Genomic DNA, 273687 nt, shown 5'->3' on the forward strand with positions numbered 1-273687 from the left:
CCCCAGAGACAGGAAACCAAGACCAATTGGTCATTGGTCATCGATATCAACAAATTTTATGATAAAGGTAAGCTCAATTTTAATTCTTATCTTCTAAATTTGCAGGCTGTTAAGTGTTACACCCTTTAGTTGTTACTAAAGAAAATAAATAACCAAAAGTACAGCTCACAAAAACTACAATGCATCAATGGCTATTAATGTAGTGCAACTAAAATTGACACATAAGTTGTTTTGCTAATTTTTCAGCAATCATATTAGTTAGAGAATAATTTTTTAATTTTAGTTAATTGAGTCCTAACATTACAGCATAAATAGCTAATGAAATACGGTGCAACGGAAAATTGACACATTCAGAGAGCTGTTTTATTTGTAATATTTGTGTCAAGTTTCTGGTGTGAGGAGCTTTTTCCCCTTCTGCGTGCAGTGACACTGTTTGGTTTTTTGTTTTACACTGTGTTCAAGAGCATTAAGACCAGTCTCAAAGATACGTTTTAAACAAGATTCAGTAATACATTGAGATTTCTATTCGTATTATCATTAATTCAACGCTAAAATTTGAGTTTATTTCTAAAAATATCTAAGAATTAGACTTATATGAAGATTTTAGTGATTTTAATAAAAAAATTGTTCAATGGTTCAAACAGACTCTTCTGAGCTACAGAATAGAAACGGAAATGACCAAAGCGCCACTGATTTTGCCGAGCGATAGTCTGACCTGGTATGGTGAGTTGCCACGAATGAGGCATATTTTTCCCTGTTTTTTCGAGGCCTTTTCTCATTTAAAGCCCTATTATGACGAATTTTGATGCCAACCAGATAGAAATGTTTGAGTGTGATATAAAAGTGTTACCAAATATCAAATAACATTCGATTGACGTATCAAGTTCAAGAGTCAAATTCCCGAGAAATGAGGTCTGATGTCTTCGAAAGTGATTTCTGCGCATCTTCTCAAGTAAACAACATTTTAAATCAAGTTTCAAGTTTTTTGAGTTAAGGTTATGGCTGTATGTCTTGGTAATGAAATCAAAAAGGGGATTTTCGAAACCGCTAAACTGAAGTATTTTTCCCTTAGTTTCACTACGTTCCGATAAATAAGGTATGACTGGTAAAGTTTGACAGTAAATTTTAGAATCTTTCATGGCGGCTCAACGTCTAGACAGATTTGCACAAAATTAGGTTAATTTAACGCAAATTTCCTTGGCTTTCATTTGATATAAGTTTCAATTTTCGTTTTAACTCTCTATTTGTCCAATATAGGTCTTAATGCTAGTGATAGTCCTAAATTAATTTTTTTTGTCAGCGACCGCCCATGGTAAAGTTTATACGAATAATTAGAACGATTGCAGCATAGTGATACTAACTCGAGGTCAGTCTACAGGGTTGGGTTAAGGGCCGGAAATAAAAAAACTGTGACTAACTTCAATGATTGTGGCCGTAAACTGACGTAGATGACGCAACAGAGTTTTGAGCGTTTTATCGACTAAAAAAAGGACTAAACGGCTATCAACGATAATTGGCCGCAAAATTCGACATTTCCTTGTCCTATAGCCAGGAATAATTAAAAAAATTTGGTATTGAGGCCTGAAAAAAAAATCGCGCACCCAAACCAAGTCCGCTTTACTGTCAAACTTTACCAGTTATACCTTATTATTCAAAATTACTCTAATCGAAAAAACAAAATGTTTGATTGTTGAGGTAATTTGCTCAAAATCTAAATAACCTTATCCTGGTCACTTATGATATCCCCGCAATCAGTTAGTTTGGACAAGATAACATTTTCACACAATTACAACTGAGACCTTCATTCTTTTTCAATTCATTTTTCATTTCTAATTGCTTTAAACCAATTAATTTTAACATTATGCACCTTGTTTGTGTATTGGAATTCTTTTGACTTTAACTGTCATTGTCTTATCATAAAAAGCTATTGATATCAATATTTTGAGTAATTTTTTGTTGCAGTAGGTTGAATATGAATCGCAGTATAGCTCTATTGTAAACCACATTAACAATTGCCATTACAATCAAAAATTTTCAGAATCGATGCAATGAAATTTATTTAAGTTAGTCTACTTTAAATTACCATTATTACCTGGCCAAATTTGGACTGGAGCGAATTTCGCCTCATGAAAACTCACATAATTTTCTTTTTGCAGTGATCACATCGACTTGGATTATTTAGTTTAACTGTTACTATGATATAGCGTGTACGAAAATCCAATGTAGTTGAACAATAGACCTTTAACCTTCAATCATTCAAGGTGTATTTGTCAAATAAAAAACAATTTGAACAAAATAAAATCTAGTTTAGGCGATGAGCTGGAAGTTTGTTTAATCTGCAATTAATAAACATTTACGATGTATGAAGTTTGCAAACAAATTTAACTTCCGAGAAAATAGTGCCTTTGTCATGTATAATTATCAGCCTTTATAACTTTACTTTACGTTTTAAAAACTTTCAATTCTTAAATCTGTATACACCAACTAGAAAATAAGATAACTAGTTGATGCAAGTTTTGTATTCATCAGTAAAATTTCCATTTTTTAACCGAGCATCTTACATTTTAAATCATCTTTTATGATCTCATCTCGCCGCTGGTCAAATCCTAATTTACTTTCAATTTCTTCATGACAATAATTGCCAACTTTGTTGGCTTTACTGAGAAGCCACGAATGTTTAAATTAGATAATGTATTCATTAATGAGTAAAATTCGCCAGATAGATAAACAAGAATATCACTGAATAAATAAATTTGATAAGCTTTATAAGCTTCTCTTACACCACTCAGTGCAGGGTAACCACTAGGTTACCTTAATGGTTATTTCTTATACACTGCACTGGTTACCTGCACTGGTTACCGGCACAGTTTCTTATCAAATCATAGATTAAATTATTGGTAAAACAAAGATAATAAGAAAATCAATTTTAAAAATTGAATTAAATTGAATCACTCTCAACAAGCTTAGGGTCACAGCTTAGTCTAGCTGAATCAACATCATTTTTCACTTTACGAATCATATGGAAATTCATATTTAACGACTAATTAATTAGTAATTTAATTTAATAAGAAAGAGCAAATTTACTGGTCAAAAAATGAAAAAAAATCTGAAATTAGTTTAGTTCATTTTTGTGATTTTTTCATTTTTTGCTTCAATTTTGTGTTGGCTATCTTTTACTTTCGTAGTGTAAATATTTTAAACCACTATCACTCGAAGTTATGAGATAAAACCCTCGGGCTCCGCCCTCGTGTTTAATTCTCATAACTTCTCGTGGCAGTGGTTTAATCTATTCATAAATCATTTTGCTATCAGTTCTCATAATTGTTACCTTGACTCACTTCATTGCATTTGATACAGTGGTGAAACATGAATTCCATTTTTAGCTATTTGATTTCGATCGGTTTGGGCCTTTTAGTGAGTATTACATAAAGTTCATAATTTGCTTAAATCGTTTTTTTATTAAGTGTTACTTAATTATGGAACAAACCTGTGATATTATTAACTAATTTTTTTACTTGTTTTCAACAGATTTGTCTATCCTTCTCGACAAAGTGTAAAAGTAACGATGAATGCCTTGGAGAGCAAATTTGTCTGGGTGGCTCGTGTCTCTGAAAATAAATAGATGAATTTATCTGAGTACATGAATTTAATGATCAATTTTTTTATTGATAATCAAGTTTAAAATGCAGATAATTTAGTCATGTCTTTCGATCTAAATAAATCTAAATAAAGAAAATGAACTAAAACCAAAATGCAATTAAAAACTTTGTCAATCGTTTTCCTATTGTTTCATATCCATTGGAAAAGTAGATGGGAGAATATAAACCGCGTTCGTTTGCAGCAAAGATTACATTAATCTTTGGTTTGCAGTCATAGCTCACAAAATCACTTTTTATCGTTTATTTTATAAATTTAAACTGCAATAATTAACTAATGTCAGATTTATGCCGCTAATGAGCAATCACACCTGAATAAATCGATTTTATAGGCATAAAACTTCCGAATGAATCTCATAATTTTTCAACTCTTGTTTGCGTCTTAACTCAAACTAAGCAAATAATAATAAGAAACCGATTCATTTCATCGAGTATCAATTACTTGTCTGGTTTCTCTTAATCTACAGATTCCGTTGGGCTTGTTCAGCGGTGAGTTCAAAAAAATTTATCGCACTGGAACATTGATTCCAATCCTATCGTTTTTGGGTTTTGCAGTCTTTTCATCAACCTCATTTTTCCTTACAACAATGTATCACCGCAAAAATCCATTGCAGCTTCATTGCAATCTTTCGGACAGCTTTTGAACAAGGTGAATTATCAAATTCAGATCGCAATTATTACTTCCAGGTATAGTTGAGGGATGAGTTTTCGATATTCCGTAGTTGAAGGTATATCAGCGCAAATAAATCGAACCACTACCGCTTGTCGATCATTTTTTATCTTGAGAATTTTCTACGCATTTTCGAAACTTCATGTTGCTTCGATTTAAGCAGTTTGGAAAATATTGATGCTATTTCTCTAATTTCATACTTTATACACGCAAATGTGCTTTCTGTCAATTCGTAGAATTCTGACTAAATCAGATTATAAATTCCGAGAAAATAAACTTCAAACTTCATTTGCATTTGATTACGTATACGTTATTATTGATACAACGGTTTTCTACCGAGGCGTTCTTTTGAGTTACTGGTATATTAGGTTTTTACGAAAAGATAGATTACAGATCTGAATGAATCACTTTTCACAGCTTTTGGTATGAGTCAGAAGTTGATCTGTGCAAATAATAAATAGATGACTTGATCATCTGATACCAATAAATAAATAGTGTTAGCGTATACTTCCAACGTTCTTCGATATTACGAATGATTTATACAGCTCAAAACTTTGACATGGTCCGATTTCCGTTTCCATAATTTATACAGCAGGTAGCTATGTTTAATTTCCTGACAGAAAAGAATGAAAAAAATTAACAAAAATTTGACTGGTAGTATAAATAAAGTTTCTTCCGCATCATTTAGTTATCTGTTACAATTCTTACTCAAGTTGAATCTATCATACCCAATAAAGTGTCAACATGAATTTCGTTTTTGTTTATTCCAAATTAATCTTGGTGAGCATTCTAGTAAGTATCATATTCCTTGCAAATGTATTTTTTGGCTCTTGTTGTTAATCCAAAGATTAAAAACGACTAAATAGTTTGTAATAGTAATAATTGTAGTAGTAGTAATTGTAATAGATACTTATATAATCATAAACCAATTTGTACCAATCTTGTAGATTTGTGCATTCATGTCTTGCAAAAGTAACTCGGACTGTGGTGATGGTGAATTATGTTTTGGTGAGTATCTTCATTTTATCGATTCATTTTTTACGTTGTGAAAAATATTTGTTAAAGACCATTCATGGTTTGAATTATATTTTATTGTCATCAAAAATTCACGTGTAATTGATATTCTTCTATTTTCGTTTCTTTTTAGGTGCATTCAGGGGAACAAACGGTAATTGTGTCCCTGCATTCTGAGATAATCAAGGGAATTTAGAAGATGATTTAATAAGCTTAGTTATCTGTGCTTGGAATTTGTCTGCGAAAATAATCGTTCAATTTTTTGTCTATGCTATTGAAAATTTTGGCATAAGAAATAATTGAAGTATATCTTTACATCTTAAATGATTAAAAAACACTTTTAATAAATACGATACTATAAACCTTTTATTTGTCGAAATAAGCATTATAACTAGACGCAATAATCATTTTTAATATTTTTCATTGCACAATGTTACTATTGATATTTTAAAATGATCTTAAATGACTTCAGGTCACATTAAGGTTAATTGGTACTAAATTGAGCTACTATTTTATTTTCATCGGGATTCGCATCTACAAAACTTTTTTCTATAAAATAGCCGAAAAAGATTTCAAAATCTATTCCTATCGTGGACTAACAAACCTCCTAATAGTTACACTATTGACTTTGACACCTAGTATGTTATTGTCAACTCTCAAGTTAGTTTAGCGTTTATCCATCCAACAAATGCAATTTCGCTAAAGATTTTCATTTCTATGTTATTTTGGAAAAAGTACATCTGTATATCTCTTCCACGCCAACTGTTTGCATTGGATTTCCATTGATGCACTTGTTTAGTTAGATCACTGACACCTTCGTTTATTCGGGTTGCGCCAAGATAAACCAAGTAAAAGAACTTTCTCGCGAGCTGCCTTTGCACTTGCATACTGACGCTCAAACATCAGTTCCGATTTATCACTGAACATAACAAGAAGGAGAATCTGAAGTATGTCAAACAACAGATAAACCTCATAAAATGCTGCTGACAAAAGTGGAAGCGACGTAGAAGACTCGAATGACGATTATTCGGAGTGTGAATCAGAGTGGTAGTCAGAAGAAGACACGATCATCTACCAACCTAGTGACAGCACGCCAATTAAGGACAAACCGCAGTTAGCTGAAGTTACAAGCGTTGCGAGCATAACGAAACATGATGTTTTGGTTTCTTATCTGAAAGATCCTCAACCAAAAATATAAGAACAATGTTTGAAAAAAGAATGGAAGAAGAAATGTGCGAAAAATCAAAGAAAAGGGAGATTTCCCAGAGAAATGCATCTCCAACTGTTAGAGAAGCTTAAAAAACCAGCCCAAAGACTCGAAGACCGCAACCAAGATTACAAACAAAAACCTTCAGGCTTTCTTCAATCTTGAGAGGATTCATTTGGCCACTAGAGCAAACAATTGTAAAATTTTAGCTTAATTTTCTAATCCAATCATTGTTTTATTTCAAAATTTTAACTGAGAATTGACCGGGGACTTTTTCAAAATATAATATTGATAATCATGAACAACAAGTAAAAGATCATAATTTCTCATTCTTTTAGCGTTAATCTAAAAAAACAGAACAAAATTCAAGTAGAAATCATTCATTTTTTCTAATAATAAGTGAGGTATCGCAATAAAATGGCATTTTACTTGTTGTTCATGATTATCAATATTAAATTTTGAAAAAAACCTTAATTGGATTAGTAACTCAAGCTCAAATTTTACAATTGTCTGCTCTATTGGTCGAATGAATCCAAACTTTTCGATCTAACTAGTTTTCCATCGTCAACGAGGAGAGTGAAAAATTCGACCATAAGTAATTGCTTTGCAAGCACCAGGCGAAACAAATTACAAGTTGACCGCACATTATTTTTTCACAATCTTCTTCCAATGTCAAGAGAAGTTCCGGTAGCCTGTAATTTGAATTGTGCCAACCTAATACATTGGAAACCATGAAATGGCGGAAGCATGTATGAATAAATTTTTGCACGGTGTTTTCTCAACGTGTGCTGTATTTCAACAAATGTTAAACTTCTCAGATAACCCAGAAAAGAATTTGATGAATAATGTTATCCAGCTTTTAACGGAACAATTTAATCATTAACTTTTTTTAGCCCAATAGCTACACAGAACAAACCTAATCATCCAAGGTTCATGTTTTTTTAATTCAGAAAATACAAATCAAACGCATTAAACAAAATATGCTTTAAAATTTCTAGTGATGTGCGGGACTGTTGTATCAAGTCTGCTCAGTCGAATTGCTAAATTTATTATTCGAAGGTTGAGAAGTACTATGTTGTATGGCTCGGAAACGGAACCTTTACTCACTAATCAAATATGTTTGAGAATCGTTAAAGTTTGCTTTATGCCAGTTATTGACTAGTCTGCATCAAAATAAGTATGAAACAACTGAGCAAACTGATTGATTTTTAAGGTCCATAACAGAGATAACTTGACTTTGTAAAGTAAGAGTGGGCCTACTTGTGAAAAGCAAGGTGTTGGTATAACGATTTCAACTTTGATTAACGAGTTGCAGACGGAGACTTTTTGGGTTTTATATGTATTATAAAACTGAAAAATTAGTACGATTAACAAAGATTCGAATTGGAGTGAATCATCTCATTTGTCACTATAATCTTATGCTAATTCTAGTTTGAGTCAGCAATTAATTTAATTAAACAATGATATTCATGATTGTCTCATCTGATGCAAATTAATCTATTATAAACATCATAGTGACATGAGAAATAGCTGAATAAACATTAATGGCATGATCAGATTATTTACATACCATTTACATGTGATATGATATTCTGATGATTGACTTTTAAGAAATAACACATATATTGCTAGTAACTGAATCAATCAGCTAAAAGTTTTCAGCTAAGTTGGATCAATCATACATTGTAACCATTGTCATCATGAAATTCATTCATATTTATTTTATCTTAATCTTGTTGGGCATTCTTGTAAGTAATATCACACTCCTTAGAATTTTTTGTTAATTCTTCAAGTTAATTTTGTTATTTTAATGATTTAATTGTGATTCTCACTTGTAATATCATCAATCTAAAGGGTGTCAAAAATAAAACGGGTTGAAAGCTGAAACCAGAATAAATGTAATTGGTTTTAGATAATTTAAGTCACTCTTAGATAAACTTGCAGAGACATATGACAGCAATTTTTTTTGAGAGAATTGTCCACTAGATAGATTGATTATCAGCTGATTCTTATCTAAAATTGGTCTCATTCGATGTGATTTAAATTATCTAAAACCAATTACATTTATTCTGGTTTCAGCCTTCAACCCGTTTTATTTTTGACACCCTTTATTTTCAATCTTACAATGCAGGTTTGTCAAACTATGTCTTGTGAAAGTGACAGCGATTGTAACCGTGATGAAGCTTGCTTTTTCGGTGAGTTCAGTGTTATCTTTCTCGATAAAAAAGTCTGTTCAATATCAATGTTTATGTTTTCATAAATGACATGCAATTATCTCCCAAATACACATTTATTTTTCATTCTGTTCTATACCTTTTTACATATGTAGATAAGCCACCACCAGCACCTGGGTCTTGCATTCAATTTCTAGGCTTGTGAGTAAGCATCTGTGGGATAGCGATTCACTAAATGGGTCAACAGAGCTGGTGATTTCCGTTTTCCATTAAAATTCAACGAATTAAAATATAAGACCCTTCAATCTAAAATGAATAAAATTTGATTAGATGAATATGCTCGGAAACTGTCATTTTTTTCTCTGTTGAAATAACGGTGGATAGAGTAAAGTGATAATGTCTACAGTCATATCAGACTGTTACACGCAATCGATTTTAAACCCTCAATTATGCAATGTGTACGTTGATAATCATAGTGTAAATTGAAAACTTGGCGTCTGTTATCTATTCTATCACTGAATAGCAACTGGTACTATTCACCCACCCACAACCATCCTCATCTCCACTTTCCTTCTCAGCGTCAAGAAAACCATCATCAACTTGTAGAGATGCTCGACTAGGGTCGAAGCAGCCTTACTGTAGTTCATTTGGTAGTCCGATACAATAACACAAATTAAATTTTATTTTAAGCTATTGAATGTTGTCTTTCATGCATTGTTTTTCAGTCGAAGTCGGTCATTTTTATTTTATATCAATCAGCTTTTATCAGAAATTCGATGCCGGTTATTTAGGAGCGACACAAAACGCTTACCCAGCTCAGCTTTGTATCACTCTTTTTTTTTAAAATCAAGCCAATCAACTTGTTGAATCTAGTCGAAATACAAGTTTTTAGCTTCATTTTTTGAATTAGGCAAATCATTTCCATGTTTACGTCCAAATATGTCAATAAGCTTGAACCAATTTTCGATCGTTATTGCAGCCTTCCTATTCTCTTTGGTATTTTTGGTATATCTGTATATTTGGTTAAGTTGGACGAACCTGAATCTAATAATTAAGCTCACTTTGCTCAGTAAATGGCAAATACTGATCATGTTGATGAGACACATAAGAAATGTTGTTTGAGGACATTTTAAATCTTGTAGACTTGTAATGAGTATATTTGAATCTTCAAAATTGATATTTAAGAAAAATTTTATTTGCGCTTTCAGCTTAATATGCTTTCATTTATCGACAACCACTTCCATGTTACTTAATTATCCATTTTTCCTTCTAACAATTAGAACAATTTTGAATTTTCAACAATCAATGTTACTCAGATTAACAAGAATAGAATTATAAGTAGATATTATGAATAGTCTTTTAAACGAAGCTCGGCTTTCACGGGCTTTTGCAAAATATACTGACTCAAGAGTTTTAAGATTTCTTATATTCGAGTTTAGTTGAGAGTTGAAAAGGTAGGAACTAGCTTTATTCGCACTATTTATCCAGGTTAAGATGACAAAGATACTCTTCAGTCACCTCCTGTTAAGAAATAAAAACATAGTTACGATACAATGTGTTGATCTCTTGTTTTTGGAAACGGATATCTTTTGAAGTGTCATTTAACATAAATTATACGCGCTAACCAAATATGAGTATACGCTCATTATAAATCATTATTCATTAATTATTCAAAATGATCAAGTAGTTATGAATGAAACTTTAAGTGGAAATAGGTAATTCAATCAAGTTCTATCTTTACAACTCTTAACAAAGAAAATCATAATCTTGGAGTCAAGTTCAAGGTCATTATTAGTACTCATCTCTAATTTCATTGAATACCTGTTAGGAGAAAATTTTTTTATGATTAATAGCTTAAATTGCAGTGTATCATATGCACAATCTTTTTATTCGAAACAATTTTATACCAATTGATGTTGGAAATTTCAATATTGCAATGGAATCTGTCAATTTGTAATGTTTTTTACATTTCAAATTATCAATGACCCGAGCTATAATGATCATGTTGAGGTTATAATAAAAACTACCGCTTGTAAGACAAATTCTTAGCACTACCTTTTCGTTATCGTTATCTTCATTGTTGCCCGAGCATGAACACGCAAATCTATTAAGCAAGAAAAACTGAACATCGAACCTGCTTAAGAATAATTGTGAAAATGATCAAAGCAACAAATACTGTCCTCCAATGGCAAAATTTTGGCAGTTTTTCATTACACCTTTACATAATCTGTCTCAAACTTAATTTTCTATTTTCTGTCATTATGAATTTCAGCTGCCAAAATCATCATGAAATATTTCAGCAAGAGAGTAAAAAGATCTAAAATAAGATTGACTAGGGAGATTAAATTTCGACTTCTGTCTGTAATAACATTGCAAGTTTTCTTTTGCTGTCGAATGTTAGTTAAAGAATGCTCAATTAGCATATGACCTAAAAACAGTTTATGTCAATAGAGGGCTATGGAGACAGATGAATCAAAGAAAGAAGTTAGAAATAAGGATATTGACAAATAATTTTCATCTTTCCTTGTTTGTTACATTTTATTCCAACTAGCTTTTTTATGTTCAAGTTTTGTTTCATTTTTCTCTCTTTATGATTCATTTAATGAAGTCATAGTCTACTGACTACATTAGTCTACATAGTATATGTAACATTTTAAGGCCATTTAATAATATTTATTAATAATAATCATATAGCGGACAATATCCCATTGAATTAACTAAATTTAGTTAAACTAATAATTAAATAAATACTATGTCCAAGCACTAATTCCAGTCATTTTCAAGTCACCACTTTGGAGTCATAATTACAACTCAACTCAATAATCCTTTAGTTAAAATAGTTATTTTTGCCCTTCTGACCATTGTTAAGAATAAGAAATAAGACAGGGACATAGACAGAATAAAGAAAGAGGAGAATAATTTGGACCATTTCTCTTTCTCAATTTAAACACTTAATGTTTGAATGTTACATATATTTAACCAATTAACTTCAAATATCATATTTGACTTGTGTTAGGTTGTTGGCTCAATACCTGAAAGAATGATGCCTCAAATTTCATTTGAAATATTAAATCTGAATGTGTCAATTTTCAGTTGCACCGTATTTAATTACTGTTAAAACATTCAATTTTGCCATTTAATCTAGATATAACGTCTGTATGAATCGACTGTTATTTCAACACGTATTTACAGTACACGACCTATCCATCATTCAAGGTTAATGTTCATTTGAATAAAACAAAATTTTCCCCAACAAAAATCTACATATCTACTGTATAACGATGATAAACTGGATTGAATTGGATTGTTGCATCTGCATTGTATAAACATTCATCACCAATCAAGTTTACAAATAAATGTAATTAAGAGCAAACATCCTTTGTTTCCGTCAAAGAGAGCTGTTTTAATTCTAATAACCTGTGTCTAAAAATTTATGGACAAGTTGAATAATTTGATTTATTTGATTGAATATTTGAAATTTCAAAGTAAATATTGGGTCAATTTGAAGCTGAAGATTAGAGCTTTTCACGGATATAACTCAATCGTTGCTCAGAGGAAAAATATATATAATGTTTTCAGGTTATTTGTTGAACAGTAAATTCTGGTAACAGAATTGAATTGAATTTAATACGAATGGGAGTGTAAATTGAACAAGTTCGGAGGTCAAGTATGGGAAGGGTTATTAGTAATTTTTAATATTAATTAGAATAATAAAGTTAATCTGAATGAACAGTGAAGAGGTTAGTCCAGTGGCTGATGTCGGTGAAAGATGATGTTGGGTAAAGATGATGTTGGTTAAAGATGATGTTGATCAAGATGAAGGTGATCAAGATGAAGGTGATCAAGATGAAGGTGATCAAGATGAAGATGATCAAAATGAGGTTGATTAGGATGAGGTTGACGAAAATCAAGGTTCAATACTAGATTAATGGATAAGCAATCGGGTGAACTTAATGGTCAAATAGATGAACTTAATCAAGTTCAATTAATATTAAATTCAATATTAACAATTTGTCAAATGGACAAAAAACACTCTTTTCAGGTTACCACTTCGGAGTCGAACTATCAACTGCCGGGAAGAATCCTTTCTTTTCCTTCAACTTGACAAAGAGAAACCAGGCAAAAGTAGTGCTTTACTGTTGAGCTCAACAAAAGATTTGGTTTAGCCCTTTCATTCATTGTTACCCTCAAAACGAACCAAATACAGACAGCGAAAAAGACAGTGACGAGAAAGAGGAAAATAAAACCCAACGTTTCTCTTTCCTATTTTGTCACTTAAACATTGCTATATTATATATACTTTCATTTTAAGATTTTTCATGAGGTTTTTGAAATAGGATTCTTGGAATTTTTTGACCATAGTTTTCATTCTTTTAAGCAATTTAGTGTTTTCAGCACAAAATCCATCCGCATAAACTTATGATTTGTGGTGACTCCAAAATACTTCACTAACTCAAACTATTAATAAAACAATTGCCACCTTTACCCACTTCTCGAGATTCAATTCAGATTCCTGATGATTTTAGGAAATTAGACAATGGTGATGATTTTTTGCTTGGAGATGATGGTTCTGATGAGAAAATTTTACTATTTGGACCAAGATATTTCATTGGATATTCATGCATGGCAAAACATATCTGTATGAATGGTACATTCAAAACATCACCAATCTTTCTTCAACTCTACACTTTACATGTAATGGTTAATGATGTCATGGTATCTACGGTCTTCTTCCCAATAAAAGACGAGAAAAATATATGCGTTTTTTAGATTGATTTATTAGATAAGATGAAGCTATGAAATATAGATTAATTTTCTGTCCTAATGTTTTCCTAATTGGCTTTGAACAAGCAGTTATTCCATCTATTGATGCAATATTCCTAAGTGCTGATGGCGAAGGATGTGCATTTCATTTCAGTGAATGTGTTTGGAGATCAGTTCAAATGGATTGGTTAGAGCTTACAACAATAAAAAAGATCAATCAGTAGAAAAACAGTGAAAAGACTCAATGCGATAGTTTTGCTAATGACTTAACTGAACTCTTTGAATACATCGTCTCAGCACCAGGACAATCGGCATTCGTCATGAAAAAAAGTGTAACGCGAAGGTGCATCCAACCATATTTGTGCCGTACCGCCCTTTATTGTATTGTCTTGGCCCAAGTCTTGACTCGCTTGCCTGATCACTAGTCGGATCACTAATAGCCCAACAGTCAGGGCTAGATAAAGATTAAAATTTTTATACCAAATGTATTTAAAATGATTTTGAAGAAAACAAATAAATAATTTTGATAACTGATTTCGCTTCTTTTTTATAATTTCGGAAACATCAGGTAAGTCAAACGCGGTTCAATCACAAAAAAGATTATGTATTGGAAATTCAAAAAACTATTTTCAAGTTTTTATTTTTTCGCTACTCTATCTCTACCCATAGAGAATGCATGGTAAAACTATACAAAAATTTTTTTTCTGGATTCACCAGTTTGGAAATGTATTCTTTACAAGGATATCGTTCAAAGCGCGACAAGAATGAAATCAGTTAATTGTGAGATAGATGAAATGAAATATTTTAAGCAATTATTTATTCATGTGCATAGTAAGCACAATATTTATTCGGAATATAAACAGTTTTCATCATAAGTCTAAAAAGCAAATAACAGAATTAGAAACAATTTAACGAGAAATTTTCGGTTCAATTTGATTGAGATAATATGAAAGTTTTGTTCAACAATGCATAGTTCCTTCTGGCAGATGACATCGTCCTCATCAAAGGCTTTCACCAATTCGTAATCTCCTAGCAGCAAACCAAAAAGCCTTATATCATCCGCCTCCCCTGCGTTGTCTTCCAAGCGGTTTGTATCCATGATGATGACCAAAGTGTCCTCCCATTCCGCTACGCCAACCAGGGTACGTGTTCCTTTCACGTCCATATATCCACGACGTTTGATACCCTTGATTGGGGGTTACCAGGGGCTGTGAATGCTTGCATCGGTGCTGTTGGTGCTGGTATACGGCTGGCCATTGTTTGATGAATGTGTAGGAGAGAGTAAGAGTGGCTAAGAAGAATTAGGAATAAAACCAATACTGAAAGCTGAAGAATAAATGAATAAAATCTGAAGATCCAACTCGGTTTATATACTAATTCTTCATCAAGATATTATAACTTATCGGTCATCATCTTAAGTGCTTTTCTGGAAAAAAACACAAATTTTTGTTTACTTATTGAGACCTGAATCAGATAAGATAAATCATCATGTTATATCTAATCTTCAAATCAAAATGTTTACCCCGGGCTATACGAAATTATTAGGAAATTTTGCTCGCAAGTTAATTGATTTCATTAATCAGTAATCATTATTTCATCAAATGATATCTCTTAACTCGCGAGTTCACGGCAATTAAGGAACAGTTTCATCTCGAGAGATCAGCCCCGGGCGTTTAATTTTCCTTATTCTTTAATTAATTAGTTGCTTTCTAAAAATATCGTTTTTTCATTTAGCTCTTTAACTTGTTGAGTGCTGAAACCGCATCAAGGTTTAATTTTCTTTATTTTTATTGGACCTTCACTTTGTGCTCGAAGCGTATGGTCTCTTTTGTGCTCGAAGCGTATGGTTTCCAACTACTCAGTTGGTTTTCGAACATGATTTTCATATTTCATCTACAATTTTACTTTGAGACTTTCATGAGTAACGTCATAGCCGAGAAAAACTGATCAAAGAGTTGTTAGTTTCGATTCTTAAAAGGACAAAAGTCACCAGATTAACAAGAAAAATTTGCAGTTTAGTCGATGACGTTATACGAATTTGATGCATCAAAATAGAATCAAAGTACCATGCAAATATATACCAGGTGTATGCAAAGTTACACTGAATCAAGTTGAAACAAACAATTATTTTACCATCCAAGAAACCATTCAATTACCCTAGTTCGTATCACCTCCAAAAGATGGAGACTGTACAGTTGAAACCCAAATGTAAACTTTAACCCAATTCAGCCCAAAATATGCTTTACATGCTTGTATTATGTTTGAAAAATAACAATTTGAATAATGGACTGAAAGTTATATGGAACTGGCTAGATAAATTTATTGTGTACTAGATAACCTATAGGGCACATGAAGCACATGGAGCACATGAAGCACAAGAAAAAAGCTTGCAAGCAATAAATTGCCCAATACAGTCTTTTTCAAATGAAAATTTCATAACCTTCTTACAGATTTAAGCTTCATCAAATTCAAGCTTTTTAGTTCCTTCGTTTTCAAAACAAAAAGTCTTTTTTGCGATTGAAAAAGTCTATAGCTTCAATTCATTGCGATACCCGATGGGCAGTGCGAAACTTAAACTTAGTCTCGTGCAAAACAGTCTAAGTTATGTCCAATTTTAGAAACCGACTTTTTCAATCGCAAAAAAGACTTTTTGTTTTGAAAACGAAGGAACTAAAAGGCTTGAATTTGAAGAAGCTTAAATCGCGATTTTTTATGAGCTTAATTTCTGAAGAAACTAGTAAACTGACAAAAACTCATTCATGGCAGCATTTCTGTTTGAACAAAAGTCAATATCCATGTTTATGTGATATTGAATAGCATTAATAAGTAAAAAATAATGACAAGTTTAAGGTTTCCATTTTCATTCAAGTTTGCTTTTAAGAATTGAATACACTATTAGTCAGGCTTGAGCTAACAAAAACGGAGTTTTTTAAAGACAGTAAATGAAAGTACCAATAGAATCGAACTTCATTTTCAGTTTTCTATTGCATTATTTTTTTCTTATATCGAAAAACTAAATATGCTCGAGATGGTGAAACCTAAAAATTAACTTGACTCTGCCTCCTATTTGATTTGAGAAAAACAAAAAAAAATAAACCAAAATATGAAAAAAAGTATCAAGAAAATCGCAAAATTGTGAATCTATTTTATCCTTTTTTGTTCATTATCTCAATAGATGGTGACTTATTTGATGTGAGATGAAAAATTAAAGTCACAATAAATATAATCAACTCTCACTCTTTGATTAATATAGTTATGAAGGTTAAATATGGATAGGTTAAGGGAGTGTAAATGTTGGAGTTTTTGTCAGATTATTTGGAGTCAAAGTTGGTGATACACAATTGTTGCACACTTGTACCATTATCATAATTGTCCATCTAAATCATATCATCTCAACTATAATGCTCAGAACAGTTAAATTGATTGATTGAGAGGAAAGACGAAAAATTGAATTGTCCATTTGAAACCGACTCAGATCTGATTCATCTTCTATGATAACTTGTTGATTAATTCAATGATAACTTGAAGTACAAAATTAAAGTAAAGAAAATAGGTTGAAACAGATTTAAAATTTTAAACAAATTTTTCCATCAAGTCAACTTTTCTTCTTCAACTGTAAATTAATTTAAATTAGTGATTAGCTTATGAAAGTAAAACTACAAAATGGATTGATTGTTGATTCTGCCAATTGATTGTCATTCCATGTGTTAATTTTTCAAATATTAATTTGCTTGTGTTGCGTTTTGCTTCGATTTTCACCTTCAACTGGTCAACTCCACTTGCAACCCAGTGATATGTTAACCATTTACTTTTACCTGCTAATCCAGTGTTCAATTGTCGAGTCAATTGTACCAAGTAGATGTATTGATGTTGATAGACTCGGGAATAAAATTAATCCAAATTATTTAAACATAACGGTTGGATTTCTCAGTTCATTCAAAGGATATGGTTTGGGTAAAGAAATTTCAGGAGCCATTCCATTGGCAATCGAACAAATCAACAGGTAAACATTTCAATGATTAAACTGACTCCAATCGTCCTTACAATCAATTTGAGTGAATCGTCGTTGATCCAGTCCAAGTTGAACCTTTCTTAATGTTTAATATTGGATGTTGAATGTTTATCTTTAATTTGTGTTTACCATCTATACTTGTAGAGATCCTCAACTTTTACCAAATCACACTTTGGATTTTATTGCAATGGACGCTGGTCAACCCAATACAGCAACCTCCATTCGTATGATGACCGAGATGAGAGAGCAAGGTGTTGTAGCATTTATTGGACCAGAAAATAGTTGCGTCTCTGAAGCACTTGTTGCTACTGCCTGGAATTATCCAATGATTACTTACGTAAGTAGCTATACCATTGCAATCCTGGACTGGTAATCTTTTAATGGACTGGTAATTTCACCAGCTTTTACCCATTTTGACAAACAGGCAAATCTTGCCAGAATGTCCATTATATAAGCATAATGTGTTGTATAATTTACATTAACCTCAATAGATAGTGTTCATTTGTCAATCCAGTTTTCATGCCTTTTTTGTTTCTCTTTATTTTTATATTATTGGTAAGTGAATGATTCACGGCTATCAGCATGATACAATTTTTGCTCATCAAACTTGATCAATCACAGTTTCTTTTTAATTTAACTGGACAATTGGGGTTTCGATGGGAAAAACAGTCTGACAATAATCTTGATTCATCGTATTACTTTATAGTTATTGTAAAAAAACAAAAATTGCAACTGTTCAAGTCTGTTTTTGGTGTTGGCATTGAAGGTTGAAGGTTGAAGACTAAGCAATGCCTTGGTAACAAATAACAAGCCATTTTCACCCATTATTTAACCTTTTGTTTTCCCTTTTGGTTCCTTAAAGCACACCTTAAACCGTATTAACTTTGGCTTCCAATTGCTTACATCTTGAAACCTTTGATATACTCAAATAAGAGCTAAATATCACAATAATGTGTGAAAAAATAAGTAAAAATTTTGTGTAAAATTGAGCTAAATTTTGACCAGAATAGTGAATTTAGTGAATGAAATTCAATAGTTTTTATTAGCTATTGTATGGTAAACTTGTGGAATCAACTTGAACCAGAAAAACCTAAAGATTAACAGATTTTTTTTGTCTTCATCTTCCTTGATCACTGTGTTAAAGTATACGATTAACAAGTCGTTTGTTTGATTGATTAAGGATTGACCAAGCTTAATTTGTTACTTTGTTGCCCGTTGGTTGACAAGTCAACACTTTTTTGCCTCTTAAGTACTTAATTGATCAGCAGCTGTGGCATTGTGAAAAAATATAGTCACCAATAACTGGAGGTGGAAGAAGCAAAAAAGCAGTTATAAAAACAAAAATCCTTTCTGCACTTTATTATTTCAACAATTGAATAACAACCCTTTTTTTCTACCTTTCAAATACTTTTATGTTTCCATGATAGAAATGTGCTGATCGAACTGTTTCTGATAAATCAGTTTATGCAACATTTGCTCGTACTTTACCACCAGGATCTAAAGTGTCCAAATCCATAATATCTTTACTCAAACACTTCAACTGGAACAAGGTGAGTCAATTGGCATTTATGGTCATTTTTTGTAAATTTGTATCAATATTCCTGGTAATTGTTGGTGATCAGTCACTTAGAAGATGTAGACTTAACAGTTATGAACATCAATTGTTATCGAAATGAAAGGCTAAGGTCAGGGTGAAAGATTTTAATACGGATACTTGATTTATAATAATTCAGTCATCAATTTGATTTCATCAGCTTTTTTGTCTGCCTTTATACCACCTACATCGATTGTCATATTCAACGTGTCGATTGATAAGTTAATCCAGTTGAATCTTTATACCTCTTTAAAGTTAATTGAAAGGAGGAGGTAAAATTTGTAGACTTAACATGATTGGGTGAAAAACGTGGTGAGCAGTATAGATCGATTGAGGCATCAATGTTGATCAGTCTGGTTTAGTCTTGTAGAAATGACATTTTTGGGCTTTTTTGGTTAACGTAAATATCAACTTGATTATGACGCAAATCAACTGAGTTAAGACTCTTCTGGATCTGTTGCAATTATTATTATTGGGCTTGACATTGTAACCAGCTACAGCTACAGCAAGAAAAAAATAGCAGTCAATCCAAAGAGTAGAGGAGTCTTCTTTACTCTTTGAGTCAATCGGAAGTATAATTGTTATAAATTTCACAAAATGATTGACATTAAATAGGATAATTTAGCTTGAAAATGTAACATTTCTTGCATATAATCAATATTTCTTTTGATCCGAGAGTTGATTGTATGATTTCATCATTGACTTTGTTTGTTTTGTTTAATATTGCCATGTAGATCGTGTTAATAGTTAATAACAATCCAACTGATCGACAGGTTGAAGAGGCATTAATTGCTTTAGCGGCTCAACATGGGATTCAGATAAACAATACGTATTATTTGCCATCATATTATCTGACCAAACACAAGACCAAATTGGAAGAGATTATTGAGGATAGTTATGCTAAAACACGCAGTAAGTACCATCCAATTGAGATACATTTTGTTGTTGCATCAAATTCAAAGTGACTATTTGATGAGTGTAATGTCGTCGTTTTATCATTAATTGTTTCATATGTTCAATCCTTTCTTTTTGTTGTATAATTCAGTTTACGTTCTTATATCAGACATCGAGGCAGTTGCTGATTATGCGTATCTAATGCAACAGCGTAACTTATTAACAACCGGTGATTATGCGATCATCTCAATTGAAGATGAAGTTGTTTATGCACCAGAAAAGCAGGAAAATTATTTCCAGATGTTTGAAACTTGGCTCAATCAAGCTAATATAAGAGAGGTTTCCAATTTCGATCCAAACCTGTCATTCCCATTTCGAGCTGTTTTCATTGTCACACCAAGTGCGCCCATCAATCCAGACTATGATAAATTCAAGCGACAAGTAAACTGCCGTAATGGGATGAATCCATTTAATGTACCACTTCACGATTTACTTGAACCTGATGTAAGTTGATTTCACTATTTCATTGGGATAAATTTAAAGTTGATATAGTCACAATTTATTATTCAACGAGCAAACACCGAAAATGAGCCAAATGAACTGAGTGTCTTGAATATTTCACCCTCCAATTACAGGCGAAATCTATACAAAAATAAACAGAATTGAGTATAAATAGAAATGAATAAAAATTTTCATATTCATATCCTATGGCTGTAGCTCCTTTCCAAAGTTGAATGTACATACCTTTCAGCGACAAAAATTGGTCGGTCTAAAGATCGATCAGCAATAGATCTACTCAAAGTCAAGTTAGATATTTTAGCGACATCATTTTAGCGTTTTTCTGATTCCGTCCAGGAAAAAGAGACCAATCCAAACACGCAAAGCTTTTCTTTTATTTTGCTGGCATCGTTACACTCACGCTTATAAACGCTTTTCCGTGTTCCTTCTGTTGATTGTTTAGAAGAGCAGCGAAATTTAATTATTTTTAATAAAACAGTCAAGATTCTTATCCATCATTTTTTGCAAATAAGTAGAGCATTCGAGTTTCTGTAAGGGAGGAAATATTAAATTAATAAGTAAATAATACTCAATTTTAAAATGAAAAATTTAAATCCTTTGATCTTCTCTCCATCGCCATCTTACGAGAAAACCGTTTAATTAAAAAGAAAGAGATTTTCTTTCTTTTAAATTGGAGAGGGATTAGAGTTAACTCTTTATACTGCTGTTAATATGGCGGTAAACATGCTTCGCTATGTTTTCTCATTAGCTTGTTTATGTTTTATTTATCCTAAATTTGTAGCTGTTTACGACAAGTAATCAATTGATTGACTCTTTTAATCTTAGGTTCCCATTTATGCTGGATTAGCTTATGATGCTGTTATGATTTATGCAATGGCTGTGACTAAACTCATCAATGATGGATCTGATTATACCAATGGAACTCTTGTCGTTGAATATATTAAAAATGCTCGATACCGAAGTAAGTGTGTTTCATGTCTTGAATTTACCGATATTGATGATATCAAACAGTTATGAAGTGTTTAAACTTCATCAATAATTACTGAAATATAGATTTAATTTACTTTTACTTTTTCTCTGGCTCTTCTTCTTCAAGGTATACTCGGATTTGATGTTACTATTGATGAAAATGGTGACGCTGAAGGTAATTACACCTTATTGGCATTACTTGACAATCCAAAAGCTATATGGTATAATAAGACAACTTGGAACAAAACAATGCAGCCAGTTGGACGATTCACCTATCAAAAAGGACTCGGGCTACCTGTAAGATTTGTTGAATTTTAGCTTGTCTATTTGATTAATCGGTCTCTTTAATGTTCATTAGTCTTTAAGCTTGGAACATCAAATAGACTGGATCGGCGGTGAACCTCCAGCAAGTGAACCTTATTGTGGTTTCGATGGTGAAAAATGTATCCACAAGCCTGATTGGATCGTGATTGTTAGCTCATTTGCTGGTTCACTAGTATTAATTGTCGTCTTTTCGCTCGCGTTCAGGCAAGATACTATTTCTAATGAAATCATTTTCTATGAGACTAATATTTTTTTCCTCTCTCTTTAGACATTATCGCTATGAATATAAACTTGCCTGCTTGTTATGGAAAGTTGATATGAAGGAATTAATTTTGTTGAAAACAAATTCAGAATATACTATTCAAAATTTACGAAATACAATTAACGTGAGTAAACGTAAACTTCATTCAAGATTACCTGTTTTTTTAACTGTGATCGGAATGTTTATTTTATTTTTCATGTGTTTACTTGTTTCAACAATTTCATACGCTTTTACTTTCCTCTTAATCTTTTAAACACTTTCACTATTAATGATGCTAATGATAATGTTATTTACAATCATCAACTTTTAATTACTGGATTAGTTTCATGGATTGGATCCATATCGATTTTCAGCATTCATCTCAGCTCAATCAGGATCAAACAGGAATAGTAAAGGAATCCACACAGATGGAAGTGATGGGGAAAATGACGAAATGTTTGCCAATGGAATAGGATTTTACAAGGGAAATGTTGTTTTCATCAAAAGAATCTATAAAAAGAGCATTGATTTGACAAGAAATGTTCGTAAAGAGCTTATTCAGGTAAATGAAACAAAACCTTGATTTTTCAAAATATTTTTCAAAATCTCAGCTTCGCATACTTAAAGTATTGTCTCGATTACTGTTGATTATCCTAATCAGATTCGTGAGATGAGACATGAAAACATTAATCCATTCATCGGAGCTTGTGTTGATGCTCCTAATGTGACGATCTTGAAGCTTTACTGTGCTCGAGGTAGCCTTGAGGTAATTAAATTTTGTTTTCTTCACAATCATTTTATCTCTTTGTATTGTTTGCTAATCCAGATTGATCTTGATCTAGATTAAATATTAACATGACTTATTGGCAGTTTCAGCATGACTTTGATTTTCTAAGATTGATTGACTTAATTTCAACTTTCTCAAATTATAATATTAACAATTTTTTTCTATGTCAACCACAATTTCTCTGTTTTTTCATTATTTTCCTCCTGATTATCACCATTGCAATCCATATTAACAGGATGTTCTCAAAAATCAAGATCTTGATTTGGATAACATGTTTATAGCCTCACTGGTTGCTGATCTAATTAAGGTAAGATCTTGACCTCAACTTTTTGTCCTCTTTGTCTGATTATTATGCAATTGTACTTTTGTCTATCAGTTCAAATCAATCAACTCACAGTATAAATGAAACTAACGGTTACTTCAATAAGGGTAGTCTTTATGTACGGGCAATAACATGCATTGACAATTGGACAATTGATTAAATTATTTTCTGTTATTATTTGTTTCTGTCATAATTCTTTCACTACTTTTATTATTCATCATTTTCATCATCACCTTCTTTCTCTCTTTCTACTTTTCCTCCCTCTTTTTCCCTCTCGATTCTTCTTTCTGTCTTCTTCCCCTGCCTATGACCATTCATGTCTAAATTTATCCATTATATTTCTTTATTCATTAATTTACTCCTTTTTCTTTCTCTCCTTAGGGAATGATTTATCTTCATGATTCTTATATTATATCCCATGGTAATCTTAAATCCTCCAATTGTTTGGTTGATTCTCGTTGGGTTTTACAAATCACCGACTTTGGGTTGCACGAGTTTCAACAAGGACAAGAATTTCCTCCAGAATATGCCGAGAAACGGGAAAGAGGTCAGTTAATCTCATGATTTTTACAGCGTTAAATAGGCATCAGTAGAATTTTGAACTAAATTTAGATCATCTGTTTTTTATTTAGGTTTGCTGTGGCAAGCTCCTGAGCTTTTGCGACAAATTAATCCACCATCACGAGGTACTCAGAAGGGCGATATTTACTCATTTGCTATCATACTATTTGAAATAATCGGACGTAAAGGACCTTGGGGAATCTCTGAATTATCAGTCCGTTCAATATTGGATAGAGTTAAATATCCAAGTCAATATGGTGGGCACATTTTTCGTCCTCCGCTTAATGCTCTTCAGTGTCCTGAATATGTTAAAAAGTGTATTAGAGATTGTTGGTATGAAGATCCAGAAGTTAGACCAGATTTCCGTTTTATTAATATTCAATTAAGAGATATGCAAGCTGGATTGTAAGTTATTAAGTTAACCAATGAAAATTGAATACATATTAACATTCAATTTGTGGGTCTCTTTTGTTACAGAAAACCAAATATATTTGACAATATGATTGCAATTATGGAAAAGTATGCTTACAATTTAGAAGGTTTGGTTCAAGAAAGGACTAATCAATTGGTGGAAGAGAAGAAAAAGACAGAAAATCTTCTCCTTCGTATGTTACCAAAGTGAGTTTCTTTAAGATAATTTTTCCTTCTACACAATTAAGTATTTTGTAAAATTAAACAAATGCTAAATTTATTAATTGATTTATTTATCAATACAGACCTGTTGCTGAACAATTGAAACGTGGACAACCTGTTGAAGCTGAAAGTTTTGATTCAGTCACCATCTATTTCAGTGATGTTGTTGGATTCACAGCTTTATCGGCATCAAGCACACCTCTCCAGGTACAAAATTGAGATAAAATTCTTTGTATTGATTTTAAGTTTCAATTTTTCTAAGTAACTGCTCAAATTAACCTTTCAAATTATTTCCTTTTCATTATCTGCTAGGTCGTTGAATTACTAAACAATCTTTATACGTGTTTTGATTCTATCATTGGACATTATGATGTGTACAAAGTAGAGACTATTGGTGATGCTTATATGGTTGTTTCAGGTTTACCAATTCGTAATGGTGATCGACATGCCGGTGAAATTGCTTCATTGGCTCTTCATTTGCTCAGTGCCATTCAAAATTTTGAAATACCTCACAAACCAGGAGAAAGATTGAAATTAAGAATAGGAATTCATTCTGGTCCTTGTGTAGCTGGTGTTGTTGGACTTAAAATGCCTCGATATTGTTTATTTGGTGATACTGTTAATACAGCTTCAAGAATGGAATCAACTGGTGAAGGTAAGTCACTCACAGATCATCATTTCAATTCTCAATTAAACATTCTTAACGCATAATCTCTCCTTCATGTAGCTCTCAAAATCCATGTGAGTGAAGCTTGTAAGATTATTTTGCATAAACTTGGAGGTTATAAACTTAATGAAAGAGGAATGACTCCAATCAAGGTGAGATAATTTAATTACCACAAAAACAATCTACCTTGAAATTGAATTAATCAAATGTTTTTTTGTTTCTTTTTTCATCCAAAGGGTAAAGGAGAAATGAGAACTTATTGGCTTTTGGGTAAAACTCGTATTTCTCATAATCATTTATCGGCTGCTAATACAATTAATGAAATAAATGATTTGAAAGAATTTTCTGATTCATGTTTACGTGAAACTGGTTATCCAAGGTCTACAAGTCCTGATCCTTATAACTTGAAAATAGATGATGATTGGTCAAATAGATGGCTATCAGTTGATGATAATTATCATTGTACCAATTACAACAACAGCCCTAAATTTTCACTAATTTGTAAACAAGAAGAAGGAGGAAGCGGTGAAAGTGGTAATGGTCATGAAAAATTCCGTCGTATTAACTCTTGTGCCTTGGATGACAAACATTACCGTAAAAACCGGTCAAACCAATTCCACTGTCCATCTTATCATCAACATCAAAACTGGCAAAATCAACAGCAAATGATTATTCAACAGCAACAATTGCAGCAACACTCACCTCAACAACATCGTCTTTATTCAAGTCAACAAAATGCTCAGCAAACTGCTCAACATCGCCAATTAACGCGAAATGTTACAACTCATTTTGAATCAATCTGTTTAAATTTACCCAGAGAAGATCAAAGCTGGAAAGATTTTAAATCATTAAATGAAACACCCAATGAATCTTATGATCAACCTGAATCGCCAAAATCACCGACCATCATTAATTTACAAGAAACCAACAATTTCTTACAGTGATAGTTTCCATCTTAAATAGCAATCAATTTTATTATAATAATTTATACATAAAAATTTATGTAGCTGGAAAGAAACTTTCCCAATTGTAATTTTCCCTGTTTAATTATTGGTATCTATGTTTATAATAATTAATTGAAACAATCAGTGTACAGAAACAAAATGACAAAAGACCAAAGAGTAAATTTTTCAATAATTTAGTTAACTCGTTTTTCATTTTTTTCTGATTGTTTGTTGAAAATTTAGGCTCGAGTTCAGAGATGATCCTCTTTTTTTCAAGCCTTGGAATCAACAGAAATTGCTTTCATCTCATTTTCGGTGTTTTCATTGAAAGCGTCTTGCTCCAATTGAAGTGACAATAGTTCAAGGATATCAGCTAAATGAGATTGTTGAATATTTTGTCCCAATAGGTAGAGTACAAACCAATCGCCATAAGTCAATTGATTAACCAAATCAATGACAACCTGAGGTCTGGATCGTCTTGAAACAATTTGTAATAATCGGTATCTAGCTGGTGGATAATAGAAGCAAGACAATCGATAGATGATTGTAAGAAAGGATACAATTGCAAGGAAAACCAGCCAAATCCAGAAAGCAATGTAAATCTTTTCATTGATAATATTCAAAGGCAGTAAACAGTAGTTATCATAAATTTGAACATCACCAGAGGAACCATAATGATTAAAGTTGCACTTGGTCATTTTAGGAAACACTCGAGTCAATGGGTTAATCTCGTCAGCCGATCCATCAAAAAACATAGCTTGCCATCCATAGGCAATAAAGTTGCCACCAAGAAATAAGTTGGTAATGTAAAATTCAAACAAAACATGGACAAAATTCAGGATTTCACAAAAAAAGTATCCCAATGCATAGCTGTTGAATTGTCCTTTGCGAGAGACTAAAAACTGGACCAGTGAAGTAGCACTTTTCGTCTTTTTGCCATCATCAAGTAACGCTTTATTCAAATCAGCAACCAATCGTCTAACTTGACCTTTTTCCCATCTCTGTGCACAAAATAGGTGATTATTGATGATAATTTATGAAACAAATACTCGACTTGATTAACTAATTTCATAGATACTTACCTTCCAAAGTAGGTGAGGAAAGTAAAAAGCTAAAGCTTGCAAGAAAAGCACAAAACAAACCCACTGGTAGTACTGATGCGGTAATATTTCATCTTGGCGATCTTTCTTTTCAATTCCAGGCATAACAACATCTTCACCGGTTATCTTGGTCAATGCTTTCGGCATAGTAAAAGTACCTTCAACCCAACAATAATTGTTGATCGTTTTCGGGTTTACCGTTTTAGCCTGAGTTAGACACATTATTGGTGTACCAAAAAATTGGTACGAGGTTACAACGGCACAGGCAATAATGAGAGCATTAAAGGTGTACTTGTAATGTAACTTGAAGGCTGTATTATCAATTGTGGTTGACTTTATTTTACCCAGATATTTCAATTTTCTGGTCAATAAAGGCATCAAATAACCAGCCGAAGACATGGTGAAAACTTGGTTGGACAATTATTAGAGATGAAAAATTATATCCACTGATTGGGTTTACAATGGTTGTAAACGTAATTTTGTATGAAAAAAAGATCAGCTTGATTAACCGAGAGAGAGTAAATTACACACAAATTAGCCCGATACAGGGCATAATAGGGATTAACTTGGGACAATATTTAAATTTGTTTTGTTCACTGATTCAATCTTGAGTTCATTAAATGTTTAATTGAAATTGTTGATACACTAAATAAATTTGCTGCAAGATGTTTTAGCGTCTAGATTGACGATTGAAATGAATCTCTGTGTAAGGAAGGGACAGATTGGTGAAAAGGTCACCCTTGTATCAATGTTTACTCTGTTTCTTGCGTTTATTATAATTTACTCTTTTTAATTTGATAGCAATTGAATTATCTCTTATAACCAAGGAAACCTTGAGCTTCTTCGGATCAAATGTAATTACAAATTAATCTTCTACCAGTTTATAATGTTGACTGCTTTTTGCGGCAATAAATCTGAAGAAATATCTTTCAAGTCAATGAATAACAAAAGTTGTCTTGTCTTAATGTTTGTTTATTATGAGTTAAAATGAATTACAATTCACAATTTCTGGTACAACTATTGCTAATCTGATATTGAGTAAAAGATTCTTTGATTATAAGTGTGCATGGATAGTGTAAATTGATGACATTTAATTTCAATAAAAATGGGTAAAACATGAGAATTGTTTTGTCATGCTTGTGAAAACCATGTGCATCAAGAAGATTTTAGAGTGAATCTTGAAAAGGTTTGATTGATTAAAAATATATAATTACCATCACCAGATTATGCGTCAACAAAAGGCTGTGAATAAATTTGTATAATTAATAAGTTATTAAATGACGATATTATGGTGATTGTCATGATTGTCTGCAGTCATTTTAGTCTTTATCGGCTCTTAATTTAGATTGATGATTCTGATAGCTTTTTAGCTTTAGGGGCTTCAGCGGCTTCATATGCTTCTTCATCCAATTGTAGAGCAAATAATTCTAGAACTTCGCCTAAATGTGATTGTTCAATGTTTTGTCCAATCAAATAGAGCAGGAACCAGTCACCATAGGAAAGCGATTCAATCAGGGTTACATGGGTCTGTGCACTGGCTCGACGACCGAGATACTGAAGTAATTTCTGTCTAAATGGTGGATAGATGAATGAAACAAGTCTATGAATAACAGATAGACAAGAAGCAAAGGTTAAAAATATGAACCATATCCACAGGAAAAGATAAATTTTTTCATTGATAATGTTCAATGGAAGCAGGCAAAAGTTATCGTAAATTTGGATATCACCAGAAGAACCATAAACACGGAAAGTACATTTGGTCATTTTGGGAAACACTTTGGTCATTGGATTTATGTCTTCAATGTCTCCAGAATAGGCCATCACTAAGTAACCATAATCGAGAAAATAGCCACCCAAAAAGGTATCCGTGATAACAATTTCAATAATCACATGAAACAAATTGAATATCTCACAGAATAAAAATTTGAGGGCATAATGATTAAGGTGCCCTTTGCGATCTCTCAGAAAATTAACCAGAAAATGAGAGTTTTGTTTCTTTTCAGTCTCATCGATTAGCGCTCGATTAAGGTTTGTTATCAATTTCGCAACTATTCCATTTTCCCAATTCTGAAAGTAAAGAAACAAAAAAGGCAATTAAATGAATGAAATATTGTATAATCAAGCAGAAATCTTAAAATGGATAAAAAATATATGAAAACTTATCCAATATGAATATCGTTGCACAGCTCTTTTTTTATTGCTTTGCTTTGAACTGAAATATCAAATGTTTTTCTCACTTTTTGGAACTAAACCATGAATGATTGGTAAGATCAACTGACCATATCCGAAAAGATGTGGACAACTGGGTGAAAAAAGTCTGTCTTACTGATCTGAATATTTTCACTCATCCGATGAAAATAAATTTTGAATAATTTGCTTTGTTGTCGTTTTTAACGGCAAAACATAAGGAACTTTGATATGGATCAAGTCTTTGATTGATTCCTATCTGATACAAATTAATCCTTCTTTGTTTTGTTTATTTTTTTCAATGGTTCAACTTTAACCGTTCAAGTCTAACTATTGTTCTGATAACAATTTGGATTTTCTAATTAAAATGTTAACTTACCTTCCAAATAATCCGTGTGCAGTAAAAAGCTAGAGCTTGAAGAAACAAAACCCACCAAACCCATTGGTAATATTTGTGAACCAGCAAATCTGTTGCATCGGTTGGTGTTTTCTCGATACCTGGTAAAGCCACCTCGGTTCCTGGTACTTTGGTTAAAGCTTGTGGTATGGTAAAGGTTCCTTCGATCCAACAATAATTGTTAATGATGGCTGGATTTACGAATCTTTCACTTTTAACACAGGTGATTGGATCACCGAAAAACTGGGTACATGTAACCACAATACTGGCCACAAGTAACATATTTGTTGTCCATCGGTAATGCAATTTGAAAATTGTATTGTCAATTGTTGTCGGTTTAATTTTACCAAGGTACCTCAACTTGGTACCAAGTAAACCAATCAAAGCTCCAGTGGCGACCATGATGTTGACTTAATTTAACACTTTGTCTTTTTATCTTTTATGATTCTTTCAGGATAATTGGTAATCTGTTGCGTTGGTGAGAAACACAAATGGAACCATTAATATTGTGAACGGAAATGTTTAACCATACTCATGCCTCTGAACCACTGAAAATGATTAACCAAAAACTATTTTGCAATTCACAAAGATAATCAATTATAGTTCAAATTACCAATGAAACATGATCAATGGCTAACAATTTCATGTATTATTTTTTTTCTCAAAACATTGGTGAAATAGACTCAGTTAAGTGTCTGATTAACAATCTAAAGATATTTATTTGATTGTAATAACAACTTATTTCCAACTGAATATTTCTTATCAGTCTAGTCAATATAATTGTTCAATTATCACCATTTAAATCAACCTCTTGAATAGTTGTAACTTGTAACAACAGTTATTAACAAAAGTAAGCAAGGAAACTGTGTTTTAATTGATCAATTATAAAATAAAAATCAATGAATGACTTGATTTTCATCTTCCAACCTAATTTTTTGCAGACATTTTTCAAAACTGTGAGATTTTGAGGTGAAATGTTTAAATTTATCAGCAACATGTTATAAATTGTAACAATAGCAATAAAGTTTTGCAATAAAACTCAACCCAATACATTGTAATGTAATGTTGTTGAACAAATTGAGGTTCAAGATGATTATTGATGCTGATTAAGAGGAAACAGAATGAATAAAAAGTACATTGGAAATGATAATCAATAAGAGCAGCTATAAATCTAATCAAGAGCAAAGTTCAACAATCAAGCAACATTTACCTAAATATTGTCTCAATTAATTGTCAAGACTCAGGTTAGGTTTGAATCAAACTGTTTAATGATAATAATAACTTAACCTAGAAGGTAAAAAGGTAACAACTTGTCTTAAAACATAAATAAGAGCATTAAACCATTTTCCGTAATAATTGAACTTTTAAATTTTTCATTATTAGTCTCATGTGAAGTGATCAAAGCTTCATACATTTAGACGAATAGTAACTTAATTTTTAATAAAGGCTGTAAATTTTGACTGAGTTTATCCGTTATGAGTTAACTAGATTGTTAAAGTTTAAAATGTTTCCGTTTTCACATACAGTTGCAATAGTCTTTGCTTGTGATGTCTAGATTAATCAGTCAAAATTAGGAGTTCTTTGGAATAATAATTTATGTTAATCTGATTGATTGTTGAAAGAAAGTTGCAATTTTAAGAAAATTCTTACCTTGGTTTATCTCTGTAACTTAATCCAATGATCAAAAAAGCTTTTGAATTCTTTATGATTAGTCCATAATTTGTGGATAACTTTAATCACTTACATGTTAAATTTAATTAGGTTGAATGGTTAGATTAAAAGAAGTTTATTAATAATAGTTGGATTAAAATCTGTTAGATTACTATTTGGTAAATACCTGTTAATATAAGAAATGATTAATCCATGTGATTGTTAAGAGCAGCCTTGATCACAAAATGAATCTAAGTGATTATAACAGGTAAGATGCTAATAGTGATTAATGAAAAATCAATAGGTGTGGCTAATTATGATCAAAGTAAACAATCACGTGGATAAACTGGCAAGTTGTGACAATTTTTACAATACAAATGCTAACTATGTTAAATGTTAAATAGAAAACTAACTTTTTACTTTTGGCAGTTCCATTGAAATTTTACTTCTCAAAATACAAAGATATTTAAAATTTATCATGTTTTATTCAATGTATTAGCATATTCGAAGACTTTCTTTGGTAAATATGATCAGATCATTTTAGATTGTTTTTTATTCTGAATTACTGCTCCTAGGGGCCATACAGCTCTAGTATAAACTCAGAATGTTTGCTGTCATCGTAAGCCAGACTGATCGCACGTGCTATTATCATTTACCAGAAATTATCGGAACTATGTTACCATTAAAGGTTTTGGAATATGCTAATAATTTACTTGAAGCTATCCTTATTTCAATTTGATAGTTAGATTTATTATGTGAATATGAAAGATGTTATTAAATTGTAGGAGACGGTTTGATTCAAATAATTGTTTGTTTATGGTTTGTATAAATTTTTCTGAACAAATTGAAACGTTGTCCATAATACATGAATCTTGGGGAATAGAAAAGAAGGAGTTTAGCTTTTTGTTTATAGTTTGACACATGATAATAATTTGTAGTGAATTTCTTGTGTAGATGAAAAGGAAAAAGAAGATAAATATGAGTAATAATTATAGAAATCAAAATAAAGCAACAAACCAATAGAGAGGTAATTTGAAGAAAATGATTGAACAGAAAAAAAGTGATGCACAAAGGGTTTGGGAAATATTTAAACATTCAAATCAAGCAAATATCATCCAAGTCATCGAGGCAGATCAGTTCAGATTTACTTGAAGATGTTGATGGCATACTGAGCGAAGATGATGGAGATGCATGATTTTGGCTCTGTTGGAATTGTAAAAAAAGAAAATTAATTTTAAATGTAAACTCTTTTAAATTTATAGAAATGAATTTCTGACATTAGACATTTACCTGAGAAATCATATTACTGAGCAATGGTGTTGATTCTGGAGGCATGCTTTGACTATCAAAAAGAGCTGAACGCTTCCATTCACGGGCATTGAAAGGAGTGTGCATTCTTGATCTCACGGGAGGTGGCACAATGCCAGCTGAAGGATACAAAGAGGATCGTCCAAGTGCGGGTTTACCGGGAATAGTTGGAACAGTTGGTACATTGCCAAGAAAATTAAGAGCAGATATCATAACCTGTGCGGAGAAATTTTGGTACAGATTAGGAAAATCCTTTTTTCTCAGGAACCATATGACCTGAAGGCTTGAAATTTCTAGGAAATGATTAAGAAGCATAGACCTCTGGTCAATATAAATTTCAGAAAAATCGGTCAATTATTTAGTAAGCAATCAACATGAGTTCAGGGTGTTTGAAATCAGCAGTGCAAAAGATTTTTTTTCTCAATAATGAAAAGTGCTCTAGAGCTGGAAGAACTTTCTATTCCGATAGTTCCAAAGTCATGTAACCCTCCCGCTGTCCCCGAACTTCGCCCTATCGAAACCTTCTGGAGTCACCTCAAGAAAAAAGTATATTCTGATGGTTTTTCAGCTAAAAACACTGAAGAATTGATCAAAAGAATTAAGAATTGTTTAAAAAAATTCGATAAACCATATTTCCGCAGCCTCATGAAAAACATGAAAGAAAAAGTTAATCTTGCCTCTGAGGGTGGATTAAATTATTTGAGAGTAAAGTGCTGATTTCAAGCTTTCATATGATACAAAGAAATATAAATTATTCCTAACAATTAATTGTCAAATTCAATAAACTTAACTTGTACCAAAATTTCTCCGCACAGGTTAGGATTCTTAGGAGCAACACCAGCACTTTGAGTCATTGCTTGCTTTTGTCGGAAATAAATTGCTTCCGCTAACTTTTTCTCGTATTGAGATAATTTGCTTTCCTCGTGATCTAAAAGAAGACATCGCCTGAGAAGAGGATAAACGAGAACAATTAATACTTGTAATTAGACATCGATTATTAAATAAAATACCTTTGCACAAAACCTCGGATAAGTTTATGTAACATGGCAACACGTTGTTCCATTACTCTTTTATCTCCAGGTGTACTATGAGCACGTTGACCATTAAAAATCGCGTTGCCAAACTTACAACGAAATTCCTTTCTAGTACCAAGAAAATTAGGCCTAACGAAGTCAACCATGCACCAATATTCAATGGGTTTTTTCTGAAACGGGTGACCAGTTAATACAATACGTCTACGAGTACGTATATTTTTTAAAGCTTGCGAGGTAGCGGCATCTTTAAGACGATGTCCTTCATCACAAACGACAAGATCTGGTCCAGGATCGACCAGAGCTGCTTTAAGCACACACATAATATGATCATAAGTTTCTTTTGGTAGACCTTCTGTTTCTTCCGTTTTCACTTTCTTTCCTTTTGCTGTTTTACCATCAGTGGTCAATAATCGGTACATTTCGTAACCAATCAGAAGGACTCCACCAGATTTTCTCCATGCAACTGTATGATAAGCAATGAAAGAGAAACAAAATTAGATTATGATGTTTTTCAACAGAAAAGTGACTGTAAATTTTACTACCGAATTTCTTTGGCTCTAGAAGATAATGTTTTACAATCATTTAACATAAATACATCGAATTGGCGAAGTTTCATCTCTGATGAATTGGGCCACAAGCCAGCAACTGCTTGAGAAGGTAACCACATATCAAATTGACTCATCCAATTTTGAAGAGTATTGATGGGGACAATGCAAAGAACATATTTTGATTGAGTATGAGTTAGATAAACATCAATGAAAGAGATCAACTGCAAAGTTTTACCCAACCCCATACTGTGAGCTAGGATACATCCTAATCCCGCAGAAGTTAGATGCTTCCAGAAACATTCTACAATATTATCATACAGAAAACGGATTCCTCCAATTTGGTGAGGTTTAACGGCTCTGCTCAGTTGAGGAGCCAAATAAATAGGCTCTTCATTTTTATTGTGACCAACATTAACCAAAACTCGACCTTGTTCATCTGGTTGATTAAATCTATCATCAGTATGAGCACCATCGTTATTGGTATCGATGAACTCAACACCACCTCTATAACCTGATTTGCACAGAGCAATCAGTTCATCGTCACTAGTTAAAACCTTCACATCATCTTGACTATTTTGTAGCAAATACTTTTTGTTTTGTTGTTTCATTAAAGCAACACGTTCTTCCACTCTTCTTAAACGTTCGGCTTCTTCTTGTTGAGCTTCAAGAGTAATTTCATTGACATCACCACCCGAAAGCATTTTCCTGATATTTTCTCTCATCATATTTCGCTTAGCCTTTTTACCAGTCTTAGCAGTTTTGCCTTTTCGCTTTAAACCCTTACCTTTTCGCTTTATTTTATCCATATATTTCAATTTCATGGTCAATAAAGGCATCAAATAACCAGCCGAAGACATGGTGAAAACTTGGTTGGACGCTTATTAGAGATGAAAAATTATATTATATCCACTGATTGGGTTTACAATGGTTGTAAACGTAATTTTGTATGAAAAAAGATCAGCTTGATTAACCGAGAGAGAGTAAATTACACACAAATTAGCCCGATACAGGGCATAATAGGGATTAACTTGGGACAATATTTAAATTTGTTTTGTTCACTGATTCAATCTTGAGTTCATTAAATGTTTAATTGAAATTGTTGATACACTAAATAAATTTTCTGCAAGATGTTTTAGCGTCTAGATTGACGATTGAAATGATTCTGTGTAAGGAAGGATTGATTGATTGATCATAATTTACTCTTTTTAATTTGATAGCAATTGAATTATCTCTAATACCAAGGAAACCTTCAGCTTATTCGGATCAGTTAGCAATAGACTTTGATCATGTTGTGAACGATCAATAGGTGTGGATAATTATGATCAACGTAAACAATCAATTGATTAAGTTTGTGACAATTGTTACCATACAAATGCTAAGCAGAAAGCTAATTTTTCATTTCTAAGCGATATTTCAATGAATTCGGCAGTTCCATTGAAATTTATTACGTTATATTCAATTTACTTTACTTGAAGCTATCCTTATTTTAATTTAATAGTTAGATTTATTATGTGAATATGAAAGATGTTATTAAATTGTAGGAGACGGTTTGATTCAAATAATTGTTTGTTTATGGTTTGTATAAATTTTTCTGAACAAATTGAAACGTTGTCCATAATACATGAATCTTGGGGAATAGAAAAGAAGGAGTTTAGCTTTTTGTTTATAGTTTGACACATGATAATAATTTGTAGTGAATTTCTTGTGTAGATGAAAAGGAAAAAGAAGATAAATATGAGTAATAATTATAGAAATCAAAATAAAGCAACAAACCAATAGAGAGGTAATTTGAAGAAAATGATTGAACAGAAAAAAAGTGATGCACAAAGGGTTTGGGAAATATTTAAACATTCAAATCAAGCAAATACTTTAGTCGTTCTAATTTATATTATACAGTGATTAATTAGATGGCCTAGGAAAAGGGAAGCTAATGCAGGTGGTGGATGGGGAAAAAATATGACGACGATTGTAAGCAAAAAATTTGAACGAAATGAAACGAAATAATGAGTGGACGAATGTACAGTAATAGCCAGGCAAACATGAATTGTATATCATGCTAACTTGATTTAGTGATGTAAATATCAATAGATAGCAAATCACTGATTGGTTAGTTACTATTTCTCGTAAACTAATGAAAGAAAGAGAAATATTGATGTGCAAATTTTCAAAGTGAAAATGACACTTATGCTTATGAGTAATTTGTCGAGATATTGAAATAATTCAACTGCAAAATTATCCAATAAATGTCCAATAAATTAATCATCGTCATCGAGGCAGATCAGTTCAGGTTGACTTGAAGATGTTGATGGCATACTGAGCGAAGATGATGGAGATGCATGATTTTGGCTCTGTTGGAATTATAAAAAAAAGAAAATTAATTTTAAATGTAAACTCTTTTAAATGGAAATTAAATGAATTTCTGACATTAGACATTTACCTGAGAAATCATATTACTGAGCAATGGTGTTGATTCTGGAGGCATGCTTTGACTACCAAAAAGGGCTGAACACTTAGCTTCGTCAATTTTCAGTGAAAACATACGACCCTCATGTGTACGAAGGTAAACTTCATTTTGAGGACTTCGAATCATGAAAATTTCCATTCCTTTAGTTATTTTGACTACTTCGCGATTAGATGCGCTTGCTGGAATAATAAAGTCACGCGGGTTGATAAAGGCTTTCACTATATAGCCCATACGAGAGAGTTGCTCGACGAAAGCTCCTGGAGGTAAATTGTTATACTGATTAATAATGCTATTGCGGCTCAAAATATTTGGAACCCTTGGTTGGTTAAATGAATTATTTGAAGAGTTTGGTAAGTTAAAGTTTGGGTGACCAGTCGGATAGTTGTTCCATCCATGGGCATTGAAAGGAGTGTGCATTCTTGATCTCACGGGAGGCGGCACAATGCCAACTGAAGGATACAAGGAGGGTCGTCCAAGTGCGGGTTTACCGGGAATAGTTGGAACAGTTGGTACATTGGCAAGGAAATTAGGATTAGCTATCATAGGATTTTTAGGAGCAGGACCAGCACTTTGAGTCATTGCTTGCTTTTGTCTGAAATAAATTGCTTCCGCTAACTTTTTCTCGTATTGAGATAATTTGCTTTCCTTGTGATCCAAAAGAAGAGATTCGTGTTCAAATGGGGGTTTTGACAGGCATTGGTTCATATTTTTACAAATATAACTGATAATGTCATCTTCGTAAGCGTCACACTCTTCTTTTGAGTATGACTTCACTTCTGATAGATTTATATCATCAAGATCCTCAATAAGAGAATCAATTTCACGCTTAGTGAAATTTGTTTCTGGATTAAGCTCGTCCACAACTCGATGAGAAACTTCTTGCTTAGTTATTTGTCGATCGTAGATTCTTTTCTCCAATGATTCATCACAAATCAATCGATAAATGAAACATTCTTTCTGTTGGCCATAACGATAAATACGACATGCGGCTTGAGCATCATGACATGGATTCCATGAAGCGTCAAATACGATTATTCTATTGGCTCCAATCAAATTGATACCAAGACAACCAGCTCTAGTGGACAGAAGGAAGAGATGAACAGAACTATTTTTGTTGAAAGAATTTATTAATTTCTCTCTTTCGTTAGCACTTGTCGATCCATCAATTCTAAAATAATTGTTTCCTTTGGACCATTTTTCAGTTCTACTGCCTGTTTGATTTTCAGCTTTAGGAACATTACGTTGAGATAAAAATTTCTCAATGATATCCAAGGTGAATAGAGAATGGCTAAACACCAAAAGACGATCGCCTTTCTTGATTGTTTGCTCGACAATCTCGAAAAAGAGCAACATTTTTAAACCATTTTGCAATAAACCCGGTTTATAATTGGCAACGATAGGCTCTGCCCAAGTATAGTCCATCATTCGGTTAGGATAAGATCCGGGTGTTGCAAAAGGTGGGTTAGTCGTTGTAGATGGAGTCGGTACATCAATAATATTTTTGTACTCTGCAAATGGATTTACCGTAGGATTGTTTGGTGCTAAATTCCAATTATACTGAATATTCGAATGAGTTGGTTGGCGTGTGCTACTGCTAGGTCTATTCAAATTGTAAACATCGTCTTCCAAGTCCAAAATCGGTTGATTCGAAGGCTTAGAATTAGTTGAGTTAGGATGATTTGATGGATTGTGATAAGAGCTGGCTTGATGATTGTAAGATGAATTAGAGGCAAGATAAGAATCAAAGTTGTTACCGTGATTAACGTTATCTGAGTTGAATAAGTTGAAATATGAAGAATTGTTAACATTAGAATTTGTCTGATGATATAAGTCATTGTGACCTGAATTATGGTTTTGATATTGAGATGATTGTTGATTCACGAACGTTCTCTCTTGGTTGTTAGTTGAATAATCAGAAGATGGATTTAGCATACCGTCTAATTGTTGACCGTTAGAGAAAGAAACACTGTAACCATTACCATTTTGATCAAACGAATTATTTGGAGCATTGTTAGAGTTTAAGTTTCTCGTTTGGTTTAAGTCTTTCTTTGGTACAAACAAATCTTCATCTTCGATATCACTGAGTGTAACAGTTGTTGATTTTTTCCCACGTTTACCATTTTTTGCGTTTGAACTCTAATTGATTGAAAATAAATTATTAAAAATTGATGCTAAATCAAAATATTATATAAAATGAAAAATTTTTGTTACCTTATCGTTAGAACCTTTCTTTTTACCAGCTTTTTTATCTGCTTTTGTTTTTTCTCCAAGATCGATATCAAGATCATCGAAATTTTGACCTTCCTTTACAATTTTATATAATATATCTGGATGGTTCCAAATCTGAGAAATAAAACCAAAATTTACGTGATAAATAAAATGGAAGACAACTTCTTGATTAAGGTAACTTACCTTACAAAATACTGAAAACAACATTATTGGATTGAGTCGGTGAGAATTAGCAAGATCTTTCTTTATCCTATCGAGAAAAGCTAACATCAATTTCTTTTGAATCGGAGTCATACGAACGAGAATAACATGTTCATGTTTTCTAGGTAGTGATTTGGTAAGAATTGAGTGACTTCGCCTGAGAAGAGGATAAAAGAGAACAATTAGTAATTGTAATTAAACATTGATTACTAAATAACATACCTTTGCACAAAACCTCGAAGAAGTTTATGTAATACATGAGCACGTTGTTTCATTACTCTTTTATCTTCAGGTGTACTATCAGCACATTGACCGTTACTAATCGGCCTTTCAAACATATTACAAAATTCCTGTTTGGTACCAAGAAAATTAGGTCTAACGAAGTCAACCATGCACCAATATTCAATGAGATTGTTTTGCAACGGGTAACCAGTTAATACAACACGTCTACGAGTTCGTATATTTTTTAAAGCTTGCGAGGTAGCGGCATTACAATTTTTAATACGATGTCCTTCATCACAAACGACAAGATCTGGTCCAGGATCGACCAGAGCTGCTTTAAGCTCAGACATAAGATGATCATAAGTTTCTTTTGGTAGACCTTCTGTTTCTTTCGTTTTCACTTTCTTTCCTTTTGCTGTTTTACCATCAGTGGTCAATAATCGGTACATTTCGTAACCAATCAGAAGGACTCCACCAGATTTTCTCCATGCAACTATAATAAGCAATAAAAGAGAAAACAAAATTAGATTATGTTTTTTTAAACAAAAGTGTGACTAAAAATTTTACTTACGAATTTCTTTGGCTCTAGAAGATAATGTTTTACAATCATTTAACATAAATACATCGAATTGGCGAAATTTCATCTCTGATGAATTGGGCCGAAAGGCAGCAACTTTTTGAGAAGGTAACCACATATCAAATTCACTCATCCAATTTTGAAGAGTATTGATGGGGACAATGCAAAGGACATATTTTGATTGAGTATGAGTTAGATAAACATCAATGAAAGAGATCAACTGCAAAGTTTTACCCAACCCCATACTGTGAGCTAGGATACATCCTAATCCCTCAGAAGTTTTATGCTTCCTTAAACATTCTACAATATTATCATACAGAAAACGGATTCCTCCAATTTGGTGAGGTTTAACGGCTCTGCTCAGTTGAGGAGCCAAATAAATAGGTTCCTCGTTTTTATTGTGACCAACATTAACCAAAACTCGACCTTGTTCATCTGGTTGATTAAATCTATCATCAGTATGAGCACCATCGTTATTGGTATCGATGAACTCAACATCACCGGCACTTCTTCTTTTTCTTTCCTTTTTAATTCTATTATTTGAAGAGAGCTGATCGTCGTCACCCGAAAATTCATCATCCGATGCAATCTCAATAATGTCTGCATCTGAATCATTTTTGAAATCATAACCTGAGTTGCACGGAGCAATCAGTTCATCGTCACTACTTAAAACCATCACATCTTCTTGACTATTTTGTAGCAAATACTTTTGGTTTTGTTGTTTCATTAAAGCAGCACGTTCTTCCACTCTTCTTAAACGTTCGGCTTCCTCTTGTTGAGCTTTAAGAGTAATTTCATTGACATCGCCATCTGAAATTATTTTCTTAATATTTTTTCTCATCATATATCGTTTAGCCTTTTTACCATCCTTAGCAGTTTTGCCTTTTCGCTTTAAACCCTTGCCTTTAAGTTTATCAGCAGTGTTAGAAGTCCCACTTTCTTTGATTCGACCTTTATTCAATCTATTGGAGCTTTTCCGAACAGCTTCACTACGCTTATTGTTTTTAGTTGAATCTGCAAGTTGATTGTTATCGACATCGATAGATTTCATGGAGATTTCATTAAGCTCGGAATCATTTACATTTTTATCATCCTTAAACCTTCCATTTTCATTTTTAGATTCTTCTTGATCGTCCTCATCTGAATTTTCTTCATCTTCTGACTCTTTGTCTTCATCATCACTGTTACTACCATCATCGTTATCCTCAGTGTCCTCATGGTCCTCTTGGTCTTCATCATCATCCTCGCAGTCGGTTACGATTTCATCTTCAGAAATGTTAGATCTGCTTTTGTCTCCGAAAGGAAGTGGAGATTCTATGGGTAAATCGAATAGACTGGGAGAACATTCATTCCCATTTGAGTTAAATTCAGTTCCCGGCTCAATACCACAATTATCAGAGTAACCTCCAGAGGATCCAAAGACTCTTAAGTCACCATCATCTAAGGGTTTGTCCAGCAATTGGTCTAATAAAGGATTACTTTTTGATTTTGGGTTGGTTCTTGAAACTGATGGTGATAAACATTGAGTTGCCTCTTCTAATATACGTTCCAAGCTGGATAGATGTGAAGAAAAATCTCGGTTATTGGTGTCTTTTGGGTTTGTTCCATTGAATAAATCTGTTGGCCCCGGTAATTTAACATCTGTTAACTCTGGTGTGAAATCCATGGTTTACCAAAAGGTTTGGTGGAAATTGAAATCATCACAATGACAGCAACAATAAAGAAACAAAGTGTAACTGAAACATAGTTATTATTAGATCACTTACAAACAACCCTAATACCAGAAAAACATTCTGAAAGAATAGAGAGATTCTGAAAAACTTTGGTGGACAGAAATTGAATACACTTGACCAAATTTAATCCGTAAAGAGAAGAATAGTAAATTCAACTTTCGAAGTATAGTTTAATTAACACTTAATTGGAAAGAGCAGAAGATACAAAAAGCAAATATAAAACAAAATGATTAAAGAGAAAGAGAGAGGCAGAGAGGGAGAAAGAGAAGAAAGAAAAGAAAGTAAATACTAAAGAGCCAATCAGGTTGACAAAAGGGTGCAACTTTTAATCAAAGCGGAAAATATAAATCAGAAGGTTTTACCACAATTTACTTTAATCTGGTGAAATCACTTGAAACTGAAAAAAGAGAATCACCAAAGAAATCAAGAATTTCTTTACACTGAACTGATCATAAATGCAAACAATTTTTATTTCAAATTACATGAGTTCAAATTTCACTTTAATCATCGAAAGGCTGTCAGATGTTCTCAATGTTATGCGGAAATTAATAATTATAATGAATTAGAATCAAATTTAATCAATTTATTATCATTAAGATCATTTAATTACTTTCTTACTCAATTTCTTGCGTTTTTGGGGAAATTCAAAGTACAAGAATGAAAAGTTACCCTTTTAAAGGCAAGCTAATGTCATAATATTGTTTATTTTCATTTCAAAATGTGTACTTTGGGTGTTTGTTCAAAATGGATGATGATCAATACTCTAGAAAAATCAGATGCCTATGAAATTAATTGGTTTACGTTGATTCATGAGATGTTTGAATTATTCTAGAAGTGCATTAAGAATAGGATTTGTAACATAAATGTTTTATGATCCAATAGTTCAGAGCATTCAATCTGTGTTTACCAATCAGTTTACAGTACCTTTAACATTAAAAAGAAACGATTCAGATAACATTTAGTGTGTAATAATAGAATTTATCAAATTTTCTTCTTTTATTTACCTTTTTCTTTATACAAAGACATTTGACTTCGTCACAGGTTTACTTAGACAAAAGAGAAAAAGTAAAATCAACATTCACATGAAGTATTAATTAGCTAAATTTGTTTATATTTTGCTGATTTAATTTTTTCTTTTCCTTAAACTTTATCTCGACATGGCTGTGTTTCAGCAACTAAATAAAGTAAGGAACAAATTGGAAAGTCGTAGAAAGGACTGAAAAACGGGAACTCATTGTTGATAGAATAGAATCTTTATAAATAGAATTAACTTGGTGAAGAGTTAATATTATCATAAATCAGGTCCACCAATCAAAGGTAATCAAAACTTATGGAGTCACCAGAATTTGATGTACTGTCACTACCAGAGTCATCATGATCGCCATCTTCATCATCCATGAAAGACGATCCAACAGAAGAACCAGAGTAAGCAGACGATCCACTATCAATAGTGATAGGAGAAGGATAATAATCTTCTTCATCATAATTTGAATAATCATTTAATGCTTCTATACTTGAATCACTTCGGTCATCAATATCATAAGTTTCACTTTCACTAAGACTTTCGTCCTCATCCTCATCTTCATCATCAATATCATCCGGATCTTCACTATCGTCCAAATCATCATCGTCCTCGTCATCGTCTTCATCTTCATCCTCGTAATCCTCCTCGTCGTCTTCATCAAGCGAGTGACCATTTTCAGCTAAATAACCGAGAAATCCTTGAAAGAACTCATCAAAATTTGAGTCATCATGCTCGATATTTGAAGATTCTGAGGTTGACAAGCTAGACTCCGACCTGTTGCCGAAAATACCGTAGGCAGGAAATGGTGGAAAAGTATCAAAGCCGGGGCGCCGATTAGAGGATGAATCACTGTGAGAAATAGAATCCGAAGAATTCTCAATCTCTCCAAAACCATTCCAGGCACTTAAATTTGATAAAAAAAGGCGTCGACCTGGAAAACGAGTATCTATTCAAGATAAAAAATGAAGTAAGAGGAAAACGTTAATAAGAAAGAAATATGAAAAAGTAAAGATAACACTTACCGTCATTTCTTGAAAATCGTTCAGTTGAAGTGGGCCTATCTGCGACCACATCAGCTCGTCTTTTTTGAGACTCATCGTCCATAGTGCTCACAACTTTTTCAATCACATTTTCCAAAATATTTTGGGGTGCAGTATCTAAAATAGTCTTTCTGCAAATAGGACAGCGATGAGATTTGCTACGCCATTGTTCAATACAAAATAAGCAAAATATGTGTGAACAAGCCAGGGCAACGGGTTTGATATACAACTCATGACAAATAGAACACATCAATTCGTTCTCAAAAAGGTCTTCTAACTTATTATTTTGAATATTTTGTTCCATAGGAGAGCTATTTATAACATTATTGCTAATGGAGCTAGTATTGACACCAGAACAAGAGGCACCTTCATTGATTTTCAAGTCTTTTGATGAACTAGGTAACAAAGTTGTGATTTTTTTAGTCTCATCATTTGCTGCAGGTTTCACAGATTCCAATAAGCTAGATTGATCAGACGACGGTTCAACTTTAGCTTTTGATTTCTTGTTTCTCTTTTTACCCGTGGCACCAGATGACAAAGACGGAGCAGATGAAGATGTAATTGATGAAGATGATATGTTTATAGTTGAATTGGATGACGAGGCTTCAGGTTGTGATGTTGGAATTTTATTAATTAAATCACAAGCGGTATTTTCCTTCATTTCATCATTTTCTTTTTTTAACCGTAAAAATTCTTTCTCCATATCTTTCAATTTTTTCTCTTCATCTTGACGCTTTTTCTCCTCTCTTTTGGCTCTTTTCTCGCATAATCTTAACTGCCTCTTCTTAACGGACAACATATTCTTTAATTTGGTCATCTCGTTGGACATCAGATTACACCTCATCTCTTGAAGTTTTAACTTTTTCTTTAACCTTTCTGCATTGTTTTTGCTGCGATGATGGTTTTGTTGTAGCTGTTGTTGGTTGAGTGATTGGTCCAAACTATTATTTTGGTTTTGCTGGTTTTTGACACTGGATTTGGACATTTTTAAGCCAGACTGAGCACTTTAATGGTTAAAACAATAAAGCACTTGATACAAAGATAAATAACAAAAAATGTGAACTAATTAGTCAATTAGCCCAGTTGATAACATTGGTTGTTGGTAATCGAATTCACGAGTGGTGCAATCTCCAGGAGAATTGAAGAAAAGCGGAAGAAGATGTCGCCATCTGATGGATAAACGAAAAATAAACGATTAAAACTTGAGAAAATAAAACTTATTTAATCCAGTCTCTTTAATCCAATTTAATTGTGTTCAACATTTCAGACATTTTCTTTATTCTTGCTTTTCAACAGGTCAAAAGCTTTTCAGAACTTTCAACAATAAACAGTTTAAGCTTATTAAATCAAAGGTTGCATTTTAAGCCTGATTATTATGCTTATTTAGGCAGGAAATGAGTTGACAGATGGAGCTAGTTGCCTGGTTTCGTATTTTATGTATTTTTGATCAAATTAACATTAATTAGTCATTTGTTGATTGGGATATTTAAACGTTTTGTATGCTCAGTAATCATGAAACTTTATTTTAATTTTGTGCTCTAGATCAATCAGTGGCTGCATGAAGTTTCAATATTTTACAAAGAAAGGGAAAGCCAATGGAAACAGAAAACAAAATTAACAAAAAAACATCTGTGACCAATTAGTGGGCCAATAATTGGTTGCAATCAGGGTTAACAAATGAAACAAAGGAAAGATATCTGGAATGTATTAATGGCTCTTTAACTATGAAATTCAATTCCTCTATTGAAACTCTAATTTCTTCATTTGTTATCTAAACTCTGAGTTGAACCGAGTCAAATTTCATTTTTCCTTATCTGTTTAATATTTTCTAAAGAATAACAAAGAAAACAATTGACTGTCAATTAATTATTAATATAATCATTCAATCAAAACAATTGAATCATATTTTGAAATCTCAAGATTTTCCTTGAAGAATAATGTTACTAAACATTAGATAAAGTATAGACTGTAGATGATAAAGGAATGATATTTTCAGTTTAAAAACAGCTTTTCTGTTTTCAATTTCAGCGACAATTGGCAAAAATATTTAAACAAAATTAAATAATGAGTTGACCAAAAAGTATCTTGAAAAGTGAAAATTTGGATGTTATGGAAGCACTAACTTGACAGCTAATACCAGTTGAAAATAATCAGAAAAAAGTATAGAGATTCACAATTTTTAAGAAAGCTGATTGAGATAATTGAATGAAAATTTTCACTGAGGGTCAGATGAAGTTATGAATGATCGATTTTGCGAAAATCTCATTTCGTCGACAATTTATGTGCTTGGATCCTCAAAAAACAAATTGATATTGCATACATTTTCATGTATGTCTAAACTCTTATGCTGTTAAATAATCATTTAAAATTTTTCCAAACGTTTTTTGCTTGTGTAATTTTCAATTCCTATGGAAACCTAATTTTTCACATTTAGACATCGAGCATTTAGCTAATTATTTCGTTTTCAAACTGTCAAATTAGATGAAGTTAATTCCATTTTCCTCGTCAACCATAGTGATTCCCCTTTCAAGTATCTGTCAGCTCTGAATATTTTACCATTTCCATTTCAGAGTAAAGTAACTAATGCATTTGACTTCACCATTTCTTGATGTGAAACAGGTCTTACAATGCTAGAACTAAATGACAGCTTCTGGATGGACGATTTCCAGAGTCTGCAATCAATTTTTTCAGCCTTTAAGCAAATGATTTCAATGCATAAAAAATGATTATCAATGCCCATCAGATTTATCAATTGTCCGACAAGAAAGTCCATAGACAGTCAAATATCGTTATCGTCTGATCCGTACTTTAGCCATTTTTGTCTGATCCTGATTATAATCATGTCAAATAGATGGCATGCCTAATAACCTGAATTTTTCAACCTTTTAACATATGAAAATTAGCGAGTGAAAAATAATTATCTCTGTACTTTTGCCAATTTTGTTCAGTCAAAGCTTGGATGAATTGATGAAAATTTAAGGAACATTGATCTTCAAATGCTACAATTTATTTTTAATCACACTTTTCTCTCTCATTTTCTTACCAGGCTCATGAAAAATGTAGACGATTACCCTTGAATTTTGTGTTTACCAGAAGATATAAAGAGTTTACCCAGGAAAGGCTGAAAGATTGACTTGGTGAAACTTGGCAAACAACTGAAGGCAATTTCAAGGTGCTTCAATCCTTAATTCACAATTGGGTCAAATTAAGGATTACACAAGGATTGGACTAATCTACATGCCAAAAGTCATAGTTTAAAGAGTAATCAGTTCAGTTGGTGAGATGTTCAAATTGCTAACAGTTAAACTTGAAAGGTTGTTCAAATGAATCTCATGACATTTAGACTTTTTATTTGCTATCCGGCAACAATCAGAAGTAAATTAAAAAGACGCAGGAAAAGGAATTTATAATCGTAAATTAATTGACAAAAATCAGATAATAACAACTCTAGTATAATTAATAACTAATGGTATTGTCCCTCTCCTATTATGCTATTTATAGACAACCAGATAAATCTTGCTTCCGAATCCAATTTGACGCCATTTTAATGCCATTCTATCTCCATTAAAAGTAATATTCATGTAAATATTGGATTGCTATTTTTAACTGAATCACAAATTGCGTGATTATGAACATTTACTAACAGTTGATTGTTGATTCATAGCAGGACATCAATAGAGGCTAAAAGCGTCAATCTAAATTTACAAAATATTCAAGATCTATACAATGAATGCATTTACATGTTTTTAAAATGGTTTAACCTTTCACAATAATCAATCACAATCAGTCAATTATAATTGATAAAATGAATCAACTTTTTTAACCTTCTTTACCTTTTGTTCAATAAAACCTTGAATTTGGTCAATAAATGTGAACTTTACATGTAATAGATTACATTATAGTCATTACATGGTAATTTGATGTAATAAGAAAAGGATTACGTTTATCATTCATGTCCATAAAGATGGTTAATTGATTAGCTGAAATGTCATGTCAATGTCAGACTCTGTGGTTACATTGAAAAATAAACCAGATTCGTGTATATTTAATGTGATAACCAAATGTCAAACAGTTTTGCTTTTGCTTTTATCGAGTAAAGTAACAATAGTGAAGACAATTAAATCATTAGATGAACAGTAATCAGCTAAATAAGATCACATTTGTAACATTACAGATGATGATAAGTCAGGTGTTAAGTAGGAGTTATAATCAAATCTGTGAAAATGAATGAAAAGGGATGAAAGGCTTTTCCATTCTGATAAAGCTCAGTGCAAAAGGATTGGGGAAACCCATTTTTCACGGATTTGACTGCGGATTTACCAATATTAATAAGGATTTTGAACACAATTACAAATAATTAACTCCTTTCAAACGTTAATTTGGATAGAATCTTGAGATCTAAATTGTGATTTCTTTATTGATCAGTTTCCATCACATTGAAAATCGAGTCGTAAATAATGTTTCAATTTCACGAGCTGAGTAATGAATATTTTAAAACAAAAGCAAATGCAATATTGAAACTGGGACTGATTAATCTTCAAAAAATAAGAAATGAAACGAAATTAAGATCATCAAGCGATTTTTTCCCTTCACAGCTAAAATCTGTAAATATTTCCAATGCTTTCACACAAAGCTTTATACTCACTCCATTCTGGTATCAGATTTAACCCTCAGCTGATTCCAATGTTGAAATTCATTTCTAAAAAATAATTTTTTCTGAAACTGATGAAGCAAACCAGAGATTGTTTGAAAGAGTTTCCCCAAAAAGTCATTTTTCATTTTTCAAAGAATCAACAATTGGCTCAATTTGAAGCTCTTTTTGAACCCAAATCTTCACCCAATTTACTGATCTTTGGGTCGAGCTCCAAGATGACCAATTTTCTGTCCAATAGATCTATTTCACCGTAAAAAATCTCATTATTAACCAGTTTAAAGGGTTTTCCAGGCTTATTCTGAAGTCTTTCATTCCATTCGTTGAAATATCTTTTTCCATTGAAAAATTCTTTCTGGTTGATTCACTTAGTTTTTCAAGCATCTTTTTTCTTAACTTCATCCAACAGCCAACATCCAACATGAAGTCGACAGAATTGAGCTTTAGTCTTGACAATTAGCTTTAGCAATCTAAAAAGTCAAAAGGTAAGTTTTTGAAGATCAAATGTAGTGAGATAATATGTTATTTATATAATTGATCCAGCACTGATCAACCTTGTCAATTATCGGGTAAACGCCAATTAGTTCTTGTCTCCAATCAATATTCAACTGAAATCAATTATTGACATTAAATTCACATGGTTTTAGTGCAAATGATTGTGTGATGGCAAAATGGGATGTCTGTTCAAATCAACTTTGGGGTGTTTATTTGTTTGAATGTAAATTCACTTCAATTCATTTCAATCTGTATCAATCATAAATTAATTTTGTCATGACTGCATAATGATGATTAAGTTAATCATTGAATAATCTTGTATTTATTCAATTACGACATTTAACAATGATTTCAATATGTATTGTTGTGAAAATTGGAAGCCTTGAACTGCAAGTTGCCAATTGAATCATTTAAACAATTGTATACAAACCCAAATGTACACTTGATCTTGTTAATGTTTACAGTTGAGGGTTAACAATGATCTAGGGAAAGATTGGAGAGGTTGATTGTTAATCTAAAATTAAAGTAAATTGTTACAAGGAGAAAGATGAAACTAAACCAGAAAATAACCAGAAAAAAATTGGCCTCAACATTTGCTGGTAACATGAATCATTACCAACATTGAAATGAGTTTGGAGACAAAAAAAAGGTTAACTTTTAAACCAATAAACATGTTGATCATGAATCATGATCAACATATTTTAAATTTTATCCCCGAAAAAAACCGATTTTTGACGTCTCTAATCATGATTAACAAGGTCATGTTAATTGTTGAATAAAAATACAAAAAAATAGTTAATTAAAAATTGAGTCAACACCAGGAAAACTGATTGCCTGGTTATTTGGTTAACCCAAGACTTGAAGATAAAAACCAGAAAAAACAAAACCAGAAAAAAAACATAACCAGCCATAACTCAAAAGTCAAACTTAACCAGTTTCCTAATTGTTTGCCTTTGATTAATCAGCATCTGAGGTCCATTAAAAACATATTATGACATTTTAACCAAGTGTTAATGGTTTTACAATTCTGGTTTCTGGTTTGGTTGATTGAATTTATGTTTAAAAGCAACAAAGAAAACTGGTTTTCTAATCAGTTGATTTTTTTGTTCATTGTTTAATGATAATTGTAAAAGTCAATGTTGCCTGTGAGGCAAAATTAGCATGAAAAATATGAACTTTTAATAAGATAGTAAATATTGGTTAACGTCATTCACAGATTGCAGACAAACCTGTTGTAAGATTGTTTCAAGACAATTAATGACATGTAAAATGATTATTAAAAATCAATGTTTGCTTGATTCTTATATTGAAGGTTAAGGTTTTTGCAACTTTGAACTTTACCTGTAATGACAATGTATCTGATGGTTAAAAGGTTGCAATTGTAATAAAGGGTGTTCAATGTAGTAACTTCCAAACTGGCGGAGCTTAAATTATGATTATCACAATCAAATAAATGATAAGCAAGATAACTAGAGTAACATTTGCCTTTCACCCTTTACCTTTGTTATTGTGGTATTATTCGACTTATCTTGCTTATCATGTTTTTGATTGTGATAATCATAATTTAAGCTCCGCCAGTTTGGAAGTTACTACATTGAACACCCTTTAGGAAAATGGATTGTAATGGCCTGTAAATCAATTGAAATTAAAATTAGTGTTGAGCTATTAAACAGTATCTTTAGATTGAAAGTTACACCATTTTACACTTTTTTGAAAGATTTATTATATTTGCAGAGTTTTTTGTCCTCTTGGTATCTTTTTTGCTACTGTTGCTGCTTTATAATTGGCATAATTGACAATCTAGTCTAATCAAAAATTGTTGAATATTGTTTTATCAATTGTTAATCTTGTTTTGTTCAATCACTTTAAATGCCAAAAATTGAAATCAATGTTGAACAAGTATCAAAATCATGTTGCATTAGTCTAATGATAACGATACTTGAAAGATAATGAAAAGGAACAAGAGAAAAAAAAGATCACAAAAATGAACCAGATTTTGTCTCCATTCTCATTAACCTTTTTGTTTACTTTTGTCATCATGTTATTTAACTGATTGTTTTCTTACCTTCGTTTTACACCTTTCATTGGTCATGGATGAATTAATTGAGTTCAATCTTTTTACCTTATATTACAGTTAGTAAACCATTTAGTAAGCATTTCAAGTAAAAAGGGTTGTGTTGAAAGCATGTATTATCCATCTTCACTCTGACGATCTTCTCCTTCAACTCTTTGAAAGTAAAATGTTGAAACATTTGAGGGAGATAAAAAACGATGAGTGAACTTAATTATTTGAATTTTCATTTCACTAACTTGATAAATACATTATTAGCTAATGATTTTGATTACATTTAATTGTTCAGTTCAGGTCTGTCTTAATTTTTACTGAAACATTTATTGAATGTCGAGCAGCTGTGCAACCAAAGACTCTTTGGCAAAGAGTAACCCATCTTTTCTCAACGCCATCTGTCTATTGCTGAAGTAATTCGGGATTAAATGTCTTCAGAAGCTTTCTTCTCTTCATCCTATCCTCCTATTTATCCTTTTGCTTGATCTTTTGTTTCATTTTATTTATTATCATCATCAATTCTAATCAGTTTCATTTTTAAAATTGCATTCTGTGATTAGTTAATTTCATTTTAAATGCAAGAGAAAGTAAAAAGGAAAGAAAGCTTCTGATTAAATCTATTTTTTTTGTGTGTCTTTGATCTGTTATCTTCCTTTTGCTATTGTGCATCAGTTTAATAACTTGTGGGACAATTTGACTGACTCCTGATGTGACCATGAAAATTTATCCCCACTCAAATAAAGCAGCTATCAACTATCAGCAATCATCATCAACATCACCACCACCATAAATATACCACCACTATTAGCATCACTATCTGCTTCAGTCATTACTGTTGTTGATTTTTTTCTCTTTTTGTCTCTCCTTCTACTCACTAACTCACTGACTAAGCCAGTCACTCAGTCATTCATTCTTCTATCTCATTTTCCTTCTTCTCTCTTCATCTTCAAATATACTTGAAGTCATATATTTATATTTTTTTCATGTAAAATGATGCCTCAAGCTTATCGGATATCTTAATAATCAGTTATCTTTAAACTCAGTCCTCTTCTGGTTCTTGAACGATCCTCCTCGATCAAATCTTCAAATATTTCTTTCTATTAACCACTAAACACAATTGACAATCAGACAACAACGTTTATGAAGTTTTTTACATTGTAACCCGATCAAAGATAATAATGACAACATCAACAACAGAATTGTGATTTTTTGATGGAATTAGTTTAATCATGTATTTTAAAAATTTGTGTTTCACAGTATTATGATGTTCAATTACAGCCGATATTGGATTTATTTTGGATATATTTGTGTTTCATCTTGCCTGTCAATTTAATACATAGCACTTGGAATAAAATATCGGTTTCTTTTGTTTCTCACCTGTTTTGTTGTAAAAAGGATCAAACAAAATGGATAAAAGAGACTTCAAAACGAGTAAAATCTTGTCAATAATCAATGAGACTATTAGTGATTCAACTGAAATACCACCATTACTTTCCAATGTTTCAACAATTAATTCAACAGTTTCGGCTATAATTTCTTCATCTCCATCATCAGCATCTACGTTTCCAGCATCTACAATGATGGTGACTACGAATACATCCTCATTACCAGCGGCCGTTAGCTCCGGTTTTGACGGCATCGAGTCTGAATTAATAGAAAAGGTAATTTTTAAAAATTTTAATCATTTCTTCCCGAATAGATTATATCATAACTGATTATTACATCCTCAATTTCAGTTAAATATGATATTTTCACATTCATTGAAATTTCTCTCTTATTCACAATGTTATGCAATTTGTGCTCATAATATAATTTTCATTTCTTGTTTTCCTTCACTTATTTTCTTTCACCAGAGTTGGATATTCTCATTGGTTATACTCATTCTCTACTTAACATTAACATTAATCCAAGCCTATGCCTTTGTTCGCCAACGAACACGTAATTTATTGGTTTATCTTTTCACAATTTCACTAGAGATGTACACATTAGCGCTGTTCCTCAATTCCTTAGATGTAATACTCTTCCGCTCAGTCAATGATGAACCCAATATGATGCCATTAATTGTAGATATATTACGGATTTCAGCTTTGGTACGTTGACATGTCAACACTAAACAAATATGTTTTAATTTGAATCAGAAATTTTCCATTCTTCACTCTGATTTGATAACACTGATAATTTTCATTGTTTGTTCCGAATGATTTTCTCTCTTAATTGATATTTATTCTCTTCTCATCTTCTCTTAGGCTCTATTCATTCTGTTTGTTCTTATAATTGCCAAAGGATGGCCAATAACTCGATCAGAGGTTACAGCAAAGCCTCTTGTTGCAATGGCTTGGCTTGCTTACTTGGCCTCTGAAATACTTTTATACAGCTGGACTGAGGTACTTTCATTTGTCTACTTCAACATTCAGTATTTATTTAACAAATTTTGTTCTTCTCATTTCTCAATTTTCTGTATCTAGGGATCCTTGATTGAAGAGAGTGAGGATAGATATTTAACCCTGCCAGGGTGGATAAGTTTGGGCTTACGTATAATCATTATGATGTGGTTTCTATTTGAACTACGAGCTACAATGATGTTGGAACAAGATCAACAAAAATTACGGTTTTACCTTCATTTTGGTGTTGGTATTATGGTTTGGTTTGTTTACCTACCAATAATCGTTTTTGTAGGATCTCAAACATCAATTGAATGGAAGTACAATTTCATTTCTGGTACGTTTATTTCCATTTAATTGAACCTCAATCTATTTCATTTGACACATTTCACATTAATCAAAATTGATCGTCATAACTAATATTTACATCTAATTCTCTTTCTTCACATTAACAGTGTTCTCTCTGTTGGTTAATTTTCTGGCTTATGCCGTAATGGCGCATTTCCTCTGGCCAACGAAATTAACATACCATTTCCTGACCCACCCAACTGAATCAGATTACTCAGAAGGAATAGATGAATACGAGGAAGCATCCAGAGATAGCTTTAACTGTTTATCCCAAATCAATTATGGTAATGGAATTCATCATCATAGGTTTGGCCATGATCTTCGGTTACCTAGCTCAAAGACGTGAATCATTGTGTTTACTTTTCTTTCCCTAATTTACCTTTAGTTTGTAACTCTTTATTTTGTGTCTCTCATTCTCGCTTTATCTTTCATCTTCACAATCCATCAATTGATCCATTAGTTTCTAACCATTATTATATATTACAATGTATAATAACTCACCATGAAGATCCTTGAAACATCTCGTAACTCACAAAACATTTACCTATGGGCTTCAATTCATCTAATTTCTCAAACAATAATTGTTTACATTGTCATGACACAAAAAAAGAAGTCCACTAATCTCGAACAAAACCTTAGAAATGAAAAAAAAATGCCAAACAAAAGCTAAATTGTATTTGTTTTGTGAGTTAATCAAAAGGAATAGAGACGAATAACAACTTTCCTTAAAGTTTACATAAATCATGCATAAACTACTAAATGATAAATAGCTAAGAGTAGAAATACAAGAATCAGATTTTCTCTTGATCTTCATGGAATTGTTAGAAACGTGATTCTGAGAACAAATGATCGTTATTCCTAATTCCTTATTATCTCGCCAAATTGTTTAAAATGTCGAGTAAAATATTTATCCCAAGCTAATGGATTAATTCATAAAGTGATTGCAAAAAAAATTGAGAGAAGCTAAGCCCCGAATTATTGATGATATTGAATTTTTTTATAGATTATTATTTATGTAAACTTTTTCTTCTCACTATCATTTCTTTTTTTCTACCAAATTTCCGTTCAATTATCTGATTCTCTTGAACCCTAAATTTCAGATGAAATGTAGTGATATGCTATTGCAACAACAAAGGAAAAGAAAGAAAAAGAAAGAGTTTCTAGGAAGTGAAGTTCAGCAAAATTATGAGCCATCCTTAAAAAGCTTTTAAGACTCATAATAGCAACTGTAACCACCTCCAAAATAAAACTAGGGAATCGATTGCTCAAATGATATTAGACAGCAAAAAATGTAATGAAATTGCATTTTCATTTGTTGTGTGAGTTTGAAAAACAATGTAAATTGACTAGGAAGGAGAAGGAAGTTTATTATTGCAAATGTGTGTCCAGTAAATCCTAAATGGATTGATTGTGATACACAGACTAATAAAGTCAGGAAGTCACGCTAATTCTGATCCTTGAAACTGAAAACAATAATCAACATATACAATATGCTTCTAAACCCTTTCATTGTATAACAGATGAAAAAGGTCAATGATCTCTCTTTATTTCTCTTTCTTTCTCATCATTTATCTTCTCTCTCTCAATTTTTTACCTTAATTTCTTTTCCCTCTACTTTCTTTCTTACGCCCAACCAATTGATTTTTTTGTATTATGTAAATATGTTATCCATCTAGAATCATGTAAAATAATATAAACACACACAAAAAAACGCAAAAACAATCATCGCCATCAAAAGAAAAGCAAACCCAACCAACCAACTCTGTAAACTGTTAAACAAGCCATTTTACCACCAAAGTCCTGTTATAGATGCCTTGATGTAATCATCACCCTGACAAAAGCAACATCAACAAATCAACGAATCAAATACACAAAATTTCATTCATGAAGAAAGCCAAACCGGAACAATTTTTCATGGAAAACAAAAAAGGAACGATTAAAAGATGAACAAGATGCGATCTCATCATAGCTCATGCATTAATGTCAATTAAGTGCTAAAATCTTTAAATTGTTTTGTTTTTTGCTCTTTTCCCTTCATCTCTTTTACCTACTGATTTTAAACCTTTCCTGATGATTTCACCCTTCTTTTCAGGGTAACTCTTCTCTCCTTACCTTAGATTTTATGCTCAATTTAATTATTGTTACTATTATTGATCTTCATTAAGGAGAGAAGAGGATCAAATCATCTTTTAAAACCTTTTTACCTTCTTTTTTCTCCTTTTAGTGTAAACCCTTTTTCAACTCTGAATCCATCTTATTGCTCATCTTTCAACTTTCATCTTTTTTATTCCTCCTTCTTTCGATTTTATGTCTAAATCCAATCACTTTTTTGCTCCTTTTTTTCATCGATTGCAATCTATGGAATCGTCGAACAATTCTTGATGTAACATTAATTTACTAATTTCATCTTTTCTCTACTTCCTTCTCTTCTTCCTTTCTTCCCATCTTCACTCTACTCTTATCCTGTTTCCATCGATTACAATATTACTTTCCATTTTTCCCTGCAATCTGTCAAAAAAGTTTGTCTCGCACATTAAGAGCTAATCAAGAAAAAGATGATAAATTTATATATAGTCACTCATACTGTATAAATATAAATACCGTTCATGGTTATAAATAAAACATTTCAATAGAATCGAGAATAAATAATCATTTTATCGCGGACAATATCATTCACTAACCCTATTAATTCCGAAAAGGATTTATTCTTGATCAGTAACTATCTGAAAACATTCTCATCATATCACTAACATAATCACACCATCATTATGTGTATCATTTGTTTTATAATTACCAACATTTCTGTTTCATCATTCAATTGATAAATTATTTAGGCTTCCGGGTTAACTCTTCTTTTGCATTCAGCTGTGTTTTTTCAAAACAAGCTTCTGCATATCTTCATATATTGATGAGTACAATTAATTTTCACTGTCATATCAATCAATCTAATTTCATTTTTTCACATTCATTTATAGCTTTACTTACCGAGTGAGCTGGTCGAACAGCGTGAAGATGGGAAACAACAGGAGTCACAACTGGAGTAGCTGGTGTTAGCTCAACTATCCGATGATGATGATGATGATTGCTTTGAGGTTCAGCAATTAAAGTAGCAACTGTTGAAGGTGGAGCGTGATGATGCAGATGATTGTCTTCAATAACCAAACGAGCTGGTTGAACTGAATGGATGTGTGCGTTGTTATGATGCCCAGAATTAGCCAATGAAGTGTAAACAACTTTCTCTTCAATGATTGGTGATTGTTCAATAATGGCCTCTGATTGATGGCGACCATTAAATTTGTATTTATTTGATCTTGAAGGTCGGCCTCGTTCCTCTATTGGCATTCTTGATTCTCTCAGACGATCCATCGGCTGTTGTTGATGTTGCTGTTGAAGTTGTTGTTGCTCTTCATAATAACCTGATGGGGTCATTGGTTGATTAGGAGTTGATAATTCCTCAACTGGATCCAAGGTTTCAATTTGTTGTTGAGAGTGAAACATTTCAACTCTTGATTTGGGTTGACGTCGAACTGCGATGACCTTACTATTCCTTATAACGCCAGTGTGCAAATGATCAAGGATTGGTTGAACAGCAAAAGCGCCGAGTCTGTGGGCATGACCTGTATCACTGTGGATTGCTGAGACTTCAACAACTTTGGTATGTACATCTGTATGGATGGGGTTGATAGCCGGTCTAAGAGGCACAAGGTGAAGATGATGCGGAGGAGTTATCAAAGGACCATGAGTTATGATGGCACCAGTAGGTGGTGATGAATACCTGGGTTCATGGATCTCTTCAATAATTTCAACTGAACTTGGTCTTTCAATTGCTGGTTGGTGTTGTTCAATCAAGGCTACTTCTTCCGACAACGGATTTTCAATGAGATGACCATGAAGATGGCCTTTTCTAACCAATTTATGTTCACCGTTTGCTCGGTAATTGGGCTGATAATTTCTTTCCCTGTGGTGGCCCATTGATCCATGAATGGATGCTGGCAGTATGAGGAGTAAACATGATACCTGGACAAGGAAACAAATAAAACAAAAGAACGTCAATTCAACTTGATTCTTTGATAGGCACATTTTTAGGAAAAATTATTGATTTAAGATGTGTTTAACTTACAACTGAGGTGATTGAATTGATGAACATTTTGATGATACTTGTCAATTGATGGTTTTGATGAAAATGAACTGACTAAGATGAAATGAATAGCCATTTATGCAGATTTTTGTCAATAGGCTGGATTAACATTGATAACCATTGTTAATCGTTTCATAATCGGTTTCTCCTGATCACCATATACCATTAAAATAACGAACTAATAGACAAGCAGAAAGATTGACTTTTTTTACCTTAAATTGTCATCTTTAAAGTGTTAACTGGACAATTAGTTACAGTATGCATATTAAATGAGATGTCTTTACTTATGATTTACCTGATTGCTTTTAGTCAAGTTACTTTTTTGAAAGTGATTCTTTTTTCACTTTATATTGGTTAAAAGCCGTAAAATTTTAGGTTTTAAAGTTTAAATTTTATTGAGACTGATTAAATTCGAGTTTTAATTACTTATAAAAAGAAAAGTTTGAGATGTCCATTAGAAAATAGCCATAACCTCAACTGAACTCACAACTTGTTAGTCCAATTGAATTGATCAAACTCCAATATGTCTTTAGCATTAGAAGTTTCCGCAAATTCCTTACTGAATACAGAAAGTGAATTCAGAATACAAGTACATGTAAATAGATAGAGTCAATTAAAATTGAATAATAAAACCACTAAAATTAACAAAAGGTTGGCATTTAACCAGAATTTTATTTTAACTTATTTCGCCAAAAATTGAGGGATACACTCATTTTGGTTTTGTATTTCTAATAACTCTTTTAAGATATCACAATGCAAGTAAATAGTTGAAAGAGTCGTCTATGTTTTACTTGAACTTCAATTGATTAGAAAGTTCTGAAATAGTGTTGTGAAATAATATCAATACTTAAATCCGAAATCTGATGTTTTATGGCAGGGAAAATAAAATAATCTTAAACTTTAATCAACCTTTTATTCACTGCAATTGGTATTTTTTTAGAATGAATTTGGAGCTTTTCAACCTAACTTGACTGTACGGAAAATGGCTGATGAAGAAAAACTTGCAGATACTAAAATCACCGTAAGATAACGAAGAAAGTATTGTTTCTTCAGGTAGATTCAAATTTTATAGACCTTTGGTGTTTTTTAAATAATGTTGTCTTTTATTAACATTCCTTCTTATGAAAGTAAATGATTTCGAATCATCAAACACTTGGAAAAGATGATTGAAATGTTTTAGTCAAACATTTATACAGCATGTAGCTCATTTTAATTTAATTTGTTGTTGGTTTTACTTCAATAAAAAGTACGCATCAGAATTTTCCGCTTCGTTTTCTTCCAGTATATTTGGTATCTTCTCTAACTTCTTTTCCTTGACGTCTTCTTCTTTCTTTCTTTGCAAGAATCCATTCTCGAGATTTTTTCGCAGGCTTTCCTCGGACAGGTTTATTTTTCATTTTACGATTGATATTGGAAACTGCTGAAGGTAATTCATGTTCATTTACCAGCGGTTTGGGCATTACTGGATCAATTCCTCCGGTAAACAGAACTAGGTAAACTTTTTTGGCTTTTGAACTGTTAGGATAATCGACAAGTAAACCGCCAGTAAAACCGGCTCGCATGGCTTGAGTGGTAATCAATTCTACTTGTTTATCATCTTCTGGATAAAATTGAAACACTGCTTTACTGCCACGAGCAAGACAGCTGTACAAACTAGTGAAAAGTTGTTTCAACCTAGCAACAGGATTGTGTGATTTTTTATCCGCATTACATAACCATTGAAGGGCTGAAATACTAATAGCTCCGTCAAATGTTCCAGGTCGGAAAGGTAGCCCTTGTCCTAAATCCCCAAGAATCAAATCACCTTTCTCTAAATCACGTTCCTTGGCAACATCCAACATTGATGGTGAAATATCAACACCAACCCATGAATGGCCAGCTTCTTCAATAGCAGCAGCGGAAAGACCTGAACCACAACCAAGATCCAAAATGTGGGCTTTGATACCTTCAGGAAGAGCTAAAATTTCCAGAGCTCTTTCAGAGAGTTGATATTGCACTTCCATGATACGAGAATTTCTTGTATATTTCCTAGCTTCTTCATCGTTGTAATAAAACTCTGGTGGAGCTTGATATTCTGGTCGAGACATGATTATAAATAAAACGTATTCACTTAAATTACACAAAAGAAGCAAATGACAGTGAGAAACCGTGCATAAGTAACAAAAAAGTGGTATATTAATAAAGATACAAAAGATGTATTTATTAACCAGAAAAAATTAGTTTAAATTGAAAAAATATTGTGTTTTGTTAAAGTCACATGTTGCCAATATGAAAACTCTTTAACCCAAAGAGTAAACAGGTTTTCAAGCCCGCCAACTTTGATTGATATTTTCGCCTCTTTACCATGGAAACAAGAACCATCGGATTGCGATTCCCATTCATTCTGATTTAAAATATTATTTATATTCATGGTACCTGTAAAAAACATAAGCTTTTCTTCATCTTAAGCAAAGGCGGAAAAACATCGTTGAAGTATTGTTAAGGATATCTCTAAATCAAAGCATTTTGCTAAATAAAATTGTACTGTTAAACACTTATTTGAGCGAAAAGAAGTCAATAAACGAAATTAATATCAATTGATGAATTAATGTCACTCTTTATTTATTGAAGCTTTTAAATCTTGAATCTGTATTAGCATTTAATCTTTCTAATTGATTGGTGTCATTAATTATTGAAATAAACCTTATCTTTCGATTACCTTATAACATCTAAATAACCCAATTTCTGACCGATACCGTTGAATTTTTAGTCTATATTCAAGTTATTTAGGCTAAAAAAAGTGAATTTAAAAGTAATGTCGACCAGAAAACTGGTTCCAACTATTTCCTTCAACAGTTTTTAATTGATTAGAAAGTTAATCACTGATTACTTGATATTTAAACTCAGCTCTAATAATGTTTTTAATTAACCGTTTTTATAACGATTTAGAGTCTAATTGGAAATACAAATCATTCTGTATCAACATCTCCTTGCCCTGACTCCAGTTTGATCGATAATCTGAATGAAAGTCAGCGATAGCATGAATCTGATCATACATCGCCATGTAACCATCACATCTAACCAAAGCTGCCAAACCATCGAAATTTTGTTTACCGAATCGATGATATAATTTGCTATGAGGTAATGTAATCAAAGATTCAGGAAGACACTTTACTTCAAAATTACATTGTAAAGATCCAAATTCATAATGTCAAATGAAATAAATGAAAAAGCAAATCCTTAACTCTTCTAGACTGAAAAGATCGGTATCGGAATGCGACAAAACTTTGGCTTGCAATGTAGGTTGAACATTTTTGAACATTAGCCATTCCTCTGACATTTTGAGTGAAAATCATTTAATAAGAAATAGCCGATTGTAATCTAAATGGACTAAATTGCCAGAATCGCCATCTCTAGTACAACTAGACTCTATGATAACATTTAGGGTGATATAACAATGAAATTGAACGTTATGTCTCAATGAAATTACACTTTTACTCAAAGTTTATCTGTTGAAGGAACAATTTATTGATTGAAGGTTTAAACATTGGTAAATCGTTAAAAGTTGTACCTCAATTTGCTGATCAACTTGATAATACACAACTAATAGCTGATATTGATTTGATTTAAAGATGCTAAAAGTACAAAATTTACCCATTTATTTCAAATCGACACAAATGGGCGAAAACGGGTAAAAATTAATTTCTTTCAAATTCAAACTCTGCTAGTTTGTATGGGCATCAAAACTGTGTGATTCAAAGATTTCTCTGATGATCAGTTTTCTAGAAAATCGAGTTTAAAGTTGAAACTTCGAGCGCTTTTTTTACAGGTATGGAAGCAGATTTTTCAATGAAACTCGATCTACTGATGTTTAATCTGATGATAAATCAGAAAATGTTCTTATTTTTATGGATAAAATTTTCTGTTTCTTGTAAAACAGATCACTTCGATTGTCAGTTAAACCGTACTCTTTATAAGACCGTGCGAATTAGAAAGCTGAAACTTATTATGTATGTGTAAATATTGTTGGTACGAAGCATGGCTTGAATACTTTTTTAGATCTACTGACAGCTCTCCTGCTCTTGGCCTAAAACCTACTAAACTTTGAATCTCGATATTTCGAGAATGGCATTACTTAGAACCGCCATTCTTTAACCAAACGTTAGATTTTATTATGCGGTAAAACATGATCAAATTTTAGATCATTAAAGATGCCACGGAAAAAGTTATAGCATTGATTAATTGTGTTACCAGATTTTGTGCTTGGTTTATAAAGGTAAATGGATATTAAAACACAAATCTTATGATGTGTTACTCAAATAGTCTGTTTTGCAAATCTTTACATAAATGAAATGTTTAAAAGATCATTGAAAGAAACTTTGACTTTCGAGTTTAGAATTGAGTTATGGTGTGTTTACAGGAGCAAAAACTGAGTCCATTGATGTCATGAAAAAGCTTCTCCGATAAACAGTTCTCGAGAAATTTGAGGTCAAACTTCCAACTTCGATCGGCTTTTATTCAATAATACAAACAGATTTTTGCGCGAAACTTCATTTGCCTAATGTAATATTTGATGAGCAACCCGAAGATGCATTTACTACAAGGAATAAAATCCTCTTTTTTTGTATAACAGGTCAATTCGATTTTCGATTAAAACTGACCTCATTCAGTGAACTTAACAGTTAGACAACTGAAACTTATAATTCTTAGACAAAAGTTCTTGGTAAACATCAGTGAACGAAGACTTTGTTCAATTTAACGAGGGTTCTCTTGTTTTTGGCCATTGGTCTTTTGAACTTTTAGTCGCAATATCTCGAAAATTAGGGTACCTAAAAGCACCATTCTTTGCCTAATCATTAGATTTGAATACATAATATCCGACTGTAACATAATATGACTCAATGAAGAGACGATATGAGTTAATTAATGCGATAATGAATATGATTCTAACACATCGCAAGTTTGTGTTTGAAAAACTATTTATCTTTATAAATCAAGCACGAAATCTGGTAATACAATGCTATAACTATTTTCGTAGGATCTTGAATGACTTTATATTTCATTACATTATAGCCCATAATGCAAAGGTAAAGTAGGCAAAGAATGATGCTTTTAGGTACCCTAATTTTCGAGATATTGCGACTAAAAGTTCGAAAGACCAATGGCCAAAAACAAGAGAACCCTCGTTAAATTGAACAAAGTTTTCGTTAACTGATGTTTACCAACAACTTTTGTCGACGAATCATAAGTTTCAGTTGTCTAACTTTTACGTTCACTGAATGAGGTCAGTCTTAATCGAAAATCGAATTGACCTGTTATACAAAAAAAGAGGATTTTATTCCTTGTAATAAATGCATCTTCGGGTTGCTCATCAAATATTACATTAGGCAAATGAAGTTTCGCGCAAAAATCTGTTTGTATTATTGAATAAAAGCCGATCGAAGTTGGAAGTTTGACCTCAAATTTCTCGAGAACTGTTTATCGGAGAAGCTTTTTCATGACATCAATGGACTCAGTTTTTGCTCCTGTAAACACACCATAACTCAATTCTAAACTCGAAAGTCAAAGTTTCTTTCAATGATCTTTTAAACATTTCATTTATGTAAAGATTTGCAAAACAGACTATTTGAGTAACATCATAAGATTTGTGTTTTAATATCCATTTACCTTTATAAACCAAGCACAAAATCTGGTAGCAAAATTAATCATTGCTATAACTTTTTCCATGGCACCTTTAATGATCTAAAATTTGATCATGTTTTATCGCATAATAAAATCTAACGTTTGGTTAAAGAATGACGGTTCTAAGTAATGCCGTTCTCGAAATATCGGGATTTAAAGTTTTTTAGGTTTTAGGCCAAAATCAAGAGAACTTTTCCTGAATTGAAAAAAATATTCAAGCCGTTATTTGTACAAACAATTTTTATTGAGAGATAATAAGTTTGAGCCCTCTAACTATTACGGGTACAGAAAGAGGTCAGTTCAAATGAAAATCGAACTTTTATATTTTACAGAAAATCTGAAATTTTATTTCTCATAATAAGTGCATTTTCTGGTTTCTTAACAAAATTTAAATCATTAAAATAAAGTTTGATCAAAAAATCTGCTTCCAAAGCTGAACAAAAAGCGTGCGAAGTTTCAACTTTGACTTCGATTTTTTCAAAAACTGTCCATCGCATGAATTATTTAATAGTACCAATGGACTCAGTTTTCATGCCGCTATAAACCCACTAATTCCCGACTCTTTACTCAAATGATCGAGCCTTTGGCAGTACTTTTTGCGATTCATTTGTAAGTTTAACCAGAAAATTGGTTGATTTACCAAGAAATGGGTTGAGATGAGTTTAGTTTGTTGAATAAGTTGTTGCTCGTGCATTTACTACCCAAAGATCTTTACCCAAATCCTCTAACAGAAAGTTATTTTATCGAATTGACTTATCAATTAGTAAATAAGTAAATTTGTGAAAGAATTACGATTGTAGATTCCACTATTCTCGAAATATCGTGATTCAAAGTTTTTTAGGTTTTAGGCCAAAAGATGGAGAACTATTCTAAAATTGGAAAAGGTATTCAAGCCATGATTTGTACCAACAATATTTATTCATACATAATAAGTTTCAGCCTTCTAACTCACACGGTCACAGAAAGAGTTCGGTTTAACTGACAATCAAAGTGACCTGTTTTACAAGAAACAGAAAATTTTATTCCTTGTAATAAGTAAATTTTCTGATTGATCATCAAAATTAACATTATTAAAATGAGTTTCATTGAAAAATCTGCTTCCATACCTGTAAAAAAAGCGCTCGAAGTTTCAACTTTAAACTCGATTTTCTAGAAAACTGATCATCAGAGAAATCTTTCAATCACACTGTTTTTATTCCCTTACAAACTAGCAGATTTTGAATTCGAAAGAAATTAATTTTTACCCGTTTTCGCCCATTTGTGTTGATTTGAAATAAATTGATTTTCGCTAATTTTTGTCAATTTTGTCAATGTTACTATTGAGAATCGTGCCTTTTTTAGAATAGATATTAACTAAATTTGGCAAATGGTCTTATGAATTGAGTCAATACAGTAAATCAACGAAGAAGTTGAAAAATTAATCATCGATGCTCATTTTAAAGGTAGAAGACCTATTGAATCACAGTCAACTTTGTGAACATTTCAAGATTGAAACACGGATCATGATTCTACCTTTAAAATGAGCATCGATAATTAATTTTTCAACTTCTTCGTTGATTTTAACAATTGAAATCATGCAAAAATTTTCCTAAAAAAACGAACAAAATATGAAAATATGAATTCAGTAAGGAACTTGCTCTAGGTGTCTCATTCATTTGCTCAACTGTCTTCTTCATTCGCTCTCAGTGTCTCAAAATATTCTCAGCAAACAAAGAGTTTTATGGCTTTTGCACAAACAAAAATTAAGTGTCGCATTCAATCGCTCATGTGTCTCGCTCATTAACTCTTACTGTCTCAAACAAACGAGATTTACTGTAATAATAGTATATTGATGATGAATGTCTCGATATATGAATTGAGAACCATTAACTTAAACCTAATAACATCATTTATTTGAAGACAAAACCAAAACAGATATTAATATACAATCAATGCTGTAGACAACAGACTTTAAAACCTGCAGAATCTCGATAAAATGATTAATTGAAACAACAAACAGTCCAAAACACAAGAGGGCGAATATTTGATTGTATTTTTACTTCTTAAAATATTGGAATGTAATGTTCGCGTTTAATTGTATGAATCCGTTGGGCGATACATTCAGAGATCCAAATAATATTCCGGCATTCTTGTTCCTTCAGTTTCAGGTAAGCATAGAAGACACCAAAATGAAATTGTAACATAAATGCATTAACATTTAGTTTAACTTCATATTCAAAGAACTTGTCTTCCAATGTCTTCTCATCAACATCTCCTTGTCCGCCTCCTGATTCAAATATTGATCGATAATCTGAATAAAAGTCAGCAACAGCATGAACCTGGTCATAATCATCACATCTACCCAAAGCTGCTAAACCATCAGGATTTAGTTTACCACATCGAGGATACAATTTGGTTCGATCTTCTCTACTTAACTCAGTTCCAAATGAATTTATGGTTATAATGAAAGCTCGTCTATCAGCTTCAAATGCTACAATAAAATAAAAGCAAAAAGATAATAAATTATTTCATTCAGCATTGATAATTTAAAAAATTAAATGTAAGAAGAAATTATTCTTACCCAAAATCTCACACATAACTTCCCCAGTTGTACCTCCAATCTCATCCTGACAAAATTTGTAGAAGCTTTCAAGATATGCTTTGTATAGTGTATTTCGGATAATTTCAATGTTCATTTCATCCATATCTTGTTCGGAGAGACAATCCACGAAAAATGGAGCTAATGGTGTGTCAACAAGAATCGCATTGTACAGATCAGCAGGAGTAGTTGCCACATTGATTGCCTCCATTTGATCGAAGCGTCCAAGAGGATGGCATTTATCAATCAATTCAGGTATTGGTCGTTGATGGAGTGTTCCAGTAATTAGGAGAATTATATTATCAATCATGTAGGAATAAGTGATATAATCAAGGAATGTTGCCAAAGGTTCAACAGCTTGATTGCGAATATGGTGAAATTCAGTGACCAATTTTTCCCTCAATTTATCCTCAATCACCGAAACAGCCAAAGGTGATGGTTCATTGGCTAAAAAGTTGCCATAATCAGTGCTTTGTAAATGAATCTTAAGATCTAATAACAAACAAAATAATTATGAATGTTAGTAGCTAAAGTAATAGCAATAACTGCTATTTACTTACCATCTAAGGAGTCACATTGAACCAAATTAATATAATCAGATTGCTTCAATATACCGCATTTAAATCCACGAAGTAAACCTTCCAAATAGCCATTGTCCACATTGAATAGCGCTGATAGAAACATTATGATTGCTGGTGTTTCTCCACTTCTGCTATATTATGCAGTCCAACTTCAATTATAAACACAATTCGTTCACTAATTAGGTTATTTTAGCCCGATTTTTAAAGATTTAATTCCACATATTGAACAAATGATATGATGGTTGAAGCAAAACCATAGTCTAAAGATTTGGTCTTTACTCATGACACAATTCAAACTTAACGGAGCAAGTCATGAAGAACCAATTATTGGGTAGAAACTACAGTTCTAGCATAAGTTATACCGAACTTAGATCGTAATTTGGCAAATATTATCTAATCTTAATGAATATTTGAATTACTAGAATGGACTTTTGGAATTGAAAGGCTTTTCTCAAGTTTAACTAATTCATTGGTGAGTAAACATATATGGAGGGATTGATGCCATAATGAATATTTTTATGAAATAACAAGTGATTGATTGCTTGATACGAAAAACATTAAAAATTTCTGAGGGATTTTAGGTTTCGGTACCTTAAATTTCATCGATTGATCGATTAGCTATAATGAACCGTTTAGTGACATTTTACAAAAATAGAGCTTTACTGGTGACCTTTTCTCTGCGAGCTCAAAGCACCGAATTCAAGAGATAAATACGTAAATTAAACGTGATTGTTTAGGCCATTATCGTTGGCATTTTTTTAATGAATATCCAATTTCGAAAGATAGAATTAACTATTTCTATATGGGTTTACATAATTATCATCTTTAACACGTTGAGAGGTTAAATTAAAAAACGAGAAAAAGTAAAGGCTAATATTGGAAAGTTGATAATCTATCCTTTAGTAATATTGCTTGTATAATATTTGATTCCCATTTCATTTTTAAGCTGCTTTTTGCTTGATAATCAATGGGCCGATATTATCACCAGTTTCTTTGTTGTGTTTATTATGGGCTCCATCACAGTAAGGAAATTTCTTGGATTTCCAGCATCGACAGAAAGTCTCATTGTTTCCCAAATCTTCCATGTCGAATGAATGTACAACTTTGGCATTATCCTTCTGAATAGTGTGATTGATCTTGGCACTCAATGAACAAACTTGCCATTTCGTGTAAAGAGCATAAGCCAGTGAAGCAAAAGCAGCACCATAAGCTAATATTTGTCCAGGATCCTTGACTAAAAATATGGAGAAAAGAAAGCCAAGCGAATGAATAACACAAAAATTTGATTAGAACATAGTTAACCAGTCAATCCCTAAGTCACCTTGTAGATGCATGATGATTGATTAAATTTGACCTTATCTGATTGACAAAGCAACAAGGGAAATAAAAAATCTGATACTTACATGATTCCATTATTCAAATTACAGTTAAGTTACAATCAAAACAAACCAATTTCCTGGGAAAATAATATAACGAAGTCTGTATTCTAAGAAGACAACGGCGTTGCTGAAATAATTATAAAACTGGTGAGTGATTAACTGGATAAAACCCAGATTAGATAATTAACAATAAAATTGGTGAAGAATTATAAACAACTTTGTAAGGAAATTTGCTCAAAATGAAAACACATCAACACCTATTGGCAACTGTGTTAATCTCTAATGAGCGGGAAATCAGAATTTCTGTTGTGATGCAAAGAAATACAAAAATGTATTTTAAATTAAAACTGTGACTTGATTTGTTTATTAATCCAATCTTTATCCATAGCTAAGTTAATTGGTCTTTTAATTGTTCATTTGAAGGGATTATACAGTCGTTTCTAAATGAATCGTAAATTGTTATCCTTAAAATCATGAAACTCTACTAACCCTCAACATCTACAGATTTAAAGGAGAAAATACAGTGTGAATAAGCGTAACGACAATTGAAATAACTGTTTTAATGTGTAACAAAAACTACAAAATAGTTCAACCATGACATTAACAAATTTCAGATCCAAAATGAGCTAATTGTTATACAATTGTTTCACTCTTCATATGCTTCGCCATTAACTTATCTTTTTCATCCTTTAAGCAAAAATGGAAATTATATTTGATAAAACATGATAGTTTTGGGTGAATAACAAACATAGAATCTATAATCTAGACAAATTATCTAGAAAAATTAAAATTCATCTGGAGATCAAATTAAAAATGGCTAAAATTAACATTAAAATTAATCCAGGTTTGATGTTACCAGAAGAGTTGCAAAAATCCTGGTTACAAAAACATTTATCCATTCGAGTTCCAAATATATATTCAGTTTTACATGTACTGGTGAAATCTATTGCAGCTCCAGCAGTCGATCCTGATTGATCGCATCCTCGACTCCATTGTAAAACAAGTCCTAACCAAAAAACGATGAAATATGATCAAAAATACAACATAAATGTGTATCTAAATTCATTTTTGGTTTTCAACTTACCATTTGCATCTGTCATTGAGAATAGTTCACAGCCTGCAGGACACTCTCGGTACGGAACAACAGCAGCAGTAAAAAATCTCGGACTACAACTATCTGGACTATTGTAACAATTAAGATCTGTACACCTATTGATTGTAAAATCACATGTAAAACACTTGATCGCGTCAGCTGTATAAAGTGAAAAGGTCAACAAGGTTTCAGGTTTATTTACCAGTTTACCAGTTTAGAGTGAAAAATGTACTTAAAAAAGACTTACCCAAATCAATCTGAGAGATAATTGTTTGTATTAGGAAAATACACCATAATTTAATCAACTCCATCATTCATTGGCAAATTTAATTTGAAAATAAAGACTATTTCAAACGCAATGATTACACAAAATGTATATTTTCAGATGGTTTTTTTTGTTGGCTTGATTGCTCACTAGAACTGAGTCATCAGTTGTTTTCATGATTATTAATCAAAAACCAATTTCTTTGCATTCATAAAAAGTCACCACAACATGACTTAACATTTCCTATGATTTTTTTGGTATGATTTGAGAGCAAGTTGCCAACTCATTGGCTTTTCTGGTAGCCACAATCAACTTCCTTGTGCATTATCCTGTATTATGAATCAATCCAATATGTTGAACTATTTCGGGTCAAAATTTCGTCTGGAAGAGATTCAATGTAACTTGTTTATTTTTTCATTTTTGGGTTCAGATACAAAATACAAAATACATTCTATAATAATTCAGAATGACAGCTATTATTAAAAAATCCTATCCTTCTAGTAGATTGGGTCGATACTGACTTAATGTTAGGTCAACAAGTATCGTATAATTTGGACTAACGCTATAACAGTCAATGGCAATTTTAGAGTTGAGGATGAATTACACAAATCACCAGAACACGTACAAATGTCTTCCTTTATTCCAATTCGGTAAACTGTCTCGCAAATGTTAACAGATGATCCACGAGTAGGCATTGGCTGAGATGAGCAGCCTCGGTGCCAACGGATGACTTTACCTGAAATTAATAGATAGAGATAGAGTGTGAATTGATAAAGAATACAAATTAATCTAAAAGAATGTTGAGGTAAACTTACCATTAGGATCTGTAACTAGATGAGTCTCACATGGACCTGGACATTCAATCTGTCTAACATCCCATCGCTGGAAATTATTGATCGTACAGATATCTCGGACTTCACGACAATTTGATAAAGTTGGACATCTTCGATATTCACACTGATAACAACGAATTGAATAGATTTCTGTTGAGCACAAAAGGTTAAACGTTAAAAATAAAATAAAACTAAGAATTTATCTATGATCAACATTTCTTACCTGGTAAAAATAGAGAAACAAGGAAAAATATCAAGACAATCATCATTAGAGGTTTTAATTTGTGGCTTTTGTCTTTAAAGATGAAAACAATAATGGTCTGGCCATCATCAGTGAGTTAACAGTAAGTTTCAGCCAATCTCCAACGATGATAATCTTTTCTTCTCATCATGACGATGCAACCTTTGCTTGAATTTCAGTTTACCATTATTCCTTCATAACTAATGGTAAGGATTCATAATTTCAGTGAACATGTTTAATTAAAAAATTTGAACTTGGCTTTTTACAATTTTTGGCAAAAATTTTAGATGTAAATCCAAATTATAAAAATTAGAAAACTCAGAACTGGTATAACTTCAGAATAATCAAAAGTAATATTTTCCCTCCTCTTACTGGAGCTAACACATGTGTTTACTAACATCTTGAGCCTCATTGAAGTCACATTGTTTTTGAAAGTTACACTTTATTTTTGTTGATTCCTTCGCTTAATTGTATTCTAATTTTATTATTTTTTTTCTATTTGTACTATTTCTTACTAATTTAAACAGTTTTTTATTGATATTTGTACCAGAAGAAGGAATTAATCATGTTTTTGCTTATGAGCTCTTGTTCTATGTAGTGTTTGTCTGCATCTGTTTTTTACCCTGCGCTAATTAAGTTAATATACTTAATCAATCTGATATGCATCGTGTTACTACATTCTCTCAATTTAATTGTGCTCCTTATTGTTATAAACTATGTTTGGTTCATAATATTTACACATTGGACAGAACAAGTGATGGATTTAGCTGATTTTATACCAGACTTACCCATCACTTTAGCCAACTATCATTCATCTACAGTTTACAAAGTACCTTTGAGCAGCCACCGAACTAAAACCATAAATGAACATGATTACCTTGACGCTGGAGGATCAGGAATATATGTTCATAGGCCTGATAAATATAACGTAAAAGGCTACAAGCTCAAACAAGATTCTATAGTGAGTTCACCTTTCTATCCAAGATGTTTTACCTTGCCTCTTATTGTTCCAGATCAAGAAAGATATCAAGAATCGACTAAATTTAATTTTACTCAGCTTTATAGCAATAGTCTTCAATATGATGATAAATTTGGTTATTTTTTCTATGCTGATCCCATAAGAAATAGGATAACCTTTAATAATTTGGAACGAGATCCTGATCATATTTACAAAACATGCATTGAATCTGTTTCATCTCAAGAATCTGAATGCTTACTTTCTCTGGATGGAGGGCCGATTTGCGAGATTTCTCCATCTTTTTGCCACCAAAGATCTGACCCAATCTCCTTGGTTAGACAAGAAAAATCTATTTCTGTGATAAAAATAAGCGAAAATGATGGAAAGTTCGTTCTAAGTCCTGAGCCATTAATTTTCAAGCCTTTTGTATCCAAATCATATGATAAATGCGAAAGATTTTGGAAGATATCAAAATCCCATTTACTTGAACATTCCGCTGCTATCGGTTTCACCAAAGATAATGGATGTGCATCTGTCAAAGATTATGATTTAGAAACTGAAAAATTTTGTTGGACCTGTAAACCTACAAGGTCGAATGGTAATAATCAAGTATCGTGGAAACATCCCGTTAATTTATTTTGGCTTAAAAATCACCCTAAACTCTTGGCCTATTGTGAGCTGGATAATTTTCTAATACTTGATACTCGTGATAGAGGCGCCAAATCAATGAAAAATATTATGAATGTTAAAAATTTAAACTTTGTTCGAGAATGGGAAAGATTCCGAGGTGCCTGTCAATTGTCAATCACTGATACTCAGTTCTTGCTATCATCAGATCACAAGTTAATTCTAGTTGATAGCAGATTCCCAAAAAATAATTTACTTCAATGGAACCATATGCTGCCTTGTGATTCAACCAATAGCTTAAGATTTCTGTCTTCTACCTCAATTGAAAGTGTTGGCTCCATAATCACCTTAGCCAATAAAAATCAAGCATGTTTAATTACTGTCAGCCATTTCGACATAAACATAACTCAACCTCAATCTCTCCATTTTCCTCTACACCTATCACAACCTGAAGATTGTTGGCATTTTTCACCAAACGTTGATGGATCTATTTTACAGAAACTTAAAAATATCCAATTAACAGGTTTATTCGTTCAACCTGACGATATCGGATACTCTATTTGTCAAGTCACTTCTGGTGGGGATTTCTGGGTTCAAGATTTTTTCCCCAAGGAGTCAATTGATCCAGATGAGAGATTTACTTGGAGACGAAATTGTTGCGCTGGAAATTCAATGGTTGATGCTGAGGTCCATTCTTTATTGGAAAGAGCCTTTTCAAAGCTTACCACAAAACCAATGAGAGATAAAGCTTTGAAATCCAAAGGAAAACACTTGAATCGAGATAAAATTGTTATACCAGAGGAACCAGAATTGATTATGCCTCTTCCTGACCCCAGGTTTCATTCAATCCAATCTAATAAAAATGATTCTGGTGATGATAGCAATGAGTCAGAAGCTTTTAAAAGTCTGGTCGATAAACATGTAAATCTATTGGGTGATGACATTTCATCTCTAAATGAGAACCAGTACACCCTCAAATTACTATCTAAATGGAGAGACTGAAACCGATTAATCAATTTATATTTATATATAACTTTACATTGTAATCATTGATCAAACTAAGTACATGCAATCAATTTATAATTGTACATGAGTTTGCATGTTATATCAATATTAATCAATGAATGTACCAATAAAGTGTAACTACAAAATGTATAAAAAGGTTATTTTTGTTATCAAACCATCAAAAATAAATTGTTATTAGTAAACCAATAAGAACTACGTCCAGTTTGATATCTTGTTTGATTATTTATCGTGAAAACTGATAGTAAGAACTTCTCTTCACTAATTAGTAATTACTTTCTCTCCAATCTGATCATTTTCCTTTTCTTATCAAATCACCCTTAACCTGTTCATATGTTTAGATTCAAGTCTTGTCACCTGTAAAGAACTCATGTGTACTAATCTTTTACTTTGATAATGTTAGTCGTTATTGTTAACTATTTCAGTTAAGTTTATCAAAAATCTGATTAACTGGCTAATCATTATAAATGTTTTCCACCCATTAAACCAATTGGCCAAGACTTGGTTTTATCAAAATGAACCTCAGCTATTTAACAAAAGTCTCTGTTATAAATGCTCTCTGTCAAGTGTAACCCATCCATTACCGTCTCACATTGCTCAAGTTACCATCATTTAATATTTAATTTTGTTTCTACCTCATTTTATTAATTTTGTGACAATCATCATCTTATTGAACAGTGAAAATGATTGACACTCAATCAAATCAACCAAGTTTGGTTTCCAACATTATCTCAATTGTAAAAGTTAAATCAAAGGACCCAGCCAAAACCAAAGTCAAGAAAAATAAACGAAAGGACAAATTGTCAGACAAAAAGCTTAAACAGCTGAACAAATCGGATCGTATGTCACTGATGGTCGATACAATGGACTCTAGCGATGATGAGACCGTTGAAGAAGGCAACTTTGATATGAACAACAATCAAGAATCAAATATTGTCACCAAGATTAGTGCTGATGCTATCGTTGATGGGTCACCAAGTAAACAAAATTCATCAAATAGTGACCGTTGCAGTGTAATGTAATTACTATGTGTACACTTTTTAGTTCTTATTATTTTAATCAAATTAAATATTTGAATTTTTACCCTTTGTGTTTCATTGACTTCACCAATTTACTTGTTAGTCCAGATCTGTTTTCAGATCAATATGGGTTCAACGGGAATCAACTTCATTGTTTATATTTTATGGTGATCCAATCTTATGATCAATCGCACATGATTGCTAGTTATTGTATTCGAGTAAGTGCGTAAATCATTTAATCGATTTGAGTCTAATCTATTGAGTCAGTCTATTTTAAATCATTTAGAAACTTGCCTTTCAATCAGACTATTGTGTTAATGATGAGAGGTAAATTGAATCTGAAATCAACATCTGCTATCCGTCTCTAAATTTCATATCAAAATGTAAGTTATTGAAGGATTGGAATGGTTATTTTAGAGAAATTAGGTTTCATGGAAATTTCACAACTTATATAAACCTGATTCTTCCTTTAACCCAAAAATTTCCGATATCTGTTACAGGTAAGTGTTTAAATTTTTACCGTTTAATTTTTAATTGAAGCTACTTTATATCTTGACATTTGAATGTTCTATGAGTTCCGTGGCGTGATTAAATGATCCGATCTTTCACAGTTAAATGAAACATCATTAAATTAAATAACCAAATCCTTTTCACAGGACACTACTTTTCTGAATGGAAGAAGTCAAGCCTAAGGAAATGAACATGGACACAAGTCATCAGCATCCAAAGATATTCCTTTAAAAATTAGAGCATCTCCAGACTTTCCAAATTGATGGACTAAAATATTGAATTAGATTTCTAATATTTTGAATTTACTCAAGATACATTAAATTGTGTTATAAATCAACACAAACAATGTTTTAAATTTTCGCGGTACTGCTTAATATGGAAGGAGCTTGGATGTCTCCTTGGTGATTTTCCGGAAATAGCAAAGGCATGAATTTGTTTTCTATTTAAACGAATGGCGTTCAAACTAACACGATAATCAATCTATTATTTAGATGATAGAGGTTTAATATGTGGAAATTTCATCAAGTGTAGCTGCTTGAAACCTTTAACCTTTCTCATTACCTCTCTCCCTACCAGTTGTCCAAATATGAACCATTAATATTTGAAGGATAATATTAAAAGTAAGTTTGATTTTGCTATTGAATTTTTCTCTTTACATCCTTGAAACACTTGAGTCTTGATTCTATGATGATACCTAATTTTTGCGTGATTACCATGATCGCAAATTGTGAACTGATTTAATGAGGCTGAGATCGTTGAGTCGAGAGTTTCAAATGTACATGGATGTTTTTTTCTTGAGTATGCTTCTCACGGATGGTATTTTAACTAATTTTTTGCTTTTCTTTTTTTCTAATTTTTAGATTGCTTTGGATTTCCAACTGGTGGGAGACTTTCCTGTTCTGAAATGATGAACTTTTTCCAGCTTCTCAGTTTTCTTTGTTTGGTTAATCAGCTAACTCTATCAGACTTTTATCAAAAATGAAAAATCCACTATTGAAGAGATTAGAAGTCAAGAATCTTCTAAATTGAGAGAAAGAACTAATTAATCTCACAGAAAAATGTTCTTAACATCTCACGCTTTTAGCAAGTTAATGCTCACCTGAGCAGGTTCATGAGCATCTTTGACAGAGGACATTTACACTGTAATGGAGAAAGTAGCTCATAATTAATTTGCTCAAACTGGTTTCATTAACCTGTACATTCAACAGAGTTAAAAGCATATCAAATGTTATATCTCTGGATGATCAAAACTTCCCCGAGAAATGACTTAAACTTTGAGTAAACCCCTTTTTAATTGTTTCAATCTTCAGCGCTGTAAGGTAAGGTTCCATGACGATGTCTTTCAATCGAAGAAATCAACTCGAAGTTTCTAAACCACGTGTTGATGTGGGCTGCTATTTCTAAATGGCTAGCGAATTCGGGAAATCCCTTTTGTATCATTCTTTTTCGTTCCAAGACGTATAATCATCTCTAATTCAATTATTCCGCTCTTCTAGTGTAACAGGCAATCGTGAATAATTTATTTTATTTGAAGGAACAGTTGAATTTGAAAGAAATAAACTGACAGCTATCATCGAAGTTACCTAATCAAAGTTTGGTTTGGTGGATAAGAGAATCGTTTGGATATAAGTTTCTGTGTTCATTTTATTAGACCATTTAAATTCTGGTTCCAGGATAATTTGAGCAGATATTCTATCAAGATATATTCCACCAGTAAAAAGGAAAGAAGGAGAAACAAAACTCATCGAAAGAGGCCATAAATAGTTACCAAAACCAGATTATGGTTTCAATCACAGGCTTTTCTCAATTTTTCAGCCTTTATTTTTGTTCAACAAGTTTCTCTGGAATATCAATATAGCCTTAGGGTTGATGAGTTTTCTTGCCTTTCATCTGACTTTACATCTCATCCCTTACATCCAAATTTTCAATAATTTTTCCAACTCACAAAGGATAGTCTTTATGATGATGGATAATTTCCCATCTTGGATAAATGTTTTCTGTTTTTCTGGTAATACTGGAAAGAAACATATTTATTAATTATCATTATCCTAGTCATTATATACCATTACTATCACAACTATCAAATTGGTTACAAATGTTGTTTCAACTCTTTTTCAAGCTGAGAAAAGGTTCACCTAGTAACATTAATAAAATGCTGTGATTAAAATGTTTTTTGCAAATGAATAGATTTCACCTTCAGGCAGGGAATAATGCATATAATTGAGTAGTTTGTACTGTAATTATTAAGTGAACGTTCTCTAGGCTTTAATTGCCTCCCACTAATAAGAGGGTTAATTACAATCAATGGTGAGATCTGACTAAATTTTGGTCAACCAATTCATGAAAAAATATCCTTTCAAATATCAATGGAGACAGTTAAGCTGATTGATTGATCGAGCTAATTTGATTTAAATAAAGATATTAAGATGTTTTGGTTAACCCGTTTGACTTTTAAAGTCAATATCAGTCGCTGAATAAATAAGATGGCACACGAATTAATCATCCAACATCATATTGATGAGCCAAAAGATTGGGTCACTCGCGATGATTAATGAAAGTACAAACGATGAGATAACTTAATACAATCTAATCATAAAATTAATTTAGATAATACATTTCAAAAGCTTTTTTAACCCTTATTAATTGAAAAGATTGGCGTCAAAATGTTTAAAAAGCAACAGTCAAATGAAATGATGGATCACCTGGATCTTTGATCAATAAGATTTCATATTTACCTTTTCATGCTGAGCTTTTAACTTTAAGCAAACTGAAAGACTAAATAGGATACATTGAATATTACTGATTAAACTTGATCGTTTAATTGAAACATGCTTCTTATTGACCAAAATACTCGATTGTGAATCTGATGATATAACTTGATTATATAAAAGACTAGAAGCGTAATAGACGGTAAAAGTAAAGATGATAAAGTTAATGATGATGACCATGATGATGATGATAAAAATAATAAGTGGAGAGAAAGTAGTTAAATGAGTAAATATGTTTACATGTTGAGAAGAAGAAGAAAGAGTGAAGATTTCCTAGGTCACCTGAGGCATAATTTGATGAGAATGAAACTTCTTGGCATAACTAAAAAAAAATGATTATCCAATGGTCTAGGCCAATTTAATTTTCGGGTTGAACCTCTTTCTTTCTCCTTGGATTCCCATTCCGCCTGGTAACCTGTTTTGGTCCTTAGACTCAACCAGATAACATTTTGGCAAACTTTTTTCTCTCTTTCTTTTCTTTCTTCTTCTTCTTCATTTTTCCAACTTTTTTGTTGCTCATTTCATCTTTGAATATGTATCTATCTCCCAATGAAAAGTTGCCTCAGAAATCAGGATTGGCCCACTGGGTTGGAAGAGAGAAAGAGAGAGAAGGTGAAAGTGAGTAAATGAAGGAAAGGAGAGTGAAAAGGATCCAGAGAAACATCGTTAAAAAGGATTTCTTGAAAACTTTCATTTTCACTGTGAGAGTTGATTTTAAATTGTGTCAACCGGCCGGAGAGAATTAAATAATTACCATGTTCAGACAAACTGTAAGCAATTGACAGATCCACACAAACAATCTATTCATTAATGTTCATCCTTTTAGGCAAATCCTTTATTACTGATTAATCCCTCTTCTTGTCCTGATTACTTCGACAAGCCCTTTGATTGTTGATGAAAGTCTCCTTTTATATTTGTTACCATTTTTGATTGCTTTGATGATTAAAATGACTTTTTGTTGAATTTGTTATCCTCTACAGATAACCACAGCATCGCTGGTTATTTTACTTTCCATTGGTTTGTCATCAACGAATCCTGTGTCCAGCGATTCAAGTGACTGGTCAACTCGAATAAATGATGATGTTGAATCAACTCATGTTGACGGTCCAATCAAATACAATTTTGATGAATCCTCAGGTAGAATATACTTTTTACATTTCATCATCTTTACCAATTTTAACAGCCATTACAGTTGATTAAAATTGTTGCTACAATTAACATTCTCTTGGTTGGCCATTTTTTAATCAATTCTGGTTCAATTAATTAACCTTTTTTTCCTTATTTTTTGCTTTTCTGTTCATTCCATTCTTTTCTGATAGAAGTTGATTCCTCATTCTCGAAGAGAGAAGTCTCACCGGTTGTCGGTCCACTAGAAACACCATTAGTCTGGGGAGCTCGCATTGAATCCTCGCCATCAGTAGGTGGTGGTGATGTTTCGCCTTCATCCGGAACCAGGACTGGTATTTTTGTAGGAGGTGATAATAAACAGAAAGTTGATTGGGCATTGAATCCTGGTGATAATAAAAAATTATATTCAACAAATGATGCTTCTGAAGTTATTGAACAAAAAAAGGAAGATTCAGTTGCTTTAGCTCCTGAAGCACCAAAACAACCAGAGTAAGTTGAGCAACCAATTATCATTTTTCTGTCTTTTTTTGTCTGTCATCTCTTTTCAACCGATACAGTTGACAGTCTGTTATTTGTCATCAGTTTTGTTTTAAATTTAACTCACAATTTTGTTCAATTTCCTGAATTTTCAACAAAACCAGAGACTCTAATGCTGATGTATACAAGGATATTTTACCACCAGTTTTAACAGGTAAACGTCGACTTGCTGAAAGTGATAAACCAGTCCAACCATCGGTTACAAATGATAACAAATCACCAACTGTTTCATCGCCCACCAAGGATTCTGATAAAGCTTCATCGCCAACATCGTCAGCGGTAGATATTAAAGGATCTTTAGGTGGTGCAGTCTTACCAGATCAGTCAAACCTTAAACCAAGTGATAAAACGATTCCTCAACATGTTTACACTGAAGATCAATTTCCAACTGTGATAACGATTAAGGGACGAGAATACCTTGTTATACCTCATAAAGGTAATAATGTTCAACCTGTAGCACCAACACAGACCTCCGGCCCATGGTATTCAACTCCAGGTAAATATCTGTAATTATAGTTAACCAGAAATTGTTAACAGTTAACAGATTAGTTGATCATATTTGTAATGTAAATTTTTCGATATTTTTTCGCTTCAGGTCAGGGTCCTTTTGTAAAAAATGTACAGTCTAGTAGCTTTGGATCGTCAGTTTTCCCCAATTATCCAGTTTTACAACCAGCTTCCTTAGGTGTTGGCCCCAGGCCGGAACAAGTCCCATTCCCTAATCAATCATTTCAATCATCGGTCCACTCGTCATCCGTAGGTCATTCTCCTGCTGTGGTCGCGTCTTCGTCTTCTTCTTCTGTTTCATCTCAAGTTTTTGGAGAGACTGCAGACCAAGTAGTCCCAGATTATTCTCGTTATCCTGGTCAACCATTTGGATTCTTTGATTCAGTATTTGGTCAAAAAAGTCCACCAAATTTTGCCTTTTCCAGTCAATATCCAATTTACCACTCGTCAGCATTCAAAAATCCAAACATCCACACCTCGGATGGTAATCGCCAGGATCATTCCGTTCAATCCAATGTGTTCTCACAATCTTTTGGACAATTCAGTCCATTTCCATTTCAACCACACTCTCCACAGAGTTTCCCTTCTTCCCCACAATTAACCAAGAAGTATGAATATTTTGCTCCAGCCTCTCACCAGGTTACTAGAGTTGTATCTGTACCAACCACCCACACCCAAAGCCATGCTTATCCAGTAGCTTCCCCACCTTCATTTGTGTCACAATCAGCAACATCAGGCTCATCAGGCTCATCCCAGTCAGGTGAAACAACTGTGAATGGTGCTCCTGTCAACCCTAATTTGGTTCAAGATCCATCATTTTCTCCTAAACTTCAGGATCCAATTGCTGCTCAATCTCCTTCAGTCGATGCTGGTTCCCAGCAAGAGACCAATAAACCAATCAAACCCGAATCTAATCTCCATGCACCACCTCAAGTACCCTCATGGAGCCCATACGGTTTTTCAGTAGTAGCTGGAAGCTATCCAGTGCAATCACCAGCGTCAGTCTCTGTTTCTTCTTCCTCTCCTTCTCTTGTACCCTCCACACTACCAGCACCTCTTTCACCTTCTTCTCCCGCTCCCCCTTCTTTGTCCCATTCTTCACCTTCAACTGTTCCCTCCAAGACGCATGTAGAGTCACCAGCAACAGTTACGGTTGACACAAAATTTCCCCAACAATCAATCTCTCCTCCTTATTATTCCTTTGAAGACAATGGAGTTAAAGTAACATCCAATCCCGAATCAGCTTCACCTTCAGTCACAGTTGGATCCTCCAATGTAAACTCAGCAGCAGACCAACCTGTCAAAGGTCAATCTCAACAGCAAGACCAACAAGTTGGTGTTGCCGGTGAAACCTTAGTGCCAACAACAATCGTAGACAATAGAAATCAATACGCATCAAATAATCCTTTATCATCATCAGGATATTTTGTATCTTCAATTGATCCCGTCTCCGCCTATCCAAGCTCCTCTTCATCCTTTTCATCTGCAGCCACTTCTGCCTCATCACCCTCTCAACTAGGATTTCCAGATCAGCGAAAATTTTTTGAACCTCCATGGCAATATGTTTACAACTATCCAGTTCCAATAACCTCAGCTGGTCACTTTGGAGGTGATTCATTACCAACATACAATGTCCATCCTCATTATAGCAATGGACAGCTTTTTTACAAATCCAAACGTTCAGGACCAGAAAGCTTTGAGCAAAGTTACGAGCAAAATGTACCAGTTTTGAACTAATTGGTAGGTAAATAAGAATACAATTAAAAAGGTCAAATTTCAATTATGAAAACAAAATCAGAGTTCCAATAAAAGGTTAGAAATTTGAAGTCTGCTTTAGTTTTAATGGACAAGACAACATTTCACTTACTTTTAATTTTGGAAACCGTTTTTCTAATTCTCTATATTTCATTTTGATTGAAATTAGGAAATCTGTTGATCAACAAATGGATGGATAACAACTGTTCAAAAGATTCAACTGAAGAAATCAATTCTCGCTTCGATAACAACTTACATTTATGTAACTTTTTTCATACCAATCATTCATTTTTTATGTAATTTTTAATTCAATAAACAAATACTTCACTCAAAGTCTGAACAATCCAACAGTTTGATTTTGTAGTCAACTAACCCTCAATGAAAGAGCTCTTTGAAAACATTTATACTGCCATCATTTGATTAGGTTTAATCAATCACCCACAGCAATGTTTTCTGCCGATGAAATTAATTGCCAGCTGTATCAACTTTCTGCAGTTGTGAATTAGTAATATTAATAACAATCAATGCTGTGATCAATCAATTGACACGGTCTCATAAATCTTATACAACATTATGAAAGCATGTATTATTTTTTGGTTATTCAACATAATTTATTAACAATTAATCGGATTGATATTGAGTATACTGAGAATTTGCAATAACATTATAAATAATTAAAAATTTGCAATTGGATGATTTGAATGATTGACTTACCCAAAGCAAATGTTGAAAACCAGAAAACAAAAGTTAACTCAATGTACAATGTATAAGTAAAAGAGATGAATGATCATGAGTATCAATAAATTCTCATCATTCTTGAATTTTCTCTCCATGGATTATCCTTGCACGATGAAAAATTGAATTGAAATCATGGTGAGCAAGTTGTGAGGTTGAATTTACAGAGTTGATGATCAATAATGAGAAAATCAAGATCCACATCGAGAGGGTTTCCATAGGATATAACAACAGCCCAAGAAAATGGCAACGAAAATGAAAAGGCATAGAAGTCCAAGCAAATAAATTATCCATGAGGCAAAATTGTAGATAACTGGTGAGCAGAAATGATTACTTTTGTCATCATCTGTAGTTGATGGATGTTTAAATACAATCACAGCAAGGTAAATAACCAGAATGAGGGTTACAAAATTTAGGAAAAAGCTGAAAGTCGATAAACGCGATGAACCACTTGAATTACTTTCAGCTTGACTATTCTCATTAATATATAAATTACGAATATGATCCAGAACGTTAACAATATTATTGATTGTTGTCACAGCTCCCATAAAGATCAATAAACCAGGCAATTCAGGTATACTCGGGCAGTCATCACGATATATGATTCCTAAATGGCAATAGAAGATTTGATATTGAGTAAGTTGTCCGTAAGGATTGACAATCAAAAATTTGCTTATTACCAAAGACTATCATTGCTAGAGGCAGAAATAATACTCCACACCAGCAGCTGATCCATAGAACTGTGAAAAATGAAAAATGAAAATAAATTAAACTGAATGGGAAATGATTATGGAAACATTATCTTACCTGAAGCCACAATGACTGAGACAAATGAAAGTCTATGAAACACTGTTCTGTCGTTGGTTTGTTTGTATTCTGAATATAAATTTACGATACTTCGATGTGAGAAAGCTGATCCATCAAGTAAATGACGACCTGTTGTTAAGTACATGGTAAAAATTGGTTGAAAAGTGAATGAATTTGGGTATAAACAGTTGATCAACAGAATTTTCCTTGGATAGAGTTGAAAATTAAGTGATGGTTTGTCTAGTGATTTGGTCAATCAACAACACTACCAACAGTGAAAATGATTGCTATTTAAAAGCATTAACTCAAAGCTGTGGTAACATGGTTAACGATTCATGCTTTGATGGATTAAAATAATGAGAAATGAATAGAAATGGAAGTTGTTATGCATCAAGTGCGGTTTCAGCTAATTGTATTTTCACAATAACAGTCAGATTTTAACAGTTAAATTGCAAGGTTTGATTACTGTAGTCTAATCAATGGTTTGATTAATAATTATGTTGTAAAACAGTCGAGAAAACTTTACTCAATGATTTAACTGTTTCAATGTAAAAGTCTAATAAAAGCTAATATTCATTGAAATCGACTCGTTTAATGAGTGATTAACACCAATTTCAACAAAAGAGATGAGATTGAAACAACAATTTAGATAAAAAAATTTGTAATCTCAGATGCTAATCATATCGATATTGCAAAATTAGGCAATGTTGGTTAATCATCGAAACACAAATCACAATGGGAAACATAGCAACATAGACTTTATGGCTAACCTGTTGATAATACGGAGCCTTTACTAACATTAGTAGTGTTGTCTACAAGCTTGGTTAACAGCGGTTTCTTGTCCAGTTTAGATCCATGATTGGCTGATGATTTGATTGGTATTCCAGTGTCAACAACAAATTCACCTGAATCAATGGAACTCGTGTCTGTTGAATAATTTCCAGAAGGATCATAATTGACTTTCCTTTGGTCACTTGTTTCAATTGGATGGCAACCGTTGACTGGTTTACATATGGCTGTTGATGACGCTGAGTTCATTGTTTCCATTTTTACCAAATGTTCCAGAAAAACCTAGTAATGTTTACATATTTCATCAATAGTGATAACAAAAGACAACATTTATTAATTTAATTAGTAACTGTTTGGAATGGTTAAGCAGAGGTAAGTTAATCCCAAAGCTTAATGATCATTCTGGCTTCTAATCCTTTTCCCTTGCATTTTATGACTCTCTTGCAGCCAAACCAAACAAAAGGACATCATCATGGAAACCGCTATCCTGAACATTCTGTTATAGCCTTGCATAAATCATAATTATTTTTTAGCGTTTTTCTAACTTACCCACAAGGCCTCAGCACTGACTGAAGGAAAAAAAGACGAAGAAACGATGTGTTACACTACTGATGCCACTTCTTTACTGTTGATGAATGTTGCTGATTGTCGCCAACCTTGATGATAATTTGTTTGGTTAAAGTTTGTAAACACAGAAGACAAAACTAACAATAAGAATAAGTAATCAACCGTTCAGTAGGTGATTAACTGGAAAAGAAAAGATAATTTGACGATGATAAAACAAAAGGCATGATTAATTAACCAGAGAGATGGATAGATGTCGGTTTATGATGATTAAGGCTATTGGATAAATACAATTGGAGCAAATCTATGGTTAACAAGTGTAGACTTATTTCCCTCGGAAACAACCAGAATTTTTATTTGTGTGCTCATCTTTTGGTTATGTTTGATTTAAACAATAAGCTAATGAACAGCTTTTCCAGGTGATGCAAGTTATAATGAGCGTAAATGCTGGAAATCATTTAATGATAAACCGTAAATGTGTTGCTGATAAGTGTTAGGATTATTCATTTTATCCTGTTTATCAACTTGACTATAACCGATTAAGATTACTTTGCAATTTTCACCAGTTGACCGCAAGTTTATTTTTAGATTAAAGGTAAGAAATGGTCAAGTGTTTCAATGATTATTAAACAATTCATTACAATTTATTAATTCTTTTCACAATTTGATAATAAATACAAAAGCAATGCAGTATGAAGCCATTGTCAGTGGCGGTGATGATAAGAAAAAGATGAGCATTCAAGTTTAGTATATAATCAGGCGATTCGTAATTTTGAACATTTCCAATGGTTATGATTGAAAGTAATCAGATGATGAGATGACGATGATTAGTTTAGGACCAGAAGATAAGGCGAGAATAAAATTTGCCAAAATTGGCAAAAGTATAGGGACAAAAATCCGCTTAGCAGTTCACCATGATGTACAATAGGAAAACATGTAATAACTTGCAGTAAAGCTGTAAAAATTGGCATAATCACGTATGAAAAATGCTGAAATTAGGCAAAATGATTTTAATCATTTGGCAGTTTATGTCAATTCCTTGAATTAGCTGCAATTGGTAATCCAGTAAATGGTTGATGCTTCGGAACATTAAGTAGAGGGAATAATGTTGCGCTTGTTTCAGCCTCTTTTTTTACTTATCAGCTAAATTAGCGTCCGTTAAAAAGTCAATAATGATATTATTATTATAATAATAATCTATAAAACACGAATATGTTGAGACGAGAAAAGTTGAAGGATGAAAATTTCAAGGAAGAGATGATCTTGTCTTTCATCTTGATCAGGTAAACATCCAAAATGAAGAGCAAGCCTTACTTTTAGTTGCTTGGTCCTAAACTGTTCTTTTAAGTAGAAAAAAAACAAAATTGTCCAAATGACGATCACCGGTAAAAAAACAACTATATTAGCAAGATTGACCATTACTTTAGGCTATTGGAGAGGAGAGTTGGACTCTTGGATCGCTTTTAACTCTCTTTGCTTTCTCTAATCTCTATCGACGTTCATCTTTTGAATGGTTTTAGATAATGTTGATGATTTGTTGTTGAATGGCCATTCCAAGTTTCCACTTAGTTTCTCAGTATTTTAATAACTTGTTGATCTCCTTTTACATGTATCTCAATGTCCTGGGCAATTAGTTTCATAAATACTAAATTTCAGATCTAAGATTGAATGATGAGGCTACAAATCAATAAAGATAAGCAAATGAATGCCATTGATAGTTTTTACGAGACGTAACAGTCCATCATACTTGAATAATTTTGTAAAGATAAAAGGAGAAATTAAAGATTCCAATTTCAATTATTCAATGAAAATGTCTTTACAGAAATGGTAAAAATGCCTCGCATGTTAACACATTTCCGTTGATTTAGTTGCTGTTGTTATCGAATTGTAGTAAGCAGTTAGTCCCTTTGGTTTCCAAATTTCGACCAGGAAAACGTATTCCGTTGACGGCTTCAAATGATGTATTGTATGCATTATAACCTGATCTAAGCGACTGTCCGTTAAACGAGGAAACTGGTTACAATATAAACGTTTAAAATAGCGCGATTTATCCAAAAATTGAGCGAATCTTGCAGGTTTTGTTGACTTTTTGAGACTACTTTTGCTCTTCTGTCCTTTCACTGATTTTATATTTTTCAAATATTCACATCGAGCAGATGAAGTTGAATTCAGATTATATCCTGGTAACTCTTTTAACTCTTGGTGTATCTGTTTTTCAGTTATATCTGGTGTAATTGGAGCAGCATATAAACAATACAAAGCCTTGTCATCAGGAGATGCAATCCAGGCTAACTCAACAGAGTTACACGTTGTCAGTAGATCAAGAACACGAATGCTTCGATCACGAGGTAGTTGAGGCTCAGGAATATGGGATCGTTTTTTGCTGATCATTAAATTGACATCAAAAGACAGTTTACCATATCCAGTCAGGGAAATAATCAACAATTGTTGGTTATTTTTTGTCGTTGAACTTTTCATTGTGCTGTTATACCATTTAAGTCCCATTGGGATATTGATTACTCGACTCCCTTTGATTCCAGTCTCTCTAATCATTACAGCATTGGTTAATCCTGCACCATTAATTGTAACATCAACCTTGCTTGAATGAGAGGTTGAGCAAATTTGAACAAACAGCCAAAGATTACCACCTACACTGAAATCACTATCATTATAACGGTAAGAAAATATCTCAGTGAAATTATTTTGTTTGGACAGATTCACAGTTGTCAAGCGTTTATCTCGAATTCTAGTCAACTTTGGCCACATCAAATCTGGCTTTTGCTTTTTAGAACCAACATCCAATGTTACAGATGGAATTGACAATTTTTTGTATGGAACTTTCGTTGTTAAATTTAATCCTTTGTAAAGTGAAGTTGCTTTAGTTGCTCGGTTGATTGCAATCACATCAACAAAATAGCGAGTTGATGGGTTAAGATATTTCCAAGTGTGATGATAGTTTGCTGATTTGTTTGCCTGCTCAAGGCGAATAATGTTGTATTGAGTCCAATTTTTCCTCGCCTGTTCCGATTCCCAGGTTTTGGCCATTGTACGTTCGTACCAACGGGTAAAAGGAGTAGTTGGTGAAGTGATGACTTCATTTTCAAGTTCAGTGTCCTCAGTTGCCTCTATGAGGGGTAAAACCGGAGGCCATGGTGTAAACATTTCAATGCTTTTATTGGACTTGATTAACGAATGGTTTAAAGACTGATTCTTCATGAGAGTTTCAACCTGTTCAAAATACTCGCAATAGGATACAAGATTATGATCTTGATTGATGGCCACATAATAATCGATAGAGTAATCAGGTTCACTCAATGAGGGACTCCAATGGATAGTGGCACTTGAATGAGTCAAAGAAACCACCGAGAGCGAGTCATTTATGGGTAACAATGGGTGAGGGCTGAAATGAGATAAAATCAAAGTACAACTCGTCGCTCGTTTGTTGGATGACAATTGGATAACATATTGACCAGCATATTGACGGCGAATATCGGTAAAGCTTTTCCGTTCCATTCCACTGTATTTAGCCAAAAGTAAATTTGATTGTTGTGATCCATTGGATAGTTGTCTAAGGTCGTGGCGATGTCGTTTTCTTCGTGCTCTTTCCTCATCCGATTGTCTATGTTTACCATGACGACGACGTTTTCTGGTGCTAACAAGTTCTATCAAGGGAAAAGCAAAAGATAAACAAAATACATTAGATTATAGTTGATGGGAAATGTAAAAATTAATTGTTTCCAATTAGGTAAACTTTGAAACTCCAAACACACAATAAGGTTATTAATTTTTCATTCAAACAGTTAAAGTTGATTGGCCTTAAAAAACCTCTTTAGTGTTTATTAAGGCTTCCAATAATGATCAACAAACATTTCCAAACATGATTACATGGAACAAGACCTTTTTTTCACCAAAGTCTGTTGAAACTCCATCTTCATCGTTTGAATTTATTTGCTAGAGCAATTAATTATCATCATAATTGTAAATTGATTTATATTGATGGTTAACAAAAATACACTTTTGGTTAAGGTTTGCTTAGCAAGTTAACAAGAGTAGTTTGTTATGATCCAACAGTAAATTAACAACCTACCAAGTTATTGTTGAATTGAATAAATTATCACTTAAATTGACTAGCTTTTTTAAGTGAATTAACATTAATCAAAGTAAATCATTTTAATATGAATCAATGGTTTCCCGTTTTTTTTCAAATATAACATAACAATATAAATTGAATTATGTCTTTACTCATATCTGTCTAGCCTAAACTAACCCTTAAGGATTGTGATTTGACAAATTTTGATTGTTGCTTTAAAATCAGTTGATTTTAAAGTGTAATCACAATTAACCAGACTAACTGTTGTAACAGAAAGTTGACTAGTTTTACAGTTGATTAGAATGGCAAGACTCAATGTAATAGATTTACAAGGGAAACTCCTTAACAACTCAAGTTGTAAATAATCAACTTCAATCATCATAAATCTCATCTTATTTTACAATTCACTTTTCTTCCTTATTCTGTTCCACTAACATTTCTATCAGTTTATTATTCATATTATTTCTCGCTCTTCCTTGTGGATCATCATGTTCATGTATTTTCATCATTTGCCTGTCTTTCAATGTCTTTACATTAATCGTCTTCTCTTTCAGAAGTGCAACCATGAATTTCCTATGAAAATTTGCCATAAACAACTGAAGTCATCCATTAAAATCATTGCTTATTCTGACTTTTCCTTAATTAATCACTATCCTATTGAGTTTGGAGAAAGTTAACTTCACTGAATCAAATCAAATTGTATACCAAACCTAAAGAGAAGAAGAAAATAAAGAAAAATAAGAAAACATGTAATTTATATTTTGATAAAGGGATAAGATGTGATTATATCGAGTAAAAAAGAGGTATAAATATGAATAGATATGAATGCTGAAAAAGATTCATACATAGTTTCATAGAAGAGTCCAAAAGCCATGGTACAGTGATCATGATTATCATCATAATCTTAGATTTGTGAAGAAAATAAAAATGTATGATTTATAAAAGATCATCTTTCAAAGGTTGAACAAAGTTGAGAAAGTGTCAAAAATGAAAAATTCAACAGAATCATGATGATGATACATTTCAACGTTATAACAGATATTACAATGTTAGCAATGTTAGCAATAAAATGGTGAATAAGTTATAATCTATTTTGGGCTACATTACAAGTTCGCAACTCCTATTTAAGCTAAAATTGAACCTTCTCTGACCATGGATTAGTCTTGAGCTTCATTTTGCATCCATGCAAATTTAAGCTAAAAATGTAGCTCAAAAAAAGTCAATTGACTACATAAATATTAACATCAATTACCTTATGAATGGTTATTTTACTTTTGCTAATACAATTCGAGATTTGACAAAAGGAATGTTCACATAAATGCGCTCAGAAATGGGCTTAAAATGCGAAATGGTTGAGAAAACCATTCATCACATGAGCTAGTATTGAAAAAGTGTAACTAAAAAAGGCAGAAACAAATTCAAATATTATCTTAACAGATTATCCTGGGTGACGTTTGAAGATACATGGGACTCAAGTGATGGATGTTACACAGAAAACCATAGGACAAGTTACACAATCAGGTAGAGGTATAAATACAGTTGATAATTGTTGTTGGGCTTGATTATCAAGGTTGATTAACAATCTTGTTTCAAGTGATTCGGTGACTTGGTTGAGAAACTGTGATTCCAGAAGTGAGAAGGAAAGTGTAATTTTTAACATTCCTTTTCTTGTATTTTTTGATGAACTGAAAGGCAGTGAAAATTTATTGACGAAAGATTTGATTTTACTCTCGCACCTTAATTGCTTTTTTGTCATTGAAATTATCAACTGAACGAATCAACAAATCAGATATCACTGAAGGTATCTCGGTCAGGTTCAGGTTTTAATTACACATTGATGGGCTTCCATTGGGTAAAATGTACCTTTCAATTCAATATCTATCCTTTTCTGCAAACATTTAACACAGATTATTGGAGCAAGGTTGAATTTAATATTGTATAGAGATTGTTTAATTAACTAATCAAGTCAAAATTCAGTGGGATTCAACAGATTCACTAGATTTTGACACTAAATTTATGATCTTCGCTGTAGGCATTCATCAGCAACTCAAAGATGAGGCCTTTTTGTATTTATGATGATGACTGTTAATGATGAAAAATAGATGATAATAGTGATTATGATGGTGATTTTATAGCTTTCCAAGATGCTGAAGGTTGGTTGGAGTGAATTTTAAAGATTTATCCCAATTAGAGGAAGAAGATTATCTTATTTTGGTTGATTCAAAATACTCAACAGTCGCATAATCTTGGGATAACATAAAAAGATATCACTTAGTCAATCTGATTGAGTGTAAACTACTTTCAATCAAGGTAAATAGGTTTATATGATGAGAGAAATGGCATCAAATGTTGAAAATAGTTAACCAAAATAAAAGATATAAAATGATATAAAAAATATAATTAACTATGAAGATCAATACAATCAAAAACCAACCCTATGTTAAATAAACTCTAAAAAAACAAATCTCCCTCAAAGGCTAATTTCACGTAACTTGAAGTGGATTTAGCTCGACTGTCAGAGTTCAAAAAAAGCACATTGTCTGAGTGATTATAAATTTTAAGATCTGTTGGTAACAATTCAGTGCTCTACTAAATAATTTGTGAATATTATTTTGATTAAATTTGATAATTTCATCTGCTTTAATAAGTGTTCGGGTTAATAGAAACCTTTTTGTTAGGCCTTTAAAACGGTTATGTACTCTGCTCCGACTTTTATTTTGCTATTGCGACTATCATCGTTTTTAATCGGAAGATTTTATGATTTGATTCAACTCGATTTCCCTATTATATTTTATCTAATTTCCTTTTCCATTTTTTTTGCTTACAGGTCAAATTACCTATCGATCTCAATGGAAATGGCAGTTGAATCAAACAATTGACACAAAATGGACAGTTTGGCAAGTTTTCTATCTCCACTTACTAGTATTGAGCCTTGCTTTTTTGGTGAACAATACAAAGAGACTTTAGATGGAACAACAAGAAACAATGTTGATTTATATTATCAAAAGGTGACACCAACAAGTTACAAGAGGACAATACAATTTGTCGATAATTTATTGATGTTTTGGGTTTAGTTTGATTTGTGCATATCAACTTTGAAAATCATCATCACTCTACGATCATCACAATAATCATCACAATCACCAACAGCCTTTTCATGTTTTGACAATTAATTGATAATGATGCCAACAAATGGACATACTGATCGACTCTAAGCAGATCGATTAACTGATTATAAGTATTATCTTTCTCAATTGACAGAATCTATTGCCATTTACCATTCATTGAATACAATTCAAATATATTCATGCATTTGTGTCTCTCTATATATTAATATATCTTGGGTAAATATTGAATGTAAAGGTTTTCCTTGAACAATCAAGGGAGGACCACTCTTGATCTTTTCTACATATTCAATGCTATTAACCATACTTTTGTTAATTTCTCTGTGTGTTTAGATATGTGTAAATGAATTATTATACCGGATTCACTTGACTTGACTTGGACAGTCTAACCGTAGCGGTGGAGTTTTTATTCCACTGACCAAAATAACGATTATCCTTATCGACCATTTATTTTGCTGATGATTGTATGGTTCCTAAATGTTTGCTAATCTCTCTCCTTTCTGGTGACAAACATTTCTTACTCGTTTCACGGTTCATTTTGTTGAGTTACGCTGAATGGACAAGCCTAAATTGTTTGTATGTGTTAAGCCTGTAACAAAACCACTAACAGCGTGATACCTTTAAGAATGGAACGGCAAGGAAGAAGAATAAGAAGATGAAAAGACTGACAAACCCAATAAATACAGATACGAATCACTGTTATTACTGTATTAATATGTAGGTTGGAGCAGAGGAACAAGGAATGAAAATTTCACCAAGAAAAAATGTCTGATTTTCCCAGCTGATATCCAATATCACAACTATCGAATGCTGTTATTGAAATCATTTTAAACATTTCCGTTGCGCCACACATTTCGCTATTGCAAATGGCAAGTTTTACTTTTTTATTGTAAATGGTTATAAGCGTTTTTGGCTGACCAAGTGATTCAATCTTAATGATATAATGATAGGTTAAGGAAAAAAACTGACAATTTCCTTTACAAATAATACAAGTTGAGCTTGTACAATGCCAACATTTTTGTTAAAATACAAATTGCTTCAATCGTTTACATTTGTAAGTTTTGTGAGATTTGAAAAAAAGCTAACTTGGAAATCAAAGGTTTAGTCAAGTTTTAAGGTCTTAAAGGATTAATCTTAATCCTTTCACTGTTGACTTGTTAACCGATCTCTCATTGTTACATCTTTTATTTCCAATTATAATTTCAACGATCCTATTGAGACATCAGTTTCTGCTGTTGTTTACAAATTGCTTTCCCATTGTCACAGTAATTCTTGAGACTCTCATTTAACTTTTTGTATTTCTTTTTCAATCTTTGTTAGCCCAATATCAATATCAGTGAAATACGATATCAAAAGATGACAACTGCTGAGAATCAAAATGTACTTTGCATTTCAAAACCAAATAATTTTAACTCTTTAATCTCCATTGAATTACATGTTATATTAATTTTCCTCTTTTTTACCAATTTTAGGTTCTCATAACCAATGAAGTAGTCAATCTGAGGATCTTTCAACATTACAAAATAAAATAATTTAAGCAAAAATATTGTCCAACATCAATAGAAGGATTCATTTGAGCAAAGATCAAGCAACGAGGAAAACATGGAAAAGCTGAAAAACAATGGAAGAAATGAGGACAAGAAAAGTTGACCGTCACAGGATAAAGTTTACATTATACTGCTTTCTTCAACCAACCCAATGTAAAGATTGTTTCAGGAATACAAGTTAAATCAATACAACAATTTGGACCATTGAGAGGAAAAGGGCAAACAATCAGAATCAGCAACAATGGAAAAGATTTGATAAAAATGCTCATTCATCTGAACAAATATAAATCTCATTTACAGACCCGAATTATTCATCAAGAATGTCGACTCGCTCTGTAAATTAGCAGCCATGACAAGAATTTTCAGATTTTTGAATAACTTATTTAGTTTTTCATTGCTTATTTCAGCTTTTTTTTGTTCTTACAACTTTACAATACTTTATTGTCTAGTAAGAAATAACACAGAAACTCAAATGGTTGATATTCACACATAATTGTAAATATTAACAGTAGGTTTCTGTTGATGTGCAGGGTTGTTGAACTACTAATCCAAATCCAAGAGTTTCAGGTTATTCACGCTATTTCGATATTGGATGAGTTCTGATTTTGTCAGCAATCGTTACTTTGACTTTATTTCAATTTACTTTTTTTGTCCAGCCCTTCAGGCAAACAAGCTTTAAATCGTTTGAGTTTTCGTATTAAAAAAAGGTCTTAGATTAATCCTGAATGTTTCCACTCAAACTTGATTCACATCCAAGTTCATTTCTTCCATGTTAAAATGATGGATAAATAAACAGAGATTCAATTGATCTTTATCGATTCAATCATCAGATAATCATTAACAATGTTCACATTATGGAAGGAAACCACAATAACCAATGTTAACTGATTGATTGAATATTTGACCTGGTTGACTTAAATGAGCTTTGATTAAATCATTGTATTATTTCACCGAGAAAACTTTCCTCATATTGCTTCGTAATATTGGCATGTACATACATTTTGATTTGGAATGAATAACTTTCTGAATGATTATTCAACTTTAAACATTTTCAAAGAAAAGATCATCTAACATTCAAATAATTAGACAGTTATGTTAGATAATTGATGTAATCACAAGGAAATTGGATACTGAAATTATTTTAAGCTTGCACTACCAAATGATAATTGATGTTTTTGCCTACTAATTGATGGTTAACAGAATCCAATTATCACAATATCAAGTTGAATAAAATTTTGACAATAAACAGACGAGACCCGTTTCAACAATTAACCAATTATTGTACTTCTAAACGTTTCTCTGTTAATCAATCATCGTTTTTTTTCAAAAGGCCGTCAAATATTTTGCCAGGAAATTTCAATGAAGGGTTAATGACAGACAAAAATGAATGGCTAAATAAGCTAATTATCTAAACAAGTAATATATTTGTTTTAGTTTACACAGATGAATAGATATGCAATTCAGATTGATAGTTGATCCTACCTTTTGCGTTGATATCCTCAACAAATTCAAACGTCCATTTGATTGGGTCAGAGCATGGAGTTACAGTTAATGTTAATGGAGCCTCAAGTTTAGAGTTGATTGTAAATGTAAACCTTAAAAACAAGAAAACAATGAGTTTGCAATATTAATTTACATTTTGGTTGCTCTTACCTTTTAACCTCTTCATTGAAAATGTAGATTTTAATTTCTTTATTCAATGGTAAATTAGTTGGTATGAAAAATTTGGGCCTATTTAAGGTGCCATTATGTAATGATTTGGTCCTCAACCTTTTGACATGAGTTGTGAGTTTACCTGTGGATTCAGTTAATCTTGAAAATGATGTCTGAGTATGTTGACTTGAACTAATCACAAACAATATGGAAGATGAAATAATAATGAAACAAATGCAATGACAGTAAGATGGTGGGTGAAACATGATTCAATGGAAACAACAAATAATATTATTCAAGAAAAGGGTTGAATGTGTTTGTATAGATGAGAAATTAAATGTTGTCAAATAACTTCAATCCAATTTAACAGGCAAAAATTCCACCATGAAAAGGCAAAGATTGCTGTACTGATGGTCAGATTGTTCAACACAAGTATCCTGTTGCTGGTTGTAAATCATATTCAATTAGTTAACAATAAATGACGAGTCAAATGTAAAGCACAGAGAAAAAAGAAATGATTGGTGAAAAACTGAAAACAGTTTACCAAACTGGAGACAAATGATGACTAGATTGGTGATTGGTTGTAGAGGATTGTGATGTTGATGATGGTGACAACGATTTACAAATGCTAGTTAGCAGAAGATTGACCAAAAAAATGAGAAAAAAGTGTCGCTTAAAGATGAAGAAGAGATGTAAAAGAAGCGGCAAAATTAGATTGAATCACGTTGATGTTACACAGTGAATTTGTACACAATATTGGTCCCTTTTTGCTCTGGTAGTCTTGTTTAAGCGTGAATAAATTAATTCGAGCACAGAGAGAGAAAGAGAGAGAGAAGATGCTTAATTTAGCAATAACGTTCAACTGTATTAGAGAGAGAAAAAGAAAGTAAAAAGAGAGCTCAAAGATGACAAGAAGATGAGAAGAAGATGAACGAACAAAAATCAACAGATGAGATACTAACGCCATCAAGTGAATGATTTAGAAAATATCGATTCAGAATCAATTGTAATGAATAATAATAATAATTTTCAGAATAATTTTAATGTCAGTATAAAGGTATAAATCATGAATCATGATAGCACTAGGCTCTTGTACAGTTTGATATTCATGTATGATAGATATCAAGATGAATCAGATATGATTTTAGATGAAAAGCAATTTTTGAGGCAATATCAATGAGGTGCAGTAAGGGTCGGCAAAAAAGGTGAATGTCTAATAAAGGATTTTCCGAGTAACTCCACTGGTTCCAATTTTTGATAATTATTAACTGTTATTAATCTGTGATCAGTGACGACGTCCATTCCTTGGTACATAAAGAAGGCACTGAACAATTGACCTTTTCTGAAATAAGGCCACCAATATTGAAAGTCACTCCACATCTGATTGCTTGGAATGGAGTCGATTGGGAACCATTTGGGTTTCATTTCATCTGATTCTGTTGGATTTCCAGAAAACTTGGGAACGTGGAAAACATGAGCTTCATGGACACATGAATAAGCATTGGAATCAAAGCACAAAATGCCAACTTTGACAATTTCTTGAGCAATTAATGATGATTCCTCGTAGAGTTCACGTTTCACTGAAACTTCAATGTCCTCGCCAATATTGACTTTACCACCAAAGCCATTCCATCTATTAACTCCGAATCCTCGCTTCTTGTAACCCAACAAAACTTGATTATTTTGCTGATCAGTTACTAGAACCAAATTGTAAATTTTACGAGGTCTAATCATTATGGGTTGACGTTTGAGAAACCTGAAATGAATGAAACAGAAATGAAAATTAGAAGAAATGAAACATTTATAGCAATAAGATCTGGTTAAATCTGGAGTAAATTGATTGCAACATGAATATTATCTAATTGTTAATCGTATAATCTCGACCTTAGATTATTAAGCACAATACGCATCATAAATTTATCAGATGATATTCACCTTGAATTTGGTTAACTAGCAAGTGTAAGTGTTAATTTAACGGTTAGAAACAAAAATATCGCAACTGGTTACTGAGTAAATTCAATCTTGTGTAGTGATTATTTTATCAATAAAACTTGGCTAATTTAGGCTAAGAATATTACTTACTTGAACTGATTTCTCAGGATTTTGGCGAAACTCATTGTAGCCATTGTATGATGATAACTGAATGATGTTAGTAGACACTGAAACTGTTTGTAAGACAATTGGATACAACTGTTCGGTGATGGGTCAAAACAGTGAATGGACGAAGTATCTGTTCAACTTTTAAATTAGCACCAATTTTTTAAACTGTTTAAAACAGAATCGGTTTAAATCGAAAAGTAAACTGTTTAAGTCCCTGTTACCATTGGCTATCGTAATTGCAGCCCTGTCTTGAAGGATTAACTAAATTGTAGTTTGGGGCTATTCTTTAAACATTTTCAATCAGCAAATAGATTTCAGCAAAATTCAATCAAAATTGGAATGATTATGCCTCTAAACAAAATCAACTTCACTCATCTATTTCATCTTGATAAATTTTCGTTAAACAACGAGTCTGATTCATGAAATATCTGCAAATTTGATTATTTATTAGATTTAGTTTGTAGACTAGATCTTTGAGTATTATCAGATCACAATCATCAAGTTTTATGTAAAATTATTCAATGTTAAATTTAGCCTTAGTGACTTTAGCATAATACAGATGGCGATAAAAGAGACAAAACTGAGGCAAAAATTTTTTCGCGTTTGTTAATCAATTTTGAGCATTGACTTTGTAAGACATTTTTGTTGCTCACATTTGTTAAGTTACCTTGCGACGAAAGAGACTAAAATATTTGATCGGTGAGAAAGCAAAACTTTTCTTCCATTTCTTTCTTTCTTTTTGAATTCTTTCGTTTCTATTACAGTGCTGCTGTTAATTTTGTGCCCAACAAATATCATAACTTCAAAGTGAAACAATTTCAACGGATTATTAACTGGATTACATGTGTCTTTGTTGATCCATCAAATTGGTGTTTTACATTTTGTTGATCAACTCTTCGGTTTTGAAAAAATCGTCTTCTCAACTGGAGTGTTGCTTTTATTATTGATACGCAAAACATAGGTCAACTTTGATACACAATGTTATCAAATAGATACATTGGTTTGTTTAATAAACAATTTTTAATTGTTACAATTTGTCTTTACCTTGTACTTGTCAACACTCTCATTCAACCAATCAACTGTCAATCCGATCAAGGTGAGTAAACCCTAATAGCATCATTTCATTCGTGCCATTTTGGAGTATTTTTTGTTCAATCAATCTCGATTCCTATTCACCATCAAGTGTACCGGTGAAACTGTGCCAAAGAAACTCAACTGCAAAGCTTTGAAACTGTTCAAATGTCAAACTATGAAAATCGATGAATACCAAATCGAAAGATATTTCCAAAATTAGTCAAAACTCAAATGCAAATTCAATTGCAAATTCATTATCCATTGATTTCCATAATTTTTTTACCAAAATAAGTAACTGTCTTTGCGTTGTTTTGATTGTCGTTGTTGATGTAGCTGAATTTTGTGATTATTTTTATTTATTTTACATTTATCTTTCAAGTTTACAATGGACAATATGGATCAGAAAGGCATACCTGTACTATACCATCACAACTACAAGGAGAGTGGTATTCACGTGAAAAGTGCTCGGATGTCATTACAAAAATTACTGAAAATGAAATCATAAAGGAGTCAAAATCTGTTTCCACTGCGTACCAAACTTACTGTGTCAGTATGGTTCAAAATGGCAATGATAATTACACTTTCCATTTGCGCGCTACGAAATCGTAAGCATTTAACAATATATTATTATATCATTTTGTTCCTTCGATTTCATAAAAACCTATTCAAAGTCAATTTATTGCTATTTTTGATTCTTTTCAGCCAATGTCATTTTTGTCTTCGAATTCTTTTAAGAACGCTTAATGTTTTGGAAAATAGAAGGTAAATTTGAATAATATAACAAATATTTTATACGATTAAAGATTTTAATTCATATTCTATCCAATATTAGGAGGCTGTATCAATGATGTTATTGGAAACAAACTAAGCCTCGAAAATGTTTGCTCCGCCACAAGTTTTGACTCTGAACTCATCACACTTTTCTGTGGTAAAGGCCCAAAACAGCCAAAGTCAAAACAGCCAAGTCCAAACCAGCAAAGTCCAAAATGGCCAAAGTCAAAACAGCCAAATACAAAGCTGCTTAAATCATATCAATTCAAATTGCAAAAAAGTCCAAAAAAAACCTGCCTATGGATATTGATAAGCTAATTAATTAAACTTAATTAACTCGGATTGAGCCAAAAAATGGTCTACATACACCTATATCGATGCTCTTGTGTCCGCAAAATTATTGAGTCTATTGATTGAGTCAAACTTATTCAAAATTGAAGCAAAAGTCAGTGGTAAAAAAACAAAAGTACTTTTTGATACCCCTAATAGATCTGATCATTTAAGTAGTTTTATTTGATTTAAGCAGCTTTGTATTTGGCTGTTTTGACTTTGGCCATTTTGGACTTTGCTGGTTTGGACTTGGCTGTTTTGACTTTGGCTGTTTTGGGCCCAAACCGAAAAAATCATTATTTTGCAGTCCTTAACTCGCGAGAATCTCGACGTTCTGAGGCTTATCGTTGTTTCGTAAGTTCATTTTGATTTTTTCCACCATTTAAGGGTTCATTTCTTTTTGCAAAAATAAGTAAATGAAAAATAAATAACAATTTAACTTTTTCATTTCTTTAGTTAAATAATCGAGATGATACCAATCACATTGCTGTTTCAACTACGGCTGAATGTAACGTCCTGAGGACACCTCAACAAGGACCAGAGAGGTTAACCCTACATCCAGTTAAAGCAGCAACTGTTGTCCCTTCTTGTCAGCTTCCAGACGGAATGAGAGGAGAGTGGATTAACACAGCCAATCTTGATGCTCTTGTTAAGATCAATTCAACCCATATGGAGGAGCGCTGGAGACCAGATACTGGTACAGAAAAGGAAGAGATTTATATTTGTCATCAGAAGAAAGGTTCACGATATGTAATGGCTCGTCTAGGTATCAATGGATGTCAAAAAGACTTCGTTTGTTTTGATTTTGCCACTCCTCAATCCAATGTGATCCGGTATCGAAAAGGACAAGCCATGAGCTCAGATCAATTTGGGACGATTTGTGCTTGGACTAACTTTGATGACGATGAAGAATGGAAATACGATATTCTTCTAGCAGCCAAACCAGTTGCCATTAAATGTCCAGTGGCAGGTAAATTCCGTTTCACACAAAAAGGAGAGATTCCTTTCACAACCAGAATTCGTGGTGGAGTGACCCAAAGTCCAAGAAGTACTATTATATGTAAAGAAAAGATATCTGATCTTTCTGTTTGCGATACTGATCAGAAAATAATGGAAATTGATGCAGAATATTGCATCAGTGTTGATCATCGAGGAACAGCAGTTGACTATCAAAGTGATCCTGATCATAAAATGAAATGCATTGGATTTTGGAAGGAAGATCTGAAATCATATTTAATTACTTATGATGAAATTGATGCTTACAGCAGATATAGATGCTGGGTTTATCAAAGAAGTGACCTTAATCGTATCTTGATGTCTATGTCAGTTGGAGCTTTTTGTCATGGTAAACAACGAGTTGACTCATGGAATTCATCAGAAGGTGCTCAAGTATCACTTGATATGATTGAATATGAGCGTGAACGTAAGTTTATTTATCATATCAATCAATTTACTTGATGGTCAAATATTCTATTATATTATATTTTTGCATGACATTTTTATCTAATAATCTAAGGAACTTGTTATTTTTCCTTTCCGTTTTCAGATGATGAATGTCCTATGTATTTCAATGATGGATCGAACCCGTATTCAACGGAAAAAGACAGTGCCATTATTTTATAAGGTCGCACAGGTAAAGCTACAGTTTTTTTATGCCATTATGAGTAAGAAAGATGAAACTGAAGATTTAACTATTTCTTTCCTTTTCTTTTTCTAATCTTTAGATTGCTTTGGATTCCCAAATGGTGGGAGACACTTTCCTGTTCGGAAATGATGAACTTTGTCTAATAAAGTCTAATGTCTGAGGCGAATGTCTAATAAAGGATTTTCCAAGTAACTCCACTGGTTCCAATTTTTGATAATTAATGACTGTGATTAATCTATGATCATTGACAACTTCTATTCCTTGGTACATAAAGAAAGCACTGAACGGTTGAGCACAAGACATGAGCTTCATGGACACATGAATACGCATCGGAATCAAAGCACAAAATGCCAACTTTAACAATTGTTTCAGCAATTAATGAAGATTCCTCGTAGAGTTCACGTTTCACTGAAACTTCAATGTCCTCGCCAATATTGACTTTACCACCAAAGCCATTCCATCTATTGACTCCGAATCCTCGCTTCTTGTAACCCAACAAAACTTGATTATTTTTACTAGAACCAAATTGTAAATTTTACGAGTTTTAATCATTTTTATCAATTAAACTTGGCCAGTTTAGGCTAAGAATATTACTTACTTGAACTGATTTCTCAGGATTTTGGCAAAACTCATTGTAGCCATTGTATGATGATAACTGAATGATGTTGATTCGACACTAAATAATAGTTTGCGGCTATTCTTTAGACATTTTCAATTAGCAAATAGATTTCAGCAAAATTCAATCAAAAATTGGATTTATTATGCCTCACTATGATCGTCACTCACATCATCATTATGATCACAATCATCAAGTTTGAATGTAAAATTATTCAATGTTAAATTTATAATAGCTTTAGTGACTTTAGCACAATGCAGATGGCAATAAAAGAGGCAAAGCTGAAAATTTTTCCTGTTTTGTTAATCAATTTTGAGCATTGATTTTACAAATTTTAATAAGATTTTTACTTTCAACTTTAGATGTAATTTTTCGGTAATTTTTGAAAATTTCAACTGAAGTTACAATCAATGGAGCATTAGATCTAATGAAATTTTGATTTTCAATACTTTTAATCATCAAAAACCAAGCCAAATAAGCTCATTTTCAAGATCACTTCTAGTTTTTATATCAAAAGACTAAAAAGTTGTAAGCTCTATCAGTTGATCAATCTTGAGGAAACTAATGCTGAAAATTGGAATATAAAGATTCACTAGAGATATCAGACATTATGTGAACCTCATGCTTTGCATCTATGAATTTTACTTATGTAACTAACATTAGTTAGTTTAGGCTTTTAAATATGAATCTTTTGTAATTAAAATGTTACTCTCAACTGGATTGCTAATCAATCCGTTAATTTTAGTATTAGCGGCGCACCATAGATGGCATTAAGGGGCAAAAATTGTCTTTAGTCGGATTAATGTTTATTTCAATCGCGTTTCAATTATTTCAACAATTAGTGAATGACAATCTTATTACTCAAAGAGTATCCAATCTTTTTATTTATTTGATTGTTCTGTGGTAAAATAATAAATTCAATTTCTTAATTTGCTCCTCGACCTTGCTATTAGTTTGCATATCGTAATATGCATCAACTAAACTGTTCAACAAACCAATTAATTTTGTATTTATTTTCATTCTTCTTTATTGTGGGTTCATCATTATACTTTTGATTTTCAGTGGTCAAGGATGTTAACATGTTTGTATTTAATGCGTTACCGTTTCAACTGTACAATGAGATGCTACTAAATGTACCGTTCAACTGAATTGGAAGAAGAAAGGTTCCTAATGTAGAATGACATTATCAATTGAATTTGTGGGTCGAAATTAATATCATCCCTTATTTGTATTATTGAAGGAATAAACAAGTGAAATGAACAACATGAAGAAGCAACAAATTGGAAACAATCAAGACTGTTGGATGAGTAGTTGCAACCAAAAATTTATGGGTTTAACCTTTGACTAACAATGAGTAAAAGTTGATAGGTAAGTAGAAATGGTAATCATCTGAAGTTTATTTTCTTTCTTCCAAGAGATTTACCAATATTTTGATTCTTTCCATGGGAAGAGCTGGAAAAAATAAGAAAAGTTAGACACTGTGAAGATGATAGAAGTGAGAAGAAAGGAGAAGATAAGAAAGAGAAAGAAAGAAGAAGAAAAGAGAAGAAAAATTTTAAGGGGAAAAATCTTTTCGTGTTGACTAACAGGTTAGGTTTCTTTCTTTTCTGTCTGTAAATCTTTTCTTCTGTCTCCCTCTCTTTTTTGGTTTAGCTAAGACATTTTTGTTGCTCACGATTGGAAAAAGAGGGAAAAAGAAAGAGAAAGAGAGAGACTTTCAGCAAAAGAAAGAAGATGATGAAAAGGTTAGCTCTCATTTGTTAAGTTACCTTGCGACGAAAGAGACTAAAATATTTGATCGGTGAGAAAGCAAAACTTTTCTTCCATTTCTTTCTTTCTTTTTGAATAACGACAATATTTTTGCTCTTCTTTGCACCCATTTTTCATGTAATTTTTTACTCTTTTTTAACCAGTTTTCTAGTTCCTTCAATTGTTTGGATGTGCATCTATTGATTACTGATTAATTTTACCCAATTTCAATGTTTCTATTACAGTGTTGCTGTTGATTTTGTGTTTGTTTTCAACCAACAAATATCGTAACTTCAAAGTGAAACAATTTCAACGGATTATTAACTGGATTACATGTGTCTTTGTTGATCCATCAAATTGGTGTTTTACATTTTGTTGATCAACTCTTCTCTTTGATATTTGTCGAGCGGTTTAATTAGTTGGTTTAAAACATGTTTTTATCGGTTTGGAAAAAATCGTCTTCTCAATCGTTGCAACTGGATTGTTGCTTTTATTATTGATATCCTTCAAATTATCATCTCAATTATTCATCGCAAAACATAGGTCAACTTTGATACACAATGTTATCAAATAGATACATTGGTTTGTTTAATAAACAATTTTTAATTGTTACAATTTGTCTTTACCTTGTGCTTGTCAACACTCTCATTCAACCAATCAACTGTCAATCCGATCAAGGTGAGTAAACCCTAATAGCATCATTTCATTCGTGCCATTTTGGAGTATTTTTTGTTCAATCAATCTCGATTCCTATTCACCATCAAGTGTACCGGTGAAACTGTGCCAAAGAAACTCAACTGCAAAGCTTTGAAACTGTTCAAATGTCAAAATATGAAAATCGATAAATATCAAATCGAAAGATATTTTCCAAAACTAGTCAAAACTCAAATGCAAATTCAATTGCAAAATTCATTATCTATTGATTTCCATGAATTTTAATCAAATAAGTAACTGTCTTTGCGTTGTTTTGATTGTCGTTGTTGATGCAATCAAAGCTGAATTTTGTGATTAGAAGCTTCAAGTTGAAATTGATGAGGATCACATGAACAGGTTTATAGCAAAATTTTTTCCTAATGATTCAATATCTTTAGAGGCTTTCCTATCGTCAGTATTTTAGGCCCTCTCAGGGTTGATATTCTGGTTGAAAAGTGAAAGATCAATCAACTTTTCATTTCTTAAAAATCGGCAAGAAACTTGTAATGATTATGTTGTTGCAAAAAAAGTTACTTCAGTTCCGTTCAGTTTACAGATAATGTTGATAAAAAAAGGTTATCCCATCAAGTTAATTTATTTCACCTGCAATTATCGACATTAGATCAATTTAATTTTCAAATGGCTCAAGCCAATGATGCTACACTAACTGAGCAACATTTTTGTTTCTTCATCCGATGAAAGTTCATTCCAAGTGGAATATCTCTTTATTAAATTTCCTATCCCATCCCAATCCTGATCATCGTATCTGAACAATTTATAAGAGCAAAGTTTACCTTAAGCGTCAAGACCAATTGAAATGAAATTTTCTGTAAATGTTTATTGAATGTAAACCTTAAAATGACCACTTCGAGATGAACAATTGAAGCGCAAATTATGACAAAAATAATACCAAAATTGAAAGGTAAAAAAGGAATGCCAATGAGTAAATGTTTATTACTTTAAATACACAGCCATTTATTAAGGTTTACCTTTCGGTTAAACAAGAAACCAAAGACCAAGAAAAAAAAAGAAGAAAGAAGAATGAGAAAAGAAGAAGATGAAGGTTAAGAAAATCAGGTAAGAGGTCAAACCCAATTTCTTGTTACATAGAGAAAGAAAAGAAGAGAAAAGAAGAAGATGAAACCCAAAGAATCTCATTGATCAAAGCTTACCAACAACAAGAAGAGAAGAAAAAAATTTTCTCAAGAAAATAAATAAATTGAAGGTGAAGATGGTAATGATGATGATTATAGAGGCCAAAGAATCGTAGATCACCCGTTAATAATGGACTTTCCTTGTTATTATAACAACCATTACTTGGATTATCATTATTATAAGGTCAACACAATAACCAGGGTGCTTCTTATCCCCATGTTCATCAAAAACCTTTGCCTGGTAAAGTGAAGAAGACTTGTTAATTGAGTTTGAACAAAAAACAAAAAATCTTTTCAATTCAACCAACATGTTGAAATGTTTAAAATGATGTTTTCCATGTTTGATAAATATGAATTTATAATGACAATTGACTGACAATCAGCTAATACCTTTTGAAATAACCAGAAATTGACTTTTGTTATTCCAAACTCTGGTACTTTTCATGTTAACCTAATACTTAACCAAAGACCTTGTATTACCTTGAAAATGGTTGTATTACATGATTGATTAGTTGATTGAACATCTTATTTTTTTCATTTTATTTCTTATTTCACTCGCTCTTCTGTCTGTTTATATTGATTGTAATACAGCAAACCAGAGCAACAACAATAACAATCAAACATTAAACTTGAAACTGTTGCCTCTTATATAATCATTATGTTCATCATTATGATCAGTTTGTTGACCATTATCCTTCATCTCTATTCAATAATTTAATGATAATTAGTTGTGTAAAATTTTTCCATTCTTTGCCTATTCTCCATCTTTTTTGATTAGATTTGAATGAAAAGAAAGATAACCTGAAAGAAAAGGTAAAATTTGCAGCAAAGATGATTCTAATGTAACCTGGAATAAAAGCTTTACCTGCATTTCAATCTAATAACACAGGTTTTGAAAGGAAACTTTAAAAGATGAACTATTTTTAAAATAACAAATAACAATGAAAAATAATGAAAGAAGCTCAGTTTTTAGATATTTTTCTCAACCATTTTCAAACTCTTCATCAAACATTGTTAAGTTTTTCATCTATTAATGTATATTAAATGATCACAGTTTAAAATCATCAATCTGAAGTAACTTGTTGAGTCTGCCAAGTCCATTAGTAACATTAACAAACCTTCACATTATCGTTGATTATTTTAATTGTTGCTCTTTATTTCAAACTAACCTTTTACCAACAGTTCATTTTATCATTTTTATCAAATGTTTTGCTCAATTTTTGACTCTTTTTGTTGTCCTTTTCCTTACTTAAATCCGGATATAATAAAGAAGATGATTAAGTTAATTGTTAACAGGAGCAGTAAATAATTTCTTAATTAACCTTTTCAAGATGATTTCTGGAAGCCTTTTGACTGGTTTGTTAACCAGAAAACAATTGAACCAGAAAAGGGTTTCAAATGATATTCAACTGTTCAATTGTTATACAAACCTTTTGGTTAATCGCAACCGATGAGCAAAATAACGTTTAAATGTTAAACAATCTTTCAACACTTTTCTTGCTTATTGTTAATTTGAACATTTAACCATCACTGATTACCTTTATTATTGATACAATTAGATGATTAATTGAAGGTCCAGCTCATGAACATATCATGAATATATGATGGATAAAGAGAGTTGATAATGATTGGTATTTTATTAAGTTAAAGAAATTTAAAAACCACAATCATGAAGCATTTAAATCACGACCAGCAATTGCCAATTGAACAATCAACTTTCCTTGTTCATCGATAACCTTTAATCATCACCATCATCATGATTATCATCATAACCATGAGCTATGAGTCTACACCAATAATGAAAACCTTAACCGTGACTTAACATGGATAACAATTGACAGTTGAGCTTCTTTGAATATTACATTTCATCAGATTGTGTTAACATTGATTTTCAACATTTTTTAATCTGTCCAAGTTGAGTCTGAGTTTCATCAAAAAGGTTAAACTTGAACGTGATTAAGATTAAATTTAATTAAACTTATCAAAAAATGAAGGCCTGATGATGGGCCTGTTTAGATGTTTAATGAAACTTACATTGAAATGGTTCAAGTAACCATATTAATTTAAATGAAACTCACCATGAAACATGATTTCTACTTGAATTTGTATCATCTTAACCGGTAAAAATATTGAAAATTGTTTACCAGAAAATATTGAAAGCTGAAAAAAAAGATGAATCATTAACATAATGATTTATAATAACTTTACCCATTGTGAACCTTAAATGTTTAATATCTATTATTCATTGTCAATGAACTTTCCTCTTGAAGAGATTTTCATCTTTTCAAGTTGATTATCATTAAACCTTTAAATAGGATCAAAGAAAATTGATAGACAATTATCATCTCAATAAAAAATACCTTTTCTTCTTAACCTTACAAATCAAAATACGATTAAACCTCACCTATTGATGGATCCATAAAAAGGTCAGAAAATGTTTTTCCTAATTCGATTTCTAAACAAAGAGAAAAGAAAAAAAAACCAAAATTCCAAAGTTCCCTGATCTCTAGTAATCATGATTATCATTAACATATCGCCAAGCCTGAGGCTGGTATAAACACACCTATGGTGTGACTAACTGAAGATCAACAATAAACCTGTAATCTAGAAACTCTGAACTTGAACTTTTGTTTCGCCATTTTACCAACTTGGATGGTTGGGTAAACCAGACATGGACAGATGAATATAATCAAGACAATAGTCCATAATTGTCGAAGCGTCTAAGATAATTGGCAAGCTTTCGTCTCTTGATACACTTTTTTCCAGTTTACCTTTACCACACCTAAAATACAAGGTAAACTGATTTACTAAGATGGTGATAATCAATGATAATGATCACCTATTTTTGGTGCTCTCCATCTTTTGGGTCACTCTTTTCGCCGCTTGGTTCACCTTTGAACTTTTTTTCAACTTTTCTTGCTCTTCATTAAATGTTGCCTTATTCACTTTTACTGGTCACCTTGTTTTTTTCATGGTACTTTATGCTACAGTTGACTGTTGAACATTCAGTCAACTGGAAACCTTTTTCATCTCCTAACCTTATGTACTTTATCCTTATACCTGATTTGATTGATGGCTTTCTACAAATTATTACAATTCTTTATATTTGATTGTAACAATAAACTAGTATTAGTAAATGTTGATCCAAGTTGATCGTTGGTTTTCATAATAATTGTTGATATTAATCATCAATCACTGGACATTTTAAAATCACTCACTTTTACAGCTTTCGTTGTATGACATTAAGGTGAACATTATTTATAAATTATAACCTTCATTGTAAAGACAATTTATTGAACAAGTGATGTTGATTAATATTTTGGTGTATTTGTCCAGTTTTATTGTCATTTCTTGGTTCACTTTTCAAGTCTGGCTGTTGCCCATTCAACTCCAAGGTGGTCAAGGATGACAATCCATGGCCACCTAGAGGAAAGTTGAAGATGAAAATGGCGAGTTAAGAGAAAGGTAGACAAGAAGAAGAAGATAATTCTATGTCTAACAGCCCTTGAGTTCAATTGTTTTGTTGTTATGCTCATCAAAACCTATCATTTTCATCTTATCCATTTGAATAACTTATTTGCCTTTACCTTTATCATTGTATAATTTTCAATTGTTACCCTTAACCAGTTTAGGTTAACCAAATTTCAAGTCTACTTCAATTGCTTTTCATCGTATTTCAACTTTTGTTTCAATTTTTGGTTTCATTTTTTTGTATTACTTGATCAACTTGAATTGTGATCAGTTAATTTCAAAATTCATCTTTTCATTGTCAACTATTGATGGTAACTTGCCAGTGATCGTGATTTACTTTGTTTCATAATTTATCATGATTTATCACTTATTTAATTATTTGATGATTGATATTGATTAGGTTTTGGGTTGAATCGCACCAGAGTAATAACGAGTGTCGAAAGGTTGACTTAAATGAGATTACAATTGATGGTTAATCTTTTGTCTTCTGGTTCAGATTATTATAATAGTTGATTAACATTACCAGATCGTGATTAATCAGTGTTTAGTAACTGAATCAGTGATGATTGAGGTTGCCATTTTGAAAAGTTAAAGAGTTAAAAGTATCACGTTTAAGTGAAAAAATTAAAGGTAAAAACAAGAAGAAACTGAAAAATGAAGCAAAAAAAATGTTGCCTAAAAGTTGAAAAGTCAATTGTGTTTACACAGAGCAACGTTTAAGGCAAGCAATTTAGACAACAATCAAGATTTAAAGTTGATGATAATGGTTATGTTGATGATAATATCATGAACAAGTTGAAACAATAAATCATCTTTTAAACAAAATTCAATAATCATTATTATTCAGTGGAAGCAATAGTCACCAAAAGGTTGTTCAAACCTCTTTTCTGATCAATTTCATGATTTATAAATAGATATTCATTTCAGAATATTTTGTCACTACTTTTTCACCTTTTATTTGACACCATTTGTGATGAGGATAACAATGATGTTATATTTATGTAGAGCAATAAATAACATGATAATGTAGGAAGATAGCTTTTGGTAAAATGTTTAACTTGATTGTGTTTAATATCGTATTGTTGCAGATGAACAATTGATCTAAGAATAAAGTTTTCACCTGAAAATTGATTAATTGTTGAGATTAACTGATCGTCACTTTCATCACTGATTAACAATGAAACTCTCAAAATTTGGTTTCTTCAAATGATCGATATCATGAAGCTACTGATGATCAATGTGATCAATTTTTCGCTTCTTTTTGTCTATTTGTTTATAATTTTAACACACCTTTATGTCCATTATTATAACCTTTATTGTGATAACCATTTATCACTTTGAATCTTGACCATTTTTACCTTTTATTCAAGTTTAATGATTACGAGGAAAAAGGTTTTGGCTACAAAATTAGATCAACTTTTATCATAATCATTATTATCTAATAGGCTTGTAATTGAAGCAATTTCAGCTTCAGCCTATTGACACAGTTTAAGGTTTAATTGTTATTTTAAAACATGCAATCATTGAATGTTCATTTGTTTAATCAACTAAAATGATCATTTATCAATGTGATCATTGAAAATTGATTATTCAAATTTCATATTCACCTGTAATTGTTGAAGGTTTGTTGTTATCTGTGACAGAATAAATTATGTTCGCAGTTTGATGTCATTGATCTTGAAAGATAGTTCAATTGGAAATGTTCAATTAACAATCTTAATCATTAATTAGCTTAAATTTGAAAATTTGTTTCAATTTCTCACAAAATATTTTGAATGTGTCCATCATGTCAATCAAGAGACTCTCATGATTGTCTTTTTAATACAATTTATTTATATCTGTGTTATCGTGTTTACCTTATTTCATGAAATTTCATTGAACCTTTTCCCTTTTCTCAGGTAACTTATTGTAACTGGAGAGTCAAGTGAACAACAATTTGGTCAACAGTTGATTCCAAATATACCTTACATTGAAATAAATCACGCAAATCTCTTATCCTTTTAACACTTAATCAATAATTGAGTTTGATTGTTGTGACTATTTTTGTGACTCGCGATTACCGGTAATCTATTAATATTGTAACCAGAATATCATTTGACTTCATTGATCGCTTTACCAGTTTCTATCAACCTTAACGATAAGTTTAATAAGAAGATCAATTTTTAGTCTAATATTGATGAAGTGAGTTGAATTGAAACAATATTGATATTTGGCCAAATCTATCATTCATTCAGAGGTTGCGACTTGAAAATTGAATGGACATTAAAATATCCTTTGAAGACAAAATTAATGAAAACCATAAGATTTCATTGAAACCCATTTTACCCGATTTTGGGTTTATTGTGATTATCCTTTGATTAATCAAAATTTTCTCTTTGATTGAGAAGATTTATTCTGTCAACTTTCACTTAATAGCAACTATTAATAGCTGACAGGTAAAATTGACAATCAGATTGATGAGTCTAAATTCAGAGCTGTTAATAATGATCGATATTCATTGTAATGGGAAAGATGAAAAAATGAACCTTTATCATTGCTGGTGAAAGGTTAAGGTTTTTACAAATATAAATGATTAACCTGAAAATACAAATCAATAATTAGAATCAATTGTGTGAAAGAATTAAAAGTTGAATCTTTAAATTAACAAATAGTACAATATAAATGGACAATTAAAGGTTACCTGTTGCTTCTGTGATTGATTTCATTGTAAAGTCTTCTTTTGTAAAACCTTTAGTAAAATGTTTCATTTAAAGTATAATAATGAACCAATGAATTATTTGGTTAATCGGGTTTAAATTGAAAATAATTAAAAATAGAAGATCCTGTTTAAATTGTATCTATTCATTGTAATTGAATCAGTTTAATTGTACAATGGTTAGTTGATCGCGATACCTTGAAAAGTGATTAAACAAACAAAACCTTTGACAATCAAGTTGAATCAACTTTGCATTCAGGTTACAAGTTTTGTCAACCCAAAAATCAAATTCACTTATTGATATTGTTAATCATTATTCAGACAAAATCTTTCAACCAAATGATATTAATTTGATTGCTAATTGTCTGTCAATTAAGGCAACACATTGACGTCTTAACGATGGTCGCTTTTGTCACAATTGATGTTAAATAAAACAGGTTCAATTCAAATTGTTCATCATCAACATTGATTATGATCAGTTGTGTTTCCATTTGAAAAGGGAAAGTGAACAATTAAACAATCTTTTTTTTCTGGTCACAACAAAAACTAAATGTTTCTCCTCCTTAACAATATGTTAATTTGATAATAAATATAATTGATGATCATTACTCTGATGGTCAAGTTTCAATAGCAATATAATTATGTAACTATTATTAAGAGGCTCAAGATGACAGTTTTATCCTTATCATACATTTGAATCGTAATTTTGCTTTCTTTCCCGATTTAACTGGAAAATAATTAAAGGTAATTGCGTTTGATTTACTCGCAAGGTTACAAAATGGAAACCCTTAATTGCTACTTTCTACTGCTCTTTTTACATTGTTAATCAATCCCTATTGACTACCTTTTTTGTTCACCAATTTACATTTTACAGTTGAAACAATTAACTTTAAGGTTGACGAGTCCATCTTCATCCTACTATTAACACCAACAATCAACCAATCCCTTGAATTACTGATTCACTAACCAACATTAAGTGACTTACATTTCAATTTATCCAACAAAATTGTAAATCTTGCAATGTTTTCATATTTGGTTGTGATTTTGATTAACATTATTTGATGAGAAAACATTTTCACTTTCAATCTAATTAATTGGTAACCTTATTTGTCAACAATCATCTTAATTATGATAGTCAAAGTGAATTAATTGGATTGCGTGAAAGTAAATGAATCTTGATTGGGATTCAATTTGCCTTCGGTGAAAGAGCTTGAAATTGAATTTAAATTGTATTCACATTTATTGTTGAGATACTCTTCATCAATTACACATAATAATCAAATGTAATCAACAATGTAATATGCAACCTTGTATTAATACATTCAAGTTTACCATGTAAGAGGAAAAAAAAGTGAACCGACAATGTAAAGCAAACTCAATTGTAATTTGATTAATGTCAGGTCTTTCTGGATCACAATCATCATCAATGGTCATCAACACAAACACTTACTCCTTTGATCAACAAACAAAAGGTTAACTTGATTCATTGCAATTTACATTTGTTGTAAACTAACTCAATTTGATAGTTACAGTTTTCAAGGATAAGACCAAATGATCATCATTTTGGTATCATTCAATTATTGAATTACACGAAATTAAGAAACGGTCAGATTGTTGTTAAATATACATTAATATGAATGAAGGGAATCCTTTCTTCGATCAACAGGTAATCCATCATTTGAATTAACAATCAACTTTAAATCATTTCAAAGTCGGTTCATCTTCAATTTGATTTGAACAAATGTTATCTTGCAAAAATCACTTTAACCAGAAAACCTTTTCCATTTTATCCTTCCTTCTTTCCTGCAATTAAATGATGATCAACAATTAACAAGCAAATTGAAACAACAATTAAAATGGTCAAGTTGAAATAATTAAAATAAAACAATTTAATGTGAAAGTGTAATTTGCAATGAAAAAGGCCAAAAAGTAAACCTAAAAACCAAAAGTCACTCTTCCTTATTGAAGCACTTTTTTGTGTCAAAAATATTTTCTGTTTCTTTACCTTTTACCTTCATTTTTTGTTGTATTTACTTACCCAATTCACATGGTAACATCAATATGATATTTATGACAATATTTCACCTTATTAACCTTCAAGTGAGTTAAATGCCCATTGACCTTAAATCATGAAAGATGATATCTTGAATTAGTGTGAGAAATGGTATTTACCAGCTTTTTTGGGAAAAATTTTCCCAACGAATGTTTTCCATCTTCTTTTTTTTCAACTCTTATGTTTACATTTTTTGATTAACTTCAACACTTCACACAACTTCAATTATGACTTTGGAATTCAGAAGAGAAAGCTTCATCATTATCATCATCATCATCTATTTCATTGCTGTTACAATCAACCTGCAACCCTTTCAATTATCATAATATTAGATTTATTTTTGTGTGTTTGCTTGTGTTTACTTACAATGATGAAAAGACGTTGGCGAATAATAGAGAGACTACAATAATGATGATCATCATGACGATGATTATGATTATTATTATCTTTATTGTTACCTACATTGACTATGCTTTCATTTATTAATTTACCTTCTTCAAGTTTATTTTCAGTAATTTATCAGTTGATGAAAAGTTGATGCTGATGTATCAGGTTGATATAATTGTGCACTTTACATTGATGTAGGAATTGAAATTGAAATATCTAAATAGAAATAACATTTTTGCCCTTTAAATTTCATCAATTCATCAACAATTACAAAAGAATACTTTCATGTATCATGAAGTGTAGGAAAAAGAGTTTGATTATGAAAAACCATGATATGTATTCATGGAAATTTGGAAAATGAAAAACCCTCTTACAATTGAAAATGTGATACAATAAGAGTCGGTGTTTGCTCGGGTAAAGTGCGGCTCTTGATTATTATTCAATAAATTTCGTCTTTCTTTTCAACTCACACGCTAATTCAGGTTCAGACTCTTTTCTTTAACCATTCAAGAGGGTACAGATGATGATAAACAGATGATAATGGTGAATCTCTATGAATTCAATAAGATTCAAGATGATGGTTAACAATGGAAAATAAAATTCAAACAGAATGGGAAACGAATGGGAAAACAATAAAAATAATCGTGATCCACTGATAAATATCACCATCATTCATCACAATTATTAATGAAAACCTCTGTTTTAATTTTACCCTTAAATAACTTATGGGTTGTGAATTTCATATCAATTTAAAGTGTAGAAGAGCCTCAGCTTAAATTAGCACGATGATTTGCTGATTAAAAATTCATCAATGTAACCCATGCACTGGTTAATCAATTTATCATGATTCTGGTTGGATTTGTATCTTGATATTTGATTGATTTTATCTGTTGAATTACCAGCCATCATCAACATCATTAACATCCAAATGGATAAGTGGTGTGAGTTTCAAATTTTCGTACAAAAGCCATTGGATTCATCAAATTGCCTCCAAAACCTACTTCATTTGGTCTCTCCAAATCATTATAAATTAGCTTCACTCAATCTGGTAATTTTTGTAACCTCTTGTTAAGCTGGTTGGGATAAACAAAAGAGACGAGCAACTGATTAGAGTCACAATGCTTCAATTGTAATAATGATGAGAGCTTCACCTGAAAATGGTCAAATGTTTCTTTATATTCCTTGTCCACTGCGTTTCTAGTGGACTGATGTTTCGTTTTTTAATCTCTAATGTGTCAACGTATAAATCAAAATTTATGTTAATTCCGGCAAAATGAAACGATGATGAAATGGCCTGTTGAATTATCAAGAGTAGGAAAGGGGCTGAGAAGATAATGATGAGGCTTGGATCATTGGTTGTTGGTCAAACCATCATCAATCTTTTCCATCCACTTTTTTTATGTATGTTAACCTTTTCTTCCAGGTAATCCTTGAAATGCTCCTTTCCTTCATTATATATAATTTGGAAATTGATCTTTGCTCTTCTCTTCTTTCCTTGAAAATTGGTCATCCTTGGATGATTTTAAAAATTTATCAATTGGAATAGACAATCAATCACCATCACCATCACCATCATTATTATCATCATCGCAATAACCATCATCATCACCCTTATTATAATCTGTGATCACTTTCAGTACCTTGAAATGAGGGAGAAAAAAAAGTAGAAGGTGAATGTGTTTAAATTAACTTTTGACTGTTGACTATTGTTTGATTCGTTACCTCAAAGTTGGTTGAGGAGAGAAGAAAAAATGTTAAAGCAAACAAAGAGTTGCAAACATTTTTCTACTCATCATCTTACAGAAGACGAGTTTAGCCACCAGCAAAGGTGAAAAAAGAAAGAGTTTATCAACAATCATGTAGAGTAGAAATCAGCTTTTTTTGTTCATCGTCTGAGGCTTGTTGACGCTAATTTCTTTTCAACTTGTATCTCTTATCAAATTATAATATTTAAAGCATTCAACAGGCTGACATCAAACCTTGACTTAGTTAACCCATTGACTAACTATAAGCAAATAGGTAGCAACAGCTACTAACCACCATCAGGTAAACAATTGAATAATGCTGATAGAACTGGCAATGAAGAGAGAAATAGTTTTATCCGTTATCAACACTTTTGATTTGCTCTCCTACTCAAGATTGTTTTAAAATGATTTGAACAAGATGATGATGAAAACGATGATGTTGTTGTTGATGATGATGGTGAATAAAACAAACCATAAAGGGAAACTTTGACCTTGCTCATTACAAATACAAGTAAAACTTGTTGGAAAATTGCTGTGTCAATCTTTTGTCACTTTGATGTCACGTCAGATGAATGTGTTTACATGAATGATTCTTTCCTTGTTGTCATGATAATTATTACTGTACTATCATCTACATCACTAGAAACAACGGCAACACTGAAACATAATAAAAAGAGAAACCGATTTAGAAAAAGAAAGAAAAAAAATCAGAAGAGAAAAGACAAATCAAGGAAAACTTACCAGAAGTTGAAACAAAGGCTAACCAAAAGAGCGGCAACTCCTTTAGCCATTACAAGAGATCGGTTTTTTATCTGGTTACCCAAGAAGAATGAAAATCTTGAATAGGAAATGAAACCAGCTTGTTAAACCACAGTTAAATACACAAATTAGTTATGGTAATGATTGGTTTAATTTGATTTCCTCCTGATTTTTTACAATCAACTAATCAGCATCAAATTTAAATGCATGATATACATCGATATTTGATAAAGATTGATCAACCCAATCGATGATATCAATACATATCATTATCTTTTTAAATTTCAATCCAATCTTCAGATATTTGGCCATTAATTACCTTTTAGTCGACAATTTAACCCAAATCTGTATTCATCTAATTATATTTATTTGTTTGCTTTTTTTATCAATTTTAGTTAATCACTAATTTGATCAGAAATGAAGTAATTTATAATTTTAATTAATTAATTTTCTATTTTGGATCCAAGTATCCGATAGTTGGGATTTGCCGCCATTTTCATTTTTGTCAGCCATTAAGAGCAGCATGTCTCGCAATTTTTTAGACTCTAATCAAGTTTGAAACTTTTTAGCCAAGATTTATAACTTATGAGTTTTAATGTATTTACAATTATGATTATAATTTTTTAGCTTTGCATTTATCTTCACGGAGTCACGCTCATATCATCATTCTCATCATCATCATCATTTACTTCTCATTTTAACATATTTTTGTTAAGATATTTTTTTCTCTTCATCTTTTGGCCTCTTTTGTCTTCCACTTTTTTTTCGCCATAACCAACAACTGCTGTGAATGTTAACTGATAGTATTTATTTTACCTGTTTCTTTGTGATCTACGTGCTCATCTTTAACCAGTGCTAATTTAAGGATTTTCAGCTCGTGCTTAGGCTTTTTCTTCATGTTTTCACCATTTCTTTCTTTCGTCCTCTCTCGTTAATGTGTCTCCCTTCAACCCAAAACGCAGTTTCACCTTCAACCCGAGTTGTTATCATTGTTAATTATAGCTAAACAGTACATTAAGTCTGTTTATCACAAGCAACAATCTCTTCAGTTACTTTCTTCAAGGTGATGATGATTATGTTGTTGCTAAAAGAAGATGATATTCTTACTCTTTCTACCCTACGGACTCTTGTAAGGAAGTGAGAGGGTGGGTTATTGCGTGTTTTTGTCTTCAAACGTTTATTACTATTATCATTATCATTATTGTTATCCTCACCACTCACATAATCTTTTCCTTTAATTTTTCCTATCATTTTACTTCATCTTTTTCACCGTTTTGTTTTGTTTTTTCTCATTTTCAAGCCAAGTTTTATTGCATTCTATACATTTGTCTATGAGTTTGGCTTTTATTCTTTAACCGTTTTGATCAATTGAATGGGCTCTTATTGTAATGGATTTTTGATGGCGATGATGTGTTGATATTTCGCTCCTCATGATTAGATTATTGATGCTGATATTTGTCCTTTGCATTCTTCCCTTCTATTGCCGATTCCTTATTTAATTGGCGATGTCGGTGAACCTGAATTTTGTTTCATTTTTTTACTTAATGGAAATGATGAAGATGAAAATGAACAGGTTTCCAAGACTTTTCCCTTTCCAAGTCAATCTCACTTCTTGTACCTGTTAAGTTATAGCCTTAACAGTGAAACTTTTTGGTTGGAAAAAAAGGAAACTCTAAGATCAATCAACTTCATTCTTGGTGTAAAACAGAATCCAGTTTGTTGCCAGTGATAATGATTGAAAAAACTACAGAATCCCGTTGAGATTAAAAAATATTATCGTATTTCAAATACCGACTGGAATAGAGGAAAGTTGGTTAACTAGTATTTTGATTCGTTAAACCACCAAAAAAAGTAAATCATGAAATATCGGTCCAACTCTAATTTTAATCAGCTGCTAATTGTATTCATAAACATTTCGCATCAATAAGTTGGATCAAGTTTCACGCTCAACAAGACAAAAAAGTAGCAATAATAGGATTGTCGTTGATGGTGACAATTTTGAGTTAATTTTAGCAAACTGATTAGCTGAACCACGTAATCAGGCGAACAAGGCTCATGAGAAATGTAACTGTAAATGTTAACTGTAAATACAAATAGAAATGGAAATGTCATTGATCTTGAAAAGTGTGCAAACAATTTTCTAACACAATGTTAACAGCAATTATCCAATCATTTTAATTGTTTAAATTTCAATTTTCTCACAGGACAATGAAAGTGTTACTGGGAATGAGTCAATGTTATAACCGTGAAAAGTGAAACATCAACAAAACTGTGTTATAATGATGATAAAGTCTACCATTGAAAAGACCACACAATGGACAGTTAACGGATTTGTGAATGAATTTAAATTATCCTCCCACAATTTACTCGGATAACCACTCTAATTGTGATTAAATGTGCCTAATTTGAGCCATATTCATTAAAATATGGTTTCAACATTTCAACACTATTTTTACCCATCTTCATAATCATCATAATCATCATAATCAAGCAAAAAAAGAAAGTTGTAACTCCCATGGTGATTTAGTTCAGTAACCAAATGTTAATTAGGGTCAAGGGTAACAACAATAAGAGGACATCAAATGTTGGTTATAACATGATTAAGATGATACCAAAAGGCATATTTAGTGACATACTAAAAATGAGCAGATATTTCTGTAAACATGAATATAGTTTATCAAATGATTAGTTAATCAACATGCAACACACAAAACAATTGAAACACGCAAAAAGCAAGAGTAAAATTGAAATCACAGTTTCTCAAGATTATTATCAATCTTTTTTCTGTCCCATCATAATTTTACTCCTCATTTTGTGTGAATTTGTAAATTGGTGGACTTTCATTTAGATTGTGTTATACCTCATTAAACCAGCTTAATTTAATACTTTAAACTACTGATTGTCGTCTTAAACATTTCAACTTACAATCCAATTGTTGTCCCAAACAAATCAATTTCAAGGCTTCATCATCATTCGTTGAAATATTGTTAATTGTGCTTGTGACTATTTTTAAGACTTGTTGATTACCGGTATTGTAATTTGTATTAATATTGTAACCAGAATATCATTTGATTGTCATTGTTGATCGCTTGGTTTACCAGTTTCATCAACCATAACGATTAACAAGTGGGATGAATAATATAACGTTAAGTTGAATAAGAAGATCAATTTTTAGTCCAATATTGATGATTTGTTGAGGAAGTCAACATTGAAACAATAATAATGATATTTGGCCAAATCTATCATCATTAAGAGCTTCCGTCATTACAATCACTTTGTATTGACATTTCATAACAATTTGTTTCAACAATCAACTTTGTTTTTCCCATCTTCCTATTTACCTTTTAATTTTTTAATTTTATTTGCTTTTTCTTCACATTTTTTCAGTCTCATTGGTTTTCATGTTTCAACGAATCAAAACAATTGAATTGTCCAAATCAACAGCAATTGCACTCTTATTAATAGAGATTATTTTACATTTTATGAGATTCACATGTTTACAACAAAACCTTTGATTTACAATCAATTTAAATGTTAACCTTTTTTTACCATTCATTGTTTGAATTGCGTTTCAATTTGTTTTAATACATCATGCAATCAATAAGTTTACAGTTGATACCAAAGTAAACGTTGATTCTGGTCAACATTTACTTGTGTTATCCCATGTTTACCAGTTAAACATACCTTTTATTGTTATCATTTATTCAAACAGCAATCTATTTCTGATTCCTTCTCAAGGATTAAAGCAATATTGTTAATTCCTGATAATATCTGAAAAGTAAAATCCCTTGACATGAGATTAACCTTTCTCAATGGGATTAATAAATGAAACTCATAAATCAGACCAATTATCAACTAAATGTTTAAAGATTGCAAAGAGAAGGAAAAATGTTAATTATAATGGATGTTAATTTTGATTGTTTGCCTTCAGGTTGTTGGGCCACACAAATTTGATTTAACTTGATATTAATCTTAGCAAGTATTCAATTATTTATGGACAATAGCACAAAGAAACTATGGTCAAGACTACGATTGAAACCAGTTTTCAAGATTACTTTTAATATTACCTTAAGTTTAAGGTTACTCAATAAACAAAACACAAAAATAAGGTTAAAGGTAGATGAGAGGAAAGATAAACAAATAACCCGTGCAATGATAAGTATGAAGTAGCAAACGGAATATCAGTTGAACTGAATTTTTGTACATTTCCAGATTTTCTGTTGAAAAAAAAGGATTGGCTGTTGATGATAATGATTATGAAGAGGAAGAGGTAAAAATGGGTTTTTGAAGATGCAATTGAAGTGGTCATTTTGGATGAAACAAAAATGTGGTTACAGTAGCAACTAACAGTAGAAACTGTAATTTTATCAATTCTCATTTTGACCATAAAACTGATGGTTGTGATTGTAAATGGCCTTTCATTTTACATGGTCAAATTGTATAAATATTGTACCTATTTGTTTACTTTGATTGGCATAAACAGGGTACTTGGTCAATTGGCACTGATTTCATTGTTACCAACTTGCATTGCTTATTTGTTTACTTTGATTGTCTCTTCTGATCAAAACCTATTAATACATGTTTATATGTAGCTTTTGTATTTTTTGTTTGTTCATCATTAGACAATTATTCAAAACTGGTCAAACAAAATTTAGATTGAATTTAAAGTCAATTGTTGTTAATCTTGTTAGATTATCAAGAAGAGCAAAAGGACAGTTGACTGTTAGCCGATTAAAAAGGTGATGACCTAAAGATGGGAAATGTTGATTTGAAAACAATCTTGTTTTCAGATAATGAAACAAAAATGTTGCTTCAACTTGTTTGTTGAAATTCTGGTCAAAACGGTTAAATTTGGAAAATTTGAGCTCAAATATTGAGATTAAAACCCAAAATTACCAGAAAAACAGTGACATTTCAAGCAAAATGAAACGCTTCTTTAGCGACCTTTTTAGGTAAACAAAATCAAACTCTGAATTAATGGTTTATTGAATGTTGATGTCATTTTGTCTCGATATTTATCCTTGTCTGTACTTTTGGTGTTACCGAATCTGGTTTTTCCTTCTCACTCTTCCAAATTCATTTGATTCCAATGATTTTTCTTTTCTTTTCCCTGGTATCTTAATTACTGCAAGGAACCACTAATATCTTCATTAATGTGATTTTGGAAGAACAGAAAAAAAGAACCGATTTCTCACCTTTTTTCACCCAACTTTTCACCCAGAAAGTGCTAAACAAATGTCTTCCGTCTTTGTTGTACAATTACATGGTAAATTGTTGAGATTGCTTCTTCCCTATTTTTGGTTTACTTTGATTTCAATTATCGGTTCATTGATTGTGTGTTGCCTGTTGATTGAACAAAATACAATCCTTGATCAACCACTTAGTCATTTAATATCACACGACCAGTTTTTAATATCAATTGTCTCCACATTAACCGGTGATAACCTTTTTAATGTTTTCTGTGGTTTCTGGTTAACCATTTTTATCATATTATTATTACATTTCACGGTTCTTCCAATAAACCGTATCAAAACAATTTAATTGAATTTATGACAATTTATTAAATATAGTCAAAGAGTCTAAATCATTTCATCCATTTCAATGGATCAACTTTAGCCAGAGTTTAAATGTTTGTCTCAACTTTTCCTTCAATATTTTCATTTCAGCCAATATTGCTGAAAATCCTTTTGCATAATGTTATCCAATTTTCCAGGTTAATTGTAATTATTTAACAAGGAAAAAGAAATTAACTTTTCTTCTTTTCAACCTTTCTTAATGTTCAATTGTACCTTTAATCATCTTCTTGTATTAACTTTACCATCTCCTTTATTCCGGACAATATTGTTTGATTAAATGTTGAGCTAAACCATTATTAAGTTCAACGTGAAATCTTAATCTTTAATGATGATGAACTTTACTAATCATGTTAATGGATGAACATTTATTGTTATATTTCTCAACTTTCTGGTTTAACATAAAGTTAAAGTTAATCAAAAGGTTCATAACCAGTCATTATAAATCAATAACAAAAATGACAATTAGATGCTTCTCAATCTGATATTGGATACCATGAAATTAATTGGTTGTATCAATTTCTGTTAATTTTATCGCCACTTTATGCATAACAAGATTTTTGATTAAGATATCAACTCTTATTAACACTAATTCAATCTTGAGATTGGTTGATGACCATTTACTAGGTCACTTTCTGGTGTTACCTTTGCTTTGATGGCCATCTCTAATAGATAATTTCTGGTACCTTTCACACTCAACAATAATTAAGATGATTAATTGTCAGATAGTGGAAGACAATCATATCTAATCAGTTAAGAAAATCTCGGCGAAAATGATGTGAAAAATTGAATTAACAACTTTAATGGTTACGAGAGTTGCCGGTAATTGTTGTCAGTCAGAAAATTATTTTAACTTTTGCTCAATCAAAAAGCTTCAATATCTCATAGACTTCAACAGTCAATCAATTTTTAATCAGAATTGAAGGAAATTTCATTTTCATCAAAAATAATATTAAACATTGTCTGGACAATAAGCATTAATATGCATGGAAACAATTACTTGAATGATTTACTTTAAACTGATTCTTTCCATTCTGTAGCTTACCTTTGATGAACATTTTTATCAGCAACTCAATCAACATTATCATCTTCACTCTCACCAGTTTTGGGTCGTCTCTATTGTAGCAATGAAAACACTGGATTCATTAACTTTTACCTTTTTTTCATAAACTTAACTGGTTAAGAATATCATTTTACTCTTGATCCAATTCAAAATGGCCTAAATTGTACTTCCCTGAGAAAAAAAAGTGAAATCAAAAATTCAATTGTTGATGGAAATTTAACTCATCTGTTATCTGATTTTGCATCAACAATCTTTGCTGTTCAAGTGTTGAGTCTCATTCATTAACAATAAGAATAATTTTTTCTGATTCAAAACTCATTGACATTTAAGTCTAGTTTACAATCGATCTGACCAAAACGCTTTACTTGATTAAACTGAAATTTTCATCTTCATACGATCCAATATAATTCTGGTAAACAGCTTTTAGCACTTCAATGTTTTTGTAAGATTTGAAATTTTCTGAATCATATTGAGTTACTCAATGAAGGCGATTGAAATGCAAAATCATAATCTTGACGGTTGGTTTCATACCAAAGTTGAAAAGATGGTTTGTTTTTCCATGTAATTAATGAAACTGTCGAGTAAAAACTGGTAATTTGGTGACAATAGTGAAGATAATGATTATGTTTGTAATAATTTAACACTAATGATTCAAAAAAGGTAGACTTTAAGGTAGCAATTTACAAAGATTTTTTTGTCCATAAAAAGTAGATATTTCCTGAATAAAAAATTGTCAAAATGTGTTATTACAGAATAACATTTACCGCTATTAACCATCCATGTCACTGTTGAACGGCTTTTTGTTTGCCTTTTACTGTTACTTGAAGAGTAAATTTTTCCTATTTTCACCTGATTTGCCGTGTAGTTTGTGGCCTGGAAATTGATTTTCAATTGAAAAATTCTGGAAGCTTTAAATATTACTGTTCAAGTTTTGTTTATTAATTTAGTTGATCATGTTGAGCTAACATTCAGCTGTTCCTTAACCCAAAAGAATAAATTGATTCGGTTTGCTGAAAGAATCCAAACCTGACATTATCAACAGTAATCTTTACTATTTCAGGTTATTCTTAGTTTGTATTATCATGAACGCAATAATGTTACACATTGTTGGTGCCTTTACCTGTTTCCAGTGAAAATGGTTAAGAAGCTGAGACAAGATGAGAAAGATAAGAAGAGAAAATTGAAATTCTGTAAGATGAAGATTGGTGAATACGGTGGTCAACATATAATGAATTGTCTTCCATTTGAATCAATGTTTTTTTGATTTTTATCTAACTTGGAGTTTTTTCTTGCTCTTCAATTAACTCAACTACAGCAGCCCTTCACCTTACAGCTCTAATATTTCAATTAAACAACAACATTGTAAGGTTAGGTAAATTGAATATTGTATTAACAAGGAGGCTTTACCCTTCATTCCTGGTTTGATACATTTCATCTCACCTTATGATAACTGAAACTTGAGTGGTGATCGACTCCCGGATAAATTGCTATTTACATCATTTAAAACAAGTAAATTGTTCCCACTAAACCACTCCCGATTGACCATTTAAACTATCCAACTGCACCAATCCTCTTGCCCATCCACATAATTCATCTAGCCTTTAACAACTTTCGGTGATATCAGATGATAATCGTAGTTACCGTTTTCATGTTCATCTTTTTGTACCAAACCTATTTTCCCGTATCAATTTATATTCATGTTACTGTTTAAAGTTTAAACATATTCTGAAGATTCATGAAAAGCTAATCAAGGAATCAACATCAAATTTTCCCTTCAAATATTGATCAAACCTTTTACAATTTAATCAAGGTTAATCATTAATTTGCTAAATTAGCGAATTATCATTTTACATTTACTATTATAAACAATTAACTATTAGAAATCAATTTTAAGAGTTGATTTTGATAATTGATTCATTTTAAGGCAAGTGTTAGGAATCTTTAAAAGATGTTTTCAGAATTTTATGGTTTTGAAAGATTTGAAAATGAACTTCCAATTGTTGGGTTTGGTAATGTTGCTATTGACACTTTATGAGTAAAAGTCCGAGAAATGGTCAACTCATGTTAAATCGTTTTTCCGTGATAACCAAGTCTGAGTCTATCAAGACTATTACCTGCTTTGGATACAATTTTAGATTACGTTTTTTCATCCACCAGCGTGAGATTCTGATGATGTTCAGTTATTACCCTTGAATAATGGTTAGTAAGTGTGATATCTGCTTTATATGTGTCTATATTCATTTGTGATTTGAGTGATTATTCAATCATTGAGTCACACTTTTCATGATTAATCCAGTTACACTTGATTCAATCAGTTATCCATTGAATCTCTTTCTACAACAGCAAATTGATAATTTAAAATCGTCATCTTTTTCCCTTATCGCCATCAATCAATCAATGTAAATGATGGAAAACTCGTTCACCATAAAATCTGATTCTTTTCATGATCAATACATTATCCATCAAAATATTTCAATATCATTTTCTCATTCCTTAACATTTCGTCTTTGATTAAAAATTGTAAAAGTCTTGACAAATTGACTTAAGAGAGGCGATAATTTTGATCAGATGAAGAATCAATATTTCAATTTGTCTGATTATTCACTGTGTAATCATGATCTATTATAAAAAAATAGCAACTATAAATCATCCATCAAGCATAACTTTAATTTGGTGAATCTTTCTGTTTGATGTTTAACAAAAATAACGATGATGACCATTGGACCAAGAAGAAGATTTGTTTTGCTTTAACTGTAAATGTGATGATTTTTGATAATTAAGGTGGATTAAGATTGAATGTTGGTGAAAATTTGTTAAACTGATTGGTTGGGAAGTTAATTGTTAATAAAAATTGTTTTTCACCAACCAATTTAGCCCTCTCATTAACAATAATTACCTATTTTTGGTTAAAGTTAATAATGAAAACCAGTTACAAATTTGCTTTGTTCCTACATTTGATGTAATTATTAATATTATCATCTCTCTCATAACTATTATGATGAGCATGATTTGGATGTGATTAAGCTCAACAAATGGCACACAATTAGATGTAATTTTGTATATCAATGCAAATCCCAATCAACAGTCAATCATTCCTTTGCGTGCCAATTGTGATATAAAAATATTCATTAATTTTCTGGTAAAAAAACATCTTCCATTGTCCACAGATCAACAATGAAGCAAACAAAATCAAAGATTACAATGACCAGTTAAATGGTCAACAAATTGTATCAAAATCATAAAATAAGCAACAATTCAAAGCTAAAATGTTTCAGGTTAAAATGTTGAACAAAAATCAAATGGAAATGAGATTGAACAATGAGCATTAAAATACCTTTTTTCATGATTTTTGAGTTTGCAATAACAAATGTTTTCTTGTTTGATTTACAGACAAATTGCTCGTCCAAAGGGTAAAGACGACGGTAAATACGATCTCATTGCAATGGTTAGCTCCTAAAAAAATTGCCATCACTAGTGGCCTTAGGCCACCGCAAATGATGGTCTATCATTATTTACTAGCAAATGGTTCTGAACCGCTCAACAGTCATAACATACCATGGAGCTCCAAAGGAGTTAAGGTTAGTATTTTTTGTTCATCTTCATTCCTTTTATTCAATGAAAGGTTATTTCTTAATTTTATTTGGTTGATTAATAGATTTCAATGGTCAAATGCATTCTATTTGTTTGCTCATCAATCAAAATGTTTGAGCAAATTTGAAAATAAAACAGGCAAACATTACATTTCAATTGCCATCTCGAATGGCTAATAAAAGTGTATAAAATGTATGGAAAGAATGTAAACCTTTTACAGATTTCTTTCACCATTAACTGATCATTCTTGAAATCAAATTAATCATTTTTATATTTACAATTAATCTTCCAAATCATTCTTGGTCTCATCTTGACCATTCAATTTTAATCATTTCAAGTTCAACATTTTGATGAAAAAAATAGATGAAAGCTGATTCTGAGTTTAAATTAGGATCCGATTGAAGCAGTTAATTGAGCGAGTTTCATCAATTGTTAATCGCTCATTTTCATTGCAATCATTTCAATCAATTTCAAGTTTAAAATTTGGACAAAAATCATCTTTAAAATCATTGTCTTGATCAATAGTTTCATTGAAAAGCAGTTTTCAATTCACAAGAAACCTTCAATTTAGAGCAAATTTTCAATAAAAATGTTTAATGAATATTTTATTCATTTTTAAATAACTTTGAATATCTTGAGCTATTTTTAGGGTTGATTAAAATAATTTAAAATTTATATTACAAATGAATATCAATATCAGCTTTCATCGCATTTGGATTAACTGTTGATTTATCGAATCAAATTTATCAGATTGAAAAATCTTTCAGGTTTAAATCATGTTTTCAAGTCGTTGCGGCAATTTGAATCTTAATTATAAACATTTAATAAACTAATTTATCTTCTGTTTTCTTTCCTTTTTTTCATCAGATTGGTTTGTCGTCCGATCAATCAACGGGCTCAGCTATAATTGAAAATTTAAGACCAAACAATAAATACTTGGTAAAGGTTGAAGACGACAAGATGAATGAAACTCTAATCGTGGAAACAAAAGGTTATCATCTGAATCTTAACTAATCTTGAATCAACTGAATCAACCTGAATTATGATATTAAAAGAGTTGGAAAAAAGGAAAATAGTAAAAAGCAATTTAAAGAAATGAGAGAAACCAATTTATCGTGATTACCAATATACTAAATTAGTTGATTCATTGCTCATTTTCCCATCAATTTTTTGCCAAACCAATCATGAACTTGACTGTGATTGACATTTATCTATGAATAATTTACAAATTGTTGTGAATAGATGTGAAGCGTGATCCACTCCTCTAATCATTCAATATCTGGACACTGTTATTAATCCACTTAATTGAGTGAATTAGTCTTTACCCTTGAGCAATTAAAAAGCTAAAAAATACAAAGAGAAAGGAAGAGGAAGATTGTTGGTTAATTGATGTTCATCTTGTATCATTAATAGTTTGGTAGCATCTTAATTGTCCTCTTTTGTAGCACTTTTAATTACAAGTAAATTCAAAGGTTTGCTGTTATCATTATAATAAAACATAATACTGGTCATCATTATATCTTGGTTTGCATTCCCAATCAGACGGAAGTTTCCAGCAAAAGGAAATGTTGACATTTTTAACGTTTAAATCAAGTTTAAATTGTAAACTATTAATCTAATTACCAATGTAATTCACTTGTATTCACTGTTGCTTTATAATTATTTTAGCTTGCCTTCAAAATACGTTGAAAAAATTATAACTAAATGATCATCATTATGTTTATTATGTTTAACAGTTTAACAAAAGGCTTTAGCAATGAACACCATTTATTTCAATTGTTTAGGAGCAAATTGTCATAATCAATGAATCAGTTAATTCATTTAAATTTTATTCTTAATTTAATTCTTCTTTTCTTGTTCCTTCTTTCAGATGGCTGTTTCCACAATTCATCAATCTATGCGATTGGTGATCGATTCAATATCTCCTGTGATCAAATCTGTATTTGCCAAACAAATTCAACGATTAAATGTTCGGATCGTTGTCCATCCAAACCCGATTCATTAAAAGGACCAAATTGTATAACCAAACCTGATCCAAAAGATCCTGAATGTTGCCTTGTTACTCAATGTGAAGGTAATTTTGTATTGCTTGGGTCATAATTGTTGCAATAACCATCTCATGAATATTAATAATTTAGAAAGTAGTGGTTATTATCAATATTATAATTGTTATTGGCTGATAATGGGTAAACCTGTCAATAACCTTTTGTCAATGAGGTTGACGAGTTTATTATATTGTTTATCATTTGATTTTGTATTTCCATTATTTTCATGATACATTAGAGTATGAAAAAAGTGTATTCTTGGTGTATAATCTTCTTATTATATCTTTATTTCACACAATTAAGTTGATAGCCATCCTTTTTGATGGATTTTTTTCAAGTAATCGACTGAATTTGAGAAATGAAATTTTTGGCATCTTTACTGAAATGTTAACAATCAAATGACAGATTCTCACCTAAAATCAGTGAACGATTGAGATCAATCATATATGTACATTAACAGCTATTAGCCAATTGGCAATCAAACACTGTATTCATTTAATCACTCTCATCTCCATGGGTAGATAATTTCCCATTGAGAAGCTTTACTTTTCTCACCCAAAAATAATTGATTCATCTTTTAACTTGTTTTTTTGTTTCACTTTATTTTCTAGGTGAAGTAAAACCAATGGAAGCAATCAGTGAAGCTCGACCTAAAGTATTGGTTACAAGTAAAACGCGAACCTCGGTTGCCTTTGCATGGGACGATTTCAAGCTTCCCAATTATGAGTCTGGTTATGTTATTGAGTACAAGCCTGTTGATAATTCATCTCTGGTTGGAGTTAACAATCCCATCAGTATTGACCAATCGTTGAGCAAATTAAATGTTACCAATGATACAATGTCTCGATCCGATTGGATTCAGGTTCAAGGAAACAATACACCTTTCTGGACTTTGGAAGGATTACTGCCTGGTTCAAGTTATATCATTAGAATTGGTCTGTGGGAATATCCATTTGATGAGAGGAATAAAAAAATTGACTCTAAAGATCAATCAGAGATGATTATTGTAACAACCGAAGAGGGTTGCATCAAAGATAATGCCTCTTTCCCTCTGGGCAAGCAAATTGTTGATGGATGTGAATCACGATGTACCTGTCAATCAGGTAACCTTTGGGACTGTAGATCAGTTTGTAAGGAACCATTTATTTCCAAGGGAACAAACATGGACCCCTCTTGTACCGAGACTCCTGTAGATGAGTGTTGTTCAAGCTTAAATTGTATTGAAACCCGCAGTGAACCTCCCACAAATTCATCTGAAGATGTACTTATAACATCACCTCCACTCACCCAGCCTCCTCCCTCAGGGTCAGGAGAGATTGCTTTTTCAGATAAACCTGGTCACTGTTATGAACCCACACGAATCAGATCCGAGACGGGTCTTTGTCTTGAAGAGTGTCAACATGATTATCATTGTCGTGGTTTGGATAAATGTTGTCCCACTGCTTGTGGTGGATCAGTTTGCTCTGAAGCCAACACTAAATCACCTAAAAGATGTGAATCTCTGGTTTGTGGACAAAATACACTTTGTCTCGATAATCACAGTGACTTGGATCCTCCTAAATGCGCCTGTAAACCTGGATATCGAGGTGATCCTTATGATTTAATCAACGGCTGTCGTAAGGTCAACAGTCGATCCAATTTAATTTGTGATTACAAAAACAAAACTTATGGACCGCGTGAAGAGTTTTTTGATGGCTGTGACTTTAAATGTATCTGCTCAGAGGCTTTGGAAGTTGAATGTAACCCTCGATGTCCATTCATTGGATCGGATGAACCAGTGACCACAGTTGATCCTTTATGTACCATTATTCAAGATCCTAAGGATCCGTGTTGTAAAACAATGGCATGTGAATCAAAGCCAGTTGATGTGGTTAGAGTTAATTCATCTCAATCAGCTAATTCACCAATATTCAATAACGGTGAACCTGTTGGAGATACTGTTTCAGTTGATGCACCATTACCTGTTACTGGATGTCGATATGAAAATATAACCTATCAACCTGGTGAATCTTTTGTAAATGGATGTGAATCTCGTTGTATTTGCAAGGAAGGTTATCATCTTCAGTGCGCTCCTCGGTGTCCCGTTTTTCATGGTTACAATCAAAAACTTTGCTCTCTAATTCCTGATCCTGATGATCCTGAATGTTGTAAAATTGCTGTCTGTGATACAGAAAAGGTTTCATCTAATGTTAAAAAGATGGAACCTTTCAATTTAATTCTTGACTCGGCAAAAGCCACCAATTCAACCCACATATTGCTTCGATTGATTATTCCCAACTCAATTCATCACAAATCAAAACATGTATTTCTCATTCGTTACTCTAAAGTTGAATCACAGATTACTCCATCATCATCCAATGACGCTAACAGTCGAGCTTGGTCAACTAAGGAAGTATCAGAGGATGACCTTAAATTGTTAGAACCTGGAATGTTTGAGATTGATTTCAATGGACTTCTTCCATCAACTGAATATTTTGTTGAAGTTAAAGAAGTTAAATCCAATTCAACATCAAACACAGTTTTCATTAAAACATTCCCTGAAGGAGTTGACTCTTCATTTAATGGTTGCTTTTTCAACAATCAAATCATCCAAGTAGGACAAGAGTTTTACGATGGATGTGAATATAAATGCGTTTGTGGTCAAGGAGGAACCCGGGAATGTGAAGATCGTTGTCCCATCTATATTGATACTATTGGCTTCGAAGAATGTGATTGGGTTCCATCTCCAGAAGATCCATGTTGTACCATTCCCGTTTGCTCAAAAAATAAAGATACAAATGAAAAGGATGAGGAATCAATCAAAAACCCAATTGATAACAGTAATGAACCTTCCATGGGCCATCAGCCTGTGCCGTCTTCAACAGCTCGACCCAACCCTTCGACATCATCATTGCCTGTTGAAACAGTTGAGCCTTTCTGTTTAGGAAAAGATAATCGGCTTCATTTCATTGGTGAAGCATGGGATGAATCTGGTCCTGGAGGATGTCTCAAACAAACTTGTCGTTGTGTTCAATTATCCAATGGCACTACAACAACTCGATGTCATGGTGGTTGTCCTCCAATTCCGCCCAACACAACCAAGCCTAGTCCAGGCTGTCCAAAACCTTTCATAATTACACCAAGTGATCCATGTCTTTGCCCCTATTTGATTTGTGATCACAGTGAAGACGAACCAATTCAATCATCAACTTCTTCCATTGACCAGCAAAACCATTCATCTTCATCAACGCCTCAACCAACTTTAGCCTCGTCTGAAAAACCTTTTATTCCAGATACAAATCCAGGTCTTTGTTTGTTCAAAGGTCGAACCATACCTGTTGGTCAGTTTAATGATGGCTGTGAGTCGGTTTGTGAATGCTTTCCAAATGGTAAAGTATCCTGTGGTCCAATCTCTTGTCCCCAATTTTTCGATACACCAAATGAAAAGTGTCTTGAGTGGGAACTGGATCCAAACTTCATTCCTGAACCACCAAATTGTTGCCCTCGACCCACTTGTAAAAACGATGGCTCATGCATATTTGCTGGTTTAAGATTCCCAAATTTCAAGCCGATTCCAAATGAGCTTCTCCCCTGTGGCACTCGGTGTGTATGTATGAACGCAAATGTAACTTGTGAGAATCGCTGTCCACCCATATCTGAAACTCCACCACCTAATCTTCCTTGTCCCCTGCAAATGGCTTATCGAGGGCATTTGCCTGGTGACGATTGCTGTTTACACTGGATGTGCCGAGATTCAGAAAGATCAGGTAATTTTCTGAGAATTAAAATCACAATCAATAGAATTTCGATCTTCTTTTTTAACTAACTTACCATTTTTAAAACCATTTTACGTATCTTTTTAACAGTCTTCTGTATACACAATGGCAATCGTTACAAGGTTGGTGATCAATGGGAAGATGTCAATCCAAGCAATGTCTTAGGACCTCGTCGTCGATGCTCTTGCAAACCAACACCTCCTTTGGGTAAACCTCAGGTTGATTGTTTTGGTGGCATTTGTCCTAAAATTACTGAGCGACATTTAAAACCTTCAGCTGAATGTCCACTTCCAGTTTTAATATCACCAGAAGATCCTGTCCTTTGTCCCTATGTTATTTGTAATTATTCAGAAGAAACAGGTAAGCTTTCAATTCAATGAAAAGATTACACATCATTCATGCTTTATTTTTTCCTCTTAATTTTGGCAATCAATTAATTCTTTATTGTTGCTCTTTCTCTTTACAGGCAAAGAATTAGAAAACGTTAGTGTTGTTGCCATGAATAATTCAGCAGTACGAATCAGATTCACTCTTCCATCACTATTTGTCGGCTTAATTGGTCACGCTGAAGTTCATTTCACAACCGATCCAAACATTCAACGACACCAATGGAATGTTCAAAAATTTGCTCGACCCAAACGACTTTTTGACACGGCAAACATTGAATATCATCTTGGTGGACTTAAACCCGATACAACTTACTATTTCCAAGTTCGCATTCTAATTGAAGCTCTTCATTCAGGACCTGAAAGTCAAATTTACAAGTTATATTTACCTGCTCCAGGTTCATCAGTTTCCGGCTCTCATGGATATCCACTTACAAGTTCAACTTTACTTTCCTCTTCATCAGTTTCATCTCCTATTCCATTCACATCTTCATCAACTCTTCCACCTCAAGTAACGATGGATGTTGAGCTTCATGTGGTTGCTGTAGACGGAACCACTGCTAAATTATCTTGGAGAAAGTTGGAACCGCGAGAAAAGTCACTCATTGATGGAATCACAATTAAATACCGTTTAACCACTGATCCATTTGATAAATGGATAACCACTCCAATGATTCATCGTGATGTCAATGAATACACTTTACGTGATCTAAGGTCTGGCCTTTCTTATGTGGTTGATTTAATTCTTAGGCCAGCGGAAAGCTTGCAAACTCAATTACTTTCCGCTAAACCAGTTACGATTGAGATGCCAGCTCGTCCTAATGAATTTGATTTTGTACCCTCAATTGATGTTTCCCCTGAAAGTTATCGTACTATGATTAAGCTTCGTGGTCTTCCCAGGCCAACTGATAAATATGTAAATGTTGTTAAAGTTAATTTCCGAGAAGCCAATTCAGAAGGGTTGGAGAATAAGATGGTTCACATGTTTAAAACTCCATCTGAAGATGGAACCGTAATTGTCGATGGATTACGTCCAAATAACCGTTATAAGGCATGGATGGATCTTTACCTTGCTAATGGAGCAACTCTTTCAACAAATACAGTAACATTTAATACAAAAGAAGATCTTAAACCTGTAATTAATGAAAACAGAGACGATGATCCATCAGGTATAACTTGTTATAATATAAATTTTGCTGAACAATTATTAATTTATTCAACTTTCTTTTCATTTTTATAGCCAATGAAGCTGAAGCTCTTAAGGAAAGTAGCAGCGGTGAAGCAATTAAACCTTATTATATTGCTTTGATGATCGTTGCCATTTTTGCCATTATAACTGGAATCGGATTTGTGACTTTACTTTGTGTCTTAATGAAAACTAAAACTTGTGCCAAAGCAGCAATAACTCGAGCTCCGTCTGAAGCAGCTTATGATAATCCCACTTATAAGGTAATTTAAGATTGGTTGATACTTGAATTAATTGTTGAATCAAGAATTTAAAAAAACGTTTTCATTCCATTTTTTCAGACTTACGATGGTGAAAAGCCTGGAGAGGAACCAATGAAAAATGGATCCGCGTAAAGAGCCGCATCAAGCAAGAAATTATTTCAATCTTCTTGTTTAATCGACAAACAGGTCATTTACTCTGAGTAAATTTGATCCATTCAATGTCGAATTTTTGATCACTGTTAATCTATTCATCATTATGTCTACCATTATGGATCTCTTATTTCTTAATTACTATCGAATTGTTCATCAACATCATTCTTACCATCATCTTTAATAGAACTGGGAAACACCAGAAAAACATAAATTCAACTCATGCTGAATAAGTCCATAGTTATCAACACAATTTGAACAATCAAACAATTATAACTATCACATTATGTATCATTTTGAAAGACAATCATTGTCATCTTCACCACCAACCTTTGATTCCAAGTTTATACTGTATCACCTGTAAAACCGGTTTGAATTTTTTTGCCAGAAAAGGATAAAAATCACATTCGAACAACGATACAGTAGATAAATACAGATACGTTATTCTCGCTTGATTAAAGAAGCGTTGGAATCTAACGTTGGCCTATCCTGTGGGTAATTCGCTACTTACAACGCCATCAACAGGCAACCTTCTGCCTATTTATTTTTCAAATCATCTTATTTTCGTTGTGTATACTTATTGTGTAAGGAATGAGGAGAATCTTAAATTTGTCTCTTCTTCATCACTATTTTAGCGTTAATCAATTTTTAACTTGTTTTGTATACATTAACCATCATCATCTTCATCCCATTCTCCTCAATCTCATCTGATGTATCTAACCTTATTAAGGTTTCAAGTCTTTAATTTTTAAAAAACCAACGATTTGCTGGATGCGCAACCACCACAAGTGCTTTACTTTTATTTTCAGGTTCAGAAGAAAATTAATTTTACTTCTTAATCCTGTCTCTTAATTTCAATTGTACCAATATTTTATTTTAAAATAGTTCTCCCCCTTTCATATTGTTAGTCCTTAACTTAAATAACCGATCTTCCAAAACCCATTCTTTATCCATTCAATTGAACTTGAGCAAAAATTGTATATTTTTGCGCTAATTAATTTTATCCCGATACAAATCCTGCCATTTTTACATTTTGATAACAAAAAATCTCAAAAATAAGTTGTATTTTTGTAAATAAAAATCAAAAAGAGTTACTCTTTTATCTTAATACTCTAACATGCGTCAGTTAATTATTCATTTATGCTATTCAATAAATTGTCGTCCCATCAATACACAAACATGTTATAAATTAATGAAATAAATGATTGCTAATCTGGTAGTAAGGTAACAATAATATAAGGCAATAATTTGAAAATGTAGCTTGGATTTAATCATTATAAGCAAATACAAATACAAATACAAATAGTGAGAGATTCTTCATGGTTTTTGGCAAATTTTTATATTAAATTATCATTGTCAATGTGAGATTGTTGATGTAAGGAATAATTACATAGGAATATGAAAAAGCTGGGTTTTGTAAAATTTATGATTGAACATTAATTGAGAAAAAAATCAGATCACAAGTGATTTTGACGGAAAATTGCTAAAATAACTGCATATAATAAGGCAATGATTGATAATTTGGACGGATTAAAACGATTGGAATGTGATGTGCAGTCAGTAAGTTTCATTGAATTGATAAATTCTTGGCTCAGGTAAGTTGAGTAGCTACGTTGATCCTGAGGTAAAGCAATTAACTGGGATGTAGCATCACTGAAGATTAAATCATGATAACCATCTTCAGAAACAAACATTTTAAATGTATAATCATGTGAATATTTTGATCCATAATATTGCTGAGCAGTTAAGAAAAGATTAACATAAGCAGTGATATATTGATGAGGCTTTAATGGACTGGTAACCATTGCATTACCAGGAACTTTACCAATATTACATTTAACTGATTCATTGTAACTGGCCCGAGTTCCGTCTCGACATAATAACTCAAAGTCACTTGGAATTAAATTACGAGACCAAAGAGCAGGATTCCGACCAGCAGTATTTTCCAGGATTGCAGTATGTTTAACAAAAGCAACATTTCCTCCTCCCTCTACAATACAACGGAGAGCACCGGTAGAACCATAGAAAGGTTCATTTGCGTCACGGGCACAGAAATATTTTGATGTTCCCGCACAAAGGTCACAAAGATTATTAAGGCCCCAATCAGAAGTTGTATAGTCGGGTGAAAGAGCGCCTGGTGCACAGGATTTTTGGAAAAATTGAGATGCTGCAGTGAGAGAGTCACAACCATAAGATCTCATTCGATTATTAGACAGCAAGAAACCTAATGGCACTACCCAGCCTGCAGCGGTTCCAACACCGGTGTGGCATGATGATTTACCTTTGAGGAAAAATAAATCTGACTCACGATCAGTTTTTTTAGCAACAGCAACGACATAATAGCTGGGATCAGTGAGGTCATATTTTTCTGTCAATATCGGTACTAAGCCATATTGATGACCGGCTCGATAAACATCTGCAGCATCCAGCATGACCAGATCGGCTCGACCTCGACGGATTGCTTCCATACAACCAATTGCACTTCGTTCAACAACGCAGTTTAATACAGGTTGCAAGAAGGCTCCACGAAAAGTTGTCACCATTTGATGACATTTTTTCATTTCAACAGCTGAAACTACACATAATCGAGCACTTGGGACTGGACATTTTTTTAACTCTTTGGACAATAAATCGTAATTTTCCTTTTTTAAATAATTACGGAATGTTTGATCAGGCCCAGATAATGGTTCAAAGCCATTGAGATCATCTGAAAATAAGAGATTCGCTCTATCTCCATATTTCTGAGGAGCTAAATAGTCGGCTAAAGCAAACGATGAGGCAGAATTTTTTTCACTGTTATATCCTTGACCATATGTATAATCTCTGGCCATGTTAAAAACTCGGATTGATTGCATGAGAAACTCTTGAACTTTTTTCCTTTCTTCTGGTAACATAGAAGAAAAAACGACAACAGCATGAGCCGGAGAACGACCCCAATTACAATCTGAATAACTGTCCAATGATCGACGACCTCCTTGCGGACATAAAAGCTCAAGATCGTTTTTTCTAAAGCTATACTGATTGCGTAAAGACATTAATTGAACAGTGGAATGTTTAAGGAAAGCAATATCTCCAACATCGAGAAGACACTTGAAAGCACCTTCAAAATTAGCATATTCGTCCGATCCAGAACATTTTGAGTGACATAGAGCACAAATAGATTCAGGGTTATCACCACTAGGATTGTTTTTATCATTTAGAGCATTAGGAGTGCAAGATTGGTTGAAAAACTTGGCTGCAGTTTTAACAATATTATTACAATCTTTTACTTCCAGTACTCCGTCATTAATCAAACGAGCTAATGGCAGGGCCCAGCCAGCCATTTGATTTACTCCAGGAAAACAAGCTTTTTTTCCTTTCAAGTCTTGAATGTCTTTTATGTGCGTTGATGAACTTCTTCTTACAACAGCGACTGAATAATAATAATCTTCCAGTGTAGAACCATATCTTTCAGCTATGATTGGTACAAGAGAATGATGTCTTCCTGCAATGAAAACTTCCCCTGGATCCAATGTAACAAGATGGGCTCGTCCATTTTCGATGAGATTCATACAATGCTCTTTATCAGAGGCTTGTTCACATTTTAAATTAAATTCAAACGATTTATATTGACCAACAGGCACACTATTTGGATAGCGTTTTATGGCTTCAGCCCAATCGCGGCATTTATTTTGTTCGGCCGAATTTATTGTACACCATATCAATTCCTTGGTTGGTGTACCTTTAGAATACTGAGTGAAATAGCCTGAAATACAAAAATGAAAATTATTATTAGAAAATTATCAACTTAAAACTTGGAAAAGTTATGCGATCCTCATCAATTCCAAATTGATTGAACAAAAAATACTCCAAAAGGGCATGAATGAAATGATGCTATTAGGGTTTACTCACCTTGATTAGATTGACAGCTGATTGGTTGAATGAGAAGGTTGAAAAGCACAAGGTAAAGACAAATTGTAACAATCAAACTTGGTTTATTAAACAAACCAATGTATCTATTTGATAACATTGTGTATCAAAGTTGACCTATGTTTAGTGATGAATAATTGTGATGATAATTTGAAGGGTGTCAATAATAATAGCAACAATATAGATGAAGATTTTTTCCAAACCGATAAAACCGCTAATCAAACCGTGAGTCAGAGAGATGACTTGCTCAACAAAATGTAAAACACCAATTTGATGGATCAACAAAAACACATGTAATCCAGTTAATAATCCGTTGAAATTGTTTCACTTTGAAGTTACGATATTTGTTGGTTGAAAACAAACACAAAATCAACAGCAACACTGTAATAGAAACATTGAAATTGGGTAAAATTAATCAGTAATCAATAGATGTACAGTCAAACCCAAAGAGTATAACGTTTTGGTCAAACCTCTCAAAATGAGACTCACTTAAATTGAGACGTTACCAGGCAACATAGACGCATCAACACTAGTTGAACATATGAGTAAACTAAAAATGAATTACATATTTAGTGACAGATCATGAGGACGATAGATCTTCATAAACTGAATTCATTAATAGTCTAATAAAAACTTCTTGATCAAAACGTTTTATGGCCATTTTTTGAAGTCCATTCCTATTTTCAGAGTTCATGCTTTGAAAATGGCTTCTAAACATATAGCATTTTGAGAGGTTTGACTGTACCTCCAAACAGTTGAAGGAACAAGAAAACTGGTTAAAAAAGAGTAAAAATTGAATAAAAATGGGCGCAAAAATATTTTCGTTATTCAAAAAGAAAGAAAGAAATGTAAGAAAAGTTTTGTACTCTCACCGATCAAATATTCTAATCTCTTTCGTCGCAAGGTAAGTATGTGATGAGAACTGACCTATGCACCATCATCTCTCTTTCCCTCCCTTATCCGATCCTGAGCAACAAAAATGTCTTAGCTAAACCAAAAAAGAGAAAGACAGAAGAAAGATGTACAGACAGAAAAGAAGGAACCTAACCTGTTAACCAACAAGAATTTTCCCCTTCAAATTTTTCTTCTCTCTCTTATCTTCTTCACAGTGTCTACTTTTCCTTATTTTTTCCAGTCCTTCTTCTGGAAAGAATCATTGGTAAATCTCTTTGTAATATGAGAAAGGAAATAAAACTTCAGATGATTACCATTTTTACTTACCTATCAATACTTTTACTCATTGTTAGTCAAAGGTTAAACCCATAAATTTGCGTTGCAGCTACTCATCCAACAGTCTTGATTGTTTCCAATCTGTTGCTTCTTCATGTTGTTCATTTCACTTGTTTATTCCTTCAATAATACAAATAAGGGATGATATTAATTCAGCGTCAAATTGAATGGTTAATGTCACTTTACTTTAGGAATACCAACCTTTCTTCTTCCAATTCAGGCTTTCTGTGGTGATCCTACCTTAATTTACATTTACCAGTTACATTATCATTACAAAAGTCAAATAGCAAATAGGAAATTTGGGTTAAACTTACAGGGAAAATCAGCAAGATGGCGTTGTCTTTACATTGAATTTACATTGTAAATAAACTCTACCTTCATTATTCATTATTGTACGAAGTAGACAAAACACCTTTTTGCTAATTATCATTGTTCCTACCTTGGGCGGTTCCTTAAAAGCTTCTACATCACATTAAAATAAGACTAGTGATCAAAGAGGAGCATAAGCAATTAACGTGTTATACTGTTACAGTGAGTACATAAACGGAGTACATAAATATGCATTCACTGTATTTAGTAAAAAGTAGTAACTAGGCAAAAGTTCGGTAAAAGTTCGCCGAACAACTTCCAAGCTCGGTTTACATTTTTTCCTGAGGATTTGTTGCTTAAAAGATAGAAAAAATACGAATCAGGAAATTCGAACTGGTTGAAGTAAGCTTGCAAAATAGTGTGATGAGCTCAGAGTCAAAACTTGTGGCGGAGCAAACATTTTCTAGGCTTACAAGGCTTGTTACAAGACAAAAATGACTGAAAATAATTAAAAAAGCTACTAAAAAGACACAATAAACACAATTATCGCATTGATAAATTGACAAAATACTGAAAGAAAGATGAGCAAAAACGGGTAAAAATTAATTTCTTTCAAATTTATACTCTGTTAGTTTATGAGGAGTCCATTTGTGGCATTTAAGCATCTCTCTGATTCGCAGTTCGCAAAATCGAGGTCAAAGTTGAAACTTGGATCGCTTTTTGTAAAACTACAGACCTTTGTATGCGACCAGATTTTTTCATGTTACTCATTTTCCTGGCGTAAATTTTGGTGACCAACCAGAAAATCAGAATAGTAATTTGGTTCAAATGCATTTATTTCAATTTCACTAATTAAAAACTGAATAATTCATTGCCAAATTTTCATTAACGTCAAGTCCAAATAACCAATCAAGCTGATACTTATAAGCTATAGCAGAAAATTTTAAAGAGAAGGAGTAAAATAATAATTTTCCATTAAATTAATGATGAAAAATGGATATTTTTCAGAAATCCTTACAATCAATATTGCTCATTAATATCAAAAATAATGTTCGTTCATTCGGCATCTCATAATATTAGTAAAACATTGTCACTCAAGCCCAAGATAATCAGATCTTGATGAGATTTTTCACTTGATCAGGTACTCATGATTGATGTTGGCTATGTTCAATGAAACCCTCGATAATTATCGAAACAAAATAGACAATTTATCTGAAGTACAACATAATTTAGTAACATTGTAATAAATCAATCAATTTTATATCGATTACTTGAAGATGATTCAATGAAAAACAATTAGTTGATTTAAAAATGATAAACAGTTGAAAAGCATTTTAGATGAAAAGCAAAAATTGATCGTCAAAAGTTACTGTCAATGTTGCTCATTTTATTCAAACCTCAGTTGCAAGTGACTTTGGATTTGCTTACGATCAAATAGACTAAAATGGTCAATGTAAGAGTCGCTATCTCAACAGACCGACCAATTAGGATCACAAATGACAATAAACTTGAAGGCCCATACGCTTCAAATTATGAAAAATATCTTTATTTTGTTACCAGCAAATCAAACGTCACTTATGTTGAATATGACCAGATATTTGGACATCGATGTTTCCCCAATGGCACCTGTCAAGGTATATTGAATGATCTCCAACAAGGACTTATCGATTTAAGTATGACTCGATTTAGTTATGATTTATTGGGTGTTGTTGGTCCAAATTTGACGACTATTGTACAAGAAGAAGAGCATTGTGATGCAATTTACAAACAAAATGTCACAGAAATACATTCAAATTCAACATTCTTTGAATTTCTAACTCAATTTGATTTGGATGTTTGGTTACCCTTCACAATTATCATCACATTATTTTCCCTCATTTTCCTGATCATCAGCATTCGCCACTCACAACAGTCGATATTCAAGGTAATCTGGCATCACTGCGAATACCTTTTGTACCAAAACTTTGGATCCTTTGAAAATTTACACAAAAAATGGCTTTACATTATTTATATTGTAACTCTGTTGCTCGTCAGTAAATTATTGTCTTCAACCATGCAAACTGGTTTAATAATTTATAAAAGGCCCGTTAAACTGGAAAGTTTTCAGAATATTGTTGAATCAGGATATCGAGTAAGCATGATGCCCCAAGGTACATTTTGTCGTAGCCTTGTTAGATATTCATTGGATCCTCATGCTAAACTGATAAACAAGCGCTTTGAGGCTGAGCTAGCGCAACTTTATGCAGAGCAGGATGGTGATGAAGAGTCCGATGAAGAGTCCGAGGAAGAACAAGAAGAACCCGATGTAAAGGAAAGCCCGACAATTTCAAATCCGCTTTTATTCATTTACTCAGGGTTTACCAGGGATAATCTTGTAACACTGATGGAATCCAACATATATAATTTGTTCAAACGTGCTGGATGTACGTTTGCAGTCGAACAAGAAATGCGTGCTCCACTCATTAACAAGCACATTTCGACAATGTTTACTGGTTATTTGATGAGCAAAAGAAGTTCGCCAAGCGTTAGGAAGTTAATCTTCAATGGATATTATACTTTAAGTAGTATAGAAACATACGCTTCTGGCTCAGAAACCGGAAACGGAAATAGGGGAAAAACTCGTGCGCCCCCTCAGTCACTGACCCCCCTGACAAACACCGTCTTTCAACGGCTATTTTATCCCCTGAGGCACTTCCGCTTGAACACCGTCTTTCAACGACACCGTCTGACATTTCCGGTTGAATACCATCTTTTAACGTCTGTATTTGACCTTGAATTCTTGTTTACGATTCACACCGTCTTTCAACGACAATTTTATATCCTGAGGACAAATACGATTAACATTGTCATTCGATTTCTATTTTCGACATGATTCTTGACTGAAAGAAGGGATACGAACGTTTCCCTTCTTGAAGGCATCAATATACCATCTTTCATTGTCTATGAAGCTTTAGCATAAATACCTCAGGCAATTCAAATTTCTTGTCAAAATGTGAGGACAAATACGATTAACACTGTCTTTCGATGTCTATTTTCGACATGATTCTTGACTGAAAGAAGGGAAACGAATGTTTCCCTTCTTGAAGGCACCATCTTTCATTATCTGTGAAGCTTTTAACGTATTGACTGAAAGAAGAAAAATGAATATTTCCCTACTTGAAAGCATAAGAGCGTTAAATGAATCAATTTGTTGTTTCAACTATCTTTCTAGCTGGTCAAATAAGCTTAAAATCAAAGAATTTCAATTTTCATGATTTCTCATGATATTTCCATGATGAATTCAATCATGATCCTGAAGGGATAATATATGATAGATAAAGTGTTTCTCTATCATTCGAGACCAATCACACCTAATTCCAGATATTATTTCAGGTCCAGATTCAGTTTTGTATTTTTAAGGTAAATTACATTGCAAAAAACCGGTTCAGAATTCAGAATTCATGAGATAATTGATTTTTATCGTTTTTTCTTTTTGATTACAATCAAGCACTGTAAGTGAATCAATTTGATACTTGAATCATCTTTTTATCATTTGGAATAAGCTTAGAATTGACAAAAAACCAATTTCTGAATTTCCCATGGTAATTTCATGCAGCATGTAGATAAGTTAACCAGGGGATAGACTATGGTAGATTAACTATTGTCCCATCAAACAAAACATGTTTGAAATGAATTTCTACGGATTCAAGTCTCCAGATTTTCGATATTCCATAATTCAGTATATGAAAACAATAAAGTGTATTATAAGCAATAATGAGCTATTGGAACCGGTTAAGAATTAATATCTTATTTTTCCTGCAGCAAAATTAATCTTGTTAATGGATTTGCACTTTTCACTGTGAATGAATCAATTTGATGGTGTAACTATCTTTCTTGCTGATCAAATAAGCTTAAAATTAAAGAATTTCAATTTTCATGATTTCTCATGGTATTTCCATGATGAATTCAATTATGATTTTGAAGGGATAATATATGATAGATAAAGTGTTTCTCTATCATTCGAGACCAATCACACCTAATTTCAGATATTATTTCAGGTCCAGATTCAGTTTTGTATTTTTAAGGTAAATTACATTGCAAAAAACCGGTTCAGAATTCAGAATTCATGAGATAATTGATTTTTATCGTTTTTTCTTTTTGATTACAATCAAGCACTGTAAGTGAATCAATTTGATACTTGAATCATCTTTTTATCATTTGGAATAAGCTTAGAATTGACAAAAAACCAATTTCTGAATTTCCCATGGTAATTTCATGCAGCATGTAGATAAGTTTACCAGGGGATAGACTATGGTAGATTAACTATTGTCCCATCAAACAAAACATGTTTGAAACCTTACATCGAGTTTTGTACAAGAAAAAGACAACAAGCTAAAACACCATTTGTTTCTTCATTATATAAATTATTTGTAAACAGCATTTATGGAAAATTGATGGAGGATAAAAGGAAGCATATTGAAGTCAAACTTGCAAGAAATGAAAGAGTGGCTGTTAAAAGGATTGCCAATCCTCTTGCTAGCAGGTTCAAGATTCTTGATGAAGAAAAAATGCTAATTCAATCAAAACCAGAACGTGTTATAATGGATAAACCAATTATTAATGGTTTTACTGTACTGGAACTTTCAAAACTTCATGTTTATAAGCTTTATTATGGCCGATTTAAAAAATTTTACAATGACAATGTTCAACTCGTCTATTCTGATACTGACTCATTTTTATTGGAAATAAAAACAAACAACATTATTGAGGATATGAAGCAATTTTCTGACATTATGGACTTTGGTGACTTACCTCAAAATCATCCTCTTTATTCATCATTAAATAAAAAAAAGATTGGATGTTTAAAAGATGAAATGGCGGGAGAAGTGATCAAGGAAGTAATTGCTATCAAGCCGAAATTATATTGCATTAAATCGAACAGTGGAGAAAAAAAACGTGCTAAAGGAGTTCAGAGACATGTTGTTAAAAACAAAATCAATTTTAATGATTATAAAAACTGTTTATACAATGAATGTATTCATAAAGAGGTAACCAAAAGATTTGGCTCTGATAAACATAAAATATCTATGTATTCGAATGAAAAAATTGCCATTTCTCCATTTGAAGATAAACGTTATCTCTTGGATGATAAAATCAATTCTTATGCTTATGGGCATTATAAAATTAATCAATAAAATTTTTTATTAATTGTAATAATTTGCGCTCATTTTTTAAAGTTTTACATTTTTCAAAAAGATTATAAAATTTGTTTGGACTTTTAGCTAATAGTACAAATATTATACAAAAATAACCACATGATGATGAATAGTCATCTTGATATTTATTCTTTGAGTAAGTATATCCTCTCGGTGCAAATCTTTCAATGAAAGTTAATATATTTCCGTCGGGCGCTCTTCCATAAGAATCGAAATAATTTGCAGTCCCAAAAATATCAAAATTTATAGCAACCCAATGTGATCCTTCTTTATAACTTGGATCTAGATTTATTATGTATGATTGAGGCTTCTTCAATACTAGAGGTAATTGATCTATCGCGTAAACACCTCCAAAGTGTTTAACATTACGAAGAATTCTTTTTATATCAAGTGTGGTCAACATTAGTAATCGAGTGTAACGATTCGATCTTTATCAATTGTAATCAGATTATCGAATTGACCGAAAACAATGATCTTATATGAACTTGTTGTTTCTGATGCGAATCGTAGCTCTAATCTAACAGCTCCTCTTTTAATTAACGATAAAGATCCTGTTTCACCACCTAATCCGCCTCCTAAATCAAATCCGAAAAGAGTTTTTGATGCTTTGTAGGTTTCAAAATCTAAATCAAGTTGTGGGATTCCTTCATCTTGTCCCAAACATCTGAATAAATTTACATATTCACGCATACAATTATCAGGAAATTTTGGTTGGTATGGTATTGAAGGATGTAAGTTTCCGTCAACATTTAAAGAAATCTGTGTTATATTTCCATGTTCAAACCAAAAGGGATCTTTATAATTATTACCCGCAAAAGTTGCTTCATCAACAAGTCCAATGATTACTCTTCTTGGTAAAATCCCTGAAAAAATGTTTTCAATATTGACGGTTGACATGCCTTTATTCAGAGAAAAGCTTTTAACAACATTTCTGACAATAAAATATTTCGCAGGAGACTCTTTAAGTGCTGATATTATCCCCGTTTGTGTATCTGGAAATAGTTTTACACGCTTAATATGTAATGCTAAGTGAGTTAGTTTTATTTTATATTCATCTTGAGTTATGTGTATCAATGGGAATTTCTCTCTGCTTCTTGTAAATCTGAATAATAAAGGAGTACCATTCAACAGTAATTTGTCTTGTTGACACATTGGAAGATGTAATCTGAAATATAAATCAATGTTATTTTTAAGATGAACTGAAGAATCATAACGTCCAGCATCAGCTTTTGTTGGATGACGGAACAATAAATCTTCAATGAAAGATTGATAATGGTACATATTTGTAGCTTGTGATGTATTAACAGTCCCAATAAAAAAATCAACTTGATCAAATAAAGCATTAGCAAAGTTTTGCGCGCCTTTTATAACATTAGTTGTAACTTTTGCTCCGTCCTTATCGAGAATCTCGAGATTTATATGGACCATTGTTTGGGATAAATCAGTAAAGTCTTCAGATGCAGGTACATCAATGGTGTGAACTTTTGAGCTTTCTAAAGACGCTGAAGGTCTATACTCTACTTCATAAGTAGAATCAATAGCCACTTGGGTAGGTGGCACAGTGAATAATGATAATTCACTTTTACTTGAAGGTAAAGATGCTGGATGTAAATATTCCATTTTTAATCGAAAATATCTTTCTTTTTTCTTTTAACTGATTTTTTCTTCTTCTTATACAACCGTTTTCGTTTAACTCCAGTTCCACTTTGATTTAGCATAACATTTGCTTTATCAATTGATTGTTTTGCTAGATTACGTAGACTTTCTTTTCCTCTTTCTTTCAATGTTTGTTTCAAGTTTTTATTTTCCAGTAAATCTTGACCAACATTGACTCCTGTTCTTACTGCTTGTTTTCCAAGAAACTTCAAAACAGGTATAGCAAATCTTTTAAATAGACTTCCAAATCCATATCCTCTCTGGTAAGGAGAACCTCTGAATATTTCAATATCAGAGAAACCTTGTCCAGCTTGAGATAAATAATATGATTTGAAATCTGAATGTCTTGGACAATATATTTTACGTTGCATTTTTGTTTCTTCTTTTTTCTTTCCGATTAAATACATCTTATACAAAGCGTTTCAAATGTAAACCAATTGCAACCCTTCCTGAAGCGAATTTGATTGGATTTCCTGTTTCATCTGTCAAAATGAAATTAACATCCTCAATTTGGTTTGTCCTCACGGGATAATAAAAAGGCTTTACAAATCTTTCATGGACAATTTCATGTCTTTGACCTCTTTTTAGAGGTAAAATTCTTAATACTCTTGTTAATTTATCACCAACAAAATGTGGAGCAACAATATCTGAATAAACAAACATTAAACTTGATCTTGCATTTAAATCGGCCGGCCTGGACGCAGTTACTTTTGGATTAGTTATTAAACTTTCAGAAGGATCATCAATGAAACCAAGAGCTCTAATAAAATCAGCATCTTTGAATTTAGGAATCAGCTTCATGTTTCCAATCCACCCTCTTATAATTGATATTATTCCTTTTGAATATTCTAATCTTGGTGGTTTATCACTAGTTGATTCATTTGTTGTATTTTCAGCTTGAAGACCGAGTTCTGATTTCAATTTGTTAATCTCTCTTGTGTATTCTTCTTTTGTTACATTTAACTTTGTCTCAGAATCACTAAGTGCTTTTTTAACTTTTATCAATTCATCCATTAAACTGTTTACTTCAATTTGTTTATCTCTGATTTTCTGATCTTTTCCTCTGATATCGTTTTCTAACGCATCAATTTGCGATTTCTTTTCATCCAAATCAGCAACTTTAATGTTACAATCATTTAAATTTTTTTGCGTTTCTTTAATTCTTCGTTCAAGTCCTTCTTTTTCAGTTTTTAATGAATCATAGTTTCTTTGTATTTCTTTTAAATTAGAAATTTCTTGATTTTTATCATTGACATTTTTTTCAGCGTCTCTCAATTTTTCATCAAGTTTAACTTTTTCATTTGAAAGTTCATTAAATTTTCTTTGTAAGTCATCAAATTCATTTTTTTGTGTGTCAGCATTCGAACCAGCCGTTGTGAGACGATCTATTTGCTCCTTTTTAGCATTTATTTCCCTTTCTGCATCTTTCAATTTTTGATCGATTCCCGTTTTTTCAGTCTGCAAATCATCATATTTCCTTTTTACTTCAGCAAGTTGTGTTTCAAGAGGAGTTACTTTGTTCGCTTCTGTTGTTAGACGTGTGATTTCGTCTTTCTTAGACTTTAAATCATTTTCAGCCGTATTCAACTTTGTCGTGAGTTCTGTCTTTTCCCTTTCTAAAGCTTGTTTTTCTCTCGAAAGATCGTCTCGAGCTTTGTTTAATTGTGTTTTCTCAGTTTCGAATTTTTGTATTGCTTTATTCAATTCTTTAATCTCTTCGACTTTCGTATTGAGTGCGCTTTCAGTTGCTGTGAACTTATTAAACAACTCATTTATTTCACTTTGTTTTGATTCAAGTTTTTCATTTTTCCTCCTAAGTTCTTGATTTTTTTCAGACAATTCCCGTCGTTTTTCATTAAATTGTCTGAACCAGTTTGCAACTTCTGGGTCTTTCCTTGCTCTTTTAGGAGGAGGAGGTGCACGACCTGAACTAGTATATAGTTCTTCCAATTTTCTATCTTTTGCTTCATCTGTCAAATCAGGATTTTTCATTATATCCTTTTCTTCAGATAAGAGCTCTTCTAGAGACATTCGAGATTTTCCTGCTCTTGCAAATAGTTTATCTATCAATTCTTCTTTTTTCTCATCATCATAGGCAGGATTAGTTCTTATTAAATGACTTTCAATTTTAAGCCTACTCTCATCAATAGGCAATTCTTTAGGGTTTCGTACTTTTTTATGATAATTATAAAAATTATTCAGAATTGTCTCCTTTGCGAAAATGTCAAGTGCTTGATTGTTCACTATGTTATCTTCTATAGCTTTGAATCCCTCTGGTGATAGTAATTGTTCAGTTTGTGGAGCTTGATCACTTTGCATCCCTTGTGGTGGTTGATTTTTTTTTTTCAAATTATCAAATATTTTTGATGCTTTTACGTTGAATTTATTAACAAATTTTTGTACATCATCCGCTTCATTTATAGGTATAAAATAGGATAATTCTTCAGCACCTAATATCTTAAAGTACACGTCACTTTCACTTTGTGTCAGATCTATTGGATAAAATATTTCTTGAATTCCTACAACCCAATCTCCATCAAGAGATATGGCATGTTGTAGACGATTCGTAAATTTTGTTAATGTGTTTTCAGGAAACAAATTTGTTGAAGCATTAGAAACGGCCTCAATATAATATTCATCAGGTTGGTAAAACATCTTCGACCCAGCTATTAAATTTCGATGGATATCCGAACCACTTTACAAAATATTCCTTCTTTTTTGTTTTTGGATTTATTCTTGTTTTTATAATTTTCTCTACCTTATATAAACTTGTTTCATTAGCTTTTACGAGTTCATAATGATAAAAAATTGATGTGATATCTTCGCCTTCATAATCTTTCAACCGATAAACGTATCCTTGAGGTGTTTTTTTCACTTTATTTATCGTGAAAATTTCTTCACTAAAGTTACTAGTTGCTCCTTTTTCGAAAATTCCTTTAGCTCTTGCAATTCTCACTTTATCATCAACTTTAAATGGTTTTTGTTTTGAATGATTAACAGGATGAGTTTTTCTTATATTTAATAAAACTTGAGTTGAGTTTTCCTGAGTGACTTGACTTGGTGACATTTGTATAGTACGGTGATAAGAATTATTGTATGATTTTACAATTTTTTGTAAATCATCAATATATCTTCTGGTATTGTAATAATGTAGATAACGATAAATCCTTGTTCTGAGCGTTCGATTGAACCTCTCAACAATTGCACATTTAATAACATCATCAGTAGAAGTGAAAAAATTTATTCCATTATTTGCAAATAATTGCTTAACTTGGGAATTCAAAAATTCTTTTCCTTGGTCACTTTGTATTTTTTCAGGCTTTCTCTCTTGCAATAAAATTTTAAATGCTTCAACGATTTCATTTGCATTTTTTGTTTTCAATGGAAACACCCAAGCGTAACGACTGAAACAATCGATTATATTTAATAAATATTTTTTATCGTCATTGAATTTTGATAACCACGACATATCCATCAAATCAATTTGCCATTGTTCATCAATTTTATTGACTAAAATTGGAAGGCGAGGGAATTTTCTTTTAACTTGTCTGAATAAAACATAAGTATCTTGATCTTTTAACCAATCTTCAACTTGTTTCAAAGACGCTTCCTTTTGGACGGTCTCGTATAATCTTCTGACTCCTCCGAAGCTTCCGGTACTATCTGGCGTGACGTACTTGCTTCGGATTGTTGCTGTAATTGTTGCCATGTATCTTGATTTTGAATTCCTGGGTTAGTTATAAAATTTAATAAACTTGGTTTGTTTTGTCTTATAGCAGCAACGACTAGATCAAGGCCGTTTGGTTTTCTAGTAATTTGATTATCTAATAGATAATTAACGATAAGCAGTAAATTGCTCCTAAAAACAGTTGTCCCATCAGGTTTTATGACTTGGCCTCTTCCATTTATCAAACCGGGAATACTTCTTATTCCAAGTGTTAACGCTTCTCCAATATCTGGTTGAAAAGGTTGCATTTTACTCTTTCTTGGTGAAATTGGTGGTGGTGTGTCTACGTCTGTTTCAAGCTTTGGTGACTCCGTAGCAAAAGATTTCATGAGATTTGTTCTTGAAGAAGATGATTCACTCACTGGTGTTGTTTGTTGTGATGTTTGTTGTGAGGCAGGAGTTGCAAATTCACTTCTAGGTGTAGAAAAAATACTTTCTTCTAGATTATCAGGTTCTTCTGATTGAATACCGAGTTCGACTGTTTTGGTCTGTATTTTATCAATCAATCTCGCCTTTTGTTCTGCTGTTAAGTTCGAATTGATTATTGCTTTCAGATTAATTTGCTCAGGCTTCTTGTCCATTTTCTTCAACATTAAATTGTTTAGTAATCGAATTTTCCTATCGTTTGGAATTTTCGATTCAAGAAGTAGATTTGTTGGATCTTTATATTGATCCTCGGGTATTAATAACATTCGTGTCACTGTATTCATTGTTTCATTATTTTTGATGCAACAACAGATGCTAATAATGTTAAAGCTGGTTTCAATAATAAGGGTAAAAATCCTCCTTTTTGGATCAAAACTTTTTTGATTTTCACACTATTTTTATGTTTTGCGATTTTCCGTAGATCATTCTTATATAGCTTCAATGCTTTTAATTTTTTCTTTGGTACTTTAATAACACCTTTCAATATGTTTTTTGCGATTTCTGATAAAACATGAAAAACTTTACACGGACAAGAAGATAAAATAATTTTTCTTTGATTCTTCTTCTTTGTCTTTGCAAGTTTTTTTAAAGTTGGATAAACCTCAATTGCTTGTTTGACGCTCATTTTTAGTTTAACTTTTGAAATCGATTCACTTATACAAGTTGATAAGCAATTATTGGTATTGAAAAAATATTTGTTAATAGTCTAACTTCACTTGCTGTTTCAGGTTTTAAATCAATAAATAAATATGAATAAGGCTGTGAAGTAGCATGTTCAAAGACCTTTTGAAATTTTTTAATTTTCGTTGGAAACATTTGTCTTGCTAATGATGTCGCTATTGATTGATCTCTTGGGTTTTTAAATAGCACAATATATTGTGAATTCAAAGAAATATTTCTGCTCTCATGTCCTCTCATAAATAGGTTTTGACAAATTAAAATTACAGATACATTTCTATGATGACTACCTTTCGTAAACATTTCAGAAATGTATTTTGAATTTGATGCTTCATACATTAAATCATCGATTATAATCCAAGTTGGTCTTTTATCGAGCTTAATTTCATCAGGTAAACCTTTGATGAATTCAACTTGCTGCAAGGAATCGAAAATTTCTTGGTATTCGCTATAAAAATAAATTATTCTTTCTGGTATCGGATCACAAATCAGTTCTCTTTTAACAATCAGTTTTCTAACAAATTCAGTTTTTCCACTTCCTGTTGGACCCGCAATGAGCATAGTAAAAGGATGACGTAAATAAATTTTATAAGACATTTTTTAGTTTTCAAATTAAATAAGTCATACTTATATAATTTATTACAATATTATTATTTGAATACAATATTATTATTTGATTACAATTTTCATTATTTGATTACAATTTTCGGTAAATTTGCTTTATCCTGCGTTTCCAGGCATATTACCACAAACATCCTGTCCTCGTTGCTGTATTTGATAAGCTGGGCCTTTCTCAACCCATTTTTTCATTCCAATCACCGCATTAAGGCTGCATTTCCCGATCTTTTTATGAAGCGCACATGGTTCCAACCTTGGCAGCATATTACTCCAGGTTGCACCAAGCTTTCCAATATTTAGTCTGGGAATTCCAAGGGACTTGAGAATTTCCTCTGCCTCTTTTGATCTGCAAGCGATAAGGAAGTGGTCATCATCAATGTTCATATCATAGAACGTACTGATAAGTCCATCAATTTTGTTCAATTCGGTTCCCGTCTTTACTTGAAATGGCAAACCGTGATGATGATTTGTCAGGTATGTTGCTTGTCTCTGATCACTAGCTGATAGTTGCTCCAACTTCAAGCCATGATCAACACTGAAGACAGTTGCACCTGCTTCACTTAGTACAGCAATTTCACGAGGGTAAAATTTGTTATTATGGTAGAAGCCTTGAGTATCGAAATAACAGCAAATGTAATCCATGATTGTGTTTGAAGATCAGTTGCGTCTCTATTTATACTCTACGATACTCTTCATCAAAAGAGTGAGAGATCGAAGGAGCGGAGGATAATCTGCATAGAGAGAGCGCAAATTTTTCAAAAATTCTCCGTTGATCCGTAACATGAAATCGTTTCGTGTACAAGGACCACCGGGTACAATCATTTCACCGAAATTGTTCATATAGAGGTCAAAAATCTTGACGCAATTTGTTTTCAAAAATTTAACACTTTCCACAGGAAGTTTGTTCCCGGTAATTATTTCTTCTTCTTTGAATGGTTCATCAATACTTCTGATTTCACTTTTGACTAAAGTTGAAAAGATGAAAGCATCTTCGATGCCTCGACCTCCAACCATACATGCAACGAATTCTTCAGGTCTTAGTAAACTAAGAATGAAGATTACGCCGCAAAGATACATCTCGAGTAAGGGTAAATCCTTGTTTTGTACGCATAGACGATGCTTACGTTTGAGGAGCATGATTCCTCCAGTTGTTGATTCAATGGTCAATTCATCAACAACCTTCTGGGATGGAGCGTTGCCTTTCAAGACCTCTTGGATAAAAGTACCGAGTTGAATCAGTTCCCAACGTTTGAAGTTCACTCCATAACTCGTTGGATAGTCATTCACAAATAAACGCAAGTCAGCTCGACCACAGCAAACTTTGTTGTTACCATCCGTTGCCCATGAAATGGTTAATCGGAGGTCGTTAATTTTAATAGCTTTCAATGAATGCCAGTTTAATGTTGACATTGTGAAATAATAAAATTCAATGATCAATTTGCTTTTGCTCATCTCTTTTTATACTTGTCACCTCTCTGAATTCTTTGTATGCTTGATGAAGATCTCTATGTGATCTACCTCCGGTAATTATCAACTTACCTGAGGCATAATAAACAACACAGAGCTTGTTTTTCTTCCAAAGATGGGCAGGATAAATTTCAGGCTCATAGCTTAAGACAGATAAATCAATTTTGTCACGGATGGTTGCAACTGCAGTCATATTAATGATTTTAATGAACTTTGCACTTGGATAAGTTGAATTAACGAACCGTTTAGATTCATAGAAAGATTTGAAACCGGTAGCAATTATCTTTCCAGATTCAAATAACAATAAACAGTTACTTCCATCTTTAATGACATCGGCATTAAACTTCTTCAGTCTTTTTAATAAACGAACTTTTTTCCCAAGGTCCCAAAGTGAAACGACATTAACTATTTGCATAATTTATCATGAAAAATTCTTTAAACAATAAAATAATTAGTAGAGCAATTATTAATGTTGCTAGATAAAGGATTTCATACATTTTGACAAGAAATTTGAATTGCCTGAGGTATTTATGCTAAAGCTTCATAGACAATGAAAGATGATATATTGATGCCTTCAAGAAGGGAAACGTTCGTTTCCCTTCTTTCAGTCAAAATTCATGTCGAAAATAGACATTAAAAGATGATGTTGTGACAAGCCTTAGGGTATGAAAATGTCGTTGAAAGATGGTGTGAATCGTAAACAAGAATTCAAGGTCAAATACAGACGTTAAAAGATGGTATTCAACCGGAAATGTCAGACGGTGTCGTTGAAAGACGGTGTTCAAGCGGAAGTGCCTCAGGGGATAAAATAGCCGTTGAAAGACGGTGTTTGTCAGGGGGGTCAGTGACTGAGGGGGCGCACGAGTTTTTCCCCTATTTCCGTTTCCGGTTTCTGAGCCAGAAGCGTATGTTTCTATACTACTACTTTATTTGAAACTGGAGGAATTTTAACAGACAAGCTTAGTAGCAGTAGTTTACACGCTTGGAGCACTGATGCATCTACATCAGCATCTTGTATGGATAAAGATGAATCGCCAAATGATGAATCCCTAACCGTTCCTTTGAATTTTCAATTTTTTCGTATTCCGTTTATCATTTTTATTTCTCAAGTTACAATCTCAATTATAGTCTTTCTGTTGCAATTTGCCTTCTAATGTTCCAAGCCATACACTACACAACATGAAAATAATGAATCAAGTGTAACATCTAAATACCAAAAATTTGAACGCAATGTTGCTGCGATTTTCTTTTGGTGATAATTCTACAGAATAATGTTAAAAGATGTTTCATTGGCAATTTTGTTCGCAAGTTTTTCAAATACAAAGTTAACAATACAAGTAAATCACTTTTCATTTTTGAAAGTTTGTTTAGCAAACTTATTAATACCTTTCTGCATTTTATTAGCACACACGCTGTATTGATATTTAATGTGTTGCGCGAAACCTGTTCGATGAGCAACTTTAGCCTCGCAAGTTTCGAAAATAAATAATAATAATAAATAAAACACTTTGCACATGAGTGCACATTAACTTTATCTTCAGACTTTTTGTCAACATAATTACAATTTCCATTGTGAATAGTGCAAGAATACAGATGATATTAACCTTACCTCAAACAAGTCTAAAGTTTCTGATTGCTGAAAATTTAACGCTCAAAACTTTCTGTTTGAGTCATTTGATTTGTGCAGATATTTGAAAAAACTAAATCATTTTGGGAATTATAATTTTCATTCGAGTTGAAAACTCCTAATAAATTATCCTGTTTGTTAACAGGTACTACAGCTAAACAATTTTGTTCATTTTGATGATCCGCATCACTTGCAAAAATGACTACTTTTCTTGTTAAATTGTCGATAGATCTGTTTATCGGAGAAGCTATAACTGTTTTACTATAGCTATAACTATAACGTTTTTCATATAATCTTGAAATTTATTTTATTAAGCACATAATAAAATCTAATGTTTGGTCAAAGAATGGTGGTTTTAGGTGATGCCATTCTCGAAATATCGAGATTCAAAGTTTTTAGGTTAATGGCCATAAACAAGAGAGCTGTTGATGAATTACAAAAAGTGTTTAAGTCATGATGTGACCCAACAGTTTTTGGAGATCAATAATAAGTTTCAGCTTGCTAAAACTCATGGCCACAGACAACGATCGGTTTAACTGAAAATTGAACTTGATTTGTTTTACAGAAGAAGAAAATGTTATTTCTCATAATAAGACCATTTTCTGGATGTTCATCAAAAGTAACATCGTTAAGATGAGTTTCATGAGAAAATCTGCTTCCATAACTTTACAGAAAGTAATCTAAGTTTCAGTTTTCAACTTGATTGGCTCGAAAACTGTTCATCAAAGAAATTTTTAAATCTCACGAATGGAAGTAGTTTTTATGTCCCTACAAACCAAAGATGTCTAAATTTGACCGAAGTTCATTTTTCCCGTTTTTGACCATTCATGTCAATTTGTTCTTAAATGTGATAATTACGTCTTTTTATTACAAATGTAAAAACTGCCGTTGATGAGTTGATTGAACAACGAGACAAAATAGTCAAGGTAAGTAAATCTTGTGAAACATCAATTTCCGAACTAATTTAACAATTATTTTCCTTCCTCAGCCCAGAGCAGAATTAGTATTATTGAAAACAATCCATCGTTTAAAGTTAATGGATCTCAAAAAGAAATTGAGAGAATCAGCTCGCACGAAGAATCTTGAACCAAGTACTGATTTACGCCACTCAAACGGAACTTGAAATCTTGAACTCGTTAATATAAGAGTTACTTTCAATGTAATTTTACTAATTGTCGGGTTAATGCTGATGGAGTTAAACCAGCCGCTGCCAATTTAACGGCCAGCAATGTACCTTATCCTTATTATAATTATGATCGTGATCCTCGTCAATGGTTCAGTTCTGGTTATGGTACATATGGAACCACTTTTGCTCCATTCAATGGTGGCATCGAAGCATTGATTGTTGGCTTTATGATATCTTTAGCCATTGGTTTTATCGGATTACCTTTGATGATTCTTCTTTACTCCATGTTTTTGGGTAACACTGGTGGTGGTGGATTCAATTTGGCACCACCAGCAACCACAACTACAATCAATGGACGGAAGAGACGAGAAGCCAGTGTCATTGAAGCCTTGTTGCCTCAACTTGATTCAATTTCAAATGAAAAGCTTATTGAAATCTTTAAAAAGTTAACCGCTCAGCCTGACCAAATGAACTACTTGATGAGGTTCTTTAAGAACAAGGAAACTCAATGATCATCTTTGATGTTTTGAATTGCATTAGTCAGCATTACATATGATCAACACTCAAAAGGTTCAATGGATTGGGAATTAATATCTGACTCTATTTGAAACATTTATATTTTTGTAAAAAAAACTTTGAAATCTAGCTTCAAAATAGCAAATGTTAGTTGAGATAATTTTTGTCTACAACAGTCATCTCAATAAACTTTTGGAATAAAAATAAATAAATAATACAATTTATCATATAATTGAATTCAATTTTGTCAAACAATTACGATTGTCGTTCACTCGAGTCAAATTACGATCACTTTAAGGCAAGTTTAATGTTTAGTTAAAGATAATTCTGAAATGAAATAAATAAATATTGGACAATAAACGAAAAATCACATGCAACAAAAGATAAATGTTAGTGGAAAAAGTCTGAAATGCAATTAATACCGATTCAAAATTCAGTCCAAAAGTCACTGACCTTGGACATTTGACTGATATTGTGAGTAAAATGAGTCGTGATTATGCTTTTGAAGCCTTATCTAAAAAAGGGAATCTAACGGGATACCTAATAGATTTAAGGATCACACCAAGTCGGTAGCTTTTTTCAATAAGGTTTCTGATCTAATTCAGCTCTGATTTTATACCACAAGTACATGCGTACAGGGTAAATACATGGTTACTTACAATTTCATATTTTGATGCGATTCTTGTAATTGATTCCTTTTCCTGTTATTTAACCTTTATTTTCGTCTTTTCTTGTAACTCTGCTGATAATATCTAATATTCTAATTTAATTTTTATTTATATTTTAATATTTAAAATTTTAATATACTAATATGTTTTTAAATGTGTTAAATTTTTTCTCTAATAAAAGGGTAAGTTTTTGTTTCAAAAATTCGGTTCCCTGTAAACTCGCCACATTTAAACTTTAAAACAAACAGAGAGTCAAACCTTTTTACAACTTTAAAGAAATCTCGCCACTAATTGTTACAGCTATGGCAAGTAAATTATCAATTTTGATTAAGAAATTCGTGTACAAAGATCAAGCTCAAACTGAATAAATTCAATTTCATATCGTTTTGGTAGCTTTTTGTATTAATTCGAAAAGAGACATTATCGTGCTTCTATCGATTCATTGAAAGAAATATCCTACAGCATACTTCTGTTGCAAGCTAGGCAGCCAAAAAATTCAACAAAAAGCTATGTGTTCAATTAAATAACGATTCTCGGTACAAAAGCTATCAAAATGATATTGAATTGAATTTATTCAGTTTGAGCTTGATCTTTGTACACGAATTTCTTAATCAAAATTGATAATTTACTTGCCATAGCTGTAACAATTAGTGGCGAGATTTCTTTAAAGTTGTAAAAGGGTTTGACTCTCTGTTTGTTTTAAAGTTTAAATGTGGCGAGTTTACAGGACACCAAAAATTCATCTCCATTATAAACAAGTGTTTGTGTTTTTCTCATTTAATAGTTAAAAACATGGATCATGAATAGCCAACAAGAAATTTGTAAGATAAAAAGCGAATTGGTAAAGGAGAAATCCCTTGGACGGCGGGAAATTTTTAGTATGGAAAGTCCAAAACCAAAAGTTAAAATGGCCAAAGAATATAAAAAAAAGATTAATGAGTGCCAATTATTAGAAAGTATTCTTCATAAAGAAATAAATCGACTTAAAAAATATAAAGAATTATCTGGCACAAAGAATCTCCAGTCAAGCACTCATATGAAGTCCCGTACTAAAGCTCATATCAAGCACAAAGCTGCAAAAAATTGTGAACTGCGAACTGAAGCTAACCATATTAAATCTGCAACTCAATGGTATATTTTTTAACCTTACTGTGCCAGTGGATTCACCAAATAATAAGTGATAACAAAAAATCTTAAAAGTAAGTTGTATTTTTGTAAATAAAAATCAAAAAGAGTTACTCTTTTATCTTAATACTCTAACATGCGTCAGTTAATTATTCATTTATGCTATTCAATAAATTATCGTCCAGTCAAAACCAACAATCAATACACAGCATGTAATAAGTTAATGAAATAAATGAAGGCTGATCTCGTAATACAAGGTAACAATCAAAGTATTATTTTTCAAATTAATCCTTTGAATAGATGTATCTCATGATTAAAGAACCTTTAATGATTAAAGGTCATAAACATTAAAATTGAAAAAAGGTAATCTATAAATTGTGAACAAAAGATTAAAACTAATGCCCACTTGACAAGTATTCAAAATTTGCATAAATATGTATATCAAGCAATTTAAATAATGTAAAAAAAGTGATTCGATTAATAGCTTTAAACGGGTTTCTATATGAAATACGAAGTAGCATGATGCGTGGTCTTTATGGTGATGATAGAGTGAAATGATTGTGAATTTTACGAAATGTATTTCGATCAATAAAAATGATGTATATTAAGAATATTCGGGCAGCATTTATCGTCGATTTAACTAGCTAAATGGTAATGTCTTTTTCGTAATCCAGCAAGTCTCATTCTTTCTCGTGTGAGTTCACTTTCAAGTTCCAAAAGGCGAACCTGACTTTCCATTTCCATTTTCTTAGCTTGATGTAAGGTAAGTTTCGAGAAATCCATTGTATCTACATCCTCCGTTTTCTCGGCACAACTTTTGGCTATTGCGACGACATTTCCAGTAGCTTCTCTTACTTCTTTGGATGATTGAGCCAGTTTGGACATCTTTACACTTTTAGAATCAGCTTTAACCCTGGAAGCAACTACAAGTTGAGCTGTAGCTGCAGCAATTTCATTTGAAGCAACCACTAATTCCTCAAATTTAGCTTTTCCAGCGATTACTTTGTCAGCTGATTCACTAAAATAGACAAAGAAAGATTTTCATGTAATTTAAATCTCATTATTTATCGCTGAGCCAACTTACACTAGAAGTTTTGCTGCAAGAGCAACCACTTTGGAAGCCGAAATCAGGCCTTCAGTCCAACGATGATTTCTTTGATAAAATTCAGAAGGCGAAGCAGATCCCTGAAAAAAGAGTTAAATCAAATTTGAATAATAAGGAAAAATAATTTAAAATGATTCAATACATACTTTTCCTTGTACTATAATCTCTTTTTGCAACTCCTTTGAGTTTTTCACTAGACGAACGATGGCCTGGTAGTGATAAAAATATACATATATTTGATGAAATACATAAAATACAATAAAATAGATGATTAAATTGGTAATCAATGTACCTGCATCAATCCAGTACAAGAATCGAGAATATTTTCATTGACTTCTAATGTAACTCCTGTATCCTGTTTCTTTGATATAGCCATCATTTGCTGTTGAATTTAGGAAAATAAATGAGTTAGATTTGCATTTTTGCATCCAATCAATGAAATTTACCTCTAATTTATTAACTGCTTCTTCAATTGCCTTGTCCATATCAGTCAATTCTTGGGTAAGCAATTGTTCTAGATTCTGATTTTGATTAAGATTCAATTGTGGCATAATCTTAGATCGCAAGGCGATAATTTCGTTGACACAGGAACTTGTGGCTTCTAATTGATTTTTGATGTCAACACGATTCCTCATTTTTTGATTCAGTTGGAGAGAAGAGTTAACCAGATTTTTACAGTGATTCATAAGTTCTGTAAGTGAACAGAAATCAGATTAATAATTAAAGCAAACAAACTTCCGATTAAAGAAGATAATTCTAATCTTTACCTTGAGCCAGATCAAAGTTAGGTAATGTTTGGTAGATGACTCGACCACAATGGAAAGTATGAGATAGAGACGAATAATAATTAATGATAAATTTGCTGATGTCATCTAAATTGACGAGTAAACTGGTAACATTTTGTGAAGCTGAAGATAGTTTTTCCAGCCAATCTTTCAGACTATCACATTGATTGAAGAAATTTTCTGTGGGATGAGAAAAACAAAATAAATAAAAAATATACAGAAAAAAGTATTATTATCAATCCAAGGCATGGAATCTATCATTTCACAGTCAATCATCTAAAAACAATCTTAAACTTGACATTTTGATCTTGTTCTAACCTGATCTACACATAAGAGGAGGAAAAAAATTGCAAACAATTTCATTCAATGAATAGATGAAGCTATTTTTTCACGTTATGATCCAGGCGTTAATAATCTCACTTTATAGATGTTTCATGCTTGATAACATACAACTATTTCTGGTCATATTTGATGACTTCTTTTCAAGTCAAAAGTTTGAGCTTGACTTAAATGGTTTTAAATGGTTTGATTTGTAGTGAATGTTTCAAATTTCAGATCTTTTAGATGACTGTTTGGAAATTAGATTCGCAGATGGATTAAACTTCATTTAGCATACCAGGTGTTGAAAATATTGTAACGGGACAGTTTCCAGTATCTATATCATCATTTAGTTTAGATGTTGAATTGTGAGTCTCTTGAAGCATAAGATCTATAACGAAAAGGTAAAAATGAAATTAATTATTTAATTATACACAAGAGAGAAAGGTCAGAGAGAAATTTGCCTCAATTTCAATAAATCTGTGTTGGAATACTCGTTTCTACTTGTTTCTTAGTAGCAATTAAAGTAGAAAGATTACTAAGAAACAGATAAACGACGGATAACCGAGACAAAGTTATAGCTGTAATTTTTTTATAGATACCTAAAAGATGCCATTTAAGCTCATTAAATTTGGCTTCCCAGATTCTTGACTGATCCTCGATATCAGCTTTAACCATGAGAAGATGCTTCTGAACATCACTCAGTTCACCTTCAGTTTGAAGTTTCTCCTTTTGAAGTAAAGCTATTTCGGTGAGCAACTTTTTATTGTAAGCTTCAATGGCTTCAGCTTTTTCCACAGTTTCATTTTTGATGTTATTTTCTTCAACTTTGTGTTTCAATCCCTTTAATTGCTCTTCCAGACTCTGAAAAAATATTGATAGCACCAAAAAAAACATGTCAGTAAAACGTGACTCTGAATAAAATGACATTCACTCAAGGAGATAATTGTTCATTTTGATGTTACCTCTTTGGCTTTAAGTTCGCGTTCCAATGCTGATTTCGCACTGATACAGTTTTTGTCAACTTCAGCTTTCTAAAAAATGAAGAAAAACCAAAAAAAAGAAACATTTATGATGGATCTTAAAGAAACCATTTTCACTTCTCAAACCTACCGCTCTTAATAGTTCAATATGTTCATCTCTCAATTTTTTATAAATATCAAGAACTTTTGCTAATTTCTCGTTGGCTTTGGTATTCTCTTGTTGATTATCAGTTCCTATCTTTAATTTGGTAATTTCTTGTTTCAATTCTTCATTTTCTTTCATCAAATTATCTTTATCCATAGCTATGGCTTTTAATGCTCTATCTGATTCAACTGCATTACATTCAGCTTCAGTTAATTTACGCCGAAAACTATCAATAACACGCCCATCCTGAGATATACAAATAAAGAAAAATGAAAAAAAAAATTGATGATTAATCATAAAATTAATTGACATTTAACGAGGTAAACTAACCTCAATACGGATTTGTTGAATCTCCATTTCAAGCTCATCTATACGGCGTTTCAATTTGATGATTAAGTTATCTCTGAAATGCAAAAAAGGTATAATTTAGATGTAATAAAAGTATAACGGAATAATAATCAATATCATTACGACTTGATTAGAAGAAAAAAAATGATAAAATTATTTTAAAAAACAATTACTTGACTTCTAATGCTTCATGAGAAGCAGATCCATTGACTGGTTCCGATTTAAATGACCAAACTGATGAATTTTCGTCACTCTTCTCTTGTTCATTCTATAAGATAAAAATTAGGTAAGAATCATTAGAAACCGATTTGAGTTTGAAATTTTTAAATACAAACCTGATTATTTGGAAAGGATAAATCAATGAGAGTATCTGTTGCTTCAGATCCATCAGGAGAGTCGGATTGTTGAGGAAGGATGACAACAGGTGTAACATGACTTTTTAAATCAGAAGCTAACAGGAAATTTGGTGGATTCTGTAGAATGAATTTAAACAATTAGATTGTAAAAAAAAGGAATCAGATTATTGTCTGTAACCTGAAAATGCTGATTAAGATTACTGCAAGTTTGATAATCTTTTAACCTTTCAAGGCAGACAAAATTGGTTATTCAAGAGCTGTTTCACTGTCTATGTTTTGTTTACCTTATTTTGACTAACGAGGGATCAAGTTATATAATTTAGTTCAATCTTGATTAGTTAAAACACCGAAATAAGTTTAAAGTCAAACAGCATGAGATGAAGTTACAGATGAAAACATCTCAAATGAGTAGTTTACTAATTAAATAAGCGTTAACGCTCAATGATCTTCAGATAATCTTCAACAAAAGTATTCATCACAAAAACGTTCACCTTTACTACGCTAAAAAATATACATTTTTGAATTTCCTTTTTTTCTGTTTGCTTGAAAGAACGGCGACTAATTGGAATGTTGTCTCTTAATTAAAAGGCTTCGTTTACATGTTAATGTAAAAAGCTGTTTTAAAACAGATTTAAAATTAATTGCAATTAGTTAAATTACATAATGTCTACTTACATCTGGTAATAATGGTATTTGAATAAGATATCTGAAATACTGTAGATTGCTGGAGTTGAGATAGAATTGTTTCAATCTATTGAAAAAAAGTGTTAATGAAGAGAAGGTTGAAATTATTTTGATAAGAATAACGGTTAATATGAAAGAAAAAGGAGTTAATTCCAAGATAATTACAATTTAAATTGAGTTAGGAATCTATCTCTGTGACCATCAAGTGTTCCGGGTGGTAATGCTGAATTAATGAGGTAAATTAAGAGAAATAAAATGAGTTAAAGTGTGACTAATAGCGATTTAAGGATGAAGGATAGTTAAAATACTATAAAATGAAAGTAGAGATTCATTGTGAAGTTCAATTTTTTCAATTGAAAAGATTATTTTGTACAAATGAAATATTTGAAGGTTAATTCAAAGGAATTATCTTTTCCAATTTTCTAAAACTCACCAACAATCCAATTCATTACACAATACAATCAACTTTTTTGTTAACCAGTGTAATGGTTAGGAATGAGAGGGAAAAAAGTTTATGTGTAAAAATAGATTAATGTGAATGAGAATGTCAATCTGTCAGAAATTTTATGATGTTTACTGATGCAGAGAGTTAAAGTTATAGTCTATTACATTGTACCAATCAACTTTTCATCCTCTATCTCATTGAAAGAGCATTAGTCTTGCTCTTACCATTACACTAACAGCATATGAATATTTGAGTTGTTGGTGAGTAGTGGATTAATTAGGAAAAAAGTAGTAGCCAAAAATAGACAAATGAACCAACCTCCATGTAATTTGAATAAGACTTTCACTGAGTAATCATAGAGTTGACTTGAGTCCTGTATACAGGGAATCAGTGGAGCTAATCGACATTGGCCAGCACTTGTCATCGAATTGGCTCTAGACATGTCCAAAGATCCAAAAACTTGAACATAAAAGAGGAGGAAAAATGTTAACACCTAGAAAATAACTTGTTATGGAAAAGGTAATGAATGACCAAATCACCTGCTGATTGAAGGTTTAGTATTTCATCTAAATAATCAAACATCTCACATGAAAGTTGAAAACTGTAAAAAATGAGAGGTAAAGAGATTAATGAAAGTCAAAGGGAAAACAAAGGTTACTTTTGTCAAACATTTATCTGATACATACAAAACATTTACGTCTCTTTCACTGATTTCATCAAGCTCTTCATCGGTGACCAGTAGACTTCCCGGAAATCTAATATTCCGAACATGAAAATCCATTTTTGACACAAGTAGGGCACAGTAATTCTGTATAAGCTTGCCATAACCATCTTTCAGTGATCCCCAGAATCGACCAAGATCACTAATTATTCGTCGATTTGGGTATGCATCAATGATGGCTTTAGGATGTCCTTCACGGAGAAGTTTATGAACAACATGACAAAATTTCCAACACACAATAGGATTCTCTTGAAGTGGTAATTTAAGAACAAGGTTCCAGAAAAATTGTGATCCTTTTTCTCGGAATGACTCGATGATTATTCTTCGTACATGTTTCTCTTTAACTGGACATTCATTGTTGTTGACAGCTTTTCTAATACTATTGGCTTGAGAATGGTCAACATCGGAGTGAAGAGACATCACAATAATACAGACAGAGACGTTTTGTCAACTGACAATCAAACGTAGACATTTCAAAACACATTAAATGAAGCTCAAAGCAAAACAAGTCTACAAAACAAACCGACACAAGCGACTTAAACGACATCTATATTATGTAAAAAGATCTAACAGTCGCTGATACAGTAATTCAACAACAAGTCGATAACAGTCAGCAAATAACTTATAAATTAGGCTCCAAGATTTAAAAGATTTTCATAATTAAATGAAATCGATGAATAGTTATCAAATCCATGAAATAACATAAAAAATAATCAGAAGAGTACAAATAAATTAGTCAAAAATCAATAAAAAAAGAACGGTTTCCATTTTAAGTCCAGAGTTTATTGAGAAGTTCACTTGATTTGGAAACACATAATTTAAACAAGATGTTGAAATGATTTTATATGCATTAAAGCATCAAATTCTGATCACTTTTAATAGCACGGACCTTTTGAGGCAATAGATTACAAAATGGCAAGAGCATCAGCGCTGTATATAAAACAAGATGATTGTATCGCGAAAATGGGTAAAGTGTATAGAACAGTACCGAATATCTGAATTAACGTTTTCTTGGTGGTGCACCGCCACCGCCACCACCACCGCCACTGCCTCCTCCGCTTCCACCACCTCCTGGTGCTCCTCTACCACGTCCACCACCACCACGACCTCTTCCTCGACCTCGTCCTCTACCTCGTGCAGCGGCTTCTCTCTTTTTGGCTTTAGTTTTTGGAGTATCATCCACTAATAGCGTCTCCAAAGGTAACGCATCAGGTAATAGAAAATATCTGATGTTATTTCCTCTGATCGACAATGCTTCCAATTTCACTGGATCAGAACCTTTACAAAGAAATAAAATAAATTCGATATTTAGTAAAATTTTAGAATGCAAAGAAATGATAGTCATACCTTTAGGTGGAACTACTTTAACAGATTTCATGTGTGTATTCATGGCGACATCAACACCAGTAACAGTACCAGTCACAACGGTTCCATTTTTTAATTCTACCGTTAATGTCTCATTAGAAAGTTTCATTAAAAATCTGAAAGACAAAAGCAAAAACTGTTATTCACTTCAATTCAATTGAATGCATATAAACAAAACACAGGAACAAAAAGATACAAACCTGACAAGCTTCATAATGATATAATGATCACTTCAAATTCAAAGGATAATTTAAGGGTTAACTTATAAATTTACAGATTATTGATGAAAATTTTTTGGAAATCTCAAACTTAACGAGAGTTCATGCGATGAATTTTATCAAAAATTTCAAAATTTGGGCTCTGAAAATTTTAGCCGACGAACAAGTGGTGCCATCACTTAGCATTGAAAAGAAATGTATTTGAAAGCGCTATTGGTTCAAGTATTTAAAAAATAACTTAAATTCAAATTTATTTGTTCACAAGTTTTGTTACGAAGAAGTACTAAGTCATTTAAATTAAACATAAAGTTTCTTAAAAAATAATTATTCAGCATAATAATAGTAAATTTGAGAAATTACTACTCAGATAATACTTTCGCGATAATTTTTAGCTTTGGGAGTAGATTGGATGTATCTGGAAGGCTGTTGATGAGGTTTACTCAATGTGTTGGATCTTTCAATCCCAGTTGTCAATAGATTAGTAACACTTGAGAGATCAAATGAATTGCTAATCGATCGATTCCGACATACCGATGAGAGTGGAGCGTTCAATATATGACTCATACCTTCTTCGATAGATGGCCTTAAATCATCGAAAGAGATAGACAACTGGTGCTTGGTAATTCGTGGATTATGCTGGGTAAAGGTTCGATTGGATGAATTTGGTGTTGAACATTTTGAAGATGAAAGAGATGGCAAAGATTGTTGAGATGAAGATAAAGGTGATGAGGAAGATGCGTCTGTTAAAACTAATGAAACAGGTTCATTGTCTTGAAGTTTTTCTTCGTCAATAACAGATTGGTCATGAGTTACTTTACCACAAACATATGTTAAATTAGAGTTAAGTTTTTGTTTGGGTGCAGGTCTTTTATCTGAAGGCAACTGCAAGTAAAATGTTTCACTCATTTCATGTACCGGTTCAACTTGTGAAGTATTTATTCCTATGTCTTTGGTGTTTTTCACCATCTCAATAGGTTCGACTTCCATCAACTCGAGTACTTTTTCCATGACATGCAAAGTAAGTAAATTTTCAAGCTGCATATACGTGTATTGTTTGAAATGTGTAGACTCTTTTGGTGATGAAGCTGGTCGATTGAGTTTTGGTTTCGATAGTTTATTAGGTTGATCACGTCGAGTATGGGTTTGAGTGGCAGATTCAATTTGGTTAGCTTCAGTTTGCACTTCAATATTCTTGGTATGAGCACTCAGTTTAGTACCATTTGTATGTAACTTCATCTGGTCCAAATCTTCAATACTTGGTTCAAGATTCTTCATACGAGATAATTCTCCCAATTGCTTTTTAAGATCCAATAACTTGGATCGATGGGTTTCTTCTAATAATAATAATTCTGCTCTGAACTGTGGAAGTAAAATTATTGTTAAATTAGTTCAGAAATTATTATTTCACAGAATATTTACTTACCTTGACTCTTTTGTCTTGTTGTTTAATCAACTCATCAACAATGTCTTCTTCATCTTCGTCCAGAATAGCTTCAGCATGAGCTCGACCAATGGCTTTAACTATTCCATTGAGTTCCGTCCGGTATTGCTCCAGTTCACTTTGAATCTTCGAGATATCTTTTTGATAATCATTAATTTTACTTCTTAACCAATAAATGATAAAAGCACAAACACTTGTTTGTATTGAATAAAAATTTTTCGAACAAAAACTAACCATTTTATTAGAGAAAAAACCTAACATGTTTAAAAACATAAGAGTATAGTTAAAATTTTAAACATTAGATTCATAGGATTAAATCAAATGGTGGTAGAAAAGAAGAAAAAAGGTTAAATATCAGGAAAAGGAAACAATTACAAGAATCGCATCAAAATATGACGTATTTAGACTTATTCCACTAACCTCTATCTTGGTGTAACCGAATCTTCGGTTTATTTTCCAATATTTATTTAGCCCATAACAGAATTATTGCACCTAATTAACATTAACCTCGCCTTTGTAAAGTTAATTTGACTCGATTGAACAGTATTCGCACTTGCTTGACAAAATTGAAATCAATAGTATGATAAATTGGTATAGTGTCGGTTGACCACACTAATTATTTGAGCAAACGAAAACTTGTGAATGTTTTACAGCTCTAAATAAAAATTAGCTTCAATTTAGCTTCAAATCAACTGTAACTTAATTGTATTATTTACTCATTTAACTTCGTTCCAAAAGTTTATTGAAATTACTGTTTTAAACAAAAACCATCTCAACTAACTTTTTTCATTTTGAAGATCGATTTCAAAGTTTTTTTCTTCACGAAAATATAAACATTTCAAATGGATTCAGGTTAACTTTGCAAAAATTTCAATTAGCTTTTCATTCGAAATTGCATCCAGTTAAGGCAAAAATGATTCAATAACACTGGTTTCTCGTCTCTTCCGGCCATTGATTGTAGTTGTGGTTGCTGGTGGAGCCAAATTTAATCCACCACCAGTGTTACCCAAAAACATTTAGTAAAGAAGAATCATCGAAGGTAATCAGATTGAAAACAAAAAGACATTGTCCTGTGAAAATGAGAGTGAAATGAACAATTTACATTGAAAGTAACGCTGAAATCAACGCTTTCAAGCTTTAATCTTACCAAAGCTTTGTAAATTACCAGAAATCATTATCACTTATTAGGTAAATATTAATATTATTAGGTGAATCCAGTGGCACAATAAAGTCAAAAATATACCATTGAGTTGTAGATTCAATATGGTTAGCTTCAGTTTGCACTTCAATATTTTTTGCACCTTTTTTTCTTGGTATGAGCCTTAATTTTAGTGGCATTTGTATGTATTCTATTATAACTTCAGCTGGTTCAAATCTTCATTAGTACTTGGTTCAAGATAATTCTCGGCGTCGTTCAAGCGATTTCCAATAACCATTTGAGATCCAATAACTTTAAACGATGGATTGTTTCCAATGATGCTAATTCTGCTGTGGACTGGGGAAGGAAAATAATTGTTAAATTAGTTCGGAAATTGATGTTTCACAGAAGATTTACTTACCTTGATCATTTTGTCTCGTTGTTTAATCAACTCATCAACGTCAGTTTTTAATAAAAAGACGTAATTGTCACATTTAAGAACAAATTGACATGAATGGTCAAAAACGGGAAAAAATGAATTTCGGTCAAATTTAGACATCTTTGGTTTGTAGGGACATGAAAACTGCTTCCATTCGTGAAATTTAAAAATTTCTTTGATGAACAGTTTTCGAGAAATTCAAGTTGAAGACTGAAACTTCGATCGCTTTTTGTACAGTTATTGAAGCAGATTTTCTTATGAAACTCATTTTCATGATATCACTTTCGATGAACATCCAGAAAATGGTCTTATTATGAGAAATAACATTTTCTTCTTCTGTAAAACAAATCAAGTTCAATTTTCAGTTAAATCGATCGTTTTCTGTGACCATGAGTTTTAGCGAACTGAAACTTATTATTAGTCCACAAAAACAGTTGGATCACATCATGACTTTAATACTTTTTTCAATTTATCAACAGCTCTCTTGTTTTCGGCCATTAACCTAAAAACTTTGAATCTCGGTATTTCGAGAATGGCATCACCTAAAACCGCCATTCTTCGACCAAACATTAGATTTGATTATGGGCTAAAATATCGTTGAATTTTAAATCATTTAAGATCATATGGAAGAAGTTATAGCATTTTCTACTTATGTTACCAGATTTTGTGCTTCATTTATAAAGGTAAATGAATGTTAAAACCCAAATCTTATGATGTGTTAGTTAAATAGTCTGTTTTGCAAACTTTTACATAAATGAAATGTTTAAAAGATCATTGACAGAAACTTTGACTTTAGAGTTGAGAGTTAAGTTATGGTGTGTTTGCACGAGCAAAAACTGAGTCCATTAATGCTATGAAAAAGTCTCTCCAATCAACAGTTCTCGAGAAAATCGAGGTCAAACTTCAAACTTCGAATGGCTTTTACGCGATTGTGGAAACAGATTTTTGAATGAAACGCATTTGCCTGATGTAGCTTTTGATGAGCAACTCGAAAATGGACTTATTACAAGGAATAAAGCTCTCTTTTTCTGTATAACAGATCAAATCGATTTTCGATTAAAACTGACCTCGTTCAGTGAACGTAAAAATTAGGTAACTGAAACTTATGATTTGTTGAAAAAAGTTGTTGAAGTACATCAGTAAACTCAAACTTTGTTCAATTTAACGACGGTTCTCTTGATTTTGGCCATTGGCCTTAAAACTTTGAGTCTCAATATTTCAAGAATTGTGGAACCTAAAATAATTTCCTGATCACTAGATTTTATTACGGGCTATAATTTGATGGAATGTTAAAGCATTCAATGTCCTACAAAAAAAGTTATTGAAAACATTGATTACTTATGTTACCAGATTTTGTGCTTGCTTTATAAAGGTAAATGGGTATTAAAACAAATCTTATGTTATGAAGAATCATCAAAATTAAATGAATAAACTCAGATTTTATTTAGTTCTTAGTCATATAATGTTATAGCCCATAATGAAATCTAATGTTTGGTCAAAGAATGATGATCATAGATGATCATACTCCCGAAATATTGACACTCAAAGTTTTTGGGCCAATGGCCAAAATCAAGAGAAATGTTGATAAATTGTAAAAATTATCCAATCAATTATGTGGAACAACAATTTTTATGGGCTAATAATAAGTTTCAATCCGCTAACTCTAACGTTTACAGAAAACGATCGATTTAACCAAAAATCGAACATCATCTGTTTTGAAGAAAAACAAAATGTTATTTCTCATAATAAGACCGTTTTCTGGTTGATCATCAAAAGTAGCGTCGTTAAGATGAGTTTCATGAGAAAATCTGCCGCCATAGCTGAACATGAGGCGATCGAAGTTTCAACTTCCAATTCGGTTTACTCGAAAACTGTTCATCAGACAAAATTTTGAATCTCACAAATGGATTTAGTTTTCATGTCTCTACAGACTCTAAATTTGAAAGAACTTAATTTGCATCCGTTTTGGCCTATTTGTGTCAAGTTGTGCATGCATGTAACAATCTGGTCTTTTCACATTGTAGCAACAACCAACAATGTCTTCTTCTTCATCTGTATCCAGAATAGCTTCACCATGGGCTTGACCAATGGTTTTAACTATTCATCGAATTCCGTCCAGCATTGTCCAATTCACTATTGATCTTTGCAATCTCTATTTGGTAATCGTGAATTTTGGCTTTTAACTAATAATTAATAATAAACACAAATACAAAATCAATATTCCATGCAATTCCAGATTCAATATTGTTAGCTTCAGTTTGCACTTCAACATTTTTTGTACCTTTCTTCTTGGTATGAGCATTCACTTTAGTACCTTTTGTACGGAACTTCATCTGGTCCAAATCTTCAGTACTTGGTTCAAGATTCTTCGTGCGATCTGATTCTTCCAATTGCTTTTTGAGTTGATTTTTCTCTTTTTCTAAAACACTTTGCAATAATTTCCATTCATTCAGCTTTTTTTGATATTCTTTGTTGATTTTAACTTTTGGTTTCGTACTTATCATGCTAAAAATTTCCCGTCGTCGTTTAGGTGTTTTCTCCTTTACCAATTGCTTTTTGAGATCCAATAACTTTAATCGATGGATTTCTTCTAATAATAATAATTCTGCTCTGAACTGTGGATGGAAAATAATTGTTAAATTAGTTCAAAGATCATTATTTCAGTGAAGATTTATTTACCCTTACCTTTTTGTCTCGTTGTTTAATCAACTCATCAACAATGTCTTCTTCATCTTCGTGTGAAATAGCTTCATCATGGGCTCGACCAATGGTTTTAACTATTCCATTGAGTTCCGTCCGGTATTGCTCCAGTTCACTTTGGATCTTCGAGATATCTTTTTGATAACCATTAATTGCACTTCTTAACTAATAAGTAATAATAAACACTTTTATATAATAAAGAAAAAATTTTAAACATAAACTTGCCTTTTTATTCCCAAATAAATTTAAAAACATATTTAAAAGAATATTAGTTAACTAATTAAAAATTTTCGTTTGTTGGATTTGTGCAGTGAGTGAGTCACCAAATTAGATCACTATTTTGATCTGAGATTCAATATTGTTTAGTTCACAGTTCAACATTTTTTGACCTGTCTTTTGTATGAGCATTCATTTTAGTACCTTTCGTTCAGAGCTTCATCTGGTTCAAATCTTTATTAGTAGTTGATTCAAGATTCTTCGTGCGAGTTATTATTAATATCTAATACATGTAATATCTTAATATTTTTTGCGTTGATTTTTTCTTTTTGTAAAACACTGCAATAATTTCCATTCATTCAGCTTTTCTTGATATTCTTTGTTGATTTTAACTTTTGGTTTTGAACTTCCCATGCGAAAATTTTTTCGTCTTCGCTTAAGTAAAATTTTCTTCTTTTCCAATTGCTTTTTGAGATCCAATAACTTTAACCGATGGATTGCTTCCAATAATACTAATTCTGCTCTGGACTGCAGATGGAAAATAATTGTTAAATTTGTTCAGAAATTATTGTTTTACAGAAGATTTATTTAGGTTTCGATAGTTTATAAGGTTAATCACTCCGAGTCTTGGCTTGAGCAGATTCAATATTGCTAGCTTCAGTTTGCACTTCAACATTTTTTGTACCTTTCTTCTTGGTATGAGCACTCAGTTTAGTACCATTTGTATGTAACTTCATCTGGTCCAAATCTTCAGTACTTGGTTCAAGATTCTTCGTGCGAGCTGATTCTTCCAATTTCCTTTTGAGATCCAATAACTTTAAACGATGGATTTCTTCTAATGCTAATAATTCTGCTCTGGACTGTGGAAGGACAATAATTGTTAAATTAGTTCAGAAATTATTGTTTCACAGAAGATTTATTTACCTTGACTCTTTCGTCTTGTTGCTTAATCAACTCATCAACAATGTCTTCTTCATCTTCCCGTGAAATAGCTTCAGCATTAGCTCGACCAATGGCCTTAACTATTTCTAATATTTCTGTCCGGCATTGTTCCAGTTCACTTTTGATCTAACACTTGTTTGTATTGAAGAAAATTTTTGAAACAAAAAATAACTTTTTTGTTAGAAAATATATTTAAAAACATACTTAAAAGCATATTAGGATAAAATTTAAATATTATATTCAGCAGAGTGGCAAGAAAGGTTAAATAACAGGAAAATAAAATAATTACAAGAATCGCATCATATGAAATATTCACCGGGTAGCGCCATTGCAGAACTGCTAGTGAATGCTACATGTAGCAAACCAATCTCCGTTTAGCAGAAACGCTACCGACTTTGTGGAATCTCGTGTAGACCAATTCTAGGTAATCAGTTGGATTCCCTTATTACTAGTAGATAAGGCTTCACGAGCATAATCTCGACTTATTTAGCTCACAATATCAGTCAAATGTCCAATATCAGTGATTCATGGACTGAGTTTTGAATCAATTTCAATTGAATTACCGACTTTAATTCCAAAAGTTTATTGAGATAACTTTTTTAAACAAAAATTATCTCAACTAACATTTATAATATTTTAGTTGAAACAAACATCAAAGATGATCACTGAGTTTTCTTGTTCTTAAAGAACCTCATCAAGTAGTTCATTTGTTCAGGCTGAGCGGTTAACTTTTTAAAAATTTCAATAAGCTTTTCATTTGAAATTGAATCAAGTTGAGGCAACAAGGCTTCTATGACACTGGCTTCTAGTCTCTCCCGTCCATTGATTGTAGTTGTGGTTGCTGGTGGAGCCAGATTCTTCATATTCATTTTTGAGATCTTATAACTTGATTAACCGATTTATTCATTTATACCTCGACTCTTTTGTCTCGTTGTTTAATGAACTAACCAACAATGACAGTCTTTAATAAAAAGACACAACTGTCACATACATGCACAAATTCAAAAATGGAGGCAATAATAAATGAATTTCTTTCAAATTTTCACTCTGTAAGGACATTAAAACTATTCCTCGCAATGTTTTTTCAACTTGGTCAGGATCATCTTACTAAATTAAGAAATAATATGAGAAATGAAAAAAGAGCAAAATAGCAAAAAGATTAATAGAAAAAACAAAACTGAAAGAAATCAGAAAACTGAAAAATAATGCTAAAAATCATACTAGGCTTTTTTATCCTGTACGCTGCTTGCAGTCATAACTCATGAAGGGTTGATGCTTCCGAACCCAGATTTGAACCATAAGCATGGCGGACCGAATCATACTTTCGAAGCTCAATCATAGCTCAATGCCATTCAAGCTCACTTCGTTATTCGACCTCTAAATAACATTTACATGCCGTTTCCATTTTCTGAAAGTGCAAACTTTTCAGATTGGTTGGTAGTTGTTAAATGTTCATAACTAATTATGGCAAAAAGATATGACCGTTTCCATACCGATCAGTTAATCAATTTTTTTGCAAAATTCGGCTATCTTTGCAACGGTATGAGTTATGAACATGTAACAACTACCAACCAATCTGAAAAGTTTGCACTTTCAGGAAAAGACATGCAAATGTCATTGAAGGGTCAAATAACGGAGTGACCTTGAATGGCCTTGCTTTCGAAAGTATGATTCTTCAATCCACAAAAGCTTATGGTTCAAATCTGAAGTCGGTAGCATCGGTTCATGAGTCATGACTGAAAACAGGTGTAAAGGCTGGAAAAGCCCAGTACAACTGACAAGGGAAGTAATTCAGGTGTCTCAGCGATTTCCGGTCGAGACTATGTTCATTCGATAGAGCATAAAAAACTAGCGATAGGGTTTGTCGGCTTTAGATAGAAAACTTTCGGGTCACGAGAAAATTGAGGTCAAAACCCGTTTTGTTGCAAAAAATGCCCAAATTTTTTTCGAACTTTGATTCATTTTCGAAGGTTTTCAGACCTGAAAAAATCATTGGAAATATTTAAAACGCTATAAAATGTCTGCGAATCACGAGGAATCTCAAAACAAGAGTAAATTGATGATGATTCCAATTAAAATCAGAAAAATCAATTAAATTTGTAAATGCAGATATTTTATAGCATTTTAAATATTTCCAATGATTTTTTCAGGTCTGAAAACCCTGGAAAATGAATAAAGTTCGAAAAAAATTTGTGGAAACTTTGCATTTTTTGCAACAAAACGGGTTTTGAATTCAATTTTCTCGTGACCCGAAAGTTTTCTATCCAAAGCCGACAAACCCTATCGCTAGTTTTTTATGCTCTATCGAATGAACATAGTCTCGACCGGAAATCGCTGAGACACCTGAATTACTTCCCTGGTGAGATCTTTACTTACCGAAAAACTATCTTAATATTGTCACGAAGGGAATTATGAGAAAACTGTCAAAATACATTAGTAACAACAATCGCAGTAACTAAAATGAAAAATAGAAACATTATCAAATAAGAAAATAAAACAGAAATTGAAAAATATACTTAAAAACAATTTAATATAATTAAAATTTTAATAGCAAAATAAAACATCAAAATAATAAACAATCTGTGAAAATTAAATTTTTAGATTTGAAGGTTATAAGAAAAATAAGAAAAAAACAAAAACTCCTTTATATTGAACAAAAAAATTTTAAATAAATACTAACCTTTTTATCAGATAAAAAATTTAAAAATAGGTTTGCAAACATTTTCATATAATTAAAATTTAAATAGCAAATTAAACATCAAAATAATAAAAAATCTGTGAAAATTAAAACTTTAAATATTAGCAATATTACAATATTAACAGAAAATGCTAAGAAAAGAAGAATTAAGGTTAAATAAAAGGAAAAGGAAATAATTACAAAAATTGAATACAAAAATAAAAAATCTGTGAAAATTAAATTTTTAGATGCGAAGGTTAATGCAGCCTTCACCGTTATCTATTTGATTGCAAAAGGTGACTAATTGCAGGGGTTGTTATATAATAAACCTAGATAAAACATATGCATTTAGTTAGTAATGATCAAAGAGCATAACTCTTTGGTAGTGATGGTATTTAGGCGATAACCCCTTCAATGCAAAAATTTTCGTTGGATTTGTGCAGTGAGTGAGTCACCAAATTAGATCAACTATTCCTATAATGATTTGATTTTTTAAATTGCTCTTTTTTCATTTCTGCAATTATCTAATCAAAAAGCTCACAAAATCATCTAAAATAACATTCACTATCAGATTTCAAGTCATTTATTCTTTTTTGTATTGGCGTTTTTACTTTTCTACCTGTTTGTGTTCATAACTCACCAACGGTTGATGCTACAGACCTCAAATTACGAACTTTCGCAGGTTGACAAACCATAAATTCGAAAGCTCAAGGTCATTCAGGGTCACTAAACAATTTGACCTCTAAATGACATTTGAAGGTTTTCTTCTGAGAGTTGAAATTTTATTCGATTATTTGATGTTTGTTACATGTTTACAACCCATGCTGGCCAAAGGATAGGAGTGTTAAATATAAATAATAAATATAAATTGGTTTGGAGAAAAATCGGGTTATCTTTGAACAAGGAACACGTAAGAAATATCAACCAAATATGTTGATAAGATGAAGATAAATGTGAAAATGATGAAAAATGAATCATATTTATCAACACACATCATAATCGCCAAAATCAGGTAAATAAATGTTACGAAATTGATGCTATGAAGAACTTATTAAAACGATCTCGAGAAAATCTGAGGCAAACATTCATATGCCTGATGTAAATTTTGATGAGCGACCCGAAAATGAACTTATTACAAGGAAAAATTTCTTTTTCTGTATATCAGATCAAATTGATTTTCGATTAACACTGACCACTTTCGGTTTGAGAGCTGAAACTTTTTATTCGTCGTCAATAGGTCTTGGTATGCATGAATCGATGAAAACTTGAAACTTGAAAACTTGATGAAAACGACAGTTTTCTTGAATTTGGCCATTGGCCCAAAAACTTTAAGCCTCAATATTCCGGAACGATATCATCTAGAATCATCATTCTTCAACCAATAATTAGATTTCATTATTGGCTATAATATATTGATATATTAAAACATTCAACACCATACAAATGTTATAGCATTATATGACATAATAAAATCTAATGTTTGGTCAAAGAATGGTGGTTTTAGGTGTCGCCATTCTCGAAATATCGAGATTCAAAGTTTTTAGATTAATGGCCGAAAACAAGAGAGCTGTTGATGAATTGAAAAATTATTAAATTCACAATGTGATCCAACAATTTTAATGGACTAATAATAAGTTTCAGATTGCTAAAACTCATGGTCACAGAAAACGATCGATTAAACTAAAAATTGAACTTGATCTGTTTTACAGCAAAAGAAAATGTTAAATTTCAAGAGCGTTTTCTAGTTTATCATCAAAATAAACATCATTAAAATGAGTTAAATGAGAAAATCTTCTTCTATAGCAGAACATAAGGCGATCGAAGTTTAAACTTTCAACTCGATTTTCTCGAAAATTGTTCATCCGACAAAATTTTAAATCGCACAAATGGATTTAGTGTTCATCTCCCTACAGATTTTAAATTTGCGAGAAATTAATTTACCCTCGTTTTTTCCATTTGTGCATGCATGATTATGCTGGGTAAAGGTTCGATTGGATGAATTTGGTGTTGAACATTTTGAAGACGAAAGAGATAAAAAGATTGTTGAGATAAAGATAAAGGTGATGAGGAAGATGCGTCTGTTAAAACTCCGCCACACTTAAAGTGCGCAAATTTTCAAGTCTCATATTCACTTGTTTGAAAGGTGTAGGCACGTTTGGTGATGAAGCTGGTCGATTGAGTTTTGGTTTCGATAGTTTATAAGGTTGAGCACTCCGCGTCTTGGCTTGAGCAGATTCAATATGGTTAGCTTCAGTTTGCACTTCAACATTTTTTGTACCTTTCTTCTTGGTATGAGCATTCATTTTAGTACCTTTTGTACGGAACTTCATCTGGTCCAAATCTTCAGTACTTGGCTCAAGATTCTTCGTGCGAGCTGATTCTTTCAATTTCCTTTTGAGATCCAATAACTTTAAACGATGGACTTCTAATAATAATAATTCTGCTTTGGGCTGTGGAAGGACAATAATTGTTAAATTAGTTCAGAAATTATTGTTTCACAGAAGATTTATTTACCTTGACTCTTTTGTCTTGTTGTTAAATTGATTCATAAAGGTAAATGGGTATTGAAACACAAATCTTATGTTTTAGAATGATCTTCAATATAAATGAATCAACTCAGATTTTATTTGGTGCTTACGGTTTTTTCGAAAAAAGTTAATAAAATGCCGAAATTGAAAAGGTGGCAGCTAATTCTATTAAATTGGTCTAATCGAAGGTCGAATGTACCGATATTTACAAATAAAATCTCGATATCGATTTAACAATTCGCGAGGTTCCCTCGTTAGTCAGATAATGTTTTAGCCCATAATGAAATCTACTGTTTGGTCAAATAATGATGATTGTAGATGATATCACTCCCGAAATATTGAGACCAAAGATTAATATACTACTCTTTGATTGAGACTCGAAGTATTTGGTCAATGTCCAAAATCAAGAGAACTGTTGATAAATTGTTAAAATTATTCAATCAACTATGTGGAGCAACAATTTTTATGGGCAAATAATACAGCAAGTTTCAGCCCGCTAACTCTTACTGTCACAGAAGACGATCGATTTAACTAAAAATCGAATATGTACTGTTTTACAGCAAAAGAAAATGTTATTTCTCATAATAAGACCGTTTTCTGTTGGTCATCATAAGTACCACATTTAAATGAGTTTCATGAGAAAATCTGCTTCCATAGCTGAACATGAGACGATCGAAGTTCAAACTACCAATTCAATTTACTCGAAAACTGTTCATCAGACAAAATTTTGAATCGCACAAATGGATTTAGTCTTCATGTCCTACAGATTCTAAATTTGAAAAAAATTAATTTACATTCGTTTTTGCCCATTTGTGTCAATTTGTGAATGCATATAACAATTGTGTCTTTTCACATTGTAGCAACAACCAAAATATCTTCATCTTTGTCCAGAATAGCTTCAGCATGGGCTTGACCAATTGTTTTAACTATTCCATTAAATTCTGTCCGGCATTGTTTATATTCGCTTTTGATCTTTGAAATCTCTTTTTGGTTATCGTGAATTTTGGCTCTTACTAATAAATAATAATAAACACAAATAAGTCGTTGCAATGAAGTAAAATTATTAAAAAATTATTAACAAAAACTTACCGTTTATTGGAAATGTACTGAAATCGTATTGCTGCAATGCTATAGACTTGGTGCAATCCTTAAATCTCGTTTAGATCGATTCTAGTTATCCCGTTAGATTCCCTTTTTTAGATAAGGCTTTATGAGCATAATCTCGACTCATTGGACTCCCAATGTCAGTCAAAAGTCCAATATCAGTGATTCTTGGGCTGAATTTAGAATCAATTTCAATTGCATTAAATACTCTTTCCACTAACCTCCATCTTGTTGCATGTTATCTTTGTTTTATTGTTCAATATTAATTTAGTCCATTTTAGAATTATCTCCAACTAAACATTAAACTTGCCTTAAAGTGATCGTAATTTGACTGAATTGAACGACAGTCGAAATTGCTTGACAGAATTGAAAAAAACCATATGATAAATTGTATTGTTTATTTATTTATTTTTATTCCAAAAGTTTATTGAGATGACTGTTTTAAACAAAAATTATCTCAACTAACATTTGTGATTTTGAAGCTCGATTTTAAAGTTTTTTTCACAAAAATATAAACGGTCCAAATAGAGTCAGATAATTTCCAATCCATTGAACCTTTAGAGTGTTGATTATATGGAATGCTGACTAATTCAAAACATAAAAGATGATCACTGAGTTTCCTTGTTCTTAAAAGAACTCATCAAGTAGTTCATTTGCTCAGGCTGAGCGGTTAACTTTTTAAAAATTTCAATAAGCTTTTCATTTGAAATTGAATCGCGTTGTGGCAACAAGGCTTCAATAACACTGGCTTCTAGTCTCTTGCGTCCATTGATTGTAGTTGTGGTTGCTGGTGGCGCCAGATTGAATCCACCACCGGTGTTACCCAAAAACATGGAGTAAAGAAGAATCATCAAAGGTAATCCAATAAAACCAATGGCTAAAGATATCATAAAGCCAACAACCAATGTTTCGATGCCACCATTGAAAGGAGCAAAAGTGGTTCCATATGTACCATAACCAGAACTGAACCATTGACGAGGATCACGATCATAATTATAATAAGGATAAGGTACATTGCTGGCCGTTAAATTGGCAGCGGCTGGTTTAACTCCATCAGCATTAACACAAAGATTAGTAAAACTTAACCACAAACAGATGAAAACAAAAAGACATTGTCCTGTGAAAACGAGGGTGAAATGAACAATTTACATTTAAAGTAACTCTTAAATGAACGCGTTTAAGCTTTACTCTTACCCAAGCTTTGAAAATTACCAGAAGTCAATGTTATCACTTGTTGTTAGGTGAATCCAATGGCACAGTAAAGTCGAAAAATATACCATTGAATTCCAGATTCAATATTGTTAGCTTCTGTTTGTACTTTTTGCAACTTTTTTCTTGGAATGCGCATTCACTTTAGTACCTCTTGTACGGGACTTCACTTGTTTAATATCTTTCTCAGTGCTTATTTCCACATTCTCCGTGCGATATAATTCTTTATCCTTTTTAAGTTTATTTTTCTCTTTTTGTAAAACACTTTCCAATAATTTGCATTCATTAAGCTTTTCCTGATATTCTTTGTTGGTTTTATCTTTTCGTTTTATACTTAGCATGCTAAAAATTTCTCGCCGTCGTTTAGGCGTTTTCGTCCTTTCCAATTGCTTTTTGAGATCCAATAACTTTAATCGATAGATTTCTTCTAATAATAATAATTCTGCTCTGGACTGTGGAAGGACAATAATTGTTAAATTAGTTCAGAAATTATTATTTCACAGAAGATTTACTTACCTTGACTCTTTTGTCTCGTTGTTTAATCAATTCATCAACAATGTCTTCTTCATCTTCCCGTGAAATAGCTTCAGCACGGGCTTGACCATTGGTTGCAACCATTCCATTTAATTCTGTCCGGCATTGTTCCAATTCGTTTTTGATCTTTGAGATCTCTTTTTGGTTATGCTGAATTTTAGCTCTTAACTATTAATAATATTAAATGAGAAAAACACAAACACTTGTTTATAATGGAGAAGAATTTTTGAAACAAAAACTCACCTTTTTATTAGAGAGAAAATTTAACATATTTAAAAACATATTAGTATATTAAAATTTTAAATATTAAAAATATAAAAATATAAATAAAAATTAAATCAGAAATATTAGATATAATCAGCAGAGTGACGAGAAAAGAAGAAAATAAAGGTTAAATAACAGGAAAAGGAAACAATTACAAGAATCGCATCAAAATATGACGTATTCACCGTAGCGCAATTGCAGAAGGGCTTGAACATAACCAAACATAGCCAAACAAATTCGCGTGGCTGAAATTTTATTGACTTGGTGCGATCCTTAAATCTCGTTTAGATCGATTCTAGTTATCCCGTTAGATTCCCTTCTTTAGATAAGGCTTCACGAGCATAATCTCGACTCATTTGACTCACAATATCAGTCTAATGTCCAATGTCAGTGACTTTTGGACGGAATTTTGGATCAATTTCAATTTCATTACAGACTTATTCCACTAATCTATCTTTGTCGCATGTTATCTTTGGTTTATTGTCCAATATTCATTTAGTCCATTTTAGAATTATTTCACCTAATTAACATTAAACTTGCCTTTAAATGGTCGTAATTTGACTCGATTGAACGACAGTCGCATTGTCTGACAAAATTGTAATCAATTATATGATAAATTGTATTATTTATTTATTTATTTTCATTCCAAAAGTTTATTGAGATGACTGTTTTAAACAAAAATTATCTCAACGCACATTTGTCATTTTAAAGCTCGTTTTTTTCACAAAAATATAAACTTTTCAAATGGAGTCAGATAATTTCCAATCCATTGAACCTTTTGAGTGTTGATTATATGCAATGCTGACTAATGCAATTCAAAACATCAAAGATGATCACTGAGTTTCCTTGTTCTTAAAGAACCTCATCAAGTAGTTCATTTGCTCAGGCTGAGCGGTTAACTTTTTAAAAATTTCAATAAGCTTTTCATTTGAAATTGAATCAAGTTGTGGCAACAAGGCTTCAATAACACTGGCTTCTCGTCTCTTGCGTCCATTGATTGTAGTTGTGGTTGCTGGTGGAGCCAGATTGAATCCACCACCGGTGTTACCCAAAAACATGGAGTAAAGAAGAATCATCAAAGGTAATCCAATAAAACCAATGGCTAAAGATATCATAAAACCAACAACCAATGTTTCAATTCCACCATTGAAAGGAGCAAAAGTGGTTCCATATGTACCATAACCAGAACTGAACCATTGGCGAGGATCACGATCATAATTATAATAAGGATAAGGTACATTACTGGCCGTTAAATTGGCAGCGGCTGGTTTAACTCCATCAGCATTAGCAGGACAATTAGTAAAACTTAACCACAAACAGATGAAAACAAAAAGACATTGTCCTGTGAAAACGAGGGTGAAATGAACAATTTACATTTAAAGTAACTCTTAAATGAACGCGTTTAAGCTTTACTCTTACCTAAGCTTTGAAAATTACCAGAATTCATTATCACTTATTTTAGGTGAATCCAGTGGCACAGTAAAGTCAAAAAATAAACAAAATACACTTAATATACTAATTTATTGGCGTATTGGCTGGTGGTGATGATATTACTCGTTGACAACCTTTAATAACAACGTACACTTGGAAAGTGAATACTCTTGATGGTCCAACATTACCATTTTATACTCGAAATTGTGTGTACGGATTCCGATTGTTCATCACTAAATTGTTTACTTTTCTATTAAAGCACCATGATACAATTTTCCATTCCAATATGGATTGTTCTCGGTTCCAAGGCGATGATTTATATCAATATGGAGACTAAACCGTTAAGAAAACCTACTTTCATCTAATTTTCACTCTTTTTTTGTTTTCACCTTTTCGTTATTGTTCAGCTCATCCAGTATTTACATTCACATGATTGTTCCTTTCATTTCTTTATATTATCATTATCATTTCAACCAGATTATCCATTTTTCTCAAAATAGTCTCTTATTGTTGTCCATCAAATCCGTAATGTTTCTTGTATTCAATATCAATATTATGGAAAAGTGACTTTTCAGAATACCTTTTGTTCGGCCGTTTTAATGAATCAACAGAATCAACATTAAATTAATACATAAATGAGGAGATAAATGACTTTTAATTAAACCTATTGATCCATGTTAACAATCAACAAGAATACACTCTTGGATAGTTTTACTTCTTCTCCTTATTGTTTTGTCCTCTCTTGCAGGGTTAGTTTAACTTGAAATGCTTCAATTCAATTCTAATTACTGCTGTTTTCAATCTAAATTAACTTTTAATTTTCTATTAATATCTACTTTCAACTAAAACTAGCGATACTTGATTGTTGTAATTACTGTTGTTTCCTATGACAATCAATCAATTTAATTTTCAAAAAGCGAGCCAAAAACATAAAAGCTTATTTACAGCTGATAACAGCTTTAGATTAAAAATTTTCAAGAGTGATTTCAATTGTGTTTTGTTACTTTGTTTAATTCATTTTCTCATGTAATTGAATCGCTAATTCAATAAACATAATTTTAACATGATTACATCTTCATAAATCTGTTTACAACAGTGTAAAATGTTTTTTTCCTGATTATCATCATTATCTTTTCGAGTTTCGTCTTCCATTTTCATGTCTTCATCTCTACATCAAATCAACATCACTTTATACCAAATTGTTCCTTTCTCTTTCTCTCTCTCTTCTTCATCTTTTCATCCTCCCTGGTGTCTGTCAAAATTTCCCTTAGGCCATGTCACTTGAAATCTTTAGTGTCAACCGTATAAAGATCAAATCTTCATCCATTTCCAATTTTTTGGCCATCTTCTCGCTTCACCAAACTTCAAGTTGAACCAGCTTTGATCCAAATGATGATAATTTTTATGGACTTGTCCTTTTCATATTATATTATCTTGTTTGTCGGATAATCATTAAAAAAACTCATCATCTGTTTTTTTAATATCTTGACATTTCAATATGATGATCTAATAATATTTTTCCTGACTGGTTCAACACTAATGTCATTTTACACATTAGAGTAACAGTAGAGTAAGTACACAAAGAGTCTATTTTCATATTTTGATATTGAAGATAATTTTGTGTTTTTTTACTCTTTCAGGATCAGTCGATAAACCAGTTTTTAAGCTCAAATAATTACATTTATCACCATTTACATCGCTATTGTCCTTTTGTTGGATAGGGAAATGAGGTAGCGCTAAGTAACGTCTACAACGGACAGAAATGGATTTTATCTTATTAAAGGAGTTTGGAGACAAATCACAGTTTTATTTGCAGTTGAAAGGATCATTTGAAATTGATCATGTTGAAGACGATGATAATCATGATGATTATGGTTAAGCAAAGAAAGGACCTATTTCTTCTCTACCGTCAACAAGAAGATGTAAACTGAAAAGGCATGAAAATAACTTTTCCTCTCAATCTTCAAGAAAATACCTTTTTTTTCTTCCTCTTCAAGTGATACCTTAAGCCATGACGAAGACTCATATCAAATGATTGTGACAAACAAATCATTCACTTAAATCCGGCAATTTATTTATCTGACTTAAACATTTTGCATGCACTTTCATGATGATGAGCATTCTCATCATGAAAGTGTATAAGATGAAGAAGATAATCTCAAGCATAATTTTTATTCTATCAATCTGTATTTTTTTTGAAATCAAGAGGCACATCAATTTCAATTTTATTTCATTATTATTACTTAACCATTAATCTTTTCGTTAAAGTACTTATCACTGCTTACTTTGTGTCATCGCCATTATTACATAGGAATCAAGTTTACTGAATATCTTTGGTTATTAGGATTGATTTTTATCGTAAATTATCAACAATTTAAATCATACCTGGTAAGCTTTAAATATTTCAATGTCATTAAATTGTAAATTGTGATTATTGCTATTAAACAGATTAAGTTGCTTTCTTGTGCAGATCAAGATTCATCAACTGATACAAAATCAATAGACATTCATTTTTTCGGTTAACCTTGTAAAGATTGAAATTTTTTGTGTCAAATTAATTAATCATTACCATCAGTGTATGGCTTAGCAATTACATTTCAATTCAGACACTTGATCGTTCTTATCAAATTGAGTTGCGACTCTTTAACCATGTAACTATTCAATTAACTTATCATTTAAAGGTACAATTTGTTGTAACATTTACGCACTCTTCATCTCAAAAGGTTACATTAATAGCTACAAGTTGATCATGATAACACAATGAAATTGCAATTAGTTTGCGATGAAAAATGGAAAGATTAATCTGTTGAAGAGACTAATTTAAATATGATGGATTGCTGGTGATGTTGATGAAACAAATTTCCGTATTTAATTAATTATTAGTAACATGTTGATATCCAACTGCGTGAATGGGTCGTGATGAGGAATGCAATGAAAGAAGCTCCTTAACCACAGACATTGATTGAAAAATGAGGAAACAAAGCAAATGATTGTAAGTTGGCTTTGAAATTTGATTAACTTTGAAAGAAAGTTGAAAGAGTTATTATTCAATAATATTATGAATTAGCATAAATGATTACTTTAAATAGTCACTATTTATACCAATAATTTATTAAACAGCAACCTTTATGATCTTTAACCTTGCTGGACTTGATAGCATTTTTGATGGCAGCAAACAAAGTGGATATCGCTTTGCCCTTAAGATAACTTGAGACCACCAATTGAGGGACCGAGAAACTTGATCGCTCCTTTCACTCACCCAACTCTCGTCATCTTTCATCTTCCTTAATCTTACAAGAAAAGATGATGATAATGATGATGAGGATGAGGATGAAGAAAGAAGACCACCATGAAAGAGACTATATTTGTTTTCCATCTTCTCGTCTTTCTTAGCTTGAGATACAAACTAATCATTCACTCATCACCATCATTTCCATCATCATCAAACAAGATGATATTGATAGTTGAGGTGCGTGTTTCACATTATATCAGATGATAACCATAGGCATTCAAATCGTTCTGATCAACCTTGTTAAAAGCCATGTTTCAATTTACTTGGATGTGGTTAACAGTCAGGTTTTCCTTGATACCAATCTTTTCCCATTTATTTGCACCTGTAAGGTAGAGAGAGGAAAAAAACTTTAAATTAGTGATTAAAATCATTAATCAGCTCTCTTTCTCGCTCTCTTTGTTTTTCTTCATTGTAATTGATTTAAATTACCATCTAAGTGTAGGTTAACATTGATTAACTGTTTTGAATAATTTATTGCTCATCGTGGTTGATTGTGTTCAACATTAATCTTAATAAAATTTAGATGGCAATCTTTGTTTTCCATGTAAATTGAATTAAAATTGATGCTAATAGTTGAACCAACTAGTCAGATTGAGCAAGATATTGTACCAAAGGGGTAAATCAGTAGATGACAAAACAAATTTCAAGACTTGTCTCGGTAATTGAAGATGGTCAAAGCATATAGCTTTTGTGGTAGCTCTTTGATATTGTCATTTTGTTTCATTTTACAATACTTAGGGACGTTTATAGATGATGTGAATCATGCAAATGGTTCAGATGGTTTCTGATGAATAGCCTGCATCTTTTTCCTTCATCATTATCATTTAACTACCTGTGGCTCACCAAAGAGTGATTCATTTTTATATCCATTAAAATCACAAAATACTGTTGTAATAAAAAAAGCTGGTTACTGGTTCTTTACCATCAATGATTATCTACTTGAGTAATATTTGTTAATAATACAAAAAGAGCAGCGAAACAGGAGAGAGAGACTAGTGATGAGGATGATGAGGAAAACGAGGAGAAAGATGATGATGAAGAGTAACGGGAAAAACGATTGAAGCGTGTTTAAGCTGTTTACCAATTCAATGGGAAACAAAAGGAGGAATCAATGGAAGGTGATAGACTATGAAGAAACACTAGATGGAAACAAAATATCAAACTCAAGATGACGATGATGATGATGATAAAGAAGATGGTGATGAAGATGAAGAGGATAAAAACAAATGAAGATCACACAATATAACATAAATCTTTTGGTCTTTAGCAGAAGATGAGCAAGAAGAGTAAGAAGAGAGTGAAAGGATATGAATGGCTGTTGTCTTGTTTCCAATGGGAATTGGAGGGAACACATCTAATGGCGTCTCATTCAAACAACAATTTAAACATCTTTTTCTTTGCTCTTTTTTTCATCATTTTCATCATTTCTGTTTTCCTCCTTCTCTATAATATACTGAAAATAAACCTCTAATAGACCATTCAAATTTTGTATTATTCCCCTTTGACCTTACCCATTGTGACCTTATCGATAGCAATTTGATGACACAATCACACAGAGTTGTTGTAGGTTGACTTTTTTGTTGTCCAATATTTTTCACTCCAAAAAAAGCAATCCATCAATCAACCTGAATGGGTTAAAATAATGAAATTTTATCAATTTTACACCAAATTTTTCATGTTATTGGAGCATCAGTAAAATTGTTGATTTGTAAATGTTTCGTCTGGCTCTTTTGACAATAGCTATTATCGCATTAGTCTGAATCAGGTAACACTGGCTAATGATGAGAGTAATTAAGGATGATGTTTAACACACAAAAAACAGCAACTAAAAACTGTTTCATCATTTATCTTGTTGCGTGTTTATCTGTATTAGTTTTCATTCACACTAACCCATAACACGATGCTGATAACAACAATAACAAACTGATATGTTGGGAGTGTCCAATGAAGATGATGAAGGTGAAGGTGAATATAAAAAAGGTCTGTTATACACACGATAAGCGGATTAACAAGCTTTTATTGGGAGATTAACGTAAGACGAGAGGGATTGAAAAACATATTAGCTAAACATTGACAACACACACACGCACTATTTGTAAATTATTTGAAACAAAACTAAAAACATGCGATGAGTCCAATGTTATTTAATAGCAAATAACGGTAAATATGATTAAGTCAAATCCAGTGTCCATCAGCGAGTGCTTCATTAAGGTTTCCTGTTTATTGGATAGTCTCTAGCCTTTAACATCTCTCATGGCTCTTATCATTAACAGGTTAGCTGCAAGTGAATAGAAATGATAAGAAGATTAGTAAATAGTCTATTTGTTTAGGAATAAACATGAAACAACAATTAATCAATCGTGTAAAACAATGAGATAGAAATTAGTATTTCATAGTGTTCAACTTTCTATGCAAAAATACACTTTGTACAGATGACATTATCTGCTTTTTTCATCGACAAAATATGCACTTTTAAAAGTAAATCATTAACATTGATTATTGTTGTTAACTGTCTTGGTGTTTGTCTTAGCTGTAGGTTGTTGTAACTGATAACCATGATGATGATTTGATGAAGATAAAAAAATTGTACTTTTCTCAATAGGAAGAAAAATCAAAAATGAAAACAAAAATGATAATCAATCAACAAATTACTTATTCAGTTGACTTTACATTAATCTTTGTCACATTGTTACAAAGTTAAGCATGATTGATTATTGTAATGACTTTAACCAATCATCATCATATCAACAACATGATCAAGAAACAGAAACAGTGAATATAATTAGATGCAAAGAAATGCTAAGCAAAAAATTAACCTACAAGACAAGCTAATGGGATACATGAAATGTTTGATCGCTATCTTACCTTGACTTTTTCGTTGATTGAATTAGATTATCAAATTGATTGAGTGTCTTAACGGTATCACACTATCATGAAATTCAATCATAATTTAAAATTAACAAATAATCACTATAATGTAATCAAAAATGTGGTTAAAAACGATTAAAATCTTGAAAGCAAATTGAAATTGTAAGACAAATCTCTGTCACATGACACGGCAAGTCAGGGATCATCTACTAATCTTGATCGTCAAACTAACTAAACCTTTACATTGACAAATCAAATCAGAATCATTGCTGAATCACTGAATTTACAATTTAATTTGTGACTTGAGAATCACCATTTTAACCATTGAATCATTGAATTTAATATGAAAATGGTTATCTCATGTTTTTAATGTTTTCATTTTCAATTTCATTTTTTGCTTATTTTTCTTCCATTTCCATCAACCTTGATTGTAATTAATTTATTTGTTAAGTATTAAGATCGGAGAAAAGTCTCATTAAGGATTTGAAAACTATTAGGAAAATAGCCGCAAGTCATTAGCCGTCATCATTCAATTTAACATTAGGTAACTGATTACATGAACAACGTCTCTTGAGTGTAATAATATTATTATTATGGATTGAAAGGGAATGTAAATGTTATCAAGTAATACTCATCAAGATAATCATGATATTGAGGAGGAGTAGCTATTAATTGTTGAGATACATAGTGAACATATAATATACATTGATTTATTTCAATTAACCGAGTAACCTCAAGGTTAAAGGTTAATCACATGTAAAGTAAAATGTTAGCATCTTCATCCATTGAAAAGCCTAATAAACCATCACATAAACTTGCATCGAGTCAAATCAAATTTCATTTCAACTAATTTGATGAGCATCCATCTTGAATCACAATTGTAAGGTTTACCATTAAGTCAACTGTTTCTTCATTAGTTGGACAATTAGTGGAGAAATGTAAATTATGACAATGATAACTTACCCATTTTTAGCTAATGGAGTGACCATCCATGTTTAGCAATCATTTTAAGGTAATATTGAAAAGTTAATTTTACCTCAGTCTGTCTCTGTATTTTCACCATCATCACCATCCTGTTCAAATAAATCATTTTGAAAATGGGATGTAAATTAAGAAGAAGAAAACGAAGAAATGATAAAGATGAAGATAATGATGAAGATGAAGTAGCCTTTAAAAGGTGACTTAAAGTAATATTTTATCATCACAGTAGGACACTTTTCCTGAGAATTATTACTCAAAAAAAACTGAAAATCTTTCATGAAGGCAATTCACTAAATTTTTGCCTTCAACATTTTACTTTGATGATGATTTTGATAATAATAAAAATAATAAAAAAGTAGCAATTTATTGATATACATTTTGATTTGAATTTTTGTTTTAAACAGCTGACTTCAAATAATCAGATCCAAGTTCAAATCCAAGTTCAAGTCCAAGATTGAATTTACATTTTTAAATCAAATTCCGAGTTTTGATATGACAATCCGAGTCTTTAATTTTTGTTGAATAGTTTTTCCAAAAGATGAGATTATTATAATTGCTGGCAAATCATTATCTAATTATTTAATTGTGTTGTTGACTAATTATTTAAGATACAAAAATGGCGCTCAAAATTTGATTGGACAAGGTGTTGTATTTTTTGGCGGATATTTTTTGCTTGTTCATCTTAAGTCTTTCATGATTTATTTTTGTGATTACTTAACGTTCCAATATTGGTTTTTAATTATTGTTTTAAGTGTTTTATGTGAACAAAAAGTAATTTGCCTCTGATGATGACAAGATGGTGCTTTAAGCTTGTTCAGGAAATAGGTTAATTATTTTACTAATTGTCATTGTTGATTTACTGTAAGCTTACCGGAAAGCCTAAAACAGAGTCAAGAGGAAAAACATTTTACCAATGGACCTTGCAAGTCAACATTTTTACAGTTAATTGTCATTGTAAATGTTGTTGTTAAATGTCCTCTTCCTCCTCTCTTCCTCTACTTCATGTACTGGGTTTATAATGGATGAAAATTCAATTATCATTTGATTTATGAAAATCACAACAACAACAAGATCAACGAGAAAAATGGTAAAGCACACAAACACAAAGATGAGTGGATTACAAATATGATTAACATACAGGATCAAGTGTAAGGTTAGTATTATATTTGCTTTGAAGCCTTTACTTTTTTTATGCTCATTATTAATTTATGTATTTTATATTGTGTTATTTTTATGTTGAGGCGTATGACAATGGTGATAATCTGAAGATGATACTTTTTTCATTCAACATCTCTTTCCATCTCGATGAATATGGCTACTGGAAAAATGGCAAAGCTTTTACATTTTTTGCTGTTGACTTGATTCTCTGGTTCTTTACAGTGAGACCGGCAATGCGGAGATGAGGAGGATGGCAAGGAGGATTGCTATGAGGATGCTGAGATGAGCATAATATCAAAGATAATCTAATTACTTGCCAAGAGGCAAACGCTAATGGTTTCTGTTGAACAATCTGAACCTTTTTGTGAGATTCACAAGTAATCAACTTATTCATTGTTGAAGCAAATCAATTGGTTAAATGTTGCTATTGCTTCCTTCATGTATAAAGTGGTAAATGGATGATGATAATAATCATAACAAAGACAGCATTATTTTTTTATATCAAAATTTGTTTTATCATCTTCAATGAAGACATCATTAGATTTTTAAAACATCATCATGTCTCGAAAGGACTATTTTATGCATTTAAGTGAAACATTCAGTTAAAATGGAAAAGTTTATCAGTGTCATTTTGATGCTAAACACTGTTTACAAGTTGATCGATTTTGATGGTTGCTGGTCCAAAGACTGACTTTTAATTTTCATCTAACTGTCATTGATTTTAGAAGCAATAATGATTTGGAATCTAATACAATCTTTGACTGACATATCTCATTCAATTTTCAAATCAATTTAATGTTTTGTGATGTGTGTTTTTGATGATAAAATCAAGGGAGAAAAACAAAGATGAATTGACGATGTTAATGATTATATAATATCAATAATGACAATGAAGAAGCATACAATTTAATGGTGAACAAAACATTAAATTGTATTAGCGTTTCTTTTATAATACATTTACATTTGTTGATCGATAATAATGAGTTACAGTGTTACAATTAGCATTTTTTACTTATCTTGTTTTTTCGCCTTTTTCATTTTTGATTCAATGTATAATAAGTGTTTCAGTTGATTGTTTATGATAAAAATCGACTGATTAAACAAACGGAAAAAGAGGTTAACTTTGATGTGATGAAAGTGGACATAATGATTAGTTGATCAAAAAGTAATCCAATTCATTTATCAAGGTTTACATCAGGACCAATAGTAAGGACTTTCCTCCGATTGCTGGTTCAGTTTACGGTTCCAATTTCAAATCCTTTCAGTGATAAACAAAACATGTAGCTCTTGGACAAATGCTGATGAGAGTTTTGTCCAACTTACAATCGTCCTCGTCATTATAATTAGTAAACTGTTGTTATCTGTTACCGTGCAAGGTTTTGTAAAAAAAGATTTACAATTTATCAAAAGATCTTGGATTGGTTAAAAGCTCTCGAGTTAGACGCCATGTTTGCTTGGCTGCCGTCTCCAAGTGACTAGAGATGAACATGAAGATAAAAATGAGAAAAAAAAGGAACAGATTATTTAAAGAAAATTCAACAATCAAAGTTAATTACAAAACAGACACAAGATAACAATTTTACAAAAATCAGTGATCCTTATTGATGAAAACAAGACCAAAACAAGATGCAAACTCAAGCTGAAAATATTTAGCTTTTGAGTGAAACAATGAAATACTCAAAGATTAACCATGAATTTAAAAAATAAAATTCAATAACCCAAATTGTGAGACAGAAAAATTGATTTCTCAAAAGTCTCCTTTAAAAAAACGAATGCCAACAACAATTTGATTTTTATGAAATCGGTGTGATCTAATAATTTGATTATTGATTTGATTGAAATTGTGATAAAAGGATATTTTTTTCATGATTCAATCAACTCACAATTTTCAAGTCTCTTCAAGTAGGAAGATGAATAGAGATACTTTAAGCAGGAAAAGAAGGAGGTTTGTTGAAGATGTTTCAAGAGGATGAGGATGAGGATGAAGAAAGTAGGAGGAGGAAAAGGTGGAGTATATTTACAATAATATTTACGCGAAGCTTACGCAGAATCGTCTTGATTTATCACTGAATTATTATAATAATAATCATCATAATCATTCATTGGGTGTGACATGATAGTTTAATCAACTCAACAAACTTAAATTTTTTCAACTTGCACCCAACATCGATATAAAATGAAAGATCAATTGTGAAAAATGTAAACATCTAAATTGCTATTGATTATGGCTATAAGCTTTTCAATTGATGTACACTGTTTATGTTGACCATTTAGATGATTTAATATGAAAGTGTTGTTATTAACACAATATACTAATAGATGGTCATTTGGTTTCTATTTTATTGTTCATTAAACTAATGGAAATTAACATTGTTACCATTTGCTTTTATTATTAATTGTAAATGAGTTTAGGGAATTGTTGACTACTTATTCAACATTTTAGGTTACAATTGATTGTTTTTGTCTTAAACAACACAAACCATTAACCTTTTAACCATTTAATTTGACTGTTTGGGTGTTGATAATGGTCATGTTTGTTCAGAGTTCAACCATGAAATGTTGCTCTTCTTCAAATATTACATTCATATAATAATGATAAGATGGCAAAACAAAAACTGTTGGTTTGTCATGCTTGTAATTGAGTTTTTAAATGAATTGCTATGGAGTTACTTTTGAAACTTATGGAATCTAAATTAGGATTTGATATTTATTATCATTATAAATGTTTCACAGTAAATTCAGTCTTATAGGTTCATGATTATCAGATGGTCAGGAAGGATCAAGACGAAGAGGATGAAAAGGCAAGGATCATCAAATAAGATTGTAGTGAGTGCAAATAGCTGCAAGAAAATAATGATTTCCAGAAAAAATAGAGTCTAGATGTTGGTTAACAATTCGTGAATTGTTTTACTGAGGATTGATCAGAGTTAATTAATTTGATTTAAGGAAATTGTTAGCTTTTTTGCTCTTCAGTCAATTATTTGGAAAGGATTGAAAGTTATTGAAGTTGAATGCGTTTTTTGCTGGTTCAGTTTTCTCAATCATTTTCCAATCATTTTCGTATCAAATTTATATCAACACTTGAAAATGATTTAAATTGGGAATTAAATATCTTAGATCATATTTTGTTTGCCCATTTTAACTGACCTAGTCTAGTTTGTCTGTTTTTGCACAAATAGTAACTATTATGTTACTGCTTTTATACATTAAATAGATGATTATGGTTGAATGGTTGAGGTAAAATGTTGGCTGCTTTTAACATTGCTATTGTGTTTTTTTGGGTATTGTTATCATTATCATTATTTTTACTAGTATCAACATTGAAAACGGTAATCAGTTAACCGAAACAATGTCCAACTCTCATAGTGTAAGAGTAGTTATAATAATGACAAGGAACCTGTCAAATGGGAAAAATAAAGCAGAAACAAATCAATGTAAAAGCATATCAAAAGTAAATTAGAATGGTGTAAACATATAATTTAGAAAATAGTTTTGTAACTTATCACTCCATGCTTTTTTTGCTTTTCAGTGATAGTGATTGTCTATACGACTGCCACTCTTCCATTCAATCAACAGTGAAAACAAACTCTTTAAACGATCAATTATTAGAATCAACAATTAAGAATCAATTTTAAGACAAAAAATGAATCTAAAATGCACAGCTTCAAATCCAATATGGTTAAGTGATAAGTGTGTGAGTTCTGGGGTTTCTTGAGTTCTTGGATCATCTTGTAATTATTAATATTAGATTTCTTATCTTGTGAAGGTTTAGGCTTGATTTGGTCAGCTTTGGTTATGATTATGGCTCACCTTGCGGACTTTGCTTTGAAAAGGTCAAGGTTGGGTAGGAAATAGTGTGGACATCGACGACACTGTAAACATGAAATTAATTGTAATAAGATTCCGTTGATTCTATCACCTATGGAAGATTCTGTCCATTCACTATCCAGTGGATGTTTCTCACATTCATAAAGAACGAGGCTTTTCAAATGATAAGATGTTATTGGTTGACCAGGTAAGTCGAGATGGCGATCCCTCAATGTCTTTAAGATTGATAAACACTTCTTACGACAGCCACCCTGGAAATCAGAAATAAAAAAGTTCATTAGTAAATTGTATAAGTGGTCAAATTTTGAGCTAGATTATGACACTCTTAATTGATATCTTTTTGTTTGCTTGACAATTCATACCCATTTGTTAATTATAAATACATACATAATTACTTTGAGTTTTTTTCTGGTTATGACAGTGTATCTATTGGTTACTGGGATAATTATTTATTGCCATTATTAGAAGAATCTGATCTTGAATATTGCTCTAGCAATTGGTTTAACTGATTAAACATTCAAGTCGCGATTAAAGCGAGTTTTACAGAGACACAAGATGAGTTTAAATTGATCATACATGATATCAATTGGGGTTGTTAGCTTAACGGTCATCGTATAAGGAGGTGAAATGGAAAGGGAAAGGTGTATCAAATGGGGTGGAGAGGAAGGAGGAAAATTCAACCCAACTTTTAACTGTTGATTAATTAGTTGATTAACAAACCTGTAATAATCGATTTTCAGCTTCAACAAAACTCAAAACCCAAGCATCACCTTCCATTGAGCTTTGTTTACCCTGTTAATTGAAGAAACCTTAATTAGTAAACATCGATAATAACACTTCTACTGAATCTAATAATATTGACCAAAATTATCTTACCTGAAGTGTTACACATTCTTTACTGAGTAAATCAAATCCTTCAGTTTTAATTTCAGCAACAACACTTTGAGGTGGCCAAGAACAGTCAGGCAAAGGCCAATGAGCAGCTGAACGAGGCCAAAGGCCTTGACAGCGAAAAGCTATGAAACAAAACGATACAATATTTAGTAAAGAGTTGAGGAAATAGAACAGAAAAAATAGATTAAATTGAACAAATTTTAACATACCTGGAGTAATTTGAACAATATAACGTTCTCTAATTCGTAATTTAACTTCACTAGTGTCTGCAATCATTTTAACCATATCTCGATAGGTACTTTTATCACAAGCTTGAGCTACCTAAAATCATAGAATGGTCAAAAAAAGTAAAACAAAAAAAAAATCGATAAACAAAAAGCCCTTATAAAAAAGTCCAAAAATCAGTCAATGTACACAGCGTAAGATTACATGGTTGAAACAGCTGATTGTTTGGAGGTAAAAAGTGAGGGAAGTGGCGCTTATTATAATTAGTTAACCATCATCAAACGTTTTAAAGCAATGATTATTGATTAGAGCTGAACCATTATCAATTACAATATTAAATTTTGTGTTCATTAATCAAAATACCAGTTCAACTGTTAAACAACTATTAATCTAATTATCTATTTGATGTATCCTTGGACACTTGGTTGCTATGCATTACAAAAATTATTAATATCTTTTCCCTTTTTCTGGTCAAACAAAATGGATGACCACAGCTATTAAGGTAAGTCTCAATAAATTTCATAGAATTATAAAACAAAGAATTGATTGTAAGCAATTAAAATCAATAATACCGATTAAAAGCCAAAAGTTGACCAAGAAATGTACACAACAAGGTTTCAAATGTAAAGCTATTTGTATACAACCCCTTGCAAAGATGCATAAAAATGTCTGGTTAAGTTAACAATTTACTAATTTTTCTCTGTTAAATATTCGGCTTGGACTCTGGAAATTGTAGAAATATAATTAAAAATTTCAATACTCACCAGTGTTTGAAATCTTGAGCGTATTTTCCTCGCAGAAAGGTAACCACTGGCGGTTATAAATTCAATCCACAGTGACATTGATCTTTTCCTACCATCAGAAAGCTGAACAAAAATTGAGATGCAAAAAGTAAATCATTTACCAACATTAATATTTGATTGATTTAGACTGCAATCAATAAGTAAGTTGGGTTACCATTTTCACTGTCTAATCAAATTATCAACGTCTCATAATTAATGTATACTTTAATCGTACAGTTAAATAGTGAAATGAATAAATAATGTTTCAGCCAATAACAAATTATTTCCTTCCATGCAATCATCCATTTAACATGAAAATTTAATCATCTCAAAATTGACTTTCCGATAACTCTATTCTGAATACAGTTAAACATTGACGGTCAACAATTAAAGTCAACAACAATCATTATTAGACCAGGTAATTTGTATCTTAAATTAGATGAAAAACATTCACTAAACATGAAAAGTATCAACACAAGGCAAACAATTGATCTGAATAGTGTTTACCCATTTCTGGAAACAATTTGTTTATCATTTATCTATCAAGTTTACCGATTATCATCAACAACAACAGCACACAAAAAACCAACAATTGTATCATAATAACATCAATTGACAGTTACACGTGTGTTTATCGCGTGTCAATAAGGCCTTAAGGGGATTCAAGTGGGTAAAATGGTTGATAATACAATTCAATGTTGCCTTGTGTTCATTATTGTTCATTTTGCTCATTCTATTACAATTTGTCATGTTTATTATCAAACATTTTTTCCTCATTTTTATTTAAAAATACAATATAACGATCAAAAAACTGAACCTTATTAAATTACAAATTAGATTGTTGAAAGAAGCAAAAATTTTGGGTTTCTGTTTCTTCCAATCAACTCAAGATTGGATTGAAAGGCTTGTCCAAACAGATGAAACCAAAAGGTTAGCTTACCTTAAGTACAGCACATCCAGGTAGGGAACCATCATCTACAAAATTAAATACTCCCATTTGATTTAAATATAATATAACTTCAAATTCATTTGGTGATATAACTTCCAAACCTGGAGTCAGATGGGAAAGGATAAAATTTAAGGAAAGATTAGCAAAAATTGATTTTACTTTTGATCCATTTTCATTTCAATCAACTCTTTTTTAGTCATTTACCGCAATTAAACATTACAATTGTTTGACTCTGGTTAATTGTATTGTTAATGGTTAGTTGTGTTGATCTCAATAAGGTTTTTTAAGATTTGCTTTGCTATTGTTTAAAGATATATTTTGGGTTAAATTGGGTTTTGACTCTTCATTTTAAGGTTTGATATCAGAACGAGATTAGACTTTCATTGAACTGGATTGATACGATTTTATGGTTGAAATTAAATTGATCATTTTGTCTGGGAAAATATACATTTCTCACAGAATCATATTTATCAAATTCAATCATGATAATCCCATGTCACTCGACTCTCAATTATGATTGGAAAGTTGAATAATTGGCAAGCAAAATCAATGATTTTCTGGTTCAATTATATGCTTATTAAGAAGACAATTTAGAGCTATCATTAAACTGACTTTACACTTGATAAACCAGTTGACTGATAGTTTAATGTATCAATCAATTTGTTACAGTTAATGGAAGCATAAAAGTTGACATTTTTACGCTCTTGAAATTAATCATAACCATTAAATTGTTGAATCAAATTGTTTGAATGAAATTAAGCACAGATTAACCATTGAATACATTTGTACCGCTGAGAAAATGAAACAAATATTTCAAGAGTTGATTGAGATGCAAAAAGATGGATCAAAAATGGGTTTTAAAGAGGAAAATTTGTATTAATTGTAACAATTAACCTTTGAGTTGTGTTAAGGGTCGGTCATTTTCATAAAATCCATTACATTCACTTAAACTAGAGATGAATCTTGGCTCTTGTACTTCAACCTCCTTCAAAACATCTTGAACAATCTTAACAATCTCTCTAATTGTTTTGGCAATTTGTCCTCTTCGATAATTAACTCTATCAGTACAATATCTATTTAGATGATACAATAATTTAGGGGTTCCATAGGGTGTAACATCAGGTGGAACTAACATGTTGCAAATTGTCACAATTTAGACAATTTGAAGAGAAAACTCACAAAATGAAACAAAAATGGTAAAATTGGAGGCTTATCCAGTTGGATTATTGGCCGATTATAGTTGACTATTGATCAATTGATTATTAATAACACTTATTAAGCTCCATTATTGCACACATAGTTAAATAATGATGATTGTTGTTACTTAAATTGTTCACTTATTGGTTGGTTAATCTTCACCAATTCAACATAATTCATAATTTTGCTTCTCTTGCTTCCTCAGTTTCCAAGATGTTTCCTTCAAAACACTGGACCAGAATTTTACCCAACAAATGGATTCCTATACGAGTTGGCTGATGATAAACAGATGAGGTTAAAGATGGAACTGAAAATTCATATTTCCTGGTTATTCATTTGAAATTAATTTTGGCAACAAATTTATAAATTAAACAAGATGATGATCAATTAAAAAAACAGTGTTTACACTTTTCTTTGATGGTAAGTATTGAAGCAAAATGAAAATGTTGAACAAAAATGAATCTGAAAATAAATCAAAGTTGAATCCAGGTTATCATTTGATAAACACAATATTAATTGAGAAGAGCAATTATCCTTTGCATAATCAAGTTAATTATCAAGTTAATGGTTAGACTTGTATAAATATATGTAACAATTAATCGCTGTTGGTTGTAATGATCACAGTTTTTGTTTGGGTTTTCACTGATCACCTTTGACCATTGCTGTAGACATTGATTATAACAGCAACAGCAATCAAAATGATTATGATGATGATTGTTAGGATGGCGATGATGATAAAAATGATGATTATGATGAAATATTTGATTTAATTGATTGTCACTTGTAACTAATAAAATAATAATATTAATATTAAGAGAGTATCAAAAGAAGAAGAAGACAGTATTTAGTCAATGTGAATGTTTAAGTTTGAAAGGACAATACAGAAACACATGCAGAAAAATAATGATAATGTTAATGATAATGATGATAATGATGATGATTATGATGATGAGACTAATCTTTTCTTCTCTCTATTTCAGATTCTTTCAGATGAAGATAATCGCTGGAGCAATCTCAATGAATGGAAAGACCGCCTTGAAGATGAATCCATAACCAATGGCCAAAGTTAAACACGCCTGTAAACAAAGCCTACAACAGCCTGAAGCACCAGCCTGATTCACTTACACTGACGCCTTTCTTGGTCTCTCACCGTCTCTTACTTTACCATCTTCACCATGTTCATGTTTACCCTGGCAATGATCATCTTTGGATGATGATTCTGCTCTTCCTCAGAGATTCAGTATAGATTGAGGTTGTGAGCTCTTCAACCTTTTTCCTGCATTCACTTTCAACCATTGATTTTTAATGTCTTTTCAAGAGCTTTTCTTACTCAGGATTTATTAACATTGCGCTGATTATTATTAGTCGTACTAGTGTTATTATTATTATTAGAGATAGTATTTTATATTTTTTTTGGTCGTATGTTTACATTGGGAAAGACTGTGAAAGCTATATTACCTGTCAGGCCTGAAAAAACGCGTCATTCATTGATTTTGATTAAATCTGATGACATTAGAATGTTTACTTCAATGTTCAACCTTTTAACTTCAAATCAATCCCCATCAAATAATGTAATTGAATCAACATTTAATTTGACATTGATCAAAGATTGTTGGTACCTTTATGTATGTACAAAAAATATATTACTAATGTAATTTAACAAATTGTAATGCACATCTATTTCATAATCAATTTTCAGACTTTCACTCTCAATTTCAATTTCGTGTGATAATTTAATGATCATTGTGTTTCTTTTGTTACTCCAACAACTAAAATCAAACAATTGTAATATCGTAACTGTACAATTGATTTTGTTGTACACTTAACTCATTGATATTGGATCAGCTGAGAGTCTTGTTTCGCTGTTGGCATTATATTATTATAATCATTTGAATATCAGATAAGCTTCTCTGTCACATTGTATTAGCATCTCCAGAGTGTAGATTAGTACTGAATGATTGGAAATAGACAAGAAATTCAACAATATTTGGATTATGTTTTCAATATGATGCACATATGTTGATAATGGCGATAAAAGCTTAAGGGAGTGAAACCATCTTTTTGGCCTTTTTTGGATCTCTTAATGGGCCACACAGAGTTTCAAGAGTTGAAATGAACATTCCCTTTAATGAGGTAAACAGATATTGCTAAATCACAACCATTGATCCATAATTTTGGCCAATTAAGCAATAAATGAAACAATGAATGGCCAACGTGAACCGGTTCACCTTTTTGTGAATAAATTTGAAAAGCCTTGTTATTGTTCAATCTGATCTGGTTTTAACTTTGTTTCACATTTTTGCTGATGATTATCACTAGATTCTGGTGATATTCAGTCATCTGTATAAGAATGAAGAAGATAAAGAAAAAAAAGAAAAGAGAAAAGAAGATAAAATGATTATAAGACCATTTTGAATCATATTTTTGGGGTTTAAAAGCTGGATGTTTAGTCTTACCATTTTTTTGTATACAATTTTAATAGGTTGTCTTTTTTACGCATATGATTGATAATGCTCTAGAAGAGACTAATGAAGAAAGAGGAAGATGAAGATGAGGATGAGGATGAGGATGGTAAGATAGAGTATGATGAAGAGGAGGAGGTGAGGTAAGGAGGTTTGTGAAACACTCTATCGATCCCTATCAATGTTACCAGTATATATGTTTTTAAGGTTCAATGAATTTCAATGGTAAAAAGGTTTAGCTTTTTTCCTCTTTTATCTTTTATCTTTAGCTTTTGCAAATGGCAAATAAATCGGCCCACAATGACATCTATTATGACTCGACAGGGTAAGACATTATCTTAATAATGTAGATAACATGTTGGTTGTTCAGTCACAACTGAATTTACTTGAATTTCACAGTCAACTAATTAGATTTAAAAGATGGACTCGGCAGCAAATTTTCAATGGAAATCACTAAAACGTTATTTTTCTTTAAAATTTCAATAGTTGATAGGATTCAAACCTTATATGAATTTTTCTATCCTTAATACTTGTACTTATCTAATGATCAAATGAAAGTTGAAACATTTGATGGTTTTTCGTGAATTTTCAGAACTTCAGTAACAGTAAGAAACAATAGATGGCAGCAGCACCGCATCGATTAATAAATTGATTGAATCGAAAACTCTATTTTTGAGAATCGATCATAAAATGAAAACAAATTCATTCATATCATAATGAATATTGAATATTATTGCTCCCTTTGATTGTTACCAATTTATATTTGGAATTGAGTCATAACTTTGATCGGAATTTCATTCAAAACTAAATCATCTTCAGTGCAAAATTCTGTGTTTTATTGGAAAAATCTTAAATGGTAAAATAAACCTTCGATATAATCATTCAAGTACAAAAATATTCATGATATTCAACCCTTTGTCAAATGAAGTTGACTTTTTGAATCGATTTATAACTCGAAGCATTCGCACCTTGCCTCAAATCCCTTGAGGTCTTAAAGTTGAGGATAAGCTCCTCCAAATAGTCAGCTTTATTATTTCTCAGGTATAATCGCCTGAATATATTTCTAAGCTCTCCAACAGTTCTTTTAAAGGGAAAAGGAAGTCACGAAGATCATATCGAAGGTATTAAAAGGTTTGCTTACCTCGATATTTACCTTCCTTTTAAAAGCTTAAAAATCAATTCTTATTCGATTAATCGATTTAGAATTGAATCAGCTCAGCACTTGGTTTTATTTTCATTGTCAGTTGTTTGTTTGTGTTCTGAATTCTGTATTGTCCAAAGAGTAAAACACTTTAATCTTTGATATTGTCTCTGTGCTTGCATTTTCATCACAACTTTTCAGTATTTTCATCTTTTTTAAAGCATTCTTTCATCAACATTAATAAACTTGTTTTATTTATTTTGCAAAACAATGACTGTTAATAACAATAATAATAACAACTCAAGTAATGCTGATTCCAGCAATAATAACAAGTTGTTCTCTCTCAAAAAATGGAATGCTGTGGCCATGTGGTCTTGGGATGTTGTCTCCGATACCTGTGCTATCTGTCGTGTGATTCTTATGGACGCTTGTCTTCGGTGCCAAGCTGATAATAAGCAAGATGATTGTGTTGCTGTTTGGGGTGAATGTAACCACTCTTTCCACAATTGCTGTATGTCATTATGGGTTCAACAAAACAATAGATGCCCTCTTTGTCAACAAGAATGGATCGTTCAACGTATTGGTAAATAATTTCACACGCGAATTTTTTTTGCTGGCGAATCATTTTGAGCTTAAATTTCATCCACAAAACATCAATGTTTATCATAATCAACATAAATGCGTACAATGAAACAATTTCTGGACAAGTCCTGGACGAGATTGATAAAATATGTAATTGATTCAAATGAAATGACAATGTAAAATATTGATGGAATTGTAATTAATAAAGATTAAATATTTATGAATCAAAATTGTGAGTTCAGAACAAGAAATTTCTAATTTATTCTTTATCTTTTGTTACTGTTGGCATATGTAATTGGTCTAATTGGTTTATGATTAGCTGCTGCTTGCTGTTGAAGTTGATAAGCCATCGGATGAATCTTGAAACCATATAAACGCGGAACAAACAAAGAAGTAGGTTTTTTAGGACGATACTCAGGGTGAACCATGAAAAGCATATGGGGGAATCCAGTGCCAAAATATGCACCATCGGTGTGTTGGTGGCGGCTGGATTTGGGATTATACACATCATTACACTTGGGGCAGTACACTTTAACCATTGCTTCTCCAGGAATGTCAGACAAACCTAATGGATAAGATTGAAAAGGACAGAGTTAGATGGTTGATGAAGGTTTGAATGATGATAAAAGTAATTTAAGCAAAAAAGACACCATTTTCTTCGAAATAACAAATTTTTCAAAGTTCAAAATAAAATGAGACACGAAAACCGAAGCTAGTAAACCATACAGAAAATTGAGCTCTGGTACATTTTCATCAAGTTTGCGCATTAAGAAGTTCAGATTTCTACAGTCACGATGAAAATTTCAAAATAGTTCTTACTCTTAATAAGCAATATTTTGCATATTTTTTTCAACTTGACAGTAGGTTGAAACTTGAAGTTTCTCCTTATAAACAAAGAAAGAAAAATGTACCATAGCATCATTTTCTGTGTTGTATAATGAGCTTTTTGTACTAAAAAACTATGATTGAAATATATCTCATATAACGAAATACATTCATGAGTTAATTATAGATAATTGCTGATTGCTAGCAACTGCATGGCGTTTTCCTAAATATCAATGAATATCATTGATACCTACCAATGGGAAGAAGTGGTTGATTTTCGCAATAAACTCTTGGACATGTTGAGAATTCTCCATTTTGATACTTTTCAATCATCAAAGCAATACCACGATTTGTCAAAATATATCGGGCATGAATGAGACCATATAACATTTCAGCGGCTTGTTCTACCACATCACTATGACTGGGATTATCCTCGAGTTCATCATCAGGTTCAAGGTCAAGAATCATATCTAATGCTTGTCTATAGTGTGGTACACTGTCAGATAAACCTGTGAGGTTAAATTTGTCTTGTATATAATCTTCATCTACTTCACAGAAAAACTCGTTTCCTCGCAAACCACAGAACCAGGAGATCCAAGAAACCTCTTCGGAGGAAGACATATTTATAGTCTAAAAAATGAAAGAAACGAGAAGATTGAGAAAAGATAGGATGATCGGAATGAGTGATATGAAGACAATCAAGAGAAAGGGGTTAACGATGAGTTTGTACTAACCCAAGATGGCTTCTTATTCAAAACATTGTACAGACAGCCAGTACACTAATTATGATTGATATTAATGAGAAATAAACAAATTCTTACCTTGATTGAAGCGCCCTTAGAGATTGACTTTAAGCTAAAACCTCATAAGTAACAGAAAACAAATTTACAATCAAATTTAGATTTTTGATATTTTACCAATTTTCAGACATTGAAAAAAAGACAAATTGAAAAGAAAGATACATGCGTCGCTAGCTCCGGAAATATGTATAAAAGCCACGCCATCTATCCTTCATGCAACAAGCTGTTTCATTTTTAGATTGCAATTAATTAACTTTTCTAGATTGTCTTTCTTAATTGAGCGACTCAACTATTCACTCTTTCTCTCAAATCTAATTTATCAAGTAGTAAAAAATCAATAAATCAACTAAAATTCAAAATTATGCAAACACTTTGAGTTTCAAGGCAAGAGACTTGAGTGGTTTATAGTCAAAAATGGACGCATCAATTTTTGTTCATACATTATGACCTCACATTTGTAATTAGCCATGAAATTTTTAATCATCAAGTGTAAGTAATTCAATTTCAGGTTTTGACCTGATTTGTTCACGAACGTATTCCAACTAAGAGCAAGCTTAAGTATGATTGAGCAAGATTTGATACAAGCAAGATTTTGCATGAGCAATGTTTTGCTTAACAACGCTGCTCTCAACATTTAATTGTCCGAGTTTGTCATAATTTCAGAGTATTTAAGCCTCTTATTAATCTAAAAATCTTACCCTAGTCTTTAATTGTACGCTCGTTCTATGTTGAAAGAGTAAACAATATAAAGATGAAGATGAACAAAAACTTATCACATTTGAAAGTATTAATAACACAGAATGATTATCTCATTTGTTTACTATAAAATCTTAGTAAACTTGTTTGATTTACGCATTAAGATATGATTAATTTGGGTGCAAGAACAATTGGCAGTAAAATCGATCAGATTGACACTGGGGAATGTTCATTACAAGCAAACAAATTAAAATGCCGATTTGGCGTTTTAAATGTTGGCGGTTTAAATTTTGTTATTAACAAGCAACCGGTTACTTGTGACTGGGAGGGACTCGATGTGGTTACTGGTTACAAGTTGAATAACTTCATTCATAATAAAAGGCTTTATCGGTCTTATTTTCACCGATAATTCTGTTGAAATAGAGAATTGTTATTCTCAGTTGCTGTCAATTTTTTGTTACAATTTTACTAAATTTCTTCTTCTTACAATTGTTTAATGTTTCCAAAAAAATTGCCGATTTTAATAATTTGTTTCACTCACAATAATTTTGTGTTATGATATTAATGAAATTTTGTCATTCTATACAACTCAACTGGTTGAATTTGTGTAACGTTTCAATTGTGAAGTTGCCGTTTGTATTTACTTAAATTTATGTTCTCATGTGTTGTTACCATTTTGGTTGCTTTAAGCGGATAAATGCTATCAAGTGGCCTAGTAAAAAATAGTACTTATTTATTAGACAATTTATCTCTACTGAACATTTAAATTAATTTTACAATGGAACGTGAATCTAGTAATAAATATAACGAACAACATCACCAACAAGGTCAACATCAACAGGAACAACAACAAAATGATCAACAGCTGCACAATTTGCAACATTACCAGCAGCTTCATCATCAAGATCTCCAATCGAACTTGAATCAGGAGTATCTTGATAAAAATGAAATCGAAGAACAGATTTATGATAAAGCTAATCTAGAAAGCCAAGTTAGATATGGAGTCCCACCCATTGAATCTGTTCCTACAATACCTCAATTGAGACATTGGAGTGAAGTTGTCTATGAAGCTAAAGAGGTTCGAATAGAGGAATGGAGTATTGCAGGGGGGTCTGATTATGGACAGTTGCCTTATTTAATGGACTCAGGTGATATTTTGTTAGAAGTTAATGGCCATCGAGTTGCTGGTTTAACAAGGAATGATGTTATTGATTTGATACATAATAAACCATTGGTTGACATAAAAGCTGTCTCAAGTAGCTCCTCTTTTGGCCTTCCTATTGACCTGAGGGAATATTTATCTCGAAGATTTGCTCGTGGGTCTGTTGACCATGATTTACAGGCAACTATTAGAGACAATGTTTACATGCGAACCATTCCATGTACAACAAGGTTACCCAAGCCGGGTGAGATCGATGGAGTTGATTATAAGTTCATCACGACTGAAGAGTTCATGGAAATGGAAAGAAGTGGTGTCCTTCTTGAAAGCGGTATATTTTCGGGTCATCATTATGGTACTCCATTGCCATTATCAACTGCTGTTAATTCAAACATCCCGATGCTTCCAGGATCTAACTCAAACTATGAGAACAAAGAGATGTTAAATAGGAATGTTTCATATGTAAATTCTCAGGGAAGGGAAGGAGGTGATCCAAATAATCCTGACTCAAATGATAGCGGCGATAAACATCCAGAAGGCACCAGTACTGGAGAACCTGTTATTGGACCTGGTGTCACGGCTAATCAATTTTCAAGCAATTTGGCAGCTAAACGAAGACGAAATAGGAGTAATATCGCTGCCATCGATGCTAGTTCATTGCCTCACGGTTGGGAGAAAATAAGTGATGCTCATTATGGTGTTTACTATATTGATCATATCAATAAGAGAACTCAATATGAACGGCCTTATGAGATAGAATTAACCAAAGGTGCCAATGGTTTCGGGTTTACCTTAATTGAATTAGACAAGGGATTAGTTGTAGTTAAAAATATTGTGCCAAGAGGACCTGCTGATCAGAGTGGTGTTATCCAACCGGGAGATGTTCTAGTTTCAGTTTCTGGTGTTTCAGTCTCGGGTCTTCAACATTCAGAAATCGCTCGTCTTTTTGGAACGTTTGTTGTAGGTGATCGAGTTAAATTAACTTTTGCCCGTGGTTATCAACTTCCACCAGAATTTACCAGCGAAGAAGATAAAGAGTATGAGTTCTTAAATATTAATTTAACAAAAGGCTCAGATGGTTTTGGATTTACCATATCAGATAGTAACAAAGGTCAAAAGGTAAAAAAAATTCTTGATGTTGATCGATGTGGCTTACTTAGAGTTGGAGATATTTTGGTTACTGTTAACAATACCGACCTGTCTAGTTTACCTCATGCTAAAGTTGTTGAAGCACTCAAACAATGCTCTATCGGTGATACAGCGAGTATGACTGTAAAACGTAAAAAACGTTTTCGAAGTAAAACCCCTATAACTCTTCAATCTCCCAGCACTATTTATGAAAAGGAAGCCAATACACCTCAACGTAATTGTAAAACTCCTAATTGTGAAATGATGGCGCGACGAGATCTTGATTACATGAATGATGAGCAAATCAATCAACAGCAACTCCAACAACAACTTCAGCAACAACTTCAGCAACAACTTCAACAGCAACTTCAACAGCAGTCGGTAAGCGAACTTTATCAAACTCCTCAAAGCTGTTTAATTAACAACAATGCATATGAAAGTAGTGCATACTGTCAATCAAGTAACTATTCACCAAATAGTATGATGATAAATCAAAAAGCTACACCAAGTCCATCCTCTAATATGGGTCTCAATGGTGGTCAACATCCTCACCTTCAACACGCTAGTAACTCCATGTACAATATGGTTGGAGTAGGAGGGATGAGGGTTGTTGGACAAAATGGCCCAGTTATGAATGCAACGTCATCACAACTCAATATGGATCCTTATGGTCTCAGTGAGCTGACCAGCGATAGTTTAGTTGCCAATGGTCTTGGTAATAATCCTCCTCCTCCACCGCCTCATCCTCATTTTGCACATATGATTCAAAATGGCGATGAAATGGGCACAGGAGAAGAATATCTTGGCCATAACAGATTTCCTGATGAGGATGATTATGAATACTTTGTAGTGGTCCTCACTAGAGGGGAAGCTGGTTTCGGATTTCGCATAGTTGGAGGAGCAGAAGAGGGGAGAAACATTTCCGTTGGGTCCATAGTGATCGGCGGAGTAGCCCATAAAGATGGTATTCTTAAAGCTGGAGACGAAATACTGTCAATCAATACAAGGGACATAACTGGAGCCTCTCATCACACTGTGGTTAACCTCATGTCTTCCTGTGATAATACAGTCTCTTTGCTGGTTCGAAGGAAGAAAAATTCTGATGCTTATGATGTTGTTCTTCAGCGAGAAGTTAACGAGGATTTTGGTTTTGTAATTATATCCTATGGTAATTGTGCCTTGATTGGACGAATAATTGAAGGAAGTCCAGCTCACCGATGTGGTCGACTCAGAATACGGGATAAAATAATTATGGTCAACGGACAAGATATTCGTAATACATCTCACCCTGAAGTGGTCAACATGATTAAAGAATCAGGACGTGCTTTATGTCTTCGTATTATCCCGGCTGACAGTTATTCCGTTGAGCTAATTCGAGGTTCTAAAGGTTTCGGTTTCTCAATCCGAGGAGGAGCCGAGTTCAATGGAATGCCTTTGTTTATTTTAAGAATTGCTCCTGATGGACCAGCTCACTCATTACTCAATGTTGGCGATGAAATAATTGAAATTAATGGCATTAGTACTGTTAAAATGACGCATGCTGAAGCAGTTCAAGTTATTCATCAAAGTGGCGCTCAAGTTAAACTAAAACTCAGACGTAATGCAAACCCTAATGTTGTCCCTCCGCCAGCATATGATGGAAACAATTTTCCTCAAGCAATAATGTATAACAATTCTTATTCATCTTATTCTGCTCCAGCATTGATTCAACAATTCAATACTATGCATCTCAACTCATCTTAATCAAAATATTGACACCATGTTTATCGACACTTTTCATTTTTTAATGAAACATGGGAACGAAAAGCGCAACTGAGTAGAATCTACAGCCGAAAATAAAAGCATTTTTCCATGTCGGAAATTTAAAAGAATCGTGATGAAAATGCTTACAAACTTCACTTATTGATGCCATTATTCGTTGATCTGAATTTAATCGCTAATTTTTTCTTTTTCTTCAAATTATTCTCTTTTATAATCACTTTAAGTTGCTTTTATTTTAGACCAATTTAGGTGACAATTATTTTACTCTTGACCGATAACAAATCTCATCAACACTTTTCTGGGAATGGTCATCATTTTACACATCTAAGTACTTACTTTGATAGCTTATTTCCTCAATGCAACTTTGATTTTAATCCATGAGTATTTTACATGCTTATCATTTTTACGTCAATCTTTAAACTTTCCCCTTGATTTTTCATCAAAAGAAAACTTTCATCATCATTGCTTCCAAACTTTTACATTATCATGTAGTCTTCCTTTCTTAACAATTTTGGAATCTCCTTGGATCGTTATTCGTATTTTTTCATCAAGCTGAATAACCCTGAAATGAATCTGACATGATTAACTCTTCAACACCATGCACACACAACCACCGTTGTCAAAACTCAGAATCGTCAAGATTTCTAGTCAAAATGAAATCATCTCATCTGTATTTCTGATGGTTGATTGTTTTTATGCCACATAAAACTTTTTATTTCGTATTTTTTTCTTACTAACAATCTCAAAACACCGCCTCAAGACGCATTTAATCTTAATCAATCTAAAGCTTCACTATTTACAACTCATTCTCATCTTTCACAAGCACTAAACCCGAGAAGAGCAAATCCAACAAAAAAAAGACAAAGATTAATAAACTGAACTTAATTTTATGGTAACGAAAGAGACAAAGACTTGATTATTGTTGATCGATGCTTCTCGCCAAAACTACTGACTATTGATGGTGACTTTAATCAAATAATGTATTGCTCATCCCCACTAATAATCAACTGAATTTTATTTACATGGTATTAGTTTAAATGTGAGCTTATCCGACGTTATGTTATCCTAACGTGTAAACCTGTAAAACATGCTGTAAAACAAAAAAAAATACTAACAAGTGTTAACCAAATCCTTAGCGAAAGACTAAACATTTATGGTGACGATGTTAATGACCCTCTCTTATGTGGAACCTCAGCTTTTATTTTCATATAAGAATATATATTCATTAATATTCCGACAATTAATAAATCAAACAATTGTACTAATTATATTAACCAAACTCTTTTCCAATTTATTTCATATTCTGCAAGCTATAGTTTGCAATAATTGATTCTAAAAAATAATTTGAAAATATCAAATTTTATTTGTTCACAAGTTTTGTTACGAAGAAGTGAGTCTTTTAAATTAAACATAAAGTATCGTAAAAAAATAATTATTCAGCATAATAATAGTCTATTTGAGAAATTATTACTCAGATAATACTTTCGCGGTAATTTTTAGCTTTGGGAGTTGATTGGATGTATCTGAAAGGCCGTTGATGAGTTTTAGTTGATGTGTTGGATCTTTTAATTCCAGTTAAGTCTATAAGACTGGACCAATATTTATCAGTTGTCAGTAGATTAGTAAAACTTGAGAAATCAAAGGAATTGCTAATTGATTGATTCCGAGATACTGATGAAAGTGAATCGTTGAATCTACCTTCTTCCATAGATAGACTTAAATCATCGGAAGAGATAGACAACTGGTGCTTGGTAATTTGTGGATTATGCTGGGTAAAGGTTCGATTGGATGAATTTGGTGTTGAACATTTTGAAGATGAAAGAGATGGCAAAGATTGTTGAGACAAGGATAAAGGTGTTGAGGAAGATGCGTCTGTTAAAACTAATGAAACAGTTTCATGGTCTTTTGGCTCAAGTTCTTGTTCGTCAATAAAAGATTGGTCATGAGTTACTTTACCACAAACATATGTTAAATTATTAGAATTCAGAAGTTTTTTATCTCCAAAAGAGATATTATTGACTTTAGTTGACAATTCTTTATGTTTATAATTCACTAGGTGTTTGATGTGCTGTATTTTTGTTACTAGTTCTTCTAAATTTAGATCGACAAGAGATGAAGAAACATCAGTTGAAGATTTATTTATATCACGATCAACAGATTCTTTGATTGTCTCTTTGTGAGTTTTTTGTTTGGATTCAGATCTTTTATCAGAAGGCAACGGCAAGTAAAGTGTTTCACTCATGTCATGTACCGGTTCAACTTTTGAAGTATTTATTCCTATGTCTTTGGTGTTTTTCACCATCTCAGTAGGTTCTTCTGCCATTAACTTGCTTATTTTTTCCGCAACACGCAAAGTAAGCAAATTTTCAAGTCTCATATTCACTTGTTTGAAAGGTGTAGGCACGTTTGGTGATGAAGCTGGTCGATCGAGTTTTGGTTTCGATAGTTTATAAGTTTCTTCTACAGGTTGATCACTCCGAGTCTCGGATTGAGTTGCAGATTCAACATGGTTAGCTTCAGTTTGCACTTCAACATTTTTTGCAACTTTTTTCTTGGCATGAGTATTCACTTTAGTAACTTTTGTACGAAACTTCACTTGTTTCATATCTTTATCAGTGCTTGGTTCCAGACTCTTCGTGCGAGATAATTCTTTGTCCTTTTTAAGTTGATTGATCTCATTTTGTAAAACATTTTCCAATAATTTCCATTCATTCAGCTTTTCTTGATATTCTTTGTTGACTTTAACTTTTGGTTTTGGACTTCGCATGCTAAAAATTTCTCGACGTCGTTTAAGCAATTTCTCCTTTTCCAATTGCTTTTTGAGATCCAATAACTTTAAACGATGGATTTCTTCTAATAATACTAATTCTGCTCTGGACTGTGGATGGAAAATAATTGTTAATTTAGTTAGAATTAGTAATTAGTTCAGAAATTAATGTTTCACAGAAGATTTATTTACCTTGACTCTTTTGTCTCGTTGTTTAATCAATTCATCAACAATGTCTTCTTCATCTTCGCGTAGAATAGCTTCAGCATGGGCTCGACCAATGGTTTTAACTATTCTATTGAATTCTGTCCGGCATTGTTCCAATTCACTTTTGATCTTTGAAATCTCTTTTCGGTTATCGTGAATTTTAGCTTTTAACTTCGATGCTTCTCTAGACCCATTTTTACTTTGATCTTTAGAAAATTCAGAATACCTTTTTCTTGCCTAAATGAAATAAAAACACATCATAGTTCAAGATTAATTTAATCCTTTATTATTAAATCACAATTTGTGTAGCTCAAATCACTTGAAATGATCTACTTGTGATATATAAAATTTACTCAGAATTTATAAATCAAATCTTATAATTGATGTAACAAGAAAAGAAGTTAAATCTATTTCATGCAAGTCTAATTTCAAAGTGACAGATACAAAAATGAAATAGCTATAAGTAACAAGTCTTGTGAAGAGTTGTTAAGAGTTTTTATTGATATGAATCAATAAAAATCGTTCTAAAATTTAATTGCAAATAAGGTGAAGATAAAATATTTTAATTATACTGACATCATATTATAAAGCATTGAACAATATACGAGCTTAAAAACTGAAAAAAATAAATGAATCAAATAGACTTACCCCAATTAAATTTCTAATTCGTTGATCCTCAGCTTCAAGCGAGAAATAAGAAGTGATAACCATGATATAATTAAAATACACTAATTCAGAGTATTTCTTTTACAGTTTAGAAAAAAAGTTTTAAAAATGACGTTTTAATAAACGGTTAAACACTTTTTTAAACTCAAAACCGTAAACAAACCCATAAATCGAGGGTTGGTTTGTTAATAAAAAAACGTCATCACAAGAATGAAATCATCACAAAATGGACATTTTACAATGATTTGATATTATTAACACAATAATTTTGTGAATCAAAGAAAATTTTTAATTTGGTGTCAAACTTAATCAACGATGAAGATTGCTACTTTGCTAGCAAAACCTAACATGGATGTACAATCTTGAAACAAGTTTGGCGTACAAATTTGAAGATAAACTTTAGAATTTTATTTTCACACCTCAAGTTGATAATATTAAGCAATCATCATTTATGATATTAACAGGGGTAATTTATTCGTCCATCTTTTGGTGAATATGTGATAAAATAACAGGAGTTATTTTGTGATGCCGATGTATCTTACAAAGATCTGTGAGAGCATCTTTTTGCTCATCTGAAATGTCTTTAGAGTAATTTTCCACAAATGCTAAAAGTGCTTGGTACCAAAGAACAGGTAAATCTCGTTTATCAGTTGCAAAGCGCAGAAAATGGGCTACAATGGCATCAATAACTCGATAAGGTAAAGCATACTTTTTTCTCAATAATGTCAATAAGAAGATACTGTTGGCTCCACTGTATTCCATTTCAGCTATTTTCAACATTGCTGCACATGAATGCATCAAAGGTATACTTGTTCTTGCTAAAATACTCGAAATTATAACAGCTTCCCGAAGAGTACAGTCACCATCTTGACACAAAGGTAACACGATACCTGAGGATTAAGAATAAGAGAAAATTAGATTTCGAACTTAGTTTAATTATTTTGAGTTTGAACAAACCTTTATAGAATGCTCCAGGTTTGAATAAGGCTTTTTTCAAAGATTGGTAAAGATGAACATTTAATCTTTTGTATTCAGATATCTCATCACGAATCCTAGGTAATAAAATTAAATTAAAAAATCTCTGGGCCATTTTATCCTTCAAATTTGCAGTAAATAGACGAGTAGCTTGATACATTGCCGCTGATGTCCAATTATCTGGATCTGTGATACTCAAAATTTGTTCCCAATTGGAGAGAGCCGGAATAATCTTGAACGCTTTTGGTATTTTACCACTCCTGTATCTAGACAAAACAAGCTTAACACCTTTATACAATTCGACAATTTCTTTATCTAAATCTTGCATTTTAACACTGGCAATATCAGAAAATTGGGTGTTGACTTCTGTTTCCTTTTCTTTCAACTTTTCCATAATATAATCTGCTAAAGTTTTCTTGTCTTTTTGTTTTGGATTCATGAAGAGTTGCAGAGCTATTTCATCAGCTTCACTGACTTTGAGATCTTTGTAATAGGCTTCCTGGTCATCAACATTGACGAAAACATCATCTTGTATACCTTCACCCTCTTTGATATCTAGGTTGGATATAATAGCACCAAGATCTTTAGATACATCATCCTTAAGTCCTAATTCCTCCTCCAATTCGTCTTGTTGATGACGGGCTTCTAACAATATCTTTTTACTTAAACGACCCTCGATAAACTAAATCAAAAGAAAAGAAAAATTGAATTATACACACATCCAAATAAATAAATAAATCAATAAATGAACCTAATTTACCTTTTCAGCGGGCTGTTCATCATCATTTTTCCTAACCCGAGTTGACGGTTTAACAATAGCATCTTCTTCAAGTTGTTGGGCCAAAGGCAAGTTTCGCTGCACACTTTTAACTTTTACTTTCCTTGTCTTTCCCATTATTTAAAAACACAAGCGATTTTCAATCAAACGAATTAAATTAACAAATTGATATTCCTACTAAATTGGTTGCTTATCGGAAACACATGTACAATTTAAAGAGATTTTATTTACAACACGAGACTCAATGCGCAGCACCATCTATCTACTGAAATATGAGTATTCAGCCTCCAATCCTAAACATCATTTCCAAAGAGCATTTTGTCAAGAAAAATTAACAATTAATGCTGCCACTTTGTCAAGAATCAATGATTACATTGATAAATCACAATTAGATGAAATTACAATTAAGAATTTAAGTGATTTTTTAAAAGCTTAAGCCGATAGCGCTTCAAATATACTTCACTTAAATGTTAGGTGATGGCACCACTTATTTGTCGGCAAAATTTTCGGAGGCAATGCAAAATAAAATCGGAGCTCAAATTTTGAAATTTTTGCAAAATTCATCGCATGAACTCTCGTCGAGTTTGTAATTCTCAAAAATTTTCATCAATAATCTGTAAATTTAAAAGCTTGACAGATAAAATATCATTCGAATCTGGATTGTTCAATATTTCATTATGAAGCTCGTCAGGTTTGTATCTTTCTTTTTCTTTGTTTTGTTCAATTGAATTGAAGTGATAACAGTTTTTGCTTTTGGCTTTCAGATTTTTAATGAAACTTTCTAATGAGACATTAACGGTAGAATTAAAAAATGGAACCGTTGTGACTGGTACTGTTACTGGTGTTGATGTCGCCATGAATACACACATGAAATCTGTTAAAGTAGTTCCACCTAAAGGTATGACTATCATTTCTTTACATTCTAAAATTTTACTAAATATCGAATTTATTTTATTTCTTTGTAAAGGTTCTGATCCAGTGAAATTGGAAGCATTGTCGATTAGAGGAAATAACATCAGATATTTTCTATTACCTGATGCGTTACCTTTGGAGACGCTATTAGTGGATGATACTCCAAAAACTAAAGCCAAAAAGAGAGAAGCCGCTGCACGAGGTAGAGGACGAGGTCGAGGAAGAGGTCGTGGTGGTGGTGGACGTGGTAGAGGAGCACCAGGAGGTGGTGGAAGCGGAGGAGGCAGTGGCGGTGGTGGTGGTGGTGGCGGTGCACCCCCACGTAAACGTTAATTTCAAAGTATATTACTTGAACATTAACTTAACCTCTATATCGTTCCGTTAATTGTTTTGCAAGTTCTTCATTATTCATGATTACTTCATTACTTTATTCAGCGTCTTATGGTTTGAATATGCTGTAATCTACCTCTCGAGCTACAATTTGCTCGCGAATTAATATATTGCAACATTGTTTAAGATGTTGTACTTTTGCAGATAAAATCGTGTCTTTTCACAGTTTAAATTATGTGACCTCAAGCCAGACTAACGCCTCTATAAATTACTGATTTATCTGAAATATGCTATAACAAGTACCGTGTTAATCACTACTTCATTTATCTCTAATTAGTTCAATATTGACAAGTCATTCATGTTCAATTATTAATTTCACAAATGTTTATTTTTTATTTAAGTAAGAAAATTAATATACAGTAGGGTTACCCTTAACTTGATAGAATTTCGTGTTGGCGCCACCTATTGGATCAAGTCTTTTAAGGTCATTTTAATGCAATTTTTCAATTGTTTTAACCAAAATAATCAAAAATTTAGTTAAAAAAGTGAAATCCACGGGTCAACATTATCTAAAAAAATGATTTCCTCTGAAATTTATTAGCTCGATTTCCTAAAAACTTGAAAAGTCTTTTTTTCAATTTTACTCTCAAAATTTTTAGAGGCACAAAAATCTTCTTCTTCACTTGACAATCTAAATAGCATGTTACTGCTTTATTCTAGACTTTTAAACAATAACTCTTGTTAATTTGGGTAAAGTTGACCCGTGGATTTCAATTTTTGAACTAAATTTTTGATTATTTTGGTTAAAACAGTTGAAAAATTGTAGTTAAATGACTTTAAATTGCTTGATCCAATAGGTGGCGCCAACACGAAATTCTATCAAGTTAAGGGTAACCCTACTGTATTTTGCACATTATGATTTACAGACAATTTATGTTGATACGAGACAAGAAAGACAATGATCGTGTCGAAGAAGTATTTTTTCCATTTTTGGTTTGGCGTCATTTGTACGATTTTTGTTGAAAAAGTATTGATGAAAACATTCAAGGTTTTAATCGGTTGTGGCATTCAAAGATGCTTGATTTTTCATGATTCTTAGTGAATAAAAAAAACAACAACAACAATACGAATTAGATTAAGAAATCAATGACAACAATATACACAAGCAAGAATTTTTAGAAAAAAAGGAAACACTGACGAGTGAAATACCAAAAGAAGTATATATAGTAAAGAATAATTTTACACCATGAGTAGCACAGTGAGACTCTGAGATAGTAACAATGTAAAATATTTTTTGAATGTTTTATAATTAACAAAGCTGATGATGATGATGATACTGGTGATGATAAATGAAACAAACATAAATACTGTTGACATTGGTAAAGATTTGGAGGTTTTGATCGAAACATTTGTTTTTGTACAGAGGTTTTATAATGGAACCAGTTAATTGTCTCTTTTCATAATTATGCAGATAAGAGTTAATATTATCACAATCAACTCCCAAATTGACTTTTGTATTTGGATGTGTCTCTATACATTCCTTTATCAGCTTGATAAAGTAAAGTAGCCAATATTTTGTCGTGAGTAATTGTTTTAGACGGAAGCACTGTCTGTAAAGAAAATGAAAAAAGGTTTAATAACTACCAGAATAAATTGAATCCTATTCTTACCCTGATTATTTCATTTGGAGCCATTTTATGAAATTTAACATCTCTCGTTAATCTACTCATGATTGCTCTTAATTCGGCAAATTTGGCAGGAGATAAATTATGGGTGTTAACATTTTCTTTGGTAACTAAAATAGTTGGATGGTTTGGATCACTATTTACCACTTTATTCACTGCCCATTGATGCATTATTTGAAACTTTTGAACTTCAGTCAACTCTAATCCAGGACGACTCAGTATACTGGTAATCATTGTTTCACTGAGAGTTAAAAATTCTGACCGTGCGAAAAATTTTGCCACTCTTGGATCTACAAATTTCAAAATAGTATTAACCAATTGTGTTGCCGAATTATATCTCCAATAATAGTTTTCTAATTGATTTAACATTGACGGAACCACACTTAAACGTAGATGAGTCTTTGCATGATGGAAACAAGCTTGGAGAAGATCAGGTAAATCGAAGTGTTCAGCAGCACAGATTAACCCAGGAATTGTATCACAGGTTAAAGGACACGAACCAGAATGAAGATATTCAATGAGAAGTTGAAATGTATTACCATCAAATTCAATTATGGTAAACTAAATTCAAGAAATAAGAGTTAAGTATTTAGTAAAAGATAAATTAAAATCAATTTCTTTCAAGTTTTGAAGCTTAAAAGATGAAGATTATTTACCTCAGTTTGGGCTAACTTATTACGATCAATTTTAGCCACATCGGCACACACTGAGAGACTAGGTACTTTTGATTGATCTGCATTGAGATCACGAGCATAAATGGATTCACTTTGCCACCTTTTTATACTGTCCCCGCGATTCTTGCTTCCCCAACCTGCCCAAGAGCCGGACACTAAACGAGAAAATGCTGCTCGAAAACTTCCTCCGAGAGAAGATGCTCCAGGAACAGTAAGGTAAGTTGGTGTCTTAGCTGAAGTATTGGAAATTGTTGATATGGATGATTCTTTACGTTTATTTTTGGATTCTGATGGATGAATTATTTTAGGAATTTGTGAAATTTTATGGATGGTTGTGGCAGTGATACTACTTTTACGAACAGGGCGAGGTTTTTCTGGTGATGATTGATTTTTGTTGATTGCATTGGTTGATCCAATGTTATTTCCAATATTTGCAACGGAAGCTGAAGCTGAGGCTGTCCCAGCAGAGACTGGTGATAGTGAGTTACCACTCGCTGTTGAAACAGGAACAGCACTATTCATTTGGGCGGAAGGGTTAACAGTACCAGGTGGACTGAAGCCGTAAAGCATTTCAAGAAAAACACGACTACGAATGGCAAGTATTGCCCTAACTCCATAGATTCGTCTTATTTGTGTCTCATGACACCCATTCCCAGGATTTCCCATAACATTGAAAGCAACATCACAAATCATTTTGGCGTTATTATTAAATGCACTACCGAAATCTTTGGCCAATTGATCATAGCCTTCAAATAAATCTCGCACGGAATCTAACAATGGACTAGAAGGTCTCATATGACCAATAGGCCTCCATGAACCACGACGATAAGGTTTTGGTATCTGACCTGTGGCAAGATGATTAGCTAAATTGGTTACGAGATCTTCAAGCATTTGACTTCGCGTTCGATCCTGAAACAGAGATAATAAAAATTGATTTTAGAATTAAAAATTGAATTAAGTTGACAATCAATACAATAAAATGGGCTATTACTGACCTGCATTCGGGCAAACTTCGGAGCGGAGTAACTTGCTCTTTCACCGTTTACAATTTTTGTCAACAGCCAATCTTTTAAATGTGGTCCCTTCAGATAAAAATAAGATAATGGAAAATTATTAATATTTGTTTCTGAACATTTTGATTTTCAGATAATTACCTTTTCGAAAGTTGACTCATGCCATAAATATGGTTTAAAAGCAGATACTTCATCTCGACAGACAACGCTAATTGAATATTTCCTAACTTCATCTTCTCCGAGAGTCTTTGGAGTGGTTCGAACGACGATAAATGCATGCAGAAAGTGAGATTTTATACAACCTATAATGGAAACATAGATCAGGAATGAGTGAATAATCAATAATCAAATAAAGTCTAAATTTCATAAAATTATCAAGAATTAATCATTACCCGGCCAGAATGGCGTATCATCAGCCTCTATAAACGCCACACAAACAATATCGTTTCCAATGTGACGTTTTTTCTGTAACTTTTGTGGATCATTTTCTTCATGGGGAAGCATAGTTGATACATGAAACATAATTTCAATGTTTTTCCAATTAGTGTAGATTGATTCAGTTCCTGTAAGATCATGAACTGTATCTAAACCACCTTTATACTTGTCAAAACCTTTCAAACGAATTCTATCACCAAGGATTTCAAGGAATTCCGCGAATAAAGGAGACTCTTCTCGATTACCCAGAATCACCTCTTCACTGGTTTGACCTTCTTTAATATAAATTATACCGACTTTAAGCTCTGATTTGACGAAAACTTGGTCCAATTTGATTAACTCATCTGGTATAGATGGAAGCTGTCCAAGGCAAAGAGAAGGTTTTAGGCCAGCTTCATCGCCCAAAGCCTTGACCACTGCTTCACGGTCATATCGATCGGCACAAATAGAGCTGGTCGGTACAAGACCGTGAAGTGAATATGATACTGTTCGCAGGAGGACACGAAATTGATCGCGACCACCGACACTATCTTGTTTTAAGCTCAAAATAACTGGTCCAAGGCCTTCATCATTGGTAAAATAATTCCAATGTTCTTTACCATAATAATATTTTTCATAAATTTCCTCTTGAAAGGATATTAGCTCATAAGGATCCTCTGATTTTGTTTGGAGTTGGCTGGTCTGTGGAAGTGGTTCATGATCACCTTTTGGTGGAGCTGGAGGCGATGGAGGTGGAGAGGTTGAATGAGCTTGCGTTATGACCTAGAAGAGAGGAGTGGGAAAAAAGTAGTGGGAGTCAGTTAAGAAAAAGTCAGAATGAAATGGATGAGAAAGATGATAAAGAAAGACAAAAGTAGATGTACAACTATAATAATGACAGTTTTGCATGAATAAGTAATTAAAAGAATAGTAAGCTATCAACTAGGCAATTCCATAAGATTACAAATGTCTAAAATAGACTAATATTTACTTGTTTACATTTTACAACTATTCTTAATAACAATGAGAAACTTTGTAAACGTATCTCGGAATATCATTATATTAATATTTGGTTTCAATTTTTTATCAACTTGACTTCAATCCCTCTTCATGATTAACAATGACAGTGAAACCTGATAATATTTTGGCGATTTAATTTTGGATATGAATTTAAATTGCTGATTTTCTAATTCCTAAGTATATTAATTCAACTAATAAAAATAGAATATTGCTTAATAAAAGCTAAAAATAGCTTCGCTTGATAATGGACTAGTAATGGACTATTACTATTGAACTGATTGTAGTTTCTGTTGAAAGCTAAAAGGATAAAATAAACAGTAAACGTACAATGTTAGGCTGTTTACGATAAAGCTCGATGTCATCTTTGGTCATTGGTGTTTGACTTTCAATCACTTGTATTGTGGGCGGTTGAAGACGTCCATAGGGACACATGTCATTAGTTGATTTGGATGTATCTTGTCTCTCCAAGCGGCTAACATTGAATCCTTCAGATGAGGTATTACTTCGAGGTATTGACGGAATACCCAGTAAAAGATGATCTCCCTCTTTGATACCAAGAGATTCCTTATTACCATCGTAAGCAGATGATTCTCTATCCGATTTATCACTCGATTCGCCCACAGATATCTGTTGTTGATTTATATAACTACCTGGTGGACCAATTAGATTAGGTGATCCACAACATTCAATCCAATAGGAAGAGGTAGGTTTGATCCCATGTGGATAACCAGAGCAATAAGGTGAACCAGGACAGGCTTGAACAGGTATTGGAAAGGAAAGCGTGGTACTACTTTTTCTTCTTGCTTCCGCATAACCCAAGCTTTGACGTTTAAAGTCCTTTAATTTAGCCATAAACTCTTCTCCGCCAGTTCCAATGCCTGATATATTCGAGAAATGAAGAGGACAATAGACTTTATTTCCATATCGTTTGGCACAATTTGAATTAGCCTGTTCCAATCTCAAGCCGCAAACAGAGCAAATTAGACAATCTTCATGGTACAAGTTGTTAACATAATTTCCAGGCGATGCTGTCCCAGTAGCTGTTAGTAGATTACCACCAATCTCTTTCCACGTTGACCAGGTTTGGTGAGGTAATATCGGAAGCTCACATATAAAACAAAGAGAAACCATGATAAGTGATAATATTTTACAATCTAGTGAGACGGCTAATACTGTTATAGTTGACTTGATAAATTGATTAAGACGATGAAGTAATCTATATAGCTGGTCTGGATGATGATGAAAATGATATGAATTTTTCTTTGGTCAGAATTATGGACTTGATGATGATCACAAAAGGGTTTGCCATAATGAAGAGGATATACTTATGTGTTTATTTGGTTTAAATTAGTGAACATTGAAAAAAAGGGAAAGGGAACGGTGGTCACAATGAGTTTGTCTTCAACCAAAGCTTGAACATAATTTCCTTAATTTGGTCCAATGATTAACACAATTTTGGTCCATTTTTCAGTTGAAGAGGAATAAGTACAAGTTGAAAGGTTGTTAGATCACATAGCCATATGAATAATCCAAAACAATGGAGTAAAACGAAGCTTACACTTTTTTAAATCACCAGCATTATCATTGAAAATCATCTTTTCGATTAGAGTTTGAAAATTAAAGATAGCTGATTATGAGATGGATAACTTGTAATAAAAATAAGAATCCTAATTTGAATTAATTGAGTGTATAACTGTTGATGTGTAGACCATCAAAATAATAAGCAGTCATGGAAGTTGGTAGAGTAAGGATTGAGTGTCAGAAGATAGATTAGAAAAGGATCACTTATCAGACGATTACTTATGTATAATTCAGGTTACCTTAAATTAATCTTCTTGAATTGGGGATGAATTTAAAGGGATGATTAAACAATAATATTAAATCAAAATAAAGAGAGGACAATTATTATTATAACAATTATTCATCCACTATATAAAAAACAGAGGATGCGTTCATAAACTCGAATGGAAGGGCAATCTCAGTTGATAAAATTAAAATGACAAGGAAACGAAACAAAAGAAATAATTCAGAGCCGGCAACATTTAAAGTGAATCATTAATGCACTTTTAATTTGATCTTTCATTATCTAGTTCTAAGTGATTAAAATAATTAAAGGAATCTGACCAAGAAATATTTCTAAATCATGTTTGTAGATGTTTCGATGGTTACAGAAAAAACAATCACCAGAACAAAACACTGATTAATTCATTGTTTTGTTAAGCGAAAGCCAAAACTCTATATCTATGACTGTTATCCATATTTTTTGTACTTACATGAATTTTAAAACAACAAATGATTCCGGTATATTCGTTGAATTATTTCATGCTGAAAATTTGAAAAATCAGCAATTTGTGTTGATGATTACTTGATTGCAAAGAGTAAAGGAAGAAGAGAGAGAGCAATTCAATACATCTTCTCACCGCAAATTCATTTGTATTTATCATTAATTCAAATGAGCATAAAAAAGTAACACTTCAATCTCATTTCCGACAAGTTTGAATTTGGCCATTAATTAACGTTTAATAACAAAAGTTTAGCTAATTTGATTATTCGATATATTGTAAAAAATATCGATAAATATCGAGACCGAAATATCGAATATTATTGGTCAAACAATAATATTGGTAGTACCAATTTGGTACATCACTATTGCACACTCTTCTTCCTTTACTCTTTGGTATCAAGTGTCTGGCAAATACAATCAAGTATCTATTAAACAAATGTGCATCCAGTAATATCATTAGTGTAATTATAAAGGTACCTTTTAAGAGTATTATTATTCCATTTTTACCACCAATCATGTCTTGGGTCCAGATTCCTCAAAATAGCCATTTTACAATTGATAATTTGCCATATGGAGTATTTTCAACTGCAACTAATGTAAGTAAATGGTTTATAATTTCCTCTCAATAATCATCAAATTGATAATATAGTCAGTAGTTCATGATTTTACTTTTTCTTTTTCTTCTCAGCCAACTCATCGTATCGGAGTTGCCATTGGTGACTTTATTCTCGATCTTAAAGCAATACATCATCTTTTCGATGATCCAAAACTGTTAAAATCAGGTGAACATGTTTTAACGAAACCAATTTTAAACGATTTTATGAGTTTAACTCCATCTGAATGGCATAATGTGAGAATCAAGGTTCAAAACCTGTTGAATGGAAATGATAAAACATTAGAGAATAATGAAAAGCTTCGTAAAGAGGCATTGGTTGCCCAAAGAGAGGCAACGATGCACTTACCCGCAAATATTGGTGATTATACAGATTTTTATTCCTCAATTCACCATGCAACCAATGTTGGAATCATGTTCCGAGGAAAAGAAAATGCTTTAATAGCTAATTGGCGTCATATTCCAGTTGGTTACCATGGAAGAGCATCTTCAGTGGTCGTATCAGGCACACCGATTAGGCGTCCAAACGGTCAAACAAAGGACGATAATGCTACCAATCCATCTTTTGGTCCATGCCGTTTACTTGATTTTGAATTAGAGATGGCCTTTTTTGTTGGTGGCGAAGGCAATCAACTTGGTCAACCAATTCCAATCGCAAAAGCTGAGGATAATATTTTTGGTATGGTTTTGATGAATGATTGGTCTGCTCGGGACATTCAAAAATGGGAATATGTTCCTCTCGGACCATTTTTATCTAAAAATTTTGGTACAACAATAAGTCCATGGATCGTTACAACGGAAGCTCTTAAACCCTTCAGAACTACACCCTTTAAGCAAGATCCAGAACCACTTGACTATCTTAAAGATAAAAATGATTTCAGTCTGGATATAAATCTGACAGTTGATTTGAAGCCAGCAAATGGCCAGCCAACAACCATAACTAAAACCAACTTTAACTACATGTACTGGACCATCAAACAGCAATTAGCTCATCATACTATAACTGGTTGTAATGTTAGACCTGGTGATCTTCTTGCTTCAGGAACCATAAGTGGTCCAGAGCCAGAATCTTTTGGGTCGATGCTTGAATTGACATGGCGAGGAACTAAACCTTTAACCTTGGCTGATGGAAGTCAAAGAAAATTTATCCAAGATGGAGATGAGGTCATTTTGAGCGGATTTTGTGAGAAAGAAGGTGTCAGAATCGGTTTCGGAGAATGTCGTGGCGTTGTTTTACCATCGCTATCTATTTGAGGAAGAGATTATCAAAAAGGGTAGATTAATGGAAACTTTTGTAATATTTTTGCTATATCACCATTCATTTATCAATAGTTAGATGAAAACCAGGAAATTAATCCAGTTAATCCAATTACTCTCGAACTGTTGACTCCCATGAGACTCGTTACCTGCGTTTAGTTTCAAAGCTTAGCCATTTAGCGCTATTTTTAGGCTCATTTCTTTTGAAATGGTTGAGGCCGAGTTTAGCAGAGAAAACAGAAGACGAAAGACAAAAGAAAGATTATCTTAAGATGTTAAAGCATTTAAGTTGACAATAATTGATATGATCATTGATCAATGTTGATCATCAACACCGTTTCCCATGAGTATAATCACCACAAAAAAGGCAAGAAATGAAACATTAATATTCTCAATGAGCCAAAACAGTTTTGTGTTGATAAAGCGTTTTGTTAATAATCAGCTCGCTAATGAAACTATTAATAAATGTAATTGGTGCCAGTTTTTATATCAATGAAGTGTTTATTATTTTTATTTATTTTATATTGCGATGCAACAAAATTGTCAGCCAAATTCAAACTTGCCAAACTGTAAAAGTCACTGTTAAAGTAAAGTTGATTGTTTAAACAATTTAAACTTGTTAGTATCTCAACTTATAATTTAAGGTTACTAGTTTTTCAATTGAAAACAGTGAAGTGACAAGTAATTGTATTGAACAGATTTGTGTCAACCTTTACAAGATTATCTTAAACTCTGTTGGGTGTTTTGTTGTTATTATTTTTACCTTAATCTCTTGGTTTCTTTAGTTTTGGCGCATTTTCAATGCATTCATTAAAATTACTATTTTGCATTTCACTTTGTTTTGACTATTCAAACTGACCATTTCATTTAACCAAAGGATTTGCTTGTAAACAATAAAATGTGTAATTATGGACAACAACAAAGGTCCAAACCAAGGTAAAGGCTAACTTGCTGTCGATTCATTTGGAATTATCGCCACCATTCTAATGTTAATTTTCAATTTAAGTTAATCTTACAAATAGATTGGAAATACTTCAAGTCAGGAAAATGATTAAAAGAGTTAAACGTTTATGTTAAACGTTAAACGCTTCCTTTACTCTTTGCTTGATTGTCTTGTAACTCCATCTAACATTTGTAAGATATGAGAATGAAAAACAGCTGTTGAGTCTTAATGTTTTTGTTGCTGTTGGCATTACGTTATTTTTTTGTCATTCACTTCTCTTTTTAATAGCTAAATGAGAGTATAGAATTGTTGTTATCTTTTTAATTAATTCTCTGCGATGAAATTTAATTTAAATCCCAAAACCAGTAAGATTGATACCATTTATCGGAGTATACTGTTGAGTAAATTTTTCACCCAAGGATGGGGCGATCCAGATAACATGAAAAAGTAATTGCTGCTTTGTTTACTTGTTCTCTACTCATCAAAAAACTGACTCTATCGTATTTATATTAATTGTTATATCTACTAATATGTGATCTTTTTGGTTAATGGTTTCAGGATATTTACACTGAGAAAAGTCATCTCTGATCGTGAATCATGTATGAAAATGGTCTCTGCAAATCATCCTATTTACATTGATCGAGTTGTGGAGGATTCAAGTCAACACACATTAACAGAGGGACATTTTATTAGTCCTTTGAATGCTTATCTTCCAGAAAGTATCCCAGAAGAATCACGAATAGCTCGGTTTCAGCTGTTATTACCTAAAAAATGGAAACATCCATATCTCAAGCCTGTTTGCCTTCATTTAGCTGGTACTGGAGATCATGTAAATGCCATTATTTCCATTCATTAGCTGACTCGTCTCATGTTTTTCATTATCTGGTTTATCTTACAGTTTTTCTGGAGAAGAAGAGCACTCATGGCTAAACCATTATTACGAGAATCTGGAGTTGGTTCAATAATCTTGGAAAATCCCTTCTGTATGTTCAAGTTCATCCAAACATGAACAATTATGCTATCATGTGTTTTCAAGATTCAGAACTGCATTTACATATTCTAACTTTTTGTGTTTTCCAATAACAGATGGATCTCGTAAACCTCCAGATCAAATCCGTTCTTGTCTTCGAAAAGTCTCAGACATCTTTGTCATGGGTGGCTGTCTAATTCTAGAGTCTATAGCTCTTTTCAATTGGTGTGAAAAAATGAACTTTGCTCCACTCTGTGTTACGGGTATTTCCATGGGTGGTCATGTAAGTTTCACTCTTTAAAGACGTTCTTCACCAGCTGAGTAAAAAAATTCTTATAATTTTTAGATGGCTTCTCTGGCTGGAGTAAGTTGGAACAAACCGATATCGATTATACCTTGTCTCTCCTGGACAACAGCGTCTTGTGCTTTCACCCAAGGTCTTCTATTTTTTATCATTTCTTAATTTACTTAAGTTTATTTTTTATTAAAACAATTTAATCCTATAGGAGTATTGAGTGGAGCTATTCCATGGCAAACTTTGGAAGATCAATACGTACAATATGGCCGAGAGTTTCGTGAAGAGGTTAAAAAGATGATTCATTCTCCTGAACAGGTAAATTAATTTAATACTTGTGTAAGATTTGTTTTTAATATTATTATTCTAACTTCAGAATGAAATATTCAATGCTGGAAGACAATTTGCTCAAAACTTTCCATCTAGTCTCGATTCAATGCCAAACGAAAGTGCCAACAAAGGTGAAGAACAAAATCAAGACCTCAAATTAGATTGTATTAATTTTATGCGTGGTATTATGGACGAATGTACTCATCTTGGAAACTTTGGTCCTCCAGTTGATCCTGAACTTGCTACTATTGTCACTGCCTCACAAGACGCTTATGTTCCTCGCGATGGTCTCATTCCTTTGACCGAAATTTGGAAAGGATCCAAATTACGTACACTTGAAGGAGGACACATAACTGCTATACTTTTTAATATGAACGTCTTTAGGTAATTTTAGTTTCTGATTTTCAGTCTTGACATTATTATCATAACCTACTCTTTGCAACTCAAAATTAATTTTGTTTCCATCTTTTTTCAGAGAGGTAATAGCATCTTCAATTAGACTTAATGCACAGAAACACTACCAACAAGAGCTGTGATAAAAACTTGAGACTCTTTCAATGAGTTCTAACACCAATAAGCATAACAATCAAGATCTTTATTGATCAAAGTACTTATCATTGTGATAATTTTCATCATCTTTTCAATGCTGGTCAACTGTTTGAATATACTGAAATCTGGTTCACCTACCATCTAAAAGTTAATGAAGTTTTGTTATTTCTTGTCGACTTTTGGAGCCATTTCATCATTTTTATTTCCATTTCATAATATTTTATCAAATCGCTAAGCTCTAAGATGTGAAAGATATCTTCCCTTTTGCCAATAAACAAAAATTTGTTGGTCAAATTTTCTAATATTTTATTTAACGGCAAATTAGACCTGAAAATTGCACCGTTACTGAGAAACAGCATAAAATTGCAAAATTAATTTAAGAATCTATTTCCATTCTTCGATATGGCTTACCTAGGCTTTGCTACTGAAAATCTGTCTACATACATTTATTAATTGAATACGGTCATGAAGTTGCGCTGGCTCAATCATTCGCTAAACACCGGTTTACTTGTGGAAAGAACAAAGAACAAGCAGAACGGACAATATCACAGCTCAAAATTATATAATAATTAGACCAATGTATGCTAATCCAACAGTTCATGGAGTTCAGATAGCAGCTTTCGTTTAAAGTGATTTATCTCTTCGTTTTTAGTTCTTAAAAGATATCAAAGCCATGTCCGATTGGATTTTCAGCATCAAACTTAAACAAGGATTGAGTAGATTTTGGAAACTTATTACTGATTCAATCGGAATGTTCTGTTAGACCGGGATGGATCAAGTTGAAAGACTTATCAAAGTGTTTATTTAACAAAAGATTTCCGTAGCCGATGTTTCATCTAAAAATGTGGTTACAGTAGTGGTCAGGGTTAGACTAATTAAAAGGTTCAGACTTGAGTTAATTTTTAGGTATCTCCATCTCGAGCATATTCAGTTTTAGAGATAACAAAAAAAAATAAAGTTCGATATTATTGGTACTTTTATTCATTGTTAGTCGACCGTATTCATCTACCAAGAAAAAAATCTTCGATTTTGCTAACTTAACTCTGACTACTTCGGTACCTTGCTCCTGCAATTCATCAGGTTACCAAGTGACGAAGAATCAAATCATCACTAAATTAATATTGTGAGGATGATTTGGTATTGCATACATTGTATTGCCACAATAATAATTCATAGCTAAGGAAACAACTAAAAAATCTTTAAATTAGTGCATAATTGAATAAACAATTGCGATTTGTTACTTGCTAACACTAATTGCATATGTACATGGATGTTCAATTTTGAAACAAGTTAGACTTATGATTCTGAAAAAAACTTAGCACTTGTTAGATTTTTTATTTTTTCATATCAAACGCAAGTAAAAATGGACATATCCAGGACATTAATGGAAAATCGAGTTGAGTTAAAATACTTGGTTTGAAAAATGGGAAGACTGATAACTAATATTTCAATTCCCACCTTGAAAGTAAACTTTACACTCGAATTAACTTGTTAGCCATTGATATGAAGCCAAAAAAATAATCATAGCTTTTCATAGGGAATTGGAAGCTTCTTCAGAAAGACTTGAAATTCAAGAGAGAAAAGTGTCATCAGTGAGTAATCGTTAGTTAATTACTATTGAATATAACCATTTATAGTCAAAAGAGTTAATATTAAGATAAAGTTTTTACTGTGTAAAGTGTGTTAAATAAATCTAGTGGAGTAAGGTGGAGAGAAAGAAATGATAGCGAAATGAGAAACATAGATTAATCTGAGATAAATGAAATCAGCGGAAGAGAGAAAATTTTAACCAAATATGGTTTATCTTCAGTGAGTCCAAAGTTACACAAATTAATAATTGTAAACAGGGATAATGTTTTGTTTTGAGCAGATATTCAACTGACAGATTGCGGTCGAATCAAACAAGAAAAAAGGACACAAAAGGCATTTACATGTAACATTCAAATGTTAAAAGTTGATTAGTAATTAAGTAATGTATTCTGAGCAGTTGATTAGACTTGTTCTGTCAACTCAAGAATTAATCAGCGAGCAAAGCCATACAATAATAAAAATAAATAACTTGAGAAGCCAGCTGACAATCGATTTCTCAATCGATTGAGAATTGAATTGTTAAAGAGTCGGATAAAGCTTGCACACTTTAAATGAAAAAATAAAGCCTCCACCCCGATCAGTTGAAATGCGAATCTTGACTTGACTTGAATACAATTGCTGGATTAAGGATTTAATTTGTCAATCTTGAGAAACTATTCTTCTATTCAACTGTAATTTTTCAAAAATTGCTTATAACATTTTTTAATTTTGTGTCAATATCTTTACGGTGATAACTTTGTTGTCCTAATATGGATTCTAGCATTGGTAAGTATCGACTTTGTTATCTACACTTCAAATTATGGCTTTCTTTGTATAAATGTCGTTTTCTTTCAGAAATCGACTTTTCGGCTTCATTAATTTATTGATCAACCTTTCTATCGCTCTTTATTCATCTTTTTATCTTTATAGAAGAGAAACCTTTCCTTCAAGAATGTAGAGACATAATTGAAGGTTCATTTGGTGTTTATCTTAAACTGAGTCAACAAATTGGTGATCTGGTCCATCAACATGCTCAAATGGTGAACAAAGCTGTCCAAGAGCTTTATTCGTTACTTATTTTAACCGGTATTCACAGTAAGCCTGATCAAGGAATTTTCATGCAGCTACTTAAACCTCTGTCAGAGTGCATCATGTCCATCCAAGAGTTTCGAGAAAAAAATCGAGCCTCCAGCTGGTTTAATCATTTATCGGCCATTTCAGAGTCGATCGGTGCCCTTGGTTGGGTTACTGTTTCTCCAACGCCCGCTCCATTTGTTAAAGAAATGACTGATGCCAGTACTTTTTATACTAATAAGGTCTTGGTTGCTTACAAAGAGAAAGACAAAACACACACTGATTGGGCTAAAGCTTGGTTACAGTTTTTAAATGATCTTCAAAAGTACATAAGAGTTTACCATACCACCGGTCTCGTTTGGAACTCGCGGGGCACACCAGCTACAGCCTCTGCCTCTGTTCGTTCTGGTCCTGGTGGTCCTCCTCCACCTCCACCACCTCCACCAGCAGACCTTTTTGCCGAACCTGGTAAAGGAGTTGCTGGAGATGATACACGAAGTGCGTTGCTCAAAGAACTAAATAGAGGAACTGAAATAACCAAAGGTCTCAAGAAAATTTCTTCTGATCAACAGACTCATAAGAACCCAGCTTTACGATCTTCTGGTCCAACTCCATACAAGGCACCTTCAGTCTCTCAACCTGTGGTCAAATCAGTTGCTCCACCTAAACCTCCAAAATTTGAATTGGAAGGTAAAAAGTGGATGATTGAACATCAAACCGGTAAGAAAGATCTTACCGTCAGTGACACTGAAATGAGCCAATCTGTCAACATATACAAATGCAAAGATTGTCTGGTCGTTATCAAAGGCAAAATCAACTCAATCACAGTAGATTCATGTACTAAACTCTCACTGGTATTTGATGATATTGTCTCAGTGGTAGAGTTTGTCAACTGTCAAAATATTCAAGCTCAGGTACTTAAAACAAAGAATCAAAAACAAACTTAACTGGCAATGCTTTTATTAATTTTTCTTTCCTTTTTCATTGATTCTGTAGAGTATGGGTGCTGTACCAACTGTCAACGTCGAAAAGACAGATGTAGTCGAGATTTACTTGAATGCCAAGTCGCTCAATGCTGAAATCGTAACCGCCAAATCATCATCAGTTAACGTTTCAGTTCCTGATGCAAACGGTGACTTCGTAAGTTAATTTTTTTCATTAATGCTCACACCTATTGCTAATATTTCATTTTCTCTGATTTATCTTTTACTATATCATCCAATCTCTAACTCATTTTTGTTCATTTTATTTAAGGTTGAACATCCTATTCCGGAACAATTCAAATCAATTTGGACTGGATCAAGCTTCAAAACGGAACCTGCTGATAAAGCAGCTTAATATTACTCAACCACTTTTTACCTCTCTCTACCTCTCTTTTAATTATCAACATAATCCATATATGCAAAACTGTATATCAACATTATCTAATTGATTTATAAAATTATGAGAGAATATCAGAGGATGGTAGTAAAAATGGAGGCTAATCAATTGAAAAAAACTAATAACAAAAGTCTATTGACTTTTTTCATGTAACAAGAATGGATTTTATTTTAAAAATTGACAACTTAATCATATTTTAGAACGAAGGCAAAGAAATGACGCCATACTAACGAAGCGAAAGACAAACACGAATAAATTCAAGCTCAAAAGCCCATAAAATACCAAGTCTATTTCACTGATAACAATCAATTTTTTCTTTCATCCTTCGATTCGGTAAACAAAACTATTTATCTTCATGATAAACAAACCTGAACATCCTGTAAACAAGTGCAAAATGGAGAGAAAGAGGAAAAGAAGAGTCATAAGAGCTGCTAAGCTAATTAAAGCAACCTTTTGGTTTCAATCATCATTATCATGTAAAGACTCATGTGTGGAGTATGGATTGAGTGGCAAAAGTTGACAATGTAGTTAAACCTTTTAAATGCTGCCAAAAAAATGGGAATTGTATAACCGTGACCGAGTTTAATTTGATCAATTTTCTGTGTGACTTTAAAAACATGTTTAATCTACAAATTAACTGCAATATGTTCCTCATCACTGGATATTAACTATCATCAAAGAGTTACATATTCAAATAGTCATTTATTTTACTCTCTTCTCAACACAGTTGACATGCTGTTAGACAGAAAGGTTATAACCTTTCCTTCATTTGTTTTCCTGTTTCGTGTGAATCCACTTTGTTTCACTTGGATAGTTAAATGATGATTATTATTTTTAATAATCGTCAGTCATAAAGCGATTTTTGTTTTCCATTTAAATATTGTAAATGAAATAGAGAAAAAAGTTACAATTTTTCCGATTTTTTGTTTTCATATTTAACATTTGTTTTACAGAAAAATAGATTACAGTTTTTTTAATAATAATTACTTTGATATATTGGTTTCATTATTAAGTACTTAGGAAATATTATTAAAGTTTTTTAACAGTTTTCGGTGAGATTGTCCAACATTTCTCTTTGTTTTATAACAAAACAACAGATGTCTTATTCAACAGTCTTCTTGTTGATAACAATTAAGATAATTGAAAATTATTTTGACATAGTTTGATTGACAATGTATCAGGGGTAGTCTCGGACCTTCACGTGATGATATTTTTGATGCTCGTGGTAATGTTTAAGTGTTATTGTGTATGGTGTGTTATCAAATCGAGTCTACACTTTTTGCTCAAAATTTTGATTCACATATTATAATTTTTGATGAAAAAATTGTTTGCTTTGATTTAAAAAACCAAAAAGTGAAAACTAGAATCCAATTTGAATGACCGATGATGATAATAATAATGTGATAACAGAGTATGATTTGCGAAGATAATTAATAATGCGTAAAAAATCAATGAGAATGGAAGCAAAAAAAGAAAGAGAAAAATCAGAGCACTTTTATTCCCATTCATCATCTGATGGAGTATCACTGGAAGCATCACTTTCATCACTAGTACCCTGTAAAGCTCTCTGTCTTTCTTCCAAAGCTTTGGCTAAGGCTCCTGCAATACCACCAATGGGTCGAGCTTGAACAGCAGGACGCTCCAATGCAGTGGTACCAACTGGTTTCAACTGGGTACCTTTTCTTATCTCACTTAATAAAGCATCACGCCCGGTATCCCCACTACTATTTGATTTTGATGATAAACTTTCTTGATCAACACGATTCAATTTAGGACCATTACGGATGGCATCCATCAGAGCCGATCTAGCATCAAGACCACCACCACCATTAGCGTTGAGAGAGCGATTTTCATCTCCGACGGATCGTGGAGCATTATTCATCATTGGGCCAGAGGCTGGTGGAGGTGGAGGAGGTGGCGGTGGTGGAGGTCCTGAGCCACCTGATGGAGGCGGTGGAGGTGGAGGTGGTGGTGGTGGCGCCATTGCACCTAAAGATGCTGGTGGCGGAGGTGGCGGTGGCGGTGGAGGAGCTGAATGAGGTGGCTTAGTTACTGGAGGATTCATTGGAGGTGGTGGAGGTGGGGCTTGAGTTCGATGGTGAGGTGTCCGAGTTGGTAGAGGTGGTGGAACTCCAGTTGGAGGTGCGTTCCATGACTGCGATTGCAGCTAAAAAAGGATAAAATAAAATTTTAATTCAACATGAATAAATGAAATTTATGCCAAGTTTTCTCATTATAAGTGTGTGAAAGATTTTAAAAATTTAACGGACTGGTAAACCATGAAGATATGATTAACGATTAAGTATTGATGGGACAGTTTCATTAACGATCATATGCATGTGCTTACTTGAAGTGGTAGTGATGGAGGTTGTTTTTGAGAGAGGTGCTGGTCCATATCTTGTAAACATACTTGAATACCTCCTCTTTTATCCACAAAATCATAAAGAAAACTACGAATATTTGGTAGCTGGAGTTGCTTCTCGGTGACACCAGCAAATTCAAAAAATTTCTTGTACTCTGGAGTAATATTAGTGACCTGAATGTTTCAAAATGAATAATAAAGTTGATGAAGATTAGCAAAAAATAGTAAAAACATTATTGAAACATGAACAGGATATTGATCCAGATCAAAATTAAACTGAAACAGATTATTTACATTAAAGCCGGTTTCAGGTGTCCAACCAATGTGACGAAGATGTTGAAAATCGGTTGGCAGACCAATATCTTCCTTTCTGACTTTAGGTTTGTTTTCTTTTTTCTTTTTATCTTTCTCCTTCTTCCCTTTCTCTTTCTTTTTACTTGCTATTGGAGTATGAGAAGCAAATGGGTCGGAAGCTAAAAGAAAATAAAAAAGAGTTGTTAGTACAAGAAAACGGGTCATTTCATAATGAAATATGTATTTGCAATTTATTTAGTTTCTTTGCTACTTTCACAATTATGTATTCAAACTACTGCAAAACAGGGTGATGAATAAAATTTAGAATAACTCTTTTGTTTCAAGTTAACTCAAACTTGAGAAAGTAATGACTTCAAAAGTGAATTATGATCAGTAATAACTTAAACATGTTAAAGATAGAAAAAAAATTTAAGAAAAAGTTGGTCTAAAGTTGATTGAAAAGCTAGATGTTAATTTTTTGATAACCCAATTAGGAAATTTTAAGGTAGCGATCAAGTTCATTCCCAACTAAAGTAGAGTAATGAAAACTGACTGAGTGACTCAATGAGTAGAGTGAGAATAAGAAACTTGATCACCTGAATATAAAAAAAACCTACTAACAATATTTTTTATCCCATCTACGTGAGGTAGAATTGAGATTTATAAGTTCTCAATGTGAGAAACGTCTCAATTCAATATTTTAAATCATTCTAACGTCTGGCCTCAGTGCGACATAAATAGATAATTTATCTAAAATCATATTCAAAGTCAATATTGAAAGGCCAAGATCGTGAACTTTTTAAAGGTAGCAAATAACAAATACAATTGCGTCAACATGTAACCAAAAATGGATAAAAATTCCAACCTGGTCCAGTTATACTGGGATAACTACTATTACTTTGTTGTTTTGAATTTTTTCCTCGTTTTTCTGTGGATAGAAATGAAAAATAAAATGTAAGTACAACGCAAGATAAATGAAAATAATGATCTAGTGATGCTCATGTATTACTGACTTATACAAGTCCCATGAATCAGAATTAAATCTACAATTTGAGCAGATAAAATTAACAATAGAATTGGTGATAATATGTGATTTACCTAAAATTTTAACTTTTGATTCAACAATGTTGAGAAAATCATTGGCTTCGTTACTATCAGCAAAATATAAACCAGCTCGACAGCTATCAGCTTCAAATGTATGAAAGTTTATTCTAGCAGCTTTATAATCAAAATAGCGGTAAAGCTCTTGCTGCCAGACACATTGTCGCTTCTGGGAATGAAAAAAGAGAGAAATCAAAATTAGGATTACAGGAATACATAGATATGAATAATCTAACAATGAATTCAACGATTAATTTGGATGTAGTTTTTGATAAACCGTATTAGCCATTAATTTTATTTTCTCATATGAAATCATATCGATATGTCTCACACATCATAATTTAATTGATTTAGAGCCTGACGCAAGCATATGACTGTTTCAACTATTGTTACATTTAAAACTGTCAATTAATTTGGTCGATAGATTTTACTATTTTACAAAACGCTACAAATTAGATACAAGTGTTGAATCTTATGGAAACTATCAACAAAACGCCAGTTCTCGTCAATCAAACTAAATACGGATTTGGTGTGATTAATTTGGAAAGGTAGAGAGAAGTAATCATTGATTCAAGTGAGTAATACTTTTCAAATGATAACGAGGAAGATGAATAATAGGAATGGTAACTACCGGTTACCAGGATTCTAACACGAGGTGCAATTGAAACTTACATTGTCAATGTCATAAACTTTGATAAAATAGGACCGGACAATGTTATCTTTTACAAAGCAGACTACCCCAGTGGTGTGTTTGGTCCATTTCGAGTGAGTTGGCGGCGTTGTGACCAATAATTGAATAACTGCACTTGAAAGTGTCTAGGAAGGAAGAGAAGTAGTCGCATAGATGTTAGAGACGGAATTACTAGGCAAGTAATGACAGAGGAAATTTATTGAATCAGGCAGGTAACACAAGTACAGTAGAGGTTCCACTTAAGTTGTACAAATTTTGATGGGCGACATCTAACGGAATAAATTTAAGGGCTAAATTTTTAGACTTTTTCATGGTTTTTGACACATTTATAATTGATTAAAGATGGAAAACAATCTTTTTTAATGCAATTTTGGAAGTGTTTCGTTGAATAATTCCACATTTGAGGTTCAAATCACTTCGATTAAAAATTGCGAAATTTTTGATTTTCATAAATTTGTGAAAAACATTAACCCGCTAGGTGGCAACCTAACAAAAATACAACCTAAGTGGGTACAACTTAACTGGAACCTCTACTGTATTAATATTACTAATAACTGATAAGTAATACCTAGATGATAAATAAAAGGAAAAATTTCTTACCACACATTTTTCTCCTAGAAGACTAAAAACAAGATCATTTTCTTCCTTGCTAAGTAACATGGATCCTTTATTTTGGCTGGGTTTTCTCTGACCAGAGTTAACATTGTCAATAGACATTGTCCTTTAAAGAGCAATTTATATCAATCGGAATTATATTTTTTAGATAGAGATGATTTAAGTTAATCCCAGGTAGAGTTAGAACACATACACACACAATTACACATAAACATAAGATGTGAACAGTATAAGCAGATGATTTCAGAAGATGAAAAGGTTAGAGTTGCACAAGGATGTGGTGTAAAATAGGTGTTGAATATCGTGAGGGAATAGATTGTTTTTGATGATGATTTAATTAATAGAGGGACAGAAATTAGACTTTTTTACGACCGGGAATGTAAAAAAAGATAAAGGCCAAAAGAGGAAGAAAGGGAGGGTACACAGTGAGGCATAGAGTTGAATGATGTTATGTTGTGAATACGGAGGAAGAGAGTAAAGAGAGAAGGGAGAGGATAAAAAAATTGGGTTTTGCTATTTAAATTACTCTTCTAGGCCCATTGGTATGACTTAACCAATTCATGGTTATCTGTGAAGTGTTTACAATCAACAATAAACATTCGGGAAGAAACACGAGTGTGAATCACCAAGAGAAAGAGATGGTTCTGACTACAACAACAATCTTCTCTTGAGTCTTCAACAATCAGACTTAAATCACGTGACTGACCTCTTTTTGTAGCATAGTTGATGAATTTTTGATTGCAATTTTTACCTTTTTATTTCTTACCTTTTCATTATTTAACAGTTGTAACCAAAATAGTAAATGCTTTGTGTTATATTTATTCATTATTTTCACCAAACCCTTTCAAAATTTTCTTTCACTTGTCTATCTAATTGACTAATTTTGTGAAGACTCTCTTTGTGAATGGCATCTTTTGATTACTTCTTGTTTTTTTGTTTTTGTATTATCAAAGTGATTTCATGAGTAACCAAACTCCTTAATCATTATAAATAGTTAGTAATTAATATTTCAACTTTCTAATTCAATTGTTTGTAATATTTCAATCTGATTCATTAATTGACTGGTAAACTGTCCCGTTTCAGCTTCAGTTAAATGGATCAACTACTTCTATCACCCTTTAAGCGACCATCACTCAACTTATTTACGATAAATGATATGACTTGATTATTGTTTGGCGCTCATTGATTAACGTGATTAACATGTACATTCAAATGATCCATCTTTAAATTTTGACAGTTAATTAGCCAATCGACTGATTGCAATTTGAAATCAACAGAAATATTGTAAAGATATTTTACCATCAAACATAAATTGGGAAAATAACCTCTACGAATATAAACAACCCAAGACAACTTATGCCGTAGTTCAGTAATTAATCATCTCTTACTAGTTTAAATTGTTGATCTGTTGTATCTCAATCAGTTGTGCTCTTCCATTCAGATTATTGATCATCTGCTGTTTTGTCATGAAATTTCAATTAATTGGCAAAATAAAGCACAATTAAGTTGCATTGAGAATACTTGTAAACCCTTGTAACCGTTGAGCTAACAGTAAGTATTAATAGAAATAAGTTGTCATTTTGTAAGTCATTAAGGGAAGGCGCTAATGAAAATATTGAAAGTGAAATGGTTATTGGTGAAAAACATGAAACAAAACTGTTATATAATGACTCAAGACAGAAGTTAATTGTAAAGATGAAACAAAATTATCATCAACTTGTTAGCTATAAACTAAAGTCAAGATGTTGAGAGCATTGAATATTTCCTCTGAGTCTTGCAAGACTTTCAAGTCTTCATTGACAATCATTGATCGAAGTGACCTTCATTTAAGACCATCACGATGACAGAGAGCCGTCTAGTTAACTATCTAATGAGGTAAGCTCAAAGTCAATCATTAATTTTTCTGAATTTCATTGAATAACGCTATTCTTTCATTTCATTACTTAATAGGATCTGTCAGTGACTTGCAGCAAACCAATAAATTGAAATGAAGCTCGTCAAAAGCTTGACCGATCCATTTGTTAAAATGTTGGACAGACAATTGTCATCAGAAAGCCTACGACCTAAAGTAAGACGCTTGGAAAAGATGGGCCGAATAACTAAAACATGTGTCCTAGGATATGCCCAAAAAGGTCGAATGGGCAGATTGAATCATACACTTCACACTTTATCTCATATCTGGTTTATTGTTGTGGTTGCTCGATCGATTCGCTTGCTTTTATTTGATGATCCAAATGAGACCATTTATTTGGGTGATTTTTTCAGCCAAACCAAAGGCAAAGAGTTTCTTCATTTCCTGATAATTGTTTACTATTTGCTCTTCTTTGCTTCTCGAGCTGGTGCTCATATAAGTGAAGCCCGAAAACCCATGTTGATGTTGAAATTTTACGGGAAAATTGAGAAACACGGATTCGATAGTATGTGCCGATTGTTGACTCCAACCAAGTTTAAAAATTTCCGTATCGTTTTATACAGTGCTCTTCAATTTTACTTCATTGGCATACCAATAATAGCACTTTCCTTATTCGTTTTGTGCATCACTTTTGCTTTACAAACTTCAACCTTTTACTTGTCAATTTATCACTCAATCTGGTTCGTCTTTTGGGTTATCATCATTACCGGACCTTTGGCTCTCAATATTTACTCCCTTTTCTGGTTTTACACTCATTTCATCAGCTTAATTACCTATTGTTCAATGTCATTGGGCTGTGCTTATGATCTTGGTGGTATCATTCAATCAGATGTGGGTAAACATCTTGACCTTCTTGCAGATTACTTGAAACGGCAAAATAAGATCTTGAACCTAATCAGGTCTATCAACTGTGATATCGGTCCAACTGCTTTCGTTGGTTATATAATAGCAACATTTTTGGCCAATTTTTCTCTCTTTCTTGCTATATTTGTTACAAGTGAATCTAACGCAATGAAAATTATTTGCTTTGGCTTAGCGATTATCGCGTACACAAATCTCACTCTGCTTCATTTTGCTGGAACAGTAGTTCATGAACGGGTGAGAAAAGGGCAAAAAGCAACCAGCCTTGAATAGCTGTTTTAATCAGTTTTTTGTTTATTCACAGCTAATGGAGATTCGAGAGAGAAACTTCTCAATCCAAGCTCGTGGTGTCAATCTAATACCATTACCAATGGCAGTCTGGGTAAGTATCTACTAGATCACCTGATTAACTTGCCTAATTACTGAGCTTTACTCTTCTAAATGACCTTATGACCTTAGATAAATTCAACTCTGGAGAGGATTGAAAATGGTGAAAATGGGATCAGTGTAACTCATATATTTGTTATGAGACAATCGTCCTTTTTATTTGTGAGTATTTCAATCAAATTAAAGATGCTTAAATATCCACCTTACTAATTATTTAACTAGCATTTCAATTGATAACTCATTTCCATCTATCTTTTGCTGATAGTTCGTCCTAGAAAACAGTGGAATCTTGATGATGTTTGTATCAAATTTTGTAAAAAGTTAACCTGATCTGGTTCAATTTCTGGTTCATCAAGCTACATTCAAATTGCTAGAGGAATATGGTGAACTTGAATGATATATTACTTAAATTACTCACCTATTGATTGGCTTGTATAATAAAGTCAATATTTAACATTGTGGTACAATGTGATAAGTAAATTGTAGCTACTCAATGACTGTTTGACATCTCAATTTGATCACTAGCTAATTAAATCTACCAGCTTTTTCACCAGTTTATTTAAGACTCTCCAGCAAAAAATGGCACCAATTGTAGTTGAAAAATCATTTGATTAGAGCATCAAGGAACGTTAAATATTTCAATTTTAAAACTGATGTTGATAGGACAATTCATATTGAAAGGCTTAAACTAAAAATATCACTCGCCATAAAGGATGGACAAGAATTAACAAAGACACCTGACTAAACATCTTAATTTGATTCACAATTCAACTACCAATCCAAGTCATAGCAACAACTACATAAACCAATGGCTTTTTCACACAAAGATTAAAGGATTGTTTAACAAATTATTGTTTCTGTATTAAAACATATTGATTACTTACAGTCTTGTATTGGAATCATTTTGATTGTTGGGACGGAATAGTAGATTGAGTGTTTGGACAACATCACTGTAAGGTAAACGGACTTGTGAAAAAAAATCGGACGTCATCACTGTAACCTCTAAAGCCATCAAATTTGGATAAGGATCTAAATAGAAAGGGTTAGCTGGTCGATAATAATTGTGTCCACCGAAAGCAGCACCACCATTAAATGAACCAGAAAATCGTCCACGACCACGACCTCGATTAAACTTCCACCCATTCACATCATTACGATGAATATTGTGGTTATTAATAATATTTGCATTTCTATTTATTAACTGTCTTGTTGGTCTTCGTTGAGTTAAACTGTTAATATTAGGTGAACTCTCATACCTTTCCAATTGACTTGTAGTCATGCTAATAATAGTTGGAATGTACTTTTACGCAACAAACACAAATAACCAAATCAACAGGTTGAGGTGAACGTTGAAAGTTATTCATTATCACCAATCAATTTAATCAATTAGCTGATATTACAAAGTAAAGCGTACAACTAGATTTATTAGATTTACAGGTTAGAGATAAAGACCAGATCGAATTCAGTTCATCTCCATAATAATCATCATCGCCATTATAATCACATTATATTGTCTTTGAGACTCTTTCTTGAAACGAGACAATCTATCGATCCATCAGTCTTTTGTCTTTACTCTTTCCACCGACTAGTTAATCAACTTCAACAATAGTTGGCAATAATAATCGATTTGGGGATAAATTGTTCATCATTTTTACCAAGAAATGGGTCAACATGCAAAAGAAATATCTTATTCTGAAAAAACAAACATAAGAAAATTTCCTTCTCTATTCTGTTATTTTGTATTCATCAATATAAAATTGATTTTTAAATTTAACCAGAAAACCCAATATCAATGTCGATTCACTTGAAATTGTAAATCCATTTCAATGTAAGAATAAATCTGACTCTTGTAAGGAAGTGATTTTAATGGCTTTTATTGATTAAAATGTAAATTATTGTCAATTTCAACTTATCGGAAGTATTAAGTTCACTATTGTAATTTATTGACAACTAGAGCAGGCTTTATATCAATATGAATATTAACTCATTTTCACCTGATTGACCTTCCGAGATTAACCTTTAATTAGTAAATTTCGGGTTTCATCTAATCGTGGTCTGATAACTTCTAACTTTCCCTATTATTATGATTTTTAATTGCCTTTTAATGGAATCACAATCTGCTTTCATCATCGCCATCAATTGGTTTAGGATAATCTTATTGGGAAAAGGCTTGATAATGACTTAAAATAAATTTTTAATAGTAATCAACATTCATCATCACTGAAATGCATGTTAATCGTCATTAGAAGTTGAGATTGAGAATGAAAGATTACATCAATGCAATCATCTTTGATGAGAAGAGTTGAGTTATATGGTTGATTTGATTAATTAATGATGATGTTTCAATTAAATTTCTGAATTGTCAAATATATCCAATCTTTGCTTTTCTGACTCTTAATCATCTAAAGGAAGCCAAAAGTCCAATAACCAACAATTGTCATATTCAGCACTTCTTTTCACTTTCAATGATCATTTGCATTTTCGCTTTCAATCGACCAACTTGAGTGACATCAGCTCCAAAAGTGTTTACTGTTGATTATTGACCAATCGTAACTTTAAGTATTTCAGCAACCATGTTCAGAAAAGGATTAATTTTCATGTTATTTGTCATCTATAGTTTGATGTTAACTGCCCAATCCTTTGGAACAAGAAAATTTCTCAAAGGAATTATTCTTGGAGTTTTACTGGCTCGTTCTCAGCATGAACATTTTCCACAATATTATCCAACTCAATACTAGTAAGTAATCTTTTAATCAATACACTGAATTTCCAGGTCTTTCAGATTCAATTAATTGTCTCCTCATTGATTGTAACTCTCTATAGTCCCCAACAAAGACATTATTGAGATGAATCCTCTTTGCTTCCCCTTGGATCGCCCAACACTTTAACTTTTTATGGACTTTACGAGCTGGCTCGACTTATTAAACACTCCAAGACCATGTTATGTTATGTATCATCGTTTTGTTCCTTATAATCATCCAATATTACTCCAAAATCATCAAATTAACCAAAGACAGGATGGAAAGTAAAGTTACTTTGTATGTGAATCCATGTTGCTTTGCAAGTCATCTGTTTAAAGTAAAGAAATCGTCAAAAACATTACAAATTAGGATAAAAAACAAGGTTCTTGTTCAACTTTAATCTTCTAATTGAAGACTAATAAAGTAAATTTGATTCATATAATTAATAACTAATGTTTTATATTTAAATAATAACAACTTTTGTACCTTTCTCGTATTTAAAAACTGATCATCTGATTTTGGCATTGTTTTCCATCTGCATTTGGTTACAGTTGACTCTCAATGTGCTCAAAGTATTAATTAACTGTTCCAATTGTTACCTTTAATTTAACAAAACTAACACTGTTTAACTTGAAAAAGTGAATAAATTTAATTTAATTTAAACTTAACTGTCAATCCTTACAATTATAAGCAAAAGCAAACAAACATGTTTACAATTGGTTAAAAGACCTTGACGACAAAACTTTTAAATTTCTGTAACAATAGTATGTACTAGATGGTGCCACTGAAGTTTAAAAGAAGTATAAAAGGATCCCGGAAACAGTTGGGGATGATGATATCCTCTTGATCATCTTTCACTCTCTTTCTTTCTCTTTAACAAGTTTCATTATTTGAGAACTCTCCTTTGATTCGGTTTTATACAATTAAATTGTAATTTATATTGTTTGTTTGATTTACGAGGTAATATCAACAATCAGCGAAAATGGTAAGTAAATTTTTCTTTACTGTCAAAGTTTGGGTCCATATTGAAATAGACTTTGAATTATCTATCTTTCAACATGGCTGTTTTAAGAGTGACAACGTGTCTTGTTCCCATGCTTTATCCTATGGAATATTCTTATTGATTTTTATCGCATTTGCTAATTGCGTACCTTAATGCCCTTTTCTCTGAATTTAGGTTAACTTCACCGTAGATGAAATTCGTGAAATGATGAACCGTAAACGGAGCATCCGAAACATGTCGGTTATTGCTCACGTTGATCACGGTAAATCCACTTTAACTGACTCCCTTGTTTCTAAGGCTGGTATCATCGCCGGTACCAAGGCTGGTGAAATGAGATTCACTGATACAAGAAAAGATGAACAGGAAAGATGCATCACCATCAAGTCTACTGCAATTTCTATGTACTTCGAACTTGATGAACCTGATTTGGCTTTCATCAAGGAGGAATCTCAACGAGACAAGGATGTTAAAGGTTTCTTGATTAACCTTATTGACTCCCCCGGTCACGTTGACTTTTCTTCTGAGGTTACTGCTGCTCTTCGAGTAACTGACGGAGCTTTGGTCGTTGTTGATTGTGTTTCTGGTTAGTAATCCTAATTTAAAATCTTTTTTTTCGGAAATTTCTGCTCAGAAACTCCCTTCTAACTTTTAATTTGATGTTAATTGTAATAATTAGGTGTATGTGTCCAAACTGAAACTGTATTGCGACAAGCTATCGCTGAACGAATTAAGCCTGTTCTTTTCATGAACAAAGTTGATTTGGCCTTATTAACCCTTCAACTTGATGCTGAAGATCTTTATCAAAAATTCACTCGTATTGTCGAAAATGTCAACGTCATCATCGCCACTTACGCTGATGATGCTGGTCCAATGGGTGACATTAAAGTTGACCCATCCAAGGGTAGCGTTGGTTTCGGTTCAGGTTTACATGGCTGGGCTTTCACTCTTAAACAATTTGCTGAAATTTATGCTGATAAATTCAAGACTGACCCACAACGTTTGATGACCAAATTCTGGGGTGAAAACTTCTACAATCCTCAAACTCGCAAATGGTCTACCAAGCAAGATGTTGGCTATGTTCGAGGTTTCTGTAACTTCGTTTTGGATCCTATCTACAAAGTTTTTAAAGCTATTATGGATTTCAAGAAAGATGAAATTTCTAAGCTTTTAGAAAAATTAAATATCGTTCTCAAGGGTGATGACAAAGAAAAGGACGGTAAGAACTTGTTGAAAGTTGTTATGCGAACTTGGCTCCCTGCTGGTGATGCTCTTCTTCAAATGATAGCCATTCACTTGCCATCTCCTGTAACTGCACAAAGGTATCGTATGGAAATGTTGTATGAAGGACCTCATGATGACGAAGCCGCTGTTGCTATTAAAAATTGTGACCCCAACGGACCATTGATGATGTACATCTCTAAAATGGTACCCACTTCCGATAAGGGTCGTTTCTATGCCTTCGGTCGTGTTTTCTCTGGTATTGTTGCTTCAGGTCAAAAGGTCAGAATTATGGGACCAAACTATATTCCTGGTAAAAAAGAAGATTTAACTGAAAAAGCCATTCAAAGGTATGTTATAATTGGACTTAATTTATTCAAGACCACTCCTAACCTTAATTTTGATTGATATCTTTTTACCTGCAGAACTGTTCTCATGATGGGTCGTAACGTTGAGCCAATTGAAAACGTTCCCTCTGGTAACATTTGTGGTTTGGTAGGTGTTGACCAGTTCTTGGTCAAGACTGGTACCATTACCACCTTTAAGGATGCTCACAACTTGAAAGTCATGAAATTCTCAGTCAGCCCTGTTGTGCGTGTTGCTGTTGAGCCCAAAAACGCAGCTGACTTGCCAAAACTTGTTGAAGGTCTTAAACGACTTGCCAAATCAGATCCTATGGTTCAATGTATTATTGAAGAATCAGGTGAACATATTGTTGCTGGTGCCGGTGAATTGCATCTTGAAATTTGTCTTAAAGATTTAGAAGAAGATCACGCTCAAATCCCCATCAAAACTTCTGACCCTGTCGTCTCTTATCGGGAAACTGTTAGCGAAGAATCAGGTGTTATGTGTCTTTCCAAGTCACCTAACAAGCATAATCGTCTATTCATGAAGGCTGTCCCAATGCCTGAAGGCTTAGCTGAAGATATCGACAAAGGAGATGTTTCCTCCAAAGACGATTTCAAGGCACGAGCTCGTTATTTAGTTGAGAAATATGAATGGGATGCAACTGAGGCCAGAAAAATTTGGTCTTTCGGACCCGAAGCAACTGGACCAAATCTTCTTGTTGATGTTACTAAGGGAGTTCAGTATCTTAACGAAATCAAAGATAGTGTTGTCGCAGGTTTCCAATGGGCTTCAAAGGAGGTAATTATTTAAAGACAAAAACAATTTTAAATTATGTCTAAAAACTAAATCTAATATTTAAAATCTTTTTTCTTTGCTTTAGTCTGTTCTCTGTGATGAAAACATGCGAGGTATCCGATTCAACATTTATGATGTTACCCTTCACGCTGATGCTATCCATCGTGGTGGTGGACAAATTATCCCAACTGCTCGTCGATGTGTTTTCGCTTGTGTGTTGACTGCTGCTCCCAGACTCTTGGAGCCCGTCTATCTTGTTGAGATTCAATGTCCCGAACAAGCTGTTGGTGGTATTTACAGTGTACTCAACAGACGTCGTGGTGTTGTTTTCGAAGAAGCTCAAATTCCAGGTACTCCTATGTTCGTTGTTAAGGCTCACCTTCCTGTAAATGAATCATTTGGCTTCACTGCCGATTTAAGATCAAGCACTGGAGGACAAGCATTCCCACAATGTGTATTTGACCATTGGCAAATTTTACCCGGTGACCCATTGGACGGAAAATCTCGACCTTACACTATTGTTATGGACACTCGTAAACGAAAGGGTCTAAAGGAATCTTTGCCTGATCTTGAACAATATTTGGATAAACTTTAATTATGCTTTACTTTAATCTAAACTGAATTAATTCAATTAAAAGTATAACCATTGAAGGCGACATGGTTCTCGTCTTGACATGATCATTTATCTATATATACATATTGTAATAAGTAAAAATTCAATTACAATATTTTAAAAAAAAGAATCGTATTGCCAAAAAAATTAATTCAAAATTACATTATTGAGTTTATCAGTTTAAACAAAATTAATCTGACTATTGACATCATCACATTTCAGACCACTCATTGAAATCAACCAGTCTTTGGATTTTCTATTCCACTGAATCTTTAACCATAGATTTGTTGTGCAGGATAATGATTTGAGTTTAGTTTCTATATGTTGGCTATATTGGTAGAAATTCAGACAAAACAGATAATTAAAATCAATTTCGGGCTCTTGATATCAAGAAAAATGCAAATAAAAAACATCAACGAAACTTTGATTAAAAATTATACTATTCTTGACAAGAGTGTCTTGCAAATCGAATGAATTTCGTTAAAAATTTAGATTAGTCATCTTTAATTCTCATTTCCAATTCATTAGAAAATTACAACACAAAATCGTTACATATTGTATTTATTACACATTTATTGTGTTTATTAAACATATTAATATTTTTTATTTCTCAATTTTTTCTCTTCAATAATTGCAAATTAAATTTAATCCATTTTTAAGTTTCTTAAGAAAATAATTATTCAGCATAATAGTCCATTTGAGGAAATGACTACTCAGATAATACTTTCGCGGTAATTTTTAGCTTTGGGAGTAGATTGGATGAATCTGGAAGGCCGTTGATGAATTTAGTCTAGTTAGTCTAAAGTTTCTAGACAGCTAGTGTCTCTTTGTTGTTTTTTTTGTTTGGATTCAGGTCTATTATCAGAAGGTAACGGCAAGTAAAGTGTTTCACTCATGTCATGTACCGGTTCAACTTTTGAAATATTTATTCCTATATCTTTGGTGTTTTTCACCATCTCAGTAGGTTCTTCTGCCATTAACTTGCTTATTTTTTCCGCAACACGCAAAGTAAGCAAATTTTCAAGCCTCATATTCACTTGTTTGAAAGGTGTAGGCACGTTTGGTGATGAAACTGGTTGATTGAGTTTTGGTTTCGATAGTTTATAAGTTTCCTCTAGAGGTTGATCACTCCGAGTCTCGGATTGAGTTGCAGATTCAACATGGTTAGCTTCAGTCTGCACTTCAACATTTTTTGCAACTTTTTTCTTGGCATGAGTATTCACTTTAGTAACTTTTGTACGAAACTTCACTTGTTTCATATCTTTATCAGTGCTTGGTTCCAGACTCTTCATGCGAGATAATTCTTTATCCTTTTTAAGTTGATTGATCTCATTTTGTAAAACATTTTCCAATAATTTCCATTCATTCAGCTTTTCTTGATATTCTTTGTTGACTTTAACTTTTGGTTTTGGACTTCGCATGCTAAAAATTTCTCGACGTCGTTTAAGCAATTTCTCCTTTTCCAATTGCTTTTTGAGATCCAACAACTTTAATCGATGGATTGCTTCCAATAATACTAATTCTGCTCTGGGCTGTGGAAGGAAAATAATTGTTAAATTAGTCTCTTAAAAAACATTTATTCACCTTGACTCGTAGTTTAATCAACTCATCAACAATGTCTTCTTCATCTTCCCGTGAAATGGCTTCAGCATGAGCTCGACCAATGGTTTCAACTATTCTATTGAATTCTGTCCGGCATTGTTCCAATTCACTTTTGATCTTTGCGATCTCTTTTTGGTTATCCTGTATTTCACTTCTCAACTAATAAATGATATTAGATAATAAAAACACAAACACTTGTTTATATCGAAGACAAAATTTTTAAACAAAAACTTACCTTTTTATTAAAAAAGAAATTTAAAAACATATTTAAAAGCATATTAGGATAAAATTAAATATTATATTCAGCAGAGTGACGAGAAAAGAAGGAAAGAAAGGTTGAATAACAGGAAAAGGAAACAATTACAAGAATCGCATCAAAATATGACGCAATATTGCTCGTAGCGCAATTGCAGAAGGGGTAAAAAATGCCACTACTAGCCATCGGTGGTACTGCTGGGTAAAAATGCTATCGTCTTGGTGCAATCCTTAAATCTCGTTTAGATCGATTCTTGTTATCCCGTTAGATTCCCTTCTTTAGATAAGGCTTCACGAGTATAATCTCGACTCATTTGACTCCCAATGTCAGTCAAAAGTCCAATATCAGTGATTCTTGAACTGAATTTTGAATCAATTTCAATTGCATTACAGATTCTTTACACTAACCTCCATCTTGTTGCATGTTATCTTTGTTTTATTGTCCAATATTTATTTAGTCCATTTAAAAATTAATTCACCTAATTAACATTAAACTTGCCTTTAAATGGCCGTAATTTGGCTCGATTGGACAACATTCGCGATTAATTGACAAAATTGAGTTCAATCAGACGATAAATTGTAACATTTATTTATTTATTTTCATTCCAAAAGTTTATTGAGATGACTGTTTTAAACAAAAATTATCTCAACTAACATTTTTCATTTCAAAGCTCGATTTCAAAGTTTTTTTCACAAAAATATAAACGTTTCAAATGGAGTCAGATAATTCCCAACCCATTGAACCTTTTGAGTGCTGGCTTTTGGCTTCTCGTCTCTTCCGTCCATTGATTGTAGTTGTGGTTGCTGGTGGAGCCAAATTGAATCCACCACCAGTGTTACCATTGGCGAGGATCACGATCATAATTATAATAAAGATAAGGTACATTACTGGCCGTTAAATTGGCAGCGGCTGGTTTAACTCCATCAGCATTAACACGACAATTAGTAAAACTCAACCCCAAACAGATGAAAACAAAAAGACATTGTCCTGTGAAAACGAGGATGAAATGAACAATTTACATTGAAATTAACTCTTAAATGTACGCGTTTAAGCTTTAATCTTACCTAAGCTTTGAAAATTACCAGAAATCATTGTTATCACTTATTATTAGGTGAATCCAGTGGCACAGTAAAGTCAAAAAATATACCATTGAGTTGTACATTAAATATGGTTAGCTTCAGTTTGCAATAATACTAATTCTGCTCTGGATTGCGAGTGGAAATCAATATTATAATATAAAATCAATCAAAAATTATTATTTCAAAGAAGATTTACTTACCTTGACTATTTTGTCTCGTTGTTTAAGCAACTCATCAACAATATCGGTTGTTAGGTAAAACGAGTAAAATTAATTTGAATCAAATTTAGACTTTGCTAGTTTGTAAGAACATTCAAACGGAGTCCATTTTTGTGATTCAAAAATTTCTCTGATGGACATTTATCGAGAAAATCGAGAACAAAGTTGAGACTTCGATAGCTTTTTGTACAATTAAGAAAGCAGATTTTCACACGAAACTCATTTTACTGATGTAACCTTTGATGACCAACCAGAAAATGTACTTATTTTGAGACATAGCATTTTCTGTTTCTTTAAAACAGATCAAATTCGATTTTCAGTTAAACCGACCGCATTTTGGGATCGTTTGAACTAGAGAGCTGAAACTCATTATTTGCCCACAAAAATTTGCGCTTTACATCATGCATTGAATACTTTTAACAATTCAGCAACCTTTCCTTTGATTTAGGCCATTGGTGATCGTAAGAGCAAGCAAGCGGAAACTTATTATGAGTTGTATAAAATTGTTGGTTTACATTGTGGATCGAATCCCTTTTTACAATTTATAAACAGCTCTCTTCATTTTGGCCTAAAACCTAAAAACTTTGAATCTCGTTATTTCGAGAATGCTGTAACATAAAACCGCCATTCTTTAACCAAACATTAGATCTTATTATTTGCTAAAATACTTTAGATCATTAAAGATGCTACGGAAAAAGTTATAGCATTGATCTCTTAAGATACCAGATTCTATTCTTGGTTTATAAAGGTAAATGAATGTTAAAACACAAATCTAATGTTGCGTTAGTCAAATAGTCTGTTTTGCAAATTTTTGTATAAATGAAATGTTTAAAAGATCATTGACAGAAACTTTGACTTTCGAGTGAAGAAGCAAGTTATGATGTAATTGTAGGAGCAAAAACCGAGTTCATTAGTGCTATGAAAAAGCTTCTACGATCAACAGTTCTCGAGAAAATCGAGGTCAAACTTTAAACTTCGATCGGCTTTTATTCAACTGTGGAAAGAGGTTTCTGCATGAAACTCATTTGCCTGATGTAACTTTTGATGACCAATCCGAAAATGTATTTATTAAAACCAATAAAAGTCTCTATTTCTTTGTAACACATCAATTCGATTTTCGATTAAAACTGACCTCATTCAGAGAACATAAAAGTTAGAGAACTAAAACTTAATAAACGTCGACAAAAGTTGTTGGCTAACTTCAGTGAATGAAAATTTAGTTCAATTTAAAGATAATTCTCTTGATTTTGGCCATTGGTCACTTGAACTTTTAGTCTCAATATCTCGAAAATTATGGTCCCTAAAAGCATCAATCTTTGCCTAATCATTAGATTTTATTCTGGGCTATAATTTAATGCAATATTAAGGGATTCAAAGATCCTACAACAAAAGTTATAGCATTGTATTACTTATGTTACCAGATTTTGTGCTAGATTTATGAAGATAAATAGTTTTCAAACACAAACTTGTGATGTGTTAGATTCATTTTCATTATCGTAGCAATTAACTCAGATCGTCTCTCCATTCAGTCATATTATGTTATAGCCCGATATATTGTTTTAAAATCTAATGATTAGGCAAAGAAAGATGCTTTTAGGGACCATAATTTTCGAGATATTGAGACTAAAAGTTCAAGTGACCAATGGCCAAAATCAAGAGAATTATCTTTAAATTGAACTAAATTTTCATTCACTGAAGTTAGCCAACAACTTTTGTCGACGTTTATTAAGTTTTAGTTCTCTAACTTTTATGTTCTCTGAATGAGGTCAGTTTTAATCGAAAATCTAATTGATGTGTTACAAAGAAATAGAGACTTTTATTGGTTTTAATAAATACATTTTCGGATTGGTCATCAAAAGTTACATCAGGCAAATGAGTTTCATGCAGAAACCTCTTTCCACAGTTGAATAAAAGCCGATCGAAGTTTAAAGTTTGACCTCGATTTTCTCGAGAACTGTTGATCGTAGAAGCTTTTTCATAGCACTAATGAACTCGGTTTTTGCTCCTACAATTACATCATAACTTGCTTCTTCACTCGAAAGTCAAAGTTTCTGTCAATGATCTTTTAAACATTTCATTTATGTGAAAATTTGCAAAACAGACTATTTGAGTGACACAACATTAGATTTGTGTTTTGCAGCAAATTTACTTTATAAATGAAGCACAAAATCTGGGTACATGAATAATCAATGCAATAACTTTTTCCGTAGAGTCTTTAATGATCTAAAGTTGCATCATTCCTTAGCACATAATAAAATCTAACGATTCTTCGAAGAATGATGGTTTGCGATGATATCATTCTCGAAATATCGAGACTCAAAGATTTTAGACCAATGGCCTAAATCAAAGGAAAGGTTGCTGAATTGTTAAAAGTATTCAATGCATGATGTAAAGCGCAAATTTTTGTGGGCAAATAATGAGTTTCAGCTCTCTAGTTCTAACGATATCGAAATGCGGTCCGTTTAAATTAAAATCGAACTTGATCTGTTTTACAGAAACAGATAAATTTATTTCTTAAAATAAATTCATTTTCTGATTTTTCATCAAAAGATACATCAGTGAAATAAATTTAGCGACAAAATCTGCCTCCATTGCTGAACAAAAGGCGAACGAAGTTGCAACTTTGAACTCGATTTTCTCGAGAACTGTTCACTACAGAAACCATTTAATAGTAGCAAAGGATTCAGTTCATATGTTCCTACAGACCCATTCAACTCTCAACATGAATTTTCGAGGCTTTAGCATACTTTTTGCGTTTCCTTTGTAAGTTTAACCAGAAAATTGGTTTATTTACCAAAATATGAGTTGAGATGAGTTTGCTTTGTTGAATAAGTTGTTGCTCGTACATTCACAACCCAAACATCGTAACCAGAATGCACTAATGGAAAGTTACTAAACTAAATTGAATTATTAATTAGTGTAGGATTGGATTGGTGCAAGAATGATGATTGTAGGTGATGCCATTCTCGAAAAATTGACGTTCAAAGTTTTAAAGCCAATGGCCAAAATCAAGAAAACTGCTTATAAATTAATAAAATTATTTGTTCCATGAAATTGTCAATTAATTTTTATGGATAAATAACAAGTTTCAGCTCTCTAAATATTTCGGCCACAGAAAGCAATCGGTTTAAATCAAAAAACGAACTTGTCTGTTCACAGAAGACAGAAAATTGTATTCCTCAAAATAAGTGCACCTTGTGATTGGCCATTGAATGTTACATCATGAAAAATGAGTTTAACAAAAAAACCTGCCTCCATAAATGAACAAATAGCAATCGAAGTTTCAACTTTGAACTCGATTTTCTCGAGAACTGTTGACCAGAGAAATCTTTAAATCGCACAAACAAACTCAGTTTTTATTTCCCTACAAATTAACAGAGTCTCAATTTGCATAAACTCATTTTTACCCGTTTTTACCCATTTTTTCAGAACTTGAGTCAATTTGTGTATAAATGTGACAATTGTGTTTATTGTATCTTTTTAGTAACAACCTGAAGAAAGGCTCTAGAAAATTACTCTGAATTGGTTAATGCTTTACCCATTTATACGGTAAGTTTATTTCATTTAAACGGGAATCTGACTTCTACAGGTAGATAAAAAGGGTACATTAGCTCAAAGTCCACCACTGTCCAAACTTTACATGTAATAAAGGAAAATATCCAAATTCAAATACAATAGATATCACGAAGAATGAGGAAAGACGAGCAAAAATATGGATCTAATGATAGAAAGAAAAAAGCTTGAAGGAATAAAAAGATGATTCCTCAACTTGTTATGAATATTATGTATAGGATGAGATCATTATTGGAAGCAACAAGGAGAGACTCGAAAATGGAACCAATTTCCATGAAAGAAAACAATAATCGGTCATCAGGATAAACAATGAGTTGATAGATTGAAGCAAATGTCAGGTCTGTTCTTATGTTAACTTTCCACTAACATAATAACTCCACACAATGATAGCTTAATTTGTTGCTTTTTGTCTTTCATCGACTATTCTTTCTGTCCAACTCATTAATTTATCATATTATTCTGATAATAATATAAATCGTTTCTTTTTTATCTTGTTTCACTTTGATCATCAGCATAAAAGAAGAGAGTTTAAGTCCCTTTTTCCTATTTTCCTTCCCTTTCTCCTTCAACTTCATTACATAATCTCTAATTCAGCTAACTTCATAAAATAACCAATTTTTTATACATTTTTTTATAAGTAGCTTTACTTTTCACATCTTGTCTAACTTTATTCATCATCATATCTGCTCATCACTCCCTGATTAACAACTTATTGAGCTAATTTTCGCAGACAAGCATCAAAAGATAAACAAAGCAGAGAAAATGATTTTGATTTAATGAGTTGAACCTTTTCTTTTTAGGTAACAGTCTCGATCTGAGGACAGAGGAGGGGCTTTCACACCTGTTTCAAAGACATTTAAATTACAGTATTATCCAATAGCTGATGTCTTTTTGAATGCTGAGGATAGAATGGTGTTACACAAATTAAAATTCAATTCAATTAATTGTTAAATTAAATGTAAAATATAATAAAACACAAAAAATAAAACCAAACACAGATGAGTTGAGAGTATTGCCTGGTTAGCCGATATCGTCTGACTTATTGTTTCCTTTCCTTTAGTTTGATTTGATTAGTATGAATTCAAATTTTTAGTTTTTCAATACTTTAAAACTGAGAAATTTTGTTCCTAAGTTCGAACAATTAAATGAGGAACATCCAGGAGTCAATTTTGCTAAACATTTTAATTTAATTCCACAGTTAATGAACAGTAGACTAAACTAAAAATATTTTGTTTACTTGATTATGTTTTCAATTCAATGCCATTGGTTAAAAAAAGTGTGAAATATAAAACATATGTAAAAGCCCAACCTTTGTCCTCAGATCGAGACTGTTACCTCTTTTTATGCTTGTAAACAGATTTGACAATGAAAAATGAGTGAAATTCACTCCAAGATCTTTTTTATTATACTCTTTGACTAATTTTGTTGAATAAACTGTGGGGAAAAGGATGGAAACGAAAATGGATAAACTTAGCAAATGGTGCTCTTGATATCTAAATTGTCTAACAATTGTAAAACCGATGATCGAACTATGCATAGTGAGTTTGATTCAAATCAATAGATGGCTCTGCGAATATTTTATGCTCTATTTTTTAAATAAAGTAAAGCTTTAGCATGTCAGTGGACCGACTAGTCACGAGAAATTAAATCAAATTAAGTGAAATCAGTGTGTCAAATTTACTCAAATCAATATGAATTATTGTTTACAAGTTCACAATAAGTCAGACCATGCTATTTGGATTATTGAATGAAGAGAACAGTGAATTATAAAAAGACTTTTAAGTTTTTGGGAGATTAAGCAGATCAATTCTACAGGAAAACCCTTTTTTAGATAAAGTTGATTCGCTAATTTCACTTTTCTGACAAAAATTTTGTTTGTTTTGATTAGGGGCTGAGTTTGATTAACACCTAAGGGGTAGAGGGCGCCTTAAAAGCTGTCGTGGCTAGCCGATCCACTGAAATGATAAGATTAACCCTACTGTATTTTACAGGCTAACGTCTCATAATAATAAAATGGCTTAAAGACAATATTTTATTTTAAATAATCAAAAATCTTTACAGATTGCCATCTTCTTTATGCATGTGAGATTAATTTGACAAACTTTCATTTATTTTGTTCCCTTTCACAGCAAAATTTTTCATCTACATCAATTTTGTATTTGACCAAAGACAAAGATCAAGGATCAAAAGGCCATGCCAATGTGAGTATCCGATATTTTCAAAATTTTTGCTCATTTTCACATTTTATTTATTCAAATCACTTTCTTTTTCAATATCATTGAGAATTAAAACATCGTAAATGCCAAACTGACTGTTAAAAATATGAAAATAGGAGCTATTAAGAAACAGAAGAGGATGGAAAATGAACCCACCAGCCAGTACATAGGGTTAACATTATCATAATATAATATAATGATATAGTGATTATTTTGCTAGTTATGATCATCTCGGTACAAGGTAATTATGAATCCACAAGGAAGGAAAGGATTTGTTCCGTTACTCTGGATGACCTGCACTCATCAACCGTACCAGCCAAAAGTAAATACATTTCTCTTCCTTTCTCCTTTTCCCCTTCATTTTAATACAGGTTTTCACTTTTAACTTATCATCACTTTTTCTTCTTTCTTTTCATCATACACTTTAATAGGTATCATAAATATAAAAAACAAAATATATATCAAAAGAATGACTCAAAATCCTATGAGATTCATTTCATCTCCACTCTCTGTCTCTTCCCTTGGCACATTCACCATACAAAACAACTAAGATGAAAGCTCGTTGAAAGATATCAAGTTGGAATCCCATTTTCACTGATCATCCAAGTGGAGCAGATCATCACCATCATCCTATCATCTCTCTTCCTCTTAACAAAGTCACCAAAAAACGATAGTCATAATCCAGATAGATATTTCATAACTATCATCATGACGTTAGGAACATCTTTTATTCTTGCTTTCTCTGGAGGGAATTAAACCTTAATATCATCCAGTAATGTTAAATGACTTTAAAACGGACATTTTCAATTAACTGGAGGCTTTCTCTTCACCACCTAACCGTATCATAAAATCATTACTGTTAACTCAAACTTGATAATCATCTGGAGCAGCAAAATCAACAGCATCCCTCACCATTATCTTCATCCTCCATCTCATAATCAAAATACATAAAAGCAGCAAAATTTCATCAATCTAATGATTATTGGCTTCTAACCTTTTCTATCTACTTATTCCCATTAGTACATCTTTTCATCATTAACCACCTCATAATGACTATGATCACATTGATGAGATAATAAGCTGATGATTCTTTAAAATCCCCTGAATCTAGTTCAATATTCAATTTAAATTTTCTCTCTTTCGTCTCCGTACTTCAATCATTACCCATCAACCAGGATTCACCTGCAAAAGACGATAATCTGTTTGAATCAATGGAATCGCAACACTTTTGACTAACATTGAAACCCATTTCACAATTGTAATAACTTTTAATTATTATTTTTCCTGTTTTATCCTTTGCAACATTTTAATTGGTAACAATTAATTGTGTGTTCAACTTAAATATGACAATAGTTAATTGGTTGCAGGGTAAAGTTAATTAACATTATCATTAATTTGAACATTTTATTTCATCATTTTTTTCCTCATTTTTTCACTTGATTCCCAGTTTTAATTTAAAACTTTCCTAAACTCAGTCTTCAATCAAACAGTTAAAATTGAATAATTATTTCTCACTCATCATGAAATTGCCATGTTGGTTGAAATGATAAAAATAATTATCAAAATATATTTTGAGTTAATTTTTTTTCTCATTTAAATGAAGGTAAAAAAAGGTGAAAATTAACATACAGTGACTCCAATTAGAATCAAAAGCCGTCTCCTAATCATACACTTAAATGATTTGTTTCAACAATCAAGTCAACCTTTTCAATTATTATATGTTTTACAAACTCTCACAGGTATTAAACTTTAATCAAAAAAAAGGTAAAATAAAATAAAGCAAAAATTAATCAAACCCTTAAATGACTTGAAATAATCTTAAAGTAAAACCCAAAAAACCCAAGATTTCCTATTCAATAGCCATTTTCGATGATCCAATTGATCTCATATGATCAAAGCAGCCAATATTTCCAATAGTAAGGCTTAATATCATTTAATCATCAAGAAGAGGTTAATTAGCATAGATTAATGACAATTTTTTCTTTACTTTAAATACAATTACTTCATTTTGATGATAAATGGTTGAATCATTTTATATTTCCCGAGTTACAATAATTCATTTGTATTCACCTTTCCAACAGAGAGTCAATCCCAAGCGAACCAAATGTTTGATTGTTAAATGATTGTTGATTATCCAGGGAATTGTCCCATTTTGTATCAAATTGTTATTACAAATGAGTTGCTATTTGATTATAAGAATTGGTAAAAATGTATTGATCCAATATAAAGTGTTGAATGAACAATTTAAACACTTGAGAGTAAAAGATTAAACAATTTTAATCAGATGAAGATAGACATTAAAATGTTAATTGTCCAAATGATTAATTCACCAAGTTTAATTGAGTCCAATTTAAATGTGCCTCAAGCATTTGTTTGACTCTTCATTTGAAATCAAAATGAATTAACATAATCACTGGGAAGATGAGTTAATTGAAAAATTATGACAAATGATTAAAATGCATTTCAATGGGTTCGGTCAAGAAAATATTTGATTTTTCATTTTCATTTTGATCACTTTTCCATGATGAGGTTTCACGGCAAAATTGAGGTTATTCAATTATTATTAAATTATGATTATCTCAAAGGCAAAATATCACCTTATCATTTGATGAAGATCATATTTCACCCTGAAAAGTGTTAAGCTTATTTTAAGCTTAACAGTTAATACGATTTACTGAAAAGCTTTTAGGTGAAAACGCAAACAAAATAATGTTATATATAATTTTGGATGAGCAATAAAACAGGAGAAATGAAATTATTAGTTGATCAATATCATTGATGCAATATCAATATAATAAAACAAAAAACTAAACCAGATTGGATATCAATTTACAATTAAACTGCAACTTCATCAAATCTTTCTGGTCAACCTTTCAAACAAATCAAACCAACTTGAACCCAAATTGATTTTACCTTTTTCACACTTTGCTTTAAAAGCTTATGAAGTCCATCTAATGATCAACTCTGATTGTCCTGGTTAAGCAAATGGTCCAAGCTGAATATATTAGTGAAAACAAAATCAACAAGATTAGTGCATTGATCAGTACTTCTTGGTAAAATGTATGCTAATAGGAAATGATTTTATCACGTTTCATTTTAATTAATAGACTTAGATTATCACCTTATATAATATGATAGATCATTAATGATCACAATTTGTTACATGTTAATCTAGATTGAACACGAACATTGCCTTTAGCATTGTATTGTGAATAAAGTTATTCAATATTAACAGTTGTATTCAAATTATTGTTCAACAAGCTTCAATAATAGTTGAATGTGAGACAACTCAAGGCAATAATCAATTACTTCTAACAATTTAATTTCAATCATTTTGTATTTTATGTGTGTTTCTCCCTTGAAATACAAATGATGGAGTTAAATAAAATCACATTGAAACATTTGGTAAATTATTGAAAGATTGTTGTAATTTTGAGTTGACTTGCTATTTAAATTGGACAAAAACCAATTTAACATTAACTTTCATCAAAACAATCAAAATTATATTAGGAAAATGGTAATACTTAAGACAATTGAATTGGTTGACAGAGAGGGTAAGAAAAAAGTAAAGCACTGAAAGTCAATAATAATGAGATAATCAATAGTTTACAGATTAAATAATGGCCTTAAGGTGAAATCTAAAGTGATATTCAGTTTTACCAGTGTCAATACATTATCATTATATATATTTCTTGTTATTATCATTGCTATTATAATATCAATAAAAAAACAAGAAGATTATAATGATTAGAATTGATTAAAATAAAGAAGTAACTGGGAGTGAATTCAGTTACATGCTCATGCTCCTCCATAATAACCAATGATAAACCTTGGTGAACCATTAAATCAATTCACTATTAAATGTGATGCGCATAATCGCCTTGCATTAGTGAATATTGACTCAAGAGATGATGAAGATGATGATAATGATGATGCCAAGAGAGATACACTGAAAGATGAAGATGAAAAGACCTGGTCCAAACCCTATAAGGAGATAATAATAATAATGATAACAAATAGCAACACCGATTGACTTGGTAAGAGCTGTTGATTTTATCTATTCACTTGATAACATCACCTCGCTATTGTTACAATCGCACCATCATCTAGTTTATATGTTTCTCCTCGGATCCTTGTTTGTATATCTTTTACATCCTTGTACACTGTTAAGGTAAAAATAAAACAACAATTAGTTATTCATCACAATTATAATAAGTAATTAAAAGGTTACTTAATATTGCCAAATATCTTACCTTTTTGTTAAGTCACACACTTGTCTCTCTGTTGGACTATGCTAACCTCTGGTGGTAAATTTTTTTAGTCTTGTTTTCGTGTGTTTTTTGAATCGCAAATGAGTTAACTTTTGTTTCGTGTTTCCATTATAATTAACGAGACAACCAACAAACGGCAATTTTAATGTTTTGTTATCCTCATTGTTCAATAACCTCTGGAATCGGACATCATGCTCATCACCATCCTCATGGACCAAATCCGAGTAACATTTCAACGTTTCCTCTCTTCTCTCAGCCAGCACATTGTGAGTTTCTGTTTTCATGTTTTTCGCCTTTTTCTTACTTTCCCCTTTAACTATTTAACTCTTTAGTAAATTTTTTATCCTGTCAACCATCATGTCATCAATCTGACTCAGGATTTCAAGAAATGTTGTAAAGTAATAGATTCCAACATCGATAGCAAACGTAAAAAAGAAAGACTTTTTCCCAACATCGTATCAATTTTCAGCCTTTACTTTCAAAATGTTGTATATCACTGATATGTATGTTTACACTTACATCTTGTATTGTCAGTTTCAATTTGATAACAGATTATTTACTGTTAATTATGGCAGCTTCTTAGATAAGTTTACTTGAGAATCAGTTTGATTTGCTTTCAACATCCTCAGCTCAATGTAACACTGATTGTATACCAGAAAAGTCTTTTATTTTAAAAACATATTTCAATTGTCTCATTCAGACAGTTGATTGACAGGCAATATCAAACACAATGTTTCTCATCTTCCGTTTCTTTATTTATCAACATCATGGTCTTAGATCCAAATTACAGTGGATATTCAAGTGAATTACAAGAAGATGCTTTTGTCCGGCGTAAACAGAGAAGGAATCGAACCACATTTACTGTTCAACAATTGGAAGAGCTCGAGAAGGCTTTCGCCCAAACTCATTATCCGGATGTTTTTACACGAGAAGATCTTGCAATGAAGATCAGCTTGACGGAAGCCAGAGTACAGGTTAGTCCCAATCTATTCAATTCAAATCAGAATTATTTGGTTCTCTCAAAAGTACAACTGTAATCCCATATATTATAATCCTTGATGCATCGCCATATTTTAGTTTAACCGCCAAATTCAAGTATCAAATTGATTCTGATTAAAGTAAAATGAATGATGAAGATCAAAGAATGAACAATTTGTTTTCATTTACAGTAAGTTAACAGGTATAAAGCTTATACACCTAGTATTCCTATCTAACCTGGAAGACAATTCAATGAATGAAGAAAAATTTGCTTTATTCAGTTGCTTATCATCCTTTTCATCTTTCTCTTGTTGCTTCTTTTTATATTTTTAAATCCTTTTACTCATCCCAATTGGATAATCTAGTTAACAGCAAATTGATGGTTAATCCTGATTAGATTGTGACAATAATAATATTGGATTGCCATTTTTATCTTTCAATTCACCAACACAAATAATAATAATAATAACTACTTCCACTTTCGTCATTTGAGATATTTTTATAAATTCAGACCTTTTTTTGTATTTCATTCCCATTTGCTGTATTATGCTGTCACAATTTAATCTTTAAACTTAATAATAACAATAATAATATTGTTAAATTGTAATAGTAATCAGAATAATAATCTAAATCTTCTCAGGTTACCTTTTCACATCTTTTCAAGTTTCACTCTTAATTTCATTTTTGCTTTTGCATCTTCATTCATTTGTACCAATTCAATTTACCATTTACATTAACATTATTAACCCAATTTACCTTTCCTTTACCCAAATTAAACCGATTTTACCAATTAACAATTCGGAACAATTAATTCGTAAAGTTCAAATCAAACAAATTGCATAATTAAATTAATGGTAAATAACAAGAAAAGACTAAAAATATTGCTTCAAAATGCATGTTAAACAAAATAACATTTACTTCAATACAAAAAAAGATGAAATGATACAATTTGAATAACTTAAATAGCATTTTATTTGCTTATCAATCAATTATTCAAAGGAATAGTGTCAATTCAAGATTAATAATTAATCAACTGACCAAGTCATGTTTTTCAATTGCTTTCCCAAATTTTACCATTTCAATTTCAATTTCAATTTCAATTTGTAAGTTAAAGTAAACTTTGTAAATTTCACTTGGAATCACATTTAACTTCATTGAACCATTAAGATGAATATTTATATATTCATCTTTGTATCTTGATTTAATTTACTTTCATGTAAATACACTTTCCAACAATTTAAATATTTAATTGCAATGTTAACCAATAGTTGATAGCGATCCATCAATTTAATTTGATTCACTGTCTTTTGCCCTTTCATTATCATTTTGGCCATTTCAATGTTTTTCACTGTTAAATTAGATAACCTTTACCATTAGACGTAAGTTAAATTAGATCAGTCATTTTTGTCATGAAAATATAATCAACAGCAGTTAATCCAGTTAAGTTGATCACAATTTTGTTTCAATATCACCAAACCAGCTTTTCAATCATCTAAAATACTGATGAAATTATCACTGAATTTGAAACAAATATCTTTAATATTGTACGAAACTTGAGAGTATCCAGTTCAATAGTCCAGAATCAATTAACAATGAATTGTGCTGGATTTTGGTGTGAATTTTGATTTCTTTTCCTCCTGTTTTGAGTTATGAATCGATTTTTTGTTTCAAAAGGTAAAATAGATAAACATTGAATCAAATTATGTTGGAATTTGATTCAAACAATTTCCATCAGCATTTTTTTGGCCGGACGAAGAGACTTGGTACTATATCATGTGTTGGGTCAGCAACTTTGTCTTTTTCCTGGTTTTATTGTTAATTCACCATCTTTTTATTTATTGAATAGCAATTGAATACTTGACTCGCTTGGGAATTGTAGATGTTTCATTTCAGTTGGTGTTACATCGATGGACGATTTAATGTTGGTTTAAGGTTCATCTTTAGTTTATTGTAACAACCCAAATCCAATGACCAAAGATTGACAATAAAATCTGAAATGGTTAAAGTAAAAATGTAAAGATTATAATTGTCTTAGTGATTGAAGTATCAAAAAAATTAAACAATCATCTGTTAAATGTACTTTTTCATTTCATTGAGAGAAAATAACACCTTCAGAACTTGTTTGCATCCCTTGCATTCTCATCAAGTTTTCAATCTTAATTTACAAAGTAATTAATTTGATTTCACCAGAATAACTGATTATTTTTATTAGCAAATTATCTCGAGAATTAGAATGATTTGCTTTGTTATGCTTCTATGTGAATCAGTTGGTGCTAATACAGTAGTTAAAAAGTGTTATCATGCAATGGTTGAAAATGGTAAAGTGAATGAATCATGCAACTGAATCAATTAATTCAGCTCAAGGCAAGAATCACTTTTTTTCATCATCTGTCTCTCCTCTGACTATTAATCTTTCTTCATTTGTTTCATCTTTCCATTGGCTATCTTCCTATTTGATTTAACATGTTATTGTTGAAAGTGTTGTATGAATTTTGGATAAGGTTGATTGATTGGATTTGAGTTTTGCTCACAAATCTCATTCGATTAGGTAACTTTATTGGATTTTGTACATTACTTAAGGGAAGACAGGGAAGATAGAGAAGATAGAGAAGATAGAAAGAGGAACAAGATGATGAAGATGTGGAAGAAAGTTTTCTTTTTTCATTCAATTTACCTTCTTTTTCTTCCTTTTTTCTTCTTATTTATGATTGAATGGAAAAGCCAAACGTCTTGAAAAATACATTTAACACAATGAAATTGATAGAAACTTATTTTGGGCTGTAAATATATTTACTACTTATTTCATTTTGCCTCAAAATTGACGTTTTGTGTTAACTCACTTGTTACTTGAGTCTCTTCATTTTTCATCCTCTTTCCATTTGATTCTCCCAATTTCATCTCGATTTGATTCAAAATTTAATTTATATATTCCTTATTGTGTGTGTATATCAAAAGTAGACTGTAACCTGAAGAAGAGAAAGAATAGAAAATGAAAGACAGACTTGACTTGCTAAGAAACTTGACATTTGTCATTAACTGCAAATGGTACAAATGAGAGAAGACATTTCTGTAAACACAAATGGTTGGCTAAAAAAACTAAATTAACTTAACTTGTCCATTTTTCACCAAATAGTTATCATCGGCAATAATCAATTTGATAAACAGTTTTCAAAGTAGATTGAATTATCACTCCAAATAGGGTTCACATTGACAGGATAAATAATCAAAGTTTATCGATGAAAGATGAGCCAATTTGAGTTAACGTGTTCCTTCTGATCCTTCAATTGTTGCCAAAATTAAACAATTGATAGTTAAAATTAACTTTACATCATTTTTGATCCAGGTTTGGTTTCAAAACAGAAGAGCCAAATGGCGGAAAGCGGAAAGGCTTCGTAAAGAGAAGGAAGATCGAGATAAAAGTGGTGTTGATAGTGTTGATTTGTCCATCAATGGATCTCCTAAATGTGATGATATAAACATTATTGATCGTCCCGATTCAGCTTGTCCAGATGATGATGAGGATGATGATGAAAATTTAGATATGAGTGATTCTTCATCAAATAATATAATAACTGTTTCAGCAGTCCAATCAAAAGGCTCATACAATCCAGAAGAATCAATCCTTAATGCAGTTCACCTTAATTCACCCACTGATAATCACCTTAACCAACACCTTAACCATCTTAATCATCTTAATCACCTCAATCATCTTAACCATCATCATCACCAACAGCAACTTTCCTCAAGGCTTGTTAAACCTATAATAAACAATAATATGACAACTTCACTATTATTTTCCTCATCATCTCCAGTTTTATCATCTTCTTCATCCTCCTCGTCGCTATCAGCCGCCTCATTATCATTATCTTCGTTATCCTCCTCTTCCTCCTCCTCTTCTTCATCGCATGCAGCCTCAACATTGACCAATACAGCGACAACAGTTACACCTTCAGTATCTATGTCAATTTCATCCATAACTACGCCAGCGTCAATGATAGCGTCACCAAATTCATCAGCTGGACCACCAATAACCTCAAGTTCAGAGCAAAAATTGCCCCTCACTTCATCTTTGTCCTCGACAACTCCAACCACTTCACCATCATCCAAAGATTTAGCATTGGCTTCACCGTTAATCAGCAAAATGGCTTCTCATTTTGATCACTCGTTGTGGCGTCCATCGTTAGGAATGTCACCGTCTTTACCAAATTTTCGATATCCATTGATGTCTCCTTTAGTTTTTGAAAGGTGATTAAACTATTAATTAATCCAATCAATATAATTTACCTACGAATAAAAAAGCACTTAAATTTAGTACTATTAAAATCCAATTTTTCAAAATTTGCATTTGTCAATGAGGTTATTTTTTCAATTGCTAAGCGATTTGATTTCTAGCTATTTAATCAATTTATCTATTTCAAGTCTATGATTTAACCTTTATTTCAGTTCATCTCATTAATTTTTTTTGTTTCACTCATTCAAATTGACTGATGCTTTTATTGACAATTAAAATGCAACCCTTCAAATGATAAAAACTTGCTTCTAATTGACTAACAAAAAAATCTTGTACCGTTTTATTTTCATCCTCATCATTTGCATTTTAGGTTTCCCCATCTACTTTCAGCTTACCATCCAATGCTAATCTCGCAACAATTGGCTGCCTATTCATCAGCTAATTTCAAAGGTAAGCATTTCTTCAGTTAATTTAATCAACATCTCTCATCAAATGACATTTGTCATTTGATAAGGCGCAAGAGAAAGAGTCAAAACTAAATTGATAAATACTCACCATGATTGCATGAATAATAATGATTAACCAGTTAACTATTGAGATGAAGCCTAAGATGATGATTATGGAGATGAAGTCAACTCTAATGATTAATTGGTTAGTTGATTGTACCAGATCCATTGTTAGCTATCATTGGAAAAGCCTATAAATAGCAAGGTAAAATTGCCAAGCTCCATCTATCGTCAGGTTCCTTTGCCGTGTTATAGTCTAAAAAAGGAGGAAAGAAGAGAAAGAGATTTGTTGAAAGACAAATATGGGAGTGAAAATGATTATGAAGATAGACAAAGGTAAATTGATAATCTGAAAGAAGCCTGAAGATGAAGGATGACAAATGTTAAATTAATTTTAACCTGGCAATATTGAACAAGTGTTACAGTTTGAGATGAATAAAAATTGCGCATGGTTTACATTGCTTGTTACTTGTTTAGTTGGTTAATTTAGTTGCTTTTAATTGCTATTAATTAGTTGTTATCATTAATGAGATAGATTAGATCAATTTTAGGTAATTTATTTAATAGGAAACATTTGTCTTTCTCCTCTCTTTTTTAACAATTATCTTACCTTTCGCTACTTTGGGCTAAATTGCCTTAATAATTTAGTTTTATTTCTTTTGCGACTTTCTTTTATTTCTCCCTTTTCTTGTCTTGATTCTTTGTCTTTCTTGATAGCTCAATATGATTAGGATTACCTTTAAAAAGGTAAAATCAATTAGGAGATAGATTGAATTGTAATCAAGTTAAATGTTCCCTCTGAAAGTCTTGCGTTAATTGAAATTCATTGACATGATCATGGCAATAATCATTGTCCAATTCATTCCTTTGCTTCTTTTCCAACTTCATCATGAGTTACTCTTCACTTATAGCAAATCCAATCTTTGAGACTATTATCTGTGAATAAAAGAGAAAAAAAATTAGATTATTAACAATTTTATTAGACTGTTAGTCATGAAGAAATTAAATATCACTCATACTTACGGACAAACAAACCAATTCACATTAAAATAGATCGAGCTAATCTTTTTATCAACTCTTTTCACACAGGTATGTGTGGCTGTTGTCCTCCAACGGATTCTATTAATGGCTCCAATTTGGGTTCAACCATTGGATCAATGTCTTCACCAACTAGTCCAACAGACACACTTAGCTCAACAATAGCCGATAATAAAGTCAAATACCGTCTAGCAGTATCACCAGGATCAGGTCAACCTTCTTTGACTCCACCAATTCCAACAGCGCAAACAGGTGCATCAAATCAGCCAAGTTCAACGCCAACATCTTCATCAATAACACCAGTGGCAATCATTAATCCATCAACTTCATCCTCAACAACACCAACAATCACAGCTTTCAGCAGTGTTAACGAACTACGACGCAAAGCCAAGGAACACTGCGACACATTGTTAGCTTCGAGGGGTAGTTGATCATAGAATATGCAAACATTTATTTCTGTCCCTTTAATTTGTGAACCATTTGAATAATCAGCATAATTGTAATTATCTATTGAACATCGAGATATACTGTAATCTTCGATCATTGTTTTCTTTCTCTAGTCTTTACATGTTAATCTAAAAGAAAAAAAAGTCAAAATTTCTGTAACTTGAAAAACATTTTGTTTACCGTTCATGGAAATATTGTCAATATCAAAATACTTTCAATGCAATCCAAATGTAGACGATTAGGAAAGGCAGCTTTGTAATAAAACATGCAAAGAACAAAAATACAATCTTTCCAATTCCATGTATACAAGTAATCTAAACTCTTGGTAAAAAAAGTAACAATTAATAGAAATGAACTTTTGTTTTATCGTCAGATAAAAGTCTTATTTTCTAGTCACCTTCCAATGTATTGGAAAATTGCAAAATTTCTCCCAATTTCCTTAGTTTCTCCTTATAGACTTGTCGATTAAAGACGCCCAAGAAATTGGATTAATATGCGCAAATTATTTCCTATTGATGGTTCAAATCAATCGATCAAACGTGTAACCTGATAAATACCTGAAAAAAATATGAAAAATAAAGTTGTTAGTTATGTAAATAATTAAAACATGAAAAGTTATTTTTACCTGATGAAAGATTTGAAAATAAATCTCTTTATACGGGCTTTAATCCACAGCAAAATGTTGGTAAGCAAAGGATGAGAATGAGTTTCATTGTAATTGGTATTTAATTCCTTCACATGTCAACATAATGTTTGACTTTCATGGCATTTTTAATCTGCTTAAGTTTTATATCAAATTAAAGCTGTGTTTATGTGAGTAACTTGGTCAAATTGATTGGTGCAATCATCATCTTTTCAGCAACTCAACTGAATTATATGATAACAAATAAACACAATTTGCAGACGAAAATTGCTCCAATTGACTGGCTGAAGAAGTTTATTTTACTTTCTTTCTTTTATTCACTTACCACAATTCCTATGAACTTTCTTGAACTCAATCTGAAGCCAAAATAGGAATAGAAAAGAAACTCGTAAACAGTAACAATAACCAAGTAACGTCTTAAATGTATTTTTACTGTAAAGGAAATTTATCAGGTAAGAATGAAGAAAAGGTAAAATCTTACAAAATTACTTACTCACCTAAGGAACAACAGTTGATTCGCTAAATAAAAAGTAACATTAAATGTAATAAATAGGGAGTTTTGATGTTATTAAGGTTATTACAATAGGAATGATAACAAGTCACAAATAGTGAAAGATAGGGCAAGAAACAATTTTGTTAAAAAGAGTGCAAGAAATGTAAAAGAATCAAATAAAGGCCAATGAAGATGAGTAAAAACAATTATCTAATCTAATAAACTGAAATTATTGGCTTAATAATTAACTTAAATTCAGATCAAAAAACTTAAGCTTATTAAATTATCAGCCAATTTTTACCTTGTATCCTAATTATCCCTTTATGTCTACAGTCATTGAAATGTTGTCAATTCTAGCACATTATTGAGCTTAAAATTGAAACTCTGAACTAACAATTGAAAGGTAATAATTTTAATATTTTGACTACTTGAAGCTTGGTAAGCAAAGTGAAATGTACAGTAAAAATTTCAAGAAAATTTGAGAATGACTTTTCATCTTTGAACCATGAAACAGATAACTGAATCTAGAGAAAATCTTGTTCGTTTTTCAATTTTATCAACTCATCATCAATCTTGATCAACGTTTTGCCTAGGAAAGCTCATTTTTTGCATAGATTACTTTGACTTACCTTTCAGAGCGGTAAAGTGAAAAATCATCAAACCAACAATTCAATAGTTTTTAACCTTTTCTTGTTTTTCCCCTCACATGGAGATAAAAAGATATGAGAGATGAAGCATCAAAGGTAACCTGAAAGAGATTGAGAGAGAGACAAGGAAAAGTTAAAAGTCTGAAGATGAGTAAAAAAAGAATGAAAAGCTGAAGCAAAAATTGAAAGAATTAACGACAGAATTGAAATATTACTTGTATATCAAATTGTTTAGCATATTTTTGTTGCTTGTCCAATCAATTTTATTTCAATTTGCATCCATTGATGGGTCAACCCCACAAGTGAGAATAAGTAATTTTCATATATTCACTAGAGAATTGGGTTACTTTATATTTTTTCACAAAAGTAAAGGGATAAAATATGTTAAATAGATGATGTTGGTGGTGTTGTTGGTGAAGATGTTCAAGATGAAGGTAATGGTGGTGATTATGGTGATGATGAGCAAAAAAAGATGTTAACACAGAAACAAAGGAAAGAAGAAAAAGAAAAGTGAAAGATGGAAATTGAAAGTAACAAGACGAAAATTTTGTTAAAAAATAGAGAAAAAGATTGCCTGGAGAAGAAAAGGTTAACTTGTTTCCCCTTTTTTACCTCATTTTGATTGGTCTTGCAGTTATCAAGTTTACATCTTCATGTTAACCTTTTCATCACCAACATTCAATCTTTTATCAAGACTTCAATCACTTCGATAACAATGTAGCCAAGTTGTTTTTGTTTTCCTGAGTCACAGTTGCAAAGTGAAAACAGAAATATTCAAATGACAACTTTTGTTTCTCTCACATTGCCAATTGAAGGCAGAAAAAAACGATTTTCAATTTAACATTCAAACAAAAATGGAAAAAACAGTGTTAACAGTTAAATTACATCATCTTGTGACAGTTGAATTAAACTCATAAGTTGAAAATTCAAAATCAAAAATAAGATAAACCCAAAGAGTATAACTATTACCAGAACAAAGGGAAAAATAAACAAAGCTCGGTTCAAACCTAGCTTTATATTTGCTTTATGTTGAGTAATGGGTTAACTTTAGATAAGATATAAGAGATAAGAGATTAATCTTTGCTAAAAAACGCTAATCTTAAGATAACATTTTCTTATTTTCTTATTCTATTAATAGTTGGGCTGTTTTTTTACCCGGAGTGAACTTGTTTTTTACCTTTTCATCGAGTTTTTGTTTCACTTGTTTTTCGCTGTTTTTGTTTGTGTTTTTCAACTGCTTTGAGGCATTTTGATTTCACCTGATTTAACGAAAGTAACAAGTTATCATTCTGTTTATTTGACTCATCATTATAATCATTATCGTCCTCATATACCATGATCATCATGTCTTTACATCTTATAGACAACAATAATGGTTCCCAAAAAAAGTTAAATTTAAAATATCAACTAATGGTTGACTCAAAAATATACTGAAGGTATGAAAATGTTCAGACTAATTTTTGATTTCTCAACTGATTGTGACTATTAGATTTACCTTCAGGCCTAAACTGTTATCATTGTTATCGCAATTTATTTGAGATTAACATTGATTTGATATCTTATAGACAAAGAAACTTGACAAACATGACATCGGAGTGAAATATCTTTTATAAACTTCCAAAGTAAAACATGGAAAAATGTCTTGATCTTTTTTCCACATTTTCATGCAATCGCAAAGTAACCAACCTTTTTCATCTTCATTGCAGATATCTTACTGAGCTGCCCTTAAAAATCATTTACAGGATATTTTGATGCTTGTTTGTGGTCATAACCAGCAAAGAAAAAGATCTGTGACCATTGGAGAACTCGATGGCATGGAACGTCATGGATATATCGTTTTCAATATATTCAAATAATAGTAATATATGATTTAGATTTAGAGTCGTCTTCCTATTGATATGATTTTGCGAGATAAATCAAGTAAATGATAGGGAAACTCATTTTCGCTCAAGATGGTGATAATAACAACATAAACCAATGGACCATTAAAATAAAGTTGACCAAAGTAGTGATGGCTATAATGGAGACAGCTTTAATAGAGTTGTGTCAAGTCAACCTTAACTCTCAGGTCATTTGATGAGATTTAAAAAAGGAAAAAGTTAACTGAGGCAAATTTTCAACCATTATCAAGTTGATCATCAATATTATTATCATTATCAATCAGTTGACTATTATAAAGTTGCTTCCAAACCTGGTAAAGTGATATTTATGAGTCAAACATATCGAAAAAGTATATTTACTTTTTTTTATATAAAGTTAACAGTTTACCTATTTTTGAGCAACTTGAAAAACCATTTATCTATTAATTTAAGTTGTCAGTTTTTCAATTTTCTAGTTACATTGACTCTTTTGGAAGATCATTTGGTTTCATCTATACCAATATCATCCTCTCACTCTCTTGGATCCAGATTAATATCATCATCACCATTCATTTCATCTCTTCTATTATCCACTATAAAGCTTGATAATCTCAAGAGAAAGGTTATATCATCATCACCTGAATCAAAGTAAGGATGGAAGTTGCTGTTAACATTTGGTTTTAATGATCAGAAAGTAAATTTTAAAGTCTACTAAAACTGGTTAACTTGGCAAATTTGTTAGGCTTAAAGTGAATTACCATCAAAGTGACATAACCATTATTACCCGATACTCAATCAAGTTTAGATGAGTAATAATAATTATGATCAAATCATCATTTCATCGGTTAACTACAACATTAAAGGTATTAGTAAAATACAATCGATAATCTTTATCAGCTATTGTTATGAATATCCTTTTTAACCTTTCAGATATTCCGTCATTCCAATTTAAGCAAGAAGTTCCAAAGCCTTTCTCAAGAAACATTGACGCTCAGAACGGACTAATATCAAATCTGAAATGGACCACAAAGCACATTTAAATTCTTGGACTGAACTATGGACAAGTATATAAGAATCAACCAAGGGTTTGGATGGTCAATATCGATTTGGAATGGACATTCGAATCTTATTTCCAACTGTCAAAGTGGATTGCACGAATCGTCAAGAGGTCGTTCTGGGCAATTATAAGCCACAAATTTATGTTTCCAGGGATGTGAACCGAAGACGATTTTTTACTCCATTTATGATATTTTTGGATTTGTTTGATCAATTATCATTTGTTGACTCAATCATGCAAAATTTGCTTGGATTCCAATATTATTGAATTGCAGACAATACATTCCACTGAAACTCGTTAACCTTACCTGCTAAATCAAAGTTAACTTTGTACTTTTGGTTTTGTTTTAAATTGCGTTAACTTTTCCCTTTCTTTGCCATGATTACAAATTCATGAGATGAGAAATTTTATCAACAGCCTGCTGTGATTATATTCAGATTGTTCATAATTTAGTTACATATGAAGGCAAACAAATAATGAAAATTACAATAATCAGTAAATAATCAATTGTGATTGAAGGTAAAAAAAACAAAATCAACTTCCTTCACACATGAAAATAATGCAACACACAAGGAAAGATCTCACTTGAATCCCAATCAAATCCTTCAAATCAAATGCTAATCAAATGTTAACCTTTTCTGAATGAAAACTATTATCACAAAGTTAACACTCTGGATTCATTGAAATTACCTGTAAATACAATTGTAAACATAATTTTCACCATCAGCCTAACCTTTTAATAATAATCATTGTTACATTCACCTTATATAAACTTATTTTTAGGCTTTTGTTTCAATTATTAAATTATCAAGTAAACAATGGCAAGAGACTGAGGAGAAGCAAAAAATATAAGATGATAAACACAATATAAAGGGTAATACAATAAAATTAAATGGATTAATTTGACGGATAACAATTTGCTTGATTATGTTGAAGATGAAAAATGAAAGAAGTGAAGTAAAAACATAATTAATTTGATGCTGTATTAGGTTGGTGTATAACAATCATAATAATATACAGCAAAGGTACAGCAAATTGATAACATTAATGCTTTTCTACAGGTTTAATGGTAATCAAAAATATATTTATATAAATAATAATTCACTTACAGCCAATTAATAATTAACAATACCATTTATGATTTACATTTATATTATTAAACCTTTTTCCAGGTAAATTTTATTAATTAACCGTTTACGCTATTCTGATCTAACCTTAACTGGTTACCAAGTTGCCAGCAATTATTCAATTATCCTAATTGTAAACAATAACAATGTTAACCATGCAAACCCATTATCAACCAGATTATTGGTAAAGGTTGACTTGAAAGCTAAAGCTTGGTGGATTGAAATGATGACCAATTGAACTGGCGACTTGCCTGTAAACCTTAACACTCTTTGTGTTGAGTCTAAAAATTTAGGAACCACAAAAAGTGATGAACAAACAAATGTGTTTACGGTCCATAAAATAAAACCCATTTTAACCCAGCAAATCTTAATGTTAACCCATCAATCTAATAATAATAATCCTAATAAAGCTAAACAATGGACCAATCTTGTTTTCATCTTGCAAATGGTAATAACAGTTCCGGTCATTTTTTCTGTATTTTGTGTATATTTTTTGTTTTGTATGAGCTAAAAAAAATAAAACCCAATGACTGAACAACCCAACAAGATACAAATGATTGTTGCATTAAGGATCGCTGTTTAACCCTCAGTTAAACGGACCGACTCAGGCTAACTTTGATTAACATTTGATTTCTCACTTTTGTATTTGGCTGACTAATTTATTCACTTATTCACAATGATTAACACAAACAAAACTATGTGGTCATTAACAAGTAACCATCTAGCAGGGGGTCAATTGGGTCAATATATTATGTTAAAGAAATTAAAGGCTAATATATAATAACAAAAGTAACTGTTATTGTAAAATAATGAGGTGCAAAAATGGAGTTACAGAGGAAAATATTCAAACAAATTGACAATCCATTTATAGACACATTTGGCTATACAACAGTAAATTCATTGTATCTTTATTATTCCCATTATTATC

General features: G+C 32.1%; 45 protein-coding genes and 20 long non-coding RNA genes across 112 annotated transcripts; 26 read left to right on the plus strand and 39 right to left on the minus strand.

Moving 5' to 3' along the window:
• The first annotated feature begins 2600 nt into the window (after positions 1–2600).
• LOC112539171 (uncharacterized) lies at positions 2601–3752 on the plus strand. 2 transcript variants are annotated; one of them, XR_016200266.1, is made up of 3 exons: positions 2778–3051; positions 3313–3414; positions 3529–3752. It is a non-coding gene; the product is annotated as an uncharacterized LOC112539171 (long non-coding RNA). The 2 variants fall into 2 exon arrangements; XR_003082821.2 differs by having other exon boundaries at positions 2601–3414.
• Positions 3753–4892: 1140 nt separating this feature from the next.
• Positions 4893–5691, plus strand: LOC107365118 (uncharacterized). Its single transcript, XR_001569358.3, has 3 exons — positions 4893–5118; positions 5274–5334; positions 5474–5691. It is a non-coding gene; the product is annotated as an uncharacterized LOC107365118 (long non-coding RNA).
• Positions 5692–8139: 2448 nt separating this feature from the next.
• Positions 8140–9056, plus strand: LOC107365117 (uncharacterized). The gene is made up of 3 exons (XR_001569357.3): positions 8140–8295; positions 8679–8742; positions 8877–9056. It is a non-coding gene; the product is annotated as an uncharacterized LOC107365117 (long non-coding RNA).
• Positions 9057–10410: 1354 nt separating this feature from the next.
• LOC107365262 (guanylate cyclase 32E-like) lies at positions 10411–26149 on the plus strand. Its single transcript, XM_015932742.3, has 20 exons — positions 10411–10436; positions 17417–17488; positions 17642–17834; positions 18925–19047; positions 19826–20003; positions 20137–20489; positions 21330–21465; positions 21601–21770; positions 21832–22001; positions 22066–22183; positions 22382–22600; positions 22700–22804; positions 23061–23132; positions 23529–23694; positions 23780–24113; positions 24186–24326; positions 24425–24548; positions 24654–24996; positions 25069–25160; positions 25245–26149. The coding sequence occupies exons 1-20, from the start codon at positions 10411–10413 to the stop codon at positions 25950–25952; spliced, it is 3843 nt and encodes a 1280-aa protein (XP_015788228.3). The 3' UTR covers positions 25953–26149.
• Positions 25956–27733, minus strand: LOC107365265 (innexin inx2). Its single transcript, XM_015932745.3, has 2 exons — positions 27035–27733; positions 25956–26953 (listed from the first exon to the last, which is right to left on the minus strand). Exons 1-2 carry the CDS (start codon positions 27449–27451, stop codon positions 26225–26227), a joined length of 1146 nt encoding a protein of 381 aa, XP_015788231.1. The 5' UTR covers positions 27452–27733; the 3' UTR covers positions 25956–26224.
• Positions 27734–28003: 270 nt separating this feature from the next.
• LOC107365263 (innexin inx2) lies at positions 28004–31532 on the minus strand. 2 transcript variants are annotated; one of them, XM_015932743.3, is made up of 4 exons: positions 31474–31532; positions 31287–31375; positions 29619–30103; positions 28004–29119 (listed from the first exon to the last, which is right to left on the minus strand). In XM_015932743.3, the coding sequence occupies exons 3-4, from the start codon at positions 30036–30038 to the stop codon at positions 28394–28396; spliced, it is 1146 nt and encodes a 381-aa protein (XP_015788229.2). In that variant the 5' UTR covers positions 30039–30103; positions 31287–31375; positions 31474–31532; the 3' UTR covers positions 28004–28393. The 2 variants fall into 2 exon arrangements, with proteins under 2 accessions (XP_015788229.2, XP_025017217.2); XM_025161449.2 differs by having other exon boundaries at positions 31287–31532.
• A 546-nt stretch (positions 31533–32078) lies between these two features.
• On the minus strand, positions 32079–35325 carry LOC149093616 (helicase ARIP4-like). Of its 3 annotated transcripts, none has more exons than XM_089268581.1 (5): positions 34171–35325; positions 33605–34091; positions 33386–33539; positions 32577–32810; positions 32079–32489 (listed from the first exon to the last, which is right to left on the minus strand). In XM_089268581.1, the coding sequence occupies exons 1-5, from the start codon at positions 34208–34210 to the stop codon at positions 32382–32384; spliced, it is 1023 nt and encodes a 340-aa protein (XP_089124707.1). In that variant the 5' UTR covers positions 34211–35325; the 3' UTR covers positions 32079–32381. The 3 variants fall into 3 exon arrangements, with proteins under 3 accessions (XP_089124707.1, XP_089124706.1, XP_089124705.1); XM_089268580.1 differs by having other exon boundaries at positions 33392–33539; positions 34961–35174; XM_089268579.1 differs by having other exon boundaries at positions 34961–35174.
• A 399-nt stretch (positions 35326–35724) lies between these two features.
• On the minus strand, positions 35725–41867 carry LOC107365205 (helicase ARIP4). 2 transcript variants are annotated; one of them, XM_015932680.3, is made up of 7 exons: positions 39864–41843; positions 39293–39785; positions 39053–39227; positions 38852–38983; positions 38575–38776; positions 36614–38409; positions 35725–36524 (listed from the first exon to the last, which is right to left on the minus strand). In XM_015932680.3, the coding sequence occupies exons 1-7, from the start codon at positions 41533–41535 to the stop codon at positions 36432–36434; spliced, it is 4563 nt and encodes a 1520-aa protein (XP_015788166.2). In that variant the 5' UTR covers positions 41536–41843; the 3' UTR covers positions 35725–36431. The 2 variants fall into 2 exon arrangements, with proteins under 2 accessions (XP_015788166.2, XP_015788165.2); XM_015932679.3 differs by having other exon boundaries at positions 36614–38776; positions 39864–41867.
• A 184-nt stretch (positions 41868–42051) lies between these two features.
• On the minus strand, positions 42052–44776 carry LOC107365206 (uncharacterized). Of its 2 annotated transcripts, XR_016199446.1 has the most exons (3): positions 43649–44776; positions 42607–43572; positions 42052–42526 (listed from the first exon to the last, which is right to left on the minus strand). XR_016199446.1 is itself a non-coding variant. In XM_015932681.3 (2 exons), the coding sequence occupies exons 1-2, from the start codon at positions 44649–44651 to the stop codon at positions 42914–42916; spliced, it is 1662 nt and encodes a 553-aa protein (XP_015788167.2). In that variant the 5' UTR covers positions 44652–44776; the 3' UTR covers positions 42560–42913. The 2 variants fall into 2 exon arrangements, 1 of the variants encoding a protein (XP_015788167.2); XM_015932681.3 differs by lacking the exon at positions 42052–42526 and having other exon boundaries at positions 42560–43572.
• Positions 44777–46208: 1432 nt separating this feature from the next.
• LOC149093617 (uncharacterized) lies at positions 46209–47553 on the plus strand. Its single transcript, XR_016199448.1, has 2 exons — positions 46209–46943; positions 47168–47553. It is a non-coding gene; the product is annotated as an uncharacterized LOC149093617 (long non-coding RNA).
• A 2415-nt stretch (positions 47554–49968) lies between these two features.
• On the minus strand, positions 49969–51294 carry LOC112539181 (uncharacterized). Its single transcript, XR_003082841.2, has 2 exons — positions 50878–51294; positions 49969–50440 (listed from the first exon to the last, which is right to left on the minus strand). It is a non-coding gene; the product is annotated as an uncharacterized LOC112539181 (long non-coding RNA).
• A 29-nt stretch (positions 51295–51323) lies between these two features.
• Positions 51324–56241, plus strand: LOC107365207 (uncharacterized). Its single transcript, XM_015932682.3, has 5 exons — positions 51324–52538; positions 52731–52967; positions 53124–53261; positions 53343–53595; positions 53714–56241. The coding sequence occupies exons 1-5, from the start codon at positions 52284–52286 to the stop codon at positions 53950–53952; spliced, it is 1122 nt and encodes a 373-aa protein (XP_015788168.1). The 5' UTR covers positions 51324–52283; the 3' UTR covers positions 53953–56241.
• A 29-nt stretch (positions 56242–56270) lies between these two features.
• LOC107365208 (uncharacterized) lies at positions 56271–58689 on the minus strand. The gene is made up of 2 exons (XM_089268582.1): positions 57727–58689; positions 56271–57623 (listed from the first exon to the last, which is right to left on the minus strand). The coding sequence occupies exons 1-2, from the start codon at positions 57751–57753 to the stop codon at positions 56547–56549; spliced, it is 1104 nt and encodes a 367-aa protein (XP_089124708.1). The 5' UTR covers positions 57754–58689; the 3' UTR covers positions 56271–56546.
• A 137-nt stretch (positions 58690–58826) lies between these two features.
• Positions 58827–60021, minus strand: LOC107365362 (18S rRNA (guanine-N(7))-methyltransferase). Its single transcript, XM_015932855.3, has one exon. It carries the CDS (start codon positions 59829–59831, stop codon positions 58998–59000), a length of 834 nt encoding a protein of 277 aa, XP_015788341.1. The 5' UTR covers positions 59832–60021; the 3' UTR covers positions 58827–58997.
• A 5254-nt stretch (positions 60022–65275) lies between these two features.
• LOC107365354 (V-type proton ATPase subunit d) lies at positions 65276–66816 on the minus strand. Its single transcript, XM_015932846.3, has 3 exons — positions 66544–66816; positions 65966–66475; positions 65276–65875 (listed from the first exon to the last, which is right to left on the minus strand). Exons 1-3 carry the CDS (start codon positions 66665–66667, stop codon positions 65448–65450), a joined length of 1062 nt encoding a protein of 353 aa, XP_015788332.1. The 5' UTR covers positions 66668–66816; the 3' UTR covers positions 65276–65447.
• Positions 66817–67283: 467 nt separating this feature from the next.
• Positions 67284–68180, minus strand: LOC107365361 (CDGSH iron sulfur domain 2). The gene is made up of 2 exons (XM_015932854.2): positions 67968–68180; positions 67284–67798 (listed from the first exon to the last, which is right to left on the minus strand). The coding sequence occupies exons 1-2, from the start codon at positions 67975–67977 to the stop codon at positions 67506–67508; spliced, it is 303 nt and encodes a 100-aa protein (XP_015788340.2). The 5' UTR covers positions 67978–68180; the 3' UTR covers positions 67284–67505.
• Positions 68181–68484: 304 nt separating this feature from the next.
• LOC107365335 (uncharacterized) lies at positions 68485–70765 on the minus strand. 2 transcript variants are annotated; one of them, XM_015932818.3, is made up of 5 exons: positions 70358–70765; positions 70117–70284; positions 69284–70037; positions 69028–69195; positions 68485–68949 (listed from the first exon to the last, which is right to left on the minus strand). In XM_015932818.3, the coding sequence occupies exons 1-3, from the start codon at positions 70401–70403 to the stop codon at positions 69829–69831; spliced, it is 423 nt and encodes a 140-aa protein (XP_015788304.1). In that variant the 5' UTR covers positions 70404–70765; the 3' UTR covers positions 68485–68949; positions 69028–69195; positions 69284–69828. The 2 variants fall into 2 exon arrangements, with proteins under 2 accessions (XP_015788304.1, XP_015788339.2); XM_015932853.3 differs by lacking the exons at positions 70117–70284; positions 70358–70765 and having other exon boundaries at positions 69284–69832.
• A 2807-nt stretch (positions 70766–73572) lies between these two features.
• Positions 73573–81540, plus strand: LOC107365235 (uncharacterized). Of its 4 annotated transcripts, none has more exons than XM_089268588.1 (9): positions 73573–74502; positions 74659–75132; positions 75373–75831; positions 76009–78050; positions 78261–78417; positions 78600–78897; positions 79050–79441; positions 79541–81220; positions 81377–81540. In XM_089268588.1, exons 4-8 carry the CDS (start codon positions 78036–78038, stop codon positions 81187–81189), a joined length of 2511 nt encoding a protein of 836 aa, XP_089124714.1. In that variant the 5' UTR covers positions 73573–74502; positions 74659–75132; positions 75373–75831; positions 76009–78035; the 3' UTR covers positions 81190–81220; positions 81377–81540. The 4 variants fall into 4 exon arrangements, with proteins under 4 accessions (XP_089124714.1, XP_089124713.1, XP_089124716.1 ...); XM_089268587.1 differs by having other exon boundaries at positions 79541–81192; XM_089268590.1 differs by having other exon boundaries at positions 78603–78897.
• A 253-nt stretch (positions 81541–81793) lies between these two features.
• Positions 81794–84354, minus strand: LOC107365238 (uncharacterized). Its single transcript, XM_015932713.3, has 5 exons — positions 84088–84354; positions 83520–83820; positions 82750–82878; positions 82623–82682; positions 81794–82549 (listed from the first exon to the last, which is right to left on the minus strand). The coding sequence occupies exons 2-5, from the start codon at positions 83794–83796 to the stop codon at positions 82134–82136; spliced, it is 882 nt and encodes a 293-aa protein (XP_015788199.1). The 5' UTR covers positions 83797–83820; positions 84088–84354; the 3' UTR covers positions 81794–82133.
• On the plus strand, positions 83770–84753 carry LOC107365239 (uncharacterized). Its single transcript, XR_001569383.3, has 2 exons — positions 83770–83910; positions 83986–84753. It is a non-coding gene; the product is annotated as an uncharacterized LOC107365239 (long non-coding RNA).
• LOC107365237 (protein NDNF) lies at positions 84722–97018 on the minus strand. The gene is made up of 4 exons (XM_015932712.3): positions 96600–97018; positions 94518–96273; positions 94347–94459; positions 84722–87764 (listed from the first exon to the last, which is right to left on the minus strand). Exons 2-4 carry the CDS (start codon positions 94781–94783, stop codon positions 85948–85950), a joined length of 2196 nt encoding a protein of 731 aa, XP_015788198.2. The 5' UTR covers positions 94784–96273; positions 96600–97018; the 3' UTR covers positions 84722–85947.
• On the plus strand, positions 90622–94112 carry LOC112539163 (uncharacterized). 4 transcript variants are annotated; one of them, XR_016199451.1, is made up of 3 exons: positions 90659–91536; positions 91651–92697; positions 92790–94112. It is a non-coding gene; the product is annotated as an uncharacterized LOC112539163 (long non-coding RNA). The 4 variants fall into 4 exon arrangements; XR_003082809.2 differs by having other exon boundaries at positions 90663–91536; positions 91651–92371; XR_016199450.1 differs by having other exon boundaries at positions 90671–91536; positions 91651–92186.
• On the minus strand, positions 95691–96643 carry LOC107365248 (oxidized purine nucleoside triphosphate hydrolase-like). Its single transcript, XM_015932722.3, has 2 exons — positions 96600–96643; positions 95691–96273 (listed from the first exon to the last, which is right to left on the minus strand). The coding sequence occupies exons 1-2, from the start codon at positions 96641–96643 to the stop codon at positions 95691–95693; spliced, it is 627 nt and encodes a 208-aa protein (XP_015788208.2).
• Positions 97019–97251: 233 nt separating the features above from the next.
• LOC107365246 (uncharacterized) lies at positions 97252–101040 on the plus strand. Its single transcript, XM_089269379.1, has 8 exons — positions 97252–97713; positions 98071–98296; positions 98394–98452; positions 98524–98778; positions 98986–99146; positions 99249–100215; positions 100339–100425; positions 100517–101040. Exons 1-7 carry the CDS (start codon positions 97596–97598, stop codon positions 100413–100415), a joined length of 1863 nt encoding a protein of 620 aa, XP_089125505.1. The 5' UTR covers positions 97252–97595; the 3' UTR covers positions 100416–100425; positions 100517–101040.
• On the minus strand, positions 100679–101678 carry LOC149093618 (oxidized purine nucleoside triphosphate hydrolase-like). The gene is made up of 2 exons (XM_089268591.1): positions 101036–101678; positions 100679–100952 (listed from the first exon to the last, which is right to left on the minus strand). Exons 1-2 carry the CDS (start codon positions 101077–101079, stop codon positions 100679–100681), a joined length of 318 nt encoding a protein of 105 aa, XP_089124717.1. The 5' UTR covers positions 101080–101678.
• A 63-nt stretch (positions 101679–101741) lies between these two features.
• sas (stranded at second transmembrane protein) lies at positions 101742–134887 on the plus strand. Of its 4 annotated transcripts, none has more exons than XM_089268584.1 (11): positions 101742–102225; positions 102294–102421; positions 103048–103480; positions 125786–125973; positions 126854–126977; positions 127857–128060; positions 128643–131777; positions 131877–132146; positions 132253–133341; positions 133413–133621; positions 133700–134887. In XM_089268584.1, the coding sequence occupies exons 3-11, from the start codon at positions 103363–103365 to the stop codon at positions 133751–133753; spliced, it is 5391 nt and encodes a 1796-aa protein (XP_089124710.1). In that variant the 5' UTR covers positions 101742–102225; positions 102294–102421; positions 103048–103362; the 3' UTR covers positions 133754–134887. The 4 variants fall into 4 exon arrangements, with proteins under 4 accessions (XP_089124710.1, XP_089124711.1, XP_089124709.1 ...); XM_089268585.1 differs by having other exon boundaries at positions 101742–102216; XM_089268583.1 differs by having other exon boundaries at positions 101742–102421.
• Positions 113355–116003, minus strand: LOC107364201 (uncharacterized). Its single transcript, XR_001569110.3, has 4 exons — positions 115742–116003; positions 114978–115657; positions 114407–114895; positions 113355–114328 (listed from the first exon to the last, which is right to left on the minus strand). It is a non-coding gene; the product is annotated as an uncharacterized LOC107364201 (long non-coding RNA).
• LOC107365250 (uncharacterized) lies at positions 116159–119590 on the plus strand. Its single transcript, XR_001569386.3, has 2 exons — positions 116159–116904; positions 117060–119590. It is a non-coding gene; the product is annotated as an uncharacterized LOC107365250 (long non-coding RNA).
• Positions 134888–135018: 131 nt separating the features above from the next.
• Tsf2 (transferrin 2) lies at positions 135019–139267 on the minus strand. Of its 4 annotated transcripts, XM_015932822.3 has the most exons (5): positions 139112–139267; positions 138902–139030; positions 138553–138668; positions 137663–138061; positions 135019–137516 (listed from the first exon to the last, which is right to left on the minus strand). In XM_015932822.3, exons 4-5 carry the CDS (start codon positions 137778–137780, stop codon positions 135229–135231), a joined length of 2406 nt encoding a protein of 801 aa, XP_015788308.2. In that variant the 5' UTR covers positions 137781–138061; positions 138553–138668; positions 138902–139030; positions 139112–139267; the 3' UTR covers positions 135019–135228. The 4 variants fall into 4 exon arrangements, with proteins under 4 accessions (XP_015788308.2, XP_015788305.2, XP_089126034.1 ...); XM_015932819.3 differs by lacking the exon at positions 138553–138668; XM_089269908.1 differs by lacking the exons at positions 138553–138668; positions 138902–139030; positions 139112–139267 and adding an exon at positions 138170–138452.
• Positions 139268–144816: 5549 nt separating this feature from the next.
• On the minus strand, positions 144817–146034 carry LOC107370548 (uncharacterized protein F54H12.2-like). Its single transcript, XM_015938529.2, has one exon. The coding sequence runs from the start codon at positions 146032–146034 to the stop codon at positions 144817–144819; it is 1218 nt and encodes a 405-aa protein (XP_015794015.1).
• Positions 146035–152945: 6911 nt separating this feature from the next.
• LOC107370546 (TATA-box-binding protein 2-like) lies at positions 152946–153401 on the minus strand. The gene has a single exon (XM_015938527.1). It carries the CDS (start codon positions 153399–153401, stop codon positions 152946–152948), a length of 456 nt encoding a protein of 151 aa, XP_015794013.1.
• A 3527-nt stretch (positions 153402–156928) lies between these two features.
• On the plus strand, positions 156929–158177 carry LOC149093619 (uncharacterized). Its single transcript, XM_089269742.1, has 2 exons — positions 156929–157105; positions 157708–158177. Exons 1-2 carry the CDS (start codon positions 157067–157069, stop codon positions 158065–158067), a joined length of 399 nt encoding a protein of 132 aa, XP_089125868.1. The 5' UTR covers positions 156929–157066; the 3' UTR covers positions 158068–158177.
• A 122-nt stretch (positions 158178–158299) lies between these two features.
• On the minus strand, positions 158300–164413 carry Hip1 (Huntingtin interacting protein 1). Its single transcript, XM_015932804.3, has 18 exons — positions 163904–164413; positions 163757–163818; positions 163536–163676; positions 162938–162995; positions 162764–162839; positions 162068–162205; positions 161906–162000; positions 161715–161787; positions 161370–161630; positions 161222–161290; positions 160859–161120; positions 160555–160647; positions 159921–160118; positions 159600–159844; positions 159446–159535; positions 159300–159362; positions 159133–159233; positions 158300–159066 (listed from the first exon to the last, which is right to left on the minus strand). The coding sequence occupies exons 1-18, from the start codon at positions 164356–164358 to the stop codon at positions 158685–158687; spliced, it is 2862 nt and encodes a 953-aa protein (XP_015788290.1). The 5' UTR covers positions 164359–164413; the 3' UTR covers positions 158300–158684.
• A 286-nt stretch (positions 164414–164699) lies between these two features.
• Positions 164700–165665, minus strand: LOC107365085 (uncharacterized). The gene is made up of 3 exons (XM_015932549.3): positions 165504–165665; positions 165286–165419; positions 164700–165216 (listed from the first exon to the last, which is right to left on the minus strand). The coding sequence occupies exons 1-3, from the start codon at positions 165515–165517 to the stop codon at positions 164939–164941; spliced, it is 426 nt and encodes a 141-aa protein (XP_015788035.1). The 5' UTR covers positions 165518–165665; the 3' UTR covers positions 164700–164938.
• Positions 165666–165738: 73 nt separating this feature from the next.
• On the minus strand, positions 165739–167319 carry LOC149093620 (uncharacterized). Its single transcript, XM_089269741.1, has 2 exons — positions 166945–167319; positions 165739–166880 (listed from the first exon to the last, which is right to left on the minus strand). The coding sequence occupies exons 1-2, from the start codon at positions 167233–167235 to the stop codon at positions 165885–165887; spliced, it is 1287 nt and encodes a 428-aa protein (XP_089125867.1). The 5' UTR covers positions 167236–167319; the 3' UTR covers positions 165739–165884.
• Positions 167320–179314: 11995 nt separating this feature from the next.
• Positions 179315–179986, minus strand: LOC149093621 (uncharacterized). The gene is made up of 2 exons (XM_089269380.1): positions 179938–179986; positions 179315–179823 (listed from the first exon to the last, which is right to left on the minus strand). Exons 1-2 carry the CDS (start codon positions 179984–179986, stop codon positions 179315–179317), a joined length of 558 nt encoding a protein of 185 aa, XP_089125506.1.
• On the minus strand, positions 179682–180619 carry LOC149093622 (uncharacterized). The gene is made up of 3 exons (XM_089269694.1): positions 180432–180619; positions 179901–180367; positions 179682–179823 (listed from the first exon to the last, which is right to left on the minus strand). Exons 1-2 carry the CDS (start codon positions 180531–180533, stop codon positions 180008–180010), a joined length of 462 nt encoding a protein of 153 aa, XP_089125820.1. The 5' UTR covers positions 180534–180619; the 3' UTR covers positions 179682–179823; positions 179901–180007.
• Positions 180620–181429: 810 nt separating this feature from the next.
• LOC112539165 (uncharacterized) lies at positions 181430–182282 on the minus strand. Its single transcript, XM_025161450.2, has 2 exons — positions 182133–182282; positions 181430–182055 (listed from the first exon to the last, which is right to left on the minus strand). The coding sequence occupies exons 1-2, from the start codon at positions 182158–182160 to the stop codon at positions 181547–181549; spliced, it is 537 nt and encodes a 178-aa protein (XP_025017218.1). The 5' UTR covers positions 182161–182282; the 3' UTR covers positions 181430–181546.
• An 833-nt stretch (positions 182283–183115) lies between these two features.
• On the plus strand, positions 183116–184640 carry LOC107365280 (uncharacterized). Of its 2 annotated transcripts, none has more exons than XR_003082812.2 (2): positions 183116–183703; positions 183785–184640. It is a non-coding gene; the product is annotated as an uncharacterized LOC107365280 (long non-coding RNA). The 2 variants fall into 2 exon arrangements; XR_016200170.1 differs by having other exon boundaries at positions 183116–183714; positions 183785–184104.
• Positions 184641–184990: 350 nt separating this feature from the next.
• On the minus strand, positions 184991–186710 carry LOC149093623 (uncharacterized). The gene is made up of 2 exons (XR_016200169.1): positions 185866–186710; positions 184991–185758 (listed from the first exon to the last, which is right to left on the minus strand). It is a non-coding gene; the product is annotated as an uncharacterized LOC149093623 (long non-coding RNA).
• A 723-nt stretch (positions 186711–187433) lies between these two features.
• LOC107365279 (uncharacterized) lies at positions 187434–188476 on the minus strand. Its single transcript, XR_001569392.3, has 2 exons — positions 188302–188476; positions 187434–187714 (listed from the first exon to the last, which is right to left on the minus strand). It is a non-coding gene; the product is annotated as an uncharacterized LOC107365279 (long non-coding RNA).
• A 1502-nt stretch (positions 188477–189978) lies between these two features.
• Positions 189979–191217, plus strand: LOC107365278 (uncharacterized). The gene is made up of 2 exons (XR_001569391.3): positions 189979–190438; positions 190527–191217. It is a non-coding gene; the product is annotated as an uncharacterized LOC107365278 (long non-coding RNA).
• Positions 191218–191290: 73 nt separating this feature from the next.
• LOC107365277 (protein mab-21-like 2) lies at positions 191291–198528 on the minus strand. Its single transcript, XM_015932763.3, has 8 exons — positions 198016–198528; positions 197113–197222; positions 196155–196256; positions 195375–195486; positions 195148–195287; positions 194992–195063; positions 194254–194522; positions 191291–191918 (listed from the first exon to the last, which is right to left on the minus strand). Exons 1-8 carry the CDS (start codon positions 198254–198256, stop codon positions 191837–191839), a joined length of 1128 nt encoding a protein of 375 aa, XP_015788249.1. The 5' UTR covers positions 198257–198528; the 3' UTR covers positions 191291–191836.
• Positions 195625–200055, plus strand: LOC149093624 (uncharacterized). The gene is made up of 3 exons (XR_016200171.1): positions 195625–195892; positions 198524–198738; positions 199299–200055. It is a non-coding gene; the product is annotated as an uncharacterized LOC149093624 (long non-coding RNA).
• Positions 199886–201370, minus strand: LOC107365323 (uncharacterized). Its single transcript, XR_001569413.3, has 2 exons — positions 200775–201370; positions 199886–200658 (listed from the first exon to the last, which is right to left on the minus strand). It is a non-coding gene; the product is annotated as an uncharacterized LOC107365323 (long non-coding RNA).
• A 661-nt stretch (positions 201371–202031) lies between these two features.
• Roc2 (Regulator of cullins 2) lies at positions 202032–202733 on the plus strand. The gene has a single exon (XM_089268594.1). The coding sequence runs from the start codon at positions 202192–202194 to the stop codon at positions 202510–202512; it is 321 nt and encodes a 106-aa protein (XP_089124720.1). The 5' UTR covers positions 202032–202191; the 3' UTR covers positions 202513–202733.
• On the minus strand, positions 202635–204260 carry CkIIbeta (casein kinase II subunit beta). The gene is made up of 3 exons (XM_015932806.3): positions 204150–204260; positions 203583–203958; positions 202635–203068 (listed from the first exon to the last, which is right to left on the minus strand). Exons 2-3 carry the CDS (start codon positions 203947–203949, stop codon positions 202770–202772), a joined length of 666 nt encoding a protein of 221 aa, XP_015788292.1. The 5' UTR covers positions 203950–203958; positions 204150–204260; the 3' UTR covers positions 202635–202769.
• Positions 204261–205197: 937 nt separating this feature from the next.
• Positions 205198–210140, plus strand: Magi (membrane associated guanylate kinase, WW and PDZ domain containing protein magi). The gene has a single exon (XM_015932692.3). It carries the CDS (start codon positions 205603–205605, stop codon positions 208852–208854), a length of 3252 nt encoding a protein of 1083 aa, XP_015788178.1. The 5' UTR covers positions 205198–205602; the 3' UTR covers positions 208855–210140.
• Positions 210141–210212: 72 nt separating this feature from the next.
• LOC107365218 (uncharacterized) lies at positions 210213–212730 on the minus strand. Its single transcript, XM_015932693.3, has 3 exons — positions 212495–212730; positions 211832–212083; positions 210213–211750 (listed from the first exon to the last, which is right to left on the minus strand). The coding sequence occupies exons 1-3, from the start codon at positions 212555–212557 to the stop codon at positions 210344–210346; spliced, it is 1722 nt and encodes a 573-aa protein (XP_015788179.2). The 5' UTR covers positions 212558–212730; the 3' UTR covers positions 210213–210343.
• A 167-nt stretch (positions 212731–212897) lies between these two features.
• On the minus strand, positions 212898–214461 carry bys (Bystin). Its single transcript, XM_015932695.3, has 3 exons — positions 214248–214461; positions 213470–214169; positions 212898–213402 (listed from the first exon to the last, which is right to left on the minus strand). Exons 1-3 carry the CDS (start codon positions 214380–214382, stop codon positions 212984–212986), a joined length of 1254 nt encoding a protein of 417 aa, XP_015788181.2. The 5' UTR covers positions 214383–214461; the 3' UTR covers positions 212898–212983.
• Positions 214462–214819: 358 nt separating this feature from the next.
• Positions 214820–215880, plus strand: LOC107365220 (uncharacterized). The gene is made up of 3 exons (XM_015932696.3): positions 214820–214956; positions 215030–215163; positions 215233–215880. The coding sequence occupies exons 1-3, from the start codon at positions 214943–214945 to the stop codon at positions 215508–215510; spliced, it is 426 nt and encodes a 141-aa protein (XP_015788182.1). The 5' UTR covers positions 214820–214942; the 3' UTR covers positions 215511–215880.
• Positions 215881–216708: 828 nt separating this feature from the next.
• LOC107365216 (uncharacterized) lies at positions 216709–222376 on the minus strand. The gene is made up of 7 exons (XM_015932691.3): positions 220641–222376; positions 219272–220076; positions 219021–219181; positions 218862–218948; positions 217849–218775; positions 217178–217753; positions 216709–217117 (listed from the first exon to the last, which is right to left on the minus strand). The coding sequence occupies exons 1-7, from the start codon at positions 221442–221444 to the stop codon at positions 217001–217003; spliced, it is 3477 nt and encodes a 1158-aa protein (XP_015788177.2). The 5' UTR covers positions 221445–222376; the 3' UTR covers positions 216709–217000.
• A 647-nt stretch (positions 222377–223023) lies between these two features.
• On the plus strand, positions 223024–224561 carry LOC107365311 (fumarylacetoacetase-like). Its single transcript, XM_089268592.1, has 2 exons — positions 223024–223193; positions 223286–224561. Exons 1-2 carry the CDS (start codon positions 223113–223115, stop codon positions 224462–224464), a joined length of 1260 nt encoding a protein of 419 aa, XP_089124718.1. The 5' UTR covers positions 223024–223112; the 3' UTR covers positions 224465–224561.
• Positions 224562–225648: 1087 nt separating this feature from the next.
• LOC107365312 (cardiolipin-specific deacylase, mitochondrial) lies at positions 225649–227848 on the plus strand. The gene is made up of 8 exons (XM_015932793.3): positions 225649–225857; positions 225969–226239; positions 226309–226393; positions 226497–226663; positions 226727–226817; positions 226887–226993; positions 227052–227389; positions 227481–227848. The coding sequence occupies exons 1-8, from the start codon at positions 225748–225750 to the stop codon at positions 227539–227541; spliced, it is 1230 nt and encodes a 409-aa protein (XP_015788279.1). The 5' UTR covers positions 225649–225747; the 3' UTR covers positions 227542–227848.
• A 1884-nt stretch (positions 227849–229732) lies between these two features.
• Positions 229733–231856, plus strand: capt (adenylyl cyclase-associated protein 1). The gene is made up of 4 exons (XM_015932656.3): positions 229733–229909; positions 230054–231111; positions 231194–231337; positions 231452–231856. Exons 1-4 carry the CDS (start codon positions 229894–229896, stop codon positions 231533–231535), a joined length of 1302 nt encoding a protein of 433 aa, XP_015788142.2. The 5' UTR covers positions 229733–229893; the 3' UTR covers positions 231536–231856.
• Positions 231857–232991: 1135 nt separating this feature from the next.
• On the minus strand, positions 232992–237315 carry LOC107365182 (actin nucleation-promoting factor WAS). The gene is made up of 7 exons (XM_015932655.3): positions 236626–237315; positions 236007–236150; positions 235332–235503; positions 235099–235161; positions 234234–234412; positions 233925–234113; positions 232992–233744 (listed from the first exon to the last, which is right to left on the minus strand). Exons 1-7 carry the CDS (start codon positions 236740–236742, stop codon positions 233073–233075), a joined length of 1536 nt encoding a protein of 511 aa, XP_015788141.1. The 5' UTR covers positions 236743–237315; the 3' UTR covers positions 232992–233072.
• An 85-nt stretch (positions 237316–237400) lies between these two features.
• On the plus strand, positions 237401–241657 carry LOC107365184 (uncharacterized). Its single transcript, XM_015932657.3, has 6 exons — positions 237401–237633; positions 237724–238515; positions 238591–239650; positions 239718–239795; positions 239873–239962; positions 240066–241657. The coding sequence occupies exons 3-6, from the start codon at positions 238628–238630 to the stop codon at positions 240123–240125; spliced, it is 1251 nt and encodes a 416-aa protein (XP_015788143.2). The 5' UTR covers positions 237401–237633; positions 237724–238515; positions 238591–238627; the 3' UTR covers positions 240126–241657.
• A 1-nt stretch (position 241658) lies between these two features.
• Positions 241659–243170, minus strand: LOC107365185 (uncharacterized). Its single transcript, XR_001569377.3, has 2 exons — positions 243028–243170; positions 241659–242869 (listed from the first exon to the last, which is right to left on the minus strand). It is a non-coding gene; the product is annotated as an uncharacterized LOC107365185 (long non-coding RNA).
• Positions 243171–243384: 214 nt separating this feature from the next.
• eEF2 (eukaryotic translation elongation factor 2) lies at positions 243385–246648 on the plus strand. Its single transcript, XM_015932653.3, has 5 exons — positions 243385–243526; positions 243719–244127; positions 244221–245112; positions 245188–245908; positions 245991–246648. The coding sequence occupies exons 1-5, from the start codon at positions 243524–243526 to the stop codon at positions 246498–246500; spliced, it is 2535 nt and encodes an 844-aa protein (XP_015788139.1). The 5' UTR covers positions 243385–243523; the 3' UTR covers positions 246501–246648.
• A 345-nt stretch (positions 246649–246993) lies between these two features.
• Positions 246994–248545, minus strand: LOC112539185 (uncharacterized). The gene is made up of 3 exons (XM_089268593.1): positions 248356–248545; positions 248103–248279; positions 246994–248050 (listed from the first exon to the last, which is right to left on the minus strand). The coding sequence occupies exons 1-3, from the start codon at positions 248395–248397 to the stop codon at positions 247313–247315; spliced, it is 957 nt and encodes a 318-aa protein (XP_089124719.1). The 5' UTR covers positions 248398–248545; the 3' UTR covers positions 246994–247312.
• A 501-nt stretch (positions 248546–249046) lies between these two features.
• Positions 249047–249579, minus strand: LOC149093626 (uncharacterized). The gene is made up of 2 exons (XR_016199825.1): positions 249441–249579; positions 249047–249363 (listed from the first exon to the last, which is right to left on the minus strand). It is a non-coding gene; the product is annotated as an uncharacterized LOC149093626 (long non-coding RNA).
• Positions 249580–258763: 9184 nt separating this feature from the next.
• On the minus strand, positions 258764–259850 carry LOC149093627 (uncharacterized). The gene is made up of 2 exons (XR_016199478.1): positions 259716–259850; positions 258764–259625 (listed from the first exon to the last, which is right to left on the minus strand). It is a non-coding gene; the product is annotated as an uncharacterized LOC149093627 (long non-coding RNA).
• A 13-nt stretch (positions 259851–259863) lies between these two features.
• LOC107365308 (uncharacterized) lies at positions 259864–267533 on the plus strand. 2 transcript variants are annotated; one of them, XM_089268595.1, is made up of 5 exons: positions 259864–259999; positions 260511–260707; positions 264055–264956; positions 265313–265392; positions 266538–267533. In XM_089268595.1, exons 1-5 carry the CDS (start codon positions 259879–259881, stop codon positions 266915–266917), a joined length of 1680 nt encoding a protein of 559 aa, XP_089124721.1. In that variant the 5' UTR covers positions 259864–259878; the 3' UTR covers positions 266918–267533. The 2 variants fall into 2 exon arrangements, with proteins under 2 accessions (XP_089124721.1, XP_025017219.2); XM_025161451.2 differs by having other exon boundaries at positions 259992–260131.
• On the minus strand, positions 262560–269467 carry LOC149093628 (uncharacterized). Of its 26 annotated transcripts, XR_016199459.1 has the most exons (13): positions 269329–269467; positions 268932–269062; positions 268699–268817; positions 268074–268095; positions 267902–268008; positions 267559–267800; positions 267331–267390; positions 267114–267254; positions 266472–267061; positions 266059–266384; positions 265498–265704; positions 263552–264995; positions 262560–262702 (listed from the first exon to the last, which is right to left on the minus strand). It is a non-coding gene; the product is annotated as an uncharacterized LOC149093628 (long non-coding RNA). The 26 variants fall into 26 exon arrangements; XR_016199475.1 differs by having other exon boundaries at positions 267559–267595; positions 267902–267932; positions 268932–269435; XR_016199469.1 differs by having other exon boundaries at positions 267331–267490; positions 267559–267595; positions 267902–267932; positions 268932–269435.
• A 232-nt stretch (positions 269468–269699) lies between these two features.
• Positions 269700–272457, plus strand: LOC112539166 (uncharacterized). 2 transcript variants are annotated; one of them, XR_016199480.1, is made up of 4 exons: positions 269700–270152; positions 270423–270574; positions 271036–271438; positions 271506–272457. It is a non-coding gene; the product is annotated as an uncharacterized LOC112539166 (long non-coding RNA). The 2 variants fall into 2 exon arrangements; XR_016199479.1 differs by having other exon boundaries at positions 270423–271438.
• Positions 272458–273687: the final 1230 nt, after the last annotated feature.

Source organism: Tetranychus urticae, chromosome 3 (assembly GCF_039701765.1).
Source record: "Tetranychus urticae isolate SD_2017Ah chromosome 3, NJAU_TeUrti_SD_1.0, whole genome shotgun sequence".
Taxonomy (NCBI): domain Eukaryota; kingdom Metazoa; phylum Arthropoda; class Arachnida; order Trombidiformes; family Tetranychidae; genus Tetranychus; species Tetranychus urticae.

Bases quoted from the DNA above. Each gene is read 5' to 3' on its own strand.
- LOC107365206 (XM_015932681.3), bottom strand. From the start codon at position 44,651: ATGTCCAAATCCAGTGTCAAAAACCAGCAAAACCAAAATAATAGTTTG. The intron at 43,573-43,648 runs GTAAGTGTTATC...TATCTTGAATAG, and splicing joins ACGATTTTCAAGAAATGACG to ATACTCGTTTTCCAGGTCGA.
- LOC149093619 (XM_089269742.1), top strand. From the start codon at position 157,067: ATGTTTTTAAATGTGTTAAATTTTTTCTCTAATAAAAGG. The intron at 157,106-157,707 runs GTAAGTTTTTGT...CTCATTTAATAG, and splicing joins ATTTTTTCTCTAATAAAAGG to TTAAAAACATGGATCATGAA.
- Tsf2 (XM_015932819.3), bottom strand. From the start codon at position 137,780: ATGTTATCAAATAGATACATTGGTTTGTTTAATAAACCAAGTTTGATT. The intron at 137,517-137,662 runs GTGAGTAAACCC...TTTGTATTTCAG, and splicing joins CAGCTGTCAATCTAATCAAG to GCTATTTCACTCAGTATTCT.
- LOC107365265 (XM_015932745.3), bottom strand. From the start codon at position 27,451: ATGTCTTCGGCTGGTTATTTGATGCCTTTATTGACCAGAAAATTGAAA. The intron at 26,954-27,034 runs GTAAGTATCTAT...TTTTGTGCACAG, and splicing joins TTCCTCACCTACTTTGGAAG to AGATGGGAAAAAGGTCAAGT.
- LOC107365246 (XM_089269379.1), top strand. From the start codon at position 97,596: ATGTTATCAAATAGATACATTGGTTTGTTTAATAAACAATTTTTAATT. The intron at 97,714-98,070 runs GTGAGTAAACCC...TTATCTTTCAAG, and splicing joins CAACTGTCAATCCGATCAAG to TTTACAATGGACAATATGGA. The intron at 99,147-99,248 runs GTAAGTTCATTT...TCATTTCTTTAG, and splicing joins CTGAGGCTTATCGTTGTTTC to TTAAATAATCGAGATGATAC.
- LOC107365182 (XM_015932655.3), bottom strand. From the start codon at position 236,742: ATGTCTATTGACAATGTTAACTCTGGTCAGAGAAAACCCAGCCAAAAT. The intron at 235,504-236,006 runs GTAAGTTTCAAT...TTTCATTCCCAG, and splicing joins AAGTTTATGACATTGACAAT to AAGCGACAATGTGTCTGGCA. The intron at 234,114-234,233 runs GTAAATAATCTG...TGAAACATTCAG, and splicing joins CACCTGAAACCGGCTTTAAT to GTCACTAATATTACTCCAGA.
- LOC107365207 (XM_015932682.3), top strand. From the start codon at position 52,284: ATGGATAAAAGAGACTTCAAAACGAGTAAAATCTTGTCAATAATCAAT. The intron at 52,968-53,123 runs GTACGTTGACAT...ATCTTCTCTTAG, and splicing joins TATTACGGATTTCAGCTTTG to GCTCTATTCATTCTGTTTGT. The intron at 53,596-53,713 runs GTACGTTTATTT...TCACATTAACAG, and splicing joins GAAGTACAATTTCATTTCTG to TGTTCTCTCTGTTGGTTAAT.
- LOC107365235 (XM_089268588.1), top strand. The intron at 78,418-78,599 runs GTAGAATATACT...CTTTTCTGATAG, and splicing joins CAATTTTGATGAATCCTCAG to AAGTTGATTCCTCATTCTCG. The intron at 79,442-79,540 runs GTAAATATCTGT...TTTTCGCTTCAG, and splicing joins CCCATGGTATTCAACTCCAG to GTCAGGGTCCTTTTGTAAAA.
- LOC107365237 (XM_015932712.3), bottom strand. From the start codon at position 94,783: ATGTTTCACCCACCATCTTACTGTCATTGCATTTGTTTCATTATTATT. The intron at 94,460-94,517 runs GTAAGAGCAACC...CTTGTTTTTAAG, and splicing joins TTCAATGAAGAGGTTAAAAG to GTTTACATTTACAATCAACT. The intron at 87,765-94,346 runs GTAGGATCAACT...TTCCCTTGATAG, and splicing joins TGAGGATATCAACGCAAAAG to AACTTGTTAGCACCAGAAAA.
- LOC107365354 (XM_015932846.3), bottom strand. From the start codon at position 66,667: ATGTTTCTATCAGCGCTATTCAATGTGGACAATGGCTATTTGGAAGGT. The intron at 66,476-66,543 runs GTAAGTAAATAG...GTTTGTTATTAG, and splicing joins TCAATGTGACTCCTTAGATG to ATCTTAAGATTCATTTACAA. The intron at 65,876-65,965 runs GTAAGAATAATT...ATTTTATTGTAG, and splicing joins AGTTATGTGTGAGATTTTGG to CATTTGAAGCTGATAGACGA.
- CkIIbeta (XM_015932806.3), bottom strand. From the start codon at position 203,949: ATGTCTTCCTCCGAAGAGGTTTCTTGGATCTCCTGGTTCTGTGGTTTG. The intron at 203,069-203,582 runs GTAGGTATCAAT...CTTATCCATTAG, and splicing joins TCAACCACTTCTTCCCATTG to GTTTGTCTGACATTCCTGGA.
- LOC107365262 (XM_015932742.3), top strand. From the start codon at position 10,411: ATGAATGAAACTTTAAGTGGAAATAG. The intron at 21,466-21,600 runs GTAAGTGTGTTT...TTCTTCTTCAAG, and splicing joins TAAAAATGCTCGATACCGAA to GTATACTCGGATTTGATGTT. The intron at 21,771-21,831 runs GTAAGATTTGTT...AATGTTCATTAG, and splicing joins AAAAAGGACTCGGGCTACCT to TCTTTAAGCTTGGAACATCA.
- LOC107365362 (XM_015932855.3), bottom strand. From the start codon at position 59,831: ATGTCTCGACCAGAATATCAAGCTCCACCAGAGTTTTATTACAACGAT.
- LOC149093620 (XM_089269741.1), bottom strand. From the start codon at position 167,235: ATGTTTTTAAACATGTTAGGTTTTTTCTCTAATAAAATGGTTAGTTTT. The intron at 166,881-166,944 runs GTAAGTAAATAT...TTACTTCCACAG, and splicing joins AACAAGACAAAAGAGTCAAG to TTCAGAGCAGAATTATTATT.
- LOC107365216 (XM_015932691.3), bottom strand. From the start codon at position 221,444: ATGGTTTCTCTTTGTTTTATATGTGAGCTTCCGATATTACCTCACCAA. The intron at 220,077-220,640 runs GTACGTTTACTG...CCTCTCTTCTAG, and splicing joins ATCGTAAACAGCCTAACATT to GTCATAACGCAAGCTCATTC. The intron at 218,949-219,020 runs GTAATTATCTGA...TTTTATCTGAAG, and splicing joins ATGAGTCAACTTTCGAAAAG to GGACCACATTTAAAAGATTG.
- Hip1 (XM_015932804.3), bottom strand. From the start codon at position 164,358: ATGTCTCTTCACTCCGATGTTGACCATTCTCAAGCCAATAGTATTAGA. The intron at 162,001-162,067 runs GTTTGTATTTAA...TTTATCTTATAG, and splicing joins TATCCTTTCCAAATAATCAG to AATGAACAAGAGAAGAGTGA. The intron at 159,234-159,299 runs GTATGTATTGAA...CTCTTTTTTCAG, and splicing joins AGATTATAGTACAAGGAAAA to GGATCTGCTTCGCCTTCTGA.
- LOC107365205 (XM_015932679.3), bottom strand. From the start codon at position 41,535: ATGGATTTCACACCAGAGTTAACAGATGTTAAATTACCGGGGCCAACA. The intron at 38,777-38,851 runs GTAACAAAAATT...TCAATCAATTAG, and splicing joins AGAAAGGTTCTAACGATAAG to AGTTCAAACGCAAAAAATGG. The intron at 36,525-36,613 runs GTAAATGTCTAA...TAATTCCAACAG, and splicing joins TCAGTAATATGATTTCTCAG to AGCCAAAATCATGCATCTCC.
- LOC107365248 (XM_015932722.3), bottom strand. From the start codon at position 96,643: ATGGCTACAATGAGTTTCGCCAAAATCCTGAGAAATCAGTTCAA. The intron at 96,274-96,599 runs GTAAGTAATATT...CATTCATTTCAG, and splicing joins ATCCTGAGAAATCAGTTCAA to GTTTCTCAAACGTCAACCCA.
- LOC112539165 (XM_025161450.2), bottom strand. From the start codon at position 182,160: ATGAATTCTGGTAATTTTCAAAGCTTAG. The intron at 182,056-182,132 runs GTAAGAGTAAAG...TCGTTTTCACAG, and splicing joins TGGTAATTTTCAAAGCTTAG to GACAATGTCTTTTTGTTTTC.
- LOC107365311 (XM_089268592.1), top strand. From the start codon at position 223,113: ATGTCTTGGGTCCAGATTCCTCAAAATAGCCATTTTACAATTGATAAT. The intron at 223,194-223,285 runs GTAAGTAAATGG...TTTTCTTCTCAG, and splicing joins TATTTTCAACTGCAACTAAT to CCAACTCATCGTATCGGAGT.
- LOC107365208 (XM_089268582.1), bottom strand. From the start codon at position 57,753: ATGTTCATCAATTCAATCACCTCAGTT. The intron at 57,624-57,726 runs GTAAGTTAAACA...TTCCTTGTCCAG, and splicing joins TCAATTCAATCACCTCAGTT to GTATCATGTTTACTCCTCAT.
- LOC149093621 (XM_089269380.1), bottom strand. From the start codon at position 179,986: ATGGTATATTTTTCGACTTTACTGTGCCATTGGATTCACCTAACAACA. The intron at 179,824-179,937 runs GTGATAACATTG...TCGTTTTCACAG, and splicing joins TTGGATTCACCTAACAACAA to GACAATGTCTTTTTGTTTTC.
- LOC107365184 (XM_015932657.3), top strand. From the start codon at position 238,628: ATGAAGCTCGTCAAAAGCTTGACCGATCCATTTGTTAAAATGTTGGAC. The intron at 239,796-239,872 runs GTAAGTATCTAC...TTATGACCTTAG, and splicing joins CATTACCAATGGCAGTCTGG to ATAAATTCAACTCTGGAGAG. The intron at 239,963-240,065 runs GTGAGTATTTCA...TTTTGCTGATAG, and splicing joins GACAATCGTCCTTTTTATTT to TTCGTCCTAGAAAACAGTGG.
- LOC107365263 (XM_015932743.3), bottom strand. From the start codon at position 30,038: ATGGTCGCCACTGGAGCTTTGATTGGTTTACTTGGTACCAAGTTGAGG. The intron at 29,120-29,618 runs GTAAGTTAACAT...CTTTACTTTCAG, and splicing joins GCACACGGATTATTTGGAAG to AATTGGGAAAATGGAATAGT.
- LOC107365238 (XM_015932713.3), bottom strand. From the start codon at position 83,796: ATGGAAACAATGAACTCAGCGTCATCAACAGCCATATGTAAACCAGTC. The intron at 82,879-83,519 runs GTTAGCCATAAA...ACTTAACAACAG, and splicing joins AGGCTCCGTATTATCAACAG to GTCGTCATTTACTTGATGGA. The intron at 82,683-82,749 runs GTAAGATAATGT...CATTTTTCACAG, and splicing joins CTCAGTCATTGTGGCTTCAG to TTCTATGGATCAGCTGCTGG.
- capt (XM_015932656.3), top strand. The intron at 231,112-231,193 runs GTACTTAAAACA...TTGATTCTGTAG, and splicing joins GTCAAAATATTCAAGCTCAG to AGTATGGGTGCTGTACCAAC. The intron at 231,338-231,451 runs GTAAGTTAATTT...ATTTTATTTAAG, and splicing joins CTGATGCAAACGGTGACTTC to GTTGAACATCCTATTCCGGA.
- LOC107365220 (XM_015932696.3), top strand. The intron at 215,164-215,232 runs GTATGACTATCA...TTCTTTGTAAAG, and splicing joins TAAAGTAGTTCCACCTAAAG to GTTCTGATCCAGTGAAATTG.
- LOC112539185 (XM_089268593.1), bottom strand. From the start codon at position 248,397: ATGCTTTTAAATATGTTTTTAAATTTCTTTTTTAATAAAAAG. The intron at 248,280-248,355 runs GTAAGTTTTTGT...ATCATTTATTAG, and splicing joins ATTTCTTTTTTAATAAAAAG to TTGAGAAGTGAAATACAGGA. The intron at 248,051-248,102 runs GTGAATAAATGT...TTCCTTCCACAG, and splicing joins TGATTAAACTACGAGTCAAG to CCCAGAGCAGAATTAGTATT.
- LOC107365335 (XM_015932853.3), bottom strand. From the start codon at position 69,350: ATGATGGAGTTGATTAAATTATGGTGTATTTTCCTAATACAAACAATT. The intron at 69,196-69,283 runs GTAAGTCTTTTT...CACTTTATACAG, and splicing joins TATCTCTCAGATTGATTTGG to CTGACGCGATCAAGTGTTTT. The intron at 68,950-69,027 runs GTAAGTTGAAAA...TTTTTTGGTTAG, and splicing joins CTCAATGACAGATGCAAATG to GACTTGTTTTACAATGGAGT.
- bys (XM_015932695.3), bottom strand. From the start codon at position 214,382: ATGGGAAAGACAAGGAAAGTAAAAGTTAAAAGTGTGCAGCGAAACTTG. The intron at 214,170-214,247 runs GTAAATTAGGTT...CTTTTGATTTAG, and splicing joins ATGAACAGCCCGCTGAAAAG to TTTATCGAGGGTCGTTTAAG. The intron at 213,403-213,469 runs GTTTGTTCAAAC...CTTAATCCTCAG, and splicing joins ACCTGGAGCATTCTATAAAG to GTATCGTGTTACCTTTGTGT.
- Magi (XM_015932692.3), top strand. From the start codon at position 205,603: ATGGAACGTGAATCTAGTAATAAATATAACGAACAACATCACCAACAA.
- LOC107370548 (XM_015938529.2), bottom strand. From the start codon at position 146,034: ATGGAATATTTACATCCAGCATCTTTACCTTCAAGTAAAAGTGAATTA.
- LOC107370546 (XM_015938527.1), bottom strand. From the start codon at position 153,401: ATGCAAATAGTTAATGTCGTTTCACTTTGGGACCTTGGGAAAAAAGTT.
- LOC149093616 (XM_089268579.1), bottom strand. From the start codon at position 35,033: ATGTCTTCGGCTGGTTATTTGATGCCTTTATTGACCATGAAATTGAAA. The intron at 32,811-33,385 runs GTTAAGTTTATT...TTCTCCGCACAG, and splicing joins GCGGAGAAATTTTGGTACAA to GTTATGATATCTGCTCTTAA. The intron at 32,490-32,576 runs GTAAATGTCTAA...CAATTCCAACAG, and splicing joins TCAGTAATATGATTTCTCAG to AGCCAAAATCATGCATCTCC.
- LOC107365277 (XM_015932763.3), bottom strand. From the start codon at position 198,256: ATGTTAGTTCCACCTGATGTTACACCCTATGGAACCCCTAAATTATTG. The intron at 196,257-197,112 runs GTAAGCTAACCT...ATTTTTGTTCAG, and splicing joins CTGGATGTGCTGTACTTAAG to CTTTCTGATGGTAGGAAAAG. The intron at 194,523-194,991 runs GTTTGTTAATCA...TCTGATTTCCAG, and splicing joins CTGAAAATCGATTATTACAG to GGTGGCTGTCGTAAGAAGTG.
- Roc2 (XM_089268594.1), top strand. From the start codon at position 202,192: ATGACTGTTAATAACAATAATAATAACAACTCAAGTAATGCTGATTCC.
- LOC149093618 (XM_089268591.1), bottom strand. From the start codon at position 101,079: ATGGCTACAATGAGTTTTGCCAAAATCCTGAGAAATCAGTTCAA. The intron at 100,953-101,035 runs GTAAGTAATATT...ATTTGGTTCTAG, and splicing joins ATCCTGAGAAATCAGTTCAA to TAAAAATAATCAAGTTTTGT.
- sas (XM_089268583.1), top strand. From the start codon at position 103,363: ATGTTATCAAATAGATACATTGGTTTGTTTAATAAACAATTTTTAATT. The intron at 132,147-132,252 runs GTAAGCTTTCAA...TTCTCTTTACAG, and splicing joins TAATTATTCAGAAGAAACAG to GCAAAGAATTAGAAAACGTT. The intron at 133,342-133,412 runs GTATAACTTGTT...TCATTTTTATAG, and splicing joins CAGAGACGATGATCCATCAG to CCAATGAAGCTGAAGCTCTT.
- LOC107365308 (XM_089268595.1), top strand. From the start codon at position 259,879: ATGTTTTGTTATCCTCATTGTTCAATAACCTCTGGAATCGGACATCAT. The intron at 264,957-265,312 runs GTGATTAAACTA...TTTGCATTTTAG, and splicing joins TCTCCTTTAGTTTTTGAAAG to GTTTCCCCATCTACTTTCAG. The intron at 265,393-266,537 runs GTAAGCATTTCT...CTTTTCACACAG, and splicing joins TTCATCAGCTAATTTCAAAG to GTATGTGTGGCTGTTGTCCT.
- eEF2 (XM_015932653.3), top strand. The intron at 244,128-244,220 runs GTTAGTAATCCT...TGTAATAATTAG, and splicing joins CGTTGTTGATTGTGTTTCTG to GTGTATGTGTCCAAACTGAA. The intron at 245,113-245,187 runs GTATGTTATAAT...TTTTACCTGCAG, and splicing joins ACTGAAAAAGCCATTCAAAG to AACTGTTCTCATGATGGGTC.
- LOC107365085 (XM_015932549.3), bottom strand. The intron at 165,217-165,285 runs GTATGACTATCA...TTCTTTGTAAAG, and splicing joins TAAAGTAGTTCCACCTAAAG to GTTCTGATCCAGTGAAATTG.
- LOC107365218 (XM_015932693.3), bottom strand. From the start codon at position 212,557: ATGGTTATCACTTCTTATTTCTCGCTTGAAGCTGAGGATCAACGAATT. The intron at 212,084-212,494 runs GTAAGTCTATTT...TATTTCATTTAG, and splicing joins GAATTAGAAATTTAATTGGG to GCAAGAAAAAGGTATTCTGA. The intron at 211,751-211,831 runs GTAAATAAATCT...TTCCATCCACAG, and splicing joins AACGAGACAAAAGAGTCAAG to TCCAGAGCAGAATTAGTATT.
- LOC149093622 (XM_089269694.1), bottom strand. From the start codon at position 180,533: ATGGTTGCAACCAATGGTCAAGCCCGTGCTGAAGCTATTTCACGGGAA. The intron at 180,368-180,431 runs GTAAGTAAATCT...GTCCTTCCACAG, and splicing joins AACGAGACAAAAGAGTCAAG to TCCAGAGCAGAATTATTATT.
- LOC107365312 (XM_015932793.3), top strand. From the start codon at position 225,748: ATGAAATTTAATTTAAATCCCAAAACCAGTAAGATTGATACCATTTAT. The intron at 226,818-226,886 runs GTCTTCTATTTT...TTAATCCTATAG, and splicing joins GTCTTGTGCTTTCACCCAAG to GAGTATTGAGTGGAGCTATT. The intron at 227,390-227,480 runs GTAATTTTAGTT...ATCTTTTTTCAG, and splicing joins TTTAATATGAACGTCTTTAG to AGAGGTAATAGCATCTTCAA.